Source organism: Oncorhynchus nerka, linkage group LG6, assembly GCF_034236695.1.
Source record: "Oncorhynchus nerka isolate Pitt River linkage group LG6, Oner_Uvic_2.0, whole genome shotgun sequence".
Taxonomy (NCBI): Eukaryota; Metazoa; Chordata; class Actinopteri; order Salmoniformes; family Salmonidae; genus Oncorhynchus; species Oncorhynchus nerka.
The window spans coordinates 37,250,084-37,538,441 of record NC_088401.1 but is presented as its reverse complement, the minus strand read 5'-3'; the positions used below and the strand labels follow the sequence as shown (position 1 = coordinate 37,538,441).

Here is a 288,358-nt window from a genome sequence, read left to right as displayed (position 1 = left end):
TCTGTAACACTCCACCAATCAGGTCTTTATGGTAGAGTGGCCAGACGGAAGGCACTTGACAGCCCGCTTGGAGTTTGCCTAAAGGCACTTTGAGAAACAAAATAATCTGGTCTGATGAAACCAAGATTCAACTCTTTGGCCTGAATGCCAAGCGCCACATCTGTAGGAAACCTGGCACCATCCCAACAGTGAAGCATGGTGGTGGCAGCATCATGCTGTCGGGATGTTTTTCAGAGGCAGAGACTGGGAGACTACCCAGGATCGAGGGAAAGATTAACAGAGTAAAGTACAGAGAGATACTTAATAACGCTGTAGCGTAACAAAAGTCGAGGGTTATGTATACTTTCCAAAGGCACTGTATGTGGTCTATGTTTTAACCTGTTGCGACGAGCAATCCCGTATCCGGAATCCTATTTATAGCCTCAAGCTCATTACCATAACGCAACGTTAACTATTCATGAAAATCGCAATTGAAATGAAATAAATATATTAGCTCTCAAGCTTAGCCTTTTGTTAACAACACTGTCACCTCAGATTTTCAAAATATGCTTTTGAACCATAGCTAAACAAGCATTTGTGTAAGAGTATTGATAGCTTAGCATAGCATTAAGCCTAGCATTCAGCATGCAACATTTTCACAAAAACAAGAAAAGCATTCAAATAAAATCATTTATCTTTGAAGAACTTCAGATGTTTTCAATTAGGAGACTCTCAGTTAGATAGCAAATGTTCCGTTTTTCCAAAAAGAGTATTTGTGTAGGACAAATCGCTCCGTTTTGTTCATCACGTTTGGCTAAGAAAAAAAACGAAAATTAAGTCATTACAACGCAAACTTTTTTCCAAATTAACTCCATAATATCGACAGAAACATGGCAAACGTTGTTTAGAATCAATCCTCAAGGTGTTTTTCACATATCTATCGACGATAAATCATTCGTGGCAGTTTGGTTTCTCTTCTGAAGAAAATGGAACGCGCATGGACCTGGAGATTACGCAATAATTTCGACGGAGGACACCGGGCGGACACCTGGTAAATGTAGTCTCTTATGGTCAATCTTCCAATGATATGCCTACAAATACGTCACAATGCTGCAGACACCTTGGGGGAAACGACAGAAAGTGCAGGCTCATTCCTGGCGCATTCACAGCAATTGGAACACAGGTCATTCAAACTCTGGACCATTTCCTGTATGAAATTTAATCTTGGTTTCGCCTGTAGCATTAGTTCTGGGGCACTCACAGATAATATCTTTGCAGTTTTGGAAACGTCAGAGTTTTCTCTTTCCAAAGCTGTCAATTACATGCATAGTCGAGCATCTTTTCGTGACAAAATATCTTGTTTAAAACGGGAACGTTTTTTATCCAAAAATTCAAAGAGCGCCCCCTATCTCGAATAAGTTTTAAGTACTGGTACATCAGCCTCTCACCCACTCATAAGCAAACACACTAATACATATACACCCATTTACCAAGAAGTTCATAATCCCAGTTCCAGGATATTTCTGAAAGTGTGTATTAAACCACAGATAAGTAAAACCGGTAATGAGCAGTGGTTTTTGGTTGTAATGGAGGGGTTATGGTATATCAGCCTTTACCCTCTAAAACCTCTGGTTCTTCCCTCCCCTTCGCATATTGACAGCAATAACATCTCAAATATAGCATTGCTGCAACCAGGAGAAGTATGGTCAGGTAAAAACTTGTAGTAGTCCTGGGTAGAAAATAGTTGTATTTTGTAGATTATTTTGAAATACTCCAGGTTTGTCGATTATAGATTATAGAGTTTCATCTGAAAGGCAACTATTTTCTTTGATATTAAAATACAGGTCTCAGAAAAACAAATAGCAGTCATCAGATTAAGGAAAGTAAAGTCAAAACATCATGGAGCCCTGTGCGAGGAATCTAATCTAATCTATTTTAGGCCTTACAGTTGAATTCAGCCTATATGTGTAGCACGTTACGTTATACACCAATAGAGCTGTAGCCAGGATTATTTGTCAACTGGGCTATGTTCTGGACTAGGTATGTTCTGGGCTAGGTATGCTTTCACCGAAAAGCATTTTATAAATATGACATTGTGGTTGGTTTAACAAGAAGTTAATCTTTAAATTTATGTAAAATATTTTATGTTTTCTGAATTTTTATCATGAGCATTTCTGTAATTGAATTTGGCGCTCTGCAACCTCACTGGATGTTGGCCAGATGGGACGCTAGCGTCCCACATACCCTAGACAGGGTACCTTCTTATGGTTGCAGGGGCAGTATTGAGTAGCTTGGATGAAAAGGTGCCCATTGAAAATAGCCAGCTCCTCCGTTTCAGTTGCTAATATATGCATAGTATTATTAGTATTGGATAGACAACACTCTAAAGTTTCCAAAAATGTAAAAATATTGTCTGTGAGTATAACAGAACTGATATTGCAGGTGAAAACCTGAGGAAAATGAAAACGGGAAGTGGCTTCTATTTTGATAACTCCATGTTCCATAGCCTCCCTTTGCTGGATTTAAAGGGAAATGAACCAGATTCCTTTTCCTATCGCTTCCTCAAGGTGTCACCAGTCTTCAGACATAGTTTCAGGCTTTTATTTTGAAAAATGAGCCAGAACGATAACATCGCGTCAAGTGGTCACGTGAGTGCTTCACAGTAGGTACCAAAATATAACTTTTGGGTAAAAACTCAACTCGTCGTGTTTGGAGGACAAAGAATGCTGAGTTGCATCCAAAGAACACCATACCTACTGTGAAGCATGGGGGTGGAAACATCATGCTTTGGGGCTGTTTTTCTGCAAAGAGACCAGGACGACTGATCCGTGTAAAGGAAGGAATGAATGGGGCCATGTATCATGAGATTTTGAGTGAAAACCTCCTTCCATCAGCAAGGGCATTGAAGATGAAACGTGGCTGGGTCTTTCAGCATGACAATGATCCCAAACACACCGCCCGGGCAACGAAGGAGTGGCTTCGTAAGAAGCATTTCAAGGTCCTGGAGTGGCCTAGCCAGTCTCCAGATCTCAACCCCATAGAAAATCTTTGGAGGGAGTTGAAAGTCTGTTGCCCAGCAACAGCCCCAAAACATCACTGCTCTAGAGGAGATCTGCATGGAGGAATGGGCCAAAATACCAGCAACAGTGTGTGGAAACCTTGTGAAGACATTTGACCTCTATCATTGCCAACAAAGGATATATAACAAAGTATTGAGATAAACTTTTGTTATTGACCAAATACTTATTTTCCACCATAATTTGCAAATAAATTCATTAAAAATCCCACAAAGTGATTTTCTGGATTTGTTTTTCTCATTTTGTCTGTCATAGTTGAAGTGTACCTATGATGAAAATTACAGGCCTCTCTCATATTTTTAAGTGGGAGAACTTGCACAATTGGTGGCTGACTAAATACTTTTTTGCCCCACTGTATATTTTAAAAACAACCTGAGGATTGATTACAAAAAAAGTTTGACATGTTTCTGTGGACATTATGGAAACAATTTGGAATTTCTGTCTTGAGTTGTTGTGACCGTTCTTTCCTGTGGATTTCTGAACATAACGCGACAAACAAACGGAGGTGTTTTGGATATAAAAATAATCTTTATGGAACAAACGGAACATTTGTTGTGTAACTGGGAGTCTCGTGAGTCCGAAGATCATCAAAGGTAAACAATTATTTTGATTGCTTTTCTGATTTTCGTGATCAAGCTTCCTGATGCTAAGTCTACATAATGTTATGTTGTGCTATCGATAGATTTGCACAAATGCTTGGATTGCTTTCGCAGAAGAGCATTATTTCATAATCTGACACGACAGGTGGGTTAACAAAAGGCTAAGCTGTGTTTTCCTATATTGCACTTGTGATTTCAGGAAAATAAATATTTTATAGTTATATTTATTGTATGTAGCGCTATGCTATTCAGCGGTTGTTGATGACACTTATCCCGATAGGAGGATTGCAGCCATAACAAGTTAACGTCTCATGTCCTTTTATGCACTTCCGCAAGCATCACGGCTGTCTCAGGAAACAAAGCATCAACGTGCACGGTGGACTGTGCTTCCAATTATACATTTTCCCTTTGAGTCGGACTGAAACCCCTTTCTATGAAACTAACGGCGTCAGTCCCGCCACTGACATGATGACTCTCACTGGTGAAACACTGTGCGATATCGCAGAAAGATATCCTCATCTCAGTTTGCAGGTACTGGAACGGTTGCCACATGCAGAAATTGTGGTGACTGGCAAGCCTCTAAGCGTTTTGAAGATTTGGTTGAAAGGTTACAGCCAATCTACTAAAAATGCGGATACTGACAACAAAGGGGCCAATCTTTTAGTTTGTGCCTCAGACACCAACACCAACTGCTGGTAGGGGGGTCCCGAGACACAAAGGGGGGAATACTAGCCCAGACCCATGATGAGCCTCATCGAGTCCAGTGTGTGTGGGGGGGGGGGGACGACGACTACGTGCAACACTGTAAGAGGTCGCCCGAACAGGTAACAATTGAAGTTGTAAACTTCCAAGAGAAGAGAGAGGAGCTGACAAGCCCCTCGACGGGAATAACCTTATAATACATCTGAGATATCACTGAGGTATCCCACACTGGTCGAAAATAAGTCCAGTGGACTGTCCACCTCCCCCAAAATATTTTAACAATAATAATTCCTTGCAATGTGTAGTCTCAACTACAATGCAACTAAAAAAATGCTCTAATCATGTATTCCGGTTGGATAGCATTTCGGGACAAATTGGTAGGGTAGCTGGTACAAATAACAGAAAGACAGTCCAGCAACTATCAGTATGAAGGTTAAAGACCTAACAATTCGTATTGCCCTTGATAACAGCAACAGAGGGGGTAGTAATCACTCAGATTGCAACACGTGGAAGGGAATCTCCAAAACACTCTTCTAATGGTTAACACACATGCCGCTAATAAATAGAACCCTCCATTCAGGAGGAAAGTTATTAGAAGTCATGAACCATGTTCACACTGTGTACGACTGGTTCAGTGCTTATAGAGTACTTTCGTCATGAGATTAGCTCCTCCGTGGATAACATAGCTATTAAATAGACTCATTCATGCCTATCACCAATGTTGTAAGACACATTGACTTGTAGTAAAACCTCTACAGGTCTCCATGGCATATGGCTTGAGTTTGGCACCGATACTTACTGACACCCGTTCATTGACATGGAAATTATCTGATGGCGTCAGACTCATTCTGAACAGGTTGCAGCCTACCATGATGCTTGGATTTCTTTCCCTTGGTATGTGCTCTTGTGTAAGCATAAACGCACGTGTACACCAGAACATTTAATGAGGATATATGCTAGGATGACTTTTTAAAATTTGTTTTATTTTTTATTTCACCTTTATTTGGGGCGGCAGCGTAGCTTAGTGGTTAGAGCGTTGGACTAGTAACCGGAAGGTTGCAAGTTCAAACCCCCGAGCTGACAAGGTACAAATCTGTCGTTCTGCCCCTGAACAGGCAGTTAACCCACTGTTCCTAGGCCGTCATTAAAAATAAGAATTTGTTCTTAATTAACTGACTTGCCTAGTTAAATAAAGGTAAAAAAAAATAAAAATTAACCAGGTAGGCTAGTTGAGAACAAGTTCTCATTTACAACTGCGACCTGGCCAAGATAAAGCATAGCAGTGTGAATAGACAGCAACACAGAGTTACACATGGAGTAAACAATAAACAAGTCAATAACACAGTAGTAAATTGTAAAAAAATAAAAAAATAAATAGTATATACATTGTGTGCAAAAGGCATGAGGAGGTAGGTGAATAATTACAATTTAGCAGATTAACACTGGAGTGATAAATGATCAGATGGTCATGTGCAGGTAGAGATACTGGTGTGCAAAAGAGCAGAAAAGTAAATAAATAAAAACAGTATGGGGATGAGGTAGGTAAATTGGGTGGGCTATTTACCGATGGACTATGTACAGCTGCAGCGATCGGTTAGCTGCTCAGATAGCAGATGTTTAATTAACAAGAAACTTGTGGAGTGGTTGAAAAACAAGTTTTAATGACTCCAACCTAAGTGTATTTAAACTTCAGACTTCAAATGTATGTACTATAAAAATGCTGGGTTAAAAACAACCCAATTTGGGTAAATATTGGACAGAACACCCATTGGGTTATTTTGACCCAGCCAATTGGGTCACTGCTGGGTTATTGAGCTGTGACCTACCGGGTCAGATCAAAATGACTGGAGGTGTGGCTTAGTAGTGGTGTGGTTTTCAAATATTTATTGTTGGCCACCCTTGAATGTAAATGTAATTCCGGGTTCATGTTCTGTTGGATTGTCAATTCCTTTCGAAAGTATTCAGACCCCTTGACTTTTTCACATTTTGTTACATTAAAGCCTTATTCTAAAATGGATTAAATAAATAAATCCTCAGAAATCTACACACAATAACCCATAATGACAAAGCAAAAAAAGGTTTGTAGAAATGTTTGCAAATGTTTTAAAATAAAAAACAGAAATACCTTATTTACATAGGTATTCAGACCCATTGCTGTGAGACTAGAAATTGAGCTCAGATGCATCCTGTTTCCATTGATCATCCTTGAGAAGTTTCTACAACTTGATTGGAGTCAACCTGTAATAAATTAAATTAAATGGACATGATTTGGAAAGGCACACATCTATCTATTTGAGGTCCCACAGTTGACAGTGCATTTCAGAGCAAAAACCAAGCCATGAGGTTGAAGGAATTGTCTGAAGAGCTCCAAGCTCTGCTTGGAGTTTTCCAAAGGGCAGTTAAAGACTCAGACAATGAGAAACAAGATTATCTGTTCTGATAAAACCAAGATTTAACTCTTTGGCTTGAATTCCAAGTGTCACGTCTGGTGGAAACCTGGCACAATCTCTACAGTGAAGCATGGTGGTGGCAGCATCATGCTGTGGGGATGTTTTTCGGGGATGGGGAGACTAGTCAGGATCGAGGGAAAGATGAACGGAGCAAAGTATAGAGATATCCTTGATGAAAGGACATTCACCTTCCAACAGGACAATGACCCTAAGCAGACAGCCAAGACAACGCAGGAGTGGCTTCGGGACAAGTCTCTGAATGTCCTTGAGTGGCCCAACCAAAGGCCGGACTTGAACCCGATCGAACATCTCTGGAGAGACCTCAAAATAGCTGTGCAGCAACGCTTTCCATCCTACCTCACAGAGCTTGATGAGATATGCAGAGAAGAATGGGAAAAACTCTCCAAATACAAGTGTGCCAAGCTTGTAGCGTCCTACCCAGAAATACTTGATGCTGTAATCGCTGCCAAAGATGCTTCAACAATGTACTGTGTAAAGGGTCTGAATACTTATCTAAATGTGCTATTTCATTTATTTATTTATTTTTTCTATCAGCAAAAAAATGTTTTGCCTTGTCATAATGGGGTATTTTGTGTAGATTGATGAGGGGAAAAAACAATTTAATACATTTTAGAATAAAATGTAACAATGTGAAAAAGTCAAGGGGTCTGAATACTTTTGGAAGGCACTGTATGTGCCAGGGGGGCTAGGGTCAGTCTATCTAATCTGGTGTAATTCTCCGGTGGTATCTGGTATTCAATGGAACCCTGACCTGTTTACCGGTCGTGCTACCTTGTACCGGACCTGCTGTTTCAACCTTCTCTCTCTCTCCTTTCTTGCTTTCTTGCTTTCTTTCTTTACCCCACCTGCTGTCTCGACCTCTGAATGCTTACCTATGAAAAGCCAACTGACAATTACTCCTGAGGTGCTGACCTGTTACACCCTCTATAGCCACTGTGATTATTGTTTGACACTGCTGGTCATGAATGTTTTAAGATCTTGAAGACAAATCTGGCGCTAATGGCCATGTAGTTTTATAATCTCCACCCGGCACAAGCAGAAGAGGACTGGCCACCACTCAGAGCCTGATTCCTCTCTAGGTTCCAGCCTTTTAAGAGTGTTTTTCCTAGCCGTCGTGCTTCTCCATCTGCACTGCTTGCTCTCTTGGGTTTTAGGCTCGGTTTCTGTATAAGCCCTTTGTGACAACTGCTGATGTAAAAAGGGCTTTATAAATACATGTGATTGATTGATTGTCAGTTCCCCAGCCTTGTTAAAGGCTGACGTAAGCACGTGAGACTAAAGAGCCATACTAATGTTTAATTTATAGTTAGTCCCTGCCACACCATCATACCTGTCAGTGTGAAAGATTAGCTACAGTAAGTTACTCTGAAATGTCCAAAAATGTATTTGCATTTAGTTGACAATAAGTTATTGCAAAATAAACATTAACTTTCTTTGAACTAGCTTCCATTAGGCCACTGGAAAATGCACAGTCACTTCTTCAAAGTACAGATCTTGATTATCATAAATTCTTGCAAAGATTGCAGCACTGACATCAAAATAAAATAAAGGTGAAATTAATTTTAAGAAAGAATATCCTGAACATAACAATAAATCACTTAAACTTGTACAACATTTCCGTTTATGGTTGGCACAAGTACAACATTTTAAACCATGCCCCCAAATATGCTAATGATCCCGCAACAGCACATCGCCCCCACTTTCATTTCAAAGTGCAGTAATGATTGTACCTCATTTTGAAAAAATTGTGTAGAAAAATGTCCCATTGATCTGCACATTTACACTAAAACTTGCCGACCAGTACCATGTGAATTCCTGTGTACCACTGAAGGTACCATATGTGTACATTTGACCTTTGCACACCAGGGAACAACATTGTACTGCAACTATACTGTTATTTTTGAGAGTGTGTGGATATACGGTATGTTCCGGGAAAATAAGAATTGTATCTGGTGGCACTGGTGAGACATTAATGCATGTAATGTGTCCCTGAGTATTGCTACTTTTTTGTTGGTGTTGTCGGATAATCACATAATTATTAACTTGATTCTGGGGAACTTTTAGATGCAGAATGCAGAAATGTATTCTTGCCAATAAAACTGTGGTCGATATCGTTTCATGGCCACAAACCTGGTGACGTTTAGGAAATTCAGATTGCTGGCATGCCCCTTCGTGAAAATTCACATGATTTTTCACATGTGGAAACATGACTTCATGTGTTTTTTAAAGATGAAGACCATGTTAGGATATTTGTAAGAGTTTCTCAAGATATTTATTTTACCAGTCGTCAGGATGTAAAATGATTGTCCCAGATGGTCTCAAACCATCCCAAACCATTTTTAGTAAAACAATGAAATAGTATGGTGGTTTTAAACAGTAGTACACTGTTTAGTTAAAGTATGATACCACCTGGGATTTCTAATGTTCCAAAACCACATGTTTTCACATGTGAAATGTTACATGTGAAGTGTTACAAAAACATTTGCAGCATGTGAAATCATGTGTTGAGCAGAAAAACTCTCCAATGTTTCACCAAAATGATCTGTTTTACTACAACCTTTGTGGAACATGTCTTGTGCATCAGTTGTACAACCGGAGTGTGTACAGGTCCCTTGAGACAAACAAATGGTCTTTGCTATGACACCTGGTCTGTGTAGCTGACAGGAGTGACAGTCAACAGACCTGCGGACAGCTGGAGACACAAGGTTACTTGTTTATGCCTGCTTTGTCTGCTTGGCTTTCTCTTATTTTTCTCTCTGCCTCTCGCTCTCTCTTTCTCTCTCTCTCTTTCTTTGCCTTCTCACTCTCGCTCTTTCTCCTACCTCCACCATCATGTTGCAACTGAAACACTCAGATTTTCACATTGAGAATGTGTGTTGTTTTCATTTCAATAAATATAAAATGTGTAAACAGAAACTAAATACATTTTAGAATTCACATCTTTCAGCCATTCTTGAGGTAAGATAACTTTCACGTTGTTGTTTTTGCTTTCATGAGAAATTAGTTAATGTTGAGGCAGTACCGTAAATACGTAACAAAAAAATTGATTTACAAGAATGTGGAAGTGGAAGGCTTTCTGGGTGACATGACTAATTCTGCAACTTAACATTGAGGTATTCATATGTCAATGGCAATACTAACACTTGAAGAATATTACAGTCCTACAATCAAACAGGTTTATAAGGGTAGGGGGAAACGACCCAGAAAGAATGAGCAACATTAAAGCATGCACATGCAAACACTTTGATGCAGATTTTTGCAAAAACCTACATGTTATTTGTACCCTGTGAGATCTAGATAGAATAACTAATGATCAATAATTATTCAATAACAATTAGCTAAATTCCTCTTATTCCACTGGATGCTTTTCAAGTGTGTATACTAACAACCTGCAGGTGCTTAATTGACGCTACACATCCTGTTAGCGGGATAACTATCATCAACAACCGCTGAATTGCAGAGCGCCACATTCAAATAATATTACTAAAAATATTTATATTCATGAAATGCAGTATAGCAAAACACAGCTTAGCTCTTTGTTAATCCACCTGTTGTGTCAGATACTGAAAATATGCTTTACAGCGAAAGCAATCCAAGCATTTGTGTAAGTTTATCGATCACTAGAAAAAACATTATGAACACCTAGCATCAAAGTAGCTAGGTCACAAAAATCTGAAAAGCAATCAAATGAATCGCTTGATGATCTTCGGATGTTTTCACTCACGAGACTCCCAGTTACACAATAAATGTTCCTTTTGTTCCATAAAGATAATTTTTATATCCAAAATACCTCTGTTTGTTTGGCACGTTATGTTCAGAAATCCACAGGCTCAAGCGGTCACGACAACGCAGACGAAAATTCCAAATAGTATCCGTAATGTCCACAGAAACATGTCAAACATTTTTTATAATCAATCTTCAGGTTGTTTTTTAAATATATAATCGATAATATATCAACCGGCACTGTCTCTTTTTCAGTAGGAGAGGGAGTAACAATGCTCTGTTGCGCAAGCAAAACTCATGCGAACACCTGACGCGATGTTATCTTTCTCGCTCATTTTTCAAAATAAAAGCCTGAAACTATGTCTAAAGACTGTTGACACCTTGATGACGCGATAGGAAAAGGAATCTGGTTGATATCCCTTTAAATGGAGTGAAGACAGGCTATGGAACATGGAGCTTTCAAAATAGAGGCCACTTCCTGGTTTGATTTTCCTCAGGTTTTCGCCTGCAATATCAGTTCTGATATACTCACAGACAATATTTTGACAGTTTTGGAACCTTTAGTTTTTTCTATCCTACTCTGTCAATTATGTGTGTGTATGCCATTGCGTATATGCATCCATGCGCATGTGAGTGGGTGTGTGTGTGTTTGTGCAGCCGCAGGGCATAGCTCCCTGGGCTGATTGTACTGATACATACCACCAATAAAATAGAGGGGACACTAATGTAGTCAGTGTGAGAAATAACTTTCACATATCCACACCAGAGCAATTATATTAACCTCTGCAGAATTGGTGGGTCCCCCTCGTAACGGTTGAGCTAACGAAGGCTAATGTGATTAGCATGAGGTTGTAAGTAACAAGAACATTTCCCAGGACATATACTTATCGGATATTGGCTGAGAGCTTAAATTATTGGTAATCTAACTGCATTGACCAGTAGCTATTAGAGTGAAAGAATACCATGCTATTGTTTGAGGAGAGCGCACAATTACGAACTTGAAAAGTTATTAATAAATGAATTAGGCACATTTCGGCAGTCTTGATACAAAGATTTTAACAGATATGCAATGGTTTATTGGATCAGTCTAAAATTTGCACATACACTGCTGCCAAGTGCCTATTAATGTTGATTTGACCTAATCTTAAAAGCACGTTCAACCTCATAAAAACATGTTTTCCCGTATCAAAAGGGGTACAAAAAAAATGCAACAGCAAGTGCCTATTAACCCTTTCACACGTATCATCACACAGGTGTGATCGTTCTACAGTGGTCTCTGAAGTGTAAGATCACACCCGTGTGATTAGGATGCTTATTTAGAACGCTTATTTAGAATGGCCAGTTTTAAATGACGCAACAATCAACATTTGAGCTGGCCACACTTTTTTCAGAAACTATTTACGCAAACACAGTCCTTTCAAAGTTATGTCCAGAATGTGAGCAGTTTATTTTTGGATGCAATGTTCAGATATCCACATAAGTATCTATAGCATAACACAATCATCCAATCCGGCAAATGTATGCTACATTTGTCCTAGCGCTAACTGAGGTAAGATTGACGCAACACAAGCGGTCATATTTTATAAACTACAATATGAATTAGCTAATAGCAATTACAATTTATAATTCACCACATCACGGGTGACCTCACCATTGATCAAAATAATTGAGTAAAACACTTTCTAGAAATCGAAAGTAATCCGACGATTCGTTTTCAGTGTGCCACCATGCTTTTTTCCCTCACAGAAACCAAAGATAATAAGAGAAGACAAGATACATTTGGTCTTTATAGTATGCATGTTGAAGGGGTGTGTCGTCTACCATCGTTAACATCCCATCATCCCACCATTCACTTCCTGAAGTTCCCCAAAAACCCTTACTCAACTCATTTTTTCACAGCATCTTTGGTCCGACAGATGTTTACGTGAAAGCCAGAATGCAATGTATGTCAACAAACATGGCTCCATAAATAGCTGGAATTAGCTTAGCTCATCATAATCAGTACAACCCTCAAAAAAGTATTTTACACACATAATATGTGCCCATTACAATCTATGCAAGAATCGGAATGCATGATTCACAGTTGATGTCGGAACTTTACATACACTTAGAATGGAGTCATTAAAACTTGTTTTTCAACCACTCCACACATTTCTTGATAACAAACTATAGTTTTGGCAAGTCTGTTAGGATACCTACTTTGTGCATGACACAAGTAGTTTTTCCAAAAATTGTTTACAGACAGAATATTTCACTTATAATTCACTGTATCAAAAGAAATCAGCCAAAACTTCCACAATTCTGTTTCATCCTTGGGACAATTTCCAAACGCCTGAAGGTACCACGTTCATTTGAACAAACAACAGTATGCAAGTATAAACACCATGGGACCACGCAGCCGTTATACCGCTCAGGAAGGAAATGCATTCTGTCTCCTAGAGATGAACGTAAAGTGCAAATCAATCCCAGAACAACAGCAAAGGACCTTGTGAAGATGCTGGAGGAAACCGGTACAAAAGTATCTATATCCACAGTAAAACAAGTCCTATATCTACATAACCTGAAAGGCCGCTCAGCAAGGAAGAAGCCACTGCTCCAAAACCGCTATAAAAAGGCCAGACTACGGTTTGCAACTGCACATGGGGACAAAGATTGTACTTTTTTGGAGAAATGTCCTCTGGACTGATGAAACAAAAATAGAACTGTTTGGCCATAATGACCATTGTTGAGTTTGGAGGAAAAAGGGGGAGGCTTGCAAGCCAAAGAACACCATCCCAACCGTGAAGCACGGGGGTGGCAGCATCATGTTGTGCTTTGCTGCAGGAGGGACTGGTGCACAACATAGATGGCATCATGAGGAAGCGAAATTACGTGGATATATTGAAGCAACATCTCAAGACATCAGTCATGAAGTTAAACCTTGGTCGCAAATGGGTCTTCCACATGAACAATGACCCCAAGCATACTCCCAAAGTTGTGGCAAAATGGCTTAAGAACAACAAAGTCAAGGTAATGCTACCAAATACTAATTTATACTAAATACTAATAGAGTATGTAAACTTCTGACCCACTGGGAATGTGATGAAAGAAATAGAAGCTGAATTAAATCATTCTCTCTACTATTATTCTGATATTTCACATTATTAAAATAAAATGTTGATCCTATCTGACCTAAGACAGGAAATGTTTATTGGATTAAATGTCAGGAATTGTGAAAAACTGAGTTTAAACGTATTTGGCTAAGATGTAAACTTCCGACTTCAACTGTATCATCGGGACTTGAAAAACTTAGTCATATCAATTACCACACAAAACATTTTCTGATAGTGATTTATTGATACAAATGGCGCGTGCAGGTAGTCAATCACGTAACCTCTCACTCCCACTCTGAGCCAATCAGTGTTGTTGTTTGTGTATGTAGCTAGTGAGCTAAGCTGTAGCGTTAGCAATGTCTTTCAAAAGGGGACAACTCACAAGAGATTCTGACAGTGATAGTGAGGAGCTGCCCCCATTGAGAACCCTGAATCTGAGGACCCCTTGTCCACTGACAAAGTTCCAGTCCATTTTGAAGATGCTGGTGGTGATGGAGGCAGACCGACAGTGGATAAAGTACAGGAGTTCTGTGGTAGCTGGAAGGCTGCCAGCCATTTCACTCCTCATGGCCCTGCTGTTTGCTTTGATGAGTCCCAGTCTGGAGTGAAACGCCCCTTGCCATTTCCATCTGAGGCAGAGTGCTTCAAGTTGTTTCTGACAGAGGAGATGGTGGGAGACATAGCAGAGACGAATTGCTATGCCTTGGAGCTACAGGAGAAGAGACAGGGGGACAACCACAATTATTGAAATGTATACCTTCCTGGTGACAGTTCTTCTCATGGGGATAGTAAAGAAGATCTCCTTTCCCTTCTTTGCCACCCTCTTTTCCCAAGACCGCTTCCTAGTTCTGCTGCGATTACTGCATTTCATCAACAATGCTACTGCCATCCTAAATGACCTGTTAGAAAAAAATTGAAATGTCAACAGCTGGCAGTAGTGGCATGACAAACGAGATATCCATGTCCTCTCCACTGTCCATACAGCAACCATGTAGGCCACAGGGAAGGTGGACCAACTGACAGGAGAGAGAAAAATCAAACCAGACTGCGTGCTTGACTATAACCTCAAAATGGGGACAGTGGATAAGGCGGACTTGATAAACGGCTTAGTGAAAAACAACCAAGTGGTATCAGAAGATATTTTTCAATTTTTCCAGGGTAGCTTCAAAATGCAACAAGCCAATACTTCTCTGACTCAATTGACATTGTTTTACATAGCTAATGGAATAATGTAGCTAGCTACATAAGCACGACTGAATATAACACCATGAAATGAGTAACGTTGCATCGCGTGACCACGGTTATAAGGAATATACACAAAAATAATATGTTACAGTAGAAACGGCATAATACGACATGCAGAAATTATTATAACTTAATAAGGCACTTACTTTGATAGAAACGCACACATTTCCAAAGTTATTATTGGTAACGAAAACAAATATGACTGCAATGCAGGCAACAGACGGAAAATGTGAACACGTGTGTGCAGGATGGAGATGAGCAAATGTCTGCACACTTGAACTGCACAAACATTTGGGAAGTGTTTGGGGAATTTTGTCCGGGTCAGAAATGTCAAAAAATTAATTGGTCCGCAAAGTATAAATTACTACTTTTTTGTGAATCAATGAGGTGGAACACACCTCAATTCAAACTGTTCTTTGAAAATATAAAACTTGTTAGAAAATAATTTTAAATTGACAAGTTGAAAACAGCCTATAAATAAAAACAGGCTGCATGCCTTGGTTTGAGGGCAGCGCGGATTAAATGTCATTTTGCGTAGCAATCACATTCTGGAATGGAGAGAACGTTCTAACATCACGTGCATAAAAAAACTCACGCTGGGGCGACCATTAGAGATATTTTGAACTCACGCATGAAAGGGTTATTAAGTGCCAAATAAAGTACCAGGGTTGACTGTAGCAGGGTTGACAATTTCAGCCAAAAAAAACATTGTGACAAGAGGAATGGAAGCTTGTTGTATGCAATTGAATGCAAGCTTTACAATTATTATAATTTGCGTGTATATTTTTAGCCAGTCTATCGATGGGTAACAGCGTTGACGTGTTATGCTCAACCCACTCAGTTTTCCACCACGAAACACCAGAGAATTGCCAAAAACACTAAAGCCAGCTCAAATGCTTTCACACTATGATTTAACTATTAGAAGTTCAATGTTTATTTTGACAAACGTATTTAATAGGAATAGTTTCACCATGTTAAATTGAGAGTTCGTTTCACACAACATGGTTGATCTTAAAATTAGGGACATACATAAATGAATCACTAATCACATTCAAATATAATCATCTTCAGAAAGATCTTTGTAAAAAATACAAAAAAATAAGCTGGGTTTTACAATAATGGTGAAAAGTTTGGGATTAAGTGGGTTAAAATCTTTTTGGAAGTCGGGATGGATGTGTGGAGTGATACAACACTTTAGCAAGTCTTTATTCATATTCAAATCAAATCAAATTTTATTTGTCACATACACATGGTTAGCAGATGTTAATGCGAGTGTAGCGAAATGCTTGTGCTTCTAGTTCCGACAATGCAGTAATAACCAACAAGTAATCTGGCTAACAATTCCAAAACTACTACCTTATAGACACAAGTGTAAGGGGATAAAGAATATGTACATAAAGATATATGATAGATGAGTGATGGTACAGAGCGGCATAGGCAAGATACAGTAGATGGTATTGAGTACAGTATATGAGAAGAGTATGTAAACAAAGTGGTATAGTTAAAGTGGCTAGTGATACATGTATTACATAAAGATGCAGTAGATGATATAGAGTGCAGTATATACGTATACATATGAGATGAATAATGTAGGGTATGTAAACATTATATTAGGTAGCATTGTTTAAAATCTAGTAATTGTTGTATTATCCATGCAGTCTATATTAAGGGGCACTTCATTTAATATAACAGGCTTTTAAAATGCAATATTGGTGCACAATTTCTACTTAAAACATACAAGTGACAGAAAAAGACACACTTTTCGTGGAAAGACCCTTGTATCCAAATGGCACCCTATTCCCTATATAGTGCACTACGTTTGACCAGGGTACGGAGTGTGTTAAATATGCATAACAGCATCTTGCATATATGATTTCTGTCCCTGTTTTTTCCTCAGTAATACCATCATGCTTAAGCTCTTGTGTTCCTCCACATGCCATGGCACCATTAACACGTTGCCTGGGGAATGACTGGAAGGTGTAAAGGCTTATAAAACACATACGTTTCAGTACAGTAAGAGAGCACTGCACAGCACAGCACTCCCACGACACTACCAGACAATACAGCTGCAGCATTCACTATTGATCCGGCTTCAGGTTTAATCACATTCTTATGTAAATATGATCAAATGAATAACCCCTGCTCATTATCAGTTCAATAAACACATTTTCATCACCCAAGAGGTAAGGTGCACTGAGCACACTGTGTCAGAGGTGGAGCAGGGTTGGCTAGCATTATGGCATCTTTAACATAACTTTATATTGATTATAATTATAATTGTAATAAAATAGATAATATTATGGTAGGGGTTAAACTGGTTGGAATTATACGCGTTGTCATCCGATGGGAGTAATTTCTTCGTTAAACGTGGAAATTTCGAGTGGGAAAATAATTTGAGGTCACTTCCATTATACACGAAAATCACATTTCAACCTCTGACAGTATGACACAACGCAGAAAATCACGATTATTTGTGCATTATTCCTTCACAGCTACATCTACTATCCCTCCCTCTCTCTCTAATCCACCTTAAGATGAGTTTCCTCTTGACATTTGATAACAATCAACCTTCAAACATGCTAAATAAAACTGCATGATAGAAAAGGAACACTGAAGAAAGAACATAGAATGACAGAAAGAGAAAGAAAGAATACCTTAATTTTGTGTTCTCTTTTAATATCTCCATCCTCCCGGTGTTCATTTCAGCTCAGTCTTTGTCCAAGGCCTTTTTAATAATTCTATTAATTATATTGACATTGTTGAGTATCCTCCTCTAATTGTAATGGGATCACTGGGGTGATAAGGCTGTCGATGTATTCCAAATGGCACCCGATTCCCTTTATAGTGCATTACTTTTGACCAGAGTCCATAGGGGTCTGTGTGTGTATATGCATGCATCCATGTCTGTGCGTATGTGTGCATGCATACGTGTTTGCCTGAGTGTGTGTAAATAAAGAATGTGCTAATTATATTTATTTAGCATAACAAGCTTCACCATCTGCTCCTAACATTAAACCCCACTGCACCAACAACAGTACACAGTGACTCTGCTAGGACAATCCATCTCCACCAGTCAGTCCTCCAACTGTTCTCTGTTCTCTCTGGTTTCTAAGAAAAGAGATTGAATGCTGAAATTCCTGGTTTGAATTCCTGCTTTTAGTCCTACGGGGACACTAGTCCACCCCCTATGGCATGATAGACTTGATTATGGATGCCCTCTCTCGTGATTTAATTTCTGTGGGTAAAGCACCTTGTGTCTTTGGGCTTGTATCTTGACCCTGTTTGTTGGAGATAAAAAGTCACCGTCCATCATGTAGGGCGATGTCCGAGGATGCTGGGAGTAGGGCCCCTGTATCACACACAAACACGCACACACGCACACGCAAACACACTATAATGGGGTAATAGGTGGATAGGGGCACATCAGATGGGGAATAACAATTGTAATTTTCTTTTCTACCGCCTTGATGTAATAGATGAAAGCCAGAGCGGCCATCATGTAATAGGGCTACTTAATTCTGTCAAGATGGGAGAAATCTTTACCCCGGTCCGTGTTATTTACCCAGCTATTTTCTCTCCTTTATGTGGTTAAATATGCTTGGTCTGAATGCTCTCTGATGAATAGGAGAAGGCTTTTCACCACCTCCCCCCTGTCGCGATAAAAACACTTCTTCAGAGGCGACAAGGCTTTTAGTTTTCAACTCCAGGCCCCGAGCCCTGCAATCAACAGTCATTTAAGATATGACAGATCTCCCCCGCTAAAGAGGTGCTCCGGCCATGCGGAATAATCATACTGTTATCCTCTACTTTGACATCATTAACGGTCAAGAAGAGTCGTGATACAGACCCCTGAGGTGAGACAGAGACAAAATCAAACAAACAACAGATGTTTTATTTTTTGCATGCTGAAATAGATTGTATTTCACTTGTCCTCAGACTACTTTAGCTACCCCACCAGGTGACCTGTTGGCTCTTGTTCAGAGGAAGAGACCGAATGAGGAGAGGAGGAGGAGGAGAGGGTGTTGTAGCCTGTAAGTTTTGACACAGGTAGTTTTGTGTGTTGATCCATGGTGAATGTGTGGACATGTGTGCATCCCAAAGGTAATGTACTATATAGGTAATAGACTGCCATTTACAACTCAGCCCATGTTCACTTCTCAGAGACTAGACAGAATATCAAGTTACCTTGTCATTTGGTCGCATGCTGAGTTAAGAGGTTGAAATAACATGTTGATCTCTAAGGTACAAACTGTAAACAGCGTTCTATGTTGAAACTGATGATCTGTGCTTGCATCTCAACATCTAAATTGGGTGGTACATCAACGTAATTGTCACCATTTTTTAATCCACTCATGAGTATCCTGTCAAAATACAATAACACTCAAATACGTGTTCAGTTGAAAATGCAACCTCTACTGTCTAGGTGGTTAACATCCTCATGCAAATTCTTCTCAGCTCAACCAACCTAAATAGAAAAACACAGAAATCTTTTTTTCTGGTAGATTTGTATGCTTTCGATGTGACTGAACGCTCTCGTAGACATACCATTAGAGACGCCCCCTCACTCTACCATAGAGCTTGATGATGATCACTACTAACCAACCAGTTGCTGCAACCTCTGTGGAATACGCTAGTCCTGATTTAGGGATGTATCCCAAATGGGACCCTATCCCTTATTGGCCCTGATCAAATGTAGTGCACTATTCAGGGAATAGAGTTCCATTTGGTACACATGCTCAAATACTTTGGCGTACTCCTCTTTTATTTCTGCACCACAGTCCATCACTGGTCTGTCCAACAAGCTTCATTACCTCAAGAAAAACACATTAGGGTCATATTCAGTAGCAGGGTTGGGCGGGTTATAATCTAAATGTAATACGATACAGTTGCCTCTTACCTGTCCCAAATTGTAATCAGAAACCTAACTTTTGGATAACCCAAACTCAGTAAAATAATCTGATTACTTTCAGTTACTATTCAATTACTTTCCCTTTAACCCCCAATGGTGGATTTCTGCTGCCCCGCAGAAATATAATAATACAAAAATCCCCAACAAATAATCTGGGGGGGAGAAGACCGAAAATCGGTCTAATTGTCTGTAGCGATTGAAGTATGCATGAGAGCACCAGCTGTTCCGAATGACTGTGTTATCACGCTCTCCGTTGCCGATGTGAGCAAGACCTTTCAAAAAGGTCCAAGTGTACAAGGCCAGTTACGGATTACCAGGCCGTGTACTCAGAGCATGCGCGGACCAACTGGTAAGTGTCTTCACTGACGTTTTCAACCTCTCCCTGACAGAGTCTGTAATACTTGGGTGTTTCAAGAAGACCACCATAGTCCCTGTGCCCAAGAATGCCAAGGTAACCTGCCTAAATGACTACCGCCGCGTAGCACTTAGGTCGGTACCCATGAAGTGTCTCACATCAATACCATCATCCCGGAAACCCTAGACCCACTCCATTTTACATACCGCCCCAGCAGATCCACAAAGGACGCAAGCTCAAAATTCACTTTACACTGCACTTTCCCATCTGGACAAAAGGAACCCCTAAACACCTCACTCTGCAACTGGATCCTGGACTTCATGATGGGCTGCCCCCAAGTGGTAAGGCTAGGCAACAACACATGCTGATTATCAAAACACCCCTGAGGGGTGCGTGCATAGTCCCTTCCTGTACTCCCTGTTCACCCACGACGGTGTGCCCAAGAACGACTCCAACACCATCATTAAATTTGTTGACGACACAACGGTGGTAGACCTGATTACTGACAACGATGAGACAGCCTATACGGAGGAGGTCAGAGACCTGGCGGTGTGGTGCCATGACAACAACCTCTCCCTCAACGTGAGCAAGACAAAGCAGCTGATTGTGGACTACAGGAAAAAGAGTGCCAAACACACTCCATTCACATTGACGGGCTGTAGTTGAGTGGGTCGAGAGCTTCAAGTTCATTGGTGGCCATATCACCAAAACCCTATCACGGTTCAAACACACTAAGACAGTTGTGATGACTGAAAAGATTTGGCATGGGTCCCCAGATCCTCAAAAGGTGCTACAGAGGGTAGTGCATAGGGCCCTGGGGCCAAGCTTCCTGCCATCCAGGACCTCTATACTAGGCAGTGTCACAGGAAGGACCAAATAATTGTCAATGACTCCAGCCATCCAGGTCATAGACTGCTATCTCTGCTACCGCACGGCAAGCAGTACTGAAGTAACAAGACTAGGTCCAAAAGGCTCCTTAACAGATTCTGCCCCTAAGCCATAAGACTGCTGAACAATTAATCAAATGGCTAACCGGACTACCTGAATTGCATTTTTTTTACACTGCTGCTATGCATAGTTATTTTACCCCTACATATATGTACATATTGCATCAATTATCTTCACTAACCAGTTGCCCCACACATTGACTCGATACCTGTAACCCCTGTATATAGCCTCGTTATTGTTGTTTTATTGTGGTACTTTTTTTCCCTTGAGTTTAGTTAGTAAATGATTTTAAATGTTTTCTTAACTCTCATACAACAAGTCTACACCTGTTGTATTCGGCATGAAACAAATAACATTTGATTTGATTTATCGTCCAAACTATTACGAGACCCTCACAAACACGAGTATGTTCTCCGTTTTGCTCTATGACCCCCACGAGCATCTTGGGATTCATCTGAAGTCGGTACAGCTACCAACATCTGTCTGTAGCATCCAAACAGTTTGGGCTATACACTAATATGACCCCTTTGTGGAAAAGTGAGACTCGCACGAACACATACTGTACATGTTCGTTGTTGAGCTCTAGAACACCCACAAACATCAGAAGACTTGTCTGAAGGTCCCCCAGTACCAGGTAAAACATTTTTTTGAAGTACATTACATGACCAAAAGTATGTGGATACTTGCTCATCGAACATCTCATTCCAAAATCATGGGCAATACAATGGAGTTGGTCCCTCCTTCGCTGCTACAACACTTTTGCTGCTATATCCTCCACTTTTCTGGGAAGGCTTTCCAATAGTTGTTGGAACATTACTGCTGGAACTTGCTTCCATTCAGGAACAAGAGCATTAGTGAGGTCGGGCATTGATGTTGACCCATTAGGTCTGGCAGTCGGCATTCCAATTTATCCCAAAGGTGTTTGATGTGGTTGAGGTCAGGGCTGTGTGCAGGCCAGTCATGTTCTTCTACACCGATCTCGACAAACCATTTCTGTATGGACCACACTTTGTGCACAGGGGCATTGTCATGCTGAACCAGGAAAGGACCTTCCCCAAACTTGTGCCACAAAGTTGGAAGTGCAGAATAATTTAGAATGTCATTGTCTGCTGTAGCGCAGTGGTTCGCAAACGTTTTGTTGTCCCGTACCCCTTCAAACATTCAACCTACAGCTGCATACCCACTCTAGCACCAGGGTCAGTGCACTCTCAAATGTTGTTTTTAGCCATCATTGTAAGCCTGCCACCACACACCATACGATACATTTATTAACCATAAGAATGAGTGTGTTTTTGTCACAACCTGGCTCGTGAGTAGTACCAAAGAGTTTTTATAGGACCAGGGCACAAATAATATAATAATAATCAATAATTCTGCTCTTTATTTAGCCATCTTACATGTAAAACCTTATTTGTTCATCAAAATTGTGAATAACACACTAAAGGTTAATGAGAAGGGTGTGCTTGAAAGGATGCACATAACTCTGCAATGTTGGGTTGTATTGGAGAGTCTCAGTCTTAAATCATGTTCCACACACAGTCTGTGCCTGTATTTAGTTTTCATGCTAGTGAGGGTCGAGAATCCACTCTCGCATAGGTATATGGTTGCAAAGGGCATCAGTGCCTTAACAGCGTGATTTGCCAAGGAAAGAAACTCTGAGTGCAGCCCTATCCAGAAGTCTGGCAGTGGCTTCTGATTCAATTCAATTTTCACAGAACCGCGTGTTGCAATTTCAATGAGGCTTTCTTGTTCAGATATTGGTAAGAGGACTGCCAATGTTTGTCTTTAGAGATTGCATGGCTGTGTGCTCGATTTTATACACCTGTCAGCAACGGTGTGGCTGAACTAGCCAAATCCACTCATTTGAAGGGGTATCCACATACTTTTGTATATATATATATATATATTTTTCACCTTTATTTAACCAGGTAGGCTAGTTGAGATCAAGTTCTCATTTGCAATTGCGACCTGGCCAAGATAAAACAAAGCAGTTCGACACATTCAACAACACAGAGTTACACATGGAGTAAAACAAACATACAGTCAATAATACAGTAGATAAATCTATAAGCATGTGCAAATGAGGCAGGATAAGGGAAGTAAGGCAATAAATAGGCCATGGTGGCGAAGTAAATATAATATAGCAATTAAACACGGGAATGGTAGGGTGTGTAGAATATGAATGTGCAGTAGAGATACTGGGGTGCAAAGGAGCAAGATAAATAAATGAATATAGCATGGGGATGAGGTAGATTGGATGGGCTATTTACAGATGAGCTATGTACAGGTGCAGTGATCTGTGAGCTGCTCTGACAGCCTGTGCTTAAAGCTATTGAGGGAGGTAAGAGTCTCTAGCTTCAGAGATTTTTGCAGTTCGTGCCAGTCATTGGCAGCAGAGAACTAGAAGGAGAGGCAGCCAAAGGAAGAATTGGCTTTGGGGGTGACCAGTCAGATATACCTGCTGGAGCGCGTGCTACGGGTGGGTGCTGCTATGGTGACCAGTGAGCTGAGATAAGGTGGGGCTTTACCTAGCAGAGACTTGTATGAAGCGAGGGCCAGCCAACAAGAGCATACAGGTCGCAGTGTTGGCTAGTGTATTGGGCTTTGACTAAACAGATGGCACTGGGATAGACTGCATCAAATTTGTTGAGTAGGGAGTTGGAGGCAATTTTGTAAATGACATTGCCGAAGTCGAGGATTGGTAGGATGGTCAGTTTTACGATGGTATGTTTGGCAGCATGAGTGAAGGATGCTTTGTTGCGAAATAGGAAGCCAATTCTACATTTAATTTTCGATTGGAGATGTTTAATGTGAGTCTGGCAGGAGAGTTTACAGTCTAACTAGACACCTTGGTATTTGTAGTTGTCCACATATTCTAAGTCAGAACCGTCCAGAGTAGTTATGCTGGACGGGTGGGCAGGTGCGGGCAGCGAACGGATGAGAGCATGCATTTAGTTTTTCTTGCATTTAAGAGAAGCTGGAGGCCACTGAAGGAGAGTTGTATGGCATTGAAGCTCATCTGGAGGTTAGTTAACACAGTGTCCAACGAAGGGCCAGAGGTATACAGAATAGTGTCGTCTGCGTAGAGGTGGATCAAGGAATCACCAGCAGCGAGAGCGACATCATTGATGTATACATAGAAGAGAGTCAGCCCGAGAATTTAACCCTGTGGCACCCCCATAGAGACTGCCAGAGGTCCGGACAACAGGCCCTCCGGTTTGACATACTGCACTCTATCGGAGAAGTAGTTGGTGAACCAAGCGAGGCAATCATTTGAGAAACCAAGGCTGTTGAGTCTTCCAATAAGAATGTTGTGATTGACAGAGTCGAAAGCCTTAGCCAGGTCGACGATTACGGCTGCGCAGTAATGTCTCTTATCATTGACAGTTATGATATCGTTTAGGACCCTGAGTGTGGCTGAGGTGCACCCATGACCAGCTCTGAAACCAGATTGCATAGCGGAGAAGGTATGTTGATTTTCGAAATGGTCGGTAATCTGTTTGTTAACTTGGCTTTCAAAGACTTTAGAAAGTTAGGGTAGAATAGATATAGGTCTGTAGCAGTTTGGGTCTAGAGTGTCTCCCCCTTTGAAGAGGGAGATGAGTGCGGCAGCTTTCCAATATATGGGAATCTCAGACGATACGAAAGAGAGGTTGAACAGGCTTGTAATATGGACTGCAACAATTTCGGCAGATCATTTTAGAAAGAGAGGGTCCAGATTGTCTAGCCCGGCTGATTTGTAGGGGTCCAGATTTATAAACTATCTGGATTTGGGTGAAGGAGAAGTGGGGGAGGTTTGGGCGAGTTGCTGTGGGGAGCGCAGGGCTGTTGTCCGTGGTAGGGGTAGCCAGGTGTAAAGCATGGCCAGCCGTAGAAAAATGCTTCTTGAAATTCTCAATGATTGTGGCTTTATCGATAGTGACAGTGTTTCCTAGCCTCAGTGCAGTGGCAGCTGGGAGGAGGTGCTAATATTCTCCATGGACTTCACAGTGTCCCAGAACTTTTTGAGTTAGTTCTACAGGATGCAAATTTATGTTTGAAAAAGCTAGCCTTAGCTTTCCTAACTGCCTGTGTATATTGGTTCCTAACATCCCTGAAAAGTTGCATATCACGAGGGATATTCGATGCTAATGCAGAACGCCATAGGATTTTTTGGTGCTGGTCAAGGGCAGACAGGTCTGGAGTGAACCAAGTGCTATATCTATTCCTGGTTTTACATTTTTTGAATGGAGAATGCTTATTTAAGATGGTGAGGAAGGTGAGGAAGGTACTCTTAAAGAATAACCAGGCATCCTCTACTGACGGGATGAGGTCCGGGATCCAGGATACCCCGGTCAGGTCAATTAGAAAGGCCTGTTCGCTGAAGTGTTTTATGGAGCATTTGATATTGATGAGGGGTGGTCGTTTGACCGCAGACCCATTACAGTTGCAGGCAATGAGGCAGTGATCGCTGAGATCTTGGTTAAAAAAAGCAGAGGTGAATTTGGAGGGTGAGTTAGTTAGGATGATATCTATGAGGCTGCCCGAGTTTACGGATTTGGGGTTGTACCTGGTAGGTTCATTGACAATTTGTGTGAGATTGAGGGCATCAACCTTAAATTGTAGGATGGCTGTGGTGTTAATAAATCCTCTTGGAACTAGGGGACACTATTTTCATTTTTGGAAAAATAACATTCCCAAAGTATTTTTCAGGACCAGATTATTGAATATGCATATACAGCTTAGAATAGAAAACACTCTAAAATTTCCAAAACTGTAAAAATATTGTCTGTGAGTATAACATAACTGATATTGCAGGCGAAAGCCTGAGAAAAATCCAATCAGGAAGTGACTCTTATTTAGAAACCTCTGCGTTCCTATGCGTCCCTATTGAGCAGTGAAAGGGATATCAACCAGATTACTTTTTCTATGGCTTCCCTAATGTGTCTAGTGTCACAAGACATAGTTTCAGGCTTTTATTTTGAAAAATTTGCGTGAGCGACAACATTGCGTCAGTGGTCAGCTGGTGGCTCTCAGAGTGACATGTGCGTAATAGACAAATGCGGCCATTGTTTCTCTCGCTCCTACTAAGAAGCCAACTGACCCGGTTGATATATTATCGAATAGATATTTGAAAAACACCTTGAGGATTGATTATAAAAAACGTTTGCTATGTTTCTGTCTATTATGGATCTAATTTGGAATATTTTTCTGCGTTGTCGTGAGCGCAGTTTTCGGTATATTTCTCAACCAAACGTAAAGAACAAACGGAGGTATTTCGGATATAAAAATAATCTTTATGGAACAAAATTAACATTTGCTGTCTAACTGGGAGTCTCGTCAGTGAAAACATCCGAAGATCATCAAAGGTAAATGCTTAATTTGATTGCTTTTCTGATTTTTGTGACCAAGCTTCCTGCTGCTAGCTGGACATAATGCTATGCTAGGCTATCGATAAACTTACACAAATGCTTGTCTTGCTTTGGCTGTAAAGCATAATTTCAAAATCTGAGATGACAGGGTGATTAACAAAAGGCTAAGCTGTGTTTCACTATAATTCACTTGTGATTTCATGAATATGAATATTTTCAATATGTTAATTGAAATGCATTCCAGGTGACTACATTGTACTGTTGAATTAAAATGCTAATCTAACTAAGCGCAAACCAGATGGGATGGCTTATCGCTTCAGAATGCTGTGGTAGTCATGCTGGTTAAGTGTGCCTTGAATTCTTAATAAATCACAGACAGTGTCACCAGCAAAGGACTTCCACACCTCCTCCATGCTTCACGGTAGGAACTACACATGCAGAGATCATCGTACTCTGCATCTCACAAAGACACAGAGGTTGGAAGCAAACATCTCAAATGTGGACTCATTGAACAAACGGACAGATTTCCACTGGTCTAATGTCCATTGCTCGTGTTTCTTGGCCCAAGCAAAGCTCTTCCTATTGGTGCCCTTTAGTAATGGTTTCTTTGCAGCAATTTGAACATGAATGCCTGATTCACGCAGTTTCCTCTGAACAGTTGATGTTTCTTACTTGAACTCTGTGATGTATTTATTTGGGCTGCAATTCTGAGACTGCTAACTAATGAACTTATCCTCTGCAGCAGAGGTAACTCTGAGTCTTCCTTTCCTGTGGCGGTCCTCATGAGAGTCAGTTTCATCTTATCGCTTGAAGGTTTTTGGGACTGCACTTGAAGTAAGTTTCAAAGTTCTTTACATTTTCCAGATTGACTGACCTTCATGACCTTCATGATGGACTGTCATTTATCTTTGCTTATTTGAGCTGTTCTTGCCATAACATGGACTTGGTCTTTCACCAAATAGGGCTAACTTCTTTATACCACTTTGTCATGACGTTGGCCTGGGGGTAGGTTTATGACAGTCATAAATACCTCTCCCCATCTTTTTCCTCTCTCTACCCTACTGATGTTACATTTGAAAACCCCTTGGTTAACATAGAGATTCTGGGAACATCAGAAGGTGGGGGGAAATGAACTATATTCTGGTAGTCTGACCAATTGAACATATGCAATGGTACTTAAGGAATATGATGTCAGTTCGGTTGTCATCTGAGACATTCTCATCAATGATAAGATGACAAACTCTACAGTGGAAATTCTACACATCAGTTATCGGATTCACATGGAATTGTTGTTCAATTTAAATGATTGAATATGAAATTATTTGTGATGGTATGAAATGTGATTTTAGCTTCTAAAATGTGAGAATTGGGTTTTCATAAGGTTAGGGCTCTGCTCAATCAGTGGCCCGCCGCTGTGAAGAGTCATGGGTTATAAAACTTTTCAGACACACCCTTCTCGCTCCACTATATAAAGCCATGACGAAAATGTAACCTCCTGTTCCGAGGATGTGAGGATGACGGTCCAATGTCAGAATGGTTCAGATAATAACTACAGAACGAAGCCAACATCAGCGTGAGCTTTGGTTGTGAATGGTATGAACTTTGAACTCTTATTCACTTCAGAAGTGATACCTCCTAGCCATTGAGTTAGCAACAGCAGCTGCAAACGAGGGTTAGGAAGGAACAGACAGAGTATCCCGTCTATCACACTACGACGTTACTACAACGTATCCAATTGACCACCAGAGACATTCTTCAAAGGACTCGGTTTGGCAACACGGCCTTCCATCTACCATCAACCTACGGAAGCACAGCTCTGAGTAAATATTAATTGCATTTTCCTTTTCCAAATGGGCACTAAATTAGAATGCATAAGATACTGTATTTACGATAGCACAGCTTCTTCCTTTGTTACTCAGTCTTCCCTCTCTTTCACTCAAACCCAGCCCTTTTCTTTTGTGTAGAAAGCTGTCATATCCATTCCGCCCGCTAGGGACATTTTCCTTAATGACGTAATTTGTAATCAAGTTATGATTAATTATGTGCATGTGTAATTCTGTGTGATTAGTTAGGTATTTAGTAAATCAATAATTAAACCCAATTTTGTATTGCTGATTCAACTTGTTAGCCAGGTTTTGTGAAGATAACCAGTCATTTACAACTTTCAGATGAGACTGAATGTGACGATTAATATTGACTGCTATTGATGTCAAATATTACTAGGTCTTTAAGAGTTTATTCGGAAGATAACAGCTCTATAAATATTATTTTGTGGTGCCCCGACTCTCTAGTTAAATACATTTACATGATTAGCTCAATCAGGTAATATTCATTACGGTGAAATTATTTTATAGAATAGCATGTCATATCACTTAACTTCTTGGATATAGGGGGCGCTCTTTTAATTTATGGATAAAAAAATGTTCCCGTTTTAAACAAGATATTTTGTCACGAAAAGATGCTCGACTATGCATATAATTGACAGCTTTGGAAAGAAAACACTCTGACGTTTCCAAAACTGCAAAGATATTGTCTGTGAGTGCCACAGAACTAATGCTACAGGCGAAACCAAGATGAAATTTCATACAGGAAGTGCCCCAGATTTTGAATGCGCTGTGTTCCAATGTCTCCTTATATGGCTGTGTATGGGTCACGAATGAGCTTAGACTTTCTGTCGTTTCCCCAAGGTGTCGACAGCATTGTGACGTATTTGTAGGCAAATCATTGGAAGATTGACCTTAAGAGACTACATCTACCAGGTGGCCGCTTGGTGTCCTCCGTGGCAATTATTGCGTAATCTCCAGCTGCGTGTATTTTTCGTCTGCTTCGAGGAGAAACACAGCTGCCAAGAATGATTTATCATCGAATAGATATGTGAAAAACACCTTGAGGGTTGATTCTAAACAACGTTTGCCATGTTTCTGTCGATATTATGGAGTTAATTTGGTAAAAAGTTTGGCGTTGTAGAGACTGCATTTTCAGATTTTTTTCTTTGCCAAACGTGATGAACAAAATGGAGCGATTTCTCCTACACAAATAATATTTTGGAAAAAAATGAACATTTGCTATCTAACTGAGAGTTCTTCAAAGGTAAATGATTTTATTTGAATGCTTGTCTTGTTTTTGTGAAAATGTTGCCTGCTGAATGCTAGGCTTAATGCTATGCTAGCTATCAATACTCTTACACAAATGCTTGTGTAGCTAAGGTTGAAAAGCATATTTTGAAAATCTGAGATGACAGTGTTGTTAACAAAAGGCTAAGCTTGTGAGGGAATATATTTCTTTCATTTCATTTGCGATTTTCATGAATAGTTAACGTTGCGTTATGGTAATGAGCTTGAGGCTGTAATTACGCTCCTGGATACGGGATTGCTCGTCGCTAGAGGTTAATCCGGCATAAGCCAAAAACACGACAACTTCTACCGTGTCACAACACAACTGATTGACTCAAACACATTAAGAAGGAAAGAAATTGCACAAACAAACTTTTTACAAGGCACACCTGTTAATTGAAATGCATTCCAGGTGACTACATCATCAAGCTGGTTAAAGGGAATGCAAGAGTGTGCAAAGCTGTCATCAAGGCAAAGGGTGGCTACTTTGTTTAACAATTTTTAAAACATTCTGGTTACTACATTTTTGGTTACCATATGTCTTATTTCATAGTTATTTTTTCATACAATGTAGAAATAGTGAAGAAATTAAGAACAACCCTTGAATGAGTAGGTGTGTCAACTTTTGACTGGTAGTGTATCAATGCATTCTTAATTGCAGCCGCAAATCCTTCATAGAAGTAGGAGGAATAAAAGCTCCAGTAATATGCATAGCCTAACTATTGAACTGTTTGGAGTGGGTATTGAAGCAATTGGTGATTTTATGGGTGGAGTTTTCTTTTTAGGATCAATGGAATCGTCAAAAATGTGGAAACTCTGCACACCCCGGCTACTGGGCCATGCAAATTGTCCTAAAACGTTAGTGGTGTGGTGGAAATTCTAACCAAAAGGAGAGAGACTGTATTCTTCAAAACAACATCCTTATACAATTTGCAAAAATTGAGAAATCAACCATCAATCACATTTGTTCATTGTTGAAAAAGCCCAACGAACAGAGCTGGCTTTCAGCTTTATAGAAAGTACAACATATTTTGTCTACTTGGCAGTTTAGCAGATGTGTGGAGACAGGCCCTGGGAACAGTTGTAAAAAGTAATTTAGCTCATCTGTGTAGATCAATATAGCTGATATCGCCAACATTCTCTGTCCCTCCCTGCGATTCCCACGTAGCTATATTCCTGCTGATCGTATATATACGGGAGGTCACATACTGCGGTTTCACCCAAACGGCTCATATATATGGATGCTTAGATTTATTACTAAGTTACACAAGACAAGTTTGTATTAGTAAAAAAATATGAGTATATAACAATGGACAATCTTTAAGTAAAAAACAGTATGTCTAATTAAACAGTATAGAATGTAATGAATATGAATTTCCTCCACAGTGGTCAACATCATTCATCTTGGGGTAACGAGGGGAGTGGGGTTCTAAAATGCAATCATATAACGCAATAGAGCAGTTTATAAAATTGTCAAATTAATTGTTTTATGCAGAACAGCTTAAAAATAAGTGAAGCTTGACAAATTGTCCAATGGATTATGATAATTTGCTGGTATAAAAGGGGAGGTGCAAAATCATAAGTTTGCACCCATTATTTTAATTTGCTCCATGGCAAGACAACCAAGTTTAGAGTCGTCACTAGTTAACACAGTCACAAAGTAATAAACCCCCTCTATTTCAACACCGGAAAAATTATCTTCTAAAATCTGATTTTAAATCCAACACTGACCTTAACCCTAACCTTAACCACAGTGCTAACCTTAGCCTAGCCCTCACCTTAAATTATGACCAAAAATGTGTATGATACAGCCAATTTTGACTTTGCGGCTGTTTTATCTAGTGGAAACCCAAATGTTGGCAGAGAAAAGCTGATTGGTTCTCAGATGACAAACACATATGAAGAACTTTGCAGCAAGCGTTGCTAATGAATAAACCTTGCACATAATAAACATTGAAATATAACCCAGCCTTAAAACAAAACATATGCAAATTATTTTCAGCCTATCATCTCATTGGAAAAGACACTTAAGACTCATCAAAACCCCTAAAAAAATACTAATGAAAACATTCAAATTCACACATGCGGATTAGGCACTTCAAGCCCAAATGTATCATACTTTGACAAAAAAAATGACTTATTGACTTACATCGTTTTGCAACATCATGGGTATGCTCTGGACATCGTCTTGGCCATAAATTGATGCTGCTTTTTACTTTATGGGTGTGATATGTAGACTTATTCTAACATTGCTTTCTACTACATATAATTATACGATTAGAATAGGACTTATTAGCCTACTCTGTTGTTTATGATTTTGATGTCGTAGACTTCTGATTGGGCTCATTGCTTCGAGTTGAAAAACAAATGCTGCTCTCATGGAATGGCATGCTTTGAGCACCACAGAAAAGGGCTGTTTGCATGTATGCCATATGCTACATTTGCCAAAGGCCTTTATTTACATTTTTGTTGGTGACATTTTGATTTCTCCATCATTTGCAGCTGTTTAAGTCTATCAAAGGTGATTGAGTTTGAGCATGTGCCAGTTTTTTTTGAATCAGCATGAATTAGATTGAGCAATAAAACCCCCACTTGTGGTCTTAAATTAAACTTGTTTTTGGCAGTATGGACTGGAGTACAATACCACAGAGTTTAGATCTGCACTATGCAGCTGTTGCAAGAGCGCATATTTCACTGTCTGTCACTGGTCTCAAAAACAGTGATTGATAAGCAGCTTAACTCTTTTGGGATAGGGGGCAGCATTTTCACTTTTGGATGAATAGCGTGCCCAGAGTGAACTGCCTCCTACTCTGTCCCAGATGCTAATATATGCATATTAGTATTAACTCATATGGCAGGCGAAAACCTGAGCAAAATCCAACCAGGAAATGGGAAATCTGAGGTTTGTAGTTTTTCAAAGCTTGGCCTACCGAATACACAGTGTCTATAGAGTAAAGTTGCACTTCCTACGGATTCCACTAGATGTCAACCGTCTTTAGGAACTTGCTTCATGCTTCTGCTATAAAGGAGGGGCTCATGAGACCTGTTTGAGTCAGTGGTCTGGCAGAGTGTCTCAGGCTCATGACCCGCGCTCCCGACGGAGTTAGCTCTCGTTCCAGTGCTTTTCTTCAGACATAGGAATTCTCCGGGTGGAACATTATTGATGTTTTATGTTAAAAACATCCTAAAGATTGATTCCATACATCGTTTGACTTGTTTCTACTACCTGTAACGGAACTCATCACGCCTCATGAAGATGGATTACTGGGCTGAACACGTTAAACATATTCAATTGAACCATTATTGGGCTAAAATACACATGTACTTTTGTGTACAGCCATCAACATCAACCACAATTCGTAAGGCGCAAATAGCTAAATGAGAGAGCAGTAGTGTGATTCACAACAAGGCACCATGTAGATATCAATAATACAGTGTGTCCCTGGCCTGTAAGCTACACCACTGCTGTCGTCCCTACCTCCAAGCGTTTATTGAGGTTGGATAATCTTTGGATGTCGACAGCAGTCGCAGCATTGGAAGACATAACTTGGACTGTAGCATTCAAAAGCCTATTCCTGCTTTTTCTTTTTCCCCTGATTTCTCACATGCATTTGGTGTGTCATCCTACTGGTCTCTGATTTGCAGTCAGACTCGTATAGGGTGGAACAAACTTAACATTGAAACTTTTTTCAATGCTGATTTGAGTATCATTGCGAAAAAATAAGGGGACAAATATCCTATTTGAATCTAAAAGTAGTCCTAGTAGTAATAAACTAGTTTCTCTACAGTATCTGTAATCAGAGTACAATAGTTTTGCTGGTAGCGTAACAGATTACATTAAAGTTTTTTGTTGTTGTAGTCCGTTACATGTAAGGATTACTTTTAAATACATGTAACGGATGTTACACCCCAACCGTGATCATTAACGCACAAAACTGAGGTCTTAAAAAGTTTTGCAGTGGAAAAGGAAAATACATGTTTCTTACTGGATATGTTCAGGTAATCCCTCCATGTTTCCGTCTGCTTTCTTCCATTCGGTTCTTAATGAATATACCCCACTCAAGCACCACCTGTGGAGAGAAACATTTCCCCTGCCTGAATCATTCATCTTACAAGTGTTTTCCTTTTTTTACCCCCATTTTGCTTTTGCTGATTTATCTGGCTCAGCTGGTGCACCTTTGATAAATAATACATTTTTTTGGAGCTCCTTGAAAAGGAAAAGCTTTCATTATACACTTTGGCACAGTGCATTCAGACAGCTAGACTCCTGGAGGGAGAATAATGTGCGTCCCAAATGGCACACTATTCCCTATAGGGCTCTGGTAAAAAGTAGGGCTCTGTATGAGGATTAGGGGAAAGCTAATGTAAGTCCCTTAGCAATGTGTTTTTGTACTACAGAGAGCTCTCCTTTATAATAACACATTGTGTGCTATTGAGGCAGCTCATCTGCAAAAAGTAAAAACATTAATTAATGACCTAAATAAAAGGAAACTCGCATTACTGGCTTTTAAAATTAATCTTCTCACAAACCTTTTGTGCGAGACTAAACACTAATGAGAATATAAACTGTGAGGAGAAACTTTGATGCTAGGTGGGGGTTGGCTTGGGAGTTTCTGTAAATGATTTTAGTCTCTGTGGGTGACGACGTAGCAAGACAGTTTAATTGAAAGGGCGATTAGGGTGTCTTTTCACATGGTATTATTGTATAGTTCCCTATTTTCTTCCATCAAAACTACCATTCAGACAGCGATGCAATTAGAGAATATTTTTCATGACCGACAGCTAAGAGCAGAGTCCATCATCATAACAAGCATTATTTAAAATAAATTTCAGAGGCCTGAAGATCTCTGATGTTTTCAGGATAAATACAGTATATAATAAAGTTTTTCTCTGGTTTATTTTGAGGTTTATTCTCTCCCTTCAAATGGACCTCCAAGAAGAACATCCTCTCTCTGCTCTACATATCTCTGCTCAGAGAACAGCTGGAAGAGAGGAGCAGATGAGCAGGAGCTGGTAACATCTATTTTAGAAAGGGTAAAGGATGAGAGATAAAGAAAAGTGGAGAGAGAGAGAGAGATTGAAAGAGACTAATGGACACAGACAGTGACAGAGATCGAAAGAGGGAACTGTTTATCTTTGGAGGAACAGAGGCAGTAAGTATAGCCTCTCTATGTCCTTGCGGTGTGTGGACCTGGGATGAGATGGAGATGGTAGAGCAGAGAGGCATGGAGCCTGACACATTGTGTCTACAAAGCTGTCATTATATGGGTCTAACTAGCACCTGAAGGGATGTCAAACCGTTACAGTACACCTACTTTTTCCACAAAACAGCAAAAAGGTTGCAGTGTACTTACATTGTAACTACAGTGGTTCCTCCTTTAACTTCTTATGGCTGGGGGGCAGTATTGAGTAGCTTGGATGAATAAGGTGTCTAAAGTAAATGGCCTGCTCCTCAGTCTGCAAATATATGCATATTATTAGTAGTATTGAATAGAAAACACTCTAAAGTTTCTAAAACTTTTTGAATGATGTCTGTGAGTATAACATAACTCATATGGCAGGCAAAATCCTGAGTTGAAATCAAAACAGGAAGTCAGAAATCTGATCTTTGTATGTATTCACCAGAGTCCCCAAATGAAATCCCCTTGAGATATTAATGATGTTGCACTGCCTAGGGGTTCCACTACATGTCAACCATCAATAGAAATTATAATGAGACTTCTATGGTGTTGTAGGAGTGAATGATAGCAGAATCAGTCAGGTGTCTGGCAGTCAGCCATTTTCTGATCATGCTTATTCCTCATGGTAGTCACTTGCGTTCCATTGCTCACGAAGACAAGAAGGAGTACTCCGGTTTGAACTTTATTGACGCTATATGTTAAAAATATCCTAATGACTGATTCTGTACTTAGTTTGAAATGTTTCTTAGACCGGTAATATAACTTTTTGAAGTTTTTGTCCGATATAACGCTGACCAGAATGAGCGTTTGGATATGTATATCAAACACGCTAACAAAATAAGGTATTTGGACATAAATAACGGACATTTTCGAACAAAACAAACATTTATTGTGGACCTGGGATTCCTGGAGTGCTTTCTGATGTAGATCATCAGAGGTTAGTGATGAATTTTATCACTATTTTCTTCTTTTTGAAACTCCTCACTTTGGCTGGAAAAAAATGGCTGTGTTTTCCTGTGGCTATGTGGTGACCTAACATAATCGTTTGTGGTACCTTTGCTGTAAAGCATATGTGAAACCGGACACTGTGGTGGGATTAACAACGAGAATAGCTTTAAAATGGTATGAGGTACATGTATGTTTGAGGAATGTTAATTATGAGATTTTTGATGTTTTGAAAATGGCGCCCTACTCTTTGACTGGCTGTTGTCAAATCGCTCCCGTTAACAGGATTGCAGCCATAAGAAGTTAAATGTTGTGTCATACTTCAGAACACCTTGCGGGCTGCCGCAGAATTTTATGGCACGGTATTTAATTGTCAGCCATTGTTAACATTAATGCTAGTTAGTTCTAGTTTGACCAACAGAGGGCATCTTTGAGAAGCATTTGATAGCCTTCAATGGTAGCTGTGCAAGATAATTTAAAACCTTTTTTAGTAAGAACATAGAATATGGGATTGATTTGATTAAATTTTGCTTAATTAATTTGCTTAAAATTCGGGTGTTTATATTATAAGAAAAACAAAAAATGAAAATGTCAAGGTTTCCATTAGAATGGAACGGATAATATGGCACTGTAAAACGTGACGGTCAGTAGTAGGCTACAGTACTAAGAGGAGTACTAACTTCAATATGCTTTTTATATAAATAAGACCTACAACTTTTACAGCACATTACTCAACGCTAGTGAGACTCATGTCGCCTACAGTAATACTACAGTATATCGGAAATTGACGTGACTCCAACAATAATTACATTTGGAGGATTGGAGGATTATAAATTAATATCTAAGGGGCATTTTTGTTAGATATTCTCAAATATCAGATTTGCCCTAACGGGCTTTTATATCATTCTAAATTAATGAAAAATAATAATCACTTTGTTTAAAAAATAACTATATTTTGGAGATAATTTCATTTTCATTTAACATAGAGTGAGCGAGAAAAAGGTCATTCTTGAACATGGGGTGAGGCATTCTCACTCATTTGTAAAATAAGCCAGTTTGTTATTTAGAATGATTTATTTTTGTTTTTAGAGGGAGAGAAACCAAAAGCCGCCTAATGGGTCTCCCGGTGGCGGTTGGCATGGGTATTAAACCAGCATCTGTAGCAACTCAGTTTTCACTGTGATACAGTGTCTTTGACTGCTGCGCCAATTTTGAATTGCCTTGCGCAAAGTATCAGGCTATAAAAAACATGATTTTGGAGATTATTTTTAAATTGTAATCTGAATAAAGGCCAAAATAATATTTATAATGGCCAAAATATTTATTTCTGTTTTTAGAGGGAGAGCAACCATTGGCCCACCTTGCTTATTTTTGGGACAAGGACATCCCAACCAGCCAAACCTTCCCCGCTGAGCCAATTGTGCACCGCCTATGGGACTCAAAATCACGGTCAGATGTGATAAAGCCTGTATTCGAACCAGGGACTGCAGTGATGCCTCTTGCATCTTATAACAGGTCGGTAAGACATGTTATATATATACAGTTGAAGTCGGAAGTGTACATACACCTTAGCCAAATACATTTAAAATCAGTTTTTCACAATCCCTGGCATTTAATCAAAGTAAAAAATCCCTGTCTAAGGTCAGTTAGGATCACCACTTTATTTTAACAATGTGAAATGTCAGAATAATAGTAGAGAGAATTATTTATTTCAGGTTGAATTTCTTTTTTTTTTCCAATGGGTCAGAAGATCACATACACTCACTGAGTATTTGGGAGCATTGCATTTAAAACTTCTTGATGCACCCATCCCGTTAGCGGGATCATTTTCATCAAAACCCACTGAATTGCAGCGCACCAAATTCAAATTAATTTACTAAACATATTTAATTTTCATGAAATGTCAAGTGCAATATAACAAAACACAGCTTAGCTTGTTGTTAATCCACCTGGCGTGTCAGATTTCAATACAGCTTTTCGGTGAAAGCATAACAAGCGTTTATGTAAGAAAATCTCTCTCAGTAGACAAAATATTAAAAACACCTAGCAGCCAAGTAGATTTGTCACGAAAGTCAGAAAAGCAATAGATTAAATCACTTACCTTTGATGATCTTTGGATGTTTGCACTAACGAGACTCCCAGTTACACAATAAATGTTCCTTTTGTTCCATAAAGATTATTTTTATATCCAAAATACCTCCATTTGTTTGGCAGGTTATGTTCAGAAATCCACAGGCTCGAGCGATCACGACATCGCAGACGAAAATTCCAAATAGTATCCGTAATGTCCACAGAAACATGTCAAAAGTTTTTTATAATCAATCCTCGGGTTGTTTTTAAAATATATAATTGATAGTATATCAACCGGGACTGTAACTTTTTCAATAGGAGAGGGAGAGACAATGGCTGCCCCACTCTGTTGCGCAAGCAAAACTCTGCGAACACCCAGCTATCCACTGACGCAATGTTATCGTTCTTGCTCATTTTTCAAAAATGAAAGCCTGAAACTATGTCTAAAGACTGTTGACACCTTGAGGAAGCCATAGGAAAAGGAATGTTTGATATCCCTTTAAATGGAGCGAAGGCAGGCTATGGAACATGGAATTTTCGAAATAGAAGCCACTTCCTGGTTTGATTTTCCTCAGGTAAATATCAGTTCTGTTATACTCACAGACAATATTTTGACAGTTTTGGAAACTTTAGAGTGTTTTCTATCCTAATCTGACAATGGTATGCATATTCTAGTTTCTGGGCCTGAGAAATAGGCAGTTTCAAATGGATACGTTTTGTAGCCAAAAACGAAAATCCTGCCCCCTACACTCAAGAAGTTAAATTGTTTAACTTGGGTCAAATGTTTCGGGTAGCCTTCCACAAGCTTCCCACAATAGGTTGGGTGAATTTTGTCCCATTCTTCCTTACAGAGCTGGTGTAACTGAGTCAGATTTGTAGCCTCCTTGCTCGCACATGGTTTTTCAATTCTGCCCACAAATATTTTATGGTATTGAGATCAGTGCTTTGTGATGGCCACTCCAATATCTTGACTTTGTTGTCCTTAACCTCTCTGCGCACTGAACCCGGTAGCGGGATGAAATTCGATGACATACGGTGAGTGCTACATAAATAGTCATATTAAACATTCATGAAAATACAAGTGTCTCACATGATTCGAAAGCCAAGAATTTTGCTAATCCACCAACTGCGTTGTCAGATCTAAAAAAATATTTACTGCAAAAGAATATGATGCGATTATCTGAGGATAGACCCCCCCTAAAAAAACAACTATTTCAACCAGCACAGGCATAAAAAAATCACAAACTGCAATAAAATAAATCATTTACCTTTGATGATCTTCCTCTTTTTGCAATACCAATGCTAATTGTTACACAATGAATGGTATTTTGTTTGATAATTCCGTCTCATTCCATTTTCGACGACACGTTCGAGTAAATACACACACAAAACGTGACTTTTCCAGTCATGTTTGGTATCATTGCAATCAACTGGTTTGTTAGTAACACAACCAGTATATCAACCGTTTGTAACACAACCAAACCTGATGGGTCAATTTCACAGGACGTATTGACTGAAAGAAACCGATTTGAAGACAACAAGTAATGACATCATTATGCACCAATGATTTGACCGCTGTTTCGTTGATTGACTGTATTTTAACCCAATGACCACTGATCGTCTTGAAATCTAGCTGGGTAGATAGCCAATGAGCTGAGGTAAACGGCAATATGTAATGTTTATGTGTTGGAAGACCAACCCGTGTAGTAAACACCGGCATAAAGAGGTTCATTTGCTATTGATGATTCATAACGGAAGGAGCCACGCATGTTGCGCACAGCATTGTTTTGGTAAAGCGCATATTCAGCTGTTTATATATCAACCAGTATAGCGACTAAGTCAGGGAAAGCTAAATCTAAGTCTAGATATACAGATGTACACACAATTTTAGAAGAAATTGATACAGGACGATTAATTTAGCGATTCCCAAATGGAGGAATATTTTTTGAATGGAGAGGACATCGTTTTGGACTGGTAAGTTCTTCTCATGCTAATGCCGTTGTTTGAAATTAATAATATTAAATATTATTTGTGAAATGAAATAGCCTATTTGAGGCTGTTGAGGAGAGGGCAGGTCCACAACAATGGCCAAAGTGAAATGGAGACAGTAGATACAGCTGGTCTGCTGTAATATAATAGAGACAGTAGATCTAGCTGAAATGTCATAATATAAATGAGACAGTAGATTTAGCAGGTCTATAATAATATATTCAACCTTATGTTCCCTGTACTCTATATATATCTGTTTATTATACCTGTTGATACAGGGATCATATGTAAAACTATTCTAAGTGAACATTTTCTTTCACAGTGACACTGACTCTGAATGGGAGCCCCCAGTGCCAAGGTGTCCATCCCCCACTGAAGCTGGTTCATCCAGCTCCTGCCACAAGTGGTGTTCATCTGCCCAAATTTATTTCTGCAGGCATGGATGTGCCTCAGGGCCAAAAGGGCACAGCATGGAGGCGTCGCTGTGTTCTTGAAGTCCCCCATCACCTGCACCACATGCTTGGTGACCCTCTGCTTTACAGCAGGAAGAGACTGCTATGCCACCTGGCATCAGCAGAACAATTTTGTGTAGAGGACCGAGGGTCCTCCAAATATTGAAAGTGTTATTTTGTAAATGTATATATTTTTTTCATGTTTTTTCTCAATTTTTGGGGGGGATGTGTTAGAATACCATTTTGGTATTTTGTATATAGTTATTCCATTTAAAATGTATAACTTCACCAATTTGGCCACTTGGGTACATTTGGACTTCTTGTGTGGGACACATGGGTGACTTCATGATACATGTCATGTAGCACACTCATTTTGTAAGTTATCATTCTGAAATGTTGCACAAGTACTGTTGCCCTCTTATGTTTTTTTTACTGAAATTGTCCCCATCATCCTATCTGAATGTTTGGTTTTTCTTGTTCATTTTAAAGATGATACAATAATAAATACAATTTTTTCATTGTATTATATAAACCAGATCTATTGTGTTATATTCTCCTACATTCATTTCACATTTACACACACTTCAGAGTATTTTCTTTCAAATGGTACCAAGAATATTCATATCCTTGGTTCTGTGCCTGAGCCACAGGCAGTTAGATTTGGGTATGTCTTCAGGCAGAAATGGAAAAAGTAGGGGAGTAGCTCTAAGAGGTTTTAAGCCAACCTTGGAAGTATGCTTGGGGTCATTGTCCATTTGGAAGAACCATTTGCCACCAAGTTTTACCTTCCTGACTGATGTCTTGAGATGTTGCATGCTGTAATGTGCTGCTGCACCAGTTTCAAGTGTGCTGCCTGCGGCTATGGAACCCTGAACTGTTCACCGGGCGTGCTACCTATCCCAGACCTGCTGTTTTCAACTTTCTAGAGACAACAGGAGCGGTATAGATAATCTCAATGATTGGCTATGAAAAGCTAACTGACATTTACTCCTGAGGTGCTGACTTGTTGCACCCTCAGCAACTACTGTGATTATTATTATTTGACCATGCTGTTCATTTATGAACATTTGAACATCTTGGCCATGTTCTGTTATAATTTCCACCCGGCACAGCCAGAAGAGGGCTGGCCAACCTCTCTAGGTTTCTTCCTAGGTTTTGGCCTTTCTAGGGAGTTTTTCCTAGCCATCGTGCTTCTACACCTGCATTGCTTGCTGTTTGGGTTTTAGGCTGGGTTTCTGTACATGTAAGAAGGGCTAAATAAATACATTTGATTTGATCATTTTCCTTCCACATGATGCCATTTATTTTGTGACGTGCACCAGTCCCTCCTGCAGCAAAGCATCCCCACTACATGATGCTGCCACCCCTGTGCTAGAGGACTGGTTTGTGACTAGTGTTCTTAGGCATGCAGGCCTCCCCCTTTTTCCTCCAAATATAACGATGGTCTTTATGGCCAAACAGTTCGAAAAAAGTATGATCTTTGTCCCATGTGCAGTTGCAAACTGTAGTCTGGCTTTTTTATGGAGGTTTTGGACAAGTGGCTTTTTCCTTGCTGATGGACCTTTCAGGTTATGTCGATATAGGACTCTTCATAAGGTCCTTTGCTGCTGTTCTAGGATTGATTTGCACTTTTCGCACCAAAGTACGTTCATCTCTAGGAGACAGAACGCGTCTCCTTCCTGAGTGGTATGATGGCTGCGTGGTCCCATGGTGTTTATACTTGCGTACTATTGTTTGTACAGATGAACGTGGGACCTTCAGGCATTTGGAAATTGATCCCAAGGATGAACCAGACCTGTGGAGGTCTACAATTTTTTTGTCTGAGGTCTTGGAATATTTCTTTTGATTTTCCCATGATGTCAAGCAAAGAGGCACTGAGTTTGAAGGTAGGCTTTGAAATACATCCAAAGGTACACCTCCAATTGACTCAAATTATTTCAATTAGCCTATCAGAAGCTTCTAAAGCCATGATATCATTTTTCTGGAATTTTCCAAGCAGTTTAAATGCACAGTCAACTTAGTGTATGTAGACTTCTGACCCACTAGAATTGTGACACAGTGAATTATAAGTGAAATAATCTGTCTGTAAAAAATTGTTTGAAATATTACTTTTGTAATGCACAATGTAGATGTCCTAACAGATTTGCCAAAACTATAGTTTGTGGAGTGGTTGAAAAACAAGTTTTAATGACATTTATTTTAATTCAAGACATTTAAAAATACAAATATTTCTCATTTTATTTTGATAAATGGATCTTTTTGGTACGTTGTAATTATTTTGACATCGGGTTTTCCGTCAGCTCTAAGCAGGTAGAGGCAGCAGCCATCGCGCATTCACCTGTCAGGCTCCCATGGGCTCAGAAGTGTGCAACCCAGCTGCATGGGATCCTCCACGCTGGGCTCGGTGGTCTTGGAGAAACTTGAATGCTGGAGTGGTGTCAAAAGGGCGCTGTCTCACTCGTTCCTGGTTGTCAAGCCTGATTGCCAGCGTTATCAGGGACTCGAGGTCTTCTCCCAGTTCCCGAGCGGCCAGTTAATCTTTGATGGAGTTAGACAGACCCTGGTGGAAAGAGGTAACCAGTGCCTCTGTATTCCAGCCACTCTCGGCGGCGAGGGTGCAGAACTCAATGGCGAAGTCAGCCACTGGTCTGGCCTCTTGGAGGAGGTTGAACAGTCAGCTGGCCGCTTCTCGTCCTCTGGGTGGTCGAAGAATTGTTGCAGCTCACCGTTGCCCACACCAGGGCCTTGCCTGGGAGTAGAGAGATGATGAGATGATGATGGGTGGCCGACATACCACTCGTGGGCTGGGATCTTGGTTTACCTGTGCAGGTTCCCTGAGACCTGAGCATTGGCTCCTCCTGGGTTGGGGACGAGCCATGGTTGGAGGGACTCGGCAAGTGCCCAAGGGGTCCCGGAGATTTGGGGGAGCTGTTCTTGCTGCCATCCCAATTAATTAATTCCTTGATTAATTAACTCCTTTGTGTGCTACCACATTCCACATCTGGGTCATCTCTGCCGGTTCCATGTTGTGGCAGAAGCTTGCTGTGACGTTGGACCCAGGTGAATACAGAGACCAGATGAGCAATCAGTGGTTAAGGATAAACATTATATACTTTGCTGAGATACGGTAGCCACAGGATCGCAGTACACTTGAAAATCAACAAACACTATGTCTTGAAACCTCAGGAAACGAACGCACACAGTAAACAATTCAAGCTTCTACAAAGAACCACAGAAAATACATCTCTTTTAACAGGGACACAATCATAAAGACACACCTGAGGCCAATAAAAGTCTATAGAACAGTCTCTGCCGCCCACTGGTGCCAGGAGGAACCATGACAATCCAGCCATGACTCACAGCGCACATTGACCATGGAAGAGAGCTGTGCCGGTGAATGTTGTATTTATAAACAGTTATTGATCCCCCCCATTTATTTTAATTTGATTAACCTCTTCAGTCGACCCTCTACTTTTTTGAACATTTTGTTAAAAATCGCGCAACATTTCAGCGCCCTGCTACTCATGCCAGGAATATAGTACGTTCATATGGTTAGAATGTGTGTATAGGAAACCCTCGGACGTTTTTAAAACTGGTTAAATCACGACTGTGGCTATTACATAACGTGCGTTACATCGGAAAGCGCAGGAAAACCTGATCACAGAAAATGGAAATAAATATCCTTGCGCCACTACCGCAATTGTTAACAGTGAGCCGAATTAGATAAGACCGAGCATTCAACTCCCACAGCATCCCCATGTTGTCGAGTATCTTGTGAATTTAATCATCTTTGATTCTTGGTTGAACCGAAAGAGGGGCACCGCTTACCTCCGGTCTCCGCCCAGATCATTCCGGAAGAGCTCTCTCCTGAAATTTTTTCCAAGACGACAGCTAATGATATCTACATCGCCTACGGATGATTTTTATCGCTTATTAACGTTTACTAATACCTAAAGTAGCATTACAAACGTATTTCGAAGTGTTTTGTGAAAGTTTATCGTCTACTTTTTGAATTTTTAAAAATGACGTTACGTTGTGAAATCGCAGTTTTTTTCGTTTATCACACAGTCTACATATAACGATATCTTGGCTTTATATGGCCCGATTTAATCGAAATAAAGACCCAATAGTGTTTATGGGACATCTAGGAGTGCCAACAAAGAAGATGGTGAAAGGTAATGACTGTTTTCTATTTTATTGTGCGGTTTGTGTAACGCCGAAATGCTAATTATTTTGTTTACGTCCCCTGCTGTGCTTTTCTGTTGTAGTGTATTGGTGCATGCTATCAGATAATAGCTTCTCATGCTGTCACCGAAAAGCATTTTAAAAATCTGACTTGTTGCCTGGATTCACAACGAGTGTAGCTTTAATTTGATACCCTGCATGTGTATTTTAATGAACTTTTGAGTTTTAACTAATACTATTAGCATTTAGCGTAGCACATTTGCATTTCCAGAGCTCTAGTTGGGACGCAAGCGTCCCAGGTAGAGGTAAGAGGTTAAAAACCAAGAATAGCCTACCCTCCCCTTAATCAAATCTGGTTTATTAGCATTGCATAAGTGTATATTTGTTACCTGGCCATTAGCTAAGTAGCTTATATGAATAAAGTTTTCTTATTTTATTTTTACCACTTTTCCTGGTATCCAATTGGAAGTTGCATTTTTACTTGCTGCAACTCCCTTACGGACTAGGGAGAGGCGAAGGTTGGGAGTCATGCATCCTCCGAAACACAACCCAGCCAAGCCGCACATCTGGTCAAACCTTCCCCTAACCAGGACGACGCTGGGCCAATTGTGCTCTACCCCATGGGTCTCCCAGTCATGTTTGGCTGAGACAGAGTCTGGACTTGAACCAGGATCTCTAGTGCCATAGCTATGCCGTAGACCACTGCGCCACTAGGGAGACCTGGAATAAAGGGGTTTTAAATTATCTACTGAGAATGCTTTGAAATATTTTGGATTCACATACTGTGCCTTCAGAAAATATTCATACCCCTTGAAGTATTCAACATTTAGTTGTGTTACAGCCTAAATTCAAAATTGATTAAATAGATGTTTTCCTCACCCATCTACACACAAAGGTGACCAAGAACCCAATGACCACTCTGACAGAACTTCAGAGTTCCTTGGTTGAGATGGGAAAACCTGCCAAAAGGACAACAGTCTCTTCAGCACTTCACCAATCTGGGCTTCATGGGAGAGTGGCCAAATGGAAACCAGAAAAAGGCACATGTCAGCACGCCTGGGGTTTGCAAAAAGGCATTGGAAAGATTCTGTAGTCTGATGAGACAAAAATTGAACTCTTTGGCCTGAATGCAAAGTGCTATGTCTGGAGAAAATCAGTCATAAGTCATCACCCAACTAACACCATCCCTACTGTGAAGCATGGTTCTTGAGTGGCCCAGCCAAAAGCCAGACTTGAATCACATTGAAAATCTATGGAAAGACTTTAAGTCATGAAGATGTTCACTGCTGCTATTCATCTAACTTAACAGAGCTTGAGAAAATCTGCAATGAAGAATGGGAAAAAATCCACAAATCCACATTTGAAAAGCAGATACAGACATACCCATGATGACTCCAAACTGTAATTGCCACCAAAGCTGCTTCTACAAAATTGACTTATGTCAATTCTTATAAGATCATTCTGCATTTCATTTGAAATACATTTGCAATCATTTCTAAAAACATGTTTTCACTTTGTCATTATGGGCTATTGCATTTTGAAATCAGGCTGTAACAATACAACATTTGGAATTAGTCAAGGGGTATGAATATTTTTGAAAGACACACACTCTAAAAATTGGCATATGGCATTATAGTCCTCCTATAATGCCACATCAACGACAGATTTTTGGGAGAATCTGCCTGGTACATAGACAATGATACAATTGACAGGAGCTTAGTATTTTGTATAAACTTGCTAACGTTAAAGACATTTAGGCCTATGTGTGCACCCAGTGGCAAGAAGCGAGAGAAGTGATTTATGATATCATGCTTCTCACTCCGTCCTATTTAGAAATATTGTCGTTTTAAAATACAGCTTGTTTTCCGGGATATCAAGCCCTGACCTTAGATATCTCTGTTCTCTTTATATTTTGGTTAGGTCAGGGCATGACTAGGGTGGGTACGCTAGTTTTGTATTGCCTAGTTTTTTTTGTATGTCTAGAGTTTTTGTAGGTCTAGATGATTTGTATGTCTATGGTGGCCTGATATGGTTCCCAATCAGAGGCAGCTGTTTATTGTTGTCTCTGATTGGGGATCATATTTAGGTAGCCATTTCCCTTGGGTGTTTGTGGGGTCTTGTCTATGTGTAGTTGCCTGTAAGCACTCGTTTGTATAACTAGGTGGTTTGTTTTGTTATTTTGTTAAGTGTTTCATTATTTAATAAATAAGAAGGTACGCATACCACACTGCGCCTTGGTCCGATCCTTATAACTAACGTGACACCATCCATAGGCTACCCTTACCATAGTCCTATGCAACTAATGCTGGTTCAACAGCAAAGCATTGTGTATTTTTTATCCTGGCTTTGCAAAGTAGCTCATCCATAAAATGCTTTTAAATGGTCTATTCATCAGAGTTTACTGCACATCCTCCAAAGAGCGCCTCTCATCCGGTTACCAACCTTTTGTAAATTCTTCAGTCCTATAATGCGTTATCAATGGTAGGCCTAGTTTATATTTTGCTTATTGAGAATGTGCCTCACACATACAATACAATTGAAGGGAGCCTAGTATTTTTAGGAGAAGTGTGACGCATAAAGACATATAGGCTAGGTTAGGCTTGTTGAAGCCCATCAAGACCATCAATAACCTACAGAACTTGAGACACAGGTATGCAGTAGCCATGGAACGCATTTATTGGCCAGTGAGTGTCCAAGCCTTCATCACATCAACTTCTTTATTACATTTTTTTCTGATTGCTTAGGCACTATCTTTGAAACTATAGGCTATTATTGCAAAACACTAACCACAAAACCTTACACCAAACCAACAAAACATTATACATCTCTTGCAAAAGCAAACCATTCTTGGAAAACTATTCCAACTCTTTTAAAAATGGTGTTTTTGCATCAATACAGTACACACAAACCATCATTTGAATAAGCACATGAAGCACCAACTACACACTGATACTATTAAGGAAAAACACTTTCTCTGTGTGCAGACATAGCATTTAAAAAAAAAGTTTTGTCATACATGTCGTAAACACACATACACACAGGTATCCAAATGTGTAAAGTATGGATGTGTATACCGAACATAACACATTATCAATACAAATCAGGGGAAAATGTTTTTTCAATTAAATGCTCAAAATGTTCTAACACTCCTCAAAGAACAAAAGTGCAGTAGGAGCAAACCAAAACATTTGTGCTAGAAAAAAAATAACTGAAAAAATTTTGGCTACATCTCGCCTTCTTTGTGGGTCTGGCCGTACGATTTCACCCACATCACATGCAATTTTGTCATGAGCTAGGCAGCGTGGAAAGTATCACATGATGTGCCGTATCCAGGCCTGGCATGACCCCTGATCGATGTCTCCACAAGCCTCCTGCATTGCCTGTAGAAGGGGTATGCGTTGGTGGGGCTGGCGATCATACACCTTCTAACTCCATGCAGAGAAGAATTATTCAATAGGATTCAAGAAAGGAGAGTATGGGGGGAGATTGAATGCGATGAAAAGTGGGTGACCTGTGTACCAATTGCGGACCACAGCCCGGTGGAAACTAACATTGTCCCAGATGATAACGTACCTGGGCTGCTCTGGCCCCTGGTTATTAGGGATTAGTCTGTTGTGGAGGGTGTCCAGAAAAGTGATAATGTGTGCAGTGTTGTATGGGCCTAGGATTGCATGATGGTGAAGGATGCCATTTTGACTAATAGCCGCACACATTGTTATGTTGCCACCACGTTCACCCGGGACATTGATGATGGCACGATGTCCAATGATATTTCTGCCGCGTCCCCTTGTTAACCTCTTAGTCCGCCCCATCCCGCATGCGGTATCGTTACTACAGCCTCAAGCTCATTAGCATAACGCAACATTAGCGATTTTTAAAAATCGCAAATGAAACGAAATAAATATGCCTGTTCTCAAGCTTATCCTTTTCTTAACAATCCTGTCGTCTCAGATTTTCAAAATATGCTTTAGAACCAGAGAAAATCACTAATTTGTGTAAGAGTGGTGATAGCTAGCTTAGCGTTAGCGTTAGCATTTAGCACGCAACATATTCACAAAAACCAGCCAAGGAATCAAATAAAATAATTTACCTTTGAAGAACTTCAGATGTTTCAATGAGGAGACTCTCAGTTACATAGCAGATGTCCAGTTTTTCCTGAAAGATTCTTGTGTAGGACACATCGTTCCCTTTTGTTACTATGCATATGGCTACCGAAACTAACCGAAAATTCAGTCACCTACATGTCAAACTTTTTTCCGAATTAACTCCATAATATTGACTGAAACATGGAAAACGTTGTTTGAATCAATCCTGAAGGTGGTTTGTCATATTTCTCTCCGTTGAAAGCACCGTCCTTGTAGCCTGGTTTGTTCTGAGATTTGAATGGAAAAATACCGGGACCTGACTTTTGCGCACCAATTGCCACGCAGCCACCTAGCGGGACACCTGGTAAATGTAGTCTCTTATGGTCAATCTTCCAATGATATGCCTACAAATACGTCACAATGCTGCAGAGACCTTGGGGAAACAAGAGAAAGAGTCCGTTGATTCCTGTCGCATTCACAGCCATATAAGGCGATCATGGAAAACGTAGCCTCAGAAATCCTGTGCATTTCCTGGTCGGTCATACATCTTGGTTTTGCCCGAAACATTTGTTCTAAGGGACTCACAGTGAAAATCTTTGCATTTCTGGAAACGTAAGACTGTCTTCTTTCCAAAGCTATCAATTCCAAGCATATTCGAGCATCTTTTCGTGACAAAATATTGCGCTTAAAACGGGCACGTCTTTTTATCCAAAAATGAAATACTGCCCCTATAGGACTAACAGGTTCACTTTCACACATTAACAAGTCCAATACAGCAAATGAAAGATAAACATCTTGTTAACCTCTTACCTCTACCTGGGACGCTTGCGTCCCAACTAGAGCCCTGGAAATGCAAATGCGCTACGCTAAATGCTAATAGTATTAGTTAAAACTCAAAAGTTCATTAAAATACACATGCAGGGTATCAAATTAAAGCTACACTCGTTGTGAATCCATGCAACAAGTCAGATTTTTAAAATGCTTTTCGGCGACAGCATGAGAAGCTATTATCTGATAGCATGCACCAATACACTACAACAGAAAAGCACAGCAGGGGACGTAAACAAAATAATTAGCATTTCGGCGTTACACAAACCGCACAATAAAATAGAAAACAGTCATTACCTTTCACCATCTTCTTTGTTGGCACTCCTAGATGTCCCATAAACACTATTGGGTCTTTATTTCGATTAAATCGGGCCATATAAAGCCAAGATATCGTTATATGTAGACTGTGTGATAAACGAAAAAAACTGCGATTTCACAACGTAACGTCATTTTTTAAAATTCAAAAAGTAGACGATAAACTTTCACAAAACACTTCGAAATACGTTTGTAATGCTACTTTAGGTATTAGTAAACGTTAATAAGCGATAAAAATCATCCGTAGGCGATGTACATATCATTAGCTGTCGTCTTGGAAAAAATTTCAGGAGAGAGCTCTTCCGGAATGATCTGGGCGGAGACCGGAGGTACGTCGTGCCCCTCTTTCGGTTCAACCAAGAATCAAAGAGGATTAAATTCACAAGATACTCGACAACATGGGGATGCTGTGGGAGTTGAATGCTCGGTCCTATCTAATTCGGCTCACTGTTAACAATTGCGGTAGTGGCGCAAGGATATTTATTTCCATTTTCTGTGATCAGGTTTTCCTGCGCTTTCCGATGTAACGCACGTTATGTAATAGCCACAGTCGTGATTTAACCAGTTTTAAAAACGTCCGAGGGTTTCCTATACACACATTCTAACCATATGAACGTACTATATTCCTGGCATGAGTAGCAGGGCGCTGAAATGTTGCGCGATTTTTAACAAAATGTTCAAAAAAGTAGAGGGTCGACTGAAGAGGTTAATCTACCCATTGTGTCTGATTTTTTTAAATGTTTTACAGCGTAAACACAACATATATTTATGTTAGATCACCACCAAATCCAAAAAAACACACAGACATTTTTCCCAGCCAAAGATAGTCACAAAAGCAGAAGTAGAGATAAAATGAATCACTAACCTTTGATAATCGTCATCAGATGACACTCATGGGACATTATGTTACACAATACATTTATGTTTTGTTCGATAATGTGCATATTTATATCCACAAATCTCGGTTTACATTGGTGCCATGTTCAGAAATGCCTCCACAATATCCGGAGTAATTACAGAGAGCAACGTCATATAACAGAAATACTCATCATAAACTTTGATGAAAGATACATGTTTAACATATGATTAACTTCTTGCGTCGAGCCATCCCGGATCCGGGATCGTGACTACAGCCTCAAGCCCATTACCATAACGCAATGCAATATGCTAGCTCTCAAGCTTAGCCTTTTGTTAACAACACTGTCATCTCAGATTTTCAAAAATATGCTTCTCAACCATAGCAAAACAAGCATTTGTGTAACAGCATTGATAGTTAGCATAGCATTTAGCATTAGCATTCAGCAGGCAACATTTTCACAAAAACCAGAAAAGCATTCAACTAAAATAATTTACCTTTGAAGAACTTCGGATGTTTTCAATGAGGAGACTCTCAGTTAGATAGCAAATGTTCAGTTTTTCCTGAAAGATTATTTGTTTAGGAGAAATTGCTCCATTTTGTGCGTCACGTTTAGCTACGAAAAAAACCTGTATCCAGGATTGTGTAAATCTATCCGCAAGCTCATTAGCATAACACAACGTTAACTGTTCATGAAAATCGCAAATGAAATGAAATCAATATGCTAGCTCTCAAGCTTAGCCTTTTGTTAACAACACTGTCATCTCAGATTTTCAAAAATATGCTTCTCAACCATAGCAAAACAAGCATTTGTGTAACAGTATTGATAGCTATTGATAGCTAGCGTAGCATTTAGCATTAGCATTCAGCAGGCAACATTTTCACAAAAAACAGAAAAGCATTCAAATAAAATCATTTACCTTTGAAGAACTTTGGATGTTTTCAATGAGGAGACTCTCAGTTAGATAGCAAATGTTCAGATTTTCCTGAAAGATTATTTGTGCAGGAGAAATCTCTCCGTTTTCTGCGTCATGTTTGGCTACCAAAAAAAAACGAAAATATTGCGCTTAAAACGGGCACGGTTTTTTATCCAATAATGAAATATAGCGCCCCCATAGGTTGAAGAGGTTAAAGATACACTTGTTCATAATGCAACCGATGTCTATGTCAGATTTTTTCAAAACTCTACGGAAAAAGCATGCCATGCAATAATCTGAGACGGCGCTCAGAGGTACACAATATTTCTCCGCCATATTGGAGTCAACAGAAATACGAACTTACATCATAAATATTCTCTTACCTTTGATGACCTTTCATCAGATTTTTTAAAAACCTTTATTTAACCTCTTAAGTCGACCCGACACGCATGCGTCCCATCTAGACATCTGGAAATGCAAATGCGCTACGCTAAATGCTAATAGCACTCGTTAAAACTCAAACGTTCATTAAAACACACATGCAGGGTACTGAATTAAAGCTACACTCGCTGTGAATCCAGCCAACAAGTCAGATTTTTAAAATGCTTTTCGGCGAAAGCATGAGAAGCTATTATCTGATAGCATGCAACACCCGAAATACCTGAAAGGGACGTAAACAAAATAATTAGCATAGCCGGCGCTACACAAAACGCAGAAATAAAATATAAAACATTCATTACCTTTGACGATCTTCTTTGTTGGCACTCCTAGATGTCCCATAAACATCACTATTGGGTCTTTTTTCGATTAAATCGGTCCACATATACCCTAAATATCGATCTATGAAGAGTGTGTGATCCAGGAAAAAACACAGTTTTAAAACGCAACGTCATTTTTTTAAATTAAAAAAGTCGACGATAAACTTTCACAAAACACTTCGAAATACTTTTGTAATCCAACTTTAGGTATTAGTAAACATTAATAATCAATCAAATTGATCACGGTGCGATGTGTATTCAATAGCTCCACGTCTTGAAATCATGTCTTGAAATTGAAATTTCTCATCCAAAACATCCTGTCGGAGACCGGATGGAATGGGCTCTCTCTCACTCGTTTGTCCAAGAAACAAAGGCCAGGCAATTGACAAGACTGGCGACATCGTGTGGAAGCTGTAGGACTTGCAATCTCAGCCCCATCTAATTTGCTTTCCAATAGACAATACATGCAAGTGGCGCATTGATATATTTTCCAGATTTTGGTGATCAGTTTTTCTTGCGCTTTTCGATGAAACACACGTTATGTTATAGTCACAGCCGTGATTTAACCAGTTTTAGAAACGTCAGAGTGTTTTCTATCCACACATACTAATCATATGCATATACTATATTCCTGGCATGAGTAGCAGGACGCTGAAATGTTGCGCGATTTTTAACAGAATGTTCGAAAAAGTAGGGGGTAGACTTAACAGGTTTTAACTAGGCAAGTCAGTTAAGAACAAATTCTCATTTGTAGTGCCTGGAATCCTAGTACCGCAATAAATCGTTGTTTTGTTCGATAATGTCCATTACTAGTGTCCAATTAGCTACTTTTGCTAGCACGTTTAGTTCACATGTCCAAACGCTGGCGCCAGTCCAGGCGAACTCGGACGAAAACTTCAAAAAGTTATATTGCAGGTCGAATAAACTGGTCAAATTAAGTAGAGAATCAATCTTCAGGATGTTGTTATCATATATATCCAATAACGTTCCAACTGGAGCATTCGATTTTGTCTACAGAGTAATGGAAGGCAAGGCGATATCATGAGTAATGCGCATTACCAGGAACTGGCATTCTGCCAGACCACTGACTCCAATAGCTGCCATCCGGTCCCACATCAGACTAGAGGCTTCATTCCACGTTCTACTGACTGTTGACATCTAGTGGAAGGCGTAGGAAGTGCGAACAGATCCATATCTTACTGGGATGTGAATATGCGATGAGTTGAAAATCAACCAGCCCCAGAATTTCCACTTCAGAAGACATAATTCAAACAGTTTTAGAAACTTCTGAGTGTTTCCTATCCAATAGTAATAATAATATGCATATATTAGCAACTGGGACAGAGTAGGAGGCAGTTCACTATGGGCACGCAATTCATCCAAAGTGAAAATGCTGCCCACTATCCCTAAAAAGTTAATGCGAGTGTAGCGAAATGCTTGTGCTTCTAGTTCCGACAATGCAGTAATAACCAACGAGTAATCTAACCTAACAATTCCACAACTACTACCTTATACACACAAGTGTAAAGGGATAAAGAATATGTACATAAAGATATATGAATGAGTGATGGTACAGAACGGCATAGGCAAGATGCAGTAGATGGTATCGAGTACAGTATATACATATGAGATGAGTAATGTAGGGTATGTAAAACAAAATGGCATTTAAAGTGGCTAGTGATACATGTATTACATAAAGATGCAGTAGATGATATAGAGTACAGTATATACATATACATATGAGTATGAGTAATGTAGGGTATGTAAACATTATACTAAGTGACATTGTTTAAAGAGGCTAGTGATACATTTTTTACATCAATTTCCATTATTAAAGTGACTGGAGTTGAGTCAGTATGTTGGCAGCAGACACTCAATGTTAGTGGTGGCTGTTTAACAGTCTGATGGCCTTGAGATAGAAGCTGTTTTTCAGTCTCTCGGTCCCTGCTTTTATGCACCTGTACTGACCTCGCCTTCTGGATGATAGCGGGGTGAACAGGCAGTGGCTCGGGTGGTTGTTGTCCTTGATGATCTTTTTGGCCTTCCTGTGACATTGGGTGGTGTAGGTGTCCTGGAGGGCAGGTAGTTTGCCCCCAGTGATGTGTTGTGCAAGACCTCACTACCCCCTGGAGGGCCTTACGGTTGAAGTTTGTGAGTGGATTTGGTGACAAGCCGAATTTCTTCTGCCTCCTGAGGTTGAAGAGGCGCTGCTGTGTCTTCTTCACAACGCTGTCTGTGTGGGTGGACCAATTTCAGTTTGTCCGTGATGTGTACGCCGAGTAACTTAAAATATATTACCCTCTCCACTACTGTCCCGTCGATGTGGATAGGGGGGTGCTCCCTCTGCTGTTTCCTGATGTCCATAATCATTTGTTTTGTTGACGTTGAGTGTGAGGTTATTTTCCTGACACCACACTCCGAGGGCCCTCACCTCCTCCCTGTAGGCCGTCTCGTCGTTGTTGGTAATCAAGCCTACCACTGTAGTGTCGTCCGCAAATTTGATGATTGAGTTGGGGGCGTGCATGGCCACGCAGTCGTGGTGAACAGGGAGTACAGGAGAGGGCTCAGAACGCACCCTTGTGGGGCCCCAGTGTTGAGGATCAGTCAGGTGGAGATGTTGTTATCTACACTTACCACCTGGGGGAGGCCCGTCAGGAAGTCCAGTACCCAGTTGCACAGGGCGGGGTCGAGACCCAGGATCTCGAGCTTAATGACGAGATTGCATTTACATTTACATTTAAGTCATTTAGCAGACGCTCTTATCCAGAGCGACTTACAAATTGGTGCATTCACCTTATGACATCCAGTGGAGCAGCCACTTTACAATAGTGCATCTAAATCTTTTAAGGGGGGTGAGAAGGAATACTTTATCCTATCCTAGGTATTCCTTAAAGAGGTGGGGTTTCAGGTGTCTCCGGAAGGTGGTGATTGACTCCGCTGTCCTGGCGTCGTGAGGGAGTTTGTTCCACCATTGGGGGGCCAGAGCAGCGAACAGTTTTGACTGGGCTGAGCGGGAACTGTACTTCCTCAGTGGTAGGGAGGCGAGCAGGCCAGAGGTGGATGAACGCAGTGCCCTTGTTTGGGTGTAGGGCCTGATCAGAGCCTGGAGGTACTGAGGTGCCGTTCCCCTCATAGCTCCGTAGGCAAGCACCATGGTCTTGTAGCGGATGCGAGCTTCAACTGGAAGCCAGTGGAGAGAGCGGAGGAGCGGGGTGACGTGAGAGAACTTGGGAAGGTTGAACACCAGACGGGCTGCGGCGTTCTGGGTGAGTTGTAGGGGTTTAATGGCACAGGCAGGGAGCCCAGCCAACAGCGAGTTGCAGTAATCCAGACGGGAGATGACAAGTGCCTGGATTAGGACCTGCGCCGCTTCCTGTGTGAGGCAGGGTCGTACTCTGCGGATGTTGTAGAGCATGAACCTACAGATTGGAGGGTAATATGGTGTTAAATGCTGTAGTCGATGAACAGCATTCTCACATAGGTATTCCTCTTGTCCAGATGGGTTAGGGCAGTGTGCAGTGTGGTTGTGTTTGCGTCGTCTGTGGACCTATTGGGGCGGTAAGCAAATTGGAGTGGGTCTAGGGTGTCAGGTAGGGTGGAGGTGATATGGTCCTTGACTAGTCTCTCAAAGCACTTCATGATGATTGAAGTTAGTGCTACCGGGAGGTAGTCGTTAAGCTCAGTTACCTTAGCTTTCTTGGGAACAGGAACAATGGTGGCCCTCTTGAAGCATGTGGGAACAGCAGACTGGGATAAGGATTGATTGAATATGTCCGTAAACACACCAGCCAGCTGGCCTGCGCATGCTCTGAGGGCGCGGCTGGGGATGCCATCTGGGCCTGCAGCCTTGCGAGGGTTAACACGTTTAAATGTTTTACTCACGTCGGCTGCAGTGAAGGAGAGTCCGCAGGTTTTGGTAGCGGGCCATGTCAGTAGCACTGTATTGTCCTCAAAGTGAGCAGAAAAGTTATTCAGTTTGTCTGGGAGCAAGACGTCCTGGTCCGCGACAGGGCTGGTTTGCTTTTTGTAATCCGTGATTGACTGTAGACCCTGCCACATACCTCTTGTGTCTGAGCCATTGAATTGAGACTCTACTTTGTCTCTATACTGACACTTAGCTTGTTTGATTGCCTTGCGGAGGGAATAGCTACACTGTTTATTTTCGGTCATGTTTCCGGTCACCTTGCAGCAACAAAATGTCGTAGTCAGCTTTTCCGAAAGGAGGGCGGGGGAGGGCCTTATATGCGTCGTGGAAGTTAGAATAACAATGATCCAGGGTTTTACCAGCCCTGGTTGCGCAATCGATATGCTGATAGAATTTAGGGAGTCTCGTTTTCAGATTAGCCTTGTTAAAATCCCCAGCTACAATGAATGCAGCCTCAGGATATGTGTTTTCCAGTTTCCAGTTTCCATAGATGTTGCAATGTTGCACAGTACGAAAAGACAGAGATTGACAATATGATGTAGCACCATACACTCCCAGATCCAGTACCAATGATAGGAGAGTATAGCTTAACTGCACATATTCAAATCTCAGTTGTTTACACAGTCTGAGTTTCTTTCAAAAGGGAGTCTGTACAGCTGCTTCATCCTAATTCTTCAGTAGACGAGACAGTGCAGAGAGACTCACTATGTTGACCTTTTGGAATATGGTGCTATCTACCATTATGAGGTCCTGCATTTCTCTGAGTCTGAATGCAGTTATATTTGCAATGACCATATTTACAATATGGGTCTCGTACTATGGAGTGAACCGTCAACCTCTTCCACCAGATACTGGTTTTCTTGCTGTTCTGTAAACACATTTGAATGGTTTTAGTGATAGATCCTTCATATGACTGTACCAATGAGACTAGAGCACTTATGGTTACTTACTGGTTCTCATTTCAAAATATCCGGATGATACCTGCAACAGTATAGTGGCTCAGATTTGGTTGAACCCGTTGCCCAGCCTCCCTCATGCTCATCCCATGGTTGTCAACAATGATTTCATCAGTTTTTGTGTTCCTGACTCCCCTTCCTCTCACCGTCCTCTCCTTCTCCCCCATCCTACTTCACCTCTTCCTTCTCATCCTCATCCTCCTCCTTGTCCTCCTCGACCTCCTCTTCCTACTTCTCATCCTCCTCTAGTTCTCACCCCTCTTACTCTCTGTCTAATATTGGCCTCTACTGTTGTCCAAACCAAATGTTTTCCTGTGGCCTATTTATAGTGTTCAAGTTCTGATGTGTACGTGAACTCATTATCTAAAAGTGTTTTCACATGTGTCAATGTGGAAAGGCAATTGGCAAAATAGTGTACCAATGTAGAGACCAATGTTTACAGTTTTGCTAGAAGTGTGTTATTAAATTGCAGACTGAGTGTAAAGCAGAGAATGTGCATTCAGTTTGGCACACTGGGTAAATGCATTGGCTACAAGTGTTGACGGTTTCAGAGATAGTGTTTCAAGAATCACTGTGTTTAATCATTCAGAAATAAAATGTAATCAAAACCCAAGTCTTTCGGGCCACCTGCAGCTAATGTGCTTGTAATTCCAACTGTGAAAATAGCTCAAATATTTCTGACACATCCCAGGACCTATAGCGCTACTGACAGCACTTAGATTTACCATTGCGTTAGGTTTGTTAAAAAAGATCAGCCTAGATCTGCCACTCTGTAGGAAGACAAACATTTCTATCTTTAAATACTTAATGTAGCTGTACTTTGTCTTTCGCCATTTTACCATGGCCTTATAAAGCTAAAGCTTAGATCATCCATTGACATCTCAAGAGGAAAAGAGAGTGGAATAGAGAGAGAAGCATCTGATGGAAGTATAGTGTGAAATGCTGCAAAAAGCACATTTTAAAACACAAGCTTGCAGATTAATAACCATCCCATTTTCTCATTAACACGGGTCTGTTTGCACATCTAAAATACATTAGGAGAGAAATAACTTGTAGGAAGAGAATACAGCGTTCAACATTTCATGTCATGCTATGAACATTTTGTGATTAAGGATATGAGCATTTTAAAGGAGAATATTTTGCGAAATTAGCATGAAAGAGAAAAAAAGGCTCACCAGATACATTGTCAGGCGACAAAGAAAGGCTCCTGTGGTTGCTGTTGTTGTTAAAAGTCCACATTACATCCCAAAGAGCACCCTATTCCCTACATAGTGCACTACATTTGACCAGAGCTGTTCAAAAGCAATGCAATACATAGGGAATAGGGTGCCATTTGGGAGGGACTCTAAATCCACCTCTCTAATCTGTAACAATCACAACAGTGCAAGTTCATACTGACACACCTCCATGAACTACACTGCTCAAAAAAGTAAAGGGAACACTAAAATAACACATCCTAGATCTGAATGAATGAAATATTCTTATTAAATACATTTTTCTTTACATAGTTGAATGTGCTGACAACAAAATCACACAAAAATTATCAATGGAAATCAAATTGATCAACCCATGGAGGTCTGGATTTGGAGTCAAAATTAAAAATTAAAGTGGAAAACCACACTACAGGCTGATCCAACTTTGATGTAATGTCCTTAACTTCTTGGATATAGGGGGCGCTATTTTAATTTTTGGATGAAAAACGTTCCCGTTTTAAACAAGATATTTTGTCACAAAAAGATGCTCGACTATGCATATAATTGACAGCTTTGGAAAGAAAACACTCTGACGTTTCCAAAACTGCAAAGATATTGTCTGTGAGTGCCACAGAACTGATGTTACAGAAAAAACCCAGATAAAAATCCAATCAGGAAGTGCCGCATTTTTTAAAACCGCCTCATGCCAATGACTCCTTATATGGCTGTGAAGGAGCTAGGAGTCAGCTTACGTTTTCCACGTTTTCCCCAAGGTGTCTGCAGCATTGTGACGTATTTGTAGGCATATCATTGGAAGATTGACCATAAGAGACTACATCTACCAGGTGGTCGCTTGGTGTCCTCCGTCGCAATTATTGCGTAATCTCCAGCTGCAGTATTTTTCTGTTTGCTTCTGATGAGAAGCCAACTGCCACCACTGATAGATATGAGAAAAACACCTTGAGGATTGATTCTAAACAACGTTTGCCATGTTTCTGTCGATATTATGGAGCTAATTTTGAAAAAGGTTTGGCGTTGTAAGTGACTGCATTTTCCGGCCTTTTTCTTAGCCAAACGTGATGAACAAAACGGAGCTATTTCGTCTACACAAATAATATTTTTGGAAAAAATGAACATTTGCTATCTAACTAAGAGTCTCGTCATTGAAAACATCCGAAGTTCTTCAAAGGTAAATTATTTTATTTGAATGCTTTTCTTGTTTTTGTGATAATGCTATGCTAGGCTATCAATACTCTTACACAAATGCTTGTGTAGCTTTGGTTGAAAAGCATATTTTGAAAATCTGAGATGACAGTGTTGTTAACAAAAGGCTAAGCTTGTGTTTGAATATATTTATTTAATTTCATTTGCGATTTTCATGAATAGGAAACGTTGCGTTATGGTAGTGAGCTTGAGGCTATGATTACGCTCCCGGATACGGGATTGCTCGACGCTAGAGGTTAAAACAAGTCTAAATGAGGCTCAGTAGTGTGTGTGGCCTCCACGTGCCTGTATGACCTCCCTACAACGCCTGGGCATGCTCCTGATGAGGTGGCGGATGGTCTCCTGAGGAATCTCCTCCCAGACCTGGACTAAAGCATCCGCCAACTCCTGGACAATCTGTGGTGCAATGGAGCGAGACATGATATCCCAGATGTGCTCAATTGGATTCAGGTCTGGGGAACGGGCGGGCCAGTCCATAGCATCAATGCCTTCCTCTTGCAGGAACTGCTGACACACTCCAGCCACATGAGGTCTAGCATTGTCTTGCATTAGGAGGAACCCAGGGCCAACCGCACCAGCATATGGTCTCACAAGGGGTCTGAGGATCTCATCTCAGTACCAAATGGCAGTCAGGCTACCTCTGGCGAGCACATGGAGGGCTGTACGGCCCCCCAAAGACATGCCACCCCACAACATGACTGACCCACCGCCAAACCGGTCATGCTGGAGGATGTTGCAGGCAGCAGAACATTCTCCACGGCATCTCCAGACTCTGTCACGTCTGTCACATGTGCTCAGTGTGAACCTGCTTTCATCTGTGAAGAGCACAGGGTGCCAGTGGCGAATTTTCCAATCTTGGTGTTCTCTGGCAAATGCCAAACGACCTGCACGGTGTTGGGCTGTTAGCACCACCCCCACCTGTGGACGTCGGGCCCTCACCTGTGGACGTCGGGCCCCCACCCTCATGGAGTCTGTTACTGACCGTTTGAGCAGACACATGCACATTTGTGGCCTGCTGGAGGTCATTTTGCAGGGCTCTGGCAGTGCTCCTCCTGCTCCTCCTTGCACAAAGGCGGAGGTAGCGGTCCTGCTGCTGGGTTGTTGCCCTCCTACGGCCTCCTCCACGTCTCCTGATATACTGGCCTGTCTCCTGGTAGCACCTCCATGCTCTGGACACTACGCTGACAGACACAGCAAACCTTCTTGCCACAGCTCGCATTGATGTGCCATCCTGGATGAGCTAGCTGCACTACCTGAGCCACTTGTGTGGGTTGTAGACTCCGTCTCATGCTACCACTAGAGTGAAAGCACCGGCAGCATTCAAAAGTGACCAAAACATCAGCCAGGAAGCATAGGAACTGAGAAGTGGTCTGTGGTCCCCACCTGCAGAACCACTCCTTTATTGGGGGTGTCTTGCTAATTGCCTATAACTTCCGCCTGTTGTATATTCCATTTTCACAACAGCATGTTAAATTTATTGTCAATCAGTGTTGCTTCCTAAGTGGACAGTTTGATTTCACAGAAGTGTGATTGATTTGGAGTTACATTGTGTTGTTTAAGTGTTCCCTTTATTTTTTGGAGCAGTGTACATAGATTTTTTTATAGTTTTAAATCCCTAATACCCGTATCTATATTGACTCAATGTAGATTTTTTTTAAAGAATACCATGGCATTAGGGTGGTTATACAGTATGACAGGTAGCCAAATTATTCAATTTAGCACACTGACCCATTTTTGGGACTACATTTTTTAAGTGAATAATGTATGGCCTTAGTGCTGCATGTGGGCAAGGTGTCTAAGTGTTAATTATGCTCTGTATACTCCCCTTGTCCCAAGGGTCAAAAATGTCCCGCCTTCATTAAACATATAAAATAAAGCAGTTTAATTTAATTTTAAACCCCAAATCTATTTTGAATAAATAAACAACCTGTCATTCATCACAAACTTTGTGAATATCTGGGTTTTCCCTCTACACACTGCAGAAAGACTACATTTAATCAGTGGACACCACTTGTTTTTATTACAATACACCTGTCATAATTGTTTTCTTTACTAAAGTAGAGGTTTATTATTATTATTATTGCTAAATGTACTGCATAGGTGTAAACATATGTTTTAGCAAGTGATAGCACTTGTATATCTTAATAAGAAAGTAGCAGAAATGTCCGGAAAGTAGTTTTGAATGCATTTTATTGAAGGGAAACAATAACAGTCTTGTTGAACCATTGCCCCCACCCACAAGGTCTATAAACAACAACAATGAATAAGAATAAAATAAGACAATAGATACAAAACAAAAATGTGAAGAACATAAATCAATCAACTCTAATTACCACATGTAGGACAGCATGCACGTGTGTGTGCACATGGACTTTGTTAATGTATTCTCACAAGTGCAGCACATAGTATTTGTTTTACAGTCATTCTTTGGGGGGGCAGAATTGGCATCTCCTCCTCTTGCCTGTCCCAGCTGGATCAGGACAAGATTTAGTCCCCTGAACAACTTTCACAAGCGCTGCAGGGCTGCTGTGCGGGGGATGCACTCCCTTTTTGAATGTGTGGGATTACAAGTGCCTTTCCCAGCTGCTCCAGGAACACCCTCATCTTGTTCCGCTTATCAGGCATCCACATGGGGTTGATCTTGTTCCATACCACAACGGCATTGTATGAAGACACTTCAATGATGTTATGGAAGATGACCAGGGGCCAGCGGGCAGTCATCCTCCTGCAGCTGTATGTTCCAATCAATTTGTCCAGGTTGTCCATGCCTCCCTTGTTGTGGTTGTAGTCCAGGATGATGGCTGGCTTCGTGTCCTTACGATCACTGATCTCAGCTGTTTTGTGCAGTGTGCTCAGAAAAACCACATTATTGTTCCTCTTTGGGAGGTATGAAAATAGAGTGGTGGTGAAGGCAAACTTTGATGAGAAGGCCTCTCTTCCCCTTATTGCGAGGAGAGCAGGGGGAGCTCAGGCTTGTTCTTTCTAACTGTGCCAACCATGGTGACCTTCCTCTTCAGGAGCTGCTGGCTGAGTTCAATCAGTAGCACACAATCTCAATTTCTCATTGTGTGTGTGTGTGTGTTTCTTGCGGTGTGTAAATGATTTCATAACTGTCAGGTCAAAAATCACCCAAAGACAATCTTTGTACCCTGGTGGTGTACAGCTTTATGGAAATATGAACAAAGGCGATATTTCACTTTTTCTAATGTTGCGGTCACTCTAGGAAAAGTAATTAAATTTCAAGTTGAACAAAATACAATTTAGTGGGTTTTCTCCTCTGTTAAACATAGCGGCGGGTCATTTTTTACCCTTAAGATAACAGAAGGGTTAAAAATCACACATTCTAATTGAGAGGTTACTGGCGAGCGGAGTGTGGACAAGACAAGGGACCAGTGCCGCAGGTGGGCAGGGTAGCGGCTATGGGAGCTGGCACTCACATAGAGAGCAAAGCTGCTTTCGTTTCAGAGAGAGAGAGGAGAGCAGAGAGAGAGAGAGAGAGACTGATACTACAATACTGGCTGAATATGAAGGGTCAAGTGATGCAAATTTGTATTTAATTTTTTTATTTCACCTTTATTTAACCAGGTAGGCTAGTTGAGAACAAGATCTCATTTGCAACTGCGACCTGGCCAAGATAAAGCATAGCAGTGTGAACAGACAACAACACAGAGTTACACATGGAGTAAACAATAAACAATAAACAAGTCAATAACAGTAGAAAAAAAAGAATCTATATGCATTGTGTGCAAAAGGCATGAGGAGGTAGGCAATAAATAGGCCATATGAGTGAATAATTACAATTTAGCAGATTAATACTGGAGTGATAAATGGTCAGATGAACATGTGCAGGTAGAGATACTGGTGTTCAAAAGAGCAGAAAAGTAAATAAAATAAAAACAGTATGGGGATGAGGTAGGTCAATTGGGTGGGCTATATACCGATGGACTATGTACAGCTGCAGCGACCGGTTAGCTGCTCAGATAGCAGATTATTATTGCTAAAGGTACTCGGCGTTCCAAATTTGGAACGTTCAGCTGGAATGTGGCGCATGGAACGCAAAAAATATTCCTAAAAATATTTAACCTCCACACATTAACAAGTCCAATAGCTCAAATGAAAGATAAACAAGTTGTTTATCTACCCAGCAAGTCAGATTTCTAAAATGTTTTACGGCGAAAACATAGCACATATTTATGTCAAACCACCACCGCAGACATAGCTCATTTGCATAGCCAAGTTGGAAAAAATATGCAATCAACAAACGCAGGATTAAAAGAAAAATAATTTCACTAACCTTTTGAAATCTTCATCAGATGACAGTAATATAACATGTTACACAGTACATTTATGTTTTTTTCAATAATATGCTATATATATATCCATAAATCTCTGTTTACAATGACGCATCGTTCAAAAAATGCTACTCAAATGTCCGGAGAAATGACGATAGCTCCGGCAGATAACGTCAGCTAACAAGGAATACACATCATAAACTTTGACTAAATATGCATGTTCTACATATGTATAGGAAGATACACTTCTTCTAAATGCAATCGCTGTGTTACATTTATTTTTAACGTTACAGGTTTCGTTCACTAGGCTATACTATGAGTCGGCGCTCAGAAAGTAGCATTATGGCTCCTCTATCTTGGAGTCCACAGAAACCCAAATTTACCACATAAATATTCCCTTACCTTTGCTGTTCTTCCATCAGAAGACCTGGAAGGGATTATACTTACCAAAAACAGCGTTTAGTTTTGAAGTCTGTGTCTTTCGGTTCTCAAACACGACACATTTCGGTTGAAATGCAGCCAAAAGTCAAGTGGATGCGCACCAAAACGTCGAAATTACATATTATATGTCGACTAAACTTGTCAAACTATGTTCATAATCAAGCTTTAACATGTTATAAAGGTGCACAGCAATCGTGAGGACGAACAGAAACACACTCATCGTTTAATCGATCTTGGAAAAAAGACATCACCCGAGCAGAGCGCGCATAATAGTAACCTGTTTTTTCGCGTGACCGAAAGGTTTCGGCCCGCCAAAACTCTCGTGAACGCGCGATTCTCACAATGAGAAGCCCCATTGGAAGCAGACATCGCGCTGAACACATAGGGACTGTTCCCAGACCTGTACGTGCTTGGGAAGGGTGGGGGCGATGACGTCAAAGTTGGGCCAACTTTTCTCATGACAAGAGAGAGTTTGGGAGAATGACTGCCCTGAGAGTTCTGCTTTACATACAGACATAATTTAAACGGTTTTAGAAGCTTTAGAGTGTTTTCTATTCAATAATATTTTTTTATGCATACATTAGCAACTTTTGACAAAAAAAAATTCTGTTTAATATGGGCACCCAATTCCTCCAAAGGGGGCAGTAAACAGCCCTATCCTTAACAGGTTTTAAGAACAAATTCTTACATACAATGACGGCATACCCCAGCAAAACCCTAACAATGCCTGGGCAAATTGTGCGCTGCTCTATGGGACTCCCAATCATGGTCGGTTGTGAAACAGCCTGGAATTGAACCAGGGTCTGTAGTGACGCCTCTAGCAGTGAGATGCAATGCCTTAGACCGCTGTACTACTCGGGAGCCCCCAGTACATCAAGTCCTTAGGTAGGGGGTGTTTGGAAAAACAAAGTCTATCTGATAATTACTGCCATTGTCATGTGTTTGTTAGCTCTCTGGTGATTTGTCTCCACTGAGTCGGCAGTTGTGATTAATTATTTCTCCAAAACATTAGCCTAATTCCCTGTGTTGGCAAGCTGCCTTGTAATTACTTTTAGGGTCAACCACAATCAGCCCACAGCTCTCGTGGCCTCAGATTAGATGAGTACCATATCATTAAACGGGGACATCACAAAGACTAGATAGGATATAGTCGAATGAAAGGCTAAGGGGATGGTTCTATGCACATAACACCATATTATATTGACTTTTCCAAACAAAGCCATGCGGTGAGCATTTCACTGTAAGGTTTACACCTGTTGTATTTGGCTCATGTGACTAATACAATTTGATTTGATTTTGAGTTAATAATGATGGAGGCCGCTGTGTTCTTGGGGACCTTCAATGTTGCAGAAATGTCTTGGTACGCTTCCCTTGATCTGTGCCTAAACACAATCCTGTATAGGAGCTCTATGGACAATTCCTTTGACCTCATGACTTTGTTTTTGCTCTGACATGCACTGTCAACTGTTGGACAGGTGTCTGCCTTTCCAAATTATGTTCTATCAATTTAATTTACCACAGGGGAACTCCAATCACGTTGTAGAAACATCTCAAGGATGATCAATGGAAACAAGATACACCAGAGCTCAATTTCGAGTCTCATAGCAAAGGGTCTGAATACTTATGTACAGTTGAAGTCGGAAGTTAACATGCACTTAGATTGGAGTCATTTAAAACTCGTTTTTCAACCACTCCACAAATTTCTTGTTAAGAAACTATAGTTTTGGCAAGTTGGTTAGGACTTCTACTTTGTGCATGACACAAGTCATTTTTCCAACAATTGTTTAAAGACAGATTGTTTTCACTTATAATTCACTGTATCAAAGGAAATCAGCCAAGACCTCAGAAAAAAATTGTTCTGTCTGGTTCATCATTGGGAGCAATTTCCAATCGCCTGAAGGTACAATGTTCATCTGTACAAACAATAGTACGTAAGTAAAAACACCATGGGACCATGCAGCCGTCATACCGCTCAGGAAGGAGATGCGTTCTGTCTCCTAGAGATGAACTTACTTTGGTGCGAAAAGTGAAAATCAATCCCAGAACAACAGCAAAGGACCCTGTGAAGAAGCTGGAGAAAATATCTATATCCACTGTAAAACGCGTCCTATACGGACAAAACCGGAAAGGTGCTCAGCAAGGAAGAAGCCACTGCTCCAAAACAGCTATAATAAAAAGCCAGACTACAGTTTGCAACTGCACATGGGGACAAAGATCATACTTTTTGGAGAAATGTCCTCTGGTCTGATGATACAACAATAGAACTGTTTGGCCATAATGACCATTGTTATGTTTGGAGGAAGGGGAGGCTTGCAAGCCAAAGAACACCATCCCAACCGTGAAGCACAGGGGTGGCAGCATCATGTTGTGGGGGTGCTTTGCTGCAGGAGGGACAGGTGCACTTCACAAAATAGATGGCTTCATGAGGCAGGACACTTATCTGATATATTGAAGCAACATCTCAAGACATCAGTCAGGAAGTTAAACCTTGGTCGCAAATGGGTCTTCCAAATGGACAATGACCCCAAGCATACTTCATAAGGACAACAAAGTCAAGGTATTGGAGTGGCCATCACAAAGCCCTGACCTCAATCCTACAGACAATTTGTGGGCAGAAAAAGTGTAAGCGAGCAGGTTGCCCTACAAAAGTGATTCAGTTACACCAGCTGTGCCAGGAGGAATGGGACAAAATTCACCCAATTCATTGCAGGAAGCTTGTGAAAGGATACCCAAAACGTTTGACCCAATTTAAAGGCAATGCTACCAAATACTAATTGAGTGTATGTAAACTTCTGACCCACTGGGAATGTGATGAAATAAATAAAAGCTGAAATAAATCATTCCCTCTACTATTATTCTGACATTTCACATTTAAAATAAAGTGGTGATCCTAACTGACCTAAGACACATCATTTTTACTTGGGTTAAATGTCAGGAATTGTGAAAAACTGAGTTTAAATGTATTTGGCTAAGGTGTATGTAAACTTCCGACTTCAACTCTAAATAAGGTATTTCATTTTTTATATATATTCATTTGCAACAATTTCTAAAAACCTGTTTTGATTTGTCATTATGGGGTTTTGTGTTTAGATTGATGAGGGAATGTTTGTATTTAAATCATTTTAGAATAAGGCTTTAACGTAACAAAATGTGGAAAAAGGGAAGAAGTGTGAATACTTTCCGAAATAACTTTACATACGGTACATACACTTAATTTGTAACAACAGTCAACTTCTTCTTTGTTTCTAAGAACAATCATTTGGATTGAGATTATCAGAGACCCAGACCTCCCTCCCTTTCTCAGTTTCTGATGGGATCGTGCCAGCCACACAATCACCAACCGCCGGCCACTATCAAACAAAACATTACACATGTCTGTGTGTGCATGCATATCCATTTAAATCTGGCGCACAGGAAGACCCTTTATAATTGTCAGCTTATATGTTCAGGACTACCCTTCCATCCCCTTAAACTGCCTTCATTACCTGTTTGTCTGTGTTTCACTTTAAAATAATGTAAGCATCCTCTCTTGTCTTTGCCACTCTGTTACTGTGTGCACGTAGGGCTGTTCTGGTGACAGTATTAAAGCCACACCGTAAATCATGAGTCATGGTCACGGTAAAATTCCATATGACTGGTGAGTCACGGTAATCTCCTTTTATGCACTCTGGACATGCGTTGGTAGTACCCAACTCGCTAATGACCATCAGGTCGCTAATGGCCTGGTACTCAGGGTTTAATTGTCCCTCTAACCACTCTGACATCAATTCAAATGCAATCGAAAATTACATTAAACTCTTGTAATCAGAACAGTTTCATGCTTTTAAAATTCATCTCACTACTATTGATGCATTTTAAGTGTAACAACGAGTTGAAACTGAGTCTTTGGTACATAATTGGTCGAGCATATACTCCAATTAAACAAATTCTAGTAATATCATTTGAGTGTGGTGTGTATTATTATGCATACAGGATGGACTGGTTTCCTTGTGCTGAGCTCCAAACGTTCTATCCATGAGTCTGGGAGAGAAAGTATAGGCCTAGGCAATGCTGTTGGTTCATAGATTGTGCACGGCAGCAGACAGAGTTAGCCTACAATTATAGTGAATTTGTATTTGATTTTGAATAGCCTAATAATAGGGCTTTTTCTATATTTTCATAGTTAATTGGCTGACACATTACGTTTAGCTACAGAATACCTCAACACCGTGTGTTTCCATCTCCTCCTCTCTCCATCATTCATTTCTCAAGCACACAGAGAGAGAGAGGCAGTCGACAGTTTAATGAAATATGTTTTGTTGTGAAAACAACAGATACTATCAATATTCCTGAACAGATACGAAGCAAAGATATTCTCCGCTATGGGACACTTTTTATATGCATCCAATCCGGACCTCCGAATTCTCCCTGTTACCGTATGAGTCCAGGGAGATACGTATCTGGAGTGAGCTACTAACATATTTGTAGAATATTGTAATTCCAGAAAGGGTAGGTGTCATCATGCTGATATATCTAATACTTTATAATCAGGCATGAACAAATCCACATATTTTCAATAATGTATCATAAACTACATGACCAAAGGTATGTGGACACCTACTCGTCGAAAATCTCATTCCAAAATCATGGGCATATGTAATATGGAGTTGGTCCCCCCTTTGCTGCTATAACAGCTTCCACTTTTCTGGTAAGGCTTTCTACAAGATGTTGGAGCATTGCTGTGGGGATTTGCTTCTATTCAGCCACAAGAGCATAAATGAAGACGGGCACTAATGTTGGGCGATTAGTTGGCGTTCTAATTCATCCCAAAGGTGTCTGATGGGGTTGAGGTCAGGGCTCTGTGCAGGCCAGTCAAGTTCTTCCACATCAGATCTTGACAAACCATTTCTGTATGGACCTCACTTTGTGCACGGGGGCATTGTCATGCTGAAACAGGAAAGGGCGTTCCCCAAACTGTTACCACAAATTTGGAAGCACAGAATTGTCTAGAATGTCATTGTATGCTGTAGCATTAAGATTTCCCCTCACTGGAACTAATGGGCCTAGCACGAACCATGAAAAACAGCCACATTCTATTATTCCTCTTCCACCAAACTTTACAGTTGGCACTATGCATTGGGGCAGGTAGCGTTCTCCTGGTATCTGCCAAACCCAGATTCATCCTTCTGATGGCCAGATGGTAAAGGATGGCCAGATGGTAAAGCGTGATTCCTCACTCCAGAGTGGCGGCAAGCTATACACCACTCCAACCGACGCTTGGTATTGCGCATGGTGATCTTAGGCTTGTGTGCAGCTGCTCGGCCATGGAAACCCAAGCTCATGACGAACAGGTATTGTGATGACGTTGCTTCCAGGGGTAGTTTGGAACTCGGTAATGAGTGTTGCAACCGAGGACAGATGATTTTTACTCGTTACACGCTTCAGCACTCGGCGTTCCCGTTCTGTGAGTTTGTGTGGCCTACCACTTCGCGGCTGAGCCGTTGTTGCTCCTAGACGTTTCCACTTCACAATAACAGCACTTTCAATTGACCAGGGAAGCTCTAGTAGGGCGGAAATTTGATGAACTAACTTTTTAGAAATGTGACATACTATTACGGTGCCACGTTGAAAGTCACTGAGCTCTTCAGTAAGACAATTCTACTCCCAATGTTTGTCTATGGAGATTGCAGGGCTGCATGCTCAATTTTATACACCTGTCAGAAACAGGTATGGCTGAAATAGCCGAATCAAGTAATTTGAAGGGGTTTCCACATATGTTTTTTTATATATAGTGTACTTAGGGGTATGATATTTGACTTCAGTACAGTTACAGTGTGTGTTCCATCCTCTCAGGCCATTGGCCTTGGGTAGGATCAGATAGGGTTACAGTAATGGAATAAGGTGATGGGTTTTAATGAGTATAGAGTTAGTTGGTAGGGTAATTATTTTTCATATTTTTCATATTTCCCGGTTCCCCTTCCGTATCCCGGTGTTGAGGATCACAAAAGTGGAGGTGTTTTTTCCTACCTTCACCACCTGGGGGTAGCCCGTCAGGAAGTCCAGGACCCAGTTCTACAGGGCAGGGTTCAGACCCAGGGCCCCGAGCTTAATGATGAACTTGGCGGGTGCTATGGTGTTGAAGGCTATAGTCAACGAACAGCATTCTTACATAGGTATTCCTCTTGTCCAGATGGTATAGAGCAGTGTGCAGTGCGATGGTGTCTGTGGATCCAGGGATGCCGTCTGGGGCTGGGTGCATGGCGAGGGTTAACACGTTTGAATGTCTACTCAAGCCGGCCTTGGCGATCAAGAGCCCACAGTCCTTGAGAGCGGGCTGTGCCGGTGGCACTGTGTTATTCTCAAAGTGGGCGAAGAATGTGTTCAGTTTATCTGGGAGCAAGATGTTGGTGTATGCGACGTGGCTGGTTTCCCTTTGTCATTTTATTGTAGACCCTGCCATATATGTCTCGTGTATGAGCCATTGAATTGCGACTCTACTTTGTCTGTGTACTGACATTTTGCCTGTTTGATTACCTTACGGAGGGAACAACTGCACAGTTTGTATTCTGACATATTCCCAGTCACCTTGCCATGGTTAAATTCGTTCTTTCAGGTTTGCGCTTTCAGTTTTGCACGAATGCTGCAATCTATCCACGGTTTCTGGTTTGGGTAGGTTTTAACCTCTTGCGACGAGCAATCCCGGATCCGGGATCGTAATCATAGCCTCAAACGAATTAGCATAACGCAGCGGACATAAATACCCCGAGTAACTTTTCCTATTCATGAAAATCGCAAATGAAATTAAATAAATATATTCAAACACAAGCTTAGCCTTTTGTTTAATTAACAACACTGTCATCTCAGATTTTCAAAATATGCGTTACAGCCAACGCTAGACAAGCATTTGTGTAAGTTTATCATGGCATAATGCTATGCTAGCTCTGCTGGCAGCAGGCAACATTTTCACGAAAATAAGAAAAGCAAACAAATTAAATCATTTACCTTTGAAGAACTTCGGATGCTTTCACTCAGGAGACTCCCAGTTAGATAGCAAATGTTCCTTTTTTAGATTATTTTTGTAGGTGAAATAGACCGGAAAATGACCGGAAAATGCTACCACTACAACGCCGAACTTTTTTCAAAATTAACTCCATAATATCGACAGAAACACGGAAAACGTTGTTTAGGATCCATCCTCAAGGTGTTTTTAACATATCTATTCAATAATATATCCATCGAGGCAATTGGTTTCTCATGAGAAGCGTTTGGAAAAATGGCTACCTCAGTATTTTACGCAAGATTTTCTGCGGGAGACACCATGTGACCACTTGCTATATATGGTCCCTTACGGCTATTCTTCAATGGAAATGCGTAAAAAGACACCTTGGGGAATACGTGGAAAACGTAAGCTCATTCGTAGCTCATTCACAGCCATATAAGGAGTCATTGGCATGAGGCGGTTTCAAAAAATGTGGCACTTCCTGGTTGGATTTTTATCTGGGTTTCGCCTGTAACATCAGTTCTGTGGCACTCACAGACAATATCTTTGCAGTTTTGGAAACGTCAGAGTGTTTTCTTTCCAAAGCTGTCAATTATATGCATAGTCGAGCATCTTTTCCTGACAAAATATCTTGTTTAAAATGGGAACGTTTTTCATCCAAAAAATTTAATAGCGCCCCCTAATGCATAACTGGTTTTAATAGTCACAGTGGGAAAAACACACTCACCGTGTCCGTGTATACGTCAATGTTATTCTCAGAGGCTACCCGGAACATATCCCAGTCCGCGTTATCAAAACAATCTTGTAGCATTCCGATTACGATTGGTCATACCAGCATAGAATAGACCTTAGAGCGGGTACTTCCTATTTGAGTTTCTGCATATAGGAAGGGAGGAGAAAAACGGAGTCATGAACTGATTTGCCATGGGGATGGCCTTATAGGCATCCCGGAAGGGGGAGCTTCAGTGGTCGAGTGTTTTTCCAGCATGAGTACTACAGTCAATGTGTTAATATAACTTTTTCCTCAAATTTGCTTTGTTAAAATCCCCAGCTACAATAAATACGGCCTCGGGATATGTGGTTTCCAGTTTGCACAAAGTCCAGTGTAGTTCCTTGTGGGCCTTGAGGCTTTGAGTTTCTGTACGTTATCACAATCACACCATGTAGTAGTTAGTCATGAAACATACACCACTGCATTTCTTCTTCCCGGAGAGTTCTTTATTCCTGTCTACACGATGTACTGAAAACCCAGCTGGCTGTATGGACAGTATATCCAGAGAGCCATGATTCCATGAAACAGAGTATGTTGCAGTCCCTGATGTGTCTCTGGAAGGAGATCCTCGCCCTGAGCTTGTCTACTTTATAATATACTCGGAAACAGTGGATGGTTTGTACGCCTACTGAGTAAGACTAGAAATCCACTCCGAATAACTCTTCTTGGAGCAACCTCTAGGAAAAGTTCAATTGACCTGGAGGGTAAGAACAAAGGATCAAATTTGGTAAAATTGTGTTCCTGGTCGTAATGCTGGTGATGTATCATCGCTCTGATATCTAAAGGTTATTTCTGGCTGTGTGTAATAACACACAAAAAACATTCTGGGCTAAAAATGTAAAGAATTAAAAAAATGAAAACCAAATACTACAAAGTTGCTAAGGAGCTAGAAGCAGAGCTGCCATGTCTGTCAACACCATCTAAACATTCAATTGAACGTTCCAGAACAAGAACATTTACAGAACGCTGCTCTGGTTGAAGGATTTCCAAGAATCTTCCAACCGGGATTTCTGGAAAACCTGTGAAATTTACCAAAACACTTAAACATTTTGCAACCCTACCAGAAAATCACATTATTCTGGCTTGCAAAATGATGTGTAATTCCTATTGAAGTCCAGCCAGAGTTAGGATATCCCACAGTTGAACTCTTTATTCACCTTCAACCTGCAGTCATAATGACTGTCAGGGTTTGGAATGGGATTTGCAACTACCTAAGCCATTTAAAATGGAACAACCATTTCTGTGTCAGATGCAAGAAATCTAAATGGTTCTAAATTAATCCAACCATTTAGATTTCTTGCATCTGACACAGAAATGGTTGTTCCATTTTAAATGGCTTAGGTAGTTGCAAATCCCATTCCAAACCCTGACAGTCATTATGTAGGTAATTTATGTTTGTGTAGCATAAAATGTATCAACCAATCACTCAATGTGCATGCAAAATAGCTGATATTAAAAACAATTCCAAAATTAAACTTGCGGTAGATCATGCAGGGAAAAAAGTTCAAAGAAACTAGTTGATGTGACTTCTCATTTAGTTTTGAGTTAGTACCACAATAACGTTTTAATTGATAACTTATTTTTAAGTAATAATACAACTTACTAGACCTATTTGAGTTAAAAAATGCCTTGGGGTTTACAGTGTAGGGTTAGGTTTAGAGTCTGCCTGTCTGTCTGTGAGTGGATGTGTCTGTCTTCCATGGACAGGGAGAGAGAGGGAGTCTCTACCTACCTACCTACCTATCTAAATCGACATCATCGGTGCCCGAGGAGCAGTTGTTGTTGTTGGTGTTAACTGCATTGCTCAAGGTCAGAACGACAGAACTGCTTGAATTGAGTTATGCTTCAATGTGTTCAGCCTTGACGTACATCTTTTCACATTGAATACAATGTGTTGACTCATGATGCATATCTTTTTGCAAAAGCTTGACAGACTGACGCTTATCAGTTGATACCAGGCTGGCAGAGGAGGGAAATCCCAGAGTACCAATTTCATCGCAGAAGCCTAATCTTGATGGACAAAAACACAAATGGCTCTTGTCATATCCATAATAATTCTCATCAAAACCAGCACTGACATTGTATGGTGAAATTTATTGAAGCATGTAGATCTAAATCATTGCTACAAGTGTCTCATCCCAGATTGAAAATAAGTGTATGGAGGGCAATAACAGAGACTGAGAGGAGAGGGAAAACAGAGCAGAGGACAGGAGAGGAAAGATGAGGGGTAGAGAGGAGAAGATAGGATAGGAGAGGGCAGGGTAGTATAGATGAGTGGAGCAGAGGAGGCGGGCTCAGCTGCTTCATTAGCAGTGACTCTCAAGCACAGCTGCTTCTCACCTTGGCAAAACCTGCACCACAGATACCTCCACCTCCTCCTTCCCTTTGTCCTCCTCCTCTTCCTCCTCTATCTCCTCAATGCTGTGAAATCTAAATATGGCTACCATGACCACAACCTATGGGTTTACATGTAGCCTACAGAGAATAGACATAAACTTACATGCAATGGAGTGAAAGGGGGCCGAAAGATGGTGAAATTAAAAGTTGAAGTTTGGTTTGGTTTGTTTACTTTAGGTCTTACAGACGTAGATGCAATAAAGTACAACACTGGGCAAAAAAAAAATACTGAGAATATTATATTCGTTTCATTAAAAACCCAGCACGCTCAGACTGGTGAAATTGAACAAACAGACATTAAAAATAATAGGGGACCGCACAGCCCTTAACAAACCCAAAGAGTAGACTACATGCAGATTGACTCGTTCATTATTTAAAGATGCTCCATCCATGCACAGTAAAAACCAACCAGCCGTCAGGTTTAGAACTGAAAACAGGATAGTCTCCCAAATGGCACACTATTCTCTATAGCCCTATGGGTTCTGGTCAAATGTAGTGCACTATAAAGGGAATAAGATGCCATTTGGGACAGAAACACGAATCACGGTTTTCTGGGTTTATTAATGGCTACAGACCAATTAGGCTGGTAGACAAGTAGGCCACATGTATTTTGCCTTTTGTGTCGGCTGCAAAATACCAACAGCCTTAGCAGCGGGATGTTGAAACAAAGGTGAACTAATCAGTTAATTAATCTGATCTTTTTCTCTGAACCACAGAAAAGCAAATACGTTTCAACAACTCAATGGATAGGGGGATGAAAAGAAAATAGAAAAATAATAATAGTCTAATAATAATAATAGTCTTTGTTAAAAATTCACTTTGATATCATTGCAAAGCAGTCAGCCTGCTTATTTAATTAAGTAAACATTTATTTAAGGTACAGAGCTATAACCTGTAATTCAATTTTACTCTTTCTAAATATGGTACAAAAAGGTTGAAATTATTCAGCTGACATTTCCTAATTAGAATGCACCTGGATGCACCTGTAGAAGAAAATAGTAAACAAGGCATTCTCTCATGCAACTATAGCATGTAGCCTCCCAATCCTGCCAGGTTTTAGTACCCCACTCCCCATGAGCAAGTAATGGGATTGATTGAACCAAAAAAACAAAGAATGCTGGCATCCATGGATCAGTGATGATAATGACTTTAAGTGTCAGGGAATGTCATTTTACAGAGTGAAGATACACTAGCTAAAACCAGCTCATCTAAACTAATCCCATCTCCTTTTGACCCCCTCCTTCTTCCCGGCCAGACAGTTATGTCACCTGAGCTAACTAATGTGTATTTCTTAGCTGACATATAACTACAAGGGTTGAATATCAATATTTTTAAATATTCTAATGAGACCATGTTGCTGATAGACATCCTGGTTATTCCACCAATGTAACAAATACTTATCCTTGTGGGGGCACCATGTGTCACGTTCTGACCTTAGTTATTTTATTATGTCTTAATAAATACAATATGGACGCTTACCACGCTGTGCATTGGTCCTCCGATCCTTCTTACTACTCCTCCTCAGAAGAGGAGGACAAGAACCGTTACAGAATCACCCACCACCAAAGGACCAAGCAGCGTGGTAACGGGCAGCAGCAGCAGCGATCTCAGGACTCCTGGACATGGGAGGAGATCCTGGACGGCAAAGGACCCTGTGCACAGGCTTGGGAATATCGCCGCCCCAAGGCAGAGCTGGAGGCAGCGAAAGCTGAGAGGCGGCGGTATGAGGAGGCAGCATAGAAGTGGCTGGAAGCCCGAGAGGCAGCCCCAAAAATGTATTTAGGGGGCACACGGGGAGTGTGGCAAAGTCAGGTAGGAGACCTGCGCCAACTCCCCGTGCTTACCATGGAGAGAGAGGGACCGGGCAGGCACCGTGTTATGCCGTGACGCGCACGGTGTCCCCGGTGCGCGGGCATAGCCCGGTGCGGTACATAGCAGCGCCTCGTATCGGCCGGGCTAGAGTGGGCATCGAGCCAAATGCCATGAAGCCGGCTCAGCGCATCTGGTCTCCAGTGCGTCTCCTCGGGCTGGGGTACATGGCACCAGCCTTACGCATGGTGTCCCCGGTTCGCCAGCAGAGCACAGTGCGGGCTATTCCACCTCGCCACACTGACCTGGCTACGGGGAGCATTCAACCAGGTAAGATTGGGCAGGCTCGGTGCTCGAGAGCTCCAGTGTGCCTTCATGGTCCGGTCTATCCGGTGCCACCTCCACTCACCAGCCCTCTGGCGGCAGTCCCCCGCACCAGGCTGTCTCTCCGTCTCCTCCCTACAGGTGCTCCCGCCTGTCCAGCGCCGCCAGAGTCTTCCTCATGCCCAGCGCTGCCGGAGTCTCCCGTCTGTCCGGAGCTGCCGGAGTCTCCCGTCTGTGCGGAGCTGCCGGAGTCTCCCGTCTGTGCGGAGCTGCCGGAGTCTCCCGTCTGTCCGGAGCTGCCGGAGTCTCCCGTCTGTCCGGAGCTGCCGGAGTCTCCCGTCTGTCCGGAGCTGCCGGAGTCTCCCGTCTGTCCGGAGCTGCCGGAGTCTCCCGTCTGTGGCTTGGGTCCCCAGTCCGAGGTCGGCAGCGAGGAGGGGGGGGGGGGGGGGGGGATACTGTCACGTTCTGACCTTAGTTCTTTTATTATGTCTTTGTTTTAGTATGGTCAGGGCATGAGTTGGGTGGGTTGTCTGTTAGTTTTTCTATGATTTGCTATTTCTGTGTTTGGCCTGGTATGGTTCTCAATCAGAGGCAGCTGTCAATCGTTGTCCCTGATTGAGAACCATATTTAGGTAGCCTGTTTTCTATTGTGTTTTGTGGGTGATTTATTTTCTGTTCTTTGTTTTGTATTTCACCATTCAGGACTGTTTCGTTTCGTTCTCGTTGTTTTTGTTTTGTGTTCATATAATAAATACAATATGGACACTTACCACGCTGCACATTGGTCCTCCGATCCTTCTTACTACTCCTACTCAGAAGAGGAGGACGAGAACCGTTACTTCATGAAGTAGTGAGAGCAACAATGTATCCAACAGTGTCACATTAGAATATGTTAGAATAGAGACATTTAACCTTTGTAGTTATACACATACCAAACATTAGATACACCTTCCTAATATTGAGATGCGCTGAAAGTTGTCACTTTATCTGTTTTTTGAAACCAGGATTGCTGTTAATTTGAGCAATATGAGATGGAATGGAGTTCCATGCAATAATGTCTCTATACTGTACACAGTGCATTCGGAAAGTATTCAGACCCCTTCCCTTTTTCCAAATTTTGTTGCGTTACCACCTTATTCTAAAATGGATTATCAATCCACACACAATACCATATCAAGACAATGTGAAAACATGTTTTATATTTGTTTTGCAAACATAAAAAACAAAAGCAGAAATACCTTATTTGCATACAGTAACAGTCAAAAGTTTGGATACATCTGCTCATTCAAGGGTGTTTTTTTTTTTTATACTATTTTCTACATTGCAGAATAATAGTGAAGAATTAAACTATGAAATAACACATATGGAATAATGTAGAAACCAAAAATGTGTTAAGCAAATCAAAATAATAATGAGCTGTTCTTGGCATAATGTGGACTTGGTCTTTTACCAAATAGGGCTTTTTCTGTATACCACCCCTACCTTGTCACAACACAACCAATTGGCTCAAACTAATTAAGAAGGAAAGAAATTCCACAAATTAACTTTTAACAAGGCACACCTGTTAATTGAAATGCATTCCAGGTGACTACCTCATGAAGCTGGTTGAGAGAATGCCAAGAGTGTGCAAAGCTGTCATCAAGGCAAAGGGTGGCTACTTTGAAGAATCTAAAATCTAAAATATATTTTCATTTATTTTACACGTTTTTGGTTACTACATGATTACATATATGTTATTTAATCATGTTGATGTCTTCACAATTTTTAATTAATTTTAATTTAGAAGAATTTTTAATGAGTAGGTGTGACCAAATTTTTGGCTAGTACAGAATGTTTTTTCAACTACAGGTTAAGGTCAATAATATCAAAGGATATACTGATGTCTAACATTACAACTCCCACAACCTTCTGATTATCAATATATTTCAACCAATCATCAGGAATATGTGCATGTTGAGTATCCTTCTCTATAAGCATGCTGAAACTCTGTTATTAATATGTTTACAGAGAAATAGCATTGTAATTGGTCAACACACCATTTTTTCAACAGTTTGCTAGGAGCTGGCAGCAAACGTATAAAGTGCCTTGTAAAAGTATTAATTCCCCTTCTTGTTTATCCTATGTTGTTGCATTACAACCTGCAATTAAAATAGATTTTTATTTGGATTTCATGTAATGGATTTACACAAAATAGTCCAAATTGGTGAAGTGAAATTTAAAAAATTACTTGTTTAAAAAAATTCTAAAAATATATAAATAAAAAGTGGTGTGCACATATGTATTCACCCCCTTTGCTATGAAGCCCCTAAATAAAATCTGGCGCAACCAATTACCTTCCGAAGTCACATAATGAATTAGATTGCACACAGGTGGACTTTATTTAAGTGTCACATGAGCTCAGTATATATACACCTGTTCTGAAAGACCCCAGAGTCTGCAACACAACTAAGCAAGGGGCACCACCAAGCAAGCGACACCATGAAGACCAAGGAGTTCTCCAAACAGGTCAGGGACAATTTTTTGGAAAAGTGCAGATCAGGGTTGAGTTATAAAAAAATATCAGAAACTTTGAACATCCCACAGAGCACCATTAAATCCATTATTTAAACATTTTAAGAATATGGCATCACAACAAACCTGCCAAGAGAGGACTGCCCACCAAAATGCACAGACCAGGCAACGAGGTCAGAGAGGTAACAAAGAGACCAAAGATAACCCTGAAAGAGCTGCAAAGCTCCACAGCGGAGATTGGCATATCTGACCAAAGGACCACTTTAAGCCGTACACTCCGCAGAGCTGGCCTTTATGGAAGAGTGACAGAAAAAATACTTAAAGAAAAAAAAAAGCAAACAAGTTTGGTGTACTCTCAAAGGTACTCTGGTCAGATGAGACTACAATGTAGCTTTTTGGCCATCAAGGAAAAAGCATTGTCTGGCGCAAACCCAACACCTCTCATCACCCTGAGATCACGATCTCCACAGTGAGGCATGGTGATGGCAGCATCATACTGGATATTTTTCCATCGGCATGAACTGGGACACTGGTTAGAATTGAAGGAATGATGCATGGCGCTAAATACAGGGAAATTCTTGAGAGAAACCTTTCAGTCTTCCAGAGATTTGAGACAGGGATGTAGGTTCACCTTCCAGCAGGACAATGACTCTAAGCATACTGCAAAAGCAAAACTTGAGTGGTTTAAAGGGAAACAAATGTCTTGGAATGGCCTCGTCAAAGCCCAGACCTCAATCCAATTGAGAAGCTGTGGTATGACTTAAAGATTGCTGTACACCAGCGGAACCCATCCAACTCAAAGGAGCTGGAGTAGTTTTGCCTTCAATAATGGGAAAAATCCCAGTGGTTGATGTGCCATGCTTATAGAGACATACCCCAAGAGACTTGCAGCTGTCATTGCTGCAGAAGGTGGCTCTATAAAGTATATGCACGCTCAAGTTCTGTTTTTTTGTGTTATTTCCTGTTTCGCAATAAAAAATATTTTGCATCTTCAATGTGGTAGGCATGTTGTTGTATATCAAGTGATACAAAGTTTTTAAAAAAATCAATTTTAATTCCAGGTTGTTAGGCAACACAATAGGAAAAATGTCAAAGGGGATGAATACCTTTGCAAGCCACAGTACATCTGCTGTTAGAACCCACTCTTGGGTAGCGGAATTACTTTGGCTCCCCTGCAGGCCTGAGGACAAAGACTTTCCTCTAAGCTTAGTTGAAAGGTATGTGACCCGTTTCAGGAAACTAGGTGTGTGTTGCAAGTTACAAGTTTACAGGAGAGCCGTTTGAAGGGTAAAAAATGTTTTTGGGGGGCAAAAATAGCTTTTCGAACATGTGAACTTTAATGATTGTCTGAGATAATGAGTGGGCTGGACATGCTGAGAGATTTAGTTTTAGATTGGTCTGCTGTGTAGCATCTTGTGTCTATAATATTATCTGCTCGTTATGCGTAGATGATCTTTTCTATTACATTTTTTTTTAAACACATAACATTAGCGATGGAGAACTGCAAATATGTTGCTATTGCTCTCAGTAACATTACTGCCCTGTATTTATCAGGCACTATCGACAAAGGTCAGTGGGAAAAAGTTGTGATGGACTACTTTCTGGAGGACGATCATGCCTTGCTGACTTTTACTGACTCTGAAAATGTATCAGACGATGAGGAAATCCCTGATTTAGGTAAAAACATTTTTCATTGAAGAAGTCATTGTAGGGTCTTCTGATGACAGTGATGGGGAAGAAACGGTGATCAACAGTGTTGTTGTCACAGAAGAAGTTGACCAAGTTTTGAAATCATTGAAATGTCTGGTAGAAGCAGAGTATGATAAGGAGATTTCAAAGGCATAGGGAGTCGAAAAGTTAACACTGAAGGCTATTGTATAAAACAGCTGGCTCCGGATTACACCTTCAAAAAGATCTGAAGATTTTTAGGGCATTGCACATGGTCAGTGTGAACCAGAGTGACTTGACACAACGGGACAAGCAAGCTGTGCAAACAAAACAGAAACACAGGAATTCTTATTTAATGAAAGGGGTTGCAGTCTGTCTTGAAGCTTTCATCTATGTATATGGGTAAGAGTCTCGCTACAGTTTCAGATATTATACATTTCAAATGTTGTTAGAAAGTTGTTTTTGAACCTATTTGGATAACTGTAGATAACTCTATGGATTGGGATTATGGTTCATTGTTTAGCTAGCTAGCTAACTTTAACGTTACATGTCTAAACAAAAGACCCCAAGTTAAAGCTTGCTGTTAGCTAGCTAACGTTAGCTTCCATTAGATGGCAGGCTTGCTAGCTAACATTACGTGTATGAGTTGTGTGTAATGTTACTGATGTTTTCTCAGAATGCCATTTCACATTGTTAGTTATAGCCTAATGTTAGCTAGCTAACATTGAAACTATTTGATTAACTTTAGCTAGCTATGACAATCGGTTTGTATTGCTAGTACTCTATGGATTGAGATTATGGTTCATTGTTGGCTGGCTAGCTAGCTACATGTCTAAACAAAATATCCCATGAAAGCCAATGCTGTTAGCAAGCTAGCTGACGTTAGATGGCTGGCATGCAAGCTAACATTTTGTGTACGAACTGTGTGTATTGATGTTATCTCAGAATGCCATTTCGCATCTATTGTATAATAATGCTAAAATATTTGTCTTTCAGCATCAGTAGAACACGCCTGACTCTCCTCCACCAGTCATACAAGGAGAATGGTCTAATGTCTCCCATCAAAAAGAGAGCTGGCCCAAGCAAGCACAGGTTACACCTGAAGCATGAGGACTTGCAGCAAGTGGTGAACTTCATCAACAACTACGCAGAAGATAATGTAATTTTTGGTATTTGGTATTTTATTAGGATCCCCATTAGCTGTTGCAAAAGCAGCAGCTACTCTTCCTGGGGTCCACATAAAACATCATTAGACAAGAACAGCTCAAGGACAGAACTACATACATTTAAAAAGAATTACCAGGACACCACCCAGGACACACATTGGTGGACAGCTGCTGCCATCCCATGTGACAAAAGCAGCCGTGTGGCGTCTCTACAAGAACTCGATAACAACACTTGTTATGTAAATCATAAACACGTTTTGATTATTTAATTGACCTCCAACATGATTGGTACTACTTTTATTCATCTCACATTATTTCTGTTTTTTCCAGAGGTACGTGTCGTCGGGCTGTCTTCCTTCAGGTATCTGTGGAGAAAATTGCTGCCGCACATCTCAAGCACCAAGCCCGGGCCAGAAAATGGTTGCTGACTGCAAGACCACCTGTCAAGACCTGCAGTTTTCTCTGGGGGCCACTACTGAACCAGCAAGTAAACACATCCGGATGCATTCCAGCTTTGATTTTTCTCAACAAGGAAGCAACATTTCTTCCTTTATACTGATTATAGATAGATAGATAGATAGGACACTTAAAAATATGTATAAATATATAAATTCAGCAAAAAAAGAAGCATCCTCTCACTGTCAACCTTGTTTATTTTCAGCAAACTTAACATGTGTAAATATTTGTATGAACTTAACAAGATTCAACAACTGAGACATAAACTGAACAAGTTCCACAGACATGGAATAATGTGTCGTTGAACAAAGTGGGGGTCAAAAGTAACAGTCAGTATCTGGTGTGGCCATCAGCTGCATTAAGTACTGCAGTGCATCTCCTCCTCATGGACTGCACCAGATCTACCAGTTCTTGCTGTGAGATGTTACCCCACTCTTTCACCAAAGCACCTGCAAGGTCCCGGACATTTCTGGGGGGGAATGGCCCTAGCCCTCACCCTCCGATCCAACAGTTCCCAGGTGTGCTCAATGGGATTGAGATCCGGGCTCTTCGCTGGCCATGGCAGAACACTGACATTCCTGTATTGCAGGATATCACGCACAGAATAAACATTATGGCTGGTGGCATTGTCGTACTGGAGGGTCATGTCAGGATGAGCCTGCAGGAAGGCTACCAAATGAGGGAGGAGGGCGTCTTCCCTGTAACACACAGCGTTGATAATGCCTGCAATGACAACAAGCACAGTCCGATGATGCTGTGACACACCGCCCCAGACCATGTTGGACCCTCCACCTCCAAATTGATCTCGCTCCAGAGTACAGGCCTCGGTGTAACGCTCATTGTTTCAACGATAAACGCGAATCCGACCATCACCGCTGGTGAGACAAAACCGCGACTCGTCAGTGAAGAGCACATTTGGTCAGTCCTGTCTGGTCCAGCGATGGTGGGTTTGTGCCCATAGGCGACGTTGTTGCCATGAGGACCTGCCTTACAACAGGCCTACAAGCCCTCAGTCCAGCCTCTCTCAGCCTATTGCGGACAGTCTGAGCACTGTTAGTTTTTCTTTGTTCTCCACTTATTACCTGTATTAACTGCACCTGTTTGAACTCGTTACCTGTATAAAAGACACCTGTCCACACACTCAATCAAACAGACTCCAACCTCTCCACAATGGCCAAGACCAGAGAGCTGTGTAAGGACATCAGGGATAAAATTGTAGACCTGCACAAGGCTGGGATGGGCTACAGGACAATAGGCAAGCAGCGTGGTGAGAAGGCAACAACTGTTGGCGCAATTATTAGAAAATGGAAGAAGTTCAAGATGACGGTCAATCATCCTCGGTCTGGGGCTCCATGCAAGATCTCACCTCGTGGGGCATCAATGATCATGAGGAAGGTGAGGGATCAGCCCAGAACTCCATTGCAGGACCTGGTCAATGACCTGAAGAGAGCTGGGACCACAATTCATCATGTTCTTTTGTTGTTTGCAGGTGCACTATCCTTCTGACCCTATGCAGCCAGGTCCCATCTACTTTGAATACCTCGCAAGTGTGGCTTGTTTGGTTGCTGCTGTGAAGGAATACCACAAGTCAACTACTTGATTGAGGAAGGCATGTCATCCAGCAAAGCCAGCAGCGCAGTCATCAACTACATGCACCATTTCTTCACCAACTACGGAGTTGGGGAAACACGTGTGGACCTGAATTGTGATAACTGTAGTGGCCAAAACAAGTATTGTGCATGGTCCACCAGTCTGGACTTTCACTTCCTGATCACAGACCACACCATGTTTGCCCGGCCTCATCAAGCAGCGCTTTAAGAAAGACCAGGGTGAACAATTTGTATGAGATTGCTGGTGTTGTGAAGGACAGCACTGTGACAGGGGTCAACATCCCACAGCTGGTTGGACTAGAGGATGGTATGGTGCTGGTGGAAAGCTATGGGTGGCAACAACACCTGACTCCGTACTTCAGGCCACTGCCACAGACCAAGTAGTAGCAGCACTTCAGGTGAATATAATTTTCAATGCATTGTATGAGGTTATTCTTCTTATCTAAACTTGGGAGGTGAATTGATGTTGTGCAATGTATAATGTCTTCTCAATTTTTTTCCATTATTTCCTGTTTTACAGCTTCGATGCTCTGGAGCCTGGTGTTGCCGCCAAGGAGCGTTCGGACTCAGTCTGGACAAGGTTTCAGCAGTTGCGCAATGCTGACATCCTTCCTCCCATAGATGGTCTGCTTGTACAATCATCACCTGGACTGGACACAGCTATAGAAACACATATTTTTGAGATCATCAGGAAGTTTTGCGATGAAGAGGCTATGGACATCACATGCCCTGCACCAAAGTCAAGGACACGACAGAAACAGACTCTCCGAAAATAGATTCCCTTGTTCATGCATGGTTAGGATGGACCAGTCATCAGCACTATCTGCAGTGCTTCTATTCAAATGACTCTCTCCTAACACACACACCATATGTTGCTGCTACAATTTTTTTATCCTGCTGCTCAGCCACTTTACCCCTGATTGTATTCATTATAACTACCTTATCTATCACTGATATCGTTATTGATGTTGTTTTTGTACATACTGACAATATATATATTGACAATATCTATTTCTGATATTGCTACTATGCAAGTAACCATTTGGCTGTACCATTTACACCTTCTGTAGAGACCCATCCACTTAGCAATATGTGGCTGGGGGTTATAGCATTTCTTTCACATGACTCATTAATTTAGACAATTGTTTCTGGGTCAGTGTCATCTAATATTTATAAAATATTTTAATCTGGACATTTTCTGTTTACCTGGGTTTTTCCTTATTTTAGGATACTACTTTTACCACTTTTAGCAAACCTTACATACAAATCCTTAAAGAGATGGGTGGGGCTGGCTTAAGATGGTGTGAACAATGCTGAATGGGTGTAGACAAAGGGGAGCTTCTTAAGGCTAGGGGGCAGTATTTTGACGTCCGGATGGAAAGCGTGCCCAAAGTAAACTGCCTGTTACGCAGGCCCAGAAGCTAGGATATGCATATAATTGGTAGATTTGGATCGACAGATAAATACTCTGAGGTTTCTAAAACTGTTAGAATAATGTCTGTGAGTATAACAGAGCTGATTTTGCAGGCAAAACCCTGAGGAAAAACCATCCAGGAAAAATAAAATTGAGGTCATAGGATTTCACAATGGGTTTCTATGGGAAACCCTATTTATTGGGATCCTGGTTGGAGTTACTATGGCTTCCACTAGATGTCATCAGTCTTTAGAAATTGGTCTATGTTTTTCTTTTGAGAAATGAAGAAGTAGTGCTATTCATTCCATGTGTCACTCTGAAGGTCCCTACTATTTCGGTGCGTGTTATTTTCTTCGGTATTGGAAACAGTTATCCCGTCTTAAATTGTATCGATTATTTACATTTTAGGATACCTGAGGTTGGATTAGGAACATTGTTTCAAATGTTTGGACCAAGTTTACAGGTAACTTATTAGATACTCTGTCGTCGTGTTGGGCGAGTTGGAACCAGTGTATTTCTGAATCAAACGCGCCAAATAAATGGACATTTTGGGGATATAAAGAAGGAATTTATTGAACAAAATGACCATTCATTGTGTCACTGAGACATTTGGGATTGCAAAAAGACTATCTTCAAACATAAGGCATTTATTATATCGTTATTTCTTTTATGACTTTTGTGTCGCACCTGCCTGGTTATTTTCATGTGTTTGTATGCGGGGCGCTGTCCCCAGATAATCGCATGGTCTTCTTTCGCCGTAAAGCCTCTTTGATATCTGACACAGCGGCTGGATTAACAAGAAGTTAAGCTTTATTTTGTATGATGTATTACACTTACATTTTCGTGAATGTTAAATATTGATATTTCTGTAGTTTGAATTTGGCGCTCTGCAATTTCACTGGATGTTGTCAAATCGATCCCGCTAAAGGGATTGGCGCGTGAAGGGATCACTAATCACAATTTCAAATTTTAAAATGTAGCACAGTTTTGTTTGAAATCAATTTTTATAGTCAAATGTAGGAACTGGATTCTACAGTTTGAACCCCTGCTGTGTCTGCCCTCCCCCCATATAGATGTGTGAAGGTCAGTGTCTTTTCTGTAGGGAAGCTAATTATCCATAATATATGGCATTCCTGGGAGTGTGTAAACCTACATTTTTTATTACCATATCATTTTTGCATGTTCTCTATTGTTATATACTTGAAAATGTTTCATTTGACCAATTCAGGCACATTTGGGCAGACTTGATACAACGATTTGAACAGTAATGCAATAGTTCATTGGATCAGTCTAAAACTTTGCACATACACTGCTGCCATCTATTGGCCAACATCTAAATTGCGCCTAGACTCCTAATTAATATAATGGCCTTTGTCTTACACTTCAAAGATGATGGAACCCCCAAAAAATTTAAAACGCATGTTTTTTTCTTTGTATTAACTTTTACAAGTTCTAATGTGTTATATTCTCCTACATTAATTTCACATTTCCACAAACTTAAAAGTGTTTCCTTTCAAATGGTATCAATAATATGCATATCCTTGCTTCAGGTCCTGAGCTACAGGCAGTTAGATTTGGGTATGTTATTTTAGGCGAACATTTAAAAAAAACGATCTGATCCTTAATAGCCTTTTCATACATGAGTTCCAAATATCTCTAACAGTGGCCCCAGCGTGAGGTTTTTTATGCACGTGATGTCTGACTCTGCTCACTGTTTCAAAATGTGAGTTACGCAACAGGACAGTTAATCTGCGCTACCCTCCAACCAAGACAAGCTGCCTGTTTTTATTTATAGGATGTTTCAATTGATCAATTTCAAATTATTTCCGAACAACAGTTTGAATTGAGGTCTGTTCCGCCTCTTCATTAATTCACATCAAATCAAATCAAAATGTTTATATAGCCCTTCGTACATCAGCTGATATCTCAAAGTGCTGTACAGAAACCCAGCCTAAAACCCCACACAGCAAGCAATGCAGGTGTAGAAGCACGGTGGCTAGGAAAAACTCCCTAGAAAGGCCAAAACCTAGGAAGAAACCTAGAGAGGAACCAGGCTATGTGGGGTGGCCAGTCCTCTTCTGGCTGTGCCGGGTGGAGATTATAACAGAACATGGCCAAGATGTTCAAATGTTCATAAATGACCAGCATGGTCGAATAATAATAAGGCAGAACAGTTGAAACTGGAGCAGCAGCATGGCCAGGTGGACTGGGGACAGCAAGGAGTCATCATGTCAGGTAGTCCTGGGGCATGGTCCTAGGGCTCAGTTCCTCTGAGAGAGAGAAAGAAAGAGAGAAGGAGAGAATTAGAGAACGCACACTTAGATTCACACAGGACACCGAATAGGACAGGAGAAGTACTCCAGATATATCAAACTGACCCTAGCCCCCCGACACAAACTACTGCAGCATAAATACTGGAGGCTGAGACAGGAGGGGTCAGGAGACATAAAAGTAAGCCATTTCACTTTGCTTATAATAGATTATTTAGACATTACTGACACGGACAAACTTCTCCAAGCACTTCCCAATTGTTTCTGCAAATCAAGTCTGCAGGAATTTGCGAATCTCCAGTCAAAACAGGACCTGCACACACACACACACACACACACGTGTTCACATTTTCAGTCTGGTGCCCGCATCTCATTCATTGTTGTTTTCATTACTACATGATAATAACTTTGGAAATGTGTGCATTGATATCAAAGTAAGTGCCTTATTACGCTATAATAGTTTCTGTATGTCGTGTTATGTCGTTTCTACTGTAGCTCACCATATTTATGGAGTATAATATATTTGTGTCTATTCCTTATAACTGCGGACACGCGAGGGAACATGACTAATTTCATATAACCTTTATGGTGTTATATCCAATCATGCTTATGTAGCTAGCTACATTCATCTATTAGCTTGTTATGGCTGCAATTCCGTTAACGGGATCAATATGACAACTACCAGTGAAAATAGAGGGCACCAAATTCAAACCACAGAAATCTCATAATTACAATTCCTAAAACATACATGTGTCTTTCATCATTTTAAAGTTAATCCTGTTGTTAATCCCACCAAAGTGTCCAATTTCAAATATGCTTTTCAGCAAAAGCACTACAAACGATTATGTTTGTTCTCTACCAAACCACAATAAGCACAGCCATTTTCAAGCAAAATATAGCATTCACAAAGAGCAGAAATAGAGATCAAATTAATCACTAACCTTGATGTTCATGTTACAAAATACATGCATGTTTTGTTTGATAAAGTTAATATTTATATAAAAAATATGAGTTTACATTGGCATATTAGATTCACTAGTTCCAAAAACATCAAGTGATTTTGCATAGCCACATCTTTCAACAGAAATACTCATCATAAATGTAGATGATAATACAAGTTACACACATGGAATTATAGATATACCTCTCCTTAATGCAACCGCTGTGTCAGATTTTTAAAAAAGTTTACGGAAAAAGCAACCCATGAACTAATCTGAGATGGAAATCAAAACAGTTGCCAAATTAGCCGCCATGTTGGAGTCAACAGAAATCAGAAAATGCATGATAAATGTTTCCTTACCTTTGAAGAACATCATCAGAATGCAGTCCTAGGAATCCCAGGTCCACAATAAATGCTTGATTTGTTCGAAAATGTCTGTTATTTATATCCAATTAGCTACTTTGGTTAGCGCGTTTGGTAAACAATTCCAAAGTCACAAAGCGCGTCCACTATAATGTGATGAAATGTTAAAAAATTGCGTAAGTCAGTAGAAACATATCAAACGATGTATTGAATCAATCTTTAGAATGTTGTTTACATATATCTTGAATAACATTCCAACCGGAGAATTAGAATGACTTCAGATGACCGGTGGAACGCAGGTCCTTCCCTGTGAACGCGCATGGTGAAAGCGTGGTCAACTCGTGGCAGTGGTGACTATTTCCTGTCTCATTCGACCCCCCTTCACATTCGAGTCAGACAAAGTTCTATTGACTGTTTGCATCTAGTGGAAGGCGTAGGTAAGTGAAAACTCATCCATATCTCACTGTAATTTCAATGAGAGCTTGGTTGAAAATTTGCCACCCCGGAAGAAATATAAACAGGAAGTGGAATTTCTCAGATTTTTGCCTGCAATATGAGTTCTGTTATACTCTGAAATTTCTAAAAACGGTTTGAATTATGTCTGAGTGTTTTCTATCCAATACTAATAATAATATGCATATATTAGCAACTGAGACTGAGGAGCTGGCCGTTTACAATGGGCACCTTTTCATCCAAGCTACTCAATACTGCCCCTGCAGCCATAAAAAGTTAGCTCTGTAAAACAATGCTAATTGCATCAAAGAAATATTAGCTCGTTGTGTATTTTGAAGCTCCCCTGGCCTTATGATCATGGTTTGTTTTCATTTGGCCTATTTAGCATAGCTCTGTTCTGACCTGCACTGCCCTTGTGGAGCTCAACATTTACTGTTTCTTACTGTTATAACTCATATGTGATTTTGTCAATGCAATATATTATAGCAGTGTTATTTTGTTAATTCTTTGTAATATTGTTTTATTGCTATATCCTGATATTGTATTCAAATTACTAATAATTCCTCTTTATTCTGTATTTTCAGAAACCACACACACAAACAGTATTTGCCAATATCATGACTGGAACCGGATATTTCCGAGCTGAAGATTGAGGGCAGCTTTTGTATTCTAGCGTACACTCCTTCGCGCTTTAGGTAATAGGTAATAGTCTAATAGTCTATTTTATTGAAGTTTTGGTGATGGTTGAACAACAACAACAAACTTGTTTTCGGAGAGGAACAAAATAAATATGCATAACCCATATTTCATATTCATACAGTGATTGAACAACAACTGCATTTTCACCCCCCACCTCTAAAGCATAGTATCATGGCAGGTCCACCTGTCAAGTCACCTGTCAGGTTAGTCAGTCAGTAATTGCTGCAGATGTGCTCAACAGTGCTTGAGCATATGATACTCCTCAAAGCATGTTGAAACACATGGAGGTGTGTCCAAAATTAAACACATGTATTTCTTCAACCTCAAAGGTAGACGTTGCAGTGCCTCCTTGTGCGACTACCTTGAGCAGCAGCTTGAGGGACTTTGCAGGGAAAATGCCGTGCAGTGAGGCGTAGGGGATTGTCTGCAGCAGGAAGGCCCCCAGTGGAAGGGAGCCGAGGGGTGTGGTGCTCCTCCAGCAGCTCTCTCAGTAGGTTTTTTCTGCAGTTTTGGTAGGTAATGATTTTACCTATGGGGGAGAGGGGTTGGGAGGATGAGGGAAGGGAAGTGAGAGGATGATGAGGCAGTGGGTAGGTAGGTGAGAGATTGTCACTATAATTGCATAATGGAACTGTATGTGATTTGTATGTGAACTGTACGTCCAATCACAAAAATCTCACCTGTTAGTTGTCGGTGAACTATATGGCCATTGAGGGCAGCAGTGATGATCAAATATCTTCTTATAACACTGTTTTCTAAGTGCATTCCACAAAGTTTTGTATCATGTCCACCTTACCCACTGCCCCCATTGTGAGGTTATAGTCAAGCACACAGTCTGTTTTGATCTTTCTCTCTCCCGTCAGGTGGGCCACTTTCCCTGTGGCCGACATGGTTGCTGTATGATCAGTGGAGAGGACATGGACGTCTCGTTTGTCATGCCACTTTACTGCCAGCTGTTGACCGTTCTCCTTGAACTCCACCTTCCTTCTCTGCATCTTCCTGCATCCGAATGCCGGCATCCCCTTCCTGTTTGACCTGACTATGCCACAGGCCCCTGTGCTGTTGGAGAGGAGATGCAGAAAGAGTTTGGGACTGCTGTATCAATTATCCACATACAAAGTGTGTCCCTTGCCGAGATAGCATGGTCATCACCATGGACCCGGAAACCCCAAGGCCCTCATAATGTTGGATGGCGGACCCTCTGTAGACTATAATGTCCTGGGCAAACTCTGTCTTCACGTCGCACATGACAAAGAACTTGACCCCAAACCTGTGCCTTTTGGAGGGAATATATTGACAGAAAGACAGCCTACCCTTCCATAATATAAGGGACTCATCAATTTATAGGTCCTTGTATGGCACAAATACCCAACCAAATGCTGATGTCAGGGTCATTTAGGTTGGCAGTAGCATTGTTGACAAAATGCAGGCATCGCAGCAGAACTAGGAATCGGTCTTGGAAACAGAGGGTGGCAAAGAAGGGAGTTGCAAACATAGGATCTCTGCTCCAGTATTCTCTCAGGGAGTTCTTCTCTACTATTCCCATGAGAAGGGCTGTCACCAGGAAGGTATTCATTTCACTAATTGTGGTTGTCACCCATTTAGCAAGTTTCTCCCTTACTCCTGGTTCTCTCTTCTACTGTAGCTCCATGGCATAGCGATTGGTCTCCTCTACTATGTCTCCCACCAGCTCCTCTGTCAGAAACAGCTAAACAGCTTGAAGCACTCTGCCTCAGAGGGAAATGGCAAGGGGCTTTGCACTCCAGTCTGGGACTCATCAAAGCAAACAGCAGGGCCAGGATGGGTGAAATAGCTGGCGGCCGTTCAGCTACCACAAAATTCCTGTATTGCATCCACTGCCTGTCTGCCTCCATCACAACCAGCATCTTCAAATGACCTGGGATTTTGTCAGTGGGCAAGTGGTCCTCAGATTCAGGGTTCTCAATGGCTACAAGGTTGGGGGGGAAGCTCATCACTGTCACTGTCAGGTTCTGATTCCTGACTTTAACACTCATTGTCAGAATGTATACAAGTCTCCCTAATTTCTGCATTTGTGAGTTGTCTTCTTTTTTAAATACTTTGCTAATGCTACAGCTTAGCTCACTAGCTACATACATAAACAACAACACTGAATGGCTCAGAGTGGGAGTGAGAGGTCACGTGATTGACTGCCGGGACATGCCACTTGTATCAATAAATCACTATCAGAAAATGTCTTGTGTGGTAATTATTTATTTATTTAATGTTTTATTCACATGTTTTCAAGTTCTGGTGACAAATCATGCATTCCTATTCTTGCATAGATTTTTGTGTGTGTAAAATACTTTTTTGAAGGTTGTACTGATTATGATGAGCTAAGTTAAATCCAGCTATTTGTGGAGCCATGTTTGATGACATACAATGCATTCTGGGTGTGTTGGACCAAAGATGTTATAACACAATAGGGTTTACAATTTTTTTGAGTAAACTTCTGGAAGTGAATGATGTGATGTGAACAATGCTGGACGACACACTCTTTTTAACATGCATACTATAGACCAAACTCATCTTGTCTCCTCTTATTATCTTTGGTTGATGCGAAAAAACAAACATGGCGGCGTTCACAAACTACCCATCGTCGGATTACTTTAGATTTCTAGAAAGTGTTTTATGCAATTATTTCGATCAATGGTGAGCTCATCCGTGATGTGATTAATTATAATTAGTAATTTTTATTAGCTAATTCATCTTCTAGTTTTTGTCAGCCAAGAGTTTTAAAAAATATGACCACTTGTGTTGGGCCAGTCTTTCCTCAGTTAGTGCAAGGACAAAGGTAGCCTAGAATTTCTGGTTGAAATTATTGTGTTATGCTGTAGCTATTTCTGTGAATGTCTAAACATTGCATCCAAAAATATACTGGTCACATTCTGGACATAAATTTGTAAGGACTGTGTTCGTGCAAAATGTTTCTGTGAAAAAACGGTGTGGCCAGCTCAAATGCAGTTTAAGCTACAGGGACCACTGTTGAAAGATCTCACCTGTTTGTTGGTACGTGTGAAAAAGTTAAGAGATTAATAACATGAACTAGATTACTGCCACTGGTTACAGTGAGTAGCTTCCTCGAGCAGACAGCTTGATGAAAAGCAGTCAATATTCAGGTCCACAAGAAAGTAGAACTCTATGTTTGCATCACTTACACTATCAAGTATTTGACACTTGGTGGCCTTTCAGAAACACCCCAATAGAATATGCTTTAGATGAGGCAGGTGATTCCAAAACCACAGCATTTCAATAACATTGCCATGATATCTTCTCTAAGCATTACAGGGATATATATATATAGCAACACCTCCCCCATAAGCATTCATGTCTCTTCTATAGATGTTATATCCTTGTATTGCTACTGCTGTATCATCAAAGGAATTATCTGAGTGAGTCTCAGAAATGGCTAATATATGAATGTTATCTGATGTTAACAAGTTATTGATTTCATGAACTAAGGCTAAATATATGAATATGGGCTATTTTCAGCCTTTTCCTGTTTATCTTTTCAGACAAAATATGAAAAAGAACAATAAAGCAAGAGAAAAATCTAATTCAACAGTCCATTAATTAATCAGTTGGTGTGTGTAAGTGTGTGTATGCTTCAGGGTTGAAGCTACGAACCCATAGGCTTGGCTCTCTCATCTCTTCCAGGCCTGTCATAGCAGATGTAAGCAATGTCCCCATGCGCTCTGGCAGCTTTCAAAGGCACTTAAATCTTTTGTCTTGCCGATTCACCCTCTGAATGGCACACATACACAATCCATGTCCCAATTGTCTCAAGGCTTAAACATCCTTATTTACCCTGTCTCCTCCCCTTCATCTACACTGATTCAAGTGGATTTAACAAGTGACATTAATAAGGGATCATGGCTTTCACCTGAACAGTCAATGTCATGGAAAGAGCTAATAATGTTCATAATGTTTTGTATACTCAGTGTATGTCTCCTGAGCTGACAATTTATAAACAGTACACGTACATTTTCATGACATGCTTCTCCTCATAGGGGACAGCATAAAGTAATAACAGCATCAATGTAGCACACACTGTCTCAACAATGCCAGGATTCAATACAATGTGGTCACACTGGAACACTGCTCTCACAAGTCTACTGCTACTTCACCTGGTGACCGCTGCTCAAGATCTAGGAAAACTGTGCATAGGGGATCAGAAATTGGGATCTCAGGGCAAAAAACACTTATTATTGAGCAGCTGGACACGCCTATGATCTGAGAGGTAGCGGGCACGGGTGGGTACCAGGTCTCGGACAGAGGACTGAGAGAGGTAGGCTTGGACAATCTATCAAAACGCAATGAAATTATAAAAAGTCGGAATTTTACATACACTTAGGTTGGAGTCATTACAATTTGTTTTCCAACAGCTCCACAAATTTCTTGTTAACAAACTATAGTTTTGGCAAGTCTGATTGGAGATCTACTTTGTGCATGACACAAGTAATTTTTCCAACAATTGCTTACAGACATATTTTTTCACTTATAATTAAGAGGTTGTATCACAATTCCAGTGGGTCAGAAGTTTACATACACTAAGTTGACTGTGCCTTTAAACAGCCTGGAAAATTCCAGAAAATTATATCATGGCTTTAGAAGCTTCTGATAGGCTAATTGACATAATTTGAGTCAATTCGGGGTGTACCTGTGGATGTATTTCAAGGCGCACCTTCAAACTCAGTGCCTCTTCGCTTGAAATCAAGGGGAAATCAAGCCAAGACCTTAGAAAAAGAGTGTAGACCTCCACAAGTCTGGTTCATCTCTGGGAGCAATTTCCAAATGCCTGAAGGTACCACGTTCATCTGTACAAATAATAGTACGCAAGTATAAACACCATGGGACCACGTAGCCATCATACCGCTCAGGAAGGAGACGCGTTCTGTCTCCTGGAGATGAATGTACTTTGGTACAAAAAGTGCAAATCAATCCCAGAACAACAACAAAGGACCTTGTGAAGATGGTGGAGGAAACAGGTACAACAGTATCTATATCCACAGTAAAACAAGCCCTATATGGACACAACCTGAAAGGCAGCTGCTCCAAAACTGCCATAAAAAACGCCAAACTGCGGTTTGCAACTGCACATGAGGACAAAGATCAAACTTTTTGTAGAAATGTCCTCTGGTCTGTTGAAACAAAAATCGAACTGTTTGGCCATAATGACCATTGATATGTTTGGAGGAAAAAGGGGGATGCTTGCAAGCCGAAGAACACCATCCCAACCGTGAAGCACGGGGTTGGCAGCATCATGTTGTGGGGGTGCTTTGCTGCAGGAGGGACTTCACAAAATAGATGGTATCTTGAGGCAGGAAAATTATGTGGATATATTGAAGCAAAATCTCAAAACATCAGTCAGGAAGTTAAAGCTTGTTCGCAAAATCGAATAATCCCCGCGATATGCAACTTTTCAGGAAAGTCAGGAACCAATACACACAGTCAGTTAGGAAAGCAAAGGCAAGCTTTTTCAAACAGAAATTTGCAATCTTTAGCTCTAACTCCAAAAAGTTACTCCCAGCTGCCCATTGCATTGAGGCTAGGAAACACTGTCACCACTGATAAATACATGATAATCGAGAATTTCAATAAGCATTTCTCTACGACACTCTAGACCCAAACTGTTACAGACCTATATCCATCCTGCCCTGCCTTTCTAAAGTCTTCGAAAGCCAAGTTAACAAACAGGTCACTGACCATTTCAAATCCCACGTACCTTCTCTGCTGTGCAATCCGGTTTCCGAGCTGGTCACGGGTGCACCTCAGCCACGCTCAAGGTACTAAACGATATCATATCCACCATCGATAAAAGACAGCACTGTGCAGCCGTCTTCATCGATCTGGCCAAGGCTTTAGACTCTGTCAATCACCGTGTTCTTATTGGCAGACTCAACAGCCTTGGTTTCTCAAATAACTGTCTCACCTGGTTCACCAACTGATTCTCAGATAGACTTCAGTGTGTCAAATTGGAGGGCCTGTTGTCCGGATCTCTGGAAGTCTCTATGGGGGTACCACAAGGTTCAATTCTCGGGCCGACTCCTTTCTCTGTATAATTCAACAATGTTGCTCTTGCTCTTTCTATTTCGCAACAAAGCATCCTTCACTCACGCTGCCATACATACCCTTGTAAATCTGACTATCCTACCGATACTCGACTTCGATGATGTCATTTACAAAATTGCCTCCAACAGTCTACTCAGCAAACTGGATGCAGTCTATCAGAGTGCCATCTGTTTTGTCACCAAAGCCCCATATACTACCCACCACTGCGACCTGTATGTTCTCATTGGCTGGCCCCCGTTACATATTCGGCGCCAAACCCACTGGCTCCAGATCATCTATAAATCTTTGCTAGGTAAAGCTCCGCCTTATCTCAGCTCACAGGTTATCATAACAACACCCACCCGTAGAACGCGCTCCAGCAGGAATATCTCACTGGTCATCACCAAAGCCAACACTCCCTTTGGCCTCCTTTCCTTCCAGTTCTCTGCTGCCAATTACTGGAACTAATTGCAAAAATCACACAGCCCATCTGTAAATAGCCCATCAAATACCTACCTCATCTCCATATTGTTTTTATTTACTTTTTGGGGTATTTTGAACACCAGTATTTCCACTTCCACATCATCATCTGCACATCCATCACTCCAGTGTTCATTTGCTAAATTGTAATGACTTCGCTACTATGGGCTATTTATTGCCTTTCCTCCTTACTCCATTTGAACACACTGTATATATATGTATCTAAATGTAATTGGCTAAGGTGTATGTAAACTTCTGACATCAACTGTATATGTAGGGTAGGCTCAAATTGAGGTCTTCCTTAACCTCTCTGGGATATGTGGGATGCTAGCATCCCACCTGGCCAAAATCCAGGGGAGATGCAGTGCACCAAATTCAAATCAATTACTATAAAAATAATCACACATGCAAGATAGCAAATTAAAGCTACACTTGTTGTGAATCCAGCCAAGATGTCAGATTTCAAAAAGGCTTTTCGGCGAAAGCATAAGAAGCTATTATCTGATGATAGCACAACAGTAAACAAAGAGAGAATAGCATATCTCAACCATGCATGCACCACACAAAACGCAGAAATAAAATATAAATCATGCCTTACCTTTGACAAGCTTATTTTGTTGGCACTCCAATATGTCCAATAAACATCACAAATGGTAATTTTGTCCGATTAATTCCATCGATATATATCCAATATGTCCATTTATTTGGCGCGTTTGATCCAGAAAAAAACGGCACTACAAAATATCTCAAAAGTTACCTGTAAACTTTGCCAAAACATTCCAAACTGCTTTTGTAATACAACTTTAGGTATTTTTAAGTGTTAACAATCGATCAAATTGAATCTGTTTTCAATACAGGAGGATCACAAACTAACGCTACTTTTTTAGTCTTTGCTCAACTCTCAAACAGTACACATAACGTTACCCTGATCCAAGATGGCCGTACTTCTTCATTTCACAAAGGAATAACCTCAACCATTTTCCAAAGACTGGTGATCTCCAGTGGAAGCGGTAGGAACTGCAAACAAGTGCTTTAGAAATCCAGTTCCCCAATGAAATCTTATTGAATAGACAGTGACCTCAAAAAATAATAATCTGAATGGTTAGTCCTCTGGGTTTTGCCTGCTACATAAGTTCTGTTATACTCACAGACATGATTCAAACTTTTTTAGAAACTTTAGAGTGTTTTCTATTCAGATCTACTAATAATATGCATATCGTATATTATTGGCATGAATAGCAGGAAGTTGAAATTGGGCACGCTATTTATCCAAAAGTGAAAATGCTGCTCCCTATCCCAAAGAGGTTTAAATAATGATGATTGTTCGAATAAATGACCACGTCTCTCCCAGTACTGAATTCCCACGACAGTGGTCAGTCACAAACACTTTGTTTCTCTCATTAAGACAATTGTTTCCATTATTTTGGCAGTTGCCCGTTTGTGATGACTAGCCCTATCGGTAGTAATGCACTAGTGTATCAGGGATCAAGGTAAGACCCAGATGCAGACACTTTGAACAAACAATGATTTAATAGCCTAAGAGGCAATCAAGAGACAGGACAAGGCAGGCAGAGGTCAATATTCCAGAGATGGGGCAAGGGTACAGGTCATCAGGCAGGCTCAGGGGCAGGCAGAGGGGTCAGGCAGGCGGGTACAGAGATGGAGCGGGCAAAGGTCAAAACCAGGAGGACAAGAAAAAGAGACGCTGGGAGAAAACAGGAGCTGACAGGACAAACGCTGGTAAGCTTGACAAATGAGACAAATTGGCAACAGACAAACAGAGAACACCGGTATATATACAAAGGAAATAATGCGGAAGATGGGTGACACCTGGAGGGGGTGGAGACAAGCAGAAGACAGGTAAAACAGATCAGGACGTGACATAGTGGTCTTCATTGGTCCACCAAAATTTTGAGATCACAATGTATGTATTTTCAATGACAGCCTAGGGACAGTGGGTTAACTGCCTGTTCAGGGGCAAAAGGACAGATTTGTAGCTTGTCAGTTCGGGGAGTTGAACTTGCAGCCTTCCGGTTACTAGTGCAATGCTCTAACCACTAGGCTACCCTGCCGCCCCATGAATGAGTGATGGTACAGAACGGCATAGGCAAGATACAGTAGATGGTATCGAGTACAGTATATACATATGAGATGAGTAATGTAGGGTATGTAAACGAAGTGGCATAGTTTAAAGTGGCTAGTGATGAATGTATTACATAAAGATGCAGTAGATGATATAGAGTACAGTATATACATGCACATATGAAATTAGTAATGTAGGGTATGTAAACATTATACTAAGTAGCATTGTTTAACCTGTTACTCCTACCCCCTACTTTTTCGAACATTCTGTTAAAAATTGCGCAACATTTCAGCGCCCTGCTACTCAGGCCAGGAATATAGTATATGCATATGATTAGTATGTGTGGATAGAAAACACTCAGACGTTTATAAAACGGTTGCACTCAGAAGACATTCATTTATTCAATAAATGTTCCTTTTGTTCGATAAAGTCTTTTTATATCCAAAAACCTCTGTTTTTTTCTCGCTTTTTCTTCAGTAATCCACAGACTCAAACGCAGTCACAACAGGCAGACAAAAAAATCTAAATAGTATCCGTAAATTTCGTAGAAACATTTCAAACGATATTCATAATCAAACCTCAGGTTGTTTTTAGCCTAAATAATCAATAATATTTCAACCGGACAATAACGTTGTCAATATAAGAGGTAAACAAGAAAGGCACTCGGTCGCGCGCATGAAAAAGCTCTGTGACACGGCAGGGTCCACTCATTCAGACTGCTCTCACTCCCTCATTTTTCAGAATACAAGCCTGAAACAATTTCTAAAGACTGGTGACATCTAGTGGAAGGCATCGGAACTGCAATTTGAGTCCTAAGTCAATGAATACTGTAATGGCATTGAATAGAAAACTACAACAGCAACAAAAATCCTATTTCCTGAATGGATTCTTCTCAGGTGTTTGCCTGCCAAATCCTTTATGTTATACTCACAGACACTATCTCAACAGTTTTGGAAGCTTTAGAGTGTTTTCTATCCAAATGTACCAAATACATGCATATCCTATCTTCTGAGCCTGAGTAGAAGGCAGTTTAATTTGGGCACGCTTTTCATCCAAAATTCCAAATGCTGCCCCCTACCATAGAGAAGTTAAGGAAAGTAAAAACCAATACCATTAAACTATACACTATAATGTTTTGCAATGTTACACATCAAAACGCAAATAATATTTTTTGTGTAATTTGTTTCTTGGCTTTTTTTAAGAACATGGCTCATTTGGCCAATATTCCTTGTTTATTGATGGCGCTGGCTGTGCCAGGTCGGAGGTTTCTTTCTCTCATTCTTTCTACTCTCGGATCTGAACCGGTTTCTTGAATCCGAATGGACACGTCTGTTTGGGTCTGTTTTTCCATGTGCCTTTTCAGAATGGGTCTGACTGTTCTCGGGTCCATTTGGAACAGGCCTCCGTTAAAAAACTATAATAATTTAGCATAATTGCTCCTTTTCGGAAAGCCACGGGTCCATTTCAGAATGGGTCCAACTTTATACTGTACTACATAGGGAATAGAGTGCCATTTAGGGCACAATCTAATTAACACACTCTCATAAATGTCACAGATAGCAGTACTTTAGCCGGAACAGGTAGTTCCCCTCTCCTGAACCACTGACAGTCTGTTGAACCCTTCGACAGGGACAAAGCTCTTACACCTGAGGGTGTCATTACAATGACAGGAGAAAGGAACAGGCAGATTTCTGCTAATTCCTTTGTATGTCATTAGAGGAAATTATCATTCACAGTTTTGGCAGGGCACGGGCTGGCTGAGAAAGATTTATTTCATAATCTCACTGCCTGGCAGAAGGACACAGAATTTACTGTAAATAATTGCAGCATAGATATTGTCTGAATCCAAAATAGCACCCTATTACCTATATAGTAAACTACTTTTGGGTCCGTAAGATTCTGTTAAATAGTAGTGCACTATATAAGTAATAGGGTGCCATTTTGGAAGGTACTATTTGGGACACACATATTCTAGGAGCTCAGACTAAGACCGACTATTTTAGATATTCGCATACTACTAAGGGACAGTGAGGTGAGGCCTAAAACTTTAAATCTTAAGGAAAAATGCACTGCATACAAGTCTGCACATTCCCAAGAGTTGCATTTAGTCATGTACAGGAAATCAGTTCGAACTGTTTGCAAAGACTGATAAAATATATTTTTTAATCATAAATGGCAAACCCAGCTTTGGGGTGTTACAGTTACATACAGTATCACACTCAGTTATGTGACACCTACCCAGACAAAGTGTAAATCTGTGGCATACTCTTGTCAGGAATTTTAGATGTTCGACATGTTCTCCATTTCATTAACCTTTGACAACTACCAAAACTCTACATTTATGCTCTGCCTAAGTTTGAACTTTCCATTTGTTTTTAAATGAGGTCATCATCAGATAAGCAAATTACACTAAAAGCAAAAAACATATCAACCACAAATTGATTAGAATTTATTTTATGGAACACAGAAGAGAAGCACTCCATTGCCTGAGGTGCTGATACATACAGAGTGTATAAAACATTATGAACACCTGCTCTTTCCATGACATAGACTGACCAGGTGAATCCAGCTGAAAGCTATGATCCCTTATTAATGTCACTTGTTAAATCCATTTCATTCAGTGTAGATGAAGGGGAAAAGACATGTTAAAGGAGGATGTTTAAGCCTTGAGACAATTGAGAAATGAATTGTGTGCCATTCAGAGAGGAAATGGGCAAGACAAAATATTTAATTGCCTTTGAACTGGGTTTTTCACACTCAACCATTTCCTGTGTGTATGAAGAATGGTCTACCACCCAAAGAACATCCAGACTTGACACAACTGTGGAAAGCATTAGAGTGAACATGGGCCATCATCACTGTGGAATGCTTTCAACACCTTGTAATGTCCATGCACCCACGAATTGAGGCTGTTCTGATGTTGGAAGGCACATGTATGTATTATCTCCATAAATCAGCTTTTAATCTGTCATTCTGGGGAAAGAAAGAATGGAAGGAATGCAGACAGACAGTCTTGTGTTTAATTCTGCCTCCCTGGCCACTGTATGGTGTTTTCCTGATTCTGTTTTTAATCTAACAGCAGGCTCTTGCTCTGTTACTCTCACCAGACAATGGGATCCAGAATTAATATTCTAAAGCTCCTCATCATCTCACACACAGAGGGGAGGAAGTAGGGAAGAAGGTGGAGGTGTGTGTTGTTTTTACTGGGAAGCGAGAGTTCGTTCGTTGATGGTATCCTACATTAAATTATAAATACTGTACCATTCAAAGGTTTGGACACACCTACTCATTCAAGGGTTTTTATTTATTTGTACAATTGTCTACATTGTAGAATAATAGTGAAGTCATCTAAATTGAAATGAAATAAAATGAAATAACACATGAAATAATGTAGTAAGCAAAAAAGTGTCAAACAAATATATTTTAAATCTGAGGTTCTTCAAAGTAGCCACCCTTTGTGTTACATCTGTCCCTGCCACACCTTCTACTTCTCATCCTGTCTCCCTAACCTCCTGTCACTCCCCCAGTGATCTCTCCATATCTCTCTCTGTGTGGGTGCATGTGATTGTGTGAGTGGAGACAGGTGTGCTGGAGGCAGAGCAGATCCCCACCAGCTGCAACATGTTTCATAATCAAGACCTCGACAAAGCCCTGCTATTTCCACGCTGCCAGATCGTAATCTCTGCTCAGTCAATCTATGTATCAAGCTGTTTGTTCCTGCATAGATCTTGTTATCCTATTGTGCATGTTTTCCCTAGCCTGACGCTGCTTTTCTCTTCGCTAAAGTTCCATCCGCTCTGCCTCTAGTCCCTGTCCCCAGTCCCTCGTCTCGCCAGTCCTGCTTCCCTGCCCTTGACAGCTTTTCACACGCATGGCGTTCTCTCAACCAGCTTTGGGAGGTACTCACCTGGAATGCATTTCAATTAACAGGTGTGCCATAGGGTAATTTGTGGAATTTCTTTCCTTAATGCATTTTGAGCAAATCAGTTGTGACAAGGTAGGGGTGGAATACAGTCATAAAAAACAAAGCGCTATGATGAAACTGGGTTGCCACAGGAAAGGAAGACCCAGAGTTACCTCTGATGCAGAGTTCAAGTAACAGACAGATATCAATATCAACTGTTCAGATGAGACTGCATGAATCAGGCCTTCATGGTTGAAAAACTGCAAAGACACCACCACTAAAGGACAACAATAAGAAGACTCGCTTGGGTCAAGAAACACGAGCAATGGACATTAGGCCGGTGGTCCAAATTTGCGATTTTTGGTTCCAACCACCATGCCTTTGTGAGATGCAGAGTAGTTCCCACCGTGGAGTATGAAGGAGGTGTGGGGGTGCTTTGCTGGTGATACCATCTGATTTATTTAGAATTCAAGGAACACTGAACCAGCATGGCTATCACAACATTCTGCAGTGATACGCCATCCCATCTGGTTTGCACTTAGTGGGACAATAATTTGTTTTCGACAAAACAATGGCCCAACACACTTCCAGGCTGTGTAAAGGATATTTGCCCAAGGAGAGTGATGGAGTGCTGCATCCGATGACTTGGCCCCCGCAATCACCCAAACCCAACCCATTTGAGATGGATTGGGATGAGTTGGATCGCAGAGTGAAGTAAAAGCAGCCAAAAAGTGCACAGTGTGGTGGAACTTCTTCAAGACTGTTGGAAAAGCATTCCAGGTGAAGGTGGTTGAGAGAATGCCAAGAGTGTGCAAAGCTGTCATCAAGACAAAGGGTGGCTACTTTGAAGAATCAAAAATATATAATATATTTTGATTTGTTTTTAACTTCCTAGGGCTAGGCCCCTTTTTTCTCAATTTCTGCCTGAATGACGTGCCTAACGTAAACTGCCTGTAGCTCAGGCCCTGGAGCCAGGATGTGCATATAATTCATACCATTGGAAAGAAACCACTTTGAAGTTTGCAGAAATGTTAAAATAATGTAGGAGAATATAATACAATAGATACGGTAGGAGAAAAACCAACCGGAATGTTCTTTTGAGAGACTGTCCTCTTAGAAATACAATAGCAAGGTCATTTGAAAATTAGCTCTCTGAATGTAATTCATATGGCTTCCACATAGTGTCATCCGTCTATGTTCAAGGTTTCAGGCTTGTAACTTCAAAAACGAATAGGAAATATCAGTTTTAGTACAAGGGACGCAGTCCCTACGCACCTGCTAAAAATCTGTTTCCTATTGAACATACTTCTTTCCGTGAGAAATATTATAGTTTGATTATAGTTTGATTACATTTTAGGCTATCTGATGAGTAGATAGAAATGTATTTTGACTTGTAGATTTTTGGATTCCTTTCTCTGCATGTTGAACAAGTGGATTACTCAATTCAATGGCGCCAACTAAACAGACTTTTTGGGATATAAAGAAGGATTTTATCTAACAAAACGACACTACATGTTATAGCTGGGACCCTTTGGATGACAAATCAGAGGAAGATTTTCAAAAAGGGAATATTTAATTGTTATTTGCGAATGTATGAAACCTGTGCCGGTGGAATAATATTTTGATGTGAGGTGCCTTCCTCAAACAATCACATGGCATGTTTTTGCTGTAATAGCTACTGTAAATCGGGCAGTGCGGTTAGATTAACACAAATTTAAGCTTTTAGCCGGTATAAGACACTTGTATGTACCTAAATGTTTAGAATCAAAAATATGTTTTGATTTATTTAATACTTTTTTGGTTACTACATGTTTCCATATGTGACATTTCATAGTTTTGATGTCTTCACTATTATTTTACAATGTAGAAAATAGCAAAAATATAGAAAAACCCTTGAATGAGTAGGTGTGTCCAAACTTTTGACTGGTACAGTATATGGACCATAAATTCCAATTGGCTATACTTGAACTTTGTAACATCATCCTCAGCTCTGTCTTTTTCCCCAATATTTTGAACCAAGGACTGACACCTCCATACAAAAGGAGATACTTTGGCCCAAATAACTACAGTGGGATCTGCATCAACAGCAACCTTGGGAAAATCCTCTGCATTATCATTAACAGCAGACTCACACATTTCCTCATTGAAAAACAATGTACTGAACAAGTATCAAATTGCCTTTTACCAAATTCCTTTAAAACAGACCACATTCACCCTGCATATCTTAATTGACAAACCAAAACAAAGGCAAAGTCTTCTCATATTTCATTGATTTCAATAATTATTTTGGCTCAATTTGGCATAAGGGTCTGCTATACACCTTGCTGGAAAGCGGTGTTGGGGGGGGGGGGGCATCCAACATTATAAAATCCATGTACACAAACAACATGTTTGTTGTTAAAATTGGCAATAAACACACATTTCCTTCGACAGGGCCGTGAGGTGGGACAGAGATGCAGCATGAGCCCCACCCTCTTCGACATACTATATAGATAAATGAATTGGCAAGGGCACTAGAACAGTCTGCAGCACCCGGCCTCACACTACTAGAATCTGAAGTCAAATGTCTACAGTTTGCTGATGACCTGGTGCTTCTGTCCGCAACCAAAGAGGGCTTACAGCAGCACCTAGGTCTTTTGCACAGATTCTGTCAGACCTGGGCCATGACAAAAATGGTTGCCAAGACCACAAATACAAATTCCATCTAGACTCTGTTGTCTTAGAGCAAACAAAAACTACATGTACCTCGGCCTAAACGTCAGTTCCACAGGTAACTTCTACAAGTTGCCAGGTCGCAATTGTAAATGAGAACTTGTTCTCAACTTGCCTACCTGGTTAAATAAAGGTGAAATAAAAAAAATAAAAAGCTGTGAACGATCTGAGAGACAAGGCAAGAAGGGTATTCTATGCCATGAAAAGGAACATGACATTCGAAATACCAATTAGTATCTGGCTAATAATACTGGAATCAGTTATAGAACCCATAGCACTTCATGGTTGTGAGGTCTGGGGTCCGCTCACCAACCAAGAATTCACAAAATGGGAAAAACACCAAATTGAGACTGCATGCACAATTCCCCCAAAATATCCTCAGTGTTCAACGTAAACACCAAAAAAAATATTATTATCTAAATCCAGTTATCAAAATCCAGAAAAGAGATGTTATATTCTACAACCACCTAAAAGGAAGCGATTCCCAAACCTTCCATAACAAAGCCATCACCTACAGCGAGATTAACATGGAGAAGAGTCCCCTAATCAAGCTGCTCCTGGTCACAAACACAAACAGAGCCCCAGGACAGCTAGACAATTAGGCCCAACCAAATCATGAGAAAAAATATATATAATTACTTAACACATTGGAAAGAATTAACAAAACAAAGAAAAACAGCAAACCAGAATGTTATTTCGCCCAAAACAGAGAGTACAAAGCGGCAGAATACCTGAACACTGTGACAAACTTTGACTATGTAGAGACTCAGTGAGCATAGCCTTGCTATTGAGAGATGCCGCCATAGGTAGACCAGGCTCTCAGCAGAAGACATTGTATGTGCATACTACCCCAAAAAATGAGGTGAAACTAAACTGCACTTCCTAACCTACTGCCAAATGTTTGACCATGTTGGAGACACATTTTCCCCTCAGATTACACAGACCCAGAAAGAATTTGAAAACAAATCCAATTTTGAAAAACTCCCATGTCTATTGTGTGAAATACCACAGTGTGCCATCACAGGAGCAAGATATGTGACCTGTTACCAATATAAAAGGCCAACCAGTGAAGAACAAAAATCTGTGTAAATACAACCCATATTTACAGTGCATGCAAAAGTATTTATCCCCCTTGGCATTTTACCTATTTTGATGCATTACAACCTGCAATTTAAATGGATTATTATTTGGAATTCATGTAATGGACATACACAAAAAAGTCCAAATTGGTGAAGTGAAATGAAAAAAATAACAAAATGGAAAAGTGGTGCGTGCCCCTTTCAACCCCTTTGCTATGAAGCCTTTAAATAAAATCTGGTGCACCAATTACTGTCAGAAGTCACGTAATTAGTTAGATTGCACACAGGTGAACTTTATTTAAGTGTCACATGATCTGTCACATGATCTGTCATGTATTGTCATGTTATGTCTTGTTCCTGTTCCTTCTCTTCACTTCGTTTCCCCCTGCTGGTCGTATTAGGTTACCTTCTCTTCCTTTCCTTCCCCCAGCTGTTCCTCATCTCCTCTAACTACCTCGTTTACCCTCTCCCACCTGTTCCCTTTTTTCCCTCTGATTAGGTCTCTATTTCTCTCTCTGTTTCTGCTTCTGTCTTTGTCAGATTCTCGTTTGCTTCACCCTTGTCCTGTCCTGTCGTAATCTGCCTCTTCATCAGATGCTACGTGTGATCAGGTACCTCTGTCCTCTACAACCCGCGCCTACCCGGAGAGACCAGCAGTCTGTCGCCGCTAACCCTGCTATTCTCCTCTGCTGCTAGAAGGGGACTCTCCTGTTAAGATCAGAGGACTTTATGATTTATTTGTCGCCCTCTCTACGGGTTGTCTATGTTGTCAATCGATACATCTGAAGAGGGTCCTGTCTTCCCTATGTCAAGGTAATCGATCCATAACAGATTACTCTATTGAGTTTCGCACTCTTGCTGCCTCCAGTGACTGGAACGAGCCGGCTTTGCTCGCTCGTTTTCTGGAGGGTCTCCGTGCGGAGGTAAAGGATGAGATTCTCTCCCGGGAGGTTCCTCCCAGCGTGGATTCCTTGATTGAACTCGCTATTCGCATAGAAAGACGAGTTGATCTTCGTCACCGAGCTCGTGGAAGGGAGCTCGCGTTATCCGTTGCCCCCCTCTCCGCATCACTACCATCTTCCTCCACTGGCTCGGGTGCTGAGCCTATGCAGCTGGGGGGTATCCGCATCTCGACTAAGGAGAGGGAACGGAGAATCTCCAACCGCCTCTGTCTCTATTGCGGTTCCGCTGGTCATTTTGTCACTTCATGTCCAGTAAAAGGCCAGAGCTCATCAGTAAGCGGAGGGCTACTGGTGAGCGCTACTACTCAGGTCTCTCCTTCAAGATCCTGTACTACCTTGTCGGTCCATCTACGCTGGACCGGTTCGGCAGCTTCCTGCAGTGCCTTGATAGACTCTGGGGCGGAGGGCTGTTTTATGGACGAAGCCTGGGCTCGGGAACATGACATTCCTCTCAGACGGTTAGGGGGAGTCCACGGCCTTGTTCGCTTTGGATGGTAGCCCTCTCCCCAGGATTCAGCGTGAAACGCTACCTTTAACCCTCACTGTCTCTGGTAATCATAGCGAGACCATTTCTTTTTTAATTTTTCGTTCACCTTTTACTCCTGTTGTTTTGGGCCATCCCTGGCTAGTGTGTCATAATCCTTCTATTAATTGGTCTAGTAATTCTATCCTCTCCTGGAACGTCTCTTGTCATGTGAAGTGTTTAATGTCTGCTATCCCTCCTGTTTCCTCTCTCTCTTCTTCACAGGAGGAGCCTGGTGATTTGACGGGGGTGCCGGAGGAATATCACGATCTGCGCACGGTGTTCAGTCGGTCCAGGGCCACCTCTCTTCCTCCGCACCGGTCGTATGATTGTAGTATTGATCTCCTTCCGGGAACCACTCCCCCCCGGGGTAGACTATACTCTCTGTCGGCTACCGAACGTAAGGCTCTCGAAGATTATTTGTCTGTAGCTCTCGACGCCGGTACCATAGTTCCCTCCTCCTCTCCCGCCGGAGCGGGGTTCTTTTTTGTTAAGAAGAGGGACGGGTCCCTGCGCCCCTGCATAGATTATCGAGGGCTGAATGACATAACAGTTAAGAATCGTTATCCGCATCCCCTTATGTCTTCAGCCTTCGAGATCCTGCAGGGAGCCAGGTTTTTCACTAAGTTGGACCTTCGTAACGCTTACCATCTCTTGCGCATCAGGGAGGGGGACGAGTGGAAAACGGCGTTTAACACTCCGTTAGGGCACTTTGAATACCGGGTTCTGGCGTTCGGCCTCGCTAACGCTCCAGCTGTCTTTCAGGCATTAGTGAATGATGTCCTGAGAGACATGCTGAACATCTTTGTTTTCGTTTACCTTGACGATATTCTGATTTTTTCACCGTCACTCCAGATTCATGTTCAGCACGTTCGACGTGTCCTCCAGCGCCTTTTAGAGAATTGTCTTTATGTGAAGGCTGAGAAGTGCTCTTTTCATGCCTCCTCCGTCACATTTCTCGGTTCTGTTCTTTCCGCTGAAGGCATTAAGATGGATCCCGCTAAGGTCCAAGCTGTCATCGATTGGCCCGTCCCTAAGTCACGCGTCGAGCTGCAGCGCTTTCTCGGCTTCGCGAATTTCTATCGTCGTTTCATCCGTAATTTCGGTCAGGTGGCAGCTCCTCTCACAGCCCTTACTTCTGTCAAGACGTGCTTTAAGTGGTCCGTTTCTGCCCAGGGAGCTTTTGATCTCCTCAAGAAGCGTTTTACATCCGCACCTATCCTTGTTACACCTGACGTCTCTAGACAGTTCATTGTTGAGTTTGACGCGTCAGAGGTGGGCGTGGGAGCCATTCTTTCCCAGCGCTCCCTCTCTGACGACAAGGTTCACCCTTGCGCGTATTTTTCTCATCGCCTGTCGCCGTCGGAACGTAACTATGATGTGGGAAACCGCGAACTGCTCGCCATCCGCTTAGCCCTAGGCGAATGGCGACAGTGGTTGGAGGGGGCGACCGTTCCTTTTGTCGTTTGGACTGACCATAGGAACCTTGAGTACATCCGTTCTGCCAAACGACTTAATGCGCGTCAGGCTCGTTGGGCGCTGTTTTTCGCTCGTTTCGAGTTCATAATTTCTTATCGTCCGGGCTCTAAGAACACCAAGCCTGATGCGTTATCCCGTCTCTTCAGTTCTTCAGTAGCCTCTACCGACCCCGAGGGGATTCTCCCTGAGGGGCGTGTTGTCGGGTTGACTGTCTGGGGAATTGAGAGGCAGGTAAAGCAAGCACTCACTCACACTCCGTCGCCGCGCGCTTGTCCTAAGAACCTTCTTTTCGTTCCCGTTCCTACTCGTCTGGCCGTTCTTCAGTGGGCTCACTCTGCCAAGTTAGCCGGCCACCCCGGCGTTCGGGGTACGCTTGCTTCCATTCGCCAGCGTTTTTGGTGGCCCACTCAGGAGCGTGACACGCGTCGTTTCGTGGCTGCTTGTTCGGACTGCGCGCAGACTAAGTCCGGTAACTCCCCTCCTGCCGGCCGTCTCAGACCGCTTTCCATTCCCTCTCGACCGTGGTCTCACATCGCCTTAGATTTTATTACCGGACTGCCTTCGTCAGCGGGGAAGACTGTTATTCTAACGGTAGTCGATAGGTTCTCTAAGGCGGCTCATTTTATTCCCCTCGCTAAGCTTCCTTCTGCTAAAGAGACGGCACAAATCATCATTGAGAATGTTTTCAGAATTCATGGCCTTCCGTCAGACGTCGTTTCGGACAGTGGTCCGCAATTCACGCCTCAATTTTGGAGGGAGTTTTGCCGTTTGATTGGGGCTTCCGTCAGTCTCTCTTCCGGCTTTCACCCCCAGTCTAACGGTCAAGCAGAACGGGCCAATCAGACTATTGGTCGCATCTTACGCAGTCTTTCTTTTCGAAACCCTGCGTCTTGGGCAGAACAGCTCCCCTGGGCAGAATATGCTCACAACTCGCTTCCTTCGTCTGCGACCGGGCTAGCTCCTTTTCAGAGTAGCCTCGGGTACCAGCCTCCTCTGTTCTCGTCTCAGCTCGCCGAGTCCAGCGTCCCCTCCGCTCAGGCTTTTGTCCAACGTTGTGAGCGCACCTGGAAGAGGGTCAGGTCTGCACTTTGCCGTTATAGGGCGCAGACTGTGAGAGCCGCTAATAAGCGTAGGACTAAGAGTCCTAGATATTGTCACGGTCAGAGAGTATGGCTTTCCACTCAAAACCTTCCCCTTAAGACAGCTTCTCGCAAGTTGACCCCGCGGTTCATTGGTCCGTTCCGTATTTCTCAGGTCATTAATCCTGTCGCAGTGCGACTTCTTCTTCTGCGACATCTTCGTCGCGTCCACCCGGTCTTCCATGTCTCCTGTGTTAAGCCCTTTCTTTGCTCTCCCGTTCGTCTCCCCCCCCCCCCCCCCCCCATCCTTGTCGAGGGCGCACCTATCTACAGGGTCCGTAAGATTTTGGACATGCGTCCTCGGGGCCGTGGTCATCAGTACCTAGTGGATTGGGAGGGGTACGGTCCTGAGGAAAGGAGTTGGGTTCCATCTCGGAACGTGCTGGACCGTTCGCTGATCGATGATTTCCTCCGTTGCCGCCAGGTTTCCTCCTCGAGTGCGCCAGGAGGCACTCGGTGAGTGGGGGGGTACTGTCATGTATTGTCATGTTATGTCTTGTTCCTGTTCCTTCTCTTCTCTTCGTTTCCCCCTGCTGGTCGTATTAGGTTACCTTCTCTTCCTTTCCTTCCCCCAGCTGTTCCTCATCTCCTCTAACTACCTCGTTTACCCTCTCCCACCTGTTCCCTTTTTTCCCTCTGATTAGGTCTCTATTTCTCTCTCTGTTTCTGCTTCTGTCTTTGTCAGATTCTCATTTGCTTCACCCTTGTCCTGTCCTGTCGTAATCTGCCTCTTCATCAGATGCTACGTGTGATCAGGTACCTCTGTCCTCTACAACCCGCGCCTACCCGGAGAGACCAGCAGTCTGTCGCCGCTAACCCTGCTATTCTCCTCTGCTGCTAGAAGGGGACTCTCCTGTTAAGATCAGAGGACTTTATGATTTATTTGTCGCCCTCTCTACGGGTTGTCTATGTTGTCAATCGATACATCTGAAGAGGGTCCTGTCTTCCCTATGTCAAGGTAATCGATCCATAACAGATTACTCTATTGAGTTTCGCACTCTTGCTGCCTCCAGTGTCAATCGATACATCTGAAGAGGATCTATGTCTTCCCTGTGTTTTGACATTAAAATACTCTGTTTCTGTTAAAGCGCTTTTGGGTCCTCACTCACCTGCATAACATGATCTCAGTATATATAGACCTATTCTGAATGGCCCCAGAGTCTGCAATACCACTAAGCGGCACCATGAAGACCAAGCAGCACTCCAAACAGGTCATGTTGTGGAGAAGTACAGATCAGGGTTGGGTTATAAAAAATATCTGAAACTTTTAACATCCCACGGAGCACCATTAAATCCATTATAACATTTTTTAAAGAATATGGCACATTTGGTATTTTCCTAAATGCATGTGGGAGCCTCCCCAAACATATGGAAGAAGGTACTCTGATCAGATGAGCTTTTTGGCCATCAAGGAAAACGTTATGTCTGGGGCAAACCAAACACCTCTCATCACCCCGAGAATACCATCCCCACAGTGAGGCATGGTGGTGACCGCATCATACTGTGGAGATGCTTTTCATCGGAAGGGAAACTTGTCAGAATTGAAGGAATGATGGATGGCACTAAACACAGGAAAAGTTTTGAGGGAAACCTGTTTCAGTCTTCCAGAGATTTGAGACTGGGACGGAGGTTCACCTTCCAGAAGGACAATGACCCTAAGCATACTGCTAAAGCAACACTTAAGTAGTTTAAGGGGAAACATTTCAATGTCTTGGAATGGCCTAGTCAAAGCCCAGACCTCAATCCAATTGAGAATCTGTGGTATGACTTAAAGATTGCTGTATACCAGTGGAACCCATCCAACTTGAAGGAGCTGGAGCAGTTTTGCCTTGAAGAATGGGCAAAAATCCCAACGGCTAGATGTGCCAAGCTTATAGAGGCATACCCCAAGAGATTTGCAGCTGTAATTGCTGCAAAAGGTGGCTCTATAAAGTATTGTTTGGTGGGGGTGAATAGTTATGCACCTTCAAGTTTACAGTTCTTTTGTCTTATTTCTTGTTTGTGTCACAATACAAAATATTTTGCATCTTCAAAGTGGTAGGCATGAGGTGGAAATCAAATAATACAAACCCCCAAAAAATCCCAAGGGGGTGAATACTTTTTTACGCCACTGAATGTAACTTTATTTTCACTTGTACTTTAACTATTTTCACATCATGACAACACTGTATATAACAATAAAATAACATTTGAAATGTCTCTATTCCTTTGGATTTTTTCTATTCCTTTGGATATGAACTATTTTGTTTTCTTTAGCAATGTAAACATGGTTCCTATGCCAATAAAGCCATTGAATTGAATTGAGAGAGAAAAAGTAATTTATTTCCCATAGAAAAAATAGAGGTATAGCACTCCACCCTATCCCCTCCTCCATCCCCCTCAAAAATACATACAAAAGACAATTGCCTAAGCAGTCTTCAGCTCTGAGGTGGGTAATTTCTACTTTCTAAAGGGGATTGGGTTCATAACAGAGTTGAAAACAAGCTGTACCTTCACCTGAATGGTGTCTGTCAATAACATGCCTGCATCTCCAATTGCACACTGTTCCCTATATAGGGCACTACTTTTGACCAGAGTCAATAGAGGGCCCTGGTCAAAAGTAGTGCAACAAATAGAGAATAGGGTGCCATTTGGGATGCATGCTAAGTGTGTAAGACCATAACAGAGAGCCATCCATCAGGTATTATGCTAAAAAAATACTTATGGTGCACTGTAACTATAGGAACCAGTCAAAAGAGCTAAATCAATGTGCAGGTGCCAAGAAATAACATCATCAAGCCTCATAGAATATCATACTCTTACAATAACCTAGGGTATTAGTAATGCAACTGGGAAGTGAACAAATAAATAAATAGTAAAACATTAAAACATTTATTTTGAGATACATCTCTTCTAAATATATTCACGTTACCAAATAATTTATTAAAACACACTGTTTCGCAATGAAGGTTTAAAGAAGCCTAAACAGCACTCTGTGGGGTATTACCATGGTATAGCCGGAGGACAGCTATTTTCCGTCCACCTCAGGGTACGTCGAATTTCAATACAAAACTTAAGAGGCTCATGATTCTCACCCCCTTCCACAGACATACACAGTAATTATGACAACTTCCAACCAATCAGAGCTCTTGCAGCATAAACTGACATGCTGTCCACCCAATCAAATTAACACTTTAGTTCTATTAGCTATTTTGACTTGACGTTAGCTAATATGGTGACAACGATGTAGGCTGTGTGTAGCGGTTAGCGGTTACGATATGAAGGTTTGACTTGTGTTGTGCACTGAAGTCCACAAGCAAAGGGAAATGGTGAGAGGAGGAGAGCGCATAAATGTGAAAAGGAATTATACAACAATCAAAGGGTTCATGCTGTTTGTATGTGGCTACTATGAAAGTGAAATATGTTTGTGATCAACCGTGTATTAATTCTGATGATTTTGTTGCAAACGGAACAAAACAAGGATAAATATTCCTGAATTATTCCAATAGAAATTCTCGTTTTCAACTGTTGGACTAATGATTACACCATAGATCAGCTAGATGCAGGCAATCGTATGCAAGGCAGTATTGAAAGTTTCAATGTCTGTCACCGTGATTACAAAAATGTATCTCGACCTGTCACTCCGTGTGTTGCCAGTTGATGTGATAAAAGTCTTGTGGGTTGACAGAAATCATTTCCTCAAAAGCCTCTCAATTAAATGTTAACTGCAAAGTAGGCTTACTCAGCAGAAGTACAGTGCATTCGGAAAGAATTGAGAACCCTTGACTTTTTTGCATTATGTTACGTTACAGCCTTATTCTCAGTGGTGGAAAAGTACCCAATTATTATACTTGAGTAAAAGTAAAGATACCTTAATAGACAACAAGAAAATGACCCAATAAAAGTGAAAGTCACCCAGTAAAATGCTACTTGAGTAAAAGTCAAAAATTATTTGGTTAAAAATGTACTTAAGTATCAAAAGTAAATGTAATCGGTAATATATACTTAAGTATAAAAGTAAAAGTATAAATCATTTCAAATGATATTAAGCAAACCAGATGGCATTTTTTAAATTTATTTTTTACAGATAGCCAGGGGCACAATTCAACACTCAGACATAATTTACAAACTAAGCATTTGTGTTTAGTGAGTCTGCCAAATCAGAGGCATTAGGGATGACCAGGCAAGTTTTCTTGATAAGTGTGTGAAGTAGACAATTTTCCTGTCCTGCTAAGCATTCAAAATGTAACTAGTACTTTTGGGTGTGAGGGAAAATGTAAGGAGTAATAAGTACATTATTTCCTTTAGGAATGTAGTGCAGTAAAAGTTTTCGACAATATAAGTAGTAAAGTAGAGTACAGATACCCCAAAAAACTGCTTAAGTAGTACTTGAAAGTATCTTTACTTAAGTACTTTCCACCACTGCTTATTCTAAAGTGGATTAAATAGTTTTTTCCCCCCACCTCAAATCAACACCCATTATGACAAAGCAAAAACAGTTTTTTAGGAATAAATAGCAAATGTATAAAAATATATATTTAAAAAAAATCACATATACATAAGTATTCAGACCCTTCACTCAGTACTTTGTTGAAGCACCTTTGGCAGCGATTACAGCCTTAAGTCTTCTTGGGTTTGGCACTACAAGCTTGGCACACCTGTATATGGTGAGTTTCTCCCATTTTACTTTGCAGATCCTCTCAAGCTCTGTCAGGTTGGATGGGGAGCATCGCTGCACTGCTATTGTCAGGTCTCTCCAGAGATGTTCGATCGGGTTCACATCCGGGCCCTGATGGTCCACTCAAGGACATTCAGAGACTTTCCCCCGAAGCCAATCCTGAGTTGTCTTGGCTGTGGGCTTAGGTTTGTTGTCCTGTTGGAAGGTAAACCTTTGCCCCAGTCTAAGATCCTAATCGCTCTGGATTTCTACTTGCAACCTTTTGGTCTGTAATGTATTAATGTCTCGGCAGTGAGCATTGCTACTTTTCCATTGGTGTTGTCAGATAATCACACAATTATTGACTTGATTCTGGGAAACTTTAGCTGTGCAGAAATTCTTGCCAATAAATCTGTGGCCACAGACCTGTCATGGCTACAGACCTGGTTGTCACGGGTAACTTGGTGCGTGAGGGAAGAATCAGCTGCAGAGAGCATAGAGTTCCACAGGAAGACGTGCACTTTTAATATCGCACTGAGAATAATGCCAAACACAGGGCGCGGAAAATGCGTACCAGGTCCAGAGCACAAACACCAAAAAAAACATACACACGTAACATTTGAGTAATCCCGCACGAAACAAGGGCGGGTAAACGTACTTTAAATAACGAAGCCCATCAAGCACACAAATAGACACAGGTGCAACTAATAAGACAAAACAAACAGACAAAAGGGATCGGTGGCGGCTAGTAGGCCGGTGACAACGACCGTGACAGAGATGGCCGCCTCGCTTCGCGTTCCTAGGAAACTATGCAGTTTTTTGTTTTTTTACGTGTTATTTCTTACATTGGTACCCCAGGTCATCTTAGGTTTCATTACATACAGTCGAGAAGAACTACTGAACATAAGAGCAGCGTCAACTCACCATCAGTACGACCAAGAATATGACTTTCGCGAAGCGGATCCTGTGTTCTGCCTTTCACCCAGGACAAAGGAATGGATCCCAGCCGACGACCCCAAAAAACGACCAAGGGAATTCTCTTCGATTATAATCACAGCCGTATATATTCCCCCCCAAGCAGACACATCGATGGCTCTGAACAAACTTTATTTGACTCTTTGCAAACTGGAATCCATATATCCGGAGGCTGCATTCATTGTAGCTGGGGATTTTAACAATGCTAATCTGAAAACAAGACTCCCTAAATTTTCTCAGCATATCGATTGCGCAACCAGGGCTGGAAAAACTTTGAATCATTGTTATTCCAACTTCCGCGACGCATATAAGGCCCTGCCCCGCTCTCCTTTCGGAAAAGCTGACCACGACTCCATTTTGTTGATCCCTGCCTACAGACAGAAACTAAAACAAGAAGCTCCCGCGCTGAGGTCTGTTCAACGCTGGTTCGACCAAGCTGACTCCACACTCCAAGACTGCTTCCATCACGTGAACTGGGACATGTTTCGTATTGCGTCAGATAAAAATATTGACGAATACGCTGATTCGGTGTGCGAGTTCATTAGAACGTGCGTTGAAGATGTCGTTCCCATAGCAACGATTAAAACATTCTCAAACCAGAAACCGTGGATTGATGGCAGCATTCGCGTGAAACTGAAAGCGCGAACCACTGCTTTAATCAGGGCAAGGTGACTGGAAACATGACCGAATACAAACAGTGTAACTATTCCCTCCGCAAGGCAATCAAACAAGCTAAGCGTCAGTATAGAGACAAAGTAGAATCTCAATTCAACGGCTCAGACACAAGAGGTATGTGGCAGGGTCTACAGTCAATCACGGATTACAAAAAGAAAACCAGCCCCGTCACGGACCAGGATGTCTTGCTCCCAGGCAGACTAAGTAACTTTTTTGCCCGCTTTGAGGACAATACAGTGCCACTGACACGGCCCGCAACTAAAACATGCGGACTCTCCTTCACTGCAGCCGACGTGAGGAAAACATTTAAACGTGTCAACCCTCGCAAGGCTGCAGGCCCAGCCGCGCCCTCAGATCATGCGCAGACCAGCTGGCTGGTGTGTTTACGGACATATTCAATCAATCCCTATCCCAGTCTGTTGTTCCCACATGCTTCAAGAGGGCCACCATTGTTCCTGTTCCCAAGAAAGCTAAGGTAACTGAGCTAAACGACTACCCCGTAGCACTCACTTCCGTCATCATGAAGTGCTTTGAGAGACTAGTCAAGGACCATATCACCTCCACCCTACCTGACACCCTAGACCCACTCCAATTTGCTTACCGCCCAAATAGGTCCACAGACGATGCAATCTCAACCACACTGCACACTGCCCTAACCCATCTGGACAAGAGGAATAACTATGTGAGAATGCTGTTCATCGACTACAGCTCGGCATTTAACACCATAGTGCCCTCCAAGCTCGTCATCAAGCTCGAGACCCTGGGTCTCGACCCCGCCCTGTGCAACTGGGTACTGGACTTCCTGACGGGCCACTCCCAGGTGGTGAGGGTAGGCAACAACATCTCCACCCCGCTGATCCTCAACACTGGGGCCCCACAAGGGTGCGTTCTGAGCCCTCTCCTGTACTCCCTGTTCACCCACGACTGCGTGGCCACGCACGCCTCCAACTCAATCATCAAGTTTACGGACGACACAACAGTGGTAGGCTTGATTACCAACAATGACGAGACGGCCTACAGGGAGGAGGTGAGGGCCCTCGGAGTGTGGTGTCAGGAAAATAACCTCACACTCAACGTCAACAAAACTAAGGAGATGAGATTGTGGACTTCAGGAAACAGTAGAGGGAACACCCCCCTATCCACATCGATGGGACAGTAGTGGAGAGGGTAGTAAGTTTTAAGTTCCTCGGCGTACACATCACAGACAAACTGAATTGGTCCACCCACACATACAGCATCGTGAAGAAGGCGCAGCAGCGCCTCTTCAACCTCAGGAGGCTGAAGAAATTCGGCTTTTCACCAAAAGCACTCACAAACGTCTACAGATGCACAATCGAGAGCATCCTGTTGGGCTGTATCACCGCCTGGTACGGCAACAGCTCCGCCCACAACCCTAAGGCTCTCCAGAGGGTAGTGAGGTCTGCACAACGCATCACCGGGGGCAAACTACCTGCCCTCCAGGACACCTACACCACCCGATGTTACAGGAAGGCCATAAAGATCATCAAGGACATCAACCACCCGAGCCACTGCCTGTTCACCCCGCTATCATCCAGAAGGCGAGGTCAGTACAGCTGTATCAAAGCTGGGACCGAGAGACTGAAAAACAGCTTCTATCTCAAGGCCATCAGACTGTTAAACAGCCACCACTAACATTGAGTGGCTGCTGCCAACACACTGACACTGACTCAACTCCAACCACTTTAATAATGGGAATTGATGGGACATGATGTAAAATATATCACTAGCCACTTTAAACAATGCTACCTAATATAATGTTTACATACCCTACATTACTCATCTCATATGTATACGTATATACTGTACTCTATATCATCTACTGCATCCTTATGTAATACATGTATCACTAGCCACTTTAACAATGCCACTTTGTTTACATACTCATCTCATATGTATATACTGCACTCAATACCATCTACTGTATCTTGCCTATGCCGCTCTGTACCATCACTCATTCATATATCCTTATGTACATATTCTTTATCCCCTTACACATGTGTCTATAAGGTAGTTGTTTTGGAATTGTTAGCTAGATTACTTGTTGGTTATTACTGCATTGTCGGAACTAGAAGCACAAGCATTTCGCTACACTCGCATTAACATCTGCTAACCATGTGTATGTGACAAATAACATTTGATTTGATTTGATTTGATGGCATAGCAGGAAATTGAGATTGCTGGCATCCTCTTACAGAAAAACTAATGATTTCATGTGAAAAATAAGTGAAAACTTGTGTTTTTTAAACACTTCACGTGACATTTCACACGCGAAAAGATTTGTTTTGGTACACTTCACATTGTGACATTCCAATACACATTATTACCTATAGTTCACCTCTGCACATAGCAAAAGAGTGCCATCTGCACTCAGGGATAGGCAAAAAATACAAAATGCAATTACAAAATACAATTACAAAACACCATAAAGATCAATAGATAAAATTAAATGACAAAATACTTATGTTTTGTAATGTATTCAATTAAAATACAATAATACATTTACAAGGAGCCGCCCCGAACAGCAACACCAGAAATTATTACAGAAACGTACTTGCTATGAATGTTGTTGTCACTCTGGATAAGACTGTGCTAAATTACCAAATTGTAAATGTACGTATAAAAATCAACATATCAAAATTAACTCTGCCTTTTTATTTGTCTTGTTTAGGGGCAGAGCTCATTAGAATAATACTCAGCATGCTTTGCAATTATTCATTTGGTAGCATTTTACTTGACGCCCAGTGTTATAACCCATTATGAGATGGTCATAACCATACATATTTCAAATATATGTAACATAAATACTGACCATCTCTGTCTGCCCTGCTATTTTAGTTATCAATTAACTATTTTCTCATCATTGGATAGTAGATATTGTGCTATTATGTGTTTTTTTTCCAGCTATACTTTCGTGGCTGTTTATTTACCACCACAGATGGATGCTGGCACAAAGACCGCACACAGTCAGCTGTATAAGGAAATAGGCAAACAGGAAACAACTTACCCAGAGGCGGTGCTCCTAGTGGCCGGAGACTTTAATGCAGGGAAACTTAAATCAGTTCTACCTAATATCCATCAACATGCAACCAGAGGGAAAAAGATTCTAGATCACCTGTACTCCACACACACGAGACGTGTACAAAGCTGTACAAAGCTCTCCCTCGCCCTCCATTAAATAAATACGACCATCCTCATGATTCCTGCATTCAAGCAAAAAATGTAAGCAGGAAGCACCAGAGTCTCAGTCTATAAAAAAGTAGTCAGATGAAGCAGATGCTAAAATACAGGACTATTTTGCTATCACAGACTGGAACATTTTCCGGGATTCTTCCGAGGTCATTGAGGAGTACACCACATCAGTCACTGGCTTTATCAATAAGTACATTGAGGACGTCGACCCCACAGTGACTGTACGGACATACCCCAACCAGAAGCCATGGATTACAGGCAACATTCACATTGATCATTGATCTAAAGGGTACATCTACCACTTTCAAGGTGTGGGACCCTAACCTGGAAGCCAACGTGAGTAAGACATTTAAACAGGTCAACATTCACAAGACAGATTACCAGTGCTGGCGCTGACAACTGTCAGTTGTCTTCACTGACATTTTAAACATGTCCCTGATTGAGTTGGTAATAACAACATGTTTCAAGCAGACCACCATAGTCCCGGTGCCCAAGAACACAAAGGCAACCTGCCTAAATGACTACAGACCCGTTGCACTCACGTCCACAGCCATGAAGTTCTTTGAAAGGCTGGTAATGGCTCACATCAACACCATTGTCCCAGAAACCCTAGACCCACTCCAATTTGCATACCTCTCAAACAGATCCACAGATGATGCAATCTCTATTGCACTCCACACTGCCCTTTCCCACCTGGACAAAAGGAACACTAATGTGAGAATGCTATTCATTGACTACAGCTCAGCATTCAACACCACAGTACCCTCAAGTCTCATCACCAAGCTAAGGATCCTGGGACTAAACACCTACTTCTGCAACTGGATCCTGGACTTCCTGACGGGCCGCCCCCAGGTGGTGAGGGTAGGTAGCAACACATCTACCACGCTGATCCTCAACACTGGAGCCCCCCAGGGGTGCGTGCTCAGTCCCCTCCTGTACTCCCTGTTCACCCACGACTGCATGACCAGGCACGACTCCAACACCATTGTTAAGTTTGCAGACAACAACAGTAGTAGGCCTGAGACTATGACGAGACAGCCTATAGGGAAGAGGTCAGAGAACTGGCCAGGTGGTGCCAGAATAACAACCTAACCAAGACTAAGGAGATGATTGTGGCTACAGGAAAAGGAGGATGAGCACACCCCCCATTCTCATTGACGAGGCTGTAGTGGAGCAGGTTGAGATCTTCAAGTTCCTTGGTGTCCACATCACCAACAAACTAGAATGGTCCAAACACACCAAGACAGTCGTGAAGAGGGCACTACAAAGCCAATTCCCCCTCAGGAAATGAAAAAGAGTTGGCATGTGTCCTCAGATCCTCAAAAGGTTCTACAGCTGCAACATCGAGAGCATCCTGGTTGCATCACTGCCTGGTCCGGCAATTGCTCGGCCTCCGACCGCAAGGCACTACAGAGGGTAGTGCGTACGGCCCAGTACATCACTGGGGCTAAGCTGCCTGCCATCAAGGACCTCTATACCAGGCGGTGTCAGATGAAGGCCCTAAAAATGGTCAACAACCCCAGCCACCCCAGTCAGAGACTGTTCTCTATACTACCACATGGCAAGCGGTATCGGAGTGCCAAGTCTAAGACATAAAGGCTATTCAACAGTTTTTACCATTTACATTACATTTAAGTCATTTAGCAGACGCTCTTATCCAGAGCGACTTACAAATTGGACCAAGCTATAAGACTCCTGAACAGGTAATCAAATGGCTACCCGGACAATTTGCATTGTGTGCCGCCCCCTAATCCCTCTTGTACGCTGCTGCTACTCTCTGTTTAACATATATGCATTGTCACTTTAACTATACATTTATGTACATAATACCTCAATTGGCCCGACCAACCAGTGCCCCCTCACATTGGCTAACCGGACTGTCTGCATTGTGTCCCACCACCCACCACCCGCCAACTCCTCTTTTACACTACTGCTACTCTCTGTTGATCATATATGCATAGTCACTTTAACCATATCTACATGTACATACTACCTCAATCAGCCCAACTAACCGGTGCCTGTATGTACCCTCGCTACTGTTATAGCCTCGCTACTGTTATTTTTCACTGTCTTTTTACTGTTGTTTTTATTTCTTAACTTACCTATTGTTCACCGAATACATTTTTTCACTGTTGGTTAGAGCCTGTAAGTAAGCATTTCACTGTAAATTCTACCTATTCCTGTTGTATTCGGCGCACGTGACAAATAAACTTTGATTTGATCATTGATTTAATTGACTTATTTCACCAAATTGAGGGTTTTCAGTTTGTTGTCTAATGTTGGCGGGCACGTTTTTCTGTTACAATGTTACTCCTGAATCACTATTATTAATATATTTGTTTATTTTTTTGTTTATTTTGAACAAAGCGAGATTCACTTTGAAGGTGTAAGAATGCAGGTGATAACACTTATTAACACAGGCATTGTGGTGTAGCAGAAAAATCAGAATAACGTGAACCAAGAGGTTGAGAGTTAATATCCTAGGTGAGGACATGTTGAATAATAATTAAGGTGTAAATGAAATAAACAATGTTGTCATGTGTAATATATGTAAATTGAAACATTTTGTGTATCAAAACACCTCATTTTTGTTGTGACATTTGTTCCAAAAACACATTTTCACCTGTGAAATGACACATGAAGTGTTCCAAAAACATTTTTGACGTATGAAATCATTTTGGGTTTTCCTTAAGGGACGAGGAGGAGTAGTAGGAAGGATCGGAGGACCAATGCGTGGCGTGGTACGGGTTCATGATGTTTATTTGCCTGAACACTAAAATACAAAATAACAACGTGAATAAACAAAACAAACGAAACAGTCCCGTGTGGAACAAACACTGACACGGAAAATAATCACCCACGCAACACAAGTGGGAAAAGGCGACCTAAGTATGATTCTCAATCAGAGACAACTAACGACACCTGCCTCTGATTGAGTACCATACCAGGCCAAACGCAAAACACAACATAGAAAAAGGAACATAGACAACCCACCCAACTCACGACCCTGACCATACTAAAACAAAGACATAACAAAAGAACTAAAGGTCAGAACGTGACACGTACTGTATATCCAATGATCATGATAGCTCAGTCAGGTTTTAAAGCTACCTTGGACTAGTGGTCAGAGTGGAGAGGAGTTTCACTGATTGGTTTAGACTAGCTGGGACTGATGTCTCTCTGCATCCTGGGAAAATGTCCTTTTAGCAATGTGTCTTAACCTCTCCCTGCCCAGCTACAATCACAAACATAGAGCTGCTTTAATATGAGTTCATTCAACAGGCTTCTCAAAACCACATGTACTGAATATGCTTGGTGAAAAGCAGTATTAGACTACTTAGCCGAAAAACCGACCTTTGTAGTAAAGACCACTCAAAGAACATACTGTACGTTAAATTGTATGGTCGTCAAAATGACATGGGAATTGTTATATGATTACAGAGTGGTCCTATGACCAAACAATCCAAGGATGATACTGTTTCCCTCGGTTGGTCATGTAAACAAAGCATTTGAAATCCCAATGAAAGTGAAATCTAGTTTTCCCCATCTTAAGATATCAATCATTATTTAAATGGGTTACCTTCTTTACACCTTATCCTTTTGACAGGTAGTGCATCCCAAAATGGCACCCTATTCCCTATATTGTGCATTACTTTTGACCAGGGCCCATACGGAAAATGGACGCATACTTCTTCTGTAGTATTTTTTATTCACCTGCCCCCTGCAGGACTGAGGGAGTGTTGTGTTTCAGGGACAAACATTCGTTGTCAAAGATTCCCTTTGAAAATCACCCTATTTCCTTGAGTGCAAGGAGTGTTAATCCCACCTAGCTAGTGTAATTCCTTCTCACGATATGTTTGTTTAACTTGAAAGAGCTCCAGAGAACTGGGTACCACACAATGTTGAACTGTAGGATTTTAAGAGAGAGAAGTAGCATAGTGGGAAGTACTGTAATACTATCTGAAACAACAGTGGGGGAGTCAGGGGGACTGACAGGTCGGGGTTGTGTCAGGTCGGGGTTCAGAAGGCCATCATAGGAGATGCTTGTTAGGATGTCAACTCACTGTAAGCTTCACAGAGACCTCTTGACTTCCTGAAGACTGAAGCAGTATTCCTCCACAAATTATGTAGTCCCTAGTCCCCAGTGTTCTAGTCCATATCCTATCTTTTTAAATTTCACATTAACTTAACTAGTCCTATATGTGCAAGTCCCAAGTCAAAACACAAGTCCCTTGGTAGGCTAAAATCTGCTTTCCAAAGGTTTTTGAAGCACCATTTCACTGACTTACAGTGTTCTACATGAACAACGCAGTGGCCTTGTGGTTGGAGTGTCCACCCTGGGATTGGAAGATTGGGAATTTGACACCAGCTGAGTCCTACAAAAGACTGAAAAAATGGGACCTGATGTGTCTTAGCTTTGTACTCCTCATTAAGGAGAGAGACTAGCGTCCTGTCCAGGAGTGTACTTGAACATCCAGCTAGACATCGTTGTTAGTTTCTACTGTCTGGCAGTGATGTGCAGTGAGGTCTGTGGCTACGTAGGCACTGGCTATTATCGAACAAACAAACCTTGATTAAACCCAAGCTCATCATACAAAAGACAGCTCAAACAACCAGAGTGACAAACAGTAGCTTGCGAAAGTATTCACTCCCCTTGGCATTTTGTTGACTTACAACCTGGAATTAAAATAGATTTTTTGGGGCAGTTTGTATCATTTGATTTACACAACATGCCTACCACTTTGAAGATGCAAAATATTTCTTATTGCGAAACAAACAAGACATAAGCCAAAAAAAAACTGTAAACTTGAGCGTGCATAACTATACACCCCACAAAACAATACTTTGTAGAGCCAAATTTTGCAGCAATTACAGCTGCAAGTATCTTGGGCTATGTCTCTATAAGCTTGGCACATCTAGCCACTGGGATGTTTGCCCATTTTTCAAGGCAAAACTGCTCCAGCTCCTTCAAGTTGGATGGGTTCTGCTGGTGTACAGCAATCTTTAAATCATACAACAGATTCTCAATTGGATTGACGTCTGGGCTTTGAGTAGGACATTCCAAGACATTTAAATGTTCCCCTTAAACCACATTGTGAGTGTTGCTTTAGCAGAAGGCTTAGGGTCATTGTCCTGCTGGAAGGTGAACCTCTGTCCCCGTCTCAAATCTCCGGAAGACAAACAGGTTTGCCTCAAGAATTTCCCTGTATTTAGCGCCATCCATCAGTCCTTCAAGTCTGGACTGGGTCTGGACTTTGTTAAAACTGTTTTTAAAAAGTACAACATTTTTGTAAGCTTTTAATCCTGGTTTAAACAATTCTTAAAATTCTTAAAAGACAGGAAAGCGATATGATTGTTTTTAATTGTGTTAAAAAGGAAGCGGTAGTATTTCCTTCAGGACAGACATGTGTAGGTTTACTTATCCTGTCCTACGACTCAACATACACCATACCTGATAAACATTACAGTTTTATAAACTGTAATGTTTACATGAATTCAGATTATTTCCAGGGATACACAACAACTTGAAATATGTGTAGATATCTTTGTTAGAAAGAATACTATATTTCCCTTGATCTATGTAAAATATGGCTCAGTTTACCCCACACTTCCCTTCGTCTAACCCTAACCTTAAAGTGAAACCGAACCTACATGGTTTTATACCACCAAGCTACAAAAATGTAAAATATGTTGCTCTTGTAGAAAAGATGAACAGTTCTAGTAAAATAAAATAATCTGCCAATGGTAGGCAAATATCATCATAAATCAATGTATTCTTTAATATTCATGTGGACTCTGGTGGCTATGCTTTTGCCAGTGACTTCATAGCCCTGTTGGGATGCTTCAACTTCACACGGCATTTCAACTTCCCCACCCATGACAGAGCCATCTAGAGTACTTCACCTTGTGTGTATACCCGGCATGGCTACCTCCAACCTCTCATATCTGGACATGCCCATCTCTTACCACAAGGCCATACTGTTCAGTGTGCCCGCCCCCTTGCCCACCAACAAGCAGACCATCATTGTGCTGCCATCCTATTAGAAGGTAACATATTATATGGTTAAATGGTTAAAATGGATTTTCATTGTGTTCCATGGTGTTATTCTCCCCCTAGTGGAGGTTTCTGGTACTTAGAAAAACTGTACGCAAACAGGAAGTAGAGAATTCATTCTGCACGCATAGAAGCAGCTAAAAACAACGCTATGGTGCAGGTCTTTCAGTGTAGTTATTTCTTGTTACGCTTCAGCTTTGAAAATATTTGTTTGTAAATTCGATTCAAGCATTTAGCTAGTGATGATAATCTTGTTATTGCTTACATATGGTTGGTTGGTTGCATTTACTCACACAAAATGCAATGCCTTTCATGTATGCCGTCAGCTGTATTACTTTGCTCGTGCGTCATGCAAACTAATTGTAAAATATACAATACTGTAGTTTTGTTACTGTTTCTAGTGTAATATGCTTTGTTATTCTACAGAGATGGTTGTAAATTATTAGAGTAATTAAAGGAGTTAGCCAATTACCATATGAGTAACAATTAGCTATATGGTTTGGCACCATGCCAAATGCATGGTACCTTAGCACGTGCTTTGTATTTATGCAACTTCAAATGTATAATGTACAGCTACAGTATGTCGGTGTGAATTGATTACTAAAGTATATTATTTTCTGTATTTTGCAGTTTCACAACATAAACATTTTCAATATATTCATTCAAGAAAAGTCACGCTTTGGGAGTTTTATTGAAGACTTAGTTGTTAGCTATCTGTCTAGGTTTGCATGGGAATGCAACTCAAGGGCAGAATAATCATGTACAGACATTTAAAAGGATTAACACTGCTGACCTAATGGATATGTTGCTATCACATGACCCACCTTGACCCTCATGTATCCTCAAAGACTAACCTGGTGGCTCATTACAACAGTGAGCTGTCATCCCACCTGGATGTTCTGGCCCCCCTTAAAACTATGGTGGTATCTTTCAACTCCTGAGCGCCGTGCCATGAAAGCCACAGGACGACAACTAGAAAGCCTCTACAAATGGACAGGGCTCATTGTCCATCAAGAGGCCTAAGAATCCACATTCATAACCTAAAGTACTAAAATCGCAGAATCAAATCTACCTATTTCTCAACATCATAATGAACAAGGAAATGGAAGAGTGCTCTTCTCAAACGTGAACAAACTTCTCCGGCCCATGGAAAACTCCTCTCTCACAATAACCACCAAACTCTGTGACAGTTTTCTGGCCTCCTTTTAAAACAAAAGGGAGACTATCTACCAAATAGCTGCAACAGTCTAACCCTTTATCTGCCCCTCCTACAACCCCCCAGGACTACCTGAATTACCACCTGGAACAGACTTACGGTCTTCTCCTTTGTCAATGAAATCACCTTCACTGAACCAAAACCTGCTCCATTTACCCAATGCCCACTGTCTTAGTTAAAGGGGAACTACACCAACTGATTTGGCCACATTTATTGTCTTGCTCCACAAAAAATGCTGGTGGCCATGACAGAAGCCAAACGTGAGTTTGCTTGGTGGTGTGGTTTGATGGGAGGATTTCTTGGGTGTGTCTTTGGCACCACCAAGACACACCCATCCGTCAGAACCTTGCCCACAGCTGTTTCCCCTCACTCAATAACAACAAACAAACCTCCTGCAGGTTAAGGTCAATTACTACAGGCAGATGTTTGGTGAGATGCCGCATGAAGCTTTGAATAGGTCAGTAGCCTACAGAGTAATATGAGAAGACTGCAATTGCTGAATTTATGTATCATAAATGTTTTGTTAACTTTCAAATGTAGTAAGGTCCATGTAGAATAAACAACCCTTTACATAATACTGTATAATAAATTGGACACATATTTAACACATTTTGTTGTTGGCTCAAAACTTACACCATATTTACCTTTTTTTTTTACCGGTACCTGGTTACCTTCAGAAGATTCCCGTGACAGTTGCAAAACAGAGAACACCATCACGTTCGTGAGAGTCTCGTCTTTCCATAGAGTGTCCATATTACTTAGTAGGCCAAACCATTCGGATGCTACAGACATTTTTGTGAAAGACCAATTTTCAGAATGTCTTCTGTTCTGACAAAAAGTGCTGTAGCTCTGTGGAAGGCCAACATAGGCGGACGCGGTGGATTTAGAAGCAGCCAATGCAGATGCCTCTAGCTGAAAATGACAGATTTTGATGGGTATTTTTTTATTATGTTTTTAGGATTGATGCACGGGTGCGTCAATAGACACTTAATCAACACTGTTCCAGTGTCTATATGGGTCCACAGACTCAACACTTTTTTAACACCATGTTATTTTATTTTATTAACACTTGATAATTTGATGTATACCCATACAATGGAGTCTTGATTGTTGAATTTTGGTCAAAGTAGTCCTGATCGCAGTCCCTAAACCTTGAGTCCAAGTTCGAGTCATATGGAGTCCCAAATCGAGTTGCAAGTCCCTTGATAGCCTAAAAGATGTTCTAACAGTCTTTGAAGCTACATTTTAATCATGTAGAAAGCAAGCCGACTTACATTGTTGCAAGTCAGGAGGGCTAGCTAGCGAATACAGTAGCTACAGCAGTCAATTAAGCAAGGGAAAGAGATTTTCTGACAACAAGGTGTTTAGGTCCGAGTCCAAGTCCGAGTCACCACTGGTCGAGTCCGAGTCGAGTCACGAGTTACGGACGGTAATCATGACTTGAGTCCACGTCAAGTCCGAGTCCTGGACTACTGTATGACAACACCTGTTCCTACACCATTGCATCGGAGGGTTAATGCTAGCTAACCCTGGTCTTCTAAGATCCAGTCCCAATTACTAGAATAGAGGAAAGGGAAACATGCATTTCGGTCTTTGCACAAACAGCCAGTACAAAGAAGTTCTAGATAATCTATCATCTGATGTTTTGTAGACAGTAGACAACAGAACATAATCCTTAACATTTGTGGTACTATTCAAAAGCTGGTAATACTGACATATAATGATTCAACGGATGAAAAACTCTGGTTGAATTATAATTCCAAAAATATCTCTCAGTACTGATGGTGACATTAGGTTCACCTCCTGGATTTGCATCAATGCCTTGTAGTGATCACCATGGGGCCAGAAGCTATGTAGTTTTTGTTCTGTTTTACATTTATGTCTATCTTTTTTGGTGGGTGGGGATGTGCAAACCCGGTAAAAAGGCATGATATCCTTAATGAGATTTTGATATGAAAGCATCAACTATTCCCATTTCAATATCCCATGTCTATTTGATAGGTGAAAGAGAAGGAGAGAGTCTTCAAATGAGCAAAAGCTACTTTTACAGAAGCAACATGCTTCAAAATGAAATGGTTTAATTTATCCCACTCTGGAATAATGGTTGATAGAAAGAAATGTCACCCGAAATAAAATCTAAAAGAAAAGAGAAAAGTTTAAAATAACTGGACTATTCCTCTCAGAGAAAGGTCAGCTGTGACATCTCTGATGAAAGGGTACACTAACAAAAAGGCATGCACTGCCACCTAATGTTGTGATTATTAAGTCTCAAATGGCACCCTATTCCCTATATAGTGCATTACTTTTGATTAGGGCCCATATGGCTTTGGTCCAAAGTTGTGCACTATAAAGGGAATAGGGTGCCATTTGGGATGCACATGCTGTCTCTATGGCATAGATATAAGCAATCGGTTGGGGGCAGACAGGTTTTAGTTCTGAGGGACTGACTGACTGGCTGACTTACTGCAATTGTGACTGCCTGGCGTATTTAGTTTGTTGATCAACACAGTCCTCCGGTCAAACAATCGGTGTAGATGATGATCACTAGACTAGTCTCAAGAGGACTTCATAATAAGTTGTATACTGACTGTATGGTTGAATGGTTGAAGCTCTAGTCATTGTTGTGAAGAATACTGCAACAGCACTGATGGTTGAATGTATTAGTTGTGTAGTGCATTATTATATGGGCGCCGGAGGGGATGGCTGCCGCTTTACGGGCTCCAAACCAACTGTTTTATTTTGTTAGTTTTTCTGGCTTTGTTTAACTTATTTTGTACATAAAGTTGTTGGTGCTGTCTCTTATGACCAGAACAATTTATTGACATCTGAAAAGGGAAAAAAATCTTAAATGAGTCCGACGCGAAGGATATAATGCTCTCCGGAGGCCAAGCCCAAATCCCTGCCAATGCATGAAGAAAAGTTTGGGGTGCCTTGATAGGATTCGTAGGGGAATGAGTAAATTGCCATTACCATCTGTTCTATTGGCCAACGTGCAATCACTGATCTACGGTCAAGACTATCCTACCTACGGGACATTTAAAAAGGTAATTTCTTATGTTTCACTGAGTCGTGGCTGAACAACGACACAGATAATTAGAGCTGGCTGGGTTTTCCTTGCATCAGCAGGACAGAGTAGCTATGTCTGGTAAGAAGAGGGGCAGGAGAGGGTCTATTTGTCAATAACAGCTGGTGCGTGATGTCTAACATTAAACAAGTTTCGAAGTATTGCTCGCCTGAGGTAGAGTACCTCATGATAAGCTGTAGACCACACTATCTACCAAATGAGTGCTCATCTATATTATTCGTAGCTGTCTATTTACAACCACAAACCGATGCTGGCACTAAGACCGCACTCAACGAGCTGTATACGGCCATAAGCAAACAAGAAAATGTTTATGCAGAAGTGTCGCTCCTAGTGGCCGGGGACTTTAATATAGGAAAACTTGATTTACCTAATTTCCACCAGTATGTCACATGTGCAACCAGAGGGGAAAAAAACTCTAGACCACCTTTGCTCCACACACAGATATGCACACAAAGCTCTCCCTGGCCCCCATTTGGCAAATCTGACTATAATTCCATCCTCCTGATTCCTGCTTACAAGTAAAAACTAAAGCAGGATGTACCAGTTACTCGCTTATTACAGAATTGGTCAGATGACACGGATACTACGCTACAGGACTGTTTTGCTAGCACAGACTGGAATTTTTTCCGTGATTCATCCAATGTCATTGAGGAGTACACCATCTCAGTTATCAATAAGTGCATTAACGACGTCATACCCACAGTGACCGTACGTACATATCCCAACACAACGATCCCACGACAACAATGAGACAGTCTACAAGGAGGAGGTCAGAGACTTGGTAGTGTGGTCCCAGGACAACAACCTTTCCATCAATTTGAACAATACATAGGAGAGGATCGTGGATTACAGGAAAAGGAAGGCCGAACAGGCCCCCATTAACATCGACGGGGCTGTAGTGGACCGTGTTGAGAGTTTCAAGTTCCTTGGTGTCCGCATCACCAACAAACCATCATGGTCCAAACACACCAAGACAGTCGTGAAAAGACTGAAGATTTGGCATGGGCCACCAGTGCATATGTCCCAATACATCACTGGGGCCAAGCTTCCTGCCATCCGCAACCTACATACCAGGCAGTACCAGAGAAAGGTCCCAAAAATTGTCAAAGAATCCAGTCAACCAAGTCATAGACTGTTCTCTTTGCTACCGCACGGCAAGCGGTACCAGAGTCTAGGCCCAGAATGCTCCTCAACAGCTTCTATCCCCAAGCTATAAGACTGCTGAACATTTAGTCAAGTGGCCACCCAGACTATTTACATTGACCCCCACCCCCTTTGTTTTCACACTGCTGCTACTACTGGTCCGCGGATGTGAGGCCGGTTGGATGTATTGCCATATTCTCTAAAATGATGTTGGAAGCAGCTTATGGTAGAGAAATTGACCTTCAATTCTCTGGCAACATTTCTGGTGGACATTTTTTAAGTCGACTTGCCAATTGCACACTCCCTCAAAACTTGAGACATCTGTGGAATTGTCTTGTATGACAAAACTGCACTTTAAGAGTGGCCTTTTATTGTCCCCAGCACAAGGTGCAACTGTGTATAGATCATGCTGTTTAATCAGCTTATTGATATGCCACACACGTCAGGTGAATGGATTATCTTTGCAAATGAGAAATGCTCACTAACAGGGGTGTAAACTAATTTGTGCACATAATTTCAGAGAACTAAGGTTTTGTGCATATGGAACATTTCTGGGATCTTTTATTTCAGTTTATGAAAAATGGGACCAACACTTTACATTTTGCATTTATATTTTGTTCAGTATAAATAGTCAGTTCATAGAAAAATGTGAACTTCTTTCCAACAACTGATTATGTGCAGTGCATTTGTTTTGTTTTCTTCTCTACTTCAAGTGACTGGTTTATACAATTCAGGGGGCAATGGCATGAAATAAATTGCTTTTCTAAGAGTGCAGTCAGTGTATTGAGAGGGTGTGTATGCTGAGGAGGTTGGTTGCGCAACAACAATTATAGGGTGTGTTCTAAATGGCTCCCTATTCCCTTTAAAGTGCACTCCTTTGCACCAGCTATATTGGGGGAATAGGGTGCCATTTGGGACATATTTACAATGTGTATGATGGAGATGCTTTGCATTGTGCGTTGGTCCAATGACTGTCTGCAGATTGGTCTTCTCAAGATGACCATGGCAATTTTTTGCCAGAGACACGTCTATCTAGCTTGAGAAAATTGAAATATTGAAGTAATGTTGTATGTCTTGCAGTGATATAAGTCGTAAACAGATGGCTATAAGAATTTCTCCAACGTACAATAGCTTCTGATAGTTTAGTTCTTATTTCTATTCAAACCAACTGACGGAGAATTGTGATTTTAAAACAGCACGCAGATCCTTTTTCTTATTTAGGCAAATGATGATGAAAAAAAATTCCTCAAACTATTCGTTTTTTTCTATCCAGAACAAATTGCAGGATTATTTTCTGTTTTCAATACATTTTTTTTCTCTAGCTGACTTTCAATCTAACTGCTAACAATTCCACCACACTTTCTTTCTACAAACGTTGCATGGCATCACAATAAGACCCACACTCTATTTGCTCTGTCAATCTCCCACAATAGAGGAAGGAATGGTTGGACAGCAGGTAGCCTAGTGGTTAGAGTGTTGGACAGCAGGTAGCCTAGTGGTTAGAGTGTTTGGACAGCAGGTAGCCTAGTGTTTAGAGAGTTGAACAGCAGGTAGCCTAGTGGTTAGAGTGTTGGACAGCAGGTAGCCTAGTGTTTAGAGAGTTGGACAGCAGGTAGCCTAGTGGTTAGAGTGTTGGACAGCAGGTAGCCTAGTGTTTAGAGAGTTGGACAGCAGGTAGCCTAGTGGTTAGAGTGTTGGACAGCAGGTAGCCTAGTGTTTAGAGAGTTGGACAGCAGGTAGCCTAGTGGTTAGAGTGTTGGACAGCAGGTAGCCTGGTGGTTAGAGCGTTGGACAGCAGGTAGCCTAGTGGTTAGAGTGTTGGACAGCAGGTAGCCTAGTGTTTAGAGAGTTGGACAGCAGGTAGCCTGGTGGTTAGAGAGTTGGACAGCAGGTAGCCTAGTGGTTAGAGTGTTGGACTGGTAACCAAAAGGGTGGAAGATCAAATCCCCAAGCTGACAAGGACAAAATCTGTTGTTCTGCCACTGAACAAGGCAGTTGCAGTTGCAACAACCCACTGTTCCTAGGCTGTCATTGAAAATATATATTTTTTTCTTAACTGACTTGCCTAGTAAAATAAATAAAGGAGTGTTTACAAATAATTCCTGGAGAGAAAAAAAGGTTTCCTCTGTCTTGGAAAAACCAAACACATTTCGATCAGGCCGGATCCAACACAGGGCTGAAAAAAAAAACATAAACCAGCATGTATTTCAAGCTGGTCCATGCTGATTGGACAATGCTGGTCCAACTGGTCTGACCAGCATGGTCTAGCTGGTTCTGCATCCTTCAGTGGGTTTTTGCTGGTGACCAGCCTTCGCTGTGTTTTGGACATTGGTGACAACCATAAGCTAAAGCAAAACAGCATCAAGTCACATTATGCTGGCATGCAAAGTGAAAGAGGGGCTGCAGTGACTCGTGGGTATGTGTACCTACATCCATGACCTCCCCCAGTTGTACAGCTAATTTCCAACAATTCTACCCATTTTGACATAGGGTGGAGGCAAATGTTTGCAGTTTTTAATATGATAACTGATGATCAATAGGCCCACCCCGGTAGGTAATTTGACAATGAGTTTAGAAAGCTGGCCACTAAATTAACTTACCAATCAATGAATGTGATCATTGTGTGACTGCTGATTCACAACCAAATTTAGAAATTGCACCTTGTGTATTCTATTATTTTAGCTCTCAACAGTATGTTAAGATACTTGGCCTGCCAGTTGACCATCCCTCACCTAAACCACCACCACCACCTCCTTCTTCTTTGTCAGGTGTGCTCTCTCTCCGGGCCTCTAGGTCACCAGGCTGCTCTTTATGGTGCACATTTGTCAGCATCGTTACGAGCATTTGCGTATCATCGGACTCACCTGGACTCCATCACTTCCCTGATTAGCTTCCCTATATATGTCACTCCCTTTGGTTCCTAAAAGGAACAGTACACCTACGGTACATAACACTATTTCATAGAAATACAAATAAACACCCCATTAACTCTAATGGTATAAAATCTCAAACACCAGGTACGTCTCTGCAGCTGCCACTTACACTCATTTACACTCACCCTGTTCCCCATTCCACTACTTTGACCCTATCTGATCTTGCACCATGACAATGGCCTGGGAGGACAGGACACCACCCTTAAACACACCCTGTAACACTTCTGAAGTCAAATCTCATATACCCAAATATTTCCATGCAGCTACCACAACAACATATATTTTCTGTTATTTACTTTCCATTTCTGCGGTACGGTTGATAACCGTTGTTATGAACATTAAGAAGCCAACCATACTGAAGCATAACTTACTTTTTTCCCTATCGCTCTGTGCTGGCACAAATCTACTACTCACTGGGATCCTCTCAGAATCCCTCACCCTTGACCCATCCTCCTCCACTTCCTTCACTTCCTCAACATACGACATTACTCCCCACTACTCTGACTCTGGCCACTACAACCTGCCTTCAATCTGCCTCTCTCGAACCTGACACTTCCGATCCCCAGCAACATGAGCACCCCTACAGTTGACACATACAAATGTATTCACCGAAACTAAACAATCCTCTGTCCCATGCCCTCCTGCATACTTCCAACATCTTGGAATCTCCCTCCTACACACTGCTACAACATGGCCATAAACGTTACACCTGAAACAACGCAGTGAATTCTGCACAAAAGCTCTAACAGGATAACTTATATATCCTAACATGACTTTTGTAGAGAGACTGACTCAAAACTCCCCACCCTCCCCACCGGGTCCACGTCGCACCAAACGAAAGGCATCACAAACACCAGGAATGTTCAACTTCAATTACTCCACCTCCACACTTTAACGCTACTCCAAAAATCACTCCTTTCAATGGTTCTGTTATGAATTTGATGAATAATGGCTAAACAATGTATACATTTAACTATAACTATAACTAATTGAATTCTACCCTGTTTTACTATATCTGATTTATTATGTTAGTTCATAAGAAAGAGGTTATGTAGCATGGATAAGGGATAATTGGAAATGAAAACCATTGTGGAGGAAGGAATGGATGTGTGTGTCTAAAGTAAGCAAAGAGGAACATTAACCTATGTTTGAACCGACTCAGCTATAAATCTGTGGCGAAAAAATAGGACAGCGAGAGCCCCTCCAGGTTTTCTGTAACTGGGGGGGGACTGGAACTGTCTGCTAAGTGGTAATAAACTATGGTGAGACTTCAGGAGTTAATCCAGATATATTGTGTGTCATGTATGTGCGCTAGTGGATTGGAATGGACTTTAGAAGTATCTTTTTCCTTGTCGGAGAGAAGGAAGAGCCTTCAAGATGCCATGACGAAATGTGATGTATATTATCCAATGTACATGATATTATGAGCAGCACTCTCGAGAATAAATGCTATTGGCTAATTTTGATAGCCTGGTCTCTGTCCATTTTATGCAATAAGGATCTTACAAATTCTTAGAAACAGACAGAGTGATTTAAATTGAATTGGTTAATGAATACATATAGGATTTGTAGAATTCCTTTAACAGGTTCCCTGCGCCTAAAAGCAAAGCAAGAAAAGAGATCTTGACCCAAGTTGCGTGACACGGAGCGCCTGCTCCCTCTGGTCAGAAGAAACACAAACAAATATCACAGGTCCACTATAGATTACCTTCACTGATTCAACTACCCAACTCCTTTCTCACCCACCCTGAAAGCATAAATGGATCCATCAAAAGTTGACCTAAACAACCATTTCAGCAACGGCTGCAGTAAGTCCAATAACGGATTGGATAAGTTTAGAAAAATGTATGTTATTTATCTTTGTGTAGCAAAGTTAACTTAATTGATTAATTACATACAAAAACACAGATGTTGAAATAAACGTTTATTTTTATTTTTACTGCAAACTTGATAATGATGGGTGTGGTTTTGCCGACCAGCTGGACCATGTTGGACCAGAATACACTCAACAACAAAAAAGTCACAGAATTTTTACAGCTGAATTAATGTGTTTTTTGCTGTAAAATGACAACAAGCCGCACACACCCCAGGACCCAGTGAATGGGCAGTCTAACTCCTAAAACTAGAGCCACCCTCCAGACGGTCTCTCTTGGGGATGGTGTGACTGCCACATTGGGAAGCAAAACCCCACAATCCCGAACTCATCTTCCCCCACGTCCCCCAAAACCCCTCACTCTTGCCTACCTCAAGCCAAGCCAACCCTCCTCCGTTCCAAGTTCCAAGCTCCATCTTGGGTAATCACAGTGGGGATGAACCATGCCATTCAATGCTTTCCTCTCAATCCTATTGCAGCAGAGAAGGGTTGTTGGGGGGGTTCTCTGTGGAGGGAGATTGAGATTAGAATACTGTTGGTGTGTTAATGAGATCCTTTTTACTTCTAGAAAATAATAGTATGTTGGAGCCGAGAGAGAGATCTCATATTGGACCAGAATAGGGTAGTTTGTTTGTTATCCAGATGCAGTCCACTCGTTAGGGATGAGGGGGTTGGGTAGCAGCAGGCGGGATGGAGAAGCTGTTCTGTGGCCACTGCCACCTAACATAGTCCCTGTGGAGGGAGGGAGGGAATGGAAGGGAAGAGGAGGGAGAGAGAGAAAAGAGAGAGGAAAGAGAGAGAGAGGGAGAGAGACGGAGAGAGGGTTCAGATGGTTCTGATCTCCAGCCAGGGTCCTGTGTGACCATGTGTCTCCCCACAAAGGGGGCAGCTGAGGAAGGCCAGCTGAGGGCTCTGTCCCCCCTCTCACTCTCCCTCTCCTGGGGCTTGGGGCTTAGTTCCACAACACGCGTGCACAGGGACAAGACTCACATTAGAGCCGCATCACACCCAACACCCCTCTCTCCCTCCAGCCCCAGCATGTCCCCTGAGAATCGCAACACCTCCCCACCCCCCTCATCTCTGTATCATGTCCGCTGAGCATTGCTTTGGAGCGAGTGTCGTTCCCCATGGACTCAGAGATGGGATGGGAAAAACAACCCCAAACTCCAGTCAGTCCATATGGCTTTCACTGGGGATTTATTATCAGACACAACATTATGGAAGTGAAACAATCAATTTCCTGACTAATCCAAGAAAGACCGTGGCCATTTTAATAGAAAGTACATGGAGCCAAGGGTCTCCCATGGAAGTCACACACGCACAGACACTGACACTGACACCAATCCCCAGTCTCCCACCCCTGGAATGCAGCATGGCTGAGCAGGCCTGGTTCTCTGTAGCAAATCGCTTGTGGTGTCAGAGGACACACCAATCAACATCTGGTGAGCGAAGCCTGTCAAACAAGACACGAAGAAATAGGTTGTATCTCAAATGGCACTCTATCCCCTACATGATGTGCTACTTTTGAATATTGCATGGACTAGTATTGCATGGACTAGGGTCCAAAGTAGTGCACTATATAGGGAATAGGGTGCCATTTAGGAGTTTTTTTTATTTTTTTTTATTTTTTTAACTAGGCAAGTCAGAACAAATTCTTATTTTCAATGACAGCCTAGGAACGGTGGGTTAACTGCCTTGTTCAGAGGCAGAATGACACATTTTTACCTTGTCAGCTCTGGGATTCAATCTTGCAACCTTTCGGTTACTAGTCCAACACTTTAATCACTAGGCTACCTGCCGCCCCAATGATGATGAATCATTATAAGGGGCTGGGAAGGCAAGATTATTAACCCTCCATTCAGTGGAAATAGATTAATATTATGTGTTAAAATGATTAAGATTGTGGAAGTGATGTGATGATCTCTGAGGTGACGTTAAAGTAAAATTACACTCGAAAAGTATTTTGGGTATTTGTTTCATTAGTCCGATGTTCTTACATGTTGTGCATGTCAGCAATCATAAATGGCATGGTTCTTTGAAGAACCATACGAAAAAATGTAACTGAAATGTTTTGGCCCTCCAGGAAAATAATATAATAGCCCAGGGTGCCTTTCGAGTGAATTGTAGTGTTAACATACCAACCATGACTGTGTTTGCTAATGACAGAGACATGCTTGTTGCATTCTTTCATTTTCAGTCATGTGGCCATCACCAAGTGGGATCCTTATCCTGAGTAGCCTTATCACTGCACTGACTGTGAGAAGAGATTCTACAGATTGGTGTCTTTTTAAATGGCCCAATGTATACATAAAGGAGAGAAGTCTCATCAGTTTTCTCAGACCAGCTAAGATTAGTCACTCCACTTAATTCTCATCCCATAAAATAATTGGCAACTTTGAATTGGATCAAATGAAGAAAGCGTAGAACACTCTTGTAATCCTATTGTTTCTCACTGTGAGAACCGTGCAGAAAGAAGGGAGCATTCTAGAATGGTAGCCTCTCTTCTCTTTACTGATCAGTGTGCACCTTGTCAGGTTGTATGTTTTGTTAGCTTCTACTGTAAAGATATTGAGACCTTGGATTGCAAATATGGTTGAATATCCTCCGTGAGGTGTCTCACTATGGAGTCTGATGGTTGACTGGGTGGTGCTGCTTCCCTCTGCAGTTTTCTGTGGGAATAAGCTTGTATACGCAACATATACTGAGTGCACAAAACACTAAGGACACCTGCTCTTTCCATAACATAGACGGTTTCTGTACAGCACTTTGTGACATCGGCTGATGTAAAAAGGGCTTTATAAATACATTTGATGATGATGATGATGATGATCCTAAGTGAATATGTTGTCATTAAAATTCAATTATTTAAGATAATACTTGTTTCTTAAAGTCTTCTTTTGAGGGCCTAGTTTTAACCTACTACAGTGGCCTGAAACTCATAGTTTACAGGACACATCAGTCCTGGAAGTTCCGTTATGCTAGCCTGTAAAGTGATATGTAATTCCTATTGGATATCCAACATTTTAAATTCCTATTCACCTGCAACCTGCATTCACAATGACTGCCAGGGTTGGGTAGACTAATATATTAGACTACCTTAAACTTCTAAACTGGAACAACCATTTCAGTAACATGAAGCCTGGCTTAGGAAGACCACCAAAAATTCTGAAATGTTCATCCCAAACTACAACATTTTCAGACAAGATAGAACTGCCAAAGGGGCGGTGTTGCAATCTACTGCAAAGATAGCCTGCAGAGTTCTGTCCTACTATCCAGGTCTGTACCCAAACTATTTGAATTTCTACTTTTAAAAATCCACCTCTCTAAAAACAAGTCCGTTGCCGCGTGCTATAGACACCATATGTGAACTGATTGCACCCCATCTATCTTCAGAGCTCGTGCTGCGAGGCGACCTAAACTGGAACATGCTTAACACCCCAGCCATCCTACAATCTAAGCTTGATGCCCTCAATCTCACACAAATTATCAATGAACCTACCAGGTACCTCCCCAAAGCCGTAAACACGGGCACCCTCATAGATATCATCCTAACCAACTTGCCCTCTAAATACACCTCTGCTGTCTTCAACCAAGATCTCAGCGATCACTGCCTCTTTGCCTGCAACCGTAATGGTCCGCGGTCAAACGACCTCCACTCATCACTGTCAAACACTCCCTGAAACACTTCAGCGAGCAGGCCTTTCTAATCGACCTGGCCGGGGTATCCTGGAAGGATATTGATCTCATCCCGTCAGTAGAGGATGCCTGGTTATTTTTTTTACATGCCTTCCTAACCATCATAAGCATGCCCCACTCAAAAAAGTTCTGGGACACTGTAAAGTCCATGGAGAATACGAACACCTCCTCCCAGCTGCCCACTTCACTGAAGATAGGAAACACTGTCACCACTGATAAATCCACCATAATTGAGAATTCCAATAAGCATTTTTCTACGGCTGGCCATGCTTTCCCCCTGGCTACCCCTACCCCAGTCAACAGCACTGCACCCCCTACAGCAACTCGCCCTAGCCTTCCCCATTTCTCCTTCTCTCAAATTCAGTCAGCTGATGTTCTGAAAGAGCTGCAAAATCTGGACCCCTACAAATCAGCCGGGCTAGACAATCTGGACCCTTTCTTTCTAAAATGATCTGCCGAAATTGTTGGCACCCCTATTACTAGCCTGTTCAACCTCTCTTTCGTGTCATCTGAGATTCCCAAAGATTGGAAAGCATCTGCGGTCATCCCCCTCTTCCAAGGGGGAACACTCTTGACCCAAACTGCTACAGACCTATATCTATCCTACCCTTTCTAAGGTCTTCGAAAGCCAAGTCAACAAACAGATTACCGACCATTTCGAATCTCACCATACCTTCTCTGCTATGCAATCTGGTTTCAGAGCTGGTCATGGGTGCACCTCAGCCACGCTCAAGGTTCTAAACGATATCTTAACCGCCATCGATAAGAAACATTACTGTGCAGCCGTATTCATTGATCTGGCCAAGGCTTTCGACTCTGTCAATCATCACATCCTCTTTGGCAGAATCGACAGCCTTGGTTTCTCAAATGATTGCCTCGCCTGGGTCACCAACTACTTCTCTGATAGAGTTCAGTGTGTCAAATCGGAGGGTCTGCTGTCCGGACCTCTGGCAGTATCTATGGGCGTGCCACAGGGTTCAATTCTTGGACCGACTCTCTTCTCTGTATACATCAATGTCGCTCTTGCTGCTGGTGAGTCTCTGATCCACCTCTACGCAGACGACACCATTCTGTATACTTCTGGCCCTTCTTTGGACACTGTGTTAACAACCCTCCAGGCAAGCTTCAATGACATACAACTCTCCTTCCATGGCCTCCAATTGCTCTTAAATACAAGTAAAACTAAATGCATGCTCTTCAACCGATCGCTGCCTGCACCCGCCCGCCTGTCCAACATCACTACTCTGGACGGCTCTGACTTAGAATACGTGGACAACTACAAATACCTAGGTGTCTGGTTAGACCGTAAACTCTCCTTCCATACCCACATCAAACATCTCCAATCCAAAGTTAAATCTAGAATTGGCTTCCTATTTCGCAACAAAGCATCCTTCACTCATGCTGCCAAACATACCCTTGTAAAACTGACCATCCTACCAATCCCCAACATCGGCGATGTCATTTACAAAATAGCCTCCAATACCCTACTCAACAAATTGGATGCAGTCTATCACAGTGCCATCTGTTTTGTCACCAAAGCCCCATATACTACCCACCATTGCGACCTGTACGCTCTCGTTGGCTGGCCCTCGCTTCATACTTGTCGCCAAACCCACTGGCTCCATGTCATCTACAAGACCCTGCTAGGTAAAGTACCCCCTTATCTCAGCTCGCTGGTCACCATAGCATCACCCACCTGTAGCACGCACTCCAGCAGCTATATCTCTCTGGTCACCCCCAAAACCAATTCTTTCTTTGGCCGCCTCTCCTTCCAGTTCTCTGCTGCCAATGACTGGAACGAACTACAAAAATCTCTGAAACTGGAAACACTTATCTCCCTCACTAGCTTTAAGCACCAACTGTCAGAGCAGCTCACAGATTACTGCACCTGTCCATAGCCCAACTATAATTTAGCCCAAACAACTACCTCTTTCCCTACTGTATTTGTTTTATTTATTTATTTATTTTGCTCCTTTGCACCCCATTATTTTTATTCCTACTTTGCACATTCTTCCACTGCTAATCTAACATTCCAGTGTTTTACTTGCTATATTGTATTTACTTTCCCACCACCATGGCCTTTTTTTTGTCTTTATCTCCCTTATCTCACCTCATTTGCTCACATCGTATATAGACTTGTTTACACTGTATTATTGTCTGTATGTTTGTTTTACTCCATGTGTAACTCTGTGTCGTTGTATGTGTCGAACTGCTTTGCTTTATCTTGGCCAGGTCGCAATTGTAAATGAGAACTTGGTTAATTAAATAAAGGTGAAAAAAAATGTGCAATAAGTCCAAGTAATAGATTGGAATAGTTTTGAAAAATGTACGTCATATATTTGACTAGCAGATTAATCAATCAATGTGCATGCAAAAACAGATATTGAAACAAACAATTCAAAAAATCTCCCTGCAATAGAGCTTGCTGTGAAATATGATAATAATGGACTTGGTTTTGGTTCAAAGTGATGAGTATGGGATTCAGGCCCCTGTACTATGGTAAAACTAAGCCCTCAAAATAAGGACTTATGAAAATCACACCGCATTGTGTTAAATATTAATATTTTTTACAATAACATATTCGCTTATCATCTCACTTGGTGAAGTCCACAGGACCAAAAATTGATGAATGGAACAATGATGTGTCACTAACAAATACAGTCATGGGTAGTAACTTTACAATTTACTCGAAAGGCAAGACACCCTGGGAAATATTTGTATAAGGCTTTACACTAATCAGTGTGTTAATTTAACACTGTTCCGGTGTTTATATGGGTCCACACTGAATTTATTTATTTTTAACACTGGATAATTTTCTGTATACCCTACAATACATGCCACCAGGGGTCTAAGTCACGGCAACGCACAGTATTATACAGAGCCCTGATCGCATGAAACTCCCTTCCATCTCCAATTATTCAGGGAAAGAGCAGAATTACCTATAAAAAATGTATAAAACAACATCTCATGGCACAATAGGGACTGGGAAATGACACACACACAAACACAAGAACACAGACACACTCTATCACAGTTTAACACACACAATCTACACACACATTATTCTTTAGTTGTATTGTTTGTATAGTGTTGTACTTGACATTTTTGTGACTGTTCATGTCCATCAGTGTATCAATGCTTTGTTACTTGTTGTGTTTTATGTTTTAGTGTCGACCCCAGGAAGAATAGCTGCTGCTTTGGCAAAAGCTCATGGGGATCCCAATAAACCAACAAACCAATACAGCCATCTTCTACAAACTACGTTACCATCTACAGCTTAGCTTCTACAATCATCACTGTCGTCTCATCTCTATAGATGGACATTTGACTGGTACATTATGGTAGGAACTGAACTGAGACAATTTAATGCACTCACACTTTATTTTGATTGGGAACCCAGTTTATTATTTTGTTATTACTGTATTGGACAAAACGGTATTGTCTTGTGAATGAATGGTCATTGCATTTGAGATACTATGTTGTTGTGTGTTGATCTTTGAACATAAAAAAAGAAACACAATTTCAACAATAGATAAACTTAAACTTCAAACGTTTATCACTGAGTCCTTGCAGTATTCTTCCTTCAGTAGATATTGAATGTTTTTCCTTGGCTTATTAGATGACATTGCTTTAGAGGCCAGTTTTCTTTTCAGACCTAAATGGACTGTATGCCCATCATACATAGTAGCTCTTGAGTAGTCTCTACAGTGTGTTACAATGTGAGAAGACAGACATCCAGCCTACAGATAGAGATGGCTGAGAGACTTGCCCTTCAGTAACTGTCAAGACAAGAAACTCCTCTCTCGAATTCTGTTTTGCTCTCACTCCCGATACTACATGCAGCCTACACATTCTCTGTGATGATTGGAAAAGTTGTCCGTCAATCTACTCCATTTGTACGTTTGTCATTTGAATAATTTGTGTGTTTTCTGTTGGTCGGACCACATAAATAAGTAAAAAAAGCAGCTGATGTCTTTGCTATCAGGGATACTAGGAGTTCCTCTTTCTCCTCAGGCCTTACTGTGATACTACCAATATTCTAGATGTAATGCCAGCATACTCATAAGACATTGAGATAGAACTCCATAATGTAAAGCATGGCTCATAATTAGCCAGTTTTGGCACACTGTGCCTTCATCGGGATTTGAGGTCTGTCAACAAATGACAATCTATCATTGACAGGTTGTGGATGTATCCTCAAGTCACTCAAGTGTCTAGGAACAAATTGTCAGAGGCTTTGTCACAAATGGCACCCTATTCCCTAGGGCTCTGGTCAAAGTAGTGAAAAGGGTGGCATTTGGGATAGAGTCAGAATCATGGCGGAGAAAGCTGTGAGACGGCTGGACGCTGCATGAGTCAAACAAAGTTTGTTATGCAGTCTGCTAGATGAGCTCAGGCCAAACTGTCATGGCCAAATGGCCAACCAGTCAGTCACAAAAACAACTGTCACAAAAAGTAGGGATTGTTGATAATGCAATTTCAGAGCAATCATCATAATTCAAGCACACTCATTCACATATTACATTGACCATCGGGCCAGACTGGTCAATCACATGCGCAAGTTTATTCAATCGTAATCAGTTTAGATGGTTTTCTTGTATGTATGTTTCTGTTTTTCTCGTTATCTGTTAAATCTCCCGTTGGTTGATGCATCACAGAGACTTGGCACGCCTGTCAACTTCTGGCTGGCTATTTGGCCATCACCCGCATTGTGAGGGGTGCATCTGGTGTGTCCGACTAGCTCCCTATGACTTCCAGTAAAGCTGCTGGGTCCATTAGCAGAGAGCAAAACAAAGAGGGAGAGAGAAAATGAAGGGAAGCATGCTGGGGCGATTCAGTCAGTTATACAGTGCATTTGGAAAGTATTACAACCCCTTGACTTTTTCAACATTTTGTTACGTTACAGCCTTATTATAAAACTGCTTAGATATACTTTCCTCGTCAATATACACACAATAACCCATAATGGCAAACTGAAAACAGGTTTTTAGAAATTTCTGCTAATTTAAAAAAAAGACGCTTTGTTATGAGACTCGAATTGAGTTCAGGTGCATCCTGTTTCCATTGATCTTCCTAGAGATGTTGCTACAACTTGATTGGAGTCCACCTGTGGTAAATTACATTTATTGGACAGATTTTGGAAAGGCACACACCTGTCTATATAAGGTCTCACAGTTGACAGTGGATGTCAGAGCAAAAACAAAACCACGAGGTCGAATGAATTGTCCTTAGAGCGTCGAGACAGGATTGTTTTGAGGCACAGATATGGGGAAGGGTTCCCAAACAATTCTGCAGCATTGAAGGCCCCGAAGAACACAGTGGCCTCCATCATTCTTATATGGAATAAGTTTAGAACCAAAAAGAGTCTTACTAGAGCTGGGTGCCTGGCAAAACTGAGCAATTGGGGGAGAAGAGACTTTTTTTAAATTTAAATTTATTTCATCTTTATTTAACCAGGTAGGCTAGTTGAGAACAAGTTCTCATTTGCAACTGCGACCCTGGCCAAGATAAAGCAAAGCAGTGTGACACAGATAACAACACAGAGTTACACATGGAGTAAACAATAAACAAGCCAATAACACAATAAACAAGTCAATGACACAGGAGAAAAAAGAAAGTCTATATATAGTGTGTGCAAAAGGCATGAGGAGGTAGGCAACAAATAGGCCATAGGATCGATTAATTAAAATGTATCAGTTTAACACTGGAGTGATAAAGGAGCAGATGATGATGTGCAAGTAGAGATACTGTCACGTCTAATCAAGGTGGGTGGAATCAGGCGCGGTGAACAAGAAACACGGTCAACCCAATAACACAGGGTGAACAATTCAACAGAGGATAAAAGACGAACCGGAGAATAAGAACACAAGATACACCGACAGACAATGATGACAAAATAAACAATCCCGCACAAAACAAGGGCGGGACAACCTACTATATATACAGACACTAATAAACTAAACAACACACAGGTGAAACCAATAGATACACGAAAAGGGATCGGTAGTGGCTAGTAGGATGGTGACGCCGAGCACCGCCTGAACGGGCAGGAGAGCCAACCTCGGCGGAAGTCGTGACAGTACCCCCCCCCCCCCCCCCCCCTGACGCGCGGCTCCTGCTGCGCGCCGCCACCGTCCTCGTGGACGACCCGGAGGACGAGGTGCTGGGCGATCCGGGTGGAGGCGGTGGAATTCTATCAGGAGAGAAGGGTCCAAAATGTCCCTCACCGGAACCCAGCATCTCTCCTCCGGGCCGTACCCCTCCCAGTCCACGAGGTACTGTAGGCCCCCCACCCGGCGTCTCGAATACAGAATCACTCGAACTGTGTAGGGGGACCCCTCGATGTCCAGAGGGGGCGGAGGGACCTCAGGCACCTCACCTTCTTGCAGGGGACCAGCCACCACCGGCCTGAGGAGAGACACATGAAACGAGGGGTTAATACGGTAATACCTAGGAAGTTGTAACCTGTAACACACCTCGTTTATTCTCCTCAGGACTTTGAACGGCCCCACACACTGCGGCCCCAGCTTCCGACAGGGCAGGCGGAGGGACAGGTTTCGGGTCGAGAGCCAGACCCTGTCCCCCGGTGCAAACACGGGGGTCTCACTGCGGTGCTGGTCAGCGCTCCTCTTCTGCCGTTCTCCCGCTAACCGTAATGAGTCCTGAACGGCTTTCCAGGTGTCCTTGGAGCGCTGTACCCATTCCTCCACCGCAGGAGCCTCGGTCTTACTCTGATGCCATGGAGCCAGGACCGGCTGGTAACCTAACACACACTCAAAAGGAGACAAGTTAGTAGAGGAGTGGCGTAAGGAGTTCTGGGCTAGTTCGGCCCATGGAAGATACCTTGCCCACTCACCAGGCCGGTCCCGACAATAGGACCGCAGAAACCTGCCCACATCCTGGTTTACGCGCTCCACCTGCCCATTACTCTCGGGGTGAAAACCTGAGGTTAAGCTAACCGAGACCCCCAGTCTCTCCATAAACGCCCTCCACACTCTGGACGTGAATTGGGGACCCCGATCAGAGACGATGTCCTCAGGCACCCCATAGTGCCGGAAGACATGGGTAAACAAAGCCTCAGCAGTCTGCAGGGCCGTAGGGAGACCGGGCAACGGAATGAGGCGACAGGACTTAGAAAACCGATCCACAACGACCAGGATCGTAGTACTTCCCTGGGACGGGGGAAGGTCGGTAAGAAAATCCACCACACGGCCGTTGTGGAACGGAGAGGGGTTGTAATTTCCCTCTAGGCAGGTGCCGAGGAGCCTTGCTCTGAGCATACACTGAGCAGGAGGAGACATAAAATCTCACGTCTTTAGCCAGTGTGGGCCACCAGTATCTCCCTCTCAGACTCTGCACTGTCCTCTTGATACCAGGATGACCCGAGGAGGGAAGAGTATGAGCCCACCTAATCAGCTTGTCCCGGACCACCCTCGGCACGTACTTGGTCCCTACTGGACAGTTAGGAGGAGCCGGCTCTGACCGTGAGGCCCTCTCTATCTCAGCGTCCACCTCCCATACCACCGGTGCCACGAGACATGACGGTGGAATGATGGGAGTTGGCTCAACTGACCGTTCCTCGGTATCATAGAGGCGAGACAGTGCGTCAGCTTTGGTGTTTTGGGAGCCTGGCCGATATGTGAGGGTAAACTGGAACCTGGTAAAAAAACATGGCCCATCTAGCCTGACGTGGATTTAGTCTCTTTGCTGCCCGGATGTACTCGAGATTACGATGGTCAGTCCAGATGAGAAAAGGGAATTTAGCCCCCTCAAGCCAATGTCTCCACACCTTCAGAGCCTTGACTACAGCTAACAACTCCCGGTCCCCCACATCATAGTTTCGCTCCGCTGGGCTGAGCTTGCTCGAAAAGAAAGCACATGGGCGGAGCTTGGATGGCACGCCCGAGCGTTGGGAGAGCATGGCTCCAACCCCAGCCTCGGACGCATCCACCTCCACTATGAACGCTAAAGAGGGGTCCGGATGCGCCAACACGGGCGCATTGGTGAACAACTCCCTCAGACGACTGAAAGCTCTGCCCGCCTCTGCTGACCAGCGCAAGCGCACCGGTCCTCCCTTCAGCAGTGAGGTGATGGGAGCAGCCACCTGACCAAAACCCCGGATAAACCTCCGGTAGTAATTGGCAAACCCTAAAAACCGCTGCACTTCTTTCACCGTGGTCGGAGTCGGCCAATTACGCACGGCTGTAAGGCGATCATCCTCCATCACCACCCCGGAGGTGGAAATACGATACCCCAGGAAGGAAACGGACTGTTTGAAAAACTCACATTTCTCTGCCTTGCAATACAGGTTATGCTCCAGTAGTCACCCAAGTACCTTACGTACCAGAGACACATGCTCCGCGCGTGTGGCAGAATAGATCAAGATGTCATCAATGTACACTACCACTCCCTGCCCGAGCAGGTCTCGGAGAATCTCATCTACGAAGGATTGGAAAACGGCTGGAGCATTCTTCAACCCGTATGGCATGACGCAGTACTCATAATGACCAGAAGTAGTACTAAATGCGGTTTTCCACTCATCTCCTCCCCGGATACGTACCAGATTATACACGCTCCTCAGGTCCAGTTTTGTGAAGAAGCGCGCCCCGTGAAATGATTCCATTGCCGTAGCGGTGAGAGGTAGTGGGTAACTAAACCCCACTGTGATGGAATTTATAATCAATACACGGACGCAGACCTCCATCCTTCTTCTTCACAAAAAAGAAACTCGAGGAGACGGGTGATATGGAGGGCTGAATGTACCCCTGTCCCAGCGATTCAGAAACATATGTTTCCATCGCAACTGTCTCCTCGTGGGACAATGGATACACGTGACTCCTAGGAAGTGCAGCGTTTTCCAGAAGGTTTATCGTGCAGTCCTCTCGACGATGAGGTGGTAATTGGGTCGCCTTCCCTTTACTAAAGGCGATAGCCAAATCGGCATATTCAGAGGGAATGCGCACGGTGGAAACTTGGTCTGGACTCTCCACCGTAGTCGCACCAACGGCAACTCCTATACACCTACCTGAACACTCCTCTGACCACCCCTTAAGAGCCCCCTGTTGCCAGGAAATCACCGGGTTGTGTTGAGCTAACCAGGGAACCCCCAACACCACTGGAAACGCAGGTGAATCTATAAGGAACAGGCTAATCTGCTCCTTATGATCACCCTGCGTTACCATGTCCAGCGGCACCGTAGCCTCCCTAATTTCTCCTGACCCTAATGGTCAGCTATCTAAGGAGTGCACGGGGAAAGGTCGATCTAACGACACCAGGGGAATCCCTAGCCTTAACGCAAGCCCACGATCCATAAAATTCCCAGCTGCGCCTGAATCGACTAGCGCCTTATGCTGTAGAGAGGGGGAAACCCAGGGAAAGAAATCAATACAAACACATGACCGACAGGAAGCTCTGAATGAGTTTGGTGCTTACTCACCTGGGGTGATCGAGCAGTGTTCCGCCTATACTCCCGACTCCTAGACGAGTTCCTCCAGCACCGGTCGGACGTGTGCCCTCGTCGACCACAACTGGTGCAGGAGGACAATCCTCCTCCGGTCCCCCTCGAAGCCGTACCTCCTAATTCCATAGGGATAGGGACAGGGGGGCTGGGGATAGGAAACGACAGGACCTGATCCGAATGCCCGCGAGCAGCCAGCAGGTTGTCGAGACGGATAGCCAGATCGATAAGTCCATCCAGTGTGAATGTGGTGTCCCGACATGCCAGCTCCCTGCGGACGTCCTCCCTGAGACTACATCTAAAATTATCAATCGAGGCCCTGTCGTTCCATCCTGCTCCTGCTGCCAAAGTCCTAAACTCTAAAGCAAAATCCTGTACGCTCCTCGTCTCCTGACGCAGGTGGAACAGCCGTTCACCCGCCACCCGACCCTCGGGTGGATGGTCAAAAACAGCTCTGAATCGGCGGGTGAACTCTGGGTAATTATCCTTAGCCGAGTCCGGACCATTCCACACTGAGTTGGCCCACCCGAGGGCTTGCCCAGTCAAGCAGGAGACTAGGGGCACACAGCCAGATGTGGTCGCAGAAACAGGAGGTGCTGGAGAAGGGGTTGCTAGAGATGAGGTGGGGAGGCCACTCCTCTCCCATCGATCCATTCTTTCCATCATTTGGTCCATAGCAGAACCAATCTGGTGAATCACGCTGGTCTGATGGAGGACCCTCTCCTCCATCGATGGGAGAGGAGACGCTGCTGCTCCTGCTGATTCCATGGGTGGTGCGGGATTCTGTCACGTCTAATCAAGGTGGGTGGAATCAGGCGCAGAGAGCAGATAGCGATATGAAAGTTTATTCTCCGGTGAACAAGAAACACGGTCAACCCAATAACACAGGGTGAACAATCCAACACAGGATAAAAGACGAACCGGAGAATAAGAACACAAGATACACCGACAGACAATGATGACAAAATAAACGATCCCGCACAAAACAAGGGCGGGACAACCTACTATATATACAGACACTAATAAACTAAACAACACACAGGTGAAACCAATAGATACACGAAAAGGGATCGGTAGTGGCTAGTAGGACGGTGACGACGATCGGCGGAAGTCGTGACAGATACTGGTGTGCAAAAGAGCAGAAAAGTAAATAAAATAAAAACAGTATGGGGATGGGGTAGGTAGATTGGGTGGTCTATTTACAGATGGACTATGTACAGCTGAGGAGATCAGTTAGCTGCGAAGATAGTTGATGTTTAAAGTTGGTGAGGGAAATAAATGTCTCTAGCTTCAGCGATTTTTTGCAATTCGTTCCAGTCACTGGCAGCAGAGAACTGGAAGGAAAGGCGGCCAAACGAGGTGTTGGCTTTGGGGATGATCAGTGAGATATACCTGTTGGAACGTTATCGCTCTGTGACCAGTGACCAGTGAACTGAGATAAGGCGGAGCTTTACCTAGCATAGACATATAGATGACTTGGAGCCAGTGGGTCTGGCGACGAATATGTTGCGAGGGCCAACCGATGAGAGCATACAGGTCGCAGTGGTGGGTGGTATAAGGTTATTTGGTAACAAAACGGATGGCGCTGTGATAGACTGCATCCAGTTTGCTGAGCAGAGTATTGGAAGCTATTTTGTAGATGACATTGCCGAAGTCGTGGATCGGTAGGATAGTCAGTTTTACTAGGGTAAGTTTGGCGGCGTGAGTGATGGAGGATTTGTTGCGAAATAGAAAGCCGATTGTAGATTTTAAGAGATGTTTAATATGGTCAGGAAGGTGACCAAGAACCCGATGGTCACTCTGACAGACCTCCAGAGTTCTTCTGTAGAGATGGGAGAATCTTCCAGAAGAACAACCATCTCTGCAGCACTCCAACAATCTGGCCTTTATGGTGGAGTGGCCAGACTGAAACCACTCCTCAGTAAAAGGTACATGACAGTCGGCTTGGAGTTTTCCAAAAGGCAACTAACAAACAATATTCTCTGGTCTGATGAAACCAAGAATGAACTCTAAGGCCTGAATGCCAAGCGACACATCTGGAGGAAACCTGGCACCATCCCTAAGGTGAAGCATGGTGGAGGCAGCATCATATAGTGGCAATGTTTTTCAGCAGCAGGGACTGGGAGACTAGTCAGGATCGAGGGAAAGGTGATGAGCAAGTGAGCAAGTACAGAGAGCTCTTTGATCAAAATCTGCTCCAGAGTGCTCAGGACGTCAGACAGGGGCGAAGGTTCACCTTCCAACAGGACAACGATCCTAAGCACACAGCCAAGACAACGCATGAGTGGCTTCGGGACACGTCTGGATGTCCTTGAGTGGGCCAGCCAGAGCCCGGACTTGAACCCCAATCGAACATCTTTAGAGAGACCCATCCAACCTGACAGAACTTGACAGGATCTGCAGAGAAGAATATGAGAAACCCCCCAAGTACTGTTGTGCCAAGCATGTAGCGTCATACCCAAGAAGACTCTAGGTTGTAATCACTGCCAAAGGTGTTTCAACAAAGTACTTAGTAAAGGGACTGAATACTTATGTAAATGTGATATTTCATTTTTATATTTTTAATAAACGCACAAACATTTCTAAAAAAACAGTTTTTGCTTTGTTTTTATTGGGTATTGTGTGTAGATTGATGAGGATTTAAAATATATATATTTTAGAATGAGGCTGTAACGTAAAAGAAATATGGAAAAAGTCAACGGGTCTGAATACTTTCCGAATGCACCGTAAATCGTGGTATTCTGGTATACGCCTGGAAGAACTCAAAAGAGAAATCCCAGAAATGTTGACCCGTAAAATCTGTAAATGTTTTGTTTGTTTAGGACTGCATTTGCGTGTTGTCTGTCCACTATGTCTTGTAATAGGTTTTCTTTCAGACTTGGCATGTTGCAAAACAAGTAACAACTAAACTGCAGTTACACCTCAGACTGAAAGGCTCTCATTTGTTTCCACATAGTTTTGGTAAAGAACTGGTTTAAATTACCCTTCAGACTGAAAGTATCTAATCTGAGATTTAGTATGGAGCTGGTTTTGGAGAAGTATATCTGTGCCTTGGTGACCAAACAACTGATTAACACAACAAGTCGAGACTAGTTTAGATGACTGTGTTTTGATCTCACTATGAGACACTGTTTGAAAATTGTGGCCTACACCTATTCAGTAAGATCACAACATTACTCTCTCTTCCTTTCTCTGTCCCACACTATCTATTTACGTATCTCTATTCCAATGTCGGTCTTTCTATTTCTGTCTGTGCTGCTGCTGCTGCTGCTGCTCCAGCCAGTCTCTCTCTCTCTATTCCAAAGTCTGGCTTTATATCTCTCTGTCCATCCGTATGTCTATCTACCCCCCCCCCCCACTCTCTTGCTCTCCCTACCTCCCCCCCTTGTTCTCTCCTCCTATCTCTGCTGTGAAGAAGGTAGTGATAATTGTGTTCTCTTTGCTGTCTTGCAGGGCAGGGTACAGGCCAGGATATCTGTAGGTGGAGGTGGAGGCAGGGTCTTATTTATACAGCCTGATCCCTGTGATTTATAGCATGCTCAAACTTTGTAGCCCCTGAAGCAGAATCAAAGAAATCAATCATGATACATTGTAAACCCCAAGGCATTTTAAATACATATACTTATAGTAAGTCAAACTCAAAGGACTCAAAGGAATTATTACTCAAAATGTTTACATTGTACTGACTCATAAACTAATGACAAATTAACTTTTTCCCACTATCCTCTACTGCAGGTAGATTTCTTGGATTTGTTTTTAATATCTGTGTTTTTGCAAGTACAGAAACAGTCAAAAGTTTGGACATGTACTCATCCAAGGGTTTTTCTTAAATTGTTACTATTTTCTACATTGTATAATAATAGTGAAGACTTCAAAATGATGAAATAACACATATGGAATCAGGTAGTAACCAAAAAAAGTGTTAAACAAATCAAAATATATTTTATATTTTATTTTCTTCAAAACAGCCACGCTTTGCCTTTATGACAGCTTTGCACACTCTTGGCATTCTCTCAACCAGCTTCACCTGGAATGCTTCACCTGGAATCCAACATTCTTGAAGGAGTTCCCATATATGCTGAGCATTTGTTGGCTGTTTTCCTCACTTTGTGGTCCAACTCATCCCGAACCATCTCAATTGGGTTGAGGTCGGGGGACTGTGGAGGCCAGGTCCTCTGATGCAGCGTTCCATCACTCTCCTTCTTGGTCAAAAAGCCCTTATATAGCCTGCAGGTGTGTCCTGTTGTCATTGTCCTGTTGAAAAACAAATGATAGTTCCACTATGCGCAAACCAGATGGGATGGTGTAATGCTGCAGAAAGCTGTGATAGCCATGCTGGTTAAGTGTGCCTTAAATTCTAAATAAATCACTGACAGTGTCACCAGCAATGCAACCACACACCATCACATCTCCTCCTCCATGCTTCACGGTAGGAGCCACACATGCAGACATCATCTGTTCCCCTACTCTGAGTCTCATAAAGACATGGCGTTGGGAACGAAAAATGTTTCTTGGCCCAAGCAAGTCTCTTCTTATTATTGGTGTCCTTCAGTAGTGGTTTCTTTGCAGCAATTTGACCAGGAAGGCCTGATTCACGCAGTCTCCTCTGAACGGTTGATGTTGAAATGTGTCTGTTACTTGAACTCTGTGAAGCATTTATTTGGGCTGCAATTTCTGAGGCTGGTAACTCTAATGAACTTATTATCTGCAGCATAGGTAACTCTGGGTCTTCCTTCTTGTGGCGTTCCTCATGAGAGCCAGTTTCATCATAGCACTTGATTGTTTTTGAGACTGCACTTGAAGTTCTTGAAATGTTCCGCATTGACTGACTTTCATGTCTTAAAGTAATGATGGACTGGCATTTCTCTTTGCTTATTTGAGCTGTTCTTGCCATAATACGGACTTGGTATTTTTCCAAATAGGGCTATCTTCTGTATACCACCCCTATCTTGTCACAACACAGCTGATTGGCTCAAACACATTAAGAAGGAAAGAAATTCCACAAACTAACTTTTAACAAGGCACACCTGTTAATAATTTAAATGCATTCCATTCATGAAGCTGGTTGAGAGAATGCCAAGAGTGTGCAAAGCTGTCATCAAGGCAAAGGGTGTCTACTTTGAATAAACTCAAATATAAAATATATTTAGAATTTTTTAACACTTTTTTGGTTACCACATGATTTCATATGTGTTATTTAATGGTTTTGATCGATTCACTATTATTCTACAATGTAGAAAATAGTACAAATAAAGGAAAACTGTTGAATGAGTAGATGCATTTTATATTTAGTGATTAATCTTATGCTACACAAAGACAAATAACATACATTTTTCTAAACAAATCCAAGCATTTAGTTCGATTTTGTTGTTCCCATTACTAAAATGGTTGTTCCAGTTTAAATGTTTTAGGCAGGGTCGGCACCAGATCGAATCAGTTGTAAGGGCCTAGGATTTCAATAGGCAGATACGATTTTGGATCTTCTATGTGTGGACGCGCTTGCATATTACATTTTTTTCAAACGGGTGTAATTGTTAAGACCATAGGCAGATCAGGATATTCAAGTTTGGGGAAGCTTATAATTTATCCTACCGTTTCTACTGATCTGCATGCCAGTTGTTATTATTTTTGTATTCACATTTTCAGTTTCATTTAAATAATGACGTTTTTTTTTCTCAAAATCATTGTCACATGGTTAATCATAAAAATCTGAAGTAAAATTATAAAAATCGAAAAGTTCAAATTCAACTATGGTTACAGCATCAGCCTCTGCAATATGGACACATTGATACACTGTGATCCATTGTTGGCTAAAGAAATTAAAGCATAGAAATCAGAGATAGCCTAATAGGCTAATGCAGCAGTAGGCCTATAACTTCCATCATCAACTCAGTAAAATACATACAGTAGGCCTTAAACCGACAAATAAAAACAGTAGAAAATATCCTGATGAAAATTCTGGTTCTTTCCAACACATTAATCTCTCTACTCCTTTGTATCTGTTTTGACTGAAGCTATTGCTAGTGAGGTCCAACATTGTACCAAATCATCACTGGGTCCAGGCAGGAAGTTGTCTAGTGAACTTGCAACATTGTATCAACTATTCTATTCCGGGCCCTCAGATTTTCCTGCGTCAATGAGCTAGGGACAGACATTGTTGTTTTTATGACATATCAACTGAATATGGGAACATCAGCTCATGATTTTTTGCTCTTTCACACCAAGGTTTTGTGATTATCAAGGCTAGGAGTGTTGGAAATATTTTTCAAATACTGAGGAACTATCATTCACAATGGATGTTAAAAAAATTGACTTTGTTGACTTGTGTGAGATGAAGAAAAAGGTTCTCAGCTTATTAGTAGTAGAGTAGAGCTACTGCAGAAGCAAACTCTATTCTCAGTGCTGCCATCTATTATTGTGTTCATATCACAACACTACTTCACCGACACATGCACATGCATAATCTCTGACCTTAAAACCTCTTCCCTCTACCCTCTACTTTTTTGAACATTCTGTTAAAAATCGCGCAACATTTCAGCGCCCTGCTACTCATGCCAGGAATATAGTATATGCATTTGCTTAGTCTGTGTGGATAGAAAACACTCAGACGTTTATAAAACTGGTTAAATCACTGCTGTGGCTTTACCAGAACGGCATTTACATCGAAAAGCACAGGAAAAACTGATCACTGAAAATGGAAAAATATATTGCTTGCGCGACTTGAACCCATTGATAAAGGTGAACCACAATTAATTGACTGAGGTTGCAGTACCTACATCTTCCACACGGTGTCTAGAGTCTTGTCATTTCCCTACGAGTTTTTTCTTGGTCAAACACATGCAAGGCAGCGCATTTCTTCAGGTCTAGGACCGGATATTTTGGTTGAGTTTCTAGCCGGACAGCTAATGATTTTTACATCGCCTCCTGATGAATTTTATCGCTTATTAACGTTTACTAATACCTAAAGTTGCATTACAAAAGTATTTCGAAGTGTTTTGTGAAAGTTTATCGTCGACTTTTTGAATTTAAAAAAATGACGTTACGTTTTGAAACAATGTTTTTTTCGTTTATCACACAGTCTACATATAACGATATCTAGGCTTTATCGATTTAATCGAAATAAAGACCCAATAGTGTTTATGGGACATCTAGGAGTGCCAACAAAGAAGATGGTGAAAGGTAATGAATGTTTTCTATTTTATTGTGCGGTTTGTGTAATGCCGAAATGCTAATTATTTTGTTTACGTCCCCTGCGGGTCTTTTGTGTTGTAGTGTATTGTTGAATGCTATCATATAATAGCTTCTCATGCTTTCGCCGAAAAGCATTTAAAAATCTGACTTGTTGCCTGGATTCACAACGAGTGTAGCTTTAATTCGATACCCTGCATGTGCATTTTAATGAACGTTTGAGTTTTAACTAATACTATTAGCATTTAGCGTAGTGCATTTGCATTTCCAGAGCTCTAGTTGGGACGCAAGCGTCCCGAGTAGAGGGAAGAGGTTTTAACCAGGCACGCACGCACACTAACACAAATACTCACAGTCAATCTTTGCTCATTATTATTACTATCATTAATGTGTTTTTGTCAATATGTTGTGTAATAATTTGCCATATTGCAGATGGTATGCCTGCTATTAATGTAATCAGTGTAGACTCTCGAGGACAGAAGGTCCATATAACTGTATGTGGTAATCAGCATTCAGATCCAGACTGCGTCCCAAATGGCACCCTATCACCTATGGGTCCTGGTCAAAAGTAGTACGCTGTGAGGTTTAAGGGTGCAAATTGGGATGCAACCCCAACACTGTAAACCCCAATGTGCTACCATTACGCAAAACGTTTGATGAAACCTGTTGCACTTAATATATTTGAGTACAGTTACTTAAAGGAATTTTGTTGTCATTACTCAAACAGACAGAGTCACAGTGACCCTGTAGGGCATGTGTCAAACTCATTCCAGGAGGGCTGAGTGTCTGCAGGTTTTCGCTCCAACCTTGTACTTGATTGATGAATTAAGGTCACTGATTAGTAAGGAACTCCCCTCACCTGGTTGTCTAGGTCTAAAACTTTTACTGCAGTGGGCTAAATCAGAGTCACACAGAGTGTTTGTTGGTAATCTTAAACAAATCTACTTTGAAATAAAAGTATACACCTCACAAGCTAGGTTTCCAGCACATTTTCCCATCGGAGATGTGCTTCCCATCAAACAGACTTTTTGCTGATAAATACCTCTGCGTGATGACATAGTGCACGTAAAATAATTGTTGCAGTTAAATTCCCATGTCAACTCTACTGAGGGTTTTGTCACAAAAACTGTTGCGTTATATAGCAAATGTGCCCACTCTTGGCATGTGCGCTCTAGCCAGAATCTCTCAGATACAGTGTGGGTAGGCTGCCGACATTATGATATTATTATGGATAAGAGAGATATTATTTCTACACTAAACAAAAATATAAAACGCAACATGCAAAGTGTTGGTCCCATATTTATGAGCTGAAATAAAAGATCCCAGTAATGTTCCATATGGACAAAAAGCTTATCTCTAAAATTGTATACACACCTGTTAGTGAGCGTTTTTCCTTGGCCAAAAATAATCCATCCAACTGACAGGTATGGCATATCAATAAGCTGATTCAACAGCATGATCATTACACAGGTGCACCTTGTGCTGGGGACAATGAATGGCCACTCTAAAATGTGCAGTTTTACCACAGATGTCTCAATGGAGCATGCAATTGGCATGCTGACTGCAGGAATGTCCATCAGAGCTGTTGACAGAGAATTTAATATAAATGTTTCTACCATAAGCGTCATACAACATTGTTTTAGAGAATTTGGCAGTAAGTGCAACTGGCATCACAACCACAGACCATGTGGATGAGTTGTTTGCTGTCAACGTTGTGAACAGAGTATCCCGTGGTAGGCTTATGGTATGGGCAGGCGTAACCTATGGACAACAAACACAATTGCATTTTATTGTTGGCAATTTGAATGTACAGGGCTACGGTACCAATATCCTGAGGCCCATTGTCATGCCATTAATCTGCCCCGATCACCTCATGTTTCAGCATGATAATACATGGCCCCATGTTGCAAGGATTTGTACACAATTCCTGGAAGCTGAAAATGTCCCAGTTCTTCCATGGCCTGCATAGTCATCAGACATGTCACCCATTGAGCATGTGTGGGATGCTCTGGATCGACGTCTATGACAGCGTGTTCCAGTTCCCGCCAAAGTCCACTATGCACAGCCTATGCACAGCCATTGAATAGGAGTGGGACAACATTCCACCGGCCACAATCAACAGCTTGACCAACTCTATGCGAAGGACATGTGTCGAGTTGCATTAGGCAGTTTTTTTAATCCACGCCCCTATCTTTTTTTAAGGTATCTGTGACCAACAGATGCATAACTGAATTCCCACTTACAGTATGTGAAATCCATAGATTAGGGCCTAATGAACTTATTTCAATTGACTGATTTCCTTAAACAAACTGTAACTCAGTAGAATCTGTTAAGTTGTTGCATGTTGCATTTATATTTTTGTTCAGTATATTTGTCAAACGGCAGCCAATCATCGATCATCATGTCACCAGAATAAGACCCTCGATATTTATTGGAAAGGAGCATCAAGCTCATCACCTTGCACATTCACCACTCTGTGAAGTTCATCATCATTTATTTCCTCTGTAGCCTAATAAACTCTATGCTTTCCTGAGTAATAATGGTAAATATTTATGTAAATATTATTACATCAATATTTGCGCATAAAGGGGTTTCCACCGCCATAATGACTTTTACCCAAATAACTTTTTTGTCGGGATTTATAAAATTTTACCAGCATCATCAGCCCAGTTGTGACTTTTTCATGTGTCAGTTAATTAATCTGCATTAAATGGTTGGATGGAAACCTAGTTATGCACATGGTTATGGGCTTATAAAAAAGAAGACACCTCTGTACCATGTCAGATATAGAGTTGAAATGTCACGACTTCCGCCGAAGTTGGCTCCCCTGCCTGTTCGGGCGGTGCTCGGCGGTCGTCGTCACCGTCCTACTAGCCGCTACCGATCCCTTTTTCGTTTGTCTGTTGGTTTTGTCTTATTAGTTTCACCTGTGTGTATGTTGGTTTAATTAGCTTCCCTATATGTAGTAGTTTGACCAGCCCTTGTTTTGTGCGGGATTGTCTTTTGTTACGTGTGTACATATTAGGTCGTGGTGTATTTTATTTTCTATACTGGACACCCTGTGGTTTTGGGTTGTCTGGTATATTGTCCTGCACCCTGTATTGTATTGGGCTTATCAGTTTGGTGTGCAATAGTAAAGCACTTTACTCCATTACTCTCTCTCTGTGTCTGATTCCTGCACACACACCTAGTCCCGCGTGACAGAATCCTGCACCGCAACATGGAATCAGCAGGAGCAGCCGCATCTCCTCTCCCATTGATGGAGGAAAGGGTCCTCCATCATACCAGCGTTCTCCATAGGATTGGTTCGGCCATGGACCAAATGATGGAGAGGATGGATCGATAGGTGAGGAGTGGCCTTCCCACCTCATCTCCAGCACCCCCTCCTCCAGCACCTCCTGTTCCTGCTACCGCATCTGGCTCCGGGGCTCTTCGACTGACGCTACCACGGGAGTATGATGGAACGGCGGCGGGGTGCCAGGGTTTCCTTCTATAACTGGAACTGTACCTGGCTACCGTGCGTCCTGCTCCCTCCGGAGAGGAGAGCGTGAGCGCCTTCGTCTCCTGTTTGACTGGGCGAGCTCTCGAGTGGGCCAACGCAGTGTGGAATGGTCCGGACTCGGCGAGGGATCATTACCTCGAGTTCACCCGCCGATTCCGAGCTGTGTTTGACCATCCACCAGAGGGTCGTGCGGCGGGTGAACGGCTGTTCCACCTGCGTCAGGAGATGAGGAGCACGCAGGACTTTGCCCTGGAGTTCAGGACCTTGGCCGCAGGAGCAGGGTGGAACGACAGGGCCCTGATAGATAATTTCCGATGCAGTCTCAGGGAGGACGTCCGCAGGGAGCTAGCATGTCGGGACACCACCCTCACACTGGATGAACTCATTGTCAAGGCTCTGAAGGTGTGGAGACATTGGCTTGAGGGGGCGAAACACCCTTTTCTCATCTGGACTGACCATCGTAATCTCGAGTATATCCGGGCAGCGAGGAGACTAAATCCACGTCAAGCTAGATGGGCCATGTTTTTCACCAGGTTTCGGTTTACCATCTCATACCGGCTAGGCTCCCAAAACATCAAAGCCGCCGCGCTGTCCTGCCTCTATGATACCGAGGAGCGGTCCGTAGAGCCAACTCCCATCATTCCACCTTCATGTCTCGTGGCACCAGTAGTATGGGAGGTGGACGCGGAGATAGAGAGGGCGTCACGGTTAGAGCCGGCCCCCCCTAACTGTCCTGCGGGGGCTCAGTATGTGCCGAGGGGGGTCCGATATAAGCTGATCCGTTGGGATCATACTCTCCCCTCCTCCGGTCATCCTGGCATCGAGAGGACAGTGCGGAGTCTTAGAGGGAGATACTGGTGGCCCACGCTGGCTAAGGACCTGAGATTTTATGTCTCCTCCTGCTCAGTGTGCGCTCAGAGCAAGGCTCCTCGGCACTTGCCTAGAGGGACGTTACAACCCCTCCCTGTTCCACAACGGCCGTGGACACACTTATCGGTGGACTTTCTTACCGACCTTCCCCTGTCCCAGGGAAGTACTACAATCCTGGTCGTTGTGGATCGGTTTTCTAAGTGCTGTCGTCTCATCCCGTTGCCCGGTCTCCCTACGGCCCTGCAGACTGCGGAGGCCTTGTTTACCCATGTCTTCCGGCACTATGGGGTGCCTGAGGACATCGTTTCTGATCGGGGTCCCCAATTCACGTCCAGAGTATGGAGGGCGTTTATGGAGAGACTGGGGGTCTCGGTCAGCTTAACCTCAGGTTTTCACCCCGAGAGTAATGGGCAGGTGGAGCGCGTAAACCAGGATGTGGGCAGGTTTCTGGGCAAGGTATGTTCCTTGGGCTGAGCTTGCTCAGAACTTCCTACGCCACTCCTCAACTAACTTGTCCCCTTTTGAGTGTGTGTTAGGTTACCAGCCGGTCCTGGCCCCATGGCATCAGAGCCAGACCGAGGCTCCTGCGGTTGAGGAATGGGTACAGCACTCCAAGGACACCTGGAAAGCCGTCCAGGAATCGCAAAGGTTAGCGGGAGAACGGCAGAAGAGGAGTGCTGACCAGCACAGCAGTGAGGCCCCCGTGTTTGCACCAGGGGACAGGGTCTGGCTCTCGACCTGGAACCTGCCCCTCCGCCTGCCCTGTCGGAAGCTGGGGCCGCAGTGTGTGGAGCCGTTCAAAGTCCTGAGGAGAATAAACGAGGTGTGTTACAGGTTACAACTTCCTAGGTATTACCGTATTAACCCCTCGTTTCATGTGTCTCTCCTCAGGCCAGTGGTGGCTGGTCCCCTGCAAGAAGGTGAGGTGCCTGAGGTCCCTCCGCCCCCTCTGGACATCGAGGGGTCCCCGGCGTACACAGTCCGTGGCATTTTGGACTCGAGACGCCGGGTGAGGGGCCTACAGTACCTCGTGGACTGGGAGGGGTACGGTCCGGAGGAGAGATGCTGGGTTCCGGTGGGGGACATTTTGGACCCTTCTCTCCTGAGAGATTTCCACCGCCTCCACCTGGATCGCCCGGTGCCTCGTTCTTCGGGTCGTCCTCGAGGCCGGTGGCGGCGCGTTGTGGGAGCCGCGCGTCAGGGGGGGGTACTGTCACGACTTCTGCTGAAGTTGACTCCCCTGCCTGTTCGGGCGGTGCTCGGCGGTCGTCGTCACCGTCCTACTTGCCGCTACCGATCCCTTTTTCGTTTTTCTGTTGGTTTTGTCTTATTAGTTTCACCTGTGTGTATTTTGGTTTAATTAGCTTCCCTATATGTAGTAGTTTGACCCGCCCTTGTTTTGTGCGGGATTGTCTTTTGTTACGTGTGTACATATTAGGTCATGGTGTATTTTATTTTCTATACTGGACACCCTGTGGTTTTGGGATGTCTGGTATAGTGTCCTGCGCCCTATATTGTATTGGGCTTATCAGTTTGGTGTGCAATAGTAAAGCACTTTACTCCATTACCCTCTCTCTGCGTCTGATTCCTGCACACACACGTAGTCCCGCATGACATGAAATGTATTCAGTTTTGAGTTTGCATCCCAATAATACACTTTACATATATCACAGAAAACTGAAATATAACACAAGCATGTGATAAAGAAACACTGGATTTTCAGCAGTTTTTTTAATAATGATTATTAATTATGAAATTATAAAAAATATTAATAACATCCCACTAGAGGGAGATTTGGCCATTTGATTTCAGGAAAGGGCTACGTGAAAGGATAAAACAAAAACCTACAGACACTCGGACCTCCGTGGAATGAGTTTGAGACCCCTGCTCTAGGGGTTCCAGATTGGTGTTAGTATCAGTGTTGTATCAATCATTTTTACTCCCCCATTAAGCCATGCATTCAATATAATTTCCCAACGTGCCTTGCCTTTTTGAGTGAAATGTAGAGTTACCACCCATGACTGTATGTGTTAGTGACAGAGATTTGTTGAATGTGTTCGTTTTCTGTCTTATGGCAATACATTACACATCTCTTAAGGTCTTATTTTGAGTCCTAGCCTTACCCTAATATAGAGACCTGAAACTCATGCTTTATAGGCCACATCAGGCCTGAATGTAGGGTTGCAACATTTCAGTAAAACACACACAGAGAGCAATAGTTAGAAAGCAAATGAGAATGATGGGGTGATATCTGACACTATTGGGTTAGTACAGTGCATTTCAGGTGCATTTATCTGAATATGCATGTGGCTGGAGTAGGGATAGAGATAGAGCGAGGGAGAAATTGAGAGAGAAAGAGAGAGGCTGGCTGGAGCAGCAGCAGCAGCAGCAGCACAGCATAGGACGAAGGTGGCGTGAGGGAGAGGGACCCTCTGGACTTGGTCGTTCGTTCAGTGCAGCTCTAAGAGAGAGAGAGAGAGAGAGAGAGAGAGCAGGCAGGAGCGCAGAGGTAGAGCAGGGAGCTGAGCTGAGCTGATCACGAGGTGTCAGACTTATTCTTTCCATCCGTCTCCTCTATCCTCTTCACTCACTTCTTCTTCTGAGTGCACCAGACCTTTCAACAGAGCTGTGCGATAAGCGGGAAGCCCACGTTTTGAAAAAAAAGAACTCCAGACAAATAGATAGGCAGACAAAAGAAGAATGTAAATGAATGGAACGACAGAGACGGAGAAAAATAAGTTAACTTCTGAAGACTCATCCAGTACTGGAGGGGCTGTGGTGTGCAACACCAGGTAGGAATTGTCTTTATTTGTCGCAGATGTATCTGGTGAAATGTAAACAAGCAACAAAAAGCAATTTTTCATTGACGCTCGACCAGTGAAAATAACAAAACTGTTCCTTAAACTCACCAATTTTTGAATTGTATGCTAACATTGACATACATCCAATGCAACAATAGCATATTTCGAACTGTATGGAACAAAAAAAGCCACCAAATACAATTGAGTTTTTTTAAATGTATTAGCTGTGTATTACCTATTAAGTTGGGAAGCTCTATCAGACACATGGTAGTATCAACGTACAATATTAGCTGTATACTGTATTTGTGAATACTTTATTCTCTGTTTGTGTGGAATGATGTTGATGCTAGTGTTGTTGTCAATGTGACTGATTGTGTCACATGTAATGAGCCGGGAGAGAAAAGAGAGATTTGAAAAGAATGGTGCTGTGGCAGGAGGGAGGGACATAGAATACTGTTGTTTTTTGAATGAGATCCTGTCTACTTGGAAAAAATAATAATATGTTGGAGCCAAGTGAGAAAGAGAAAGAGAAAGAGAAAGAGACAGACAGACAGACAGACAGACAGACAGACAGACAGACAGACAGACAGACAGACAGACAGACAGACAGACAGACAGACAGACAGACAGACAGACAGACAGACAGACAGACAGACAGACAGACAGACAGATACAGAGAGGGATAGAGAAAGACAGAGAGAGAAGAGAGGTGTTGGGGACAGAGGGATAGAAGAGAGAGAGAGTGAGAGGTAGCCAGAGAAACAGAAGAGGGAGAGTGGGACTGAGCTGCAGTGCTGGAGCTTGCTGGCAGCTAACTCTGTAACCAAGGCAGCTGACATGAGGGAAAGCCAACTGTGGACACTGGGATTTTTATTTTTCACCCTCTCTCCGAAACACAACCGCTCTCTTCTCTGCCAAGCCCCCTGCCATCCCCCCTCATTCCCCCTGAATAAAGGTTTCATTATAAGGCGCTGTGACCGAATTAATTAAGCAGCTACATGTATGCTCTCAAGGCCACACCACCACCACCCTTCTATCTCTTTCTAAGTCTCTCTCTCACTTCTTCATTTTTATTTTTCACTCTTGCTCATTTCCTCTCTCCCACCCCATCCCATTCTTTATACATTTTTTTAGCCTTTATTTAAATAGGCAAATCATTTAAGAACAAATTCTTATTTTCAATGACGCCCTACCAGAGCCAAACCCTAACCCAGACGACACTGGGCCAATTATGCGCCGCTCTATGGGACCCCCAATCATGGCCGGTTGTGATACAGCCTGGAATCAATCCAGGTTCTGTAGTGATGCTTCTAGCACTGAGATGCAGTGCCTTAGATCGCTGACCCACTCGGGTGCTCAGAGTCAAAGGACACTCCTATCAGTCTTTTACAGGAAACAGTTTTTAACAATTAACACCAACTTCACACATGAAAAATACTACAGTACAGTACTACAGTACTACAGTACAGTATCGCAAATTTAGCTGATCGATTTTTAGTTTGACTGCTTTGGTGTGTGGTCATCCACACTCCCTCCCAAAATGGCTGCTGTGCCATTTTCTCTGCTTGCATTACTGTACTACACTGTATAATACTATACTACACACTGTATTATCCCTTGATCATGTGAGGTACTTACTATACAATTTGTGCAGTATACTGTAGAATACTATAGTAAATAGTACAATATACTATAGACCACCAAAACACTACAGCAAACACTACAGTAATTACTATAGTATATACTACAGTATTTAATTTGCATATACCCTGCCCTTTCTTTTCCCCACAGCCTAATTTGTGCCACCTATAAGTGAGAAACCTACAAGTAACCAGTGGTGGAAAATGTACTCAATTGTCACACTTGATTAAAAGTTTTAAAAAATACCTCAATAGTAAATTACTACATGTCTAAAAGTATCTGGTTTGAAATGTGCATAAGTACAATGGTGGAAAAGTGACCAATTGTCATACTTGAGTGAAATTAAATCAAATCAAATTCTCTATATTGAGAAATCCCGATGGACAGATTTTCTTGTTTTTAAAATTGTTCGGACAGACATGGGCCCACACCAACACTCAGAAATAATTTACAAACACACTATTTGTGTTTAGTGAGTCCGCCAGATCAAAGGCAGTAGGTATGACAGCGCAGTATATTGGCAGGTGTATGAATTGGACCATATTGCTGTCCTATCAGAGCATTTGGAATGTAATGAGCACCTTTGGGTGTCAGGAAAAGTGTAAAAAGTAAAACATTTTATTTAGGAATGAAGTGGAGTAAAAGTAACTTGTCAAAAAGTAAAGAACAGATACCCCCAAAAAACAAAAAAAAGTAGTGCTTCAAGGTATTCTTTCTTAAGTACTTTACACCACAGCATGTAACTGTCAAAATAAAGGGAACACTTGAGTAAACGAGGGATGCAAAGTTTATAAAGCAGGTGCTTCCTCACAGGTGTTGTTTCTGAGTTAATCAAATAATTAACATCCCTCGTACTTAGTGTCATGTATAAAAATGCCCTGTTGCCCATTATTTTGGCTACCATGGTTAGAAGAAAAGATCTCAGAGACTTTGGGTCTGAGACAGCGTTTTCCACCACCGTTAACAAAACACCAAATGATGGAATTTCACATGGAAGAATGGCATCACATCCCTCCAAATAAAGCTCCAGACACTTGTACAGTCATAGAAAAAAAGGGTTCTAAAAGGGTTCTTTCGCTGTCCCCATGGGAGAACTCCCTTGGGTTCCAAGTAGAACCCCTTTTGGTTCCAGGCAGAACCCTCTGTGAAACGGGTTCTGCCTGGAACCCAAAAGGGTTCTCTAAAGGGTTCTCCTATGAGGACAGCCGAATAACCCCTTTAGGTTCTAGATAGCACCTTTTTTTCTAAGAGTGTAGAATCTATGCCGAGGTGCATAGAAGCTGTTCTTGCGGCTCGTGGTTGCACAACGCCCCAAGACACTTTGGTATTGGTATTTCCTTTATTTTGGCAGTTATCTGCACATGCCAAGTGTAGACCATACAGTATGTTGTTTTAACTCTTTGAGTATTTTGTCCAGTAGTTTTCCTCAAGGAGAAAACCCCACTGCTATGTGAATTATAATAAAACAAAAACACTATAGTAAATAGCACATTAATATCTGCAAAAACACTACAGTAAATACTACAGTACCCTACAGTACGCAAAAACACTACACAAATTATCCTACCATTTTTTTGTACAGTATGTAAACTGTAAATATGCCATAGTTCTACAGTCATATCCATAACACTAAAGTAAACACTAACCACAGTCCACAAAAATACTGCAGTGAATGCAACAGTAAAGTCAGCAAAAAGACTACAGTGAATTCTACCATTGTATGCTATAGTATTTTTTAATGTGGGTATGGAGAGAGGTTTAACGTGAAAGCTGTGAGTGATGGTAGAAAAAGTGGGATAGAAAAACAGCAACACAAAGGCAGGTTGATCTGATGCAAATGCAAAGACAAACTCTGAGCTACTGAAGACTGTTTCCCCTCCTAGAATGCCCAACAAACTGAATGTTAATCTCTGCATTTTCTTAGGTAAATCGGGCCCACACTTATCAGCCACCTACGGTTAACCCTCCTGTTGTGTTCGTTTCATGTTAATCAATTCTGTTTTCCCGGTCCAAAATGACCTCCCCATTGTAGCTGATTAGAAATCCATAATAATACACATAATATCACCTAACGTTGTTGTTAGATCGTTTCATCAACTTAAGTTCTTGTGAACATTACAAGTTTTGAACTTCTATTTGCTATTCATGGCCTCGTTTTGTTAGTAGAAAAAGCATAATGTATGGATTATTTTGACTATAACAAATACTCAGATGAAACATATTGTGCTATTTATCACAGACTATTTTGTGTTACATTTTAACAAGGACTCTCTCCTCCTCACCAGTGTCACGATCAAGAGCCTCACATGCAGTATATCGTTTGGTCATTGTGCTGCCAGAGAATGAATTGTGAGCAAGGCCTCAAAAAATCTACATATATCAGAGCTACGAGAAAAGTTATATATATATATTACTTAAACAATGTTGCGATTGTTTGTGAGAACGCCAACAGGTGTGGTTCCCGTGGGGGAAAGATTCTATTGGGGAAAGGTTCCCGTGGGAAAGTCGAGAAGGGGAGTGAGGTGTATGTGCTCAAACACACATGCATGTGGGGGACTGGGAGAGGAAGTGTGTCCATCTGATGAATGAGCATGTGCCTGAACTCAATTTTATACACTAATTGTAGTCTCACCCATTCATTTCTAATGAAAGGTCATTTTTGACCGGGAACACCATAGATGTACAAAAGTAAAATAAAATGCCCAAAACCTTATGAAAATCATCTAAATGTATTTTGTGTGTTCAGATGCCCTGTGTGGACAAAGTCATGGAACCTTATGACAATCAGATTCAATTAAATTGGTCCAATTCGACCGGAACACAGCAGGAGGGTTAATTTATAAGGCAAGAAATCAAAGAGAATAGAAACGTGCAATAACAGAACAATTAGGAAGGAAATAGTTGTACAGTACAGTGCATCTATGATAAATAACCATCAAGAGAAGGGTGGAGGAAAGGAGGCAGTGGAGGAGAGGAGGGCAGAGGCAGTTGGAGGAGAGGACGGGGAAGACAGTGAAAGAGAGGGGGTTTTGGTGAAGAGGAAAGGAAAGGCATTGTGGGCCGAGGAGGAAACACTGAGAAGTAAAAAGTGTTGAGTTTCTCTGCAAGTTGTCCATCATCATCTCTCCATCATCTCTTCATGTTGCTGACCAATGGCTTTATCCTCTCAGGTAGAGATTGAAGGCTAATGAAAACTGCTCCGCATCGTGTTTGCAGAATTCTGACGTACTTTGATTGTGTGGAAATCAATAGCGCTGTAAATTCTTAATTGAATGAATGCAGGAGTCCTGCTCCTAGTGTTTTATGGGGTACCAGATATACAGCTCCTTTGAAAGCGTGGCATGCTGAAAGATCTCTGTTGGCATAGTTTTTTTTCTTGTGTGTGTGTGTGTGTGTGTGTGTGTGTGTGTGTGTGTGTGTGTGTGTGTGTGTGTGTGTGTGTGTGTGTGTGTGTGTGTGTGTGTGTGTGTGTGTGTAAGATTCCTGTTGGCATTGTTTTAGGCTGGTGGAAAAGCTCTCTGTTAATCACTCATAGGCTGGTAGTGTACAAATGCTGTGCTCTACATTGTCAACAGCTGGTTTTTGGTACAATACAATATCACAGTGAAGAGTAACTTCACCGCGTTATTTGACATATTGATATGAGAGTCTTTCATCATCAGAATGCCCAGTCCTCATGGACTTGTAAAGCACTAGATTTGTGTTTCACACACTGTAAAAAATGTCCTGTAGTTTTTACAGTAAATTACTGGCAACACAGTAGTCAGTAATTTACTGTATATGTACAGGACCTTGACTTAAACACAAAACCTGAATACAGCAACATACTGTATTTCTAGAATATACAGTGCATTACTGGAAGAACAGTGGTTAGTAAACTGTTGCAGATGTACAATGCACGCATGTATTTGATATACGTCTTTCAATAGTTTCAATATCTTTTGTGTAATTTGTACTTCACTGGCCTGAAGTACAAGTCATGCATGTTGTTACCATTAATAAGAATACATGTATTTTCTAATACAAAAGTAAACCTGTAAGTAGCCCACTTAACTACAACAACCGTATCGGTAAAGGTAACATCATCTTTTTAATTGCTATGACTGTGGTGTGTTTAAAGGTTATGAACAGATACAATTATATTTTTCATTCAATTTGATATTTGGATGAAACCAGATCAAAGTATGATGATTTACATTGAAAAAGTGTGATAATAAAGTTACTGGTCCCTCCCCCATGTCAAACACTTGGATTCAGGAGGCGGGATTATTAAGGGTATAGGGTGATATCACCCTAATGCTCATTTTAATACACCAATGGTAACATGATATTCTCTTCCCTAATTTAAATCAGTACTGCCTTGTAACCAACATTGGATAAGGCATGTTCACAGAGGGGTGTGGTTTACATTGCTATATAGCTACTCTACTGGTGCCAATACTTGACTGTAGGGTGTCAGCAAATATAATTAAAAGTTTTCACAATTCATCTATGGCAAATATACTTGTATGTTTCTCTTTTCATCGAGCTAGGGTTGTTCAAAACGCAGTGGTCAAGTCAACAAATCTGTCAGTGCTGTTGTGAATCGCGTCACAAGAGACATGCCAAATGGGAGATTTCTGAAAAAATGTACATCATTAGTTAGGTTTCCATCCAATTTGTGACAGATTTTCATGCAAATATTCTAAAATCTGCATAAAATGATAAGCACATTTTCACATTATATTTTTTCAACTTGAAATTGTATGACTTTTCCTAGAGTGACCCCAACATTAGAAAAAGTGAAAGATTGCCTTTGTTCATATTTCCATCAAAGCTGTACACCACCAGGTTACAAAGATTGTCTTAGGGTCATTTTTGACCCGGCAGTTATAAAATGATTTACATACCACAAAAAAACACAAAGACACACACACACACACAATGAGAAATGTAGATTGTGTGCTACTGAATGAACTCAGACAAGACTAAAACGTTATTGTGCTTGTGCAGCATCTCTCCTCCACGACCCCACAGGTGACTCAAGTTCAAAGACAAAATAAAAACAATTTCAGACAAAATAAACATTTCTTCAAAGCACTGTTTACTCATGGGGAATGCAGTCAGAGGCTATAAAGGTGCTGAAGATGACAGTCCTTACAGTTCTCTCTTTGCTGAAGCCATGAGTGCAACGTTTCAGTGCCCAACAGGTCGTAGATCTGATGTTTTCAGATGTCCAGGAGGGACAAGAGAACAATGATTTAAAAGAGGAGGAGGTATCTGAAGAAGAAGAAGGGGAAGAATACAGCCCAGAGCTCAATGCATCGTCTTCAGATGAATAAGAAATCTCCCAAGCTGAAAGAGAGACATTTTTGTCAAAGAACAGCAACACAACATGGTCCTTGTCAACATATGACAAACAAGGCAGAATGGCAGCACAAAATGTCATAAGAATGACCCCAGGGCCCACAAGACATGCAGTTGCCCATGCCCAGGACATCGCCTCAACATTCTACATGTTCATCACACCTGCCATCGAACAAATCATCCTGGAGATGACAAATTTGAATTGTTTCAGTAAATATGGAGATAACTGGAAAAGGATGTATGAGATTGACCTGCGTGCCTACATAGGGCTGCAAATCTTAGCGGGTGTGTATAAGTCCCGAGGCGAGGCTACTTGTAGTCTCTGGGATGCAGAGAGTGGAAGGGTGATTTTCTGTGCCACGATGCCACTGAAAGTCTTTCACACTTTCTCAAGAATGCTACAATTTGATAACCGTGAGTCAAGACATGCAAGACATGTGAGATACAAACTGGCGGCCATCGGAGAGGTCTGGGAGAAGTGGGTGGAGCGTCTGCCATACCTCTACAAACCTGGACCTGAAGTACCAGTGGATGAGCAACTGGTTCCATTTAGAGGTACATTTTTATTTTCATATCTGTAATGTAAGTGATTTTCACTGTTAATTGTATAATGTATTGTTGTAATATAATTGATTTATGTGATTGTTTTCTGTGAAACTGATACTAATTACTGATTGTTATCTATTTTGTCAAAAGGTTGCTGTCATTTCCAGAAGTATATGCCCAGCAGGCCAGCAAAGTATGGCATCCAGATATGGGTGGCCTGTGACGCACAATCCAGCTACGCTTGGAAGATGCAAGTCTACACAGGGAAGCTGATCAGTGGAGGCCTGGAGAAGAACCAGGGGATGCGGGTTGTGCTTGATGTGACAGATGGACTGAGGGCGCACAATGTCACTTGTGACAATTTATTCACCTCTTATGAACTTGGCCAGCAGCGCCTAAAGAGAAAGCTCACCATGGTTGGCACAGTTAGAAAGAACAAGCCTGAGCTCCACCCTGCACTCTTTGCAACAAGGGGGAGAGAGGCTTTCTCATCAAAGTTTGCCTTCACCCCCACCACCACTCTACTTTCTTACCTCCCAAAGAGGAACAAGAATGTGGTCCTCCTGAGCAAACTGTACAAAACGGCTGAGATCAGTGATCGTGAGGACAGGAAGCCAGCCATCATCCTGGTCTACAACCACAACAAAGGAGGCGTGGACAACCTGGACAAGGTGCAGGAGGATGACTGCCCGCTGTTCCCTGGTCATCTTCCATAACGTCATTGATGTGTCCTCATACAATGCCGTTGTGATATGGAACAAAATCAACCCTACCTGGATGCCTGGTAAGCAGAACAAGAGGGTGTTCCTGGAGCAGCTGGGAAAGGCACTTCCCCCGCACAGCATCCTCTGTAGTGCTTTTGAAAGCTGTTCAGGGGGCTGCATCTTGTCCTGATCCACCTGAGGCTGCAGCTGGGGCAGGCAAGAGGAGGAGATGCCAATTCTGACCCCCAAAGAAGGACTGTAAAACAAATACTCTGTGCTGCACATGTGAGAAATACATCTGCAAAGTTCATGCACACAAGTTTGCATGCTGTCCTACATGTGGTAATTGGAGTTGATTGATTTATGTTCTTCATGTATTTGTTTTGTATCTATTATATTATTTCATTCTTAGTTGTTGTTTATACACCTTGTGGGTGGGGGCAATGGTTCAAAAAATGGGAGAAGACAAGTATTTTGTAGTTGAATTCCTCATTGTACAGTATATAAGAATATATCACTATGTTGAATTCCTCATTGTACAGTATATAAGAATATATCACTATGTTGAATTCCTCATTGTACAGTATATAAGAATACTATGTTGCCAAAAAAGTTCAAGACTGTTATTGTTTCCCTTCAATAAAATCCATTCAAAACTACTTTCTGCACATTTCTGCTACTTTCTTAGGCTACACAAGTGCTATCTCTTGCTAAAAGAAAGCATGTTTACACCTATGCAGTACCTTTAGCAACCTCTACTTTAGTGCAGAAAACAAAGACAGGTGTAATAAAAATGAGTGGTGTCCACTGATAAATGCAGTCTTTTTGCATTGTGAAAAGGGAAAACCCAGATATTCATAAAGTTTCAGGTGAATGACAGGTTGTGTCTTCATGAAAACAAGATTTGAGGTTTAAAATTCAATTAAGCTGCTTTATTTTACCCTTAGGACAAGGTGAGTATACATAATGTTAAGACCACACAAGAGTTAAATGGGTTTTCATCGCATTTTCAACTGATTGTTTTGTCACAACAACTGTTGCGCTATATACTGTAGCAAATGTGCCCATTGTGGTCGTGGCACATACGCTCTAGCCAACAGCTCGCAGATTCAGTGCGGGTAGGCTACCTAAATTGAGATTATGATGGATAAGAGCAACATTATTTGTATTGGTCAAATGGCATTCAAGCATCAATCATCATGTCACCAGAATAAGACCCTCAATATTTATTGGAAATTAGTATAATGTCACACGGAGCGGAACAGGTGAACCCAAGAGCAGACTCAGATGAGGAGACTGGGATGAGGTAACCAAGGTATTTATTGAAACATGGGGGGGAGATTGCGTGCAGGCCAGGGGAAGCTCGGGCGGGGTGCCGGAAACCAGGTGCGGAGGCTGAGGCTGGAGCGAGAGGTGTTGGGACAGAGTAAGCAGGTCTGGGGGGGAATCCAAGGGAGCATAGAGTGGGTAATCCAGGACAGAGTAGCAGGACTAACGAGAAGTTGGACTGGAGATGGGGACCAGAGTCAGAGCGGGCAGAACTGTAGCGGAAAGGAAAACAGTGTCAGGCAAGGGAAAACAGGACAACAGGAATAAACAGCTAGAAATATGGACTGGCAGAGATTACGATCTTGCCGTGTGGAAGTGGCAGGACTGAGCATTTGAAGAGGTCTTGATTGTGGAACAGGTTGCAGCTGGTGGGAATCTGCTCTGATTCCAGCACACCTGTCTCCACACACACAGGATGAGCACTAGAGGGAGCGGTAGGAAGAGGCTATGAAGGTGCTGCAGATGACAGATGTCTTTATGTTCTGGGGCCTCATAACTGTCATGTAAATTTCACACTAAATGTCGCTAAATATTTCTGGAAAGAATACATACATTGTAAAACTGTGGAAAACTGTGTGCGCTTGAACAAGCATTATAACTATGGAAAATTCTCTCCATTCACCCTTTATGGTATAATTTGGAACTATTGGAATTAAGTCACAGCAGTTTCCAAAACAAAGGGCAATAGCAAATTCTATCAAAATATTTTTGGAGATATTGGCAGAATCTTTAAATATTTTGCATTACCTTCTGCTGTATTTGGCAGGACTTTGGCAAGTTTTTGAATTAAAAACCAATGGCTAATTGTTGAGGACCTGTCAGCTTAACGTTTGAATTCAATAATATTTTCCATTGACTTCTCCCCCAACCTAAATTTGCTTGACTGCCCATGAATTCTGAAACATTGTCTAGGCTACAATTATTACAATTTTTATTTTATGTACAGTAGTAACATACATACTTCAATGTAAAATATCAACTGTCTGTTCACCTGCTAAATTCACCTGTGTATTATAAACCACGCTACCAATGGGATCGCATACAGCAAAACTTGAAATACATAGCCTATCTATTTTGATTAGGCAACTAGGCCCAAACAAATTACAGATGTGCATGGTAATTTGTAGGATGTCTACTTTAATATAAACCCATCAAAGGTAAGGAATTTATTCTGCAATGGCTATTAAAATAAAATAAATAGGAAATAGATTTCTATGTCAAATATTTCTAGATTAAAACTCATAGATTTTTGCTCTTCTCACTAATGGCAAATGGCTACATTTTATGAATAAGCGTGTCATCATATCCACAATTTGCACAAAATACTTACTTTCCTGCTTGCAATACAGTACTTCGACCACCAGAAAAACATGTGCATGGTCTACAGTTTGTGTGGAGCTAAGAACATTATGTTCAGTTTTTCATAAATGCCAACTTTTGCTGGAAAACTTGCGCACGCATGTTTTGGGTTATATTTTGTATGTACGAATCGTTTATAAATGTTTCCCCTGATACTTTTATGTCCTGAAATGTCTAGGCAGCATATACAGTACTCTCTACATGCAGTGCTGTTACTCCTATCACAGCAGAACCATTGTTCTTTCAAATGCATTTGACTCATCTTTCACTGTGATGCTACTTAATAGAGATACTATGACTTATCCAGCTTTCTCTCAAGTTTATTCATGTATTCTCTAAGGCTTTAGCTATGGGAAGCCAAATTTCAATAAACAAAGCTACAGTATATGTCAACGTGTCATGCGTCAGAACTATAGCATGTAGACTCCTCACCTGTCAGCTCACCTCTCTGTATCACTCTTACAAAAGGGGTTATTCTGCAATGCCAGCATATGTGCTTGTTGGAAGTTGTTTTTAAGGTAGATGGTTTGTAATGACATGAATTAAAGCATGCAACACAGCACTAACAGAACTCAACAACCTTGGTCCATGGGTTTTAAGGATTTTTGGCTGAACCTTTGGTTTCTGATGAATCTACTGCATCTATATACTCCCCTTCTTTCTGCAACTCTCTAACCTGAGACACTGAATTATTTCATCCCCTCTTGGGATTATGAAAGCAATCATGTTTCCTCTTTCTTTTTTTCCTGTCTAGCTCTCAGGCAATGAATCTATTCAAAATGACAGTAGCTTAAAAGTAATAGACAGCAACACTTCTACGAAGACTGAAATTAACTTAAATTGATTCACCCAAGCTTTTTTCTTCTCTCTCATTCCGACTTTCACTGAGAGAAGGCTCCTGAGGAGGATATTTCAAACATGTGAGGCCACATGCAGAAATCAATTTCCTAATGAAGTTGATTAGAGAGAGACGTGCTGGAGCTGTGGGCTGTCTTTGTGTTAAGAGCTCACATCAGGTCAGATGGGACAGGGCTGGGGCGTACGGCTGTGTGAGTGTGTGCGTCTGGGGCGAGAGGGTGCTTCGTGGCATACCAAAGCTCATGTTAATTGTTGAATGCCTCAGTTTTCAGTTAATTCGTTTTCAATGTGCGCAGGGGAGATGTCATGAAATGACAGCTTTAATCATATGCATCTGTGTGCGTGTGCGTTCGTGCATGCATGACCACATAATGCAAATGTAATACAATCCAACGGCACAACACACCTGGGTTCAAATAGCATTTGTTCTATTTCAAATACTTTAAGTGTTTGATTGAGGCTTCCTTCAATGCCAGATGGGCGGGGTTTGCACTTTGGAAATATGCCATTGCATTGTCCAATTTATAATAGGCTTTACAGAGAAAGCATACCATGCAATTGTTTGAGGACAGCACCCCACATCAACATATTTTTCAACCAGCACAGGCTTCATAAAATCCCAAATAGCGATTAAATAATCACTTACTTTTTGAAAGTCTTACTCTGTTTGCAATCCCAAGGGTCCCAGCTATAACATGCATGGTCGTTTTGTTAGATAAAATCCTTCTTTATATCCCAAAAAGTTTAATCCTCAGGTATACTAAGATGTAAATAAACTATCATATTTCATACGGAAAGAAGTATTTTCAATAGCAAAGTAAAATTAGCAAGTGCGCGTCCTCTTCGTTGCGCGCCCACAGACTGATTTCCAACAGTGACTCCCGGCTCAAAATTCCTCCTAGTTTTGGAAGAAACAAGCCTGAAACGATGAACGAAGACTGTTGACATCTAGTGGAAGCCATAGGAATTGCAATCTGGGAGCTTGAATTGCATAGGACCCATAGCTTTCCATTGAAAGAGCATGGGGATCTCAAAAAACAATTCTGGTTGGTTTTCTTTGGATTTTCAGCTACCATATCAATTGAGTTATAGTCTCATATATTATTTTAATATTTATAAAAAGAAACTCAACTGTAACGCAAGTGTAATCATAATTTCTTACCATTCAGACAATGTATATTTAACTATCTGTCTATTGGGCCCACAAGTACATAAACAGCCAATAGACCTTCAGCCGAGGCCAAAGTAATAATCAGGCCTGCATGAGGGAGTATGGTTTGCCCTTGGTCCTGTTTGAAAGTGATTACATTTTATTACTCTCCTCCCCACTCATAGAAATAACCCAATATTAAACCGTCTACTACTCTCACCTCATGGTAGTTGGTAGTGGAAAATGAATCACTCTTTCTCTGTGGAGTCGGAGCCCTCAAGTCAACTTTTTTTCTGTTGTAGAAATGGAGGGATGAGATGTCATAAATCTGTCACACAGACCCATTAGGTCCCTGTACTCTATCCTACCTCACAGCATTAAAGGCACTCTCTCTCTCTCACTCGATTGCTTGCTTGCTCTCTCTCATTTTTTCTCTCTCTCTCCTTTGGACTGTCTCCAGGTCTAACAACTTTTAGAGCTGCATGCCATGCCTTCCACAGGAGTGTGTGTGTGTGTGTGTTTGTGTGCCTACGCACGTACACGCCCGTACGTGTGCATGTCACTGTCTGTGCCCCCTAAGTGTATGCGTGTTTAGATTCACAAGATTGCTTCTGAAATTTGACCTCTGGAAAAGTTTCCTGTGAGCAGCCTCCTCTTTGAACTCCAATCCATTATCAGTGAGTATCAGTTTCACCCCAACAAGTGTACTGTGTTAAATGATAGGGGCCTCTGGCAGCCTGCCACAGTCACATGCAGGGTATAAAAGGATGAGCTCTCAGTTGCAGAGCAGTGGGGTACCGTTATGGCTTGCCATAGACAGACACTCAAGCGCACACACACGCAGGCCACACACACACGTGCATGTTTGGGCTCCCGAGTGGCACAGTGGTCTAAGGCACTGCATCTCTGTGCTAGAGGCGTGACTATAGACCCTGGTTTGATTCCAGGCTGTATCACAAACGACTGTGATTTAGTGTCCCATAGGGTTGCGCTCAATTGGCCCAGTGTCGTCCGGGTTAGGGTTTGGCCGGGGAAGGCCGTCAATGTAAATAGAATTTGGTCTTAACTGACTTATCTAGTTAAATAAAGGATAAATACATGAAAAATGCACACACACGCAACCTACACTGCTCAACCACATAATCTACAACAGTGGGTGAAGTTGAAAGGTTGTACTGTCATAAAGGAAATCAGAGGGATATTTCCAAAACTTTCTCTACCCAGCCATAATATATTGTAACCCTCCGTATATGAACAAACACCGACGTAGAAAGAAGTTCAGTATAGGATGTTGTTTTGGGTAGAAGAAACTCTACTGGACAGTTTCTAACTTTCTCCTTAAAACCATTTTTCTTTCATATTCTCTTTCTATTTCTGGATTCTTTCATATTCTCCTCTTAATATACCAGTCGATACCGCAGTAGACTTATAGTTAGAGGGGAGATTGTAATGACTGACACGGTGGAAAACAAAAAGCTGTTGGATCCCGGCGAGGAGGGAGGAGTGGAGCAGCAGCGCAGGCTTCATGTCAGAACCCATCTCTCCCTTCACCCCATTCTGAATCCCTGGTGGAGCCCCACACCGTTTGATGGGATAGGGGGAGGAAGCATATGCGTCTAAGTTCCAAATTGCACACTATTCCCTATAGTGTAGAGTACTACTTTTGTCCAGGATTCATAGGGCTCTGGTTAAAAGTAGCGCACTATGTAGGGAATAGAGTGCCATTTGGGACATATCCTGGGCCTATCCTCTGGCTCCCCTCGCTGCGGGGTCTTTTGATCTATCTTTGCCCCCCCCCCCCTTAAGCCCACTCTCTGAGAAAAAGATCCCCTTCAACACCTACAACCTCCCTACCGCTCCAACCCCACCCATTGAGATCCTATAACCTGCCTAGTGGATCTGACAGATCTGACGGAATCGCAGAGTTGGAAGGGCTAGGGAATGGAGGGATAGAAAGAGGGGCGGAAGGGTGAAACCAGCATGGGCTCTGTACATTGCTAGATCTGTCCATGAGAATCAATTATCAGACATAAGACAGGTGGTATCTACAGAGGTGCCCTCTAAAATGAGCCTCCCGACATCCAATAACCAAGGTCTGCTACCCAGGCTATCATGTTCAGGCCTGGCCTGAAACCTTTTCGGATGGATTTGATGGGTTTGCGTCCTCCTGTGGGATGTGAGCTATGTATGGACATGTTTCTCCAGCTTAAACAAACCATACTTTATTCAGCACCTGCTCCATGAACCAGAGGTTGAAAAACACAGCTTTACTCTACTATTGTACATCACGAACAATACAATCAATAATGCAAAAGCCAACACCTCATGGTATGTCCTCATACATTTGATCATGGAGTTGATAGTGCAGTGTCATCCTGTTGGAGTAGATGCGGTCGTGTCTGAACACGTCTCCAGGTTGAACGCACACTTTATCCCGACCCTGCTATAGACCATGGAGTTCAAGTGAGCAATTGTTGTTAGCACTGGCTTTAAATGTTTGAACAACAATAACAAAACAAAGTCTTTACTGCAGAGCACGGTGTAGAACATGAAGACAGTGGAGTTACATGAATAATAAATAGGACTGTAAGTCAGGGACCCATTTTCCCCTTCACCCCAGTCTGAATCCCTGGTGAATCCCCACACTGTTTGATGGGATAGGGGGAGCTGTGGTTAGGGGAAGCTGTTATTAAGTAAAATGGACATGTTTGCAGAACAAACTATATACCGTTCGTAGAGACAAATTCTAACCGTGGTCATCAAGTTTATTATTCACAGTGCTGTAGGGATGGGATCTGAAAAGTATTTAGCACATTACCAATTATCACCTGAGCAGTCATCAGAGCAATAAACAGAGAATACACATTTATTTAATTTATTTTTTCATTTCAACTTCATTGTTATGGAGCATGCGAATTTTCGCAGTCTTTAAAAAAAAATCGCGCAACATTTCAGCGCCCTGCTATTCATGCCAGGAATATGGTACGTTCATTTGGTTAGTTTGTGTGGAAAGGAAACAGTCAGACCTTTCCAAAAGTGTTTAAATCACGCCTGTGCCATTTACAGAACGTGCGTTTTGGTCGAATAGGTCATGAAAATCTGTTCACTGAAAGTGTAAAAATATATTCTTCCGCGCCTGCAGGCAATTGTTTACAGAGAACAGAATTAAATAGAGCCGCGTTCTCATTGGCTACAGCTTCTCCATGCTGTCTAGAGTTACGTCATTAGTTTCGCAATTGATTCTTGGTCTAACCCAAACAAGAGAACTACTTTCCTACTGCCACCGCCCAGATTTTCGAGCGACCATTTTCAAACATGTTTTTCTCCACGGACCAGCTAACGATTTCACACCGTCTCCTGAGGTATTTTATCGCTTATTAACGTGTACTAATACCTAAAGTAGCATTACAAAAGTATTTCGAAGTGTTTTGTGAAAGTTTATCGTCGACTTTTGGCATTTTAAAAAATGACGTTACGTTATAAAATGCTAATTTTTTACTCCATTTCCAAGGTATTCCTAGCTCGATATCTAGGCTATATATGGACCGATTTAATCGAAAAAAGACCCTAAATGATGTTTATGGGACATCTAGGAGTGCCAAGAATGAAGCTCGTCAAAGGTAAGGAATGTTTTATATTTTATTTCAGCCTTTTCGTTTGCGAGCGCTAACGAAAAAATCTGTCGTTTTTGTGATGCTGCATTTATGTGAGGTTGCATGGTACAGATAATAGCGTCTCATGCTTTCCCCGAAAAGCATTTTACAAATCTGACTTGGTGAATAGATTCACAATGAGTGTAGCTTTAATTTGGTATATTGGATGTCAATTTTTATGACATTTAGATTTTTATCATAAACTATGCGTGGTGCACTTGAAATTTCAGAAATTTCGATTCCCTATGGGGAAGCGCTTCCACATGTAGGCCAGTTGAGAACAAGTTCTCATTTACAACTGCGACCTGGCCAAGATAAAGCAAAGCAGTGTGACAAAAACAACAACACAGAGTTACACATGGGATAAACAAATGTTCAGTCGATAACACAATAGAAAAATATATGTACAGTGTGTGCAAATGTAGTAAGATTAGGGATTAATAATAACAATTGACCTCGCCATATGATGTTGTATTATCAAATACAAGAATCTCATACATGTAAGAAGTACGTTACACAAAATCGTTCGGAGCTAAAGGATCTTGTTTTATTTGCTTAGTAGTTTAATCTGTCACTGTAATGTTTATAGCTTTACACATTTGGCATTCTGGACCTAAGGCTTTTTATAGCTGAGTGTTTAGAGCGATAAAAGTCAATTACTTCTCCAAGGAGTATACATCAGCAGTTAGTATAACTTATTCCTCCTTCCCTGCCCCTCAAATTATAATTTAGCACGTTACACTATTCAACAAGTAACTCTTTTAAATTCTGCTGTTTATTATATTAGAGTTCAGTTTGTACAAATTCATAATATGAGGCCAGATGGTGTAATACTCCTTTTACAATGTTATGTTGGGGAAAGGTGTTAATAGAGATAGAGTGATGGGGGTGGGGAGGTGGGAGAGAGAGTGATGGACAGAGGGGGAGAGAGAGAGAGAAAGAATTGGTGGTGCCCGCTGGGATCCCTGACTCCAAATTAGTCTCCTCAGCTGTATGTGGGCCATTTCTGTCATTTGTTTCATGGAGGAATCAACATCTGGTGGAGGCTGCAAAAACACAGCTCTCTTAACGGCCTGACTAGGCCTCCTATCGATGACGACACACACGCTCACAAGCACGTAAACATACACACGCATGGACAGGCACGGACACACACACACAGAGAGAAAAAAAGAAAAGGAAAGAGAGATACACATTCTCTATCAGGAATGAGGCTAAGACCAAGATGCAGACACAGGAGGCGGATAGTCCAAGTTTCAGAGTTTATTATAGTACAAGGGGTAGGAAAAATGGTAGTAAATGTAGGCAAAGGGTCTGCAATCCAAGTCAGAGTCAGGCAGGTACAGGATGGCGGGCAGGATCAGGATAGGCAGAAAGATCAGAAAAACAAAAGGGCTTGACGGGACAGGACGAACTGGCAACAGAAAATGCAGGTATAAATATACAGGTGATAGGACAAATGGAAGACACCTGATGGGGGGGTGGAGAAAAGCACAAGACAGGAAAAACAGATCAGAGAGTGACAGTACTCCCCCTCTAGGCGCGCCACCTGGCGCCCTACATGGGCACATACCTGGTTGACCGGGTGCCGGCAGCCGACCTCAGTGATGAGGGCTGGGTCCAGGAGAGAAAGGGCTGTGAAGACAGGGGTTTAAGTCGGATGTATACGGAGGGTGCGGGGCAACAGAAGACGAACAGAGGATGGGCTTAAGATTTTAGAGATGGGGAAAGGGCCGATGAAACAGGGGAAAGACACCACCCGGAGGGGCAGGTCCCGAGTGGACAGCCATACCCTCTGCCTGAGACGATAGCGGGGAGCAGAGGTCCGGTGGCGGTCTGACTGTCGTCGATACCTGGAGGTGGTCTTGACAAGAGAGGACGGGGCTCTGTTCCAGGTATGGTGGCAACGGAGGATGAACATCTGCGCCGATGGTATGCTAACCCTCTCTCCAGGTCCTGATTGGCTCACTCCGACTGACTGTTGGATTGGGGGTTAAAACCGGAGGTCATGTTGGCCGATGACCCAATGAGGGTGCAGAACCTGGATGAGAATTGAGGACCGCTGTCGGAGACCATGTTCACCAGAAGTCCATGGATCCGGAAGACGTACTACACCATGAGCTGGGCCGTCTCCTTGGCTGAGGGTAACTTGGGAAGGGGAATGAAATGGACGGCTTTGGAAAGCATCCACGACGCCAGGACAGCGGAGTCAATCACCACCTTCCGGAGACACCTGAAACCCCACCTCTTTCAGGAATACCTAGGATAGGATAAAGTAATCCTTCTCACCCCCCTTAAAAGATTTAGATGCACTATTGTAAAGTGGCTGTTCCACTGGATGTCTTAAGGTGAACGCACCAATTTGTAAGTCGCTCTGGATAAGAGCGTCTGCTAAATGACTTAAATGTAAATGTAAATGTATCCACCACCGTAAGGATAGTGGTGTTGCTATCTGATGTGTGTCCAGAGATACGAGACCGGGGCGGTGAGGAAAAGGGAGTGGTTGAAGGAGTTCAGCTGGAGCTTGCTGTGGAGTCTTATTCTGAGCACACAGTGCAGGCGGCAACGAACAAGGAGACGTCAGGAACCATGGTGTGCCACCAAAAGCGTTGTCGTACAAAAGCCAGAGTCCGACGGAGGCCAGAATGGCAGGCAAGTCTGGAGGAATGTGCCCATTCCAGGACCGAGGAATGGGCAGAGTCCAAGTCAAACATCCCCCTTCTGGTTAGCCACCCCTGCACATTCATGGCCCCCGGGCGGTAGAAGATGGTAAAGTTAAACCGGTTGAAAAGAAAGGGCCATCGCGCTTGTCTAGAGCTGAGGCGCTTGGCGGTGCAGAGATATTCCAGGTTCTTGTGATCAGTCCACACCAATGCTTGAGTTCTGAGAAGAACCGGCCAACTGCTGGAGACCATGTGAACAGAACCTTGGGAGTACTGAGGGGGGAAACTCCGGATGAGGCGGTGGTAGAAATTAGCAAACCCCAGGAAATGTTGCCGCTGCACTCTGGAATCCCCCACCACTCTCACCTTGTCATCTGAATATTTCCAGCAGCAATGATGTATCCTAGGAAGGAGACAGTGAAGCGATGGAATTCAAATTTTTCTGCTTTAACAAAAAGCTGGTTCTCCAGGAGACGCTGAAGGACCTGTTGGACATGGAGGAAGTGTTCTTGAGCTGACTGGGGAAAAAAACAAGGAGGACGTCAAGGTAGACAAACACGAACCGGTTCAACATATCACGGAGCACATCATTGACCAGGGCCCGGAACACTGCGGGAGCATCGGTCAGAACGAATAGCATTACGAGGTACTAACAGTGCCCGCTAGACGTGAACTTGTTAGGGCCGTGGTCCCGTGGTGGGAACATCAATCAGCGGAAATGTTCAAGTGCGCCACCTATAGTTGTTGATAAAACTCAAACTTTAAAATGCACATACAATGTACCTAATTAAAGCTACACTCGTTGTGAATCTATCCACCAAGTCAGATTTGTAAAATGCTTTTCGGCAAAAGCATGAGAAGCTATTATCTGATAGCATGTATCCCCCAAAATACTGCAACGTCACCTAACGACAGATTTTGCGATAGCCGGGGGCTACTCAAAACGCAGAAATAAAATATAAAACATTCATTACCTTTGACGAGCTTCTTTCTTGGCACTCCTAGATGTCCCATAAACATAATTTTGGGTCTTTTTTTCGATTAAATCGGTCCATATATAGCCTAGATATCGATCTATGAATAGTGTGTGATCAGGGAAAAAATGAGCGTTAAATTAAAAAAGTTGACGATAAACTTTCACAAAACACTTCGAAATACTTTTGTAATGCAACTTTAGGTATTAGTAAACGTTAATACTCTATCAAAATGATCACGGGGCGATGTATATTCTTTAACTTCACGTCTTGAAATCATGGCCGGATATTGCTCAACCAAAACATCCTGTCGGAGACTGGAGGAAATCGGCTCCCTTGTTTCGGTTTGACCAAGAAACAAAGCCGAAGCAAATCACAAGACTCTAGACATCGTGTGGAAGCTGTAGGTATTGCAACCTCGACCTCATTTAATCCAGTTCACCTTTAACCTGTTGCTTCTACTCGGGACGCTTGCGTCCCAACTAGAGCTCTGGAAATGCAAATGCGCTACGCTAAATGCTAATAGTATTAGTTAAAACTCAAAAGTTCATTAAAATACACATGCAGGGTATCGAATTAAAGCTACACTCGTTGTGAATCCAGGCAACAAGTCAGATTTTTAAAATGCTTTTCGGCGAAAGCATGAGAAGCTATTATCTGATAGCATGTAACACCCAAAAAGACCCACAGGGGATGTAAACAAAATAATTAGCATTTCGGCGTTACACAAACCGCACAATAAAATAGAAAACATTCATTACCTTTCACCATCTTCTTTGTTGGCACTCGGTCCATATAAAGCCTAGATGTCCCATAAACACTATTTGGGTCTTTATTTCGATTAAATCGGTCCATATAAAGCCTAGAAGATATCGTTATATGAAATGACAAGACTGTGTGATAAACTGCAAAAAAAACATTGTTTCAAAACATGGTATATTTTCCCATTTTCAGTGTCAGTTTTTTTTTTAAAATTCAAAAAGTGTCATGATCCCCGATAAACTTTCACGAAGAAAAACACTTCTTGAAAAATACGTTTGTAATGCAACTTTAAAAGGTATTAGTAAACGTTAATAGGAAAAAATAGCGATAAAAGAAAAAATTCATCAGGAGGTAATGTAAAAGATCATTAGCTGTCCGTCTGGAAAAATGTCCGGCTAGAAACTAAACTTTGAAAATATCCGGTCCTAGACCATAGGAGATACGGTGCCCTGCATGTGTTTGACCAAGTAAAAAAACTCGAACGTGGAAGGGAAATGACAAGACTCTAGACACCGTGTGGAAGCTGTAGGTACTGCAACCTCAGTCAATTAATTGTGGTTCACCTTTATCAATGGGTTCAAGTAGCGCATGGATATATTTTCCCATTTTCAGTGATCAGTTTTCCTGTGCTTTTCGATATAAATGCCGTTCTGGTAAAAGCCACAGCAGTGATTTAACCAGTTTTATAAACGTCTGAGTGTTTTCTATCCACACAGACTAAGCAAATGCATATACTATATTCCTGGCATGAGTAGCAGGGCGCTGAAATGTTGCGCGATTTTTAACAGAATGTTCAAAAAAGTAGAGGGTCGACTTAAGAGGTTAACAGTTCTTGGAAGTGGCGCATGGATATTTTTTTCCATTTTCAGTGATCAGATTTTCCTGCACTTTTTGATGAAACGCACATTCTGTTATAGTCACAGCCGTGATTTAACCAGTTTTAGAAACGTCTGAGTGTTTTCTATCCACACATACTAATCGTATGCATATACTATATTCCTGGCATGAATAGCAGGGCGCTGAAATGTTGCACGATTTTTAACAAAAAGCTGCGAAAATTCGCAGCTTCCCTCAGAGGTTAAAAGTTATCTTCCATTCGTCTCCTTCCCAAATCCAAACCAGATGGTAGGCGTTCCAAAGGTCCAACTTAGAGAAGATCGCCACCCCCTGGAGAGGCTCGAAAGCTGAGGAGATGAGTGGTAGAGGGTAACGGTTTTTAACCGTGATGTCATTTAACCTTTCTAGGGCAAGCTTTCCGCGCCTCTATCTAACAGTACACTTCAAGTGACCCTCGTTCAAGATGGCTGTATTTCTTCATACACAAAGGAAAAACCTCAGACAATTTCTAAAGACTGTTGACATCCAGTGGAAGCGATAGGAACTGCAAGAAGGTCCCTTAGAAACCTGGATTTCTAATGAAAACACGTTGAAAAAATCTGAATGGTTTGTCCTCTGGGTTTCGCCTGCTAAATAAGTTATGTTATACTCACAGACATGATTCAAACAGTTATAGAAACTTCAGAGTGTTTTCTATCCATATCTACCAATAATATGCAGATCTTATCATCTGGGGATGAGTTGTAGGCAGTTGAATTTGGGCATGCATTTCATCCGGACTTATACTGCCCCCTGTCACCAAGAAGTTAATCTACCAATCGTGTCCGATTTAAAAAATGCTTTACAGCGAAAGCACAACATATGATTATGTTAGGTCATAGCCAAGTCCAAAAACACATTTTTATAGATAGACATTTTTATAGATAAAATGAATCACTAACCCTTGATGATCTTCATCAGAATACACTCATAGGACATCATGTTACACAATACATGTATGTTTTGTTCAATAATGTGCATATTTATATAATAAAAACTCACTTTACATTGACGCGTTACGTGCAGTAATGTTTTGATTCCAAAACATCCGGTGATTTTGCATAAATAGTCATAATAAACATTGATAAAAATATAACTGTTATTCTCAGAATTAAAGATAGACTTCTCCTTAATGCAACCGCTGTGTCAGATTTCAAAACAACTATGGAAAAAGCATAATCTGAGAACGGTGCTCAGAACCCAAAACAGTCGCCATCCAAATCAGAGTCAGGCAGGTACAGGACGGCGGGCAGGATCAGCAGAAAGGTCAGAACTGGGAAGTCTAAGAAAAATCACGCTGCGCATGATCTACCCATTTCGACGAACGTTACAATATCAGGCATTCTGTCCCCTCACCCATCCTGGACACCCGTAGCCCCATATCATGAAGTGTAGTATGTCCCACTAACAGCACAGAAAGTAATTGGTCGCATATCTGGCCCCCTTCAGACAATGTTTATAGAATAACTCCCCCTATTCAGTCTGCATACCAAATAGCACCATATTCCCTACATAGTAAAATACTTTTAACCATAGCCCGATGAGCCCTATGGGTCCTGGTCAAAAGTAGTGCACTACCCACATGAAAAAATACTACAGTTTACTATAGAATACTACAGCACTAACTATAGAATTCTGTAGAATACTATACTACACACTGTAGTATCCCTCAATCATGTGTAGTAGTTACTATAGAATGTTGTAGTATACTGTAGAATACTATAGTAAAATCTACAGCATTTTCCACAAAATAATGTAGCAAATACTACAGTAATGTCTGCAAAAACACTACAGTCCGTTAAAACATTACTTTTTTTACTATAGTAAATATTACAGTATTTTATGACTGTAAATATTTTACTCTGGTGAAAGAGAGGCGGACCAAAATGCAGCGTTGTGGTTATTCATGTTTAATTTATAAAGACACTATACATGAATAAACTAACAAAAACAATAAATGTGCGAAAACCTAAACAGCCCTATCTGGTGCAAACACAGAGACAGGAACAATCACCCACAAAACCCAACACAAAACAGGCTACCTAAATATGGTTCCCAATCAGAGACAATGACTAACACCTGCCTCTGATTGAGAACCATATCAGGCCAAACATAGAAATAGACAAACCAGACACACAACATAGAATGCCCACCCAGCTCACGTCCTGACCAACACTAAAACAAGGAAAACACATACGAACGATGGTCAGAACGTGACAATGACCATATACCCTGCCCATTCCCCTTCCCCATATGCCAATTTGTGCCACCCATAAGTATATATCATATATTGTGTTCCCTACTGTAACGCTCAATGAGTGAATGGGTGTGGAGTCAGGCGCAGAGAGCAAAGGATTCGGGAAAAAAACACGATTTAATGTCCAAAATCAAAAGAACAAAATAGTATTAACCAAGATAGGCGTAACTATTAAAAGAAATAGTACCCTTAGGTAAAATAACAGGACAGCGAGAAAACCCAGCAAACCACTAACACCTCTCACAAAATACAGAAGAACAAGCCCGCACAAACAGAACGGGGCTAAACAAACTTAAATAACACCTACCTAACAACCAAACAATGAACAGGTGCAAACAATTAGACAAAACCAAACGAACACGGAACAAAGGATCGTGTCAGCTAGTAGACCGGCGACGACGACAAGCCGAGCGCCACCCGAACAAGAAGGGGAGCCACCTTCGGTAATATTCGTGACACCTACAGGTTATCAAAAAAAGCAGCAGCACTGAACTATCCATTCAGTCCCTAGTCCTACCTACCTAAAGTTTATGAACATTTACATTTTTTGGTATTTTTAATTAGGTTTCCTCAAGGAGAAGGAGAAAGCCTTCAATTCTATATCAGAGATAATAAAACAAAACACTATACTAAATAATACAGTAATGTGTATAAAAATACTACTTTAAATACAACAAAATCCTAGTCTGCAAAAATAGAACAGTAAATACTACAGTATACCAAAATCCTCAAACACTACAGTTAATACTACAGTACACTTCAGTCCAAAAAACACTACAGTAAATAATACAGTATACTACAATCTGTAAAATCTACATTACTTACTATATTATATACTACATTTATTTTACTACAGTAATTATATTATAGTTAACTGTAAATACTACAGAATACTATAGTATTGTCTTTTTTCATGTGGGGAATAGGTTGCCATTTGGGATGTCAATTGTCAACATGATTTATGGAGAGGAGAGCTATCTCCAGGCTGGGGCTCCTCAATCTTCCTCTGTCTGAATTGGCAACGCATCACAGGAAGATGTGTCTGCCGTTTGTTTTCCTCCACATCAACACAAGGACACACGCATGCAAGAATGCGTACACACACACATTCCTCTGCAGACAAGCCAATCTTCACCTGGCTGAAAGATTTAATCTGCCACTTTTTTGGTAGCAGTGAAAACAGTTTTTGTCTCCTCCCTTTTGACTATTGTCAAAGTTAGATTGACTACATGGAGGTTATATCCCAATTGGCACCCTATTCCCTAATATGGTGCACTACATTTGAACAGGAATTTATGGGACCTGGTCAAAAGTAGTGCACTATATAGGAAATACTGTGCCATTTGGGACTCAACCCTTGAGTGAACTTCCCAGATAGAAGCTTCACTTACAAAGACTTTCCAAATGTCTGGTTTGGGAGACTGAAATTAGCTGAGATGTTTGAAATTCAATCCAATCTGAATTCAAAGCAAGAGAATAAGTTTGGGATTAATATCAAAGTAGGTATTATTTAATAACCTTGTAAAATGTATGAATTCACATACAAGGTATGAAGCTTAAATTTACAAGGCAGTACTGACATTAAACAAAGTATAATTCTAGACATAATAGATCCTAAGGTTAACTTACAAGACAATGCATGAACAAAGAGATGCCTACTAGAAGCCTAGGAAATGAGAATTGATCATAAACTTGCCTCCAATGGACAGGATATGGAATAAGAGAGAGAATACACCTCCATTCCATTCATAACATCTGAAGGTGTAACCTTATCAACCCAAAACCAACCACCATTGACCAATCAAATGATACCAAGTTTACAGTAGCCTAATCACTCAGGCCCAATCTCTGCAAGGTTTCACATAATCTAAAGGCTTGTGTGCATCAAAGCTGGGACCGAGAGATTGAAAAGCAGCTTATATCTCAAGCCAATCAGACTTCTAAACAGCAATCACTAACTCAGCGAGGCTGCTGCGTATATTGAGACCCAATCACTGGCCACTTTAATAAATGGATCACTAGTCACTTTAAATACATGGATAAATGGATCACTTGTCACTTTAAATAATGCCACTTTAATATTGTTTACACGTTTTACATTACTCATATCACATGTATATACTGTATTTTATAGCATCTACTGCACCTTGCCTATACCGCTCGGCCATCGCTCATCCATATACTATGTATGTACTATGTGACTTAAATGTACATATTCTTTGGAATTTGGGAGATCCATATTTTAAACAACCAAGTTAACTACAGAGTATATAGCCACGTTTTGAGGATGAATCCTTTAGAATGTTAGAATGTAATCTAAATATCTGTGCAATTCCCATCGAAAAATGAATAGGACATTATTGGACTTTTTACGTAAAAACAGAAGGAAAATGATATTATACTGTATTCAAGAATCTAATAGAAAAATCATATCAGTGTGCTGGAGTCTGGCGTAGTCGTCTAAGATCCTGACTGTGGACCACATATGCCTCCTTGGCAATGGGGGTTTGAGCCCCGGCTTGGATGACTGACTGCCTATGCCCTTAAACCCTCTCTACATGTCTCCCAATCTGTATTTACATCTGTCCTGTCAAATACCATAATCCTCTGATCTCCTTTAAATAATGTTTTACCTTGTTAAAAAATCCTATATGATTCCAAGAACAAAATCCTAGTTGAATCCCCTGTTCAGATTTAGGAAACAGTCCTATTGCATTTGTAGGTGCGATCCTACAGGATAAAATCCTATAGGATAGGTTCCAAGATCTGATAGTATTTTCTTTTGGATTCTAACAGGATTTTGTTATTGGAATCCTATATAATTTTTTGGCTAGGGCCTAGAATATTATAGTAAATACTATAGTAATGGCCACAAAAAAAAAATATCAACTACAGTACATACTACAGCATTTAATTTGCATTTACCCTGCCCATTCCCCTCCTCCATATCCCAATTTGTGCCACCCATAAGTGAGAAATCCGCCCCTTCCCAATTGTCTCAAGACTTAAAACTCCTTCTTTAGCATTTTATCTCTTCATTTACATTGATTGAATTGGTGGCATCAACAAGGGATCATTCACCTGGTCAGTCTGTCATGTAAAGAGAAGGTGTCTTTAATGTTTTGTGTACTCAGTGTATATTGTGTTCCATACAGTTTATAGAAAACAGCAGAAGTGCAGAACTATCCATTCAGAATTAATTGTTGTAGTTTAAGAAAGAAATGGCCTTTTAATTTATATTTAATGTTTACAATCATATTTCAATGATATTCTAATCATATTATGCTTTTCAATGATATTCTGATTGAATCTCTGTGTTGGAAAGGAAATGGTTGGCGCTATAAAAAATATCCAATCAGGATTTTTCTTTGGTCTCTGGGGAGATAATCTAATCTAGCTAACTAAGACACCCATAAGGCTAGGCCATCAGGAGATAGACAGAAGGCATCTGCCATTGAGGGGATTTGTAACGCCTTCTAGGTTCTTGTGAGACAGGTGCCCGTTTAATGCCCATGGCGAAGTCGGCTCAAAACGAAAGTAATGAGTAGGATTCTGAGTTTTCACATGCAATGGTGATTGCTTTATCTGCCTTCCCAATGAAAATGTGTTTGAAAATTCAAACATATATTTTATGGAAAAGATATGTATGTTTCTGGACGATGCACCATGCTTTCTTGTTGACCGAGCCACGCAACTTACTGTTCGATTTGAGAAGGGCGCTCCTCCCTCACCGCTTCTACCAGTTCACAGACCCGTGGCTCAGCATAATCAAATCCGCATTCAACTGTATTAGGGCAACATTTTTGAGAATTGTTTTGAAACGTTTTTTTGAAACGCTTCCCTTTTTGCTATCTTTGGTTACATGGCCTGGCCTTTACTTTCACTGCCTTTTTTGCGTTTGCAAAGTTTTGGCATATTCATTCTGTAACATACACACTAATAATCGGGAAGCAAGTACTGGGAGTGAATTAGGTGAATAAACAAACATAGACCAAAGCAAGAAACACGAGTAGCATACAGACATGAAAAATGTAAACAGAAACAATAACGTCTGAGGAAAGAACCAAAGGGAATGACAGATATCGGGGAGGTAATCAGGAAGGAGATGGAGTCCAGGTGAGTCTCATGAGACGCAGGTGTGCGTAACAATGGTGACAGGTGTGCGTAATAATGAGTAAACTGGCTACAAGGAGCCCCAGAGAGGAGGATCGGGAGAAGACAAGACACATTCCATGTAGGCAGTGTTTAGAGAGGAGGCATAGATGACATGTCTCCATTGGCTAGCTAGCTGGCAATGCTAACAGGCAACAGTGTTTTCTGCTAACTAGCCAGCTAGTGTATAAAATTGGGTTCAGTGGCTACTAGCTAGCTAGCTATCCCACTGGGACTGACTAGCATAGCTAGCTAACTTTACAACAATAAGGACATTGCGAAACACCCTTAGGTAAGTGCCTATTTGTGTCTTGTAATTTCACATTTAGAAGATGTATTGGAACAATTAGCTAGCATGGTTATATGTATAATTTCTATCTTAACCAGAAAGTAAGATACTTGGAAGTTGCTCGAGTGGTATGTGTCTATTATAGAAGAAACTCCAGTGCTGTTTGGCCTTGGGTTCTTGAGAGGTAGGACACTACTTTCGGAAAGCTTTTCAATAGAGTATGCATTTGTAAAAGAAAATGTGGCCTGGCTCTCACACTGGCTGTGTGTGTGTCCATCCATCCATCCGTCTGTCCTGTCTGCCTGTCTGTCTGTATCGGAGTTCCAGATATGGCTGGAAGAGAGTGGTGGCGGACAACAGTGGAGGGCATCTTCACTGAGTGGCGAGAACGTGAGGGAGATCATCCTCATGGAGTTTATCTATTTGAGCTGATTCAAGGTGGTATCCTATATTAGGTAGACCTACTAGTTCTTGGGTAGAAACAGTGGCGTGTGAAATTATTCACCCCCCTGGCATTTTTTCTATTTTGTTGCCTTACAACCTGGAATTAAAATAGATTGTTTGGAGGTTCATATCATTTGATTTACACAACATGCCTAGCACTTTGAAGATGCTAAATATTTTTTATTGTGAAACAAACAAGAAATAAGACAAAAAATCAGAACTTGAGCGTGCATAATTATTCATCCCCCCAAATTCAATACTTTGCAGAGCCACCTTTTGCAGCAATTACCGCTGCAAGTCTCTTGGGGCATGTCTCTATAAGCTCGGTACAACTAGCCACTGTGATTTTTAAGCAATCTTTAAGTCATACCAGAGATTCTCAATTGGATTGAGGTCAGCTTTGATTAGGCTATTTCAAGAAATGTAAATGTTTCCCCTTAACCTCTCTTGGGTAGGGGGCAGTATTTTCACGTCCGGATGAAAAGCGTACACAAAGTATACTGCCTTTTACTCAGGCCCAGAATCCAGGATTGGTAGAATTGGTATAGAATTGGTATAGAAAACACTCTACAGTTTCTAAAACTGTTAAAATAATGTCTGTGAGTATAACAGAACTTATATGGCAGGCGAAACCCTGAGGACAAACCACCCCCCCCAAAAATAATTTCAGTTTACCACTATTTTCAATGGCTGTCAATTTTATTATAAGGCAAAGTCCTCCCAGATTGCAGTTCCTAGGGCTTCCACTAGATGTAAACAGTTTAGAAAGAGTTTCAGGCTGGTTTTGGGAGAAAAAAATCCAGAAATTGTAGTTTTTCTACGTAGCTCCCATTTTGGCTGTAGTGTTTCCAAGCGCGTTAATGAGAGCATGTCTTCAATTTTATTGTTTATTTATGCATTAGGGCACCTAAGGTTTGATTATAAATGTGTTTGACTTGTTTGGAAAAGTTTATTAGTAACGTTTGGGATTAATTTTGTATGCATTTTGATGCTTCCATTTTGGAGCCAAAGCTATGGTCGCTAGCTGAATCTTCTTCCAAAAGAAGATGTTTCACTGTCACGATCAATTTCCTCTATAATTTTGTCTACATTCATATATCTAGTCTTAGATTTAGATTTCCCTGACTTATTCGCCATGATGTTCGATATATAAACAGCTGAAGATGCGCGTTACCGAAAAAGGGCTGTGCGCCACAAGCTTGGCTCCTTCCAGTATGACTGTTCAATGGCAAATGACTGTCTTTACGCAGGAGTTTCCTACATGGATTGGTCTTCCAACACATAACCATTGCATATTGCAGTTTTCCTCAGCTCATTGGCTATCTACCCAGCTAGATTTCAAGACGATAAGTGGTCATTGGGTTAAAATTCAGTCAATCAACGAAACAGCGGGCAAATCATTGGTGCACAATGATGTCATGACTTGTTGTCTTCAAATCGGTTTCTCTCAGTCAATATGTCCCGTGAAATGACCCATCAGGTTTGATTGTGTTACAAACAAACCAGTTGATTGCAGTGAAACCAAACATGACTGGAAAAGTCACGTTCTGTGTGGGTTATTTACCTGGAATGTGTCGTCGAAAATGGAATGAGACAGAATTCACGACACAAGCGGTTCACAAAATGTTTCGTGTTAGGCTACAACAATGGATTTTATCAAACAAAAGATCATTCATTGTGTACCAGTGAGCATTGGGATTGCAAACAGATGAAGATCGTCAAAGGTAAACTATTTATTTTAATGCAGTTTGGGTTTTCGTTACACCTGTGCTCGTTGAAATGTTTGTTTTTTATGGGGCTTTATGCCCAGATAATCGCATCGTGTTCTGTCGCAGTAAAACCTTTTTTAAATCTGACAACGCAGTTGGATTAGCAAGATTCTAGGCTTTCGATACGTGAGACACTTGTATTTTCATGAATGTTTAATATGACTATTTATGTAGCGATCACCGTATGTTGTGGAATTTCAGTCCGCTAGCGGGTTCCGTGCTCAGAGAGGTTACACTGAGATTTTATGGATATAAAGAAGGACATTATCGAACAAAAGGACCATTTGTGATGTATATGGAACTTTTTGGAGTGCCAACAGAAGAAGATCATCAAAGGTAAGGCATTTAATATATAGTTATTTGTGACTTTCGTGTCGAACATGCCTGGTTGAAATATGTTTTTCATGGTTTTGTATGCGGGGTGCTGTCCTCAGATAATCGTATGGTGTGCTTTCGCCGTAAAACCTTTTCGAAATCTGACACAGCGGCTAGATTTAGAAGAAGTTAAACTTTATATTGATCTATTACACTTGTGATTTTATGAAAGTTAAATATTTATAATTCTGTAGTTTAAATGTAGCGCTCTGCAATTTCATCGGACGTTGGCCAGGTGGGACGCTACCATCCCACCTGCCCATAATAACCACTTGAGTGTGTCTTTAGCAGTATGCTTAGGGTCATTGTCCTGCTGGAAGGTGAACCTCCGTTCCAGTCCCAAGTCTCTGAAAGACTGAAACAGATTTCGCTCAAGAATTTCCCTGTACTTAGCGCCATCCATCATTCCTTCAATTCTGACCAGTTTCCCTGTCCCTGCCGATGAAGAACATTGACACAGCATGATGCTGCCACCACCATGCTTCAGTGTGGGGATGTTGCTCTTGGGGTGATGAGAGGTGTTGGGTTTGTGCCAGACATAGCATTTTCCATGATGGTCAAAAAGCTCAATTTTATTCTCATCTGACCGTAGTACCTTTTTCCAAATATGGTGGCTTATTTTTGTGTTTAAGTGTGCCTTGAATTCTAAATACATCACAGACAGTGTCACCAGCAAAACACACCCACAGAATAACACCTCCTCCTCCTCCATGCTTCACAGTGGAAACCACCAAAAATCGCACATTTGGACTCATCAGACCAAAAGACAGATTTCCACAGGTCTAATGTCCATTGCTCATGTTTATTGGCCATAGCAGGTCTCTTGTTACTATTTGTGTCCTTTAGTGGTGGCTTCTTTGCAGCAATTTGACCATGAAGGCCTGATTCACGCAGTCTCCTCTGAACAGCTGATATTGAGATGTGTCTGTTAATTGCATGTATTTGGGATGACATTTCTGAGGCTGTTAACTCTAATTAACTAATCCCCTGCAGCAGAGGTAACTCTGGGTCTTCCTTTCCTGTGAGAAATGTCCTCATGAGAGCCAGTTTCATCGTAGCGCTTAATGGTTTTGCAACTGCACTTGAAGAAACTTTCAAAGTTGTTGAAATGTTCTGCATTGACTGACCTTCATGTCATAAAGTAATGATGGCCTGTCATTTCTCTTTGCTTATTTGAGCTGTTCTTGCCAAAATATGGACTTGGTCTTTTACCAAATAGACCTATCTTCTGTATACCACCCCTACCTTGTCACAACAAAACTGATTGGATCAAATGCATTAACCTCTTACCTCTACCTGGGATGCTTGCGTCCCAACTAGAGCTCTGGAAATGCAAATGTGCTACGCTAAATGCTAATAGTATTAGTTAAAACTCAAAAGTTCATTAAAATACACATGCAGGGTATCAAATTAAAGCTACACTCGTTGTGAATCCAGGCAACAAGTCAGATTTTTAAAATGCTTTTCGGCGACAGCATGAGAAGCTATTATCTGATAGCATGCACCAATACACTACAACAGAAAAGCACAGCAGGGGACGTAAACAAAATAATTAGCATTTCGGCGTTACACAAACCGCACAATAAAATAGAAAACAGTCATTACCTTTCACCATCTTCTTTGTTGGCACTCCTAGATGTCCCATAAACACTATTGGGTCTTTATTTCGATTAAATCGGGCCATATAAAGCCAAGATATCGTTATATGTAGACTGTGTGATAAACGAAAAAAACAGCGATTTCACAACGTAACGTCAATTTTTAAAATTCAAAAAGTAGACGATAAACTTTCACAAAACACTTCAAAATACGTTTGTAATGCTACTTTAGGTATTAGTAAACGTTAATAAGCGCTAAAAATCATCCGTAGGCGATGTACATATCATTAGCTGTCGTCTTGGAAAACATTTCAGGAGAGAGCTCTTCCGGAATGATCTGGGCGGAGACCGGAGGTACGTCGTGCCCCTCTTTCGGTTCAACCAAGAATCAAAGAGGATTAAATTCACAAGATACTCGACAACATGGGGATGCTGTGGGAGTTGAATGCTCGGTCTTATCTAATTCGGCTCACTGTTAACAATTGCGGTAGTGGCGCAAGGATATTTATTTCCATTTTCTGTGATCAGGTTTTCCTGCGCTTTCCGATGTAACGCACGTTATGTAATAGCCACAGTCGTGATTTAACCAGTTTTAAAAACGTCCGAGGGTTTCCTATACACACATTCTAACCATATGAACGTACTATATTCCTGGCATGAGTAGCAGGGCGCTGAAATGTTGCGCGATTTTTAACAAAATGTTCAAAAAAGTAGAGGGTCGACTGAAGAGGTTAAGAAGGAAAGAAATTCCACAAATTAACAAGTCACATCTGTTAATTGAAATCCCTTCCAGGTTACTACTTCATGAAGTTGGTTGAGAGAATGCCATGAGTGTGCAAAGCTGTCATCAAGTCAAAGGGTAGCTACTGAAGAATCTCAAATATAAAATATATTTGATTTGTTAAACCGTTTTTTTGGTTACTACATGAATCCATGTGTGTTATTTCCTTGGTTTGATGTTTTCACTATCATTCTACTGTAAAGCTACATTGTAGAAAATAGTCAAATAAAGAAAAACCCTTGCTATATAACTCAGCAAAAAAAGTAAAGTCCCTTTTTCAGCACCCTGCCTTTCAAGGATAATTAGTAAAAATCTAAATAACTTAATTGTAAAGGGTTTCAACACTGTTTCCCATGCTTGTTCAATGAACCATAAACAATTAATGACCATTCACCTGTGGAACTGTGATAAGACACTAACAGCTTACAGACAGTAGGAAATTAAGGTCACAGTTATGAAAACTTAGGACACTAAAGAGGTCTTTCTACTGACTCAGGAAAACACCAAAAGAAAGATGCCCAGGGTCCCTGCTCAACTGCGTGAACGTGTCTTAGGCGTGGTGCAAGGAGGCATGAGGACTGCAGATGTGGCCAGGCCAATACATTTCAATGTCCGTACTGTGAGACACCTTCGACAGCGCTACAGGAAGACAGGATGGACATCTGATCGTCCTCGCAGTGGAAAACCACGTGTAACAGCACCTGCACAGGATCGGCACATCCGAACATCACACCTGTGGGACAGGTACAGGATGGCGACAACAACTGCCCGAGTTACACCAGGAATGCACAATCCCTGCATCAGTGCTCAGACTGTCCGCAATAGGCTGAGAGAGGCTGGATTTAGGACTTTTAGGCCTTTAATAAGGCAGGTTCTCACCAGACATCATCGGCAACAACGTCACCTATGGGCACAAACCCACCGTCGCTGGACCAGACAGGGCTGGCGAGAAGTGCTCTTCACTGACGAGACGCGGTTTTGTCTCACCAGGGGTGATGATCGGATTCACGTTTATCGACGAAGCAATGAGCGTTAAACCAAGGCCTGTAATCTGGATCGATTTGGAGGTGGAGGGTCTGTCATGGTCTGGGGCGTTGTGTCACAGCATCATCGGACTGAGCTTGTTGTCATTGCAGGCAATCTCGATGCTGTGCTTTACAGGGAAGACATCATCCTCCCTCATGTGATACCCTTCCTGCAGGCTCATCCTGACATGACCCTCCAGCATGACAATGCCACCAGCCATACTGCTCGTTCTGTGAGTGATTTCCTGCAATACAGGCATGTTAGTGTTCTGCCATGGCCAGCGAAGATAAAAAAAAAAATCTGAGGTCTTGGCTGATTTATTTAGATTTTCCCATGAAGTCAAGCAAAGAGGCACTGAGTTTGAATGTAGGCCTTGAAATCATCCACAGGTACACCTCCAATTGACTCAAATTATGTCAATTAACCTATCAGAAGCTTCTAAAGCCATGACATTTCCAAGCTGTTTAAAGGCACAGACAACTAAGTGTATGTAAACTTCTGACCCACTGGAATTGTGATACAGTGAACTATAAGTGAAATAATCTGTCTGTAAACATTACATTATTTACGTAGAAAAATCCTAAACGTCACGAGTGTTGAATAAAATGATGCTGATTGTCCATAGTGTTGGTCCCTCAGCTAAACAAAAATGTCAGATAAATGATCCACAGAAAAGTATCATCAAACCGACTTTAAAACGTGGGTCTATGTGTGTGCCAACATCCCGAAGTCACCTCTTCACTGTTGATGTTGAGACTGGTGTTTTGCGTGTACTATTTAATGAAGCTGCCGGTTGAGGACCCCATATGTGACCCCAAACTTTTGAACAGTAGTGTCATTTTATTCAACATTCCGGCTCGTAAAGGACCTGAGAGGGCCATTTCCAGAATCAAACACTGTCATGTTGAAGACGATGTATTTAGAAATTCACTGTTTGGTCTCCAGGCAACATCACAGCAATATCAAACCTCCCCCATCTTTTCATTCAATGCTTAATTTTGTCATCCGTAAACACAGTGCTGATCTGTGTTGCCAAAGAGCTCTACATTTATTTCATTGGTCCACAAACCATTTCCCCCCGGATTTAGGCTTGTTTAGGTGGGTTTTTGAGAAACTTTCTTGCGTCTCCTTCAGCATTGGGGTCTTTCTATGTTTACCAATGACCAAATGAAGGGTTAAAAGAAAATAACAAACTTCCTGCAATCAACTATGGGGGAGGTTCGATAATGCTGTGTGGTTGCTTTGCTACCTCTGATACTGGTACTCAGGGCCTTGAATGTGTGCAAGAAGAAATAAGAAGATTGAAGTGCAATGTTCAACTCAAAAACTGTGTCTCTGTTGAAGGTTGTGGGTTTTCCAGCATAACACCAACCCCAAACACACATAACAAGTGCTTACTTCTATTTTTGTAGAGCAAAACTTTTAGTGAAAGGTACCACACAGTACACAGACACCCTCATGCTCTCAATGTTGTTGAGATATGTTGAGTTTCCTTGTAGGCTGGCTATTGGGCTAGGAAAATGTGAAGCCAGCTCTTATAGCCTATTGACTATTTATGAGTATTTTATTAAAGAATGTGAAACAATGTTGTGTCTGTTTGCTGCTTTTCATTATTACGTCATGCATATTTATATAGCCTAAATGAAATGTGTTCATGGGGCAAATATTAGCTATAGGCTAAAGCATACCAAATTGTGATCAATTATGAAAACAGAACATTCCATGTAAAAAAAATGTATCTGGTATAAGGCTGATATTTGGACGTTTCAATTGAAAAAGACTGTCATATGACTAGAAATCGAAACATTGTGGTTTTAGAGAGACAAAGTAGCAATAGCCTATGATTAAAGGGTTAGGCTATACTGGGCTCTCACCATCATCATCATTATCATTATCATTCCAATTTAATCAAGTTACTATTTTCAACTTCAGTATTAACATCAGTGAGCAGGCTTTCGAGTGAGGAAAGAGACCTATGTAATTTAATTTAGTCTCATTATGATACGGAACATTTAGGCTATTTTAAAATAACAGAATACCATATTTTAAGTTAACTCTAAAGGATATTATACCCGAGATTCAACTTTATAGCCAGGGCCTCTTTTAAAGCTATTTTGATACTAACCTCATGTCTTGATAATATGAATAAGAATGTCATCCATTTTGTTTTGAAATCAGTATTTGGCCATCTCTCCCTTTTGATCCCATTTGCAAATACAAAAGTAAATAAAAAAGTATGCCTGAGAGATTGAGATTGACAAGACTAGAACATTGGAATGTTGTAAAGTGATGGCCTACCTTGTCTGGCGAGGACACAAAAAAAAACTATTTCAGGTACAAACAGGTAGACAACAGAGGATTGTGGATGAGAGTGGTGTAGACTCACCTGGGGTTACGTCAGAGTGCCCTGCCTGCTGTCTCGACTCCCAGAGGGACCAACACGGCACCGACCGGCAGTGTGCCCTCTGCGGCCACAGATGGTGCACGTGAAGGCCCCTCCTCCAGCCTCCCTACGGGCGTGGCCCCTCCCAACACCATGGGCACCAGCACGGGAGTGCTGGGAAATGGAACCGACAGGGCTCCCACAGGACGTGCATGGATGACCAGCAGGTTATCCAACCAGATAGACAGATCCACCAGTTGGTTAAAGGTTTGTCAAACAGGGGAAGGCGGTCCACCCACTTGTCCCACACTAACCTGATTGCAGTTAGCTTGTCTCTCTGCTACCGAGCTGGTCACGTGTCTCGGTTATCAAAGCGGATAATCCTGGTAATAATGTGGAAGATTTTCTGAGAAATTATTGCACGGAAAGGTTCTCTGCCATTGTCTGCATCCTTGGATTCTGTGGATTCCCCATTGGGTCTGAAAACGCTAGCAAGGATAAGAACCCCAAAGTATGTAAATGAGTTTGGTCCATCTCCTTCCATCTCTCTCCAAAAACACACCTTCCCTCCAAATTAATGCAGTCCAGAATTATTTTCTGGATTGTGTCTGGGATGAACAGTTCAAAAGAAGAATTTATGTTCTGCACATGAGTAACCGGCATCCGCTTCGGCCCTGGTTGCATCCTTATCGCATTGGCAGCCATGCGGGGTGGCTCATTCCTTGGGCAAGAAGACCATCAATTTCACTTTTTTTTTTACAGTATATCTCCTCCTGCAAGCTGCTGATGAGCTGGTTGCTGATGGGCTGGTCCTGGGGCTGGCTGCGGATGGGCTGGTCCTACGGCTGGCTGAGGGTCAATCTTATCCTCTTCTTCCAACTCACTATCAGACTCTGAATTGACACATTCTTCATCTTCCAAGTGGAAGACACTCCTTCCACACTAGCTTCTCTTGGTGCAAACATTTTTTCTAAGGCCCTCTGAGCAGAGATTACTTTTGCCATACTGATTGATTGTGATAAGGAGCCACACATGCAAAGCTATTTATTTGCTGTGTCCCTCCCCCAATTTGCACCTGGCTGGAGTAGAGTTTGTGAAAATCCTGCATTTTTTTTACAATAATGTATTGTAATAACATTGTGCAGGTTCCCGCAAGACATTGTGTAGTTTCACACACTAAAAAGTGTGGAGAGTGTGAGAAAAGCGGGAGACAGGCAGACCGGCAGGGAGACAAACAGGTTATTGGTGCTATGTTGAAACAGCAGGCCCAGGGAGGAGAAAGACAGAGTGAAGGCTCACAGCAAACAGTTTTGTTTCATTTTTACTTGTTTTCGCCTAGAAACACACAAACATGTATCACCCTCGGGTCCACATAGGGGGGTGCACTCAATTTAAGTATGTTATTTTACATGTTCTTCACAGAAAACAAGCCAAGGAGTCTCAGGTTGAAAAAATAATTCATTGTATCATTTTTCTTTTAGTATACATTGAAAATGGGTTCCACAGACCCGAACACCACACAAGGGTTAAGAAAAGTGGCACGGTGCCAATATATGTGGCCGCAAATGTGTTTCAACACGAGGTGTAGAGCTTCTTCTTTTTGTGAGTGCATAGCATAGGATGCATTTTTATGACAGGTCAGCTGTCAAAGCAAGGAGAAAGAAAAGAATGGGCACAGGATGTTGGTAACGGCATAGTCAGAGGTTAAAGGAGAAGGTTCAAAATGTGAATTATATTGACAGTCACATATTGAACATACCATACTCTAAAATATGAGGTTAAGTATGATGTTCAATTCAAAGTGACATCTTGTTCTTTCTTTGGAACAGAGATGTGTAGGCTGCAGATATAGGAAGACATGAGTCACAGTGGCCATTACCGAAATCTAGCTTGCCTACTACTTACTTAAACTGCATACTGTTTACTAATCATACTACATACTATTTAGAATGTACATTTAGTACAAACATATGCAGTATGTAACAAATATCAACATACAAATCATCAATACTGAGGAGGTGTAATCACGCTTCTTGCCTGCCATTCGTTAATTTTTGTAGAGCGAATTCCCTATTGTGATTGTCAGAATACTATTCGGTTCCTCAATAGTGTGCAGCGAATTCTACTAGATGAAAAGCTAAAATTAGTATGACATCCATGCATTTAAAAATGTAAAATACTTAACTCTATTTTTTTGCACACCCAAAAAGTCTACCACACCCTACCAAAAATCGAATGACACCAGTAGCGGTGTGGGTAAAACAACTGGGAAAGCCAAGCCAGGAAAAAAAATTGCCATATTACCACCTATGTGTTGTGATAATTGAGTTGTTTGCTCTAGAACAGGGGTGTCAAACTCAAATACCCAGTGGGCCAAAATATAAAACCTGAACAAAGTCACGGGCCAACATTGAACAAATTAACCTTTTAATATGGACCCAAACAAGTTTTGCTTTAACATTGAATATGGAACAAGCATCACTTATTACCATACAATATATAATTTAATAGTGGAGACATGCAAAATCGAATTTCAAATGAAAAAACACATCAATGGCATTCATTTATTAAATAAATAAAATTTAAATAAAAATGGTATGCCTCTTTTCTATTTGCAGCCTTCTGATTTAAATACCAAAATAAACTTTTTCCACTGGCTAATAATTTTACAAATAAAATGATAATAAATCAATCAACCATTCAAGCCCATGCCTTGTAGCAAGAAAAAGTGCATAAAGAAAACGTTAATTATTGCACACTGGTCTAATCTGATGTGCCCAAGCCAGATACCTGGCATCTCTTCTTGGATGCTAGTTCATCAATGTCTGGGCTCAAGCTCTGAGCTGAAGAAATCCTCAGTATCGAGCGAAGATGTTCATCAGTCAGACGTCTCCTGTGAGTTGTTTTGGTCATCTTCATCGAGGAGAAAAGTTGCTCGCATAGATAAGTGCTGCCGAACATGGAGAGCATCTGAGCAGCTTGGGTGCGGAGCTGAGGCATTGTGTCAGGGATGAACCGTGGAAACTGTGCGGCGCCCACAGCATCATACTTTGACTTCAGCGTGTCATTGCACTGGAGTTCAATCAGCTCCATTTGGATGTTGGTTGGTGCATTTTCCACATCAACTGCGAAGGGATTACTAAGCAGTTCAAACTTGCATTTCTGGGCATCGAAGTCGGCAAATCGCCGGCTAAACTCAGCGGCGAGAACACTGAGTTTTTCAGCAAACTGTGCGCATGGGAACACGGCGGTAGAGATCTGCGCTTTTATGGATTGGCAGCAGGGAAAATGGCAAGGGTTTCCTTGCAGCATCTGATTCTCCCACAGGCACAGTTTAGTTTTGAAGGCCCTCACTGCAGCGTACATGTCTGTGATGATGCTCCCCGCCCCTGAAGCTGCAGGTTCAGCGCATCGAGATGGCTCGAGATGTCACAGAGAAAGGCCAGCTCACACAGGAACTTTTGCTCCCGGAGCTCTGCTGTATCCTTCCCTTTGGTTTCCAGGAATTGACATATTTCCTCACGCAGCTCGAAACATCTGTTCAGTACTTTTCCTCTGCTTAGCCATCTCACCTCTGTGTGATACGGCACGTCTGCGTATTCCGAACCACACTCCTCCAGAAAAGATTTAAACTGGCGGTGATTTAGACCTTTGGCTCTTATAAAGTTAACTACCTGTGTTACTGTGGTCATAACATGTTCCATCTTTAGGGCTTTGGCACACAGTGCTTCCTGATGTATGATGCAGTGGTAAACAGTTAGCTCACCTGCACAGTTCTCTTCCCGCATCTTCTCCCGAACCATGCCCACCAGTCCACTCTTTTTACCGCACATCGCTGGCGCACCATCTGTCGTTAATCCAACGAGTTTATCCCACGGCAGCTTTATTTCAGTTACACATTTGGAAACCTCAAAGATTTCCTTTCCTGTGGTTGTGCCATGCATTGATTTGAATCCTAATAGCTCCTCCGTAACACACAGATTTGAGTCCACTCCACGGATGAAGACTGACAGCTGAGCAGTATCAGATGCGTCGCAGCTCTCATCCACAGCGAGGGAGAATGCAACAAAATCTTTTCCCTTTTCCATCAGCTGGTCATACAGATTGGTGGCAAGATCACATGTGCGATCAGCTACTGTGTTCCTGCTCAGGCTCACGTTTGAAAATGCTTGTTTTTTCTCTGGGCATACGAGGTCACAAACCTTCATCATGCACTTTTTCATGAACTCTCCTCATTAAAGGGCCGGGCTGATTTTGCGATCTCTGCTGCCACTATATAACTAGCCTTTACAGCAGCCTCGCTTTGTGATGTGGCTTTTTTAAACATATTCTGTTGTGAAACCAAACTTCTTTTCATCTCCTCTACTTTCTGGCTCCTTTGAGTCATGTCCAGGTCCTTGTATTTGTCATGGTGTTTCGTTTCATAGTGTCGTCTAATGTTGTACTCCTTACTTACAGCCACGTTGACTCCACAAACAAGACAAAACAGGTTTGTCTTTTACATATGTAAACAGATATTCTGCCTCCCACTTGTCCAGAAAGCTCCTGTTTTCTGCCTTTCTTTTCGCCATTTTTGGGAAGGGTTAGCTCGCTGACAGTTGTAGCGTCTATGTTGCTATGACTACTGTCACAGAGGAGAGAGCGTTTCTGGGTCCTGTCCTGATTGGCGCGCGAAAACAGCAGAGCATTATGGGATTCGTAGTATTAGTGGTGAATGCGCTGTATAATACCGGCGGGCCAGCTCTAGTAGTAATTTGGTATTGTCTCGCGGGCCAAATATAATTACCCCGCGGGCCAAATTTGGCCCACGGGCCAGAGTTTGACACCCATACTCTAGAACCTGTTAGTTCAGGTTCTAGACGAAACGGTCTATGACTGTCATACAGTACATGCTTTTACTTTTTTTGTCCCAGTCAACCTGGATAAAATGCTTGCTCGCTAGCCTAACTTCCTTTCATAGGCAACGGTGAAAGGAAAGGGGCAATTTTAGCTAGCTAGCTAGCCACCGGAGGACAACAACACAACGAGATGCAACAACTCAATTATTTTCTGTCAATGATGTTTGGTATTTGATGTGATGTGATTGGTGTGAAGCCAAATCCAAAGTGGCTTCCATGGACACTTTCTTTGGTGCACCAGGACGATTCACAGCTGAGCTCGCTCAGTTTAGCTTAAGGCTGATTCGTCATTATTTCATAAATGTTCTATCAAGGGAGGTCAAATTCTCGCTGGTTTCCCATTCGTTCAATGCTACAGGCAACAACAATATCATACTCTTTTTGGCTACACAGCATCAGATAGAGGGGCTACACATGCCGAGACAGAGGTGTTTCGCTCGCTCTGATGCTTTCTCCGGTCAGATACATTCAGCCTCTTGCGAATTGAAGGAAGATTATGAAGAGACGAAAGGAGACGAAAGGTACATTATTTTATGTTTTTTTCTTTTGATATTTCTTTGGCAACCATGAATACACACCACTGATTATGACACAACCTTAAAACCTTAACATTTTTACATCAACAAATAACCTTCAATTCATTATGTTTCCATATCTTATGAAAATGAAAAGAAACCAATAAATTCATTTCAAATGATCTTTCTCAAAAACGTTTGTAAATTGTCCCATACAATAATGTATACTCTTAATTTTTTGTTCCTACATTTTGGCGACCCCACTGAACTGCTGTAGGAATACATCTTAAATGGCGCCCTATTCCCTAGCTCTCCGCTCCGGCCCACCCACGTTGTCGTAGTACTATTTTCTCCTTCTACAGTGGTTGCTCCACTAAAAGGTTTGCAATTATGCTGCGAGATTTAGAGGTAATTTGTGGTTTTGTACGGTACCGTGTATCACCACTTCATTGCTACAGACCAGCGCAAGGGGGAGTTAGAGCACTGCTTATGCTTTTGGGTCCTACTGTGTCTCTAAATGACAATTAATGGGCGACATAAACCTAAATAGAAACTGATAATTGTGCACGGCTTCAGTATTACTTAATAAAACTGTTATTACACTAAGGTTTTTATTATTTTATTTTGTAGCAGTGCAAGATGTGTTACTACAGTTCAATGCCAGCCTCCACTGGGAGAACAATGAGATGACTGTAGGTTTTTGAATTTTCTCCCTCTAAAAACAGAAATAAATCATTCTAAATAACAAACTGGCTTTATTTACAAATCACCCCATGTTCAAGAATGGTGTTTTTCTCGCTAATTTTATGTTATTTAAAAACATAATCTCCAAAATATATATACATTTTTTTAAACAAAGCAATTATTATTATTATTATTTATAATTATATAAAAGCCCCTTGGAAATTCTCACAGATATATTATTAACACTGTATTTTTCAGGACAAAATATATTGGTCGTATTGGTCATGGCTCCCAAGTGGCGCACAATGGGATTGCCTTGCAGTTCTCCAGTTGTACCCACTGAACCCGTGCGAGGTTCAAGGCACGAGGACAGGGGGCACGGGATGGGCCGCAGAAGACAGACCTAGCCCACGGGGAAGGGAGAGCAACACTCTAAGGGACTTTGCACTAATAATGATGCTGCTAAGGGAAAAGTTCCCGCTGTTCTTTGTGCCATCTGCACGTTCAAACTAATACAATGTAACTAATAATGGCATCTTTATGCTTTCATTAATAAAATAATGATAAAAATAAAAATATCACTGAATTACAGAAATATCCTCCAATCCTCTATACGTAATTATTGGCGGAGAGTCACGTCATATTTTCTCGATATACTGTGGGCCTGCCTTTGGCGCCATGAGTCTCACTAGTGTTGAGTAATGTGCTGTTAAAAGTGATGTAGGTCTTATTTACTTAAAGAGCATATTGAAGTTAGAAGCAATAGGATTTGAAGCAATAGCCTACAATTATTTTAGCACCATTGTACAGCGCCATATTTTAAATTCCATCTGAATGGAAATTTAAATATGGAGCTGTACAATGGTGCTACATTTTTTTTTTTGCTTTTCTTGAAATAGAAACACCATAATATTAATCAAATTAATTAAGCAAGTACTAGTCAAAAGTTTGGACACACCTACTCATTCCACTGTTTTTCTTTAATTTTACTATTTTATACATTGTAGAATAATATTGAAGACATCACATCTATGGAATAACACATCCTTGAGATGTTTCTACATTCAGTTAAGAACAAATTCGTATTTACAAAGACAGCCTACTCCTTCCTCCCGTTGGGGAATTGAACCCCGGTCTCCCGCATGCCCGCACGACACGGGGAATCGTCATATTGTTCAGCGCTATGTTTTCCATTCCATCTTAACGGAAACCCAGTGGGTTTTTCATTTTTCTTGAAATATAAACACCATAATATTAATCAAATTAACGAAGCAACATTTCCTAAAATCAATCCCATATACTATGTTCTTACAAAAAAATTTTTTAAATTCTCCAGTACAGTCACTGTTGAAGGCTATCAGATGCTTCTCAAAGATTCCCTCTGGTGGTCAAACTAGCAGTAACTACCGATAATGGCACCAGTGCAAACTGCGCATCAGAACGATGCTTTTAAAGGATGAACCACTGTAGCTGGATGGCTGCTCTCCACATTGTCCATTGATACCACTGATGTGTGAGGGAAAGGGGTAGGGGAAATGGAGAACTAAGTGTTTGCCAAAAACTTTTTCCAAAATATTACAGCGCCTTCGGAAAGTATTCAGACCTTTTGACATTTTCCACTTTTTGTTACTTTACAGCCTTATGGTAAAATTGATTAAATTAAATTAAATCTACACACAATACCCCATAATGACATAGGAAAAAAGGTTTTTGGAAATCTTTGCAAAAAAATAGAAATACCTTATACCTTAAAAAATAGAAATACCTTAAATACCAAATACCTTATTTAAAAAAGTATTCAGGCCTTTTGCTATGACACTCAAAATGGAGCTCAGGTGCAACCTGTTTCCATTGATCATCCTTGAGATGTTTCTACAACTTGATTGGAGTCCACCTGTGGTAAATTCAATTGATTGGACATGATTTGGAAAGGCATACGCCTATCTATATAAGGTCCCACAGTTGACAGTGCATATCAGACAAAAATCCAAGCCATGATGTCGAAGGAATTGTCGTTAGATCTCCAGGACAGGATTGTGTCGAGGCACAGATATGGGGAAGGTTAACAAAAATGTTTTGCATCATTGAAGGTCCCCAAGAACACAGTGACCTCCATAATTCTTAAATAGAAGAAGTTTGGAACCACCAGGACTCTTCCTAGAGCTTGCCGCCCAGCCAAACTGATTAATCACGGGAGAAGGGCCTTGGTCAGGGAGGTGACCAAGAACCCGATGGTCACCCTGACAGAGCACTAGAGCACTAGAGTTCCTTTGTGGTGATGGGAGAACCTTCCTGGAAGGACAACCATCTCTGCAGCACTCCACCAATCAGACGGAAGCCACTCCTCAGTAAAAGGCACATGCCATCCCGCTTGTAGTTTGCCAAAAGGCACCTAAAGACTCTTAGACCATGAGAAACAAGATTATCTGGTCAGATGAAACCAAGATTGAACTCTTTGGCCTGAATACCAAGCGACAATTCTGGAGGAAACCTTGCCTCATCCCTACGTTTAAGCATGGTGCTGGTAGCATCATGCTACCACCATGATGTTTTTCAGCAGTAGGGACTGGGCCTCCTGACAGGATTGAGGCAAAGATAGCATCAGGTTAGTGGTTAGAGCATTGGGCCAGTAACCGAACGGTTAGTGGATCTAATCCCTGAGCTGACAAGGTGAAAATCTGTCATTCTGCTCCTGAACAAGGCAGTTAACCCACTGTTCCCTGATAGGCTGTCATTGCATTTGTTCTTGACTGACTTGCCTCGTTAAATACAGGTAAAAAGATGAACAAAGTACAGAGAGATACTTGGTGAAAACCTGCTCCAGAACCTCACACTGGGGTAAAGGTTCACCTTCCAACAGGACAATGACCCTAAGCACACAGCCAAGACAACAAAGGAGTGGCTTTGGGACAAGTCTCTGAATGTCCTTGAGTGGCCCAGCCAAAGCTTGGACTTGAACCCAATTGAACATCTCTGGAGAGCCCTGAAAATAGCTGTGCAGCAATGCTTCCCATCCAACCTGACAGGGCTTGAGAGGATCTGCAGAGAAGAATGGAAGAAATTTAGAGATGGATGACCTGGGATATTGTCAGCTTCCAGGAAATGTGCACAGATCCATGCAACGTGGGTCTGTGCATTATCATGCTGAAACATAAGGGGATGGTGACAGATGAGCCTCAGGATCTCATCACGTTATCTCTGTGCATTCAAATTGCCATTGATAAAATGAAATTGTGTTCGTTGTTTGTAGCTTATGCCTGCCCATACCATAACCCCACGCCACTATGGGGCACTCTGTTCACAACACTGACATCAGCAAACCGCTCGCCCACACAATGCTATACACACTGTCTGCCATTTGCCCGGTACAGTTGAAACCGGGATTCATCCCGTGAAGAGACCACTTCTCCAGCATGCAGTGGCCATCGAGAATTTGCTGAAGTCTGTTACTATGTCGAACTGCAGTCAGGTCAAGACCCTGGTGAGGACGACGAGCACGCAGATGAGCTTCCCTGAGACAGTTTGTCCAGAAATTCTTTGGTTGTGCAAACCCACAATTTCATCAGCTGTCTTGGTAGCTGTTCTCAGACGATACATGGGTGAAGATTATCTGGCAACAGCTCTGGAGGACTTTGCTGTAGTGAGCATGGCAATTGCACGCTCCCTCAAAACTTAAGACATCTGTGGCCTTTTATTGTCCCCAAGACAAGGTGCTCCTGTGTAATGATCATGTTGTTTAATCATTTCTTGATATGCCACACCTGTCAGGTGGATGGATTATCTTGGCAAAGGAGAAATGCTCACTAACAGGGATGTAATCAAATTTGTGCACACAATTTGAGAGAAATACGATTTTTGTGCGTATGAAACATTTCTTGGATCTTTCATTTCAGCTAATGAGACATCAAACACGGGACAAACACTTTACACGTTGCATTTATATTTGTGTTCAGTGTAAAATATATTCCCCTGTACTTTTTTATACTTTTTAGCCAGTTACAGGTTTTTCAAAAATGCTCAAAGCTCCAACTTCCTAATTGGGGAGTTGACTGACCCAGTTTGGACCTCCCCCTAAACCAACCATAGGCCTACATCAGTAATACCATGTCAGAAAATCCTAGTGAGAGCCCTGATCGTACATTTAAACATATTTCCAGTTAGCTACTGAAGAGCATCCAATTACCAAGTACACATAACAGTCTATAGCCTACCATTCCTTCTGAGTCAACATCATTATTAGGCTAAAAAGGTGCATTTGCCTATGATTTGAGCAGTGTTGGTGTTGCAATCATGCCATTGTCGTGCCAGGGATGTCACCGCCACGCTGAAGTGTTACTCAGCAAAATTATTCAAGCTTGGCAGGTCTGCAGTAATTCTGAAAGTAGCAACCAAGAGCCAAAACTGGTTGCCAAAAATTGCGTAGTACGTCACAAATGTGCAGATATGTGCAGCATGCTCTCTCTCTCGCTCTACTGTGTCTTGCTAGCTGTCACTCAAATGGCGAGGGTCTGAAACTCATTGGCTGAAACTGGAATTGCTAGGATGCTTGCCCACATTAGGGGAAATGTAGGGGAAATGAGGCTGCACAGCTTCCAGAAAACAGTCTCTTTCAAACTAGGAATTGTGTGGATAATTGATGTAAAACAGTAGTATGCATGCACAATCTATGATTATTGATACATCCAGCACAAAGCGGGAGATTTCATAATTACTTAAGTAGCCAAAGTACCGGAGCATGTCTATAAGCGATTGAGTGTATTGAATAAGTAATAATCCACCAGCTCTGAAGATGGTACCAATAATTCAAGTAAACCGTCATTGTTATTTTATTTCACTGTCGGCTTCACCCTCCGACATATCTCACAGTGTGCATGTACAAGCATTACACTTGAAGAGATTCTTGATTTTATTGAGATACCTTTTAATTCTGAACATTTATCAGGAGCGTAGTTCAGCAGTAGCAAATGTTTTGGGCGAACCGACCAAATTCACAAAGAAATGTGACTTATAGATGTGTCATTCTCATTGAAAACAAATCTAAGAAGTGTTAGATCTGTTTTATGTGCGGCATTTCTATGCTTTCCGTTCTTAAGTTTTGTTTTTGCATCTTTTACTTTCGGTTTTGTACATCAGCTTCAAACAGCTGAAAATACAAGGCTTTTTGTTGGAAAATATATTTCACAGCGGTTTAATGATTCTCTACACTACAAATGCTTGTTTTTTTTATTTTTTTTACCCAATTTCATGGTATCCAATTGGTAGTTACGGTCTTGTCCCATTGCTGCAACTCCTGTACGGACTCGGGAGAGGCAACATAACACAACCCAGGCAAGCCGCACTTCTTCTTGACACAATGCCTGCTTAACCCGGAAGCCAGACGCACCAATGTGTTAGAGGAAACACTGTACACCTGGCAACCGTGTCAGCGTGCACTGCGCCCGGCCCGCCACTAGTGCGTGATGGGACAAGAACATTCCTGCCGGCCAAACCCTCCCCTAAACCTGGACAACGCTGGGCCAATTGTGCGCAACCCCATGGGTCTCCCGGGCGCGGCCGCCTGCTACAGAGCTTAGACTCAAACCAGGAGCTCTAGTGGCACAGCTTGCACTGCGATGCAGTGCCTTAGACCACTGAGCCACTCGGGAGGTCCAATATTTGCTTGTTTTGTCACATAAACTGAAATTAGGGAATCTATTAGAATTGTAGCAACCAGATGCATACTGCATCTTGAAATAATTTAAATAATAAGTGACGCTAAAAATAAAACGAAGTACCAATGATTCATAAGTGACAAGGTTTGAGAGACACTCGACAGAAGCTTGAGGCTTTTAAGACATCTTGTGGTTGATCTCCTCTCCCCTCTCCAAGATGCCCTTCTACACCCAACCACAAACCCACCCACATGCACACACACATATGCACACACTCTAACAATCACACAAAACACACACACACACACACACACACACACACACACACACACACACACACACACACACACACACACACACACACACACACACTGATAAAATAGAAGTGACAGATCAGGAACATGCAGAGAAAGAAACTTACCATGAAGGATAATCATTTTGTCCACCCACCCACTCCCACACCTTACAACCTGCTCTCACTCTCTCTCACACACATACACCCACTCCCCTCAACACGTTTCACAGCTGCCAACTGGAGAACTATGGACTAGGTCGGAAATCACATGCTGTGGGCCCAGGTAAAAAGTAGTGCACTAAATAGGGAATAGGGTGCCATTTTGGACGCAAAAAACTCTCACCCTTTTACACAGGTCAGCACAGTCATCCTGTGGACATCTTTAGGAAAGAGAGGGAAAGAGATGGAAAGAGAAAGGAGGAGAGATAAATAATTGTTTCCATAGCCTGTAGTTGGTGTTAGGCTTTATTAAACTCAACTCACACTGGACCAGACTTCAGTTTCTGCTATTAGTATTAGATGCTACTTTTATTACTTATGTTTTTTATCTAACTATTTATGAGGTGGTAAGGTAAAGTGTACCAATCAGAGCATGGCAACCCTCAAATGCAACATGTTCACCTGACCAGATAACAAGAGAAGTGAGAGAGACACAGAGAGTGAGAGAGAGGTTAGACTGGCTGGAGCAGCAGCAACTCAGCACAAATAGGACAAAGGTAGAGTGAGAGAGAGAAAGACTTTGGACTTCATTGTTCGTGCAGTGCAGCGCTAAAGGGAGAGCGATCAGAAAAAAGAGAAAGAGAAAGAAAGAAAGAGAGGAGAGAGAAAGAAAGAGCGACAAAGACAAAGGAAGGCATAGAGAGAAGGAAGATGAGAAGGCACAGAGCAACTGGAGGAGGTGTACTGTGGACCAACAAGCCCTATGTGCTATGTGTGGACCCGCGGGCCCTCAGATCTACGTTCGAAGCTGGTTCGGCCTGTTTGTCTCTAACTCCTCACCTCACCCCAACACCTTCTCCTCACCCTGCAGACTAAGCTAGTGTTGCTTTCCAAATGGCAACCTATTCCCTTTATAATGATCTACTTTTGGCCAGGGCCTACAGTCTTACAAAAGAACGTGCTATCTAGAACCAAAAAAGGGTTATTTGGCTGTCCCCAAAGGAGAAGCCTTTGAAGAACCCATTTGGGTTCCAGGTAGAACCCTTTTGGGTTCCATGAAGAACCATTTACACAGAGGGTTCTACATAGAACACAAAAGAGTTCTACATGGAACCAAAAATGTTTCTCCTATGGGGACAGCCACAGAACCCTTTTGGAACCCATTTTTTCTAAGAGTGCAGGGCTCAAAAGTAGTGCACTATGTAGGGAATAGTGTGCCATGTGGGACTCATAGTAAATATCCTGGTCTCAGGCTATTTTGCATTTTCCCCTGCTGTAATGATATGCAGTGTAGCAGTTGGTTCTAAGACCACTCTCTTGGTTTGTTGAAATGTCAGAGTGTGTCTGTAGACTACCGTACCTCCTGTTGTGTTTCTTTCCCACTAAACTCTGAGCCTTGCTGTTCGGCCGTGTTGCCTCCAGGCGAGCCATTCCATCCAATGTCCCCCAGGCATCTCTGTCTTTAAAGCTAAGCTCTGCCTGCTCTCCCTGCTATGTGTGCTCTACATGAGAATGAGAAATCTCCACCTCCAGGCAAGCCATTACTGCTGTGCAGGCAGGTCATGTGGTGTGTGTATATAGCGGCTTTCGCTTTGTTGTTGTTGGATGTAATATTGAATCTAATGTTGGCGGTGTTTACCTGAAGTGACTTGAACAGAGTCTTTAGGTATACATTTTGTTTAATCGTTCATCTAAAAGTTTGACAGTTTTTCAGATCTGTGTAGTTCATGTAGAGACACACTCAGTGGCCAGTTTTTTAGGTACATCCATCTAGCACCAGGTTGGAGCCCCCTTTGCCTCCAGACCAGCCTGAATTATTCGGAGCATAGAAATATTGCTCAATTCATATCAAGGGACCTAACGGGTGCCAGAAAAACATTCCCCACACCACTACACCACTGCCACCAGCCTGTACCATTGACACCAGGCAGGATGGGGCCATGGAGTCATCCTGACTCTGCCATCAACATGATGCAACAGGAACCGGGATTCGTTCGACCAGGCAATGTTTTTCCACTCCTCAATTGTCCAGTGTTGGTGATCACGTGCCCACTGGCAGTCGCTTCTTCTTGTTTTTAGCTGATAGGAGTGGAACCCAATGTGGTGATCTGCTAAAATAGCCCATCCATGACAAGACAAAGTTCTAACGTTCATTTGAACAGTAACGGAATGCCTTGATGCCTGTCTACCTGCATTACATAGCAAGCCACAATGCTAAGTGAATGCCTGTTTGCTGATGCTAGGGCTATAGAGGCATGATTTATAAGGCTATAATAATACCACTAATATTTCCAGGGCTCTATGTAGGGAATAGGGTGCCTTTTGGGAATCACCCAGTGTGTTGTGTGTTTGGCGATAGGGTTAGTGAGGAGAAGTGAAGAGGTGCTATGTAGTATGTCTATCTGGCTATAGATAGGGTTAAGGACAAAGACATGGGGTCAGTACAGAGACTGAGCAGCCATAATCATGTGCAATTTACCACTCAGCGGTGCATGGCTCTCTGGCTGCTCTCTGTGCATAAAGAATAATGGTGTTCTGTTACATCGAACTACACAGAGGACGAGAGAGGGCGAGAGAGGGCGAGAGAGAGAGAGAGAGAGAGAGAGAGAGAGAGAGAGAGAGAGAGAGAGAGAGAGAGAGAGAGAGAGAGAGAGAGAGAGAGAGAGAGAGAGAGAGAGAGAGAGAGAGAGAGAGAGAGAGAGAGAGAGAGAAGGGTAGCAGTCATTATAGTGATTCCAGGTCACAATGGTAGAGTGGTATTCCAACAAAGTATCCCATCATGGCGTCAGAGAGAATGCATAAATCATCCCACAGAACACACGCATACTGTACACACAGATTTTTCTGTGTTGAATTTTATGGACTTTTTGGGGAGTAAAAATGTATTCCAATTCAAAATACTATTTTCCCTAACCCTTAACCCTAACCTTTAATTTAACCCTAACCTTATCCCTAAACCCATAACACACACACCCACACACACACACCCACACACACACACACACACACACACAGACTGCAGGCATCATCCCATAGAACCCAGACTGAGGCGGAGCTGATTGGTTTTGTTCTGCAAACTCCCTCCGTCTGTCTCTTTCTTTCTCTCCTTTTTCTCACCCTCAGGCTCAACCTCAAATCCAACTTCCCTCCCTTTCAATCTCTCTCCCTCGTTCTCTCCCTCTGGCTCAACCTGGTTCTCGGTTCGTGGCATAGCCATTACAGAAGCACAATCCCTGTGTCGCCATGGAGGCGAGGAGTGAGGGGAGGAGCCGGGGGGCGCGTGTTTAACATCTTGGTTCTTCTTGCCTCCCGTCGGCCGCTGTGTGGAGGAGAGGCTTGGCGGGCTTGTCAGGCGCAGCGTTTCAAGATCAACATGAGGTGATGGCCATCTGGACCAGTGGAAAATAACAAATACCACACGCTGCTCTGGGTTCCGTCTATCTCCACACGAAATGCTACCCTATTCCCTACATAGTGCACTACTTTTGACCAGAGCCCTATATAGGGAATAGGGTGTCATTTTGGATGCAGGCTCTCCGTCCAATCAGTCCCCACTGATTGTCCCCGCTCTCCGTCCAATCAGTCCCCACTGGCCCAACACACAAACAGTCCCACCATCATAACACCCAGATTAAGTCAAATAAACTCTCTCTCCTGGTTGTGTATGGAAGAGGTGCTGTGTCCTGAATGGTTGCCTTAAACAGAGAGTTGATTCTCTTTGTCCTCTCGTATTTATAGCAGTGATTATCTGTACAAGGAATAAACTGTGTGAGGCCAGGCCATGCAGGGGGCTCAGTTATTCAGGGAAGAGAGTTTGTGAAAAAGTCAAGGCTCTGCTTCTTTTTCCATACTGTGGTTGGAAATAATATGCCTCTGTCGTGACATATTGTTATTCCTTGCAAACATACCCTTCTCCTGATGATCTGTAAAGGCAAACTCACATCTAATATAGTCCATGCTGAAAGGGTCATCCTATACATTGGGAGAGAGTAAAAAACATTGTCAGATGTTTGAACTCAGGTCTAGTCTACACGGTTAGTGTCCCAAGGCATAAATCATGTGCCACTGTTGACATGTGTCTTCAACTCAGACCCCCACCAAGATACTTTCCTAGCGCCATTTCCTATGCCAAGCACAACCTTGGCATAGGAAATGGCGCTAGGAAAGTATCTTGGTGGGGGTCTGAGTTGTGGGAGAAAAACTTATTTGAAATAGTATGAAATATGCCAGGTGGCCATTCTCAAGATGTAAACATTTGAAAACAGGAATATATTTGTCAAACAGAGACATACTGTAAAAGTCTGATTACCATCAGAAGTCTGAGTCAGGAATTGCTTTGTATAGGGTCTGTGAAGTGTCATAATCTGCATACAAAATGGCACCCGATTCCTTACATAGTGCTCTATGGGCCGGGCCCTGGTCAAAAGTAGTGCACGACACAGGAAAAAGAGTGTCATTTGGGAAGCAGAAATGATGTGGCAAATACTGTAAAGGTGTGCATAACTGGCTGCAGGGAAGTCAGGCGCAGGAGAGCAGAAATGGGTAGCAAACGGAGCCCTTTATGGAGGCAAACAAAACACGGCACTAAGAAAACTAAACACACCCGGGTTACAATAACCCGGTGCAAACCAGCCTGGAGTACACATACATTTACACGTAACAATTCCACACACTGACATGGGGGGAAACAGAGGGTTATATGCAAGATGAGTAATGAGGGAATACAAACCAGGTGTGCGGGAAAACAAGACAAAACAAATGGAAAATTAAAGGTGGATCGTCGATGGCTAGAAGACCGGTGACGTCGACCGCCAAACGCCGCCCGAACAAGGAGAGGGACCGACCTCGGCGGAAGTCACTACAAATGCAGGGTGGCACGCTGCCTTTCCATCCTGCACTCACTACCATTCTCTGTGCATCACCTACTCACTCTCCTCTCCCTTTCTCTCTCTGTTTACTTTCTCTCTTCACATCTGTCAATCTCTCTCTCTCCATTTGCATTATTTTTCCACTCTGTCTCTCTCTGTCCATATACTGTCTCTTTTTTCTCTCTCTCTCCATTAACTTTTTCTTTTTTAAAATCTATCTCTATCTGTCTCTGCTGTTAGCAGTTTGAAAGCAAGTCTCCCTGTAGATCAATTTCCTGTTTGCTTAACAAATTTACGGCGATTTTGAAGCTGTGTGTAATTTATCCCCAGGCCTGATCCATCACCCAATCGATCCCATAGACGTCTGAACACTTCCTCGTCTCGACACGGGTGTTTATCGCAGCGCCTCAGAACAACCGATACACGAGAGGCGGGAGAGGCGGGCTAGATATAACACTCAGTCTGCATTGCAAATGGCACCCTTTTCTGTAGTGCGCTACCCTTGAACAGAGCTTTTTCTGTAGTGCACTATATAGAGAATAGGGTGCTATTTGGGTTGCGGGCTCAATCTCGATCATGGCCTCGCTCTCATACAATGTGTTTTTTAATCACAGACTGAATCTTTTTCTTACTAAATTGATATTGTTTCGATGGTTTTAGCTGTTATATATTATTAATCCTTGAAAGAAAACTAGGGATAACTTAACAAAATCACATCTATAAATTTAAATTACAAAAAATATATACAGGGTTTTTCTTTATTTTCCTATTTTCTGCATTGTGAAATAACACATATGGATGGAATCATGTAGTCATCATGTAAGGAAAAAAGGTTTAAACAAAATATATTTTTGATTTGGACTGCAGAGTAAAGGAAAAGCAGCCAACAAGTGCTATTTGTTGAGAGTCAGTTTCATCATAGCGCTTGATGGTTTTTGCGACTGCATTTGAAGAAACTTTCAAAGTTCTTGAACATTTCCGGATTTACTGACCATCATGTCTTAAAGTAATGATGGACTCTCTATGCTTTACTTTTTTGAGCTGTTCTTGACATGGACTTGGTGTTTTACCAAATAGGGCGATCTTCTGTATACCCCCCTTCCTTGTCACAAAACAACTGATTGGCTCAAACGCATTAAGAAAATCCATTCCACAAATTAACTTTTAATAAGGCACAGCTGTTAATTGAAATGCATTCCAGGTCATGAAGCTAGTTGAGAGAATGCCAAGATTGTGCAGAGCTGTCATCAAGGCAAAGGTTGGCTACTTTGAAGACCTCAAATATAAAATATATTCAGATTTGTTTAACACTTTTTTACTTACTACAAGATTCCATATGTGTTCTTTCATAGCTCTGATGAAACCAAGTGTCATGTCTGGAGGAAACCAGGCACTGCTCATCACCTTTTTCAGCAGCAGGGACTGGGAGACTAGTAGTTACGGCGCCGACAGAGATGGCCGCCTCGCTTCGCGTTCCTAGGAAACTATGCAGTTTTTTGTTTTTTTACGTGTTATTTCTTACATTAGTACCCCAGGTCATCTTAGGTTTCATTACATACAGTCGAGAAGAACTACTGAATATAAGATCAGCGTCAACTCACCATCAGTAAGACCAAGAATATGTTTTTCGCGACGCGGATCCTGTGTTCTGCCTTACAAACAGGACAACGGAATGGATCGCATGCAGCGACCCAAAAAAACGACTCCGAAAAAGAGGGAAACGAGGCGGTCTTCTGGTCAGACTCCGGAGACGGGCACACCGTGCACCACTCCCTAGCATTCTTCTTGCCAATGTCCAGTCTCTTGACAACAAGGTTGATGAAATCCGAGCAAGGGTAGCATTCCAGAGGGTCATCAGAGACTGTAACGTTCTGTGCTTCACGGAAACATGGCTCACTGGAGAGACGCTATCCGAGGCGGTGCAGCCAACGGGTTTCTCCACGCATCGCGCCGACAGAAACAAACACCTTTCTGGTAAGAAGAGGGGCGGGGGCGTATGCCTTATGGCTAACGAGACATGGTGTGATGAAAGAAACATACAGGAACTCAAATCCTTCTGTTCACCTGATTTAGAATTCCTCACAATCAAATGTAGACCGCATTATCTACCAAGAGAATTCTCTTCGATTATAATCACAGCCGTATATATCCCCCCCCAAGCAGACACATCAATGGCTCTGAACAAACTTTATTTGACTCTTTGCAAACTGGAAACCATTTATCGGGAGGCTGCATTCATTGTAGCTGGGGATTTTAACAAGGCTAATCTGAAAACAAGACTCCCTAAATTTTATCAGCATATCGATTGCGCAACCAGGGGTGGAAAAACCTTGGATCATTGTTACTTTAACTTCCGCGACGCATATAAGGCCCTGCCCCGCCCCCCTTTCGGAAAAGCTGACAACGACTCCATTTTGTTGATCCCTGCCTACAGACAGAAACTAAAACAAGTGGCTCCCACGCTGAAGTCTGTCCAACGCTGGTCCGACCAAGCTGACTCCACACTCCAAGACTGCTTCCATCACGTGGACTGGGATATGTTTCGTATTGCGTCAGATAACAACATTGACGAATAAGCTGATTCGGTGTGCGAGTTCGTTAGAACGTGCGTTGAAGATGTCGTTCCCATAGCAACGATTAAAACATTCCCTAACCAGAAACCGTGGATTGATGGCAGCATTCGCGTGAAACTGAAAGCGCGAACCACTGCTTTTAATCAGGGCAAGGTGTCTGGTAACATGACCGAATACAAACAGTGCAGCTATTCCCTCCGCAAGGCTATCAAACAAGCTAAGCGTCAGTACAGAGACAAAGTAGAATCTCAATTCAACGGCTCAGACACAAGAGGCATGTGGCAGGGTCTACAGTTAATCACGGACTACAGGAAGAAATCCAGCCCAGTCACGGACCAGGATGTCTTGCTCCCAGGCAGACTAAATAACTTTTTTGCCCGCTTTGAGGACAATACAGTGCCACTGACATGGCCTGCAATGAAAACATGCGGTCTCTCCTTCACTGCAGCCGAGATGAGTAAGACATTTAAACGTGTTAACCCTCGCAAGGCTGCAGGCCCAGACGGCATCCCCAGCCGCACCCTCAGAGCATGCGCAGACCAGCTGGCCGGTGTGTTTACGGACATATTCAATCAATCCCTATACCAGTCTGCTGTTCCCACATGCTTCAAGAGGGCCACCATTGTTCCTGTTCCCAAGAAAGCTAAGGTAACTGAGCTAAACGACTACCGCCCCGTAGCACTCACTTCCGTCATCATGAAGTGCTTTGAGAGACTAGTCAAGGACCATATCACCTCCACCCTACCTGACACCCTAGACCCACTCCAATTTGCTTACCGCCCAAATAGGTCCACAGACGATGCAATCTCAACCACACTGCACACTGCCCTAACCGATCTGGACAAGAGGAATACCTATGTGAGAATGCTGTTCATCGACTACAGCTCGGCATTCAACACCATAGTACCCTCCAAGCTCGTCATCAAGCTCGAGACCCTGGGTCTCGACCCCGCCCTGTGCAACTGGGTACTGGACTTCCTGACCCAGTTGCAGGTGAGGGTAGGCAACAACATCTCCTCCCCGCTGATCCTCAACACTGGGGCCCCACAAGGGTGCGTTCTGAGCCCTCTCCTGTACTCCCTGTTCACCCACGACTGCGTGGCCACGCACGCCTCCAACTCAATCATCAAGTTTGCGGACGACACAACAGTGGTAGGCTTGATTACCAACAACGACGAGACGGCCTACAGGGAGGAGGTGAGGGCCCTCGGAGTGTGGTGTCAGGAAAATAACCTCACACTCAACGTCAACAAAACTAAGGAGATGATTGTGGACTTCAGGAAACAGCAGAGGGAACACCCCCCTATCCACATCGATGGAACAGTAGTGGAGAGGGTAGCAAGTTTTAAGTTCCTCGGCATACACATCACAGACAAACTGAATTGGTCCACTCACACAGACAGCATCGTGAAGAAGGCGCAGCAGCGCCTCTTCAACCTCAGGAGGCTGAAGAAATTTGGCTTGTCACCAAAAGCACTCACAAACTTCTACAGATGCACAATCGAGAGCATCCTGGCGGGCTGTATCACCGCCTGGTACGGCAACTGCTCCGCCCTCAACCGTAAGGCTCTCCAGAGGGTAGTGAGGTCTGCACAACGCATCATCGGGGGCAAACTACCTGCCCTCCAGGACACCTACACCACCCGATGTTACAGGAAGGCCATAAAGATCATCAAGGACATCAACCACCCGAGCCACTGCCTGTTCACCCCGCTATCATCCAGAAGGCAAGGTCAGTACATGTGCATCAAAGCTGGGACCGAGAGACTGAAAAACAGCTTCCATCTCAAGGCCATCAGACTGTTAAACAGCCACCACTAACATTGAGTGGCTGCTGCCAACACACTGACACTGACTCAACTCCAGCCACTTTAATAATGGGAATTGATGGGAAATGATGTAAATATATCACTAGCCACTTTAAACAATGCCACCTTATATAATGTTACTTACCCTACATTATTCATCTCATATGCATACGTATATACTGTACTCTATATCATCGACTGCATCCTTATGTAATACATGTATCACTAGCCACTTTAACTATGCCACTTTGTTTACATACTCATCTCATATGTATATACTGTACTCGATACCATCTACTGTATCTTGCCTATGCTGCTCTGTACCATCACCATCATATATCCTTATGTACATATTCTTTATCCCCTTACACTGTGTATAAGACAGTAGTTTAGGAATTGTTAGTTAGATTACTTGTTGGTTATTACTGCATTGTCGGAACTAGAAGCACAAGCATTTCGCTACACTCGCATTAACATCTGCTAACCATGTGTATGTGACAAATAAAATTTGATTTGATTTGATTTAGTCAGGATCGCGGGAAAGATGAATTTAGCAAAGTATAGTGAGATACTTGACGTATGTGCCTTTCCAAATCATGTCCAATCAATTAAATTTACCACAGGTGGACTCCATTTAAGTTGTAGAAACATCTCAAGGATGATCAATGGAAACAGGATGCATCTGAGCTCAATTCCGAGTCTGATAGCAAAAGGTCTGAATTACTTTTGTAAGTACGGTATTTCTGTTTTTTATTTTGAATGAATTTGAAAAAAATAAAAATCTGATTTTGCTTTGTCATTATGGGTTATTGTGTGTATATTGCTGAGGAGTTTTTCCAAATCTATTTTAGAATAAGGCTGTAATGTAGCAAAATATGGAAAAAGTCAAGAGGACTGAATACTTTCCAAAGGCACTGTATATTTGTCCTTGTATTTTAGGTAATTGTCCTGCTGAAAGGTTAATTTGTCTCCCAGTGTCTGTTGGAAACCAGAATGAATCAAGTTTTACTCAAGGATTTTGCCTGTGCTTAGCTAAATTTCATGTATTTTTTTATCCTAAATAACTCCCTCATCCTTGCCGATGACAAGCATAGACATGACATGATGCAGCCACCACTATGCTTGAAAATATGAAGAGTACTCGATGATGTGTTGGATTTGCCCCAAACATAAAGCTTTGCACTGCGGACAAAAAAGTACATTTCTTTGCCACATTTTGTGGTGTACTACTTTAGTGCCTTGTTGCAAACTGGATACATGTTTTGGAATATTTTGTATTCTGTGCAGGCTTCCTTCTTTTCACATTGTCATTTAGGTTAGTATTGTGCAGTAACTACAATGTTGTTGATCCATCCTCAATTGTCTCCTATCACAGCCATTATTCAATTCAGACTGTAACACAACAAAAAGTGGAAAAAGTGAAGAGGTGTGAATATTTTCTGAAGGCACTGTATGTGTGTGTGTGTGTGTGTGTCTGCTTGTGTGTGTATGTGTCACGCCCTGGCCATAGAGAGGCTTTTTATTCTCTATTTTGGTTAGGCCAGGGTGTGACAAGGGTGGGTGTTCTAGGTTCTTTTTTCTCTGTTTTTGTATTTCTGTGTTTTTGGCCGGGTATGGTTCTCAATCAGGGACAGCTGTCTGTCGTTGTCTCTTATTGAGAACCATACTTAGGCAGCCTGTTTTCCCACTATGGGTTGTGGGTAGTTCTTTTCTGCGTCTGTGTTTCACCATACAGAACTGTTTCGATTTTAATTGTTTCACTTTGGTTATTTTGTATTCAGTGTTCAGTTATATTTTATTAAAATGGACTCTTACCATGTTGCGTTTTTGTCCGATCTTTCATAGTCCTCCTCAGATGAAGAAGATTGTTACAGTATGTGTCTTGTGGTGCAGACAGACAGTGCTGAGAGAGTCCCATTAGCGTTTATTAACGACCTCACATTCTCTCAGAGACCATTAAAACCCTACGACTGACCCTTACCGCTCCATCCACCCACCGTGCATCCTTCAGGGTCAAGTGGGCAGCAATTACTCCACCGAGCTGCCACACACACACTCACTTAGGAAGATGGCGCCGATAGAGATGGCAGCTTCGTTTCAAGTCCTTAGGAAACTGTGCAGTATTTTTTAAGTGTTATTTCTTACATTGTTTGTCCAGAAAACCTTAATAAGTGTTATTACATACAGCCGGGAAGAACTATTGGATATCAGAGAGACGTCAACTTACCAGCACAACCAGCACTACTACCAGGAATACGACTTTCCCAAAGCGGATTAATTGTCTGCACCTCCAAGGGCATTTGAACTGATTCCAGAAGCCGACCCAAAACAATGCCGTCGGAGGACAGGGTGCCAGAGCGATCTTCTAGTGAGGCTTCGGATGTGTGCACACCACCCACCGCTTCCGAGTATATTACTCGCTAATGTCCAGTCCCTAGTTAACAAAGTCAACCAAATTAGGGCAAGAGTTGCTTTCCAAAGGGATATCCGGGATTGTAACATACTGTTTTTTTGGAGACATGGCTAGCTGGCGACATGCTGTAGTAGTCCGTACAGCCAATGGGATTTACAGTGCATCATGCCAATAGGAACAAACATCTCTCTGTTAAAAGAAGAAGGGCGGGGTATATGTTTCATGATTAACGACTCGTGGTGTAATTTTAACAACATACAAGAACTCAAGTCCTTTTGTTCACCTGACCTAGAATTCCTCACAATCAAATGCCGACCTTATTATCTCCCAAGAGAACTCTCCTCGGTTATCATCACCTGTGTATATCTCCCCGGAAGCAAATACCAAGAAGGCCATTAACCTCTTAAGTCGACCCTCTACTTTTTTGAACAATCTGTTAAAAATCGCGCAACATTTCAGCGCCCTGCTACTCATGCCAGGAATATAGTATATGCATTTGCTTAGTCTGTGTGGATAGAAAAGACTCAGACGTTTAAAAAACTGGTTAAATCACTGCTGTGGCTTTACCAGAACGGCATTTACATCGAAAAGCACAGGAAAAACTGATCACTGAAAATGGGAAAATATATCCATGCGCTACTTGAACCCATTGATAAAGGTGAACCACAATTAATTGACTGAGGTTGCAGTACCTACAGCTTCCACACGGTGTCTAGAGTCTTGTCATTTCCCTTCGAGTTTTTTCTTGGTCAAACACATGCAGGTCACCGTATCTCCTCAGGTCTAGGACCGGATATTTTCTTTGAGTTTCTAGCCGGACATTTTTCCAAACGGACAGCTAATGATCTTTACATCGCCTCCTGATGAATTTTATCGCTTATTAACCTGTTGCTCCTACCCTCTACTTTTTTTGAACATTTTGTTAAAAATCGCGGAACATTTCAGCGCCCTGCTACTCATGCCAGGAATATAGTACGTTCATATGGTTAGAATGTGTGGATAGGAAACCCTCGGACGTTTTTAAAACTGGTTAAATCACGACTGTGGCTATTACATAACGTGCGTTACATCGGAAAGCGCAGGAAAACCTGATCACAGAAAATGGAAATAAATATCCTTGCGCCACTTCCAGCAATTGTTAACAGTGAGACGAATTAGATAAGACCGAGCATTCAACTCCCACAGCATCCCCATGTTGTCTAGAGTCTTGTGAATTGAATCATCTTTGATTCTTGGTTGAACCGAAAGAGGGGCACGACTTACCTCCGGTCTCCGCCCAGATCATTCCGGAAGAGCTCTCTCCTGAAATTTTTTCCAAGACGACAGCTAATGATATTTACATCGCCTACGGATGATTTTTATCGCTTATTAACGTTTACTAATACCTAAAGTAGCATTACAAACGTATTTCGAAGTGTTTGTGAAAGTTTATCGTCTACTTTTTGAATTTTAAAAAATGACGTTACGTTGTGAAATCGCTGTTTTTTTCGTTTATCACACAGTCTACATATAACGATATCTTGGCTTTATATGGCCCGATTTAATCGAAATAAAGACCCAATAGTGTTTATGGGACATCTAGGAGTGCCAACAAAGAAGATGGTGAAAGGTAATGACTGTTTTCTATTTTATTGTGCGGTTTGTGTAACGCCAAAATGCTAATTATTTTGTTTACGTCCCCTGCTGTGCTTTTCTGTTGTAGTGTATTGGTGCATGCTATCAGATAATAGCTTCTCATGCTGTCGCCGAAAAGCATTTTAAAAATCTGACTTGTTGCCTGGATTCACAACGAGTGTAGCTTTAATTTGATACCCTGCATGTGTATTTTAATGAACTTTTGAGTTTTAACTAATACTATTAGCATTTAGCGTAGCGCATTTGCATTTCCAGAGCTCTAGTTGGGACGCAAGCGTCCCAAGTAGAGGCAAGAGGTTAACGTTTACTAATACCTAAAGTTGCATTACAAACGTATTTCGAAGTGTTTTGTGAAGGTTTATCGTCGACTTTTTGAATTTTAAAAAATGACGTTACGTTTTGAAACAATGTTTTTTTCGTTTATCACACAGTCTACATATAACGATATCTAGGCTTTATATGGACCGATTTAATCGAAATAAAGACCCAAATAGTGTTTATGGGACATCTAGGAGTGCCAACAAAGAAGATGGTGAAAGGTAATGAATGTTTTCTATTTTATTGTGCGGTTTGTGTAACGCCGAAATGCTAATTATTTTGTTTACGTCCCCTGCGGGTCTTTTGGGGTGTTACATGCTATCAGATAATAGCTTCTCATGCTTTCGCCGAAAAGCATTTTAAAAATCTGACTTGTTGCCTGGATTCACAACGAGTGTAGCTTTAATTCGATACCCTGCATGTGTATTTTAATGAACTTTTGAGTTTTAACTAATACTATTAGCATTTAGCGTAGCGCATTTGCATTTCCAGAGCTCTAGTTGGGACGCAAGCGTCCCGAGTAGAAGCAAGAGGTTAAGGAACTTTATTGGACTCGATGCAAACAGGAAACCATATACTGAGGCTGCATTTATTGTAGCTGGGGATTTTAACAAAGCTAATCTGAGAACAAGGCAACCTAAATTCTATCAGCATATCAATTTCAGTACACGAGTAACACACTCGACCACTGCTACTTTAAATTCCACGATGCATACAAGGCCCTCCCCCGGCATGCTTTTTTTCAAATCTGACCATGACTCGAGCTTGTTGCTCCCCTCCTGTAGGCAGAAACTAAAACAGGAAACGCCGTGCTTAGGTCTATCCAACTCTGGTCTGACCAATCGGATTCCACGCTTCAAGAGGTCTACAGACACTCACGTATTACAATAAGAAAACCAGCTCCATCGTAGACACGATGCCTTGCTCCCAGACAAATTAAACAACTTTGCACGCTAGGAGGACAATACAGTGCCACCGACACGGCCCGCTTCCAAAGACTGTGGGCTCTCCTTTTCCGTGGCCGACGTGAGTAAAACATTTCAAGTTGTTAACTTCTGGGCCGGCATCCCTAGCCACAACTTCAGAGAATGCGCAGACCAGCTGGCTGGTGTGTTTACGGACATATTCAATCAATCCCTATCCCAGTCTGCTGTCCTCACATGCTTCAAGATGGCCACAAAGAAAGCTAAGGTAACTGAACTAAATGACAATTGCCCCGTAACACTCACTTCTGTCATCATGAAGTGCTTTAAAAGACTAGTCAAGGATAATATCACCTCTACCCTACCTGTCACCCTAGACCCACTCCAATTTGCTTACCGCCCCAAAAGGTCCACAGACGATGCAATCGCCAACACACTGCACACTGCCCTTTCCCATCTGGACAAGAGGAATACCTATGTATGAATACTGTTCATTGACTACAGCTCAATATTCAACACCATAGTACCCTCCAAACTCATCATTAAGCTTGAAACCCTGGGTCTCGACCCCACCCTGTGCAACTGTGTCCTGGACTTCCTTCCCAGGTGGTGAAGGTAGGAAACAACATCTCCACTCCACTGATCCTCAACACTGGGGCCCCACAAGGGTGCTTTATCAGCCCTCTCCTGTACTCCCTGTTCACCCACGACCGCATGGCCATGCACGCCTTCAACTTAATCATCAAGTTTGCAGACTACACTACAGTGGTAGGCTTGATTACCAACAATGACGAGACAGCCTACAGGGAGGAGGTGAGGGCCCTCAGAGTGTGGTGTCATGAAAATAACCTCTCACTCAAGGTCAACAAAACAAAAGAGATGATCGTGCACTTCAGGAAACAGAATCGGGAGCACCTCCCTATCCACATCGACGGGACAGCAGTGGAGAAGGTGGAAAGTTTTAAGTTCCTTGGTGTACATATCACCGATAAAATGAAATGTTCCACAGACAGTGTGGTGAAGAAGGCGCAACAGCGCCTCTTCAACATCAGGAGGCTGTAAAATGTGGCTGGTCACCGAAAACCCTCACTAACCTTTTCAGGTGCACAATTGAAAGCATCCTGTCGGACTGTATCACCGCCTGGTACGGCAACTGCACCGCCCACAACCGCAGGGTTCTCCAGAGGGTGGTGCAGTCTGCACAACGCATCAATGGGGGCAAACTACCTGCCCTCCAGGACACCTACAACATCCGATGTCACAGGAAGGCAAAAAATATCGTCAAGGACAATAATCACCCAAGCCACTGCCTGTTCAGCCCACTTCCATCCAGAAGGCGAGGTCAGTACAGGTGCATCAGAGCTGGGACAGAGAGATTGAAAAACAGCTTCTATCTCAAGGCCATCAGATTGTTTAACAGCCACCACTAGCACAGAGAGGTGGCTGCCTACCTACAGACTTGGTACCATTGACCACTTTAATAAATGGAACACTAGTCATTTTAATAATGCCACTTTAAGAATGTTTACATATCTCGCATTACTCATCTCATATGTATATACTTTATACTGTATCCTTCACTATCTATTCTTTACTATCTATTGCATCTTAGCCGCTCTGTCACTGCTCATCCATATATGTTATACTTATATATTCTCATCCCATTCCTTTACTAGATTATGTGTATTAGGTTTTGGTGAGGAATTTGTTAGATATTAGTTTTTTTGTGGAATTGTTAGATATTACCTGTTAGATACTGCTAGACTGTTGGATCAAGAAGCATGAGCATTTCGCTACACTCACAACAACACCTGCTAACCATGTGTATGTGGCCAATACAATTTGATTTGATTTGACACACTTACACACACAAGCCCTTCCCATATGAGTGTCTCGGGCCTAGGGCAGAGTTAATGAGGATAGGAGGCTGAGAGGGTGAGACTATGAGGGGCCAATGAGTTAGTATACATTTTTCTTTAGAAAGGCTTGATATACAGTGTATGTGGGTTTCCACTAGTTTCCATGGCCACAATGTCAGATTCCACAGCCACAGTCATATTCCACAGCCAGAAAATCAGAATTGGCTCCAAAAATGTGCATTTTTGGTCTTAATATAAGGTTAGGGTCAGACATACGGTTAGCAGTGTTTAAGGTTAGGTTTAAGGTGAGGGTTAGGTTTAGGTTTAAAATCACATTTGAAAAGATTAATTGTAGAAATGGGAGTGGTTTATGACTGTGGCACAAGGTAGTGACGACCATGTATGAGACGGTGAAATTAGCTGTATATTTGTTATGGAAAAGATGGATGGATAGACAATAGATACATGTAAAGACATGCAGTGTGTTTGTGTTTTTGCACATTTGTTCTTGCATATTTGCATGCTTGCTTACATGTGTGCATTCACGTGTGTGTGTGTTGCTGCCTGTGAATGTGTGTTTTTGAGAAATTCATCTGAGAAAAAGTACATCAGCGTTCTATAAGCAGGGCCAGTATCCCCAAAAGGCAGTCTTCTCTCTCCCACATGGGAAACAGAGGTGTTGAAACCAGAACAATGGCTCTATGATAGAGATTTGTGTTTCAGCATAAATCTTGGCTGCTTCCCAAATGGCACCCTATTCCCTATATAGTGCACTACTTTTGACCACGGCCTCTTTTGGACTAAGACCCAGCTGCATTGCCTCTACATCATAGGATAGCGTTTTTCATCATGAATCTTGTTCTGGAGGCAGCTCTTCCGAGTGGTCACTAGCTAACACAGTCACAAAATCAGTCATAAAATCTGATTTTAAACCTAACCTTATCCCTAACTACACTGCTAACCCTCATATGTGTTTTAATGATTTTTGTTTACAATATTTCAGTTTTGCAGCTGGCCTATCGAAGGGGATAGACAGGGACTCATTTCTGCCTCCAGGACAAGAATCAAGACAATTAATGTCAACCTGCCTCTACATCCTGCTTGTGCTCCCATGACAATCACCCACTGGAGCCAGTGGCATGTCCACACATATTCCCTCCTGATTCATTCCCCCCTGTGTTTCCTGAATACACAGTTATCACACTACACTACAGCACAGACGACCAGAATGCAGCGTAACACGTGTTACCTGGTCCTTGATCTGTCTGTCTTGCTCCCTCTCCCTCTGTCTCTCTCTCTCTCTTACTCTCTCTCAGCAGAGAGAGTGGCAGAGAGAGAGAGAGAGCGAGGGTGAGTGAAATTGAAAGAGAGAAACAGACACAGAAAGAGAGAGAAGGAAAGAGAGAGAGAAATACAGCAACTCGGAGAGAGAGAGAGAGAGAGAGAGAGAGAGAGCCCATCTCAGTCCATGTACCCAGGCAGTGTAGAGGTGTCTGCCTCTCTGCCTCTGTGGATAATTACATTTCCACCTTTCTCTCTGTTTTCTCATAGTCATGTGCCCTTAATGCAGATAATTAATTGCATTATTTTTGTCCTCAGGCTGTTTAGTCCAGATTACTGCTTTCTGAGTTGTGGGGATAAACAAGGCCTAATTGCTTATTACTCTCCCCAGTTCAACTTTAGATTATAGTACACCAAATAAATTAGAAAATAACAAATCACCTTTAGGTAACATTCACACAAATCTGCTAGGTTGTTTTTATCTGAAAAAAGGGAGGATGAGCAGAACTGGATCTTGTTCATAAGTATTTCTGATAAGATGAGCCTTAACAACACTACTGTTTTTTGTCCAGTTACCATGTTTGATACTCTGTGTGCCACAAACTGCACCCTATTCCCTATATAGTGCATTATTTTTGACCAGGACCCATAGGGAATAGGGTGTAATTTGGGATGCTGACATTGAAGAAGCTCTTTCAAATGGGGCAGAGGATAAGATTGTATACATTCTCCCATACACGTCATTCCAAAACGATATACAGTACATTCTGAAAATATTCAGATCCCTTGACTTTTTCCAAATGTTGTGATGTTACATCCTTATTCTAAAATTGATACAATTATTTTTGTTCCTATCAAAAACATGTTTTTAGACATTTTTGCAAATGTAATACAAATAAAAAATCTGAAATGCCTTATTTACATAAAACCTCTTAGAACTACCCATCCCGGATCCGGTATATTTGTCATCAGTAACCGCTGAATAGCATAGCGCAACAGTCAAAAAATCTTACTAGAAAATATTCATATTCATGAAATCACAAGTGAAATATAGCGAAACACAGCTTAGCCTTTTGTTAATCACCCTGTCGTCTCAGATTTTGAAATGATGCTTTACAGCGAAAGCAATACAAGCGTTTGTGTAAGTTTATCAATAGCCTAGCATAGCATTATGTACACTTAGCATCAGGAAGCTTGGTCACGAAAATCAGAAAAGCAATCAAATTAAGCATTTACCTTTGATGATCTTCGAATGTTTTCACTCACGAGACTCCCAGTTAGACAGCAAATGTTCCTTTTGTTCCATAAAGATATTTTTTTATACTAAATACCTGTTAGTTTGGTGCGTTATGCCCATGAATGCACTGGAAATAGCGGTCACGACAACGCAGACAAAAATTCCAAATTATATCCATAATGTCGACAGAAACATGACAAACGTTTTTTATAATCAATCCTCAAGGTGTTTTTCAAATATCTATTTGATAATATATCAACCGGGACAGTTGGCTTTTCACTAGGACCGGGAGGAACAATGGCCGCCTCTCTTTTGCGCAAAAATCACTCAGAGCCCCCCCACCTGACCACGTAATGTGGTTGTTCACGCTCATTCTTCAAAATAAAGGCCTGAAACTATGTCTAAAGGCTGTAGACACCTTAGGGAAGCCATAGAAAAAGGAATCTGGTTGATATCCCTTTCAATGGTCAATAGGGATGCAAAGGAACACAGAGGTTTCAAAATAAGAGTCACTTCCTGATTGGATTGTTCTAAGGCTTTCGCCTGAAATATCAGTTCTGTTATACTCACAGATAATATTTTTACGGTTTTGGAACCTTTAGAGTGTTTTCTATCCTAAGCTGTCAATTATATGCATATTCTAGCATCTGGTCCTGAGAAGTAGGCCATTTACTTTGGGAATGTTATTTGTCCAAACAGAAAGATAGTGCCCCCTAGCTTGAAGAGGTCAAGTAATACACTTTGCTATGACACTCGAAATGGGGCTCAGGTGGATCCTGTTTCCATTGATCATACTTGAGATGTTTCTACAACTTGATTGGAGTCCACCTGTGGTAAATTCAATTGATTGGACATGATTTGGAAAGGCACACACCTGTCTATATAAGGTCCCACAGTTGACAGTGAATGTCAGAAAAAAACTAAGCAATGAGGTACAGGAATTGGCTGTAGAGACACAACACAGGATTGTGTCAAGGCACAAATCTGGGGAAGGGTACCAAAAAATGCATGTAGCATTGAAGGTCCCCAAGAACACAATGGCCTCCATCATTCGTAAATTGAAGAAGTTTGGAACCACCAAAACTCTTCTTAGAGCTAAGCAATCGGGGGAGAAGGGCCTTGATTAGGAAGGTGACCAAGAACCCAAAGGTCACTCTGACAGAGCTCCAGAGTTCCTATGTGGAGATGGGAGAACCTTCCAGAAGAACAATCATCTCTGCAGCACTCCACCAATCAGGCCCTCATGGTAGAGTGGCCATATGGAAGCCACTCCTCTGAAAAAGGAACATGACAGCCCGCTTGGAGTTTGCCAAAAGACACCTAAATACTCTCAGACCATGAGAAACAAGATTCTCTGGTGTGATGAAACCAAGCTTGAGCTCTTTGGCTTGAATGCCAAGCATCACGTCAGGAGGAAACCTGGCACCATCCCTACGGCAAAGAATGGTGGTGGCAGCATCATGCTGTGGGGATGTTTCTCAGCGGCAGGAACTGGGAGACTAGTCAGGATCAAGGGAAAGATGAATGGAGCAAAGTACAGAGAGATACTCCAGAGAGCTCTCGACCTCACACTGGGGTGAAGGTTCATTTTCCAACAGGACAATGACACTAAGCACACAGCCAAGACAATGCAGGAGTGGCTTTGGGACAAGTCACTGAATGTTCTTGAGTGGCCCAGCCAGAGCCCGGACTTGAACCCGATTAAACATCTCTGGAGAGACCTGAAAAAAGCTGTGCAGCGACTATCCTCATCCAACCTGATAGATATTGAGAGGATCTGCAGAGAAGAATGGGAGAAACTCCCCAAATACAGGTGTGCCAAGCTCGTAGCCTCATACCCAATCAGACTCAAGGCTGTAATCACTTCCAATGGTGCTTCAATAAAGTACTGTGTAAAGGGGGTGAATACTATGTAAATGTGATTTGTCCGTATTTTTTAAAAATAAATTTGCAAAAATGTCTAAAAACCTGATTTACTTTGTCATTATGGGGTATTGTGTGTAAAAAAACAATTTAATCTGCCTCTAACCCTAGGAAGCTCTTTGCCACCTTCTCCTCCCTCCTGAATCCTCCCCCCTCCCTCTCTGCAGATGACTTCGTCAACCATTTTGAAAAGAAGGTCGACGACATCCGATCCTCGTTTGCTAAGTCAAACGACACCGCTGGTTCTGCTCACACTGCCCTACCCTGTGCTCTGACCTCTTTCTCCCCTCTCTCTCCAGATGAAATCTCGCGTCTTGTGACGGCCGGCCGCCCAACAACCTGCCCACTTGACCATATTCCCTCCTCTCTTCTCCAGACCATTTCCGGAGACCTTCTCCCTTACCTCACCTCGCTCATCAACTCATCCCTGACCGCTGGCTACGTCCCTTCCGTCTTCAAGAGAGCGAGAGTTGCACCCCTTCTGAAAAAACCTACAATCGATCCCTCCGATGTCAACAACTACAGACCAGTATCCCTTCTTTCTTTTCTCTCCAAAACCCTTGAACGTGCCGTCCTTGGCCAGCTCTCCCGCTATCTCTCTCAGAATGACCTTCTTGATCCAAATCAGTCAGGTTTCAAGACTAGTCATTCAACTGAGACTGCTCTTCTCTGTATCACGGAGGCGCTCCGCACTGCTAAAGCTAACTCTCTCTCCTCTGCTCTCATCCTTCTAGACCTATCGGCTGCCTTCGATACTGTGAACCATCAGATCCTCCTCTCCACCCTCTCCGAGTTGGGCATCTCCGGCGCGGCCCACGCTTGGATTGCGTCCTACCTGACAGGTCGCTCCTACCAGGTGGCGTGGCGAGAATCCGTCTCCTCACCACGTGCTCTCACCACTGGTGTCCCCCAGGGCTCTGTTCTAGGCCCTCTCCTATTCTCGCTATACACCAAGTCACTTGGCTCTGTCATAACCTCACATGGTCTCTCCTATCATTGCTATGCAGACGACACACAATTAATCTTCTCCTTTCCCCTTCTGATGACCAGGTGGCGAATCGCATCTCTGCATGTCTGGCAGACATATCAGTGTGGATGACGGATCACCACCTCAAGCTGAACCTCGGCAAGACGGAGCTGCTCTTCCTCCCGGGAAGGACTGCCCGTTCCATGATCTCGCCATCACGGTTGACAACTCCACTGTGTCCTCCTCCCAGAGCGCTAAGAACCTTGGCGTGATCCTGGACAACACCCTGTCGTTCTCAACTAACATCAAGGTGGTGGCCCGTTCCTGTAGGTTCATGCTCTACAACATCCGCAGAGTACGACCCTGCCTCACACAGGAAGCGGCGCAGGTCCTAATCCAGGCACTTGTCATCTCCCGTCTGGATTACTGCAACTCGCTGTTGGCTGGGCTCCCTGCCTGTGCCATTAAACCCCTACAACTCATCCAGAACGCCGCAGCCCGTCTGGTGTTCAACCTTCCCAAGTTCTCTCACCCCGCTCCTCCGCTCTCTCCACTGGCTTCCAGTTGAAGCTCGCATCCGCTACAAGACCATGGTGCTTGCCTACGGAGCTGTGAGGGGAACGGCACCTCAGTACCTCCAGGCTCTGATCAGGCCCTACACCCAAACAAGGGCACTGCGTTCATCCACCTCTGGCCTGCTCGCCTCCCTACCACTGAGGAAGTACAGTTCCCGCTCAGCCCAGTCAAAACTGTTCGCTGCTCTGGCCCCCCAATGGTGGAACAAACTCCCTCACGACGCCAGGACAGCGGAGTCAATCACCACCTTCCGGAGACACCTGAAACCCCACCTCTTTCAGGAATACCTAGGATAGGATAAAGTAATCCTTCTCACCCCCCTTAAATGATTTAGATGCACTATTGTAAAGTGGCTGCTCCACTGGATGTCATAAGGTGAATGCACCAATTTGTAAGTCGCTCTGGATAAGAGCGTCTGCTAAATGACTTAAATGTAAATGTTAAATGTTAATACATTTTAGAATAAGGTTGTGTCATAACACAATGTGGAAAAAGTCAAGGGGTCTGAATACTTTCCGAATGCACTGTGTAGGAATATCCAATTTCAGATGTGTTACATTTATTGTTTAACATTGCATCGAAAACACATATGAACATGAAACTTAGGAATGAGATTGGTATGTTTTTTCACTATATAATCATGGCATGGAGTTGTTCAATGACAAACATCGATTTGTTTGAAATCTATAACTTTCATTTCAGGTTTGTTTAAACGCTATGTATTCGCCTCACTCTCAAATAATTAGTACTGCTGGGTTTTACATAGTCAAATGTAACAAATAACTACATTTTTTTATAAGAAACTTTAAATTATACATTTGTGAAATCAATATATATTTATATATATTTTTATGAATAAATACAGTTATATGAGATATGTAATCTATTTAACACATTTACATTTGACATTTTAGTCATTTAGCAGATACTCTTATCCAGTGCGACTTATAGTTTGTGCATTGATCTTAAGATAGCTAGGTGGGACAACCACATACTGTATCACAGTCAAATATACAGTATACAAACATTTCATCCCTTATGGAAAAACCACACAAATTTCATGTGAACACATGATCTCGTGTGATTTCATGTGATAATGTGTGACAACATGTCAGTTAATGTGATAATATGTGACAACATGTGAAGCAACGTGATAACATGAAACTACACGTGACCACGTTCAAGCACGTGAAATCCCAGATTCCCAATTTAATCGACCTTAAATCAATGTTCCCCTGCGGGTTTTGTCTTGTTCCCGGTTTGTTCCAGGGACATCCCCCAAAATGTTTTTAGGACATTCTTAGAAAGTTGTGTCATGGTCCCCTGGAGGTTTTCTCTAGTTGTGGTGAAAATACAGTACATCTACAACTAGTTTCTGCATTTTTACAGCTAAATTAAAGGGATGCCTCTGTGTCCAGTATTAAGGAAGTTAGAGGTAGTTTTGCGAGCCAATGCTAACTAGTGTTAGCTAAATGACTGGATGTCTATGGGTATCTGCTAGCATGCAAACCAGAAAGGGTAGTATCGTTGTTTGGCAATGCATTTCCGTGTAGTTAGCTAACTACCTGTGCTAATGTTGCTATTTTGTAGATAACCCTTGTTTATACTAGCCAGATCGCCACAGCTAGATATCTACCTAGAAACAATTTAATTCCCCCTTCATAATCACATACTGCCACACATAGCCAAATCTTTAGCTAGCTAGCTAAGGTTAGCATATTCCCTAGCTAGTACAACATAGCTAGCTAAGGATACTGCACTAACTCAGCAGCTAACACAGGCAGCTGTTTCATGGAAACTAGCTAATCCATTGTGATTTAATTATAACAGAAATTCTACCTCCAAATACACCTCTGCTGTTTTCAACCAAGATCTCAATGATCAATTTTATTTTATTTTATTTTTTATTTCACCTTTATTTAACCAGGTAGGCTAGTTGAGAACAAGTTCTCATTTGCAACTGCGACCTGGCCAAGATAAAGGATAGCAGTGTGAACAGACAACACAGAGTTACACATGGAGTAAAACAATTAACAAGTCAATAACACAGTAGAAAAAAAGGGGTCTATATACATTGTGTGCAAAAGGCATGAGGAGGTAGGCAAATAATTACAATTTTGCAGATTAACACTGGAGTGATAAATGATCAGATGGTCATGTACAGGTAGAGATATTGGTGTGCAAAAGAGCAGAAAGGTAAATAAATAAAAACAGTATGCCTCATTGTCTGCATCCGTAATGGGTCTGCGGTCAAACAACCACCCCTCATCACTGTCAAACACTCCCTAAAACACTTCAGCGAGCAGGCCTTTCTAATCGACCTGGCCTGGGTATCTTGGAAGGATATTGACCTCATTCCGTCAGTAGAGGATGCCTGGTTATTCTTTAAAAGTGCCTTCCTCACCATCTTAAATAAGCATGCCTCATTCAAAAAATGTAGAACCAGGGACAGATATAGTCCTTGGTTCTCTCCAGACCTGACTGCCCTTGACCAGCACAAGAACATCCTGTGGCATTCTGTACTAGCATCGAACAGCCCCCGAGATATGCAACTTTTCTGGGAAGATAGGAACAAAGATACACAGGCAGTTAGGAAAGCTAAGAATAGCTTTTTCAAGCAGAAATTTGAATTATGTAGCACAAACTCAAAAATGTTCTGGGACACTGTAAAGTCCATGGAGAATAAGAGCACCTCCTCCCAACTGCATCACTCATGCTGCCAAACATACCCTCGTAAAACTGACCATCCTAATGATCCTCGACTTTGGCGATGTAATTTACAAAATAGCCTCCAACACTCTACTTAGCAAATTGGATGCAGTCTATCACAGTGCCATCCGTTTTGTCACCAAAGCCCCATATACTACCCACCACTGCGACCTGTATGCTCTCGTTGGCTGGCCCTTACTTCACATTCGTCGCCAAACCCACTGGCTCAGGGTCATCTAAAAGTCTCTGCTAGGTAAAGCCCTGCCTTATCTCAGCTCACTGGTCACCAGCAGCACCCACAAAGTAGCACGCGCTTTAGCAGGTATATCTCACTGGTCACCCCCAAAGCCAATTCTTCCTTTGGCCGCCTTTCCTTACAGTTCTCTGCTGCCAATGACTGGAACAAACTGCAAAAATATCTGAAGCTGGAGACTCTTACCTCCCTCACTAGCTTTAAGCACCAGCTGTCAGAGCAACTCACAGATCACTGCACCTGTACATAGCTGATCTGTAAATAGCCCATGCAATCTACCTCATCCCCATACTGTATTTATTTATTTATCTTGCTCCTTTGCACCCCAGTATCTCTACTTGCAAATTCATCTTCTGCACATACTACCATTCCAGTGTTTAATTGCTATATTGTAATTCCTTCGACCATGGCCTATTTATTGCCTTTCCTCTCTTATCCTACCTCATTTGCACATGCTGTATATATTTTTCCTACTGTATTATTGATTGTATGTTTGTTTATTCCATGTGTAACTCTGTGTTTTGTTGTATGTGTCGTAACTGCTTTGCTTTATCTTGGCCGGGTGCAGTTGCAAATGAGAACTTGTTCTCAACTAGCCTACCTGGTTAAATAAAGTTGAAATTAAAAATGTAAAAATACCTACAGTGGTTAGCTAGCTTAATTAAAGGAAGGATTTAGTGCTGTGTGCAATGCGTCTGTGCACTTAGCTACCATCCAATGTCCTAGATTGCATATGAAGTGTGCCTGACTCATCTGTGGCTGTACAGAGAAAATGCCATCTTTTTTGTTTTTGTTGTCACTCCTGTTGGCTCCCCCATATGGGGGTTTGTGCTCTCTGATTGGCTCAAAGTCAAGTTATTGGTCGAGTGACGACAATTGCAATTCTACAAGTAGAAACAGTAGGTTCATCGGAAATACATCCACAGGTACACCTCCAATTGACTTAAATTATGTCCTCTGTTCTGATGAAACAAAAATAGAAATGTTTTGCCATAATGACCTTTGTTATGTTTGGAGGAAAAGGGGTTTGTAAGCCGAAGAACACCATCCCAACCGTGAAGCATGGGGGTGGCAGGATCATGTTGTGGGGGCTCATGATTGGGAAATCCTTCCATGGCAGTGTGTAATGCATGGTAGCCCAGTTTTATATACACCATCCCAGTCTGGCAAACCTCTGGAAATAACTACATTTACTTATAAATGTCACTTTTCCCTGTGCTTCTCCGAGCATGCTCTTCATATAGCCTAGGCCTATATCATATAGTATAGGCCATCGATCATTTTATTGAGACCACAGTAGGTACATTTGATAGTGCTTGCCCAGCAGAGAATCTAATTCTCAAACCTTGAGCAATATGACATTTAATCAATTACAAATGACATGACCCTCCCCTGGACTATTTTTTTTTTTTTTTAATTATATATATATTTTTTTTACGGATCGCTAGGGGTATGCTCCAACCCAAGATGCCCCTGAACAGGCAGTTAACCCACTGTTCCTAGGCCGTCATTGAAAATAAGAATTTGTTATTTTTTTCTCCTTTTTTACCCCCATTTTCTCCCCAATTTCGTGGTATCCAATTGTTAGTAGCTACTATCTTGTCTCATCACTACAACTCCTTTACGGGCTTGGGAGAGACGAAGGTTGAGTCATGCGTCCTCCAATAAACAACCCAACCAAGCCGCACTGCTTCTTAACACAGCGCGCATCCAACCCAGAAGACAGCTGCACCAATGTGTCGGAGGAAACACAGTGCACCTGGCAACCTTTGTTAGCGTGTACTGCGCCCAGCCCGCCACAGGAGTCACCGGTGCGCAATGAGACAAGGATATTCCTACTGGCCAAGCACTCCCTAACCCGGACAACGATATGCCAATTGTGCGTCGCCCCACGGACCTCCCGGCAGAGTATCTGGTGGCACAGCTGGTGCTGCAGTACAGCGCCCTTAACCACTGCGCCACCCGGGAGGCCCCAAGAATTTGTTCTTAACTGACTTGCCTAGTTAAATAAATAAAATAAATTAAAAAATTAAAAAAGATTACATTTACAAACGAAGCATGTGTTTAGTGAGTTCACCAGATCAGAGGCAGTAGGGAGGACCAGAAATGTTGTCTTGATAAGTTTGTGAATTAGACCGTTTTCCTGTACTGCTAAGCATTCAAAATGTAACAAGCTCTTTTGGGTGTCAGAGAAAATGTATAGATTAAAAAGTACATCATTTTCTTTAGGAATACAGTGAAGTAAAAGTATGAAGTTGTCAAAAATAGAAATAGTAAAGTAGAGTACAGATACCCACAAAAACTACTTAAGTACCACTTTCAAGTATTTTTACTTCAATACTGGTACTTTATATGGTCCCACTCTTTCAGTGTTTATTTAACACTCTGTATTGATTTATTTTAACACTGGTTCTAGTGTGTATATGGCTCCACTCTTTTAGTGTTGATTTAACACTGGAGAATTTGCTGTGTACTCATGTTGGTTGCTGGTTTATATTTAGGTGCAGGAGCTCTACAATACTTTTGAAATAATATTCTGTAAGAAGTGCAGCAGCTATAGCCGAAGAAAAATTGAGGAGCCAGTACTCAATCAAGCGCTGCACTTACTGTATGTTGTAATAGGTCTAGGTCGACCCCAATTGCTAAGAAAATATGGTTTCCCTCTAGAAAGAGCAAAGTGACCTACCGGTATGGTACTATTTTGGTGCCGCTTTTGCTTATATTTTGACTCACCGAATCAGTAAAAATGTGCTTAAAAAATAACTAGAATGAAACTTCCGGTCATACAGCTTTATGAGCAGAAAGTGGTCTTCCATCTTAAAGGACTGTGAAAGACATAGCCAGTACATAGAGAGAGGTAGAGAGATATGTCAAGCTTTGTCCTTCATCTTAAAGGATACGTATCTTGTTGTGTCAGGTGACTCAGCCCAACCCCTCTTTATATCTCTTCATACACAGGGACAGGTGTTCCCAAACTGTCAACATCCTGAAGTAATCTAATCTCTTATGGCAGACAACCTCCTTGCTCCCACCGCCCCCCTCTAAGCATAGTAAGGATTTGATCATTACAGTTAGTAAGGAATCATGAGAGCATTAGACTGCTTCTTAAAATTGTACTCTATTCCCTAAGTAGTGTGCTACTTTTAAACAGGGCCCTACAGTAGGAAGGGAATAAGGTGCCATTGGGACATAGACTCAGATACATAGCAATGTGATTTGACTCTATGGAGTATATTCCTTTCTTCTCCTGGAGTAGAATGTCATAATAGGAAGATACAGAAGTCCCAGAAATGTCACATTACCTTAAACTCATAGCCCCTGGTTGAAAGGGCCATAGAAACCTGAGCTATCTATAGACCCTAGGCTGCATCCCAAATGGAAACCTATTCACTACATAGTGCACTACTTTTGATCAGAGCCCTATTGGGCTACACACACACCAAGGTGTTGGTATTTCAGCCGAATAGCCTAGTTATAAATACCCCTACAGAAGACCAGACAGGGAATTGCATCACCTCAGACAGGCAATTCACAAAACTTCCCAGTTCTCTGACTGCCTAACTGGTTCAGAAGCATCTCTCTTTGTGAAATCATTTATAGCGACCGTTCCAGCCTCGCAGCGACAGTCAGAGCGACATTTAGAGCACCAGTCTATAGGATAATTAATGGATCTGAACACAGTAGTGTGATTGTTACACACACACAGTAGTGTTATTGTTACTGCCGTCTGTCATTGAGACGATTTGACATGGTTCTGTCACCTGCCCAATGGGTTGTGATCCAGAATTGAGTGATTATGATACATAATTATATCTTATGGAAAAACAGGTGCCAAAGTCAAGCTGACAGGTAGAGAGCATTGTTTTGTGTCTTCTTGTCTAGCTGTTCTTGAACTTTCAATAATATGTTCTGTTCTTTTGTGAAACAAAGAGCAGTTTGAGTAATTTTTTATGTATTTTTTTTTACTTCACTTTACGTCCTTTTTTCTTATTCAGTCTCGCCACACAGACATACACACACAGGCACACACACAAATTCAACTGCTCCTTGTTGAAGCCAATTAGTCAACAACGGGTCAATCAATGTAATCACACAAAAAGGAGAAATGAACATGTCACAAGCTTGGGAATAAAGGGTTGGGGGGGTAAAGATTCCTTCCCTTCTGCTGTCATTGTCTTTGCAGTAAAAAAAAATACATCTGGATAGAAAGCTGCCGAGATGGTGGGGTCAGTAGTACATGATATGTGCATCCCAAATGGCACCCTATTTCATACATACAGATGTAGGATTTTAATTTGGTTACTCTTTTGTTGCTGAGAGGAAGCGCAAACTTGTCATTTGAAAAATACTTCTCAAGTTTGTCAGGTTAAGGTTAAACCCAGATGCAGACCGTGTCGATGTAACAATGTTTATTACAGCAACAGAGGCAAAGGTACAGGATGGCAGGCAGGCTTTGGGTTAGGTCAGGCAGAGGTTGGAAATCAAGATAGGAGCAAAGGTACAGGCAGGCAGGCTCAGGGGCAGGCAGAGTTGTCAGGCGTGCGGGCTCAGGGTCAAGACAGGCAAGGATGAAAAACCAGAAGGGTGAGAAAAAGAGAGGCTGGGAAAAGACAGGCACTGACAGGACAAACACTGGTAAGCTTGACAAACAAGACGAACTGGCAACAGACAAACAGAGAACACAGGTAAAAATACACAGTGGATAATGGGGAAGATGGGCGACACCAGGAGGGGGGTAGAGACAATCACAAAGAAAGGTGAAACAGATCAGGGCATGACAAAGTTCCACTTTGAACATTCACACTTGATTATCGAAAAATGAATCAACCCCTACAAAAATGTCCATTCATTATAATCAGCATAATAATTCAAATGTCCTGTTGCTGCAGGATAATTTTCCTGCAGTAGCAAACTGGCTCAAATTAAGATCCTATATCCGAGTTGCACTACTTTTGAGTTGTTATTGAGGCCAGTGACAGACAGTGTTCAAAAAATAAATTAAAAATGGGTCCCCCCCAAAACAACATGTGATGTTTGGAGTAGCTGAACTAAAGTTGAACAAGTTAAATGTGTTGGCATCCAGGACTCTAAACAACCCAGCTAGCATATGTTGTGGGAATGTATGTTTTTGGTTTCACATTGGTTGTGGGAACGAAGCCATACGTTTCCTGAAACAGACATTTAGAAAAATGTTCTAAGACCAGAAGTGAAACTTTCACCTGTTCTAGGAACGTTTATTTTTTAGGTTGCAGGGAGGTTCTGAAAATATTTTACTCTGGTCCGTTGAAAGTTTTCCTGGGAGGTTGTCTTAACTCTCTGAGTATACTGAATCACCGAATGTTTCAATAAGACTTTTGATAACACTGCTAGTTTATTTTCGGTTCACAAAACACCGAGCACAGATAGGACACACGGAAACTAATTTCCTTAGGCATTAATCATGCAAAAACATTTCGTCAGTGAGATTCAAAACTCTTCTCTATCCATGGAATTAGTCCACTGTGCCGCCCGGATGGAGCTAGGATGCCATGTGTTTTTATGAATACAAGCTGTTAATTTTAGTGTATTCAAACAGGCACTCATCAGGTATGGCCGAAATAGTGGGAGTGGCTAACACACCTGAACACACTTAACAAGATAGAGGATAGAGGGGGTGTTGTTGTTCCTGAGAACGGAATGTATGTTTTTAAATAACATTCTTAGAACATTCTCTGAACATTAATAACGTTTTATAAAACTGGTTGTTTGGATCCTGGATGCTGGCTGGACGAGCAGCGTTCCAAGCCGTGCTGTGTTGGCCATAACAGATATAATTATGCCTGCTAACAGTTCCATCTGAAAATGATCACTGCTTCTCCATCTGAATGTCATGTTCATATTGCTGTCCGAATCATCTCTTGTATTTATCTCAACTCACACATAATTTCCCTTTGCTTACAGCCTAGCATATAGTTTAGTACAGCGGGGATTAATATAAGCTGTCCTACCAGAGAACAATGTTTCACTTTCGATCTCTGTAGTCCTATACATAGATTGAACCGTGTCCCGACGAGACAAGACATTTTTTTCTGAGCAAATTGAAATCACTCATCAACATCATTATCATGGACATATCCAAGTAAATGCCAATACAAAAAATCTCAAACAAACAAAAATGCATGCTGTGTACTGTCATTCCAGGATTAATATATGACCTGACTGAGTTAACTGAAGTTGACTAGCTAGCTAGCATGTGACAAGAGCGTTATCCAACCTGCATAGAAACCATTTTGTTTAAAACGGACGACCAGACCTTTTGCATAGCAACTATGTAAAAAATGACCAAAATAACTAACAACCAGATTTTTGTTGAGTCTATATCTTCTGGTGGAAGAATGTAATTGCATGAATTGACTTATTATAAAAAAGTTTTAATGAAAATATATATATATATTTTTCATATGTTAGTAACAGTTTCATAAAAGCAACAGGGCACGCGAGAAATTGCTGTATCGCAGCACTGCCTCTTGTGCCTTATTGGTTAATTAATGTGGTTTCTAAGCTGTCTTAACATTCTGAGAACAGAATGGATGTTTTAAATACAATTCTTAGAATATTCTCTGAACATTACTAAAGTTTTCTCATGGCTTTCAGAACAATTTGAGAACATGACTTTCAATGGAATCATGAGTAATCCTGTAGGAAACATTATGCTGAAGTATTGAACTTCCCACAGATAATATTTTTTTCTTAACGTTCTCTGAACTTTTTAATGACACTTTTTAATGGCCAATGTCAAACCAGTTGAAGAACGTTCCTAGAACATGACCAAAATTTAAATTAAATCTAAACATGTTTGATCGTTTAGGAAACGTTCTGTTAAAGTAATGAAATACCAAGATAATAATGTTATTTTGTCAAGTTCCTTAAATGTGCTGAGAATGTTTCAAAGCCAAGCAACTATCCTGCACCATTCCCAGAAAGTTGTGGGAAGGTTGTATGCAAGATAACCATAGAACAACCACGCTCTCACCAAGCTCTAAGAAACATGGTTATCCGAACGTTATATGCTAGCTGGGAAGCTAACGTTGAGATGTGAGATGTGAGTCTCACCAATGGATTATTAGCATACTTCCCTTGTCCTGTCATTGAAAACAATTAAACTTGTGGCCTGGGATGGTCTAGTGCCCTCAAGCTCAACTCTGGACCTCGAAGCCAGTGCCACTACCTTTAATTCCCCTCTAATCTAACTGATTTAGACCTGTGACACCAGGTGAGTGTAAGTAATTATCAGGTATAACAGAAAACCAGCAGGTTCTGGACCTCATAGGGTAAGAGTTGAATACCCCTGACAGCGGTTAGGTCTGCTGCCTTCAGTGCATACAGTACAAACTCTATAAAATGCTGGGTTGTTTGATTTACCCATTTGCTGGGTTGATGGCATTGGGCCACTTAGTTGGGTTGTTTTCTTTTTAAGTAGCAAGGTTGGGTTATTGATGTTAGGTTATTGAGATATGACCCAGTTAGTGGGTTAAAGTGATCCGTGATTTACTGAATGAGTGGAATTACTTTTCATCTGACAAATGGGCAGGGCGTTGCGGCTGTCTGAAAACTGTGAGTAAAAAGCTCATGTTTATCAATCTGGACAGCTACATGGAAACTTCATGACTGACTAGGGAAAAAAACATTAATAACCACTTATTCCATGGTGGTAAGCCAGGCCTGCATCCCAAATGGCACCCCATTCCCTATGAGTTGTAGTCAACAGTAGTGCACTGTATATGAAATAGGGTGCCATTTGGAACTCAGACCAGGTTTGTTTCCATCCAGATACAGTTTATCTTTCTGAAGTATCACTCCTCTCTTGGATCGTTGAAGATCCAATACAGTGTGAGCCAGTAAACACAGAACAAACAAGGGACTCATTCATCCTCTGTGTGTGTTTCAATGTTTCTGTGTTTTGTTTCTATGTTGCTGCGTTTCCTTCTGATGGTCATCATCAGTCCTTTAAGTCTGCACCTTTTAAGTCAGCTTCCATGGTTCCTCTTGTCATTCTCTGATTTTGCTACATAATGGCGCTGCATATTACAGCAGCAGAGACAAGGACAGGGTCATAGAGAGTAGGGGTTCAAGGAAGGGGGCGGAGATGAGTGGGGGGGCTATATCAGTACAGAGAGATATGTTTTCCCGGTCTCCCTGACACACACAGACACACACACACATGTTCCCAAAGTTTGCAGTGGACCCCATTGTTCTAAAATCTGCTGGTTGTGCTGTCTCTTCGGCTCCTGTCAGTGTATCAGGGCCAACTAGGGCCCTATTCCCAGAGGAATTCAGCATCAAACGGCAGAGGAGAAGCCTTTTATCCCAAACGAGAACGCCACAGCTACGTGTCACAGGGAAGAAGCAAACGAAGCCTCGACAATGAGCTAGGCACGGCGTGGATGGGAAGTTGGGGAAGAGTGAAAGTCAATGGTTGCATCCCAAATGGCAGCCTATTCCCTATAGTGCAGTACTTTTGACCTGAGCTCTGTTGGCCCCGGTAAAAAGTAGTGTGCTACATAGGGAATAGGGTACCAGTTAGAACGTTGTAGTGAAAGTCAATAGTCTAGCGAGGTTGTAGTGTTTAGAGCCTGGAGGGGAAATGTGGAAAGGTCACATTTACATAAAAAAAATAGGAAGTAGGAAGACACAGCTAGCTAGCTCCAAGACAGAGCACATTGAACTACTGTCATCAAGTACTAAATGTTCACTCAAATGAACCCTGTGCTTAATCTTGTTGTCTTAACTATATAAAATATTGATTACATTCCAAATGTCACTGTATTCCGAATATACTGTTCTACTTCTGACCATAGTCCACCTTTTCCCTACATAGCGCACCACTTTTGATCAGAGCCCCATGGCCCCTGATCCAAAGTAGTAGGGGAGAGTGGGGTAAATTGAGCCAAAGGGTTAGTTGAGCCGCCCCTTGTTTCTAAAACCATACACAGTTTATCATGTGACCAAATATTTAGGAAGAGGTCATCATTTAATTGAGTGTGTAAAGGAAGAAAGCATATGGAAAAAGTCATAAGCAAGTTTAGTCTAAATACCTGATTTTCACAAAGTCAAATTAATTGATTGTGTTATATGTTTCATGATGCTTGTATCTAAACCAAAGAAAATAGTTTTGTACATCAGTTGGAGTCTTTATAAGCTACACTATGAGGTCCTAACTTAGCATGAATTTGCATCCTTGAAGCTGTGTGGGCTAATATAATCCACATGTTTGCGTTGGTGTATGTTGAGCCAAGACATTTAAATGTTTCCCCTTAAACCACTTGAGTGTTGGTTTAGCAGTATGCTTAGGGCCATTGTCCTGCTGGAAGGTGAACCTCCGTCCCAGTCTAAAATCTCTGTTAGACTGAAACAGGTTTCCCTCAATAATTTCCCCATATTTAGCGCCATCCATCATTCCTTCAATTCTGAGCAGTTTCCCGGTCCCCAACGATGAAAAACATCCCCACTGCATGATGCTGCCACTGCCATGCTTCACTGTGGGGGTGGTATTGGGTTTGCGTCGGACATAGCGTTTTCCTTGATTGCCAAAAAGCTAAATTTTAGTCTCATCTGACAAGAGTACCTTCTTCCATATGTTTGGGGAGTCTCCCATATGCCTTTTGGCGAACACCAAATGTGTTTGATTATTTTTGTCTTTAAGCAATGGCTTTTTTTCTGGCCACTCTTCCGTAAAGCCCAGCTCCGTGGAGTGTATGGCTTAAAGTGGTCCTTTGGACAGATACTCCATTTTCCGCTGTGGAGCTTTGCAGCTCCTTCAGGGTTATCTTTGGTCTCTTTGTTGCCTCTCTGATTAATGATCTCCTTGCCTGGTCTGTGAGTTTTGGTGGGAGGCCCTCTCTTGGCAGGTTTGCTGTGGTGCCATATTCTTTCCATTTCTTAATAATGGATTTAATGGTGCTCCGTGGTATGTTCAAAGTTTCAGATATTTTTTTATAAAAAACTGACTCTGGGGCCTTTCAGAACAGGTGTATATATATGGAGATCATGTGACAGATCATGAGACACTTAGATTGCACACAGGTGGACTTTATTTAACTAATTATATGACTTCTGAAGGTAATTGGTTGCACAATATCTTATTTAGGGGCTTCATAGAAAAGGGGTGAATACATATGCACTCACCAATTTTGGGATTTTTTATTTTTTAAATTCAGTTCACCAAGTTGGACTATTTTGTGCATGTCCATTACATGAACTCCGAAAAAAATATATATTTAAATTACAGGTTGTATTGCAACAAAATAGGAAAAACGCCAAGGGGGATTAATAATTTTGCAAGGTACTATATATTGCAAAGTATGTATGAAATCAAGACGCATTTTATTGTTACAGACCAGACATCATCATGCCCCTTGTATACAAATGTAAAACAAACAGGTGTCTATCCCCCCATGAGGTTCTTCAGAGAGCGGCCAAGGAAGTAAGAGTAGGGAAGACGTCCATTTGAGCAGCAGCAAGGGATGAACAAATGACTGAATGACAATGAAGAGGTACAATGACAAAAAAAAGAAAGTGAACATGTACGTGCTGTTAGGTTCTAATTTTCAGAGTAAATAACTCACGGACACTAGAGAAGCTTAACCAAGTTGACTTCTACCCAAAGGGTTGACACAGCTGGATTCGGACAAAAACATGTTTCCACCACAAGTATATATACTCCACTTTAGGCCCTTCTCCTTCTCTCCAATCCTTACATCTTATGGTTCGACAGGAAAAGGGTAATATGATAATAAACCTTAATTTCTCGCCTCAGGGGATCTGACCTGACCTCAACCCCTCCTTCGCCTAATCCACAGATGTACATCCGCTTCCCCTATAGCAATCCTGGGACTTCCTCCTGTCCACCCAACACATTCCAAAGCCATCTGTCTCCTGCGGATAGCCATTAACTTCTGATGTAAAAACCAGTCTCTTTCACTTCTTTATATACTATGCTTTTGCTTATGACATTGTTCCAAGTATCACCCAGAATCTAACAATGCGCAAAAGGGAGGCTATGATAGAGTAGCAGAGGCACACAAGGTCTTATGGCATGACATGAAGTCTGAGCTTGCTAAACGTATCAAGAATCTTGTGAACCAGTTTAATGGGCTTAGTAGCCTCAAATTGGCACATCGACAAATCTAACAACAAATCTGTTCCAGACAACTGGTCAAGAAGTGGAAGGGTAAGTGATTTTAACAGAGATATCTACTGTTTCTCTGAATGTAGGCATACCTTTAAGATATACAACATACCTCACCCCCAGTCCATGAATTAAACTTTGATCTACCAGTACCATCACACACTGTCAAAGGACACCATCAACCTTACCCAACTTACCCTGTCCCTATATGCTCAACTTAACCCATACCCGGAGAGACTTCTTATCTTATTGAAGTTGTTTTCAAAACTGTTATGTTTACATGTATTCTGATTATTTCTGTAGATATCTTTGTTAGAAGTAATACTAAATTCCCCTTGACGTAGTGATGCTGAATGTAAAAAATGGCTGAACATGCCCCACTTTACGCTACACTATATAGGGAATAGGGTACCATTTGGGACACAGCAGAGTGCACTTTAGTTTACCCAGTGCTAAATCCTGGGGTCTTATAATTATACAGAACAGTCTGCATTTTGTTATTCTGAGCCCAAGATGGCATAGCAGTCAGACGTCCTTTGTCCTTGTCTTGTCGTGTCCCGTATATATATATTTTTTTACCTTTCGTCGCATATCTTTTATATATTTTATTTTCCAAAAACTCAACTTCAAAACACTCTCCTGCAACCCGCCTCACCAATAAAAAATAATAATAGATTATTTACCTCAAAATAGAAGCTGGCCAGAAGCTAACCAGAAGCTAGCCAGAAGCTAGCCAGAAGCTAACCAATTTACTGGCTAACGTTAGTATTCAGCTAACCACGGTTTGTGGTCATCAGCTATCCTTTAAAAATCTATCGCCAGTTTTGTAAAACACAACTCAGACCAGAACATACCGGACCCTATTTTTCTCTCCATATCCCCGGATTTCAACCGCAAGCTCTGGACATTTACACCTGGATCTCGCAGCTAGCTGCTATCGTGTGACTATTGGCTTACGTCGATCCCGGAGCAAACATCAATTATTCCGGAGCTAGCCAGCTGAAGAGTTCCATCAGCCACTCCTGGGCTACAATCACCTATCCGGATCCGTTTTACTGCCAATGCGGAGCCCCACCGGGCCTTCGCGACTGGACTACTGACGTTATCTGCCCGAGAGAGTTATCCAACTGGCCCCTCCGTCGCGAAGTTACCTGAAAGCCCGTCTGCGGCCCGCTAATCGTTAGCTGTCTTATCGGCTGCTATCTGAATAGGTCTATCAGAAACATTTCCTGGGTCACTATAACTATATCTATTTTGCCAATTGTATTGATCCCCTCTACCACACGGAATCCCACTAATCTACCGATGGAAACGCACAAGGTGGCTAAAAACAGACCTCCATCCTCTGCTAGCTTGCTACCGATGGCCCAGCTAGCTGTCTGAATCGCCGTGACCCCAACCAACCTCAATACTCACTGGACCCTTATGATCACTCGACTAAGCATGCCTCTCCTTAATGTCAATATGCCTTGTCCATTGCTGTTCTGGTTAGTGTTTATTGGCTTATTTCCCTGTAGAGCCTCTAGCCCTGCTCACCATACCTTATCCAACCTTTCAGTTCCACCACCTTTCAATTATGTTTCTACAGACAATATCTCTCTCATCTTCACTCAATGCCTAGGTTTACCTCCACTGTATTCACATCCTACCATACCTTTGTCTGTACATTATACCTCGAAGCCATTTTATCGCCCCCCTTTTACTCTCTGTTCCAGATGTTCTAGACAACCAATTTTCATAGCTTTTAGCCGTACCCTTATCCTACTCCTCCTCTGTTCCTCTGGTGATGTAGAGGTGAATCCAGGCCCTGCAGTGCCTAGCTCCACTCCTCTTCCTGCTCTCTTTTGATGACTTCTGTAACCGTAATAGCCTTGGTTTCATGCATGTTAACATTAGAAGCCTCCTCCCTAAGTTTGTTTTATTCACTGCTTTAGCACACTCTGCCCACCCGGATGTTCTAGCCGTGTCTGAATCCTGTGTTAGGAATACCACCAAAAATTCTGAAATTTTCATCCCTAACTATAACATTTTCAGACAAGATAGAACGGCCAAAGGGTGCGGTGTTGCAATCTACTGTAAAGATAGCCTGCAGTGTTCTGTCCTACTATCCAGGTCTGTACCCAAACAATTTGAACTTCTACTTCTAAAAATCCACCTCTCTAAAAACAAGTCTCTCACCGCTGTGCTCTGGACACCATATGTGAACTGATTGCCCCCATCTATCCTCAGAGCTCGTGCTGCTAGGCGACCTAAACTGGAACATGCTTAACACCCCAGCCATCCTACAATCTAAGCCTGATGCCGTCAATCTCACACAAATTATCAATGAACCTACCAGGTACCACCCCTAAGCCGTAAACACGGGAACCCTCATAGATATCATCCTAACCAACTTGCCCTCTAAATACACCTCTGCTGTTTTCAACCAAGATCTCAGCGGTCACTGCCTCATTGCCTGCATCCGTAATGGGCCAGCGGTCAAACAACCTCCACTCTTCACTGTCAAACGCTCCCTGAAACACTTCAGCGAGCAGGCCTTCCTAATCGGCCTGGCCGGGGTATCCTGGAAGGATATTGATTTCATCCCATCAGTAGAGGATGCCTGTTTTGTATTTTTTTGCCTTCCTCACCGTCTTAAATAAGCATGCCCCATTCAAGAAATTTAGAACCAGGAACAGATATAGCCCTTGGTCCACTCCAGACCTGACTGCCCTTAACCAACACAAAAACAGCCTATGGTGTTCTGCATTAGCATCGAACAGCCCCTGTGATATGCAACTTTTCAGGGAAGCTAGAAACCATTATACACAGGCAGTTAGAAAAGCCAAGGCTAGCTTTTTCAAGCAAAAATTTGCTTCCTGCAACGCAAACTCAAAAAAGTTATGGGACACTGTAAAGTCCATGGGGAATAAGAACACCTCATCCCAGCTGCCCACTGCACTGAAGATAGGAAACACTGCCACCACCGATAAATCCACTATAATTGAACATTTCAATAAGCATTTTTCTACGGCTGGCCATGCTTTCCACCTGGCTACCCCTATCCCGGTCAACAGCACTGCACCCCCCACAGCAACTCGCCCAAGCCTTCCCCATTTCTCCTCCCAAATCCAGTCAGCTGATGTTCTGAAAGAGCTGCAAAATCTGGACCCCTACAAATCAGCCAGGCTAGACAATCTGGACACTTTCTTTCTAAAAAATTATCTGCCAAAATTGTTGCCACCCCTATTACTAGCCTGTCCAACCTCTCTTTCGTGTCGTGTGAGATTCCCAAAGATTGGAAAGCAGCTGCGGTCATCCCCCTCTTCAAAGGGGAGGTCACTCCTGACCCAAACTGCTACAGACCTATCTATCCTACCCTGCCTTTCTAAGTTCTTCGAAAGCCAAGGCAACAAACAGATTACCAACCATTTCGAATCCCACCATACCTTCTCCGATATGCAATCTGGTTACAGTGCTGGTCATGGGTGCACCTCAGCCACGCTCAAGGTCCTAAACGATATCTTAACCTCCATTGATAAGAAACAATACTGTGCAGCCGTATTCATTGACCTGGCCAAGGCTTTCGACTCTGTCAATCACCACATCCTCATCGGCAGACTCGAAAGCCTTGGTTTCTCAAATGATTGCCTCGCCTGGTTCACCAACTACTTATCTGATAGAGTTCAGTGTGTCAAATTGGAGGGTCTGTTGTCTGGGCCTGTGGCAGTCTCTATGGGGGTGCCACAGGGTTCAATTCTTGGACCGACTCTCTTCTCTGTACACATCAATGATGTCGCTCTTGCTGCTGGTGAGTCTCTGATCCACCTCTATGCAGACGACACCATTCTGTATACTTCTGGCCCTTCTTTGAACACTGTGTTAACAACCCTCCAGGCGAGCTTCAATGCCAATCAATTCTCCTTCCGTGGGCTCCAATTGCTCTTAAATACAAGTAAAACTAAATGCATGCTCTTCAACCGATCTCTGCCTGCACCTGCCCGCCTGTCCAACATCACTACTCTGGACGGCTCTGACTTAGAATACGTGGACAACTACAAATACCTAGGTGTCTGTTTAGACTGTAATCTCTCCTTCCAGACTCACATCAAACATCTCCAATCCAAAGTTAAATCTAGAATTGGCTTCCTATTTCGCAACAAAGCATCCTTCACTCATGCTGCCAAACATACCCTCGTAAAACTTCCCACCCTACCAATCCTCAACTTCGGTGATGTCCTTTACAAAATAGCCTCCAATACCCTACTCAATAAATTGGATGCAGTCTATCACAGTGCCATCCGTCACCAAAGCCCCATATACTACGCACCACTGCGACCTGTACGCTCTCGTTGGCTGGCCCTCGCTTCATACTTGCCAAACCCACTGGCTCCAGATCATCTTCAAGACCCTGCTAGGTAAAGTCCCCCCTTATCTCAGCTCGCTGGTCACCATAGCAGCACCCACCTGTAGCACACGCTCCAGCAGGTATATCTCTCTGATCACCACCAAAAACAATTCTTCCCTTGGCCGCCTCTCCTTCCAGTTCTCTGCTGCCAATGATTGGAACGAACTACAAAAATCTCTGAAACTGAAAACACTTTTCTCCCTCACTAGCTTTAAGCACCAGCTGTCAGAGCAGCTGCACCTGTACATTACTGCACCTGTACATTGCCCATCTATAATTTAGCCAAAACAACTACCTCTTTCCCTACTGTACTTTATTTATTTATTTTGCTCCTTTGCACCCCATTATTTCTATCTCTACTTTGCACATTCTTCCACTGCAAATCAACGATTCCAGTGTTTTACTTGAATTTACTTCGCCACCATGGCCTTTTTTGCCTTTACCTCCCTTATCTCACCTCACTTGCTCACATTGTATATAGACTTATTTTTATACTGTATTATTGACTGTATGTTTGTTTTACTCCATGTGTAACTCTGTGTTGTTGTATGTGTCGAACTGCTTTGCTTTATCTTGGCCAGGTCGCACTTGTAAATGAGAACTTGTTCTCAACTTGCCTACCTGGTTAAATAAAGGTGAATTTTTTTTTAATGGATCTGGTCAAAAATAGTGTACAAACTATGTAGGGAATAGGCCGCCATTTGGGACACAACCAGGTAGTATTTATCTCTGGTACATTGGTAATGACCATGCTGTACACAACTCTACGCCACAATCACAGACAAACAGATGCATCTATCTGCTGTGCTAGGAGTCAACACTTCCTCTCTTAATGTTCCTTTGTTTCTACCTCTAAGTGGAGATAGACATGAAAAGCTTTGGCTGGGTGCCCCAAAGACATGAGGGATCACTTTGGTGTTTTTTGGGTCTCTGCCACTTTTAATCTTGGGCAGAAAAGACTGCTTTCTTTTCTTTCCTCTTTCATCTCAGTCAGGCAACATGGAGGATTTGCGTTTTCTCCTTTTGTCTTTTCTTTACTTCTGATTCTCTCCTTCTTTCTATCCCTCTACCAGTGGTAGTGACATTAATCCTCATAGTTTATACTTTATTCAGCCCAGGCCACATCAAATGTTTAACCGAGTTAAGGTTCCAAATTAGTGTGATCATCTCTCTATGTCAGTTTAAATTAGTGATCTGTCATATTCAGCTGTAAAGGAAGTCGGGCCAGGCGTAACTGAAAGGTCACACATCTTATAGTCTTATAGTGCTACCGTATCATGACCAATTTGTTCATGTAACTAACAGGTGACAGGAACAAGTTGTTTCTTCCTCCTCCTTGGCCAATCGACAACTCTAAACCTTTTGAGTGGGCAGAGATTATCCATAAGGCATGACAACACACCGTGTCCCTATAATGTTCTGCATATCACACCAACCTATGTCCAGATTAGCAGAACAACCAGAACACAACTGATTCCAATCTATTTCTAAGCTAACTATTGTGGTGGATCCCTTCTGTTTCCCCAGACTTCCTCCACCCATAGAACACTGAAAATACCCCAAAAAGAGACATTGCTTTCGATAAGCCCATACGTTCAATTTGTTCTGCCAATTACGATCTGCCAGCCTGCCAGTGTGATGAAGGCCATTGCTTAATGGGGTGAAATGCCACCCTGTCATACCCCACCCCTCTCCTCCTATCGCACCCCGCCCGACAAAGCAGGACCAAGAGGGACTGAGAGGGGCCGAGACCCCCTGCCTTTTCTGGGGGCCCAGTCAAGAATTGTCTGACAGATTGGCTGAGGCACTAACCAGTCAGCTCTTCAAAGAAACAAAGAGGTCGGGGGAGACCGGGAGAAGAAGAATGGGCTGGCAAATGAGAAAGAGACATATTGAAAGGGACAAGAGAGGAGTAGAATGAGGTAGAGGGAAAGAAATATATTGAACTGATAGAGAGAGCAACCTTTTGACCATCTGTTCTGTGGAAGATGACAACAGCCCTCCTCTGTATTTTTAGTACCATACAACAGACTAAATGATGTTGTCAGGAAGATGAAAGAGACTGGAAAGGCTTGGAGAGGAAGCAAAAAAGAGCCAAATATGTTGACAGAAAAGAAAAATAAACATGGTTCACAGTGCAAATATGGGTAATTCACATTTACATAACTTAAGAGGCGATGTTATCAAGAGTGACCTGCAGGAGCAATTCGGGGTCAAGTGCCTTACTCAAGGGCACATCAGCAGATTTGTCACCTAGTCAGCTCGGGGATTCGAATCAGCGACTTTTTGTTTACTGGCCCAACACTCTTTTCCACTATGCTACCTGCTGCCGCGGTTATGTTTGGAGTATTCCAATATCAAAATAGCTTGGAACAGTTGATAATAAGAGCCACCGGTCGCATTATAATATGCTACTAATTAAAAACCAATGATAAAGCATTTTATTTGGTATAGCACATTTCATAAACCCAAAGTGCTTCAACAAAGCCACGCCACATCACACTTCCTTCCTGTAGCTAATATATTTACATTTTCTGTCTAAGCATGGTTGAATAATTCTTCTCCCACTTTGTTCTGAAGTGGAAAGAAGTAAAAAAACATGCACAAATCTGCATCCCAAAGCGCATCCTATTCCCTATACTGTATAGTGCACTATTTTTGAGCAAGGCCCATAATGTGACACACACTTAAAACACTCAACACTTAACACTTCACTATATTAATTTCACGATTGCTTTAAATTAAATATCGTTTTTTCCTCCCTCTCCTCTTTCCAGATGATCATTTTTCTCTATTCTGAACAGGGATCAGATTTTCTGTGGCCATGTTTAATGGAGGCTTTGTAGGTACTGGCATGCATCTAATTTCCCAAATCTTGACGGAAATCTGAAAAACAAATTGCTTTGCCTCTGAATGGGCAAGGCAGGGCAATATAATGTAGTTTTAAGTTTCATCTTTTGTGCCTATAAATCCTTGTGAAGATCAGTTTGTGTAGGACATACACAAACTGAGAGAGAAAAATAGATAATTTTAAAAAATCCTCTCCCTTCCTCTTTCTCTGTTTTCTACTTCGCTGCTCAAGGAAATTAGTCAACCGTCTCTGCCTCCACCTCCACATAAGGTACTTTATTCGCTTGCAAATACTGAAAGATAAAATGAGTGGCTTTTGTGGCACAAAAACCCATCCCTGCCCACCCTGTATAACAATATCATTTAATTGTGTCCTTTTCTCTCACGCTCATTGTTTTATTCCAGCTCTCTTGCACTTTCTCTGTCTTCAATCGCTGGTGGTGCCTCTCTCTCTCTCTCTCTCTCTCTCTCTCTCTCTCTCTCTTGCTCTCTCTCTCCCTCTTGCTCTCTCTCTCCCTCTTGCTCTCTCTCTCTCTTGCTCTCTTTCTCTCTCTCTCTCTCTTGTTCTCTCTCTCTCTCTCTCTCTTGCTCTCTTGCTCTGCTCTGAGAAGCATTCCCATCCCCTGCCTCAGGTTGCATATTTCTGGTTGCGGACCCCTGATTGTACACAGCAGCCAATGGTCCTTTAGTCTGATTGGCTCCTGGGCAAGATGACACTGTGGGATGAAAGCGTGGAGACAGAAAGAGAGAGAGAGAGCTTGTGGAAAGCAAAAGGGAGAGAGCCTGGAGAGAGAGAGAGCGTGGAGAGAAAGAGAGAGAGAGAGAGACAGAGAGAGACAATGAGTGATAGAAGTAGACACTTTACAAAGGACACCCAGTGTGGTTTAGAGGGAGCATGGACCCAAAGTAACTTTAGGGGAACTGATGCATTGCAGGCAGTTACTTCCACAACTGTACCAAGTGCAATTTAGTGAGAGTGGAGAGAAAAGAAGAGACGGATAAGAGTAGAAGAATAAATAGCAAAAACTGTCTGAAAAGGACAGAGAAAGAAGGTAAGGTCTGGAATTTTTAATTATTCTGACTTCTCGAATGCCTTTCTACATGATCATCAATGAGAGATTTCAATTAAATTCTTCAATGGGAGTTACTGTTGGGACATTGCAGTCAATGATAATGCTTTCTCATTTCCTTTCTGCATGTTTAGAATGTTCAGTCATTGTCTTGATGTTAATCCTTTGACATTTTTTTTTTATATGTAGAAATGGAAATGAGAAACCTGTGCAAAGTGCGACAAGCTAACTGAAGCTGTAACCTACTTATTAATGTATGTTCATTTTGTACATCATTTTTATTTGTCAAGAATGGACTTGAGTAATTTGAGGAGAGAGTAATTGATCTGTGTATAACTCGAATACAAACCTGGGCTCAAAACTGTATGGGGTCCTCCAGTACACGTCTAGCCCTGGCGGCAATTCAAACTGTATTTAAAGTCTGGACTTCAGTTTAGTGTTCAGACCTCAGTCACAGTGAAGGCTTTCATTTTTCAACATGACAAGGACTTTTGTCACTCTTCTTCAAAACCATTAAGCTGTCTCCTTGTCAACCGAAGCTGGGAAATAAACCGGATTGACAAGTGTGCACAAAGACACAAAGACATTGTAGCTATTATCCGTGTCAGAAGTTGGGACGATTAACGCTCATTCACGGAACTGAGTGACGCACATTATGCTGAGGTTTTGCTGTGTAGTCTCTGTAATAACTAACAACAGCTTCAAAGGGTTCCTAGACGATCTCAGGCTACATCCCAAAAGGCACCCTATTCCCTATATAGTGCACTACTTTTGACCAGAGTCCTATGGGCCCTAGTCAAAAGTAGTGCACTACAAAAGGAATAGGGTAACATTTGAGATGCAAACCCAGACGTTCCGACGCTCTACTCTCCCAGTCATGCAGTCGTGTTTTTAAACAACATTCCGACACAGACGGACAGGATAACAGAAAAGGAATATCTGAATCGCTAAATGCCTAAGCGTTTATGCAGCAGAGAATAAGTACATCACCTCTCTATCTCAACAACAACCTATCCCAATCTCTCCATCTGCAGAGATGTTTTGGAGTGATTATGAAGGGATATTCGAGTACTGAACAGGCCCTCTGCTGTCTGCAGGGTCGCATCCCAAAAGGCACCCTATTCCCTATATAGGGCAGTACTTTTGAACAGGGCCCTGGTCAGAAGTAGTGCACTATGCAGGAAATAGGATGCCTTTGGGACGCAATCCCAGGACTCTGTTGGTTAATTTGTGGTGGAGTGACATGGATTGCAAACTTTCCTGGTGACACTCATGCCCCGTGACATAATTTCCATGCACCAGTGGTCGGGATGAATGCCAATTTGTGTGATTTAATTTCTCCATAAATCACAAAGATTTATTTTTATACGTGCATGGGGAGAGAAAGAAAGAAAGAGAGAGAGAGAGTAAGAGAGAGCAGCACCAGCGATGGAAAGAGAAAGAAAGTGCAAGATGGTTGGAATAAGACAATGAGCTTAAGAGAAAAGAAGGACGAAACGATATTGTCATGGAAAAGAATAGGACAAAGGAGCAGGTAGGAAAAAATGTGGTGATAACTTTTGCCCTTCCCATGGCACTAAGGGTGCTAGCCCATTGCTCCAGACAGAGACAGCAACACTACGTGGTTCACAGCACATAATGTACTGTACATCCTATAATTTTCAGAGGCTCACACGTGGCCTCCAAGAACACATAGAGGCAGGATGGAGAGGAGGGGAAGAAGGATAGAGGGAGAGAGAGTGGGATATATAGAGAGGGTAGGGCATAATTAGAAGCACCACATTAAACAACCCATGGGGAGGGAAATAGAGCACCCTCACTTTGCAGCAGCAGCACAGACAGTGGCTGGGGTTACAGCTACACGGAGAGAGGCTGGGGGTTGGGAGAGCCAGCTACAATTAGGGAGTGTGGCAGGGGCAGGTTCAGAGCATGCCCCATGCCAGCTCTTCTTCCAGTCCTGGAGGGTGGAGGTGGGGTGTGAGGGTCGAGAGGTTAGGATTGGGGCCAAGAGGGGTGCAGGCACACGCACGCTTGCTTGCATACATTCGCCGCGCACGCACATACACAAACATCTGCGCGATCTGAGAGTGATGACATAGAGAAGACACACCTCCTATTGCTCCAAACAGCATTTGAAGATCGCTGCCTCCCTCTGTGAACTGTCTGTGATATCACCGTACCATAGACCCTTTGCCGCTGAGAAAATCACACAACCTGGTAAATTTCATATAAAAAAATATACCGAATACAAGAAATCATTGGAATGGGCTTTACGACAAGGCACATGCAGGCTAAGGTACCGCAAAGTAGTGGGGTTCAATCCAAAATGAACCTACTTTGAATAGTTTATGGAAAATCTATAATTCTATGACTTTTCTTTGAATATGAAAATGGCTTATGTTTTCTCAGTCTAGCATAGGTGGGAATCTGGCCACCCACACCAGGATGTTACCCATCAATGCTGCCCTAAATAACCCAGATACTGTGCATCCATCTTTCTCTGGGGTCAAAGATATGAAGTGTCTCAGTGATGGCTACTTTCTCCACCATGCAAAATCAATTGTGGTTAACAAATTAGCCATGACGTATCTCCCTGTGGTTTTATGATGCTGGAGCCCCAACTCCGCCCCTCTTTCACGGTGACTCCGTCATTAATGGTCCATTTAGGAACGGGGGTCCTCTTAGATAGGGGTGAATGGAGGATACGGACATGCCCACTGTCAAATTAAGCCTTATGAATGACCTTAAAGGCAGACCTGGGTCTACATAGGAAATAGGACCACACTGTCACACCACACACAAAGTTGGGAGAAAGTCTGAACGTTATCTCTTCATTAGGTCGGCCTACATTGTGACCTATCTGTTCAACGACACACTGCCGCACCACATTAAGTTCTATATCTGAAAGTTATCTATTCAACAGATGTGTTGTTTACCACACTGTTGTTAGCACACACACAAAGTGGAGAGGAAGTCAAAGTTATCTGTTCAGTGTTCAATGGCTACATTGTTGGAGTGTCATTGTGGATGGTTTGGTAAGCAGAGTGTATAACTCTGTTTTAGACAAGCACACCGCTGCCCCTGAGAGGAAAGTGCTCTCTCGACAGGAAGTAGACAACCATCATATGAGATTGACTTTGTGAAAAAAATGTAATAAAATTTCACATGATCTGCAGCAGAGCACAAAAGTCAGGCTGAGTTCACAGAGTCTGAGTGACTAACAGCAGAGGGTTTTTGTACAGTTCTGTTAGTTGTGATAGCCTTGTTTCATGTGTGTTGTTTTCCTCTTTAGTAGGCCTAAGGGAATGGGAGAGGGAAAGTAGTGGTTTTGATGGTATTTTTTCGCCAAATATTAGTGCATGGTCTTTAATGGCACCCTATGGTAGGTCAAAAGTAGTGCACTATATAGGGAAAAGGATGCCATGCTGACAGACTGACTGAGAGTTTGATGACTCAACAATATGGTCCTTTAATTCCTCGAACACCAGCTGTTACTGCTGTTGATTGTTACATCCCCTCCTTGATTGACACACACATTAGATACACAAGCACGCACTCAAACATGCAATGCACAAACACACACATAGACAGCGCAACAGGACGCTTTGAGAACGACACACATCTTTATAAGGCACGCTGTTCTCTTTGAATGTTAAACTGTCTTTTACCGTTTCCCTCCGAAATCCTCAAGTCAGTAGAACATGTCATTGTGGTGGGAAAATACCTCTCCTTAAGCTTTCTCATATGATGTCTCCTCCACCAATCATCCCTCCACCCTCCTCCTTCCATCCATTCATCCATCCATCCATTCCTCTGTTCTGGACAGGGGAATCTTGTGTGGTAGGTCGTAAAGGCAGGAGCAGCAAGAGCAGCTGCTAATCTGAAGAGACATCAGATTAGTCTGAGGGAGATATGTGGAATGTTTAGCCAGCACAACTATGTAGCATGTCACCTCATTAGAGGTGTGGAGGGTTTAGCGAGGAGATAATTTGACTTCATAATGAACAACATGGCGAATTGAATAGAAAGAATGGAGAGAGAATGGAAACAGACAGAATAGCGTAGGTCCAGGAGGGGCCCATGGGGGTCAGGGCTCACCCAGCCTGCAAGTGGCCCTCGTGGGGCTCTAAATTCAAGATTGCATCCCAAATGGCACCCTATCCCCTATATAGTGCACTACTTTTTAACTGGGCCCATAGGGAATAGGGGGCCATTTGGGACATATCCCCTGAGTTCGAGGGCCAGGGTGGCTAGTAGCCATATACCCCCTCCTATCAGGGGCTCTGTAACAATACCACCACGCTCAGCACCCTCCCCTAGCCTCTAGTCTCTTTGTGACTCTTCAATAATGATTAACTGTGTTTGGAGACTGGGAGTGTCCACGGCGGCACAATGAGCTCTCTCTCACACGATATAATAGAGCTCAACATAGTCTCTCTTTCTCTGCTCTCTTTCTTTCTTTTGTTCCCCCCCCCCCACTTCCCATCTCTTTCTCCACGCCCACTGCTAGCAGTCTTTTCTTTCCATTTTTCTCTTTTCCCTTTCCCCTCTCTGCATTATCACGACACAGCTGTCCGTTTTCTGCCCCTTGCAGCTTGTTAATAGAGAGGAAATATATTGTGGTGGAGGCAAACAGATGTTACCACCTCACTGACAAATGGAAAGAAAAACAAGTAAGAGTCATAAAGGCACCGTTTGAGTAGAGCATATGAAAGACATTGATTAAATGTAAAACATTACTTGAAATCAATACAAAACATCAAAAGATCCACAGCACCATGAAATAATGATTGACCTTGCTTGCTCGGATTATTGTGGGCAATTCGAGTGCAGGAAAAATAACTTTAGCAAATAAACTTGACATTTGGAAATCAGTTATCAAGTCAGTGCCTACACCCGATAAATGGTGGAAATACTCTTCCTCAGTCTCTCCATTTCTCTACCGCTCTCAACTCTTTCCACTCTCTCCACTTCCTCTTTGCCAAACTCTACTTTGTGGAACGGTGCGCCACTTGTTGCATGTTGCCCTATCAGGCATGTAGCATGTACAGTAGTTCACGGTGTGAGTAGCGTTTAGTACACAAAGGTAATTCTATTCGGACACAAACACTCCAATCTCATGACATCACACCCTGAGGCCATTAGCAGAAGGCAGACAGCGCACCTCTCACCTCCTCTACTAAGGCAGCAGAAAGAGAGAAGGGAGAGGGAGAGAGGGGGAAATGGAGAAAGATGAGAGAAGGAGAGTGTGAGAGGAGGAGAGGGAAATAGATGGGGGAGAGAGAGGGAGTGAGAGAGGGGGAGAGAGAGCGGCATGGAGAAACAGCAGAGCATCTCTCACTTCCTCTATGACAGGCAGCAGAAAGAGAGAGGGAGAAAAGGGGAGAGGGGGAGAGAGGGGAGAGGGAGAGAAGCAACTACACGCTTAGGGAAGACAGGCAGAGAGAAATGAAAGAAGTTACTGTTGTTCTTAGAAACTGCAAATAGAGGGGGAAGCAGAAATCACCAACAATGCAGAAAGAAGAGAGAGAGAGAGAGAGAGAGAGAGAGAGAGAGAGAGAGAGAGAGAGAGATAGGGTTTGAGGGTGGTTGCTACAGTCCAAGCCAGGGGTCTACAATATTGTTTTTGTATAAGAGGTACTTTAAAAAATGTCTCCATCTACAAATGTATTTAGCGTTGAAATAGGCATGCTCTTTTCTCCCCTGCAACTCTTCACCAGGTCTTTGCTGTAAAAGAGATTTTATAATGGTAAAAATGACAATTATTTATAGAGAAACAACACAGTTGCATGTTCAGAGTGCATGTAAATGTATACATCACCGTACCATTGTCTGGGGGAAAAATAATATTATAATTTACCTTTAATTGAGGACTGTGTCTGGCTAGCAATACTGCACACATCATGGTATAGTTCGCAAAACTAATGTGAACTTGCTTAATACAAATAATCATGATAACATTCTATCAGGTAAGCCTATTTTGTAGTTAACATTTTATTGTGAAGATTCTGGGGAAAGCCTTTCTGTCTACCCAGAAGATGGTTGTCATTAGCATCGCTAACTGGCTAAACTAAGGGATACACAAATGAAATGGCAGATATTGTGTTACGTTTGGCTTTTTGAGCCAATAGTGTCTAACCAGCGGTGGGATAATGTCAATTTGGCTTTGATGGGATAGTAAAAAATCGAATCAAATGCTATTGGTCTCGTATACATATTTTGCACATGTTAGCGCAGGTGCAATGAAGTGCTTATGTTTCTATCTCCAACAATGCAGTAATTGTAACGGTTTTCGTCTGGTGAAGGAGAAGAGGTCCAAGGTGCAGCGTGGTACATGTCCATATTGATATTTATTAACACTGAACACAAAAACAAAATAACAAGGAGAACGAACGAAACAGTTCTGTGTGGAAAACACAGACACAGGAAAATAATCACCCACGACCAAACTGGGGAAAACCGGCTACCTAAGTATGATTCTCAATCAGAGACAACGATCGACAGCTGCCTCTGATTGAGAACCATACCAGGCCAAACACAGAAATACAACATAGAAAAAAGAACATAGACTACCCACCCCAACTCACGCCCTGACCAAACTAACACAAAGACATAATAAAGGAACTAAGGTCAGAACGTGACAGTAATACCTAATACCTAATCCACACAAATGCAAAACATAGAAAGGAATTAAGAAATATCAGAACGTGCAATATCCATAATACATTTATATACACTATACATCTCTACACACTACCGGGCAAAAGTTTTAGAACACCGACTCATTCAAGGGTTTTTCTTTATTTTTACTATTTTCAACATTGTAGAATAAAAGTGAAGACATTCAAAATATGAAATAACACATATGGAATCATGTAGTAACCAAATAAGTGTTAAACAAATCTAAATATATTTTATATTTGAGATTCTTCAAATAGCCACCCTTTGCCTTGATGACAGCTTTGCACACTCTTGACTCTCTGATAAGGCCCTCCTTGCCTGGTCTGTGAGTTTTGGTGGGCGTCCCTCTCTTGGCAGGTTTGTTGTGGTGCCATATTCATTCAATGTTTTAATAATGTATTTAATGGTGCTCCGTGGGATGTTTAAAGTTTAGGATATTTTTTATAACCCAACCCTGATCTGTACTTCCCCACAACTTTGTCCCTGACCTCTTTTGAGAGCTCCTTGGTCTTCATGGTGCCTCTTGCTTAGTGGTACTTTTGCAAGGCACTGTATGTGCTTTCAGAATTGTTTGGGGAGCTACTCATGGGTTGAGAGCTACTGGTAGCTCGCGATCTACCTGTTGGAGCCCCTTGGTCTAAGCACAACACAATAAATGGGGAAGGGAGAAGCTAAATGCAGAAGGGTTTCGTGCTCAAGCTGGTATCAGAGTTTAGCATCATGCCTGGTCCCTCTCAGGTTAACCTGCAGCCCCTATAGGACATACAGTACCTCTCCCCAATCTCTCCCTCTCCGCTCCTACTCTAAACGCAACTCATCTGCAGTGTGAGAGACCCCACTAATTAAGTTTTAATACAGCTCTCTATCTTTCTACCACACACAAGCACATGCACGTACTTCCACATCAAACGCGCACACACACACAGACGTAAGCACGCATACACACACACACACACATTAAATATCACTCACCAAATAGCAGAAAAGAAGAGGAATCGGTGGTTATACACAATAGGCTGGGATCATTGTCATCCCTCCATCTTTCCATCTTTTCATTCATCCATACTTTCCTCCTTTCCTCCTTAGTTTCAGGGAAGAACGAAACAGCAAAGGAGCTTATAGGCCAAGGACGATAGTGTCATGACACAACAATGACAGCTACATTTGAAGGGTTTTGAAATTCATCTCTGCTGTCTCTTTTCTCTAGACATTTGAGGACCTTCCCAGGACGCAAGAGATAAAGGCACGACATCGGTGGGTCATTGGATCCCTAAAGAAAACACAAAACAATTTGCTTTGTGGTTGAGTATCCATCATGGGAGATCGACTTCACCACTATCTTGGGGGTGGTAGGCCTGTCTACACCCTACTACTCCCACTAGCTCTAGCCCTGCTGACCCTGTTGTGTGAGGCCCAGGGCCGTATGGATAAAGCCAGGTCACCGGAGGAAAGTAGAGCAGGGCTGTTGAGGAGGGTGAAAAGGGGCTGGGTATGGAACCAGTTCTTTGTGCTGGAGGAGTACACTGGACTGGAGCCGCTATACATTGGAAAGGTGAGTCGACACACACAGACATGCATGAACACATACATACACACACACACACACACACACACACACGCACACACACGCACACACACACACACACACACACACACACACACACACACACGCACACACACACACGCACACACACACCCCCTCTCCAGGTGTCTCCTATTTTTCCCCATTATTCACCGTGTATGTCACGACTTCCGCCGAAGTCGGCTCCTCTCCTTGTTCGGGCGGCATTCGGTGATCGACGTCATACTTTCTAGCCATCGCCGCTCCATTTTTCATATATCCATTTGTCTTGTCTTGATTTCATACACGCCTGGTTTTCATTTCCCCAATCAATCTACTTGTATTTAACCCTCTGTTTCCCATCATGTTTTGTGTGTAATTGTTTACATGTCAAGTGATGTTCGTTAAGCGCTTTACTTTATTGTTCCGTTTTTTGAGCGCGTTTGTTTTGTTGTGCTCCCAGTTTGGAACTATAATAAAGTGTGCTTTATTTAATCATACTCTGCTCTCCTGCACCTGACTTCGCCTTCATACACACCCTGTGTATTTATACCTGCGTTTTCCGTTTGTCTATTGCCAGTTCGTCTTGTTTTGTCAGGTTTAACCAGCATGTTTCCCGTTTCACCAGTTATCAAGTTCTTGTTTTCCAGTCTTCCTGGATCTGACCTTTCTGCTTGCCCTGTCCCTGATCCTGCCTGCCGTTCTGGCCCTTTTTGACTCTGCCTTGGATTACGAACCTCTGCCTACTCTTGTTCTGCCCCCTTTCCTGCCCCTTTGTTTTTTGTTTTTTATTCTGAGAACTGAACCATCCGCCTCCTGTGTCTGCATCTGGGTCATATCCTGAGTTGGGATAATACGAACTGGCCATGACTGACCCAACAGACTCAGACCAGCTCCACAATACTGTTTCCCCCCAAGGAACCATCATTGGAGGACACAAAGACTTACTGCTTAACCTTATGGAGGGACACCATACCTTGATGGAACGCCATGACCATGCCTTCAATGCATTGTTGGAACAATTCAGCGGACTATCTACTAGGTAGCAAGCCACCACGGTATCCTTCCAGACTCGTAGTAACCCCCGCTACCAGAGTTGCTTCTCCCCAGCCTACCCGGCTTCCCGAGAACCCTGCTTACCTCCTCCAGAGCACTACGCTGGGGATCCTGGGACCTGCTGGGCATTTCTCTTCCAATGTTCCCTCATATTTGAGATACAGCCCTCCTTGTTTCCTTCAAGTCGTTCGAAGATAGAGTATCTTATAACGCTAATGTCCGGGAGGGAGCTCACCTGGGCTACAGCTGTGTGGGAGCAACAGTCCAGCGTTTGCCTAAGTCTGGAGGATTCATGGCGGAGGTAAGGATGGTGTTCGATTCTCCTGTGTCTGGGAGAACGGTAGCTCGGAAGCTACTTCCGCTGCGTCAAGACTCCTGGAATGTGGAAGACTTTTTGGCCACCAAAAGTGCCTGGAACACGGAGTTCCTGTTCGACACCTTCTTTCAAGGATTATTGGAGGGAATTAAAGTTGAGCTGCCCATGGACCTCAACTCTCTCATGTGTTGAATTGCTATGCTTCATCTTGGCCAGGTCGCAGTTGCAAATGAGAACTTGTTCTCAACTAGCTTACTAAAGGTGAAAAAAGGGTGCGGCATTTCTCCCTGTCTGGTCCGGAGACCAAGACCACGGAAGTGTACATTGAGGACTCGCTGCACGGTTAATTGCAAGGTTCATCCTTAATTCATCCTCGTAGCTGCAGAGTTAATTCATCCTTCTTCCTCCCCGGCCACCCTGCGCCCGTGTATCGACTATGCGTACCTGGTTATGCCATTTGGACTGACCAACGCTCCCACGGTGTTCCAAGCCCAGGTCAACGACGTGCTCCGTGACATGTTGAACAGTGTTCGTGTTTGTCTTCTGCTTGTCTCCACTCCCACCAAGTGTCTCCTATTTTTCCCCATTATCCCGTGTTTTTATACCTGTGTTTTCTGTTTGTCTGTTGCCAGTTCGTCTTGTTTTGTCAGGTCTTACCAGCGTGTTTCCCGTTTCTCAAGTTCTTGTTTCTTTCTGGTTCCGACCTGGTTTCTGACTCTGCCTTGGATTACGAACCGCCGCCTGCCCGCGACCTGCCCTTTTTCTGCCGCTTTGTTATAATAAATATTCGGAGAACCGAACTACCCGCCTCCTGTCTCTGCATCTGGGTCATTTCCTGTGTCATGATATACATGTGCTAACTGCATGTCGCTTTGGATAAAAGCATCTGCTAAATGCCCACCATCATTACTATTGAACTGTTTGATGACAGTTCTCAACTTTTCAATCAATGTCGTCGCGGTCGGCTGGATGTGGTCTCTGATAGCTGCAGGGTTTATCATCATTGATCAAATGTTCAATCCACTTCAACGCTTGAGTGATCAAGGTATCTTCTTGTGCCAATGAATCTCTGTGTCTGCCTCCCAAATGGTACCCTATTCCCTAGTGCACTACTTTTGGCCAGGGCCCATGGGGTTCCCATACGGCCATGGTCAAGAGTAACGCACTATGTAGGGAATTGGGTGCCATTTGGGACACAAGCTCTTATCATGGCACAAGGCGAGACCCAGATGCAGAGGAGGCAGATGGTTGGAGTCTTGCACTGTTTATTAATCCAAAAAGGGGTAGGCAAGAGAATGGTCATGAACAGGCAAAAGGTCAAAATCAGTTCAGAGTCCAATAGGTACCTGAAGGGCAGGCAGATTCAAGGTCAGGGCAGGCAGGAAAGTAGTCCAGAGTTAGACAGTGATCAAAACCCGGGAAGACTAGCAAAAGAGAATAGAAATGGTATGAATAGTATGGGGAAAAACACGCTGGTTGACTTGACTAAACATACAAGACGAACTGGCACAGAGAGACAGGAAACACAGGGATAAATACACTGGGGAAAATAGGACAATCACAGGGACAGGTGAAACAGATCAGGGCGTGACACCTCTGCACATACAGTACATTCCACATTAATTTATATGGAGCACTAGTGTGGATGAGTGTCTAGAATATCTTTCGTTCCATTTACTTAACACTTTCCTTTTTGTCTGAGCCTATATAACAAAGCAGAGGAGACCCTCTCAGTATGAAAGGTGTCTAGCCAGGAATTTAACTTTAGATCTATAGATAGTGGAACTCTCCCAAAAAAAGGACTCTATTCCACGTTCCATTCATTTCTTTTACAGAAATCTTCTGAACCACCATCTTGTGATGTGAAACAGTGAAGTAGTGAAATGTCACAGATTCAGTGAAGTCAAATAATAGCACCACATATTCATATTCATTCTGCGTCTCAAATGGCACCCTAGTGCACTACTTTTGACCAGGGCCCTACAACAAAGGTGTACTTTCTAACCTCTCTTGACCTCTAACCTCTGACCCCTAACCTCTGACCTGTGACCCCCACAGCTCCACTCAGACATGGACCTAGGGGATGGCTCAATCAAGTACATACTATCAGGAGACGGTGCCGGCACCACCTTCACCATTGATGACAGTACAGGAGACATCCATGCCATCAAGAGGCTGGACCGCGAGGTCAAGGCCCAGTACCTGCTGAAAGCCCAGGCCTGGAACAGACAGACAGACCGACCCCTAGAGCCCGAATCTGAGTTTATCGTTAAGATCCAGGACATCAATGACAATGAACCTAAGTTCCAGGATGGGCCCTACCAAGCCACCATACCTGAGATGTCAACCATCGGTGAGTCAGTAGAGATTGTGGTGGTCAAAATCCTTGAATGGATTTTACAATAGTGGAAACTCCCTCAAGCCAGTGGTTACACCAATGTTTTTAAATCCTTGACAGAAAGTGTGTAAGTGCACATTTTGCGAGAACTGTGGAGAATCGGCATATAAAGCCACAGTGTGCATCCAAAATTGCATCCTATTCTCTATATAGTACACTACTTTTGACCAGGACCCTTTCAGAAACACAGCTAGAGAGTGTAGCTGGACACCATGCTGCTGCCTCTACACGTTCCATTCATCCATTCATGAACAGTCTTTGCTTATTTTTTAATTCTAGTAGTTCAGTGAGCAAACTTTGTTTCTCTATTATACAGTATGTCTCTGTTGTGCTGGTTATTCACAGCAGTGTGTTTCTGTGAGTAGTGTACGCTGGGAAGGAGATGAGGATGTTCGGTTATGTGCGCACAATAGCCAAAATAATTATGTCTCAGTATCGTCATAATGCCATCAAAATTATGTCTCTGCTTACACACTGCACCAGTGGGATACAATATTTATAAATCCACCAGTGAGTGCACATACCTTGAGGCGGAAAATAACTGCACAGTTACTAATAGCCTACACCTATTGTCAACATTGAAGCAGTTTTATGCAGATGGGCCAATCCATTTTGTAAACAGGCCTTGTTGAAATAGCCATATAGAAACAGAATGATTCATTCCAGTTGTGTGGAAATATTTTTGCTCACCAAGTCACTCTATTTCTACTTCCCCCTCCCTCCCTCCCTCCCTCCCTCCCTCCCTCCCTCCCTCCCTCCCTCCCTCCCTCCCTCCCTCCCTCCCTCCTCCCTCCCTCCCTCCCTCCCTCCCCTCCCTCCCTCCCTCCCTCCCTCCCTCCCTCCAGGCACTGAGGTGATTCGGCTGACCGCTACAGATGCTGATGACCCTACATATGGTAACAGTGCCAGAGTGGTCTACAGCATCCTACAAGGACAGCCATACTTCTCTGTGGAGCCCAAGACTGGTATGTAAAGCACAGGGGAAACCAAAACCAAAAGTGTCAAAACATCATCCGACCTGCATCAATTAACAATAGTAGTTACAATGGATGTGCTTTAGTTATGTTAGTAGACTTCCATGTTTTGGCACATAACTGAGGCACTCCCATCTGCTACTCCAGGTAACACACACACACACACACACACATACAGGCTGAATATAATACAGTTTGAATGTAAACACATATGGCACATATCAACAGGGTTAAGAATGCCCTCTTGTGGCTGCCAATGGTAACAACTGGCAAATCCAAAATCAATAAGCAAATCCATTCACTACAGCGGAGTTCCCCAACTGGTGGCCTGCAAGTCGAATTCGGCCCGCAGTTGATTTTATTTGGTCCCCCAAGTTTTCTGAGCAAAAAATAAGTATATATACAGTACCAGTCAAAAGTTTGGACACACCTAGTCATTCAAGGGTTTTTCCTTATTTTTTTCTATTTCTATTGTTGTAAAATTATCCCAATTTTAAATAAAATTACTCAACTAAAAGTGAAAGTCACCCAGTAAAATACTACTTCAGTAAAAGTCAAAACGTATTTGGTTTTAAATGTGCTTAAATTTCAAAAGTAAAAGTATAAATAATTAATAATGTATTATATTAAGCAAACCAGACAACACGAGTTAGGTGAATGGATGATCTCCGCGTGTGTGGTTCCCACCGTGAAGCATGGAGGAGGTGTGATGGTGTAGAGGTGCTTTGCTGGTCTATGATTTATTTACAATTCAAGACACACTTAACCAGCATGGCTACCACAGCATTCTGCAGCAATACGCTATCCCATCTGGTTCGTGCTTAGTGGGACTATCATTTGTTTTTCAACAGGACAATGACCCAACACACCCCCAGGCTGTGTAAGGGCTTTTTGACCAAGGCGTGATGAACTGTTGCATCAGATGACCTGGCTTCCACAATCACTCAACCCAATTGAGATGGTTTGGGATGAGTTGGACAGCAGAGTGGAGGAAAAGGAGCCAACACGTGCTCAGCATATGTGGGAACTCCTTCAAGACCGTTGGAAAAGCGTTCCAGGTGAAGCTGGTTGAGAGAATGCCAAGAGTGTGCAAAGCCGTCATCAAGGCAAAGAGTGGCTACTTTGAAGAATCTCAAATATAAAATATATTTTGATTTGTTTTACTTTTTTGATAACACATGATTCTATATGTGTTTTTTCATAGTTTTGATGTCTTACTATTATTCTACATGTATAAAATAATACAAATAAAGAAAAAGCCTGAATGAGTAGCTGTGTCCAAACTTTTGACTGGCACATTTGCAAAATAAAATCACAAAACCTGTTTTTGCTTTGTAATTATAGGGGAAGGTGTGTAGATTGATGGGGTAAAAAATATTTGAATTAATTTAAGAATAAGGCTGTAACATAACAAAATATGGAAAAAGTGAAGGTGTCTGAAAACTGCGCTGTATATGTGATCGTATACAAATGTAAGCAAGGTTTGAAATTATGTTTTAGTCTAATGTTATATTTGTTTGGGCTTCTTGCAATACATTTGCAGTCTCCAAATTATTGGTAATTATGTTCTGGCTACCTGACCATCCGCTCAAGAAAAAATTCCCATGTAGCTGAATCAAGTTGAAGATCCCTGAACTACAGTATAACATTCTGACTTCATTCGTTAAAAGAAGACACTGGCTGCTACCGAAATGGCACTCCCCTATTCCCTTTTGCACTATAGGGCTCCACTAAAAGAAAAATGCACTACATTTTTAATGCTGTGTTATTTGGTGCACAGTCTGAGACGTGTCCCTAATCTGCCTGACGACCCGTCATCTACTACACTGCTAACCCTCCCATCACACCATTTCAAACTGTAACCTCTCTCTCCTCTCCACCGTCCCCCTCTTTCTCTCTCATTGTCCTCCCACTCTCTCTCTCTCCCCCTGTCCCCCCAGGCGAGGTGCGTGTGTCTCTGGCGGGCATGGACCGAGAGGTCAGAGAGATCTACTCCATCATCATCCAGGCCAAGGACATGGGAGGCCAGCTAGGGGGTCTGGCTGGAACCACTGTCGTCAACATCACCCTCAGCGACGTCAACGATAACCCACCCATGTTTGATCAGAGTAAGAAGTAGAGCCTCCTCTCTTCTCCTGTGCCTTTTTATTTATTTGGATTCCATTCTTCATTTTATCTTCACAACTGTTGAATCCCTTGTCATCGTTCTCATTAACTATCTCCCTCCCTCTCCAGAACTCTTGTTCTTCCTCTTCTGTCTTCAAAAATGGTGGATAAATGAAGATGTCCCACTCAGGCCATTTACCACTCTGGCCTTTTTCTTTTTACATTTCAGGTCTACTTAAGGGGTGGCTCTCTCATAGACACCAATGTGACAGCAGCTGGGTCTGGTCTACTTAGTTCATTGACTGTATATCAGTCAGAAAAAATGGGAGTGGGATGTCTCGCTTCCTGTTCCGTCTCTGCTGTCCTCTCCTCTTGCTCTTTCTCTCCAGCCCTCTCCACCACTTAATCAACAGTGTATCCCCTCGCTTGTCCCTCTCCTTCAGACCATGCTCTCTCTCTCTCCTTCCTCTTCATCATCTACTTTGGCCACCAGTCTGCCACCAGCCCATTAACCCTCCCCACTCTCACACTATTCTTTCTGTCCTCATCATCCCTCCATCAACTCCCATCCCCCACCCTCTCACTACTGTCCCTCTTTCCATCCCTCCTCGGCCACCAGTCGCCCCATGCCCCCACCTCTCTTTCTTTCTTTCTCTTCACCCAGCCATCAGTCCCATTCCGGCCCCAATGCTGTCTCTTTGATTGGCCCCATTCCTGATCTCCACATTACCGTCCAACGAGAGATCAGCAGTTCATCTCTCTCTATCATCTGTCTATCCTCAGCCATATCCCCTAGCTTTCTGCCTGACTGGTGGTCTCGTTTTTTCCTCTCTCTCCCCCTTATTTCCCCCACGTCCCCCTCTCTTCTCTCAAATTAGTCACATCGCTTAAGTGAGACTTTAATACGTTGTGAGGAGCTTCGGGTGCGCTTGTCTGACAACCATAATGTGTGACCGTTTCAGTTCAGACAGAGGGAGCACGGCAAATTGAGAACCGCTGTCACCCCTGTTTTTGAAATTAGGTTAAATTGGTGAAATGTATTCTCGTTGACCCATAAGACAATACAACCCATTTTACGAACCGTCTCTCAGACTGAACCAATTTGTGCTCAACGGTCTGTGGTTTATCCTTCTAATGTCCTGGTGTAATTACATAAATGTGGCACCCTCTAGAGGAACAATGAGCTAACACATGTTATTACATAATACCTTATCAACTAAAGAAATGCATTTAACACTCTCTCCTCTCCCCTTCCCCTTCTCAGAGCTGTATCAGATGAGCGTTCTGGAGTCGGCTCCCGTGGGGTCTGTTGTGGGTCGTATCCGGGCGAAGGATCGTGACATTGGCATCAACGCAGAGATGAGGTACAGCATCATTGATGGAGACGGGAGGGACACCTTCGACATCAGCACAGACCCCACCAACCTGTTTGGCATCATCACCATCAAAAAGGTACAGAGGGTAGACATCGATGAAAGGTTACACCAATGAAAACACACACACGGGGTAGACTTCAATGAAAGGTTACACCAATGAAAACACACACACGGGGTAGACTTCAATGAAATGTTACACCAATGAAAACACACACACGGGGCAGACTTCAATGAAAGGTTACACCAATGAAAACACACACACAGGGTAGACTTCAACGAAAAGTTACACCAATGAAAACACACACACAGGGTAGACTTCAACGAAAGGTTACACCAATGAAAACACACACACGGGGTAGACTTCAATGAAAGGTTACACCAATGAAAACACACACACGGGGTAGACTTCAATGAAAGGTTACACCAATGAAAACACATACACGGGGCAGACTTCAATGAAAGGTTACACCAATGAAAACACACACACAGGGTAGACTTCAACGAAAGGTTACACCAATGAAAACACACACACGGGGCAGACTTCAATGAAAGGTTACACCAATGAAAACACACACACGGGGTAGACTTCAACGAAAGGTTACACCAATGAAAACACACACACGTGGTAGACTTAAATGAAAGGTTACACCAATGAAAACACACACACGGGGTAGACTTCAACGAAAGGTTACACCAATGAAAACACACACACGGGGTAGACTTCAACGAAAGGTTACACCAATGAAAACACACACACGGGGCAGACTTCAATGAAAGGTTACACCAATGAAAACACACACACGGGGCAGACTTCAATGAAAGGTTACACCAATGAAAACACACACACGGGGCAGACTTCAATGAAAGGTAATGACATGCTTTGAGTGTCCTCTGACAGAGGACAGAGGAGTCGACACAGCCGTAAATGACTAAAATGCCAATGCAATAAGTCACATTGAACTCTATTTAATTTAGATTCATTATTTGATTGTTGGTTCACTCCTAGTGGATCCTTTCTCAACCCACCTGTGAACCTTTTTTTTGGTGGAGATGCCGAAGTGCACAGAAACCTCCGCGGCGGCTTCATTTAACTATTCATATGAATTACACCTATGACACAACGTACCTACTAATGCGGTTACGCATCGTCTCTCTCCCCTCTAGCCTCTGAACTTTGAGAGCAAAGCAAGCTACACTCTGAAGATAGAAGGAGCCAACACACACCTGGACCACCGTTTTCTGGACAAGGGCCCGTTCAGCCATGTTACCATTGTTCACGTCAGCGTGGAGGATATAGACGAGCCCCCAGAGTTTAGCTCTGCTGCATACTACATAGAGGTCTCTGAAGAAGCAGAGATTGGCACAGTGTTCACGACGGTCTCTGCCAGAGACCCTGATGCTTCCAATAACTCCATCAGGTGAGGACATGGTTAACAGCAAAATACCACCCAAAATGTTTTAACCAATGTCATGTAATGTCATCTTGTGGCCAGATGGTGTCAGTATGGTATTGGAGTGTACAAGGCTGTGTTTAAAAAAAAAAACATTGAGCTGATGTGACAGCTCAGGGTGATATAGACAATGGGCTATGCGATTTTAGTTCATTGGAAATGAAGATGGTGTTAATGATGATGATCTGGCATTTTTAAGGACCCTAATCAGTCAAAGTGTACTGGATTGTGTGGTATTAGGAGACTTTCCCATCATTTTAAATGATGCAGTGTGTTTACCTCACTCACAGAGCAGATGTTGGGTTAGAGTGGAGCGTAGTTTCACTGTGCATCCCAAATGGCACCCTATTCATTACTTTCGGTCAAATGTTATATCTGTTTGGGCTTCTTGAGGTCAATTTGCAGCAATGTACAATATCCCAGCCCTATATCTAGAGGATATAGGGCTGGGGAATACACTAACGGTCAGGGGCTCATCTCACACTGCTACTCATCAACATTCACATGACTTGAGGCGAAACATTTTTGGATTGTCAGATTTGAAAATCTTTCAATGTGCTAATTTCAGCTCGAGCCACATACACGACATGACCTGGACACCTGCGTGTCGAACAACTCATTCCAAAATCATGGAATGGTCCCCCCTTTGTTGCTATATAACAGCCTCCACTCTTTTGGGAAGGCCTTCCACCATGTTGGAACATTGGTGCGGGGACTTGCTTCCATTCTGCTACAAAAGCGTTCGGGAGGTCGGGCACTTATGTTGGGAGATTAGGCCTGACTCGCAGTCGGTGTTCCAATTCATCCCAAAGGTGTTCGATGGGGTTGAGGTCAGAGCTCGATCTCGACAAACAGTTTCTGTACCGACCTTGCTTTGTGCATGTGGGCATTGTCATGCTGAAACAGGAAAAGGGCCTTCCCCAAAATGTTGCCACAAAGTTGGAAGTGCAGAATCGTATAGAATGTCATTGTATGCTGTAGCGTTAAAAAGATTTCATTTCACTGGAACTAAGGGGCCTAGTCTCAGACCATTATTCCTCCTCCACTAACTTAACAGTTGGTACTATGCATTTGCGACAGGTACCGTACTCCTGGCTTTCGCCAAACCCAGATTTGTCAGTCGGACTGCCAGATTGTGAAGCGTGATTCATCACTCCAGAAAACATGTTCCCACTGCACCAGAGTCCAATGGTGGGGAGCTTTACACCACTCCAGCCGACACTTGGCATTGTGCATAGTGAGCTTAGGCTTGTGTGTGTGCTGCTGGGCCATGGAAACCCATTTCATGAAGCTTCCGACAAAGTTATTGATGTTGCTTCCAGAGGCAGTTTGGAACTCGGTAGGAGGGTTGCAACCGAGGACAGACCATTTTTACACGGTATTCGCTTCGGCACTCGGTGGTCCCATTCTGTATGCTTGTGTGGCCTACCACTTCATGGCTTAGCCGTTGTTGCTCCTAGACGTTTTCCAATTCACAATAAAAGCACTTACAGTTGACCGGGGCAGTTCTAGCAGGATAGAAATTTGACAAACTGACTTGTTTGGAAAGATGGTATCCTATGACGGTGCCACCTTGAAAGTCACTGAGCTCTTCAGTAAGGACATTCTAGTGCCAATGTTTGACTATGGAGATTGCATGGTTGTGTGCTCGATTTTATACAGCTGTCAGCAACAGGTGTGGCTGAAAATAGCCGAATCCACTGATTTGAAGGGGTGTTTATATACTTTTGTATATATAGTGTATTTGTATGGGATCCAAGTACAAATCATTTCTCGCCATTAAAATGAACTGCTATTTCAGAATGCTGGTATGCCAATGTTATCCCTCTTTTGTAAAGCTGTGTCTGTTAGATAATGTGGCTTTAGGGCCTCCCGGGTGGCGCAGTGGTTAAGGGCGCTGTACTCGCAGCGCCAGCTGTGCCACCAGAGACTCTGGGTTTGCGCCCAGGCTCTGTCGTAACCGGCCGCAGCCGGGAGGCCCGTGGGGCGACGCACAATTGGCCTAGCGTTGTCCGAGTTAGGGAGGGTTTGGCCGGTAGGGATGTCCTTGTCTCATCGCGCACCAGCGACTCCTGTGGCGGGCCGGGCGCAGTGCGCGCTAACCAAGGTTGCCAGGTGCACGGTGTCTCCTCCGACACATTGGTGCGGCTGGCTTCCGGGTTGGATGGCGCTGTGTTAAGAAGCAGTGCGGCTTGGTTGGGTTGTGTATCGGAGGATGCATGACTTTCAACCTTCGTCTCTCCCAAGCCCGTACAGGAGTTGCAGTGATGAGACAAGATAGTAGCTACTAAAACAATTGGATACCACGAAATTGGGGAGAAAAAGGCTTTAGTGAATATATTAAAACCCCTCAGTCTCAGCAAGTGTCCCAAATGGTACTCTATTCCCTGTTTAGTGCTATAGGGAATAGGGTGCCATTTGGGGGACACGCTTGAAGCAGATAGGGAAAGCTCTGGGAATTATGTGTGCGAGGATGCAAATCAAACCAGCCGTGTAAGCATGGCTACAGTAAGAGCATCAACCTTGAATTGCAGTTGTTTCACCGTGGCCAAATGGTGTGGCTAACATTACTATATGACAGACAACATATGCGTCCCAAATTGCACCTTATTCCCTATGTAGCGCATTACTTTTGACCAAAACCCATTGGGAATAAGGTTGACCTTAAATGGGGTAATCAATACAACAGGAGAGAGAAGGCCTTTCTCTCTCTCTCCCGCTTTCTCTCAACACTTGCTGTCTCTAACTGTCACTGGCAAACACACACACCATAGAGTGATATTAATAGTGCTCCTTTAGGGGGATCTTCCTCTACCATCGCCTATGCTGGGCATGTTCCCTGCCCCCGGGATCACGGTTCCCAAAACACACACAAAAACACGCTGGCACACACATGCTGGCACACACACACACACACCGACACAACACACACACACACACACACACACACACACACACACACACACACACACACACACACACACACACACACACACAGTCAAATCAGTAAGGGAGGGTACATAGAGTGCTGCTGATGCTGGGTCTGCCTTAAACATTGACAGCTTGCCATTCCACATCTTGTGTATGTGTGTGTGTGTGTGTGTGTGTGTGTGTGTGTGTGTGTGTGTGTGTGTGTGTGTGTGTGTGTGTGTGTGTGTGTGTGTGTGTGTGTGTGTGTGTGTGTAGGGTCTAAACCAGTCTGGCAGACCAGGCGATTCTGCCAAGGACTCTCTCTGTGTATAGCTGAGGACTCTCTCCATTTCCTCTATGTGTACTGCTGCACAATGATGGGTCAGGAAGCCTGCCTTTGGGAGTTTAGTTCACACTGAGACAGAAAGGGGAGGGAGGGAGGGATCACTGTACACAGAGCCTAGGTTTGTTATTTCAGGTCTTTCCCAGTAGGATTCTAAATCGACTTAATTTCCTTCATTGAGACCATATGAATATGGGATTAAGCTGTGTCCTGAAGTAGTGCCCCCCCCCCTATTCATCTGGCTTCATCTCTGAGTGTCTGTCTGTTTACTCATTGTTGTGTGATGTTCTTTGAAGAGCGCTTTGGAAAGTGGCCCGTGGTGGCAGGAGATGAGCCAGCCTGTGTAGCACAGCACAGTAAAGCCCATTGCAGGTATACACACACACACCAGCTCTGTGCTGCAGCACAATTTGGCAGAATGCAGATATATTGCTGATTCGATTACAACTGAGATGGTTTGAGGAGCTAGCTCGAATTGCATTTCCCTTACAAAAGAAGATTTCAGTTTTGAAACTGCAGTCAAAGTGTAGTAACTGCATTCGACTGTGGTATTTGGACGCAGTAATTGCAGAATACCTGCAGTGTCCTGCAGTTTTACTGTTGTTCATAGCGTTTGCTGTCATTAAATGGGAAGACTGTTATATAATCAAATCAATTCTCTATGTGTAATTATTCCATAATTAAATGAATCATGGAATAGTAATTAACTACGAAGTCGAGGCACCACGGGAAAATGTTGTTTATAGAGTTACAATTTCCCGAAAATATCATTTCAGATTTTTTATTATCTTATTGATTATAGTTTTCTATTAATGTATTATTACCTCATCAGTCTCATTCCTGAACGCAAACCCTTGGATATCTGCACGAACCCTAACATTAATCATGAATCAGCGATATAGAAATTGGCTTAACTAACTAATCAATCACATAATTACATGAACACCCACACAGTAGGTCATACATTGGTTACTAACATGACACAAAGAAAAGTCACTAGTGGACGAAACCAATATGACAGCTTGGTAGACAAAGGAAAAGGGTGGGGACAGCTCAAGAGGGGGGAATTCCAAGTCGATAACTACATTCATGGAAATTCTAATACTTTGAACATGAACAACAGCTGATTTGAAAATACATTTCAAATGACATATTTACGAGTGTATGCCTTTGTTGTCCCTTTCTACGATCGCCGGTCCGTCTGCTGGACAGATATTCGACAGAAAGTCTCTGGTTTGTCCACCAGAGATCAAAGTATTTCGTAGTCGTAGCTTGTTATAATGGATATGTCAGAGTACCATTCGGTCGTTTGAACCAGTTGCTTTTACCAGACTAAAAGTACTTAAACAGCTGCAGCCTGATTAATTGTTTTTTAGTTTGTAGATATCTAGCCATTTCAACGTGGGAATGGTCTCCACGTTCTCTGGTCTTGTCCTTTGGTAGAGTTGCCAACCATTTCAACAAGTAGCGACAGCTTCCATGTTTTCTGGTCTAATGTAAATTTTGTCGTAAGTGGGTTTTATACTTTTAGTAGAAAAGGGGGCATTCCATGACACCGTGTAATATCTGTGCTCATGGGTGCGTGGCAACTGACTGATCATAAGTCACTATGAAAAACAATTCTTATTTAGTAGACTAAGATCACATTGTTATCTTTCCAAAAGTACTCTGATGATTAATCATGTATTTTACACAATATTCAGATGCAAACCTCATAATTGAGAAGTGTATACAAACAAAGTGTCTCCTGTCCTTCATGAGGTCACCAAATGAAACAAACTCGACAAGACTTTTCCTTAAGTGTCCACGGACCACTAAAACTGCTTGGAATACAGCGTGAGAGAGAGAGCGAGAGGACACTGTAGAGCGGACCCACCGTAACCTGATCCTTCAGATCTTCACAGGAGAGGACACTGCACTCGAACTGCAGTTACACTGAAAAATGTGTACTGCAGTTATACTGCGCTCTGCCTGCAAACGTTGAGACATTTTGTCATGTTAGAAAGTGCATGAACACACACGACCCTTCCCCAAAAATATTTCAGTTGTGAAACTGTAGTAAAAGTGTAGTAACTGAGGTCGACTGTGGTATTTTGGATGCAGTAGTTACAGAATAACTGCAGTTAAAAACTGTGTTATTTTGGTATACTGCAGTTAGAGTGCAGTATAACTGCAGTTCAACTGCAGTAATTCTGTAATTACTGCATCCAAAATGCCAAGCTCGTGTGGCACAATGTATCTGATGCCACGTGACCACGTGCAGCCCACACATGTCAGTTGGAGCGCGGGAGATTCCAGTTCAATGCACTCACTATTCTTTACGTCTCCGCTTAACTAGAATAAAGAAGAACTCATGTTAAAAATAACAATTTTCTTTAGTATTTCTCAAACAAGAAAACGCAACAGCTCATGCAATCGATAAAGATATGTGCATGCTTTATATTCACACCCCTTGACTTTTTCCACATTTTGTTGTATAACAAATTACATGTATTTACTTGAGATGTTTTGGTCACTGGCCTACACACAATACCCCATAATGTCAAAGTGGAATTATGTTGAAAATTTTTGTTTTTTAACAAATTAATTAACAATGACAAGCTGAAATGTCTTGATTCAATAATTATTCAACCCCTTTGTTATGGCAACCCTAAACTATTTTTTGCATGGACTATTCAAACACAGATACAACCACGAAGACTAGGGATGATTTCCAATGCCTCACAAAGAAAGGCACCTATTGGTAGATCGCAGACACTGAATATCCCGTTGAGCATGGTGAAGTTATTCATTCCAGGTTGTAAGGCTACAACATAGGAAAAATGCCAAGAGGGGTGAATACTTTCGCAAGCCACTGCATATCCTCCTAACCAGTCAGGAGATTGGAGAGGTGGAACTTCAAGTTCTATTTTAGTGCCTGGTTACGCAGACTCTCGTTGACATGCACTAGCAGAGTGGGTGCAATGATTGAGTAACATGTATGTGTAGATTTATTTTGAAACGCTCGCACACATGACACGAGCGGTGTGGTTGGCATGTTAGAGACTTACCCAGAAAGACTCACAGCTATAATCGCTGCCAAAGGTGATTCTAACAGGTATTGACTCGGTGTTGAATCTAATCAAGATATCGCCATGTTTTATTTTTCATCGATTTTGTACAATTGTTCGAATTTTTCTTCCACTTTACAGAGTATTCTGTGTAGATCTTGGAGAAAGAAAATGACAATTAAGTCCACTGTAATAACACTTTGTAACAAAACAAATTGTGGAAGAAGTCAAGGGGTGTGAATACTTTATGAAGGCAATGTATATAAATACCAGAAAAGTGTTACTCAACATTGGTTACCATTGTGTCCCTCTGTCACCAGGTATTCAATAGAGATGACCACTGACCTGGGGAAATATTTCTACATTGACATCACTTCCGGGGCGTTGATGACGGTGCAGGCGCTGGACAGAGAAGAGTTATCCTGGCATAACATCACCGTCCTGGCAATGGAGATGAGTACGTCACACACACACACACACACACGTACACACACACGCGCACACACACAAATGACACCCTATTGTCTACAATAGTACAAAAGAAGTGCACTATATAGGGAACATGGTGCCATTTGGGACGAAGCCACATGCAGTATGTTACATACACACATATCTGGTTTATTTTGAACGAGGCCACATTATTACATTTTATTGTGTGATAATATAAAACAGACTTGTACACAGCGGGAGTATTCAGGACCCAGGAGAGTCACCTTCAGTCCCCTTGTTTTGTTTCTGTTTGTTTGAAATGCACACGAACAAGTGGAGCGTTGTTTTAATTAACGGCTTCGTCAAATAAAACACACCTGAATCGGGTCAAATTGGCACATATGACTCAATTGGTTATCAGGAGAGGGGGGTGGAGAGGGACAGGGACAAGAAAAGACAGCAGAAGAATAGAAATGATCCCGTGTGGTGGGAGGGCTGTGTTGTAGCTGCAGGCCCCAGGGAGAGATGGAGGGGGAGAAAGAGAGTTGTTACTTGGAGTCTACACACACACATACACACATGCAGCGCAGAGAGCCATTCACCCTCAACTGGAGAGTGCCAAAGTCAAGCTATTGATTGATCAATTGGTTGATGGAATCTGAGAAAGTAGTTACTGCCTGCTAGCATTTCCATTGCCAATTACACAGCTGATTAAGGTATTCAAATGTACATTTTGGATAATAACTGAATTGTAATCTTATTCTAATCAACCATTCTGAGTATTTCATCCTAGTCTGCCTTTCGTCATTGGCTAGTGTGTGTGTGTGTGTGTCTTGTACACTAACTTGTGTGTGTGCATGTGTGTGTGTTTTCTTCCAGGTAATCCCAGTATGATCGGGAGTGTGTCTGTAGCTGTGAAGATTCTGGACGTGAATGATAACCCTCCATCGCTGACACACTATTTTGAAGCATTCGTCTGTGAGAGCGCCAAGGCTGGACAGGTACAGAGGCATACACACACACACACACACACACACACACACACACACACACACACACACACACACACATACACAAGAAAGATACACACGCAAGACCTGAACAGAGGCAGACCAATAACCACTATTTGCAGACCTGTGATTTTATCGTATGAAGAATTATTCAAATTGATGGAATACTGTAAAGAAATATCTGCATAATATGAATGTATGTAATATCTGACAGTTTCACTCACAACTTGTCTCAGGTCAGCGATCCTAATTGTCTTTCTCTCCCATCTCCTGGCTGTTGTCTTGTTGTCTGGTGACCTAAGCTGATTCAGACAGTGACAGCAATAGACCCAGATGATCCTCTGGGAGGTCAGCATTTCTACTACAGCCTGGCACCAGAGGCTGCTAACAACCCCAACTTCACCCTCAGAGACAACCAAGGTAAATAAAGGCTTTATTATACAGCAGTAAAACCCACATCACTACCTGGACATGTATTTTTTTGTCACACTCCACCATTTTCTGTTGACATAATTTCCCTTTTGTGCTTAATTCTTTAGAGTCTAAGGTATGGGTTTGATTTTGATTTTGAATTTTAGGACCACTTTAGGTATCAAAAACAATTTAAAAAATATATATATGCAGGTATATAAAATATAAAATATTGATTTTGGCCTTTACTACTAAAGCCCATAGAAACAAAATGAATTGCAAATTCATAAATGGCAAAAAGGGACAGTAAAAAAATAAATTATAAGAAAAAAGGTGCCTGTCCTAAAAAAAAAAGTACCTGTCCTAAATCCAGGAGATATATAAAGGTGGAAAACTTACTTCATATTCCATGTGTTTTTTAAAAACCAGTACTGATTACCTTCAGACGAGTCATGTGACACTGTGGGGGTCATAGAACAAAACGGAGAACACCATTGTGTTCGTGAGAATCTCCATTTTCCATAGAGGCGTGTTTGTGAGAATCTCCGTTTTCCACATTGTAGCCCAAACGGTTCAGATGCTACCAAACAGAGGTTGGCACATCGACATCTGAAGGGGGCTATAGAGGGTCGTGGAGCAAAAGTTGTCATAATAGTTTGTAGGTCAACCCTTTCGGATGCTACAGAAGTTTACGTGTAGCATCCGTTTACGTTTCCGTGTAGCATGGGATGACTCATGGTCTGACAAACACCGCTCTTGGTAATGATGTAACATACACTGAGTGTACATACATTAGGAACACCTTCCTAATGTTAAGCTGCACCCCACTTTTCCCTCAGAACAGCCTCAATTCATCAGGGCATGGACTCTACAAGGTGTCGAAAACATTTCACAGGGATTCTGGCCCATATTGACTCCAATGCTTCTCAAATTGTGTCAATTTGGCTGGATGTCCTTTGGGTGGTCGACCATTCTTCATACGGGAAACTGTTGAGCATGAAAAACACAGCAGCATTGCAGTTCTTGACACACTCAAAAAGGTGTGCCTGGCATCCATGTTTTAAATGTCTCAAGGTTTAAAAATCCTTCTTTAACCTGTCTCCCCTCCTTCAGCTATACCGATTAATGTGAATTTAACAGGTGACATCAATAAGGGATCATAGCCTTCACCTGGAGTCACCTGGTCAGTTTATGACATGGAAAGAGCATGTTCCTAATGTTTTGTACACTCAGTGTATATATGTATCTAACCAGGCTCCTCTCTCTCTCTGTCCCCGATGTAGACAACACAGCATGGATCCTGACGCGGCGCGGGGGTTGGTCTCAGCAGGACCAGTCAGTCTACTACCTTCCTATCTTTATCTCAGATGGAGAGCTGCCGGTCCAGACCAGCACCAGCACCCTGACTATCCGTGTGTGTAGCTGCGATGTGGAGGGCAACGTTATGTCCTGTAATGCTGAGGCCTACCACCTACCGGCTAGTCTGAGCAGAGGGGCACTCATCGCCATACTGGCATGTATCTTCGTGATGCTCGGTAGGTCATGATCTTGTTCTTTGAAGTGATTTTCTCCACTGCTGATCTGCTTTACACGTACTTAATAAGCTACTGTATATTTGTATTGTTTTTGTATACAACAACATCATATTCCACTCTATACAAATCCTCTTTTACCAAATCTGTGCTTATATTGAATGTCTTAGTATAGTACACTAACTCACCAAACTCACTGAAGCAACCATTAATAATCTTCCATATTTGGGGTTCATGTTGTATCTGACCATGTCTCTTTTTTCTCCACTAGTGATGATCTTGCTCATGTTGTCCCTCCGGAGCCACCGTAAGAAGCCCTACCTGCACGATGAGGAAGACAACGTCCACGAGAACATCGTCCGCTACGATGACGAGGGTGGCGGAGAGGAGGACACTGAGGCCTTCGACATCGCTGCCATGTGGAACCCCCACGAGGCCCACCTAGTGGGGAAGCAACGTCAGGACATGCTGCCCGAAATCGAGAGCCTTTCACGCTACGTTCCCCTTGCATGTGTGGGCTGGCCAGGGAGCGCTTGTGTTGGTGGAGACAGCAACGTGCAGGGGTATGTGCTATCCAAGCTCCTGGAGGCAGATTTGGACCCCTGCGCCCCACCTTACGACTCCCTACAGACCTACGCCTATGAGGGGGAGGGATCGGTGGCTGAGTCCCTGAGCTCGCTGCAGTCTGGGTGCTCCAATACTGATCACGAGTATGATTATCTCAATGACTGGGGGCCCAGGTTTAAGAAACTGGCAGAGATGTACGGGGTTCTGGAGACAAACAACCCTCCCATGTGGTAGAGGGGAGGAAGGAACAAGAGACTCACCCCTATATACACACATCTTATAGGAAGAAGAGACTGAAATATAGAGAGACTATGGCTGAAACGGAGACATGTAGAGAGACAGGAACAGAGAGAGAGAGAAATAGAGAGAATTCATTTGAAAGGTGTGTTCGCCGTAGAACTGCAGAATTTGCAATAGCACCACTGAGCATTGCCTCTTCTCTATAGCCTTAGAGCTGGGTAGCCTCAACCCTGAGCTGGGTTTCCTCCTAGCTGTGTAGCTGCCATCACCACCCTTCCCCAACTCCAAGAGAGGCTTGAGAGTAGCCTGGACTGACTGACTGACAGACAGCTAGCATCACAAGGCCCTCAAAGCAAAGGGCTTCAAAGCAACACGTTAGTTAACTCTATTGGCCGACCCAGGCCCTAGCCACAGGCGCCAGCAGCTCTCTGGTCCAAAAGGTCCCTATTCCCCTCAGATGAACACGAGAGGGGACGGAGGGGAAAACAAGGGACTCAACAAACTTAGCCTTACCTTCCTGCACACACTTACGCAGGACACAAACAAACTCTGAAATGATGAAGTCTTTTTTGTTGGTTTGTTTTGACAATATTTCGGTTAAGACTTTGCTTTTTGTATTCCGAGCCACTGACACAAGAAAAAAAAAGGAAGAGTAAGATACATTTTTGATGACCTGTTTGTCGTTATTGTTGCAACCATTTTGATTTGAGAACTGCAATTTTTTCCCATTAAGGGTAACTTCAATATGTGGCCGTCTCTTATTAATTCATTTATTTTTTCACGTGCTGTATTTATATTTCTTATAACTTATTTTGGGGGAATCAAACAAACACTGGTTTGATGTTATCCCAAGGTTGTGGGTTCGGCATAAAATATGTTCAAATATGTTCAAGAGTTATGACGTGACATAAATGTTTCAATGGCGTCTAATTGCAATTCTGTGTTTCAAAGACAATGTTTCTCCCGGCATTTCTCAGTGTCTTGTTTCAGACATAGTAAGGGAGAGGGAAACTCTGTAATCCTATTTGGATTTTAAGATTATTTGTTAAATGTATCGATTCATATTTTGTTAGTTTGAACCCTTTGTTGTTTTGCTGCTGGTTAGGAGAATAAAGCATGATCATGGATTCATCAGGAAATGTGTGTCCCCCAAATTGCACCCTATGCAAAGTAGTGCACTATATAGGAAATAGGGTGCCTTTTGGGACGCAAACACAATCTTTAAACACTTGTTTTGAAATAAACTGGCCATGATACCACAGCAGGACTGAGGGACATTACAGTATCTATATCTGAAATGAAGGATGGCCAGTTACCGTAAATGTTTTACTCATCATTATGAACATAGCTGGATGAGTAAAACCAGGGGAGGTACGATATGGTAAAAAGCATTTCATCAGGGTATCAGCCATGATTAGGGGTGGAGTCCAACTCTGCCATACATTGTTGCTTGATCTCAACCCTCGCATCCCGTCCCATAGGCTTTGATAACTTTGATAATCTGCTTAAAGAAGAAGAAAATGTACTTCAGCAAAACGACGCCAAATAAACAAAGGGACTTCTTTGTCAAAGATGATGTGAAATAATAGGAGGACATTTTGATCATTTTTGATTGGGCGGACTCGACTTGAAACATGTGTGGTGTCAGCTATGCTACAGTATGTGGTATTTGAATGTAGATATTTGTTGTATACTTGGTAATAAAAGAAGAAAATTAAACATTTTGCTGTCGTCAAGTCAAGTTGCCAAGTTGGCTGGGATTCAAAGAAATTGGTTGCTGTTTTCAAGCACTGCACACAATGCACCTTTTTTCAGACATTCGCGGAGATGGGCAATAATGGTAAATGCTGCAGTTGTTATTTCAAAGGGAAATTACTTTAAATGTCAAGTTCTGTGTACTTGTCTGCGACGTGGCTTTGATTATCCGCTTTTGAGAGCAAAAAAATAAAGGTGTTTAGTTACTTTTCGTACTTCAGGTATTTTAGCAATAACTATGGAGAGAGAGCGTACTTCGGAAAAATAAATCACTTCTCTCCCCTGCAAGGAGCATTAGGCGGCGTTTCCCTGAAGCATGACAGAAGTGTAAGCCTTTCAAAAGATAAAGCAGATATTTAAATATGCAATCATATATGCTAAATTGTTCTCCAGTGTTATTGCATATGACTCCATTTTCATTGCATTTCCCTCTTAAAGTACTTAATTTGCTTGACTTATTTTGTTTGGAGGCAATTGGGTTTAAAAC

The 288,358-nt window shown here is 42.2% G+C and overlaps 1 protein-coding gene across 2 annotated transcripts; it reads left to right on the top strand.

The window, feature by feature from the left end:
• The first annotated feature begins 163,440 nt into the window (after positions 1 to 163,440).
• LOC115130435 (cadherin-20-like) lies at positions 163,441 to 287,829 on the top strand. Of its 2 annotated transcripts, none has more exons than XM_029661582.2 (12): positions 163,441 to 163,742; positions 265,594 to 265,938; positions 269,378 to 269,672; positions 270,563 to 270,682; positions 272,632 to 272,799; positions 274,062 to 274,249; positions 275,338 to 275,591; positions 282,248 to 282,384; positions 283,236 to 283,357; positions 283,669 to 283,786; positions 285,061 to 285,312; positions 285,581 to 287,829. In XM_029661582.2, exons 2-12 carry the CDS (start codon positions 265,702 to 265,704, stop codon positions 286,108 to 286,110), a joined length of 2,421 nt encoding a protein of 806 aa, XP_029517442.1. In that variant the 5' UTR covers positions 163,441 to 163,742; positions 265,594 to 265,701; the 3' UTR covers positions 286,111 to 287,829. The 2 variants fall into 2 exon arrangements, with proteins under 2 accessions (XP_029517442.1, XP_029517443.1); XM_029661583.2 differs by lacking the exon at positions 163,441 to 163,742 and adding an exon at positions 257,297 to 257,687.
• Positions 287,830 to 288,358: the final 529 nt, after the last annotated feature.

Excerpts from the sequence above, each read along its gene's own strand:
- LOC115130435 (XM_029661582.2), top strand. The coding sequence starts at position 265,702 with ATGGGAGATCGACTTCACCACTATCTTGGGGGTGGTAGGCCTGTCTAC. Across the intron at positions 282,385-283,235 it reads CGTCCTGGCAATGGAGATGA|GTAATCCCAGTATGATCGGG; the intron begins GTACGTCACACA and ends GTTTTCTTCCAG. Across the intron at positions 285,313-285,580 it reads ATGTATCTTCGTGATGCTCG|TGATGATCTTGCTCATGTTG; the intron begins GTAGGTCATGAT and ends TTTCTCCACTAG.